Consider the following 288,358-nt stretch of genomic DNA (forward strand, 5'->3'; position numbering starts at 1 on the left):
GTGGCGAGGTTGGTTTCGCCACATTTCTCCCCTTTTCCAAACAGACTAACAGGGTACCTGACCTCTTGCCGGTCAGTGCCCTTGTTAGTCCAGCAGCCCACCCACAAAACAGAAACAGCAGTACAGCCCACCCACAATAAATGGTTACTACACCTGAGTAATGGAAAAACTTGTCCAGGTCCAGGTGCCTCACCCCGGCTGTGTGGGGGACTGGTAGGCTGTTTTGGTGGGTTGCTGAGTGGGCAGAGACCAGCGGTACTCTGCCCTGGTGCCAGCACTACTACAGGAGTAGTCTGGTTGGAGCCTGGTTGCTGGAGACCGACTGTCTCCCCTTTAGCTGCGCAGCTCTGCTGCTGGAGATCGACTGTCTCCCCTTGAGTTACACCGCTCTGCTGCTGGAGACCGACTGTCTCCCCTTGAGTTACACAGCTCTGCTGCTGGAGACCGACTGTCTCCCCTTTAGTTACACAGCTCTGCTGCTGGAGACAGACTGTCTCCCCTTTGGCTAAACAGCCCTGTTGTGGGGGGGCAGGACCGACCGTCCCTACCCCCTGTGCTGGAAGTGCAGAGACCACGGTCCCATCTGCACAGGTGTGGGGCTTACAGTCTCCCCCTGGTACATTAAGCTGCCGCTGGGGAGAGGTGGTAACCAGCTCCTCTCCCATTAGAACACTCTGCCCATTGATGATCCGCAGCTGGGGAGAGGTGGTAACAATCTCCTCTCCCATTAGAACACTCTGCCCATTGATGATCTGCCGCTGGGGAGAGGAGATAACAATCTCCTCTCCCATGCCTACTTTCAGTCTTTGTGGAGGGAGACCGACTGTCTCTCCTCCCAATTCAGTGTCCTGCTGCTGGGGAATAGAGACTGGGCTCTCTATTCCCAAAAAATCACGCTGCTGCTGGGGGGTAGGACCAACTACCTCTGCCCCCTGTAACTCCGCCTTCCGCTGGGGAGGGAGGACGCTGCTCTCCTCTCCCTGCACTTCACACTGCCTTCCCGGCATATCACTCTGCTGCTGGGGGGTAGGACCAACTACCTCTGCCCCCTGTAACTCAGCCTGCCGCTGGGGAATGGAGACTGGGCTCCCAATTCCCTGCAATTCACACTGCCGCTGGGGAATGGAGACTGGGCTCCCAATTCCCAACAAATCACACTGCCGCTGGGGAGGGAGGACGGCCCCTTCAGCTCCCTGTAACTTGGGCGCAGAGACCACGGTCCCATCTGCGCTGGTGTGGGGCTTACTGTCTCCCCTTGGTGCGCTAAGCTGCCGCTGGGGAGAGGGGGTAACAAACTCCTCTCCCTTACACACTTTCAGCCGCTGGGGAGCAGGGCTGACCCTCTGTACTCCCTGTAGGCAGGGCGCAGAGACCACGGTCCCATCTGCGCTGGTGAGGGGCTTACTGTCTCCCCTTGGTGAGCTGCGCTGCCGCTGGGGAGAGGGAATACCAAACTCCTCTCCCTTACACACCTTCAGCCGCTGGGGAGAGGGGATAACAGGCTCCTCTCCCTGCACCGTAGACTGCCGCTGGGGAGCAAGAACTGCACCTTCAGCTCCCTGTAACGCACACTGCCGCTGGGGATCTGGGCCGACTGCCCAGCATCCCTGTAGGGCCGGTAGAGAGACCGCAGTCCCATCTCCACCTGCCATCTGTGGGTCTTCCCAGGACCAATCCGTGAGGCCCCTCAACATTTGTGAGTAAGGGCCACCTGCTTCCCCACCTGACAACTCTGGCTGCTGCTGGGGATCTGGGCCAGCTGCCCAGCATCCCGGTGGGCCCGGTGGAGAGACCTTGGTCCCATCTCTACCTGCCTGTTGTGGTTCCTCACAGGACCAGTCTATGAGGACCCCCACTTCGGGTTCCTCCCGCCGCCTCAGGGAAAGACGGCTAACCTCCTTGGATGCAGCCTCTACTCGGCTGCTGTAATGCTCCTGCTGCTGAGCATACTTCCTCTCTTTCGCCAGCCGGAATTCTCGGTCCAGCCTTGTGTTTCGCTCGGCCATGACCTGGTTCCAGATCACCCGGCGTGTCTCCATGGGTATATCATCCCCATACTCGGCCACTCGCTGCCTCACCTCGGCCAGCCAATCATCTCCAGAGCCAGAACCTTCCATACTTGTCTGCTCCCAGGGGCGCTGCACGACTGCTAGCGTTGCCCTCAATTTGTAAATCCAAACGCACTGTGTCTCTGAGCTGCTTTACCTCGCACTAGGACGCCATCCCACCGCTGCCACCAATGTAACGGATCACCTGGCACCCCGACTTGGTACCTCCGTTAATGGATGCTCCTAGTGCTTCCTGAGGCCTCCAAGCACTCTGGCAGACACCACAATCACCGAATCCGAGAAACCTTTTAAATTCTCCCAAGCATATGAATGCTGTAGACCATTGAATAGGAACCATACGAATAGGCTTGTACTCCTAGCAGTCAACTGGAACAGCATGCAATAAATCCTTCCCCCCCAATAATGAGACGACACATCACTTTGAGGGTAAAACAGGAACTCTGGACTGGCTCATCCAGCCTGGCTTTTATTACAATAATCCACATACAGGCCACACCCAGGGGGAGGCATAAAATAACCAATCACATACATGGTTCAGCCCACACATCCCCTCCCCTCAGATAACATTAAACCCAATTATCCGGTACACTTTTCCAGCCAAGTTCTGGATGTACCCCAAAAACAGGGGGTACACCTTTAAATCCAGTATTGCTGGATAGCCCTTATTCAGGGGGGAAACATATCCAAAATTCAAGTCATTCGGATGAACAGTTCGGGAGATATGGGGTTCCAAAGATTTGACCGACCGCATGGGTAAAGTATCCGAAAACAGTTCCATGCATTTTGGCCCTGCGGTCGGTCACAAACAAGGGAATGAAAACAGACGAATTGCCTGTGTTATAGAGCCTGGAGAGGGTTTGAATGAATTCCCTTGTTTGTGGGGTTCTTTCTACCGAACGGCGGGTCATTCGGTAGTTTCTATACGAATTTCTGGAAGTATGGAGGTCTCAGCGGTGTTTGCCTAGTCAAGTGTCCGATTTTAGTTCCAGACACTCGACAGCAAAACACCGCTGTTCGGTAGTTAAAGATGGCCGCCGCCACGTGTTTGTTTCCCGAATGGCGGCCACCCAGAGGACAAAGAATACATTACATGGATTGCCAATTACCTGTTTGCAACATTGTTGCAAACTGTAATTGGAGGCACACTTATTCCTGGGTGGTCTGGTTGTTCGGTAGTTTCACTCAATATAATGAATGGAGTGATTCTACCGAACAATCAGATGAATGCTGCATACATATCCCAGGTTAAACTCAACACATAAATACATATGTAATATTAAAGGCAGTATACTGGAATATGCTCCACAGTCTTAAAGGGACAGTAGTCCCAAAAGTCCCAATATGTCCATCGCTGATTTTAAAGGGCCAGTAGCAGCAATATAAAGTACAATATGCCCCAAATAACCCAGGGGCCATAGTCAGCAGGTAGGAGGCTAGCAAACAGGCTTCTCCAGGGCCCAGTGGCGAGGTTGGTTTCGCCACACTTCTTTTTTTATTTAGCCCTGTGTCAATGAAGAGGTTAATCTCAATGTCATTGCCATAAGTGAAGGGTTTCTGTCCATTTAAATGGTCAGCTCTGCTTACAGTGGTTTTCAATATACATAATACATGTGAAATGAATACAAATATAAAGTAACTGTTCTTAAAGACTTTACAAACACAAACACAAGAAACAATAAAACCAGATCACGACTGCATATTCCTAGCTCTAGAACATAGATAAAACACTTTAATCAAACCAATGGCAAGATAATGAGGTTATCATTTCTGAAACATTAGACAGGATTGCCAGAATTTAGATTAAACTGTGTTCCCCAGGAGGGGGCCAGCTAAGAAGGAGAGACCTCAGACTATATTAACAACTCTCTCCTTTTATTAACACAGAGATGTATCACTTTATTGCACTCACTGGAGATTGGACATAGCCAGCAATAACAACTAAAACAACAGGCAGAGTCGTGCATGATACCATACACAGACAATGGGCAAACTTACAGGGTTACTTAGAAATATATGCGTAAACACGAAAATAAAACAAAAAAAAATGACAGACCTCCCAATCGTTTCAATATTGGATTTGTTTCCGGGTGTCCCCTCTGCAAGAAAGCAACTTACCGGTAATTTCTACACTGCAACTTTAGTGCCCAATTTCACAACCATCTGCAAAAAATCACCTTCCCTGGTTTCTTCTAACTACACTGAACAAAATTATAAACGCAACACTTTTGTTTTTGCCCCCATATTTCATGAGCTGAACAAAAGGCCTATTTCTCTCAAATATTGTTCCCAAATCTGTCTAAATCTGTGTCAGTGAGCACATCTCCTTTGCCGAGATAATCCATCCACCTCACAGGTGTGTCATATCAAGATGCTGATTAGACAGCATGATTATTGCACAGGTGTGCCTTAGGCTGGCCACACGGGGGGAGGGGGGTCCGAAAACCAGTCTGTATCTGGTGTGACCACCATTTGCCTCATGCAGTGCAACACATCTCTTTTACATAGAGTTGATCAGGTTGTTGATTGTGGCCTGTGGAATGTAAGTCCACTCCTCTTCAATGGCTGTGCGAAGTTGCTGAATATTGGCAGGACCTGGAACACGCTGTCATGCTCAATGGGTGACATGTCCGGTGAGTATGCTGGCCATGCAAGAACTGGGATGTTTTCAGCTTCCAGGAATTGTGTACAGATCCTTGCAACATGGGGCTGTGCATTATCATGCTGCAACATGAGGTGATGGTCGTGGATGAATGGCACAACAATGGGTCTCAGGTATCTCTGTGCATTCAAAATGCCATCAATAAAATGCACCTGTGTTCGTTGTTCATAACATACGCCTGCCTATACCATAACTCCACCGCCACCATGGGCCACTCAATCCACAACGTTGACATCGGCAACCCGCTTACCCACATGACGCCATACATGCTGTCTGCCCTGTACAGTGAAAACCGTGATTCATCCGTGAAGAGACCACCTCTCTAAAGTGCCAGACGCCATTGAATGTAAGCATTTGCCCACTCAAGTTGGTAACGATGCCGAACTGCAGTCAGGTCGAGACCCCGATGAGAAGGTGGCCAATGGCCGCATGTTAAAGGGCCAATTAGGTGGCCCATGCTGTTAGGGCCACCCAATGGCTATGGATTTCCAGGGGGCCCGGTCAGCGCTACAGCGCTTTAACAGCGCAACTGGGTCCCCTTTGATGACATCACAGCTAGGAGGAAGTGACTGCCCCGTCACTCGTCCCAGCTTACAACTGGAGCCGCGCGAGAGGAAGAGAGCAGGGAGTCAGAGTGGGACCTCTGACTCCCATCAGGCTGGGCCACTGTCAGGGTACCTGAAGTCTCTACCTCTAGGAGAGGTAGAGACTTAGACGTCTATCCATCCAGACGGTCTGTTTCCCCTGTTCCTCGCGGTCCACCCGGTCACATAAACGCCGGCCGCGAGGGAGTCACTTCCTTTTGTAGCATGACGTCCGGAAGTCGACGTCATGACGCCAACCCGGAACGACCTGTCACTCAATTGTTTGGAGACTAATCAGGACTCGTCGGAGGCGTGTCTACCCTTCTGAGCCAGGGTATTTAACAGTGCCTCTCTCATTTGCTCATTGCCCTGTCGTGGTTCTAGCCTGCCTAGTCACACAGTGCTCTGGTATTTTCAGTTATCCCTTTGGTTCCGACCCGGCTTGTTTGACTTACTCTGTTTACCTCTGTTATCCTTGACCCGGCTTGTTCCTCGCTTACCTGTCCTCTCGTTCCCTCGACCTCGGCTTGTCTCTGACCATTCTCTATATTCTCCGTACGTTAGTCCGGCCATTCTAAGGTCCGGTATACGTATCCTGTACCTGTTTGTACTCTGCGTGTTGGATCCCTGTCCCGATCCTGACAGCCACCACTGGACCCCAGGAAAGTCATCCTCCTGCATCTAAAAGGTAGGAAACAGGAGGGTGACTAAAATATTTTGTATGTGTGTGTGTGTGTGTGTGTGTGTCTGTCTGTGTGTGTGTGTGTGTGTGTGTATGTATATATGTGTCCGTGTGTGTTTGTATGTATGTTTCTGTATGTATGTGTGTTTGTATGTATGTTTGTGTTTGTTTTTATGTATGTGTGTGTCTACCAGGGGGGAGGGCCCACGGATCAGTTTTTGCACTGGGGCCCCATGGATTGTGTGTACGCCACTGTCAATAATCAGCTAATCAGCATCTGAACTAATCAGCATCTTGATATTCCACACCTGTAATGTGGATGGATTATCTCGGCAAAGAAGTTCTATATGTTTAAAAAGTTCAGATACCAAGTTTGTTGTAACTTAGCTAACTTTTGACATGCAAACTTGCATTGCATATTATTTATGTGATAGTGTTTATATTGAGAGAAAGGGTTACTTCTTTAGATTGTAAGCTCATGGGCAAGGACTTCTACCCTTTGTATTGGTCTGTTTATATTGTATTGTCTTTGTCCCAATTGTACATCCCTGCGGAATGTGTTGGTACTTTATACATACCAGTGATTAGTAGGGATTAATGTTTAGTGTAGTGTAGTGAAGGAGTTAATGTTTAATGATAGTGCTTGTGTAGTGTAGTGGTTCATTTTTCACGCAGAGAATGAGTTCAAGTTTAGGATCGCATAAGGGTTAAAGAGAGGATTTTAGATGTCTCAGTGCTGCCTGAAGTTAGGTGTGAGCTGTGGGTAGTTCAGCTACTGTTATTTAAATAGTGGTAGCCATTATTCTAGATTTTAACTCCCACTAATCTTAGGCAATCCAGGGCATTCTGGTTCTGATAGAGTTATAGCAGCAAGTTACAATATTATACCTCCCAGTGCCAGGGTCTTAAGAAATGAGACGTTGGTGAGAGGAAGGTAAAGGGGGAGGGCCAGTGGCACAATCATGTCACTAGCACAACCCCAGAGTGGCAGACCCTCTCAGAAAGAGAGGGAAATCTGGCATGAATGTACGTCAGGCTGGATGTCCATTTAAGCCGGCACACTGTTTTAGTGCTCCCTGCAGGGTCGTAGTACCCTGAACTTAGCGCAAGCTTGTTATGATGTGCTTGTACAATGATTGTTGGGGACAGTTCCCTGGTGTTTCCAAAAGCAGGGCAGCAGGGAACTAAGGTGCGGCTAGAACAAAAAATCTGGACTGCTCTGCCGAAATCGGTACAGTTGGGTGGTATGCCATATTATTCTCCAATCTATATTATATTATGTAGCCATAATATAAATCAAATGCACACTCTACTCAAACTATAAGCTGTAGAGCTGACAAGGAATTGAAAAACAAATTAAGTACTTTTTTTTTTTTATCAAAAATGCCTTTCCACTTTTATTCTTTTTAATTATTGCTACTTTCTCAAACTAGTATAAAAACAGGGGGTGGGGGTGGGTGAAATGGATACTTAGTAGTAAAACTAGTAGATGAACCTAGCATATAGGTGTTTACCTGGTATAACACCTTTAACACCTTTGTTAAAACTTTATCCCCATGGTCTATTCATGCTCAAACCACCTTTAATTGAATTGGATTTATTTACTTAGTTCTAAATGATTTTTTAAAAAGATTTGGAGCAAATGGAACACATATTCAGAAGATATTTACAAATATTAGCATCCAAACCCATGTCTGAAGTGATCACTATGCCTCCAAAAATACATGGAGAAGGGCTTATCAGGCTTAACATAGATGTCTTATGAAGCCCTATTAACTGTAGAGGGCTTACAGTATAGTCCTCCTAAATGTAGTGGTGTGAAGGTTAAAGGGCTAATGCCTTTGTAATAAATGTCCCCCTACAATAGTGTATTTTTGTTGATATATTCTTCTGCATAGATAAGTTATCCATGCACATAAAAAACACTTTTCCAAACCTGGTGGTCTAGCAACAAAATCAAGCAAAAATGTGATTTACAAAAACATATTATAGTTTTCATCTTATTATGTTGCAATGTGCATCTAAATGATAACCAAAAAATCTCCAGATGGTCCATTTCTTAATTTTCATTTATGTCATAAAAGAGAAAAAAAAACGTGACTGTGGAATTATTCTACAAAAAAGAGCTTCTGATCTGAGAACAAATTGTAATTAAGTCACTATGATTGAACTATCTTGCACGATTGCAATTCTAAGAGTGTTGACTTTACAAGTGGTCCAATCACAGTTACAAAACTGGTTATTAGCTTTGTGCATGTACAGACTTACCCATCAACTTTTATATCAGAATAAGATGATTTTTCAGGTTTGCTACATGTAATTGCCTTTTTTTCATATCATGACTTCAAAGATAATACATAAATACGTACCATAATGAACATTAAAGATGATAATTATCTGTAGGAGCTTAGAAGAAATGAGAATCTAAGGCTGAACATTATGAATCAGCTCCACTGCCTTTTCATATCTGTACTCTTAACGAAAAGATCAAGATATTAAAATGGGGTCGACAAAAGATCAAAAAGTGGTGTTCGGTTCACAAAATCTAGTCTAGCGGTCTTCCATAATAATATTTTTATGTTCTGAAATCTGCACTTTATTCACATTTTAGTTGTTAGATTAAAGCCAGTAAAAAAGAACAAGTCTTTGACTTCTGGCTATGTTATTTAGAGACGTTGTAACATAATAAATAGTCTTATGATTCCTAAACACATAAATCAGATTTGCATTTATAGGTTTTAGAACTAATTATATGGAAGTTTATTGTTGATGTTTTATTGTTGACCATTCAGGAGCTTTATCAAGCCTACATTGACTACAATAATACAAGATTTAAAATGTACTAAATACAGAAAATTGACAGTGAATGCTGTTACTTTGAAACAAATGGAGGTATTCACTAAACTAGAAATTTGGGTTAACAGACACGCGAAGCTCAGGGATCAGACTCACTGGCTAGCCCATTTCATGGCCAGAGATCTCCCAGGCCGGCTCCTCCAGAACTGGTGCTTAAGTACAGAGAGGGCACTGTTGTTGGTGGAGACATCAAAGATCTCCCTCAGTGGCCAATCCTCTCTGATACTTCTACTGTATCAGAGCATTGCCGCGGGTTACCACAGCAACGTTCTGAAACATTCCACCAGTGCCAAGCAATTGTCAGTACCCACTGGGGGTATAGATAAGCAGAATCTCCCACTGGACCACCAGGGATCAGGAATACCAAAGTAAGCCTCAGGGATGGGAGAATACACTTTATTTTTTTATATGTGATAATTATTTGTTATATAGCCCCCTTGGCCAATATTCCTCAACTATAGTCCCTGTCCCACCACTATAGCTACAATATAACATATGTCGCCCCGCCACAGGCACTATCTGCCCCCTTATGTAACCCCTGTATTCCCACCACAGCCCCTATCCCCCATACTACAGCCCCTATCTCCCCACCAGAGTACATATAATCCCACTGCAATTTATATACCCCCACTAGAGTACATATAACTCCACGCTACAGCCCCTTTCTCCCCCTCAACACACACAGAACAGCCACTGTTTCCCCCCAACATAGATAACAGTACATATTGCCCAAACTCACTACAGCCAGTATTCCCCGCATACATACACTATAGCCCTTATCCCGCCACAAGCTTACACTACAGTCTTAGGTTCCCCCCACTCAAGCATTCTGCAACCCCAAATTCCATCATAATACTATACACACTATAGTCCTTATCCCCTCAAACACATCCTACAGCCCCTATCCCCCACTACAGTCCCTAGCAACTTAAAGGACCACTATAGTGCCAGGAAAACAAACTTGTTTTCCTGTCACTATAGTGTTAATAGGCCCCCTCCCCCACCCTCAGGGTCCCACTCCCGCTAGGCTCAAGAGGGGTTAAGGGGTTAAACGCTTAACTTTCTCCAGCGCCGGGCTCCCTCGGCGCTGGGGACTCTCCTCCCTCTTCCGACGTCATCCGCCGAATGCGCATGCGCAACAAGAGCCGTGCACGCATTCAATCAGTCCATAGTAAAAAGGATTTCTCAATGCTTTCTTATGGTCGGCAGCGTCTTCTCACTGTGAAAATCACAGTGAGAAGCGCGGAAGCGCGGAAGCGCCTCTAGCGGCTGTCAGTGAGAAAGCTTCAGACTTGAGAAAGGAAGGTTCTCCCGAAAGCTTGTTATTTAAACATTCTGTTAGTCCAATAAAAAAGGTAATACAAGATACAAATTTTATCTGTTTTTTACATAGTTTATCTATGTAAGAAGTGTCACTCTTTAAGGAAACTATTAAATTGTCCTTCGTTTAGACAGAGAAAAGCTAATCCTTTTATTCTCAAGCCCCATTATATTTTTTTCAGGTTGCGCTTTGAATCCGGATCTGAATTAACATCACTACCCCTTGCGGTGGCTCATTAAGATAACAACTCCCAGAATTGACCCAGGAAGCCACATTACACATTGATTTCTACATAAACCGTTTCTGCTCATTAGCAGTGTCAGCTCAGCGCCCCAGGGCCTCCCCTTATCTACGGTAATCAGGAAATATTACTGACACGGACCTCGCCACATAGATGGATATATTTAATCAGAGACGAGGAGAGCAAAATTAAACAGCAGTCACATCATTTGTTACTGTGATAGCATATTTTTTTGTCCTGCTGGGTAATACTGCAAATCACAAAATCATTCTCATCCAAGCAATTAACCTCTAGATATCCAGGGAGCTCGGGGGAATAACACAACTTGTTTTATACGAGATGACAGTAAAAAGTCAAGTTACGGGAAATAAAATTGACAGAAGAACAGCCCAATGCTTTAAACTAGTAACCCATGCATACTTTGAAATAGTATTGCCAACCACGCCATTTTTATAGCTGCACATGTGGTAAACCCATACTGTTGGCTGTTGTGTCAACTCTAGGAACAATACATGGGGGGGGGGGGGGAAGAGCACAAAGCTATCACAGCCAAAACTGAGGGGGAGGGGGCACTAATTATTTCCACCACTAAATCATATTAGTAGTGCCGCAGAGTTGTAGTGGGTATAGATGAGGGATAGTTGCTGCAGTGCGTGCAGGGGGTAACAGAAGCTGTAGTGGGTTCAGGGGTTATTAGGGGCTTTAGTGGGTGCAAGGATGAGATAGAGGCTGTAACGCAGTGGTAGGGCTGTAAAGAGTATCAGAGTCTCTAGTAGATGCAAAGAGTAATAGGGGCTGTAGTAGGTGCAGAGGGATGGGGGCTATAGGGAATAATATAGGCTGTAATAAGTGCAGGGACATAGGGGATGAAGTGAATATAGGGTGTAATAGGGGTGCAGGGGATATTAGGAACTGTAGTGGATGCAGGGGGTATTAGGGGCTGTAGTGGGTGCAGGGGATATTAGGGGCTGTAGTGAGTGAAGGGGCTGTAGTGAGTGCAGGGGAGATAGGGAGTAATATAGGCTGTAGGGGGTGCAAAGGGTAATAGGGGCTGTAATAAATATAGGGAGTAATATAGGCTGTAGGGGGTGCAAAGGGTAATAGGGGCTGAAATAAATATAGGAAGTAATAGAGGCTCTAGTGGGTGCAAGGGATAAGAGGGGCTGCAGGGGGTAATAGGGGATGTAGTAGGTGCAGGTGGAGTAGGGGCTGTAGTGGGTGCAGGGATAAATCGCCGAACACAAATATGTATATTTTATTGCAGTAAAAGCTAATATGTCATTCACAGTTAAAATGTCATGGAGAACTTGGAAATAATAAAATGTCTTAAATGGCTTTTTCCGTCCGCCCAGCTTCTTACCCGGGTCTTCGTCGTAGATCGCGTCCCAGGGACTCCTAAACCGTAAGTCAGGGCCGGACTGGGAATTAAAAGCAGCCCTGGAAAAAAATTCCATACCAGCCCCGTAATGCATCGCGCCAGCATAGTGCGCAGATATGGAAGCGGGAAAAAAACTGAAAACTAGCACTCAAACATGAAAGAAATCGTTTGTGCATGGAGGGGTGCGTGAAGGGGTGCTGTGTGCGTAAAGAGGTGCTGTGTGCGTAAAGAGGTGCTGTGTGCGTGAAGGGGTGCTGTGTGCGTGAAGGGGTGCTGTGTGCGTGAAGGGGTGCTTTTTATGTGTGGAGAGGGGTTCTGCGTGCATGAAGGAGTTCTGTGTGCGTGAAGGTGTGAAGGTGTTCTGTGTGGGGGGTGCTATTGGTGGGGGGAGGAGTGTAGTGTGTGTATGGGGGGGTTATAGCATTGATATATTTATATAAAAAAAAAAACAACTTTTTTTAATCCCCTCCCCCTTTACCTTTGGTCAGGGCCCAGGGGAGAGGGGCAACTTTTCAATCCCTGGTGGTGCGTGCTGTTCAGCCTGCAGCTCCTCTGGCTGCAGGCTGACTTCGCTCTTCTCCCGCGAGAACGGCAGGCAGGTCGGAGCGTTGCCATGGTAACGCACGGCAACGCTCCAACCTGCCTGCTCGCAAGTTCCTGCAGGTTCCTGTTAGACCGGGTAGGGGAACACAAGCTCCCCTACCCAGTGGCATACACATGACCTATGGGGCCCCGGTGCGAAAATTGATCCCTGGGCCCCCCCCCCCCCGCACGCTTACTCTGCGCAGGCCGGGGCCGCAACACATGGCGGCGGGCACCTGGTCGCAGGGGTTGCGACCCCTGCGACCGCGGTATGTACACCAGTGCATGCAGATGCACACACACTTAACCCCTTAAGGACCAAACTTCTGTAATAAAAGGGAATCATGACATGTCCTTAAGGGGTTAAAGGACCACTACAGACACCCAGATCACATCAGCTCAATGAAGTGGTATGGGTGTCAGGTCCCTCTAGTTTTAACCCTGCAGCTAAAAGCATAGCAGTTTCAGAGAAACTGCTATGTTTCACTGAGGGTTAATCCAGCCTCTAGCGGCTGTCTCACTGACAGCCGCTAGAGGAGCTTCCGCGATTCTAAGACACTGAACGTCCATAGGAAAGCATTGAGTAATGCTTTCCTATGGGCGGTTTGAATGCGCGCACGGCTCTTGCCCTGCATGCGCATTCGGAGCTGAGCGGCGGAGGGATCCCCAAGGGAGTCCGGCGCTGGAGAAAGGTAAGTGCTGAAGACACACACACTCTCACGAACAGACGCATACACACTAGCTAACAGACACACACATTTACTGACAGAGACACACTCAGCGACAGACATACATACACACTCACTAACAGACATCAAACAGACTCACTAACACACACTAACACACACTAACACACACTAACACACTCAGTAACAGACTCACTGACACTCACTAGCAGACACACACTCACGGACACTAACACTCATAGTAACACTCACTGACACTAACACTCATAGTAACACTCACAGTAACACTAACACACACAGTAACACACACACGAACACTCACAGTAACACTAACACACTAACACTCACAGTAACACTAACACACTAACACACACAGTAACACTCACACGAACACTCACAGTAACACTAACACACTAACACTCACAGTAACACTAACACACTAACACTCACAGTAACACACACACACACACTAACATTCAGAGTAACACTAACACACACACACACACACACACACACACACACTAACACTCACAGTAACACTCACAGTAACACTAACACACACTAACACTCACAGTAACACTAACACTCACAGTAACACTCACAGTAACACTAACACACACTAACACTCACAGTAACACTAACACACACACACACTAACAAATTTTTTTTTTATTTAATCCCCCCAGCCTCCTTACCTTTTGGAGTGCTGAGGGGATTCCCTGGGGTCCAGTGGTGCTGCTGGGCTCCAGGGGGGCCGGTCACCCGGTGGGCAGGCAGGCTGGCCGGTGCGCGAGGGAGCACTCTCCCCTGAGTGCTTCCTCTTCAGCTCTCTCGCGCGCCGCGTACTGATACCGGCGCCGGAAGATGACGTCATCTTCCGGCTCCAGTATCATTGCGGTGCGCGAGGGAGCTGAAGAGGAAGCACTCAGGGGAGAGTGCTCCCTCGCGCACCGGCCAGCCTGCCTGCCCACCGGGTGTAAGCAGGGCCAGCCTCGGGGGGCCCCCAGGAGAAGAGGCTGGCCCAGTGCCACTGCCCCTACCCGGTCTGCCAGCCCGGCCACGCTACATTCTGTGACCGGCAGGAGGGGAGCGCATCCCCTCCTGCCGGTCACCCTGTAATTGCGGCCCGGGCTGGTGCACACTAGGCGGCCGCGCACCGGCCACCTAGTGTGCCGGCCCACCGGGAAATTTCCCGGTGTCCCGGTGGGCCAGTCCGGCCCTGCCGTAAGTCAGACCTACCTGTCACGCCAGGATCGGTTCCCACGGTGCACGGTACAGCACGGGTCCTCGCTTTACGGTTTTCTCTGCACAGTTGCATTTCAAAGCCTTTTTCGCGGCTTCATTTCTTACAAATTGTTCGGCTAAATTATGCGTATTAGAGAAGCGATCAATTCGTACAAACTGTTTTTCCCTTGCTTCATTTAAACGATTGTCATTTCAGTTTGTGTTTTCTGGTCGGCACTTATTCATAGTATATTCTATGCACGATTGCTGTTCGCATTAAAATGCATACGGTTAAGCTATTCATGCTAACTTCTGTTTCCCTTCATACTAAGATTCGGTTATTCTGCTATGTATTCACATAGATCTTTTTCGTGAGTTACATTTCATCATTTCATGTATTTACATTTGGTTAAAAAGTTGCTTGGTAAATAGACAGACCATTTTCATGCTATTTTTAAGGTATCACTTATTACATCAAGGGTATGAAACCAGCTAACATTTCTGTAAAGACCATTGGACTCCCACGCTTACTGGAGTTTTTTTTTTTAAAATTAGCCATTCATTACAATTAAGTCAGCCTACGTTACAGGCCTAATTTCTTTGTTGTTAACCATGACACATAAGGATTTAATTCCTTTTCATGCATACTCGGGTTGAATCACACGTACTGATCCAACCAATCATACGTTTCCTGCACAGTAATATACATATATATATAACTTACATTTTATGTTCCCCTTACACACCATTATTATATAACACATATGTTGTTGGTACATAGGCCACGGCCTCCCTCAGATATCTTATTAAAGCCATGCCAACATTTCTGATTAACACATATCTATTGCATAGTATCAACATTTTATTTGCAATCATCCGCAAGCAAACCTTAAAACATTGCTGCTACAGGCTATAAGTCTGTTTTCTTTCCAACAATCCACACTCATCATACTACTTTCTTTTACCCATTTCAGGCTGTCAAGCTTATATATATTTGCTCCACATGGGTTTTTCCTGTGAATTTGTCATACTACCAGGTACGTACACCTGCTCATATGGCATTTCTACCATACATTTCATTTCATCCCCCTAGGTTAGAGTGCTGGCAATAGGGCCACAGGCATCCCAATAGGTATTTACCCCTTCTTGGCAATCGCCATCAGTTAGTGGTCCTGCGATGCCAACACCACGCCTCAATCGTTTCAGAGGCAAACACCCATCGGGTCACGCGTTAGCTAGCCGTCTCGCATGTTGCATAGAGAGGGCCTCACCTGTCACTCCCTTCCCCTGTTTTCTGTCTTACAGTCACTGAGAGGCCTAATACTCCTGCCACTACGACGAGTGGCCTCAATAACCCCTCGCGCCAACGCATAGATAGAGCCTCTCAAGCCACTTGGCAATTAGCAGGGTCTCATCTGTCACCAAACAAGTATAATGTTTTCGCCATCCGGCCTAGCTAGCCTGCCAGTACAATTTGGTGGTTTCCTATACTAATTAATTGTTTTGTTTATAGTATGTCTCAGGAAGGGGTAGAGGATTTCTCCCTCCCTAGCACCCCGGCTAGAGCTGTCACTCTCACACAAGGAGGAGAGCTAGCCAGTCCAGCATCGTTCAGATCCTGGACGATCCCACGTATAACCACGGAATTGAGGAGACGACAAATCCCCTACCCCGCTACAGCAAGGAAAGCAGAACTTTTCAAACTGCTACGCACATCTACAAATAACATGGATGCCGGGGAAGGACCTAGCCAGTCCAACCCAGGAGATATACATGCCATGTTATCCTCACTCATGGCGTCCATGAGCAAGGTCAACTCCAGGCTGGAGAAACTTGAGCCGGTCACCACGGCCCTTACTCTAGCAGGGCCACCCGCTGCTGCTTCACAAGCACCAGCTGACTTGCCATTAGTTGCTCCAGCCATCACCCTGGATGACCAGGAAGTTAGCCCAGCTCATATGATACCTGAGCATATAAAAATGGATATCCTGGAAGGTAAAGACGTCAACCTGGCTTCCCTGTTGAATGCCTCCCAGGATATTGTTGAGAATAAAACGTATGCTTATGATGATGTATCTGTTGTTGTCAGGTCTAGGGATGCCCGCCTAAACAGGAAACTGACTATCCCTGAATTTGTACTAGCTTTTGGTTTTTACAGGGATGTCATCTGTGCGGTCTATCCCAACAGAAGAGAGGAGTTTGATCTCTATATGCACAAGCTGGTAGACCTGGGCAACAAATATGGTGGTTCAGCCTTCTATGACTACCATAGGTCTTTTTCTGCAAAAGTGTCTGCAGCCTTCTCCCAGTACGGAACACGATCCAACTGGGGAAGGATTGATACCGTCATTTTTTGCAGACACTTTGCAGGTCTAAGAACACTGGCTTGTGCATACTGCTCCTCCACAGCCCATACTACAAACTTTTGTCCCAACACGACGGACGAACCTGGATTTACCTTGCCTGGATTTGTGGGAGGGGCTGGTTTTCTACCTCTAGCCTACTTAAGGCACTCCCCTTACCTTGCTCCTTACCATTCGAGGTCAGAGTTGAATGACCTAACACAAATAATAGGTGTGAGTGCAGTTAATATGATAGAGGTAAATTATGGTTGGACAGACTTATAGTTGAAATTCCAGGTTTTGTTTTGATTGCTACATCGCAGGCATGACGTGGACCAATCACAACAAACCAAATAGTATTTTAGGTCCTCTGGCCCTATTTCCTGTGCTCTATCATGATTTCTGCTCTCAGTACCCTGCAGTGCATTCCTTGATACATAGTGTTATTTCTGGTATTGACCGTGGCTTTGTTTTTTGTTTGTTTTTTTAAATTCTTTATTTTCAGTTTTGGTGCAACATTTTGATGTTTACAGACAATGAAAAAATTGAGGTTCTGTGTCGTTCGACCATTTTGGGTCGAGCCATAACAATTTCTTGGACCATGGCTTTGTTTTTGACCTTGAGTTTCTCTGCAACCCTTTCCTGTCCTGTTTACCTGTTTGATGGATTTACCATGTACCTGACCTTGGCTAGTTACTCTTTTCGCTGTCACTATGTTTCCTCTCTATATTACGTTAATTCCAGCCACTCTAAGGCCCGGTAATACGTTTATTCCAGTCCGAAGCGTATTACTGCTACATAGACTCTGCGTGTTGGGTTTAGACGTCGTGACAATTATCTCTCAAAGGCCACATTTATTTTTAAATATAAGCAGTTCATCAATTCAGATTATGAACAAGCATATTACTATTTGCTGTGAAAGGGGAATATTTGGTGTACAATTATCAGGGGGTACCCAGTCATCTGCGTCAGGGTCAACTCTAGGGGAATCGTGTCTTTCTGCTGTGGGCTCTGCAGAATCAGGCAAAAATTAATTGTTGCGTTAACCTGCATCAAACTTTGAGTGCACTGTCAGAATTATGCAAGCCGCCTTGGCACTGAACTGCCTAAGCTTTTTGAACTTTTTACACAAGAATTTTAACTAAATAATGTTAAAACCACTAGGTTTTTTGGGGGGGGGGGGGGGGGGGGAGGGGCGAGTTGGTGGAATTCAAAAGCAGAAGTAATCTGCCTCAATTCTTCTGCTGCTATGCCCCATTGAAAGTTCCTTGATGTGGCATGTGATGAGAAATCAGCTGAAACTGAAATGTCAATGTACACTTCCGTTCAGCATTTGGCTTTTTGAATAGGACAAAGGCATTGTTGGTTGCCATTTGCATTAAAGAAATTCTCACTTTTTAATACAATACCCTGATCATTCACAGTTGATGTCAACTCCCCCCATGTCAACTCCCCCCATGTCAACTCCCCCCAAGATATGCTTAAAGGGACACCAGAACAACTAGAGCTTAATGTAGTTGTTCTGGTGAGTATAGTCAGTCCCTGCAGTCCTTTTGCAGTAAACACTGCCTTTTTGGAAAAAAGGCAGCAGGGCCGGCCTTAGGCATTTGGGCGCCCTGTGCAAAAAATCTTCACAGTGCCCCCCCTCCCCCTCCCCCACTCCTTACCCCTTCCCACACACCCTGTCACACACACACACACACACAGGCAGACAGCCACACACACACACACACACACACACACAGGCAGACAGCCACACACACAGCCACACACAAACACACAGGCAGACAGCCAAACACACAGAGGCAAACAGCCACACACACAGACAAACAGTCAAACACACACAGACAAACAGTCAAACACACACTGTCAGACAGCCACACACACACAGTCACACACACACAGACAGACACACACACACACACACACTGGCAGACAGTCACACACACACACACGCAGACAGTCACACACACACGTAGACAGTCACACACACACACGCGCAGACAGTCTCACACACACACGCGCAGACAGTCACACACACACACACACACAAACATAGGCAAACAGTCACACACACACAGGCAGACAGCCACACACAGTCAGACACACACACTCACTAACAGACAAACACACTCACAGACACACACTCACAGACACACACTAACAGACACACACTAACAGACACACACTAACAGACACAGACACACACTAACATACACAGACACACACTAACATACACAGACACACACTAACATACACACACACACACACTAACAGACACAGACACACACTAACATACACAGACACACACTAACATACACACACACACACACACACACTAACAGACACAGACACACACTAACAGACACAGACACACACTAACATACACAGACACACACACACACACACACACTAACAGACACAGACACACACTAACATACACACACGCACACACTCACCCACATTAACACATTTTTATAAATTTATTTAGACACCCCCCCCAGCCTCCTTACCTTTGGGAATGCTGGGGGGGGGGTCTCTTCCTCCCTGGTGGTCCAGTGGCTGCTGGGCTGGGCTGGGCGGGCGGGCGGCTGGCGAGGGAGCACTTCCTCTGAGCTGTTTGCTCAGCTCCCTCGCGCGCCGCAGAGTGAGGCTGGGAGCCGGAATATGACGTCATATTCCGGCTCCCAGCCTCACTCTGCGGCGCGCGAGGGAGCTGAGCATACAGCTCAGAGGAAGTGCTCCCTCGCCAGCCGCCCGCCAGCGCCGCCCGACCGCCCAGCAGCCCGGCATGTCTGTTAGCCGCAAGGCTAACAAGACATTTGCCTTGGGCATTTGGGGGCGGCTTTTTTTGCCGCCCCCTGGAAAATGCCGCCCAAGGCAAATGCCTTGTTAGCATTGCGGCTAACAGACATGCCGTGTGAGCTATGCGGCCGCAGGGCGCCCCCTGCACCATGGCGCCCTGTGCGGCCGCACAGCTCGCACACCCCTAAGGCCGGCCCTGAAAGGCAGTGTTTACATTACAGCCTACGGACAACTGAAGTGGCCACTCTTAATATGGCTGCTAGATGTGCTTCCTGGGGACATTCAGTGTCTTCACCCTCTGCATTGAGATACTGAACATTCTTCATAGAGATGCATTGATTTAATGCATTTCTATGAGGAGATGCCGATTGGCCAGGGCGGCGTTTGGCTCTGCCCCCAGCCAGCCTTCTTATCTGAGGTCATCAGAATTGACAATCTCAGCCAATCTAGTGCTTTCCTATTGTAATTGGCTGAGATCATCACTTCACCTGTTAAATAACAAATTTAAAGGGACACTGTAGGCACCCAGACCACTCCAGCTCATTGAAGTGTTCTGGGTGCAATGTCCCATGTCACTTAACCCTACAATGGTAACTATTGCAGTTTCTGAAAAACTGCAATAATTACCTTGCAGGGTTAAGTCCTCCTCTACCAGGACTTCCAGGTGCTTAGACAACTTTTGGATAATGCTTTCCTATGGGGAAATCCTAATGCGAGTGCGGCCATTGCCGCGCGTGCGCATTAGGTCTCCCCCGCCGACATCAGAAGCGAGAGGGGAGCCTGACCCAGCGCCCAGGGACATCGTGCTGGATGCAGGTAAGTGGCTGAGGATTTTTTAACCCTTCAGAGATGTGGGTGGGGGGCAGGAGGGGGACACTGTGGGATTCTACAGTGCCAGTAAAACGGTTTTGTGTTCTTGGCACTAGAGAATCCCTTTAATTTCACCCCAGAGGTTAAAAGAAAAAATAGATCACAGTAAAATACTGTTGGAAAATAATTCAGTGGTGAAGACTCTCATGTGTATTATGAACCAGAATGCCATGGACTTCAATTTAGGGATTGCTGTTTTAACCTTAACCATTCTTGCAATGTTGGGGAGCCCCAAGGAACGACAAATACACAAGTGGTAGGTTCAAAGTGATACCGGAGAAACTGACGGAAGCCAAGCACAGAGAGATGGACACAGGTTTCTTCAGGAAGGAAGAGATTCTTTATTGGATCACCGATCGGGACTCAGAGGGACTAGCGTCACCAAAATACAGCAAAGTCTGAGTACTGAATACATAGAGTACATTCCTTATATAGCACTGTAGCTCCTCCCACAATTAACTACACCCACACATACCCTTAACCTATTTAATAAATAGAGTCTAAACTCATCCATCCGGTCTAACCACGTGGCTCATCTGATACAAAGGAGAGGGACGCGTAATTCCAGTTCTTACATTCCTGCACCTGGTCAGTACAGTGATAACAGTATCTTAGCTACGTGTAATTAACTAACTGATACTACAAACACATATACATACATATGCCTTGTGGCAATCTTAGCCTGCTAAACTTGTATTTTACTGGAATTACATCACATTCCCCCCTTTGATGCCTCTGATATTTCACAATTACTTGAGGCATCACTTAACCTTGGTTTGCATATACCTCAGGTTACCATGAACCAGACCAGACTTATCTTATGATGTGAATCTTTTAACACTCATCTTCCTGCATTGGTTCTCCTTGATCTAGAGCCTTATACTTATATATCGCCATTATCTGTGCAGCAGCCTTCCTCTCTGCTATACTTCCTATCAGGCTTTGCACAGACCTAACTACTAAGGGTATAAGACACGGTAGGAGTAGACACAACAGTAAAATCAGTAGGACTCCACCTACCACTGCCTTAAGCCCTCCAAACCACTCATACCAGCTACCAAACCAACTACTTGGATTGTACCCTTTCCATACCTGAGTAGGCACATGCGCTAGTTTAACCATATGGCTAGTAAGCTCAGCTATTGCTTGCCCTTCGTCATCTATTTGAAGACAGCAATTGCTCAGGTTAAACTTCCCACATACACCTCCCTCTACTGCCAAAAGGTAATCCAAGGCTAATCTATTTTGGTACACTGCTGTCCTCATCCTGGTATTATGCTTCGCTAGAAGATTGAGTGCTTGTGAGGTCTCATTAGTAATAATCTCAACCACCGCCTGTAATCTTATAATACGGTTGAGCATATAAATTGGGGTTCTATAACCAAAGGTACCATCTTCTGCCCACGTGGCTGGCCCATAATAATCTATGATACGCTGGGGAGGCCATTCATTATCTTCCCAGGTGCCTATCTCTATGGGTCCCCTTTTCTTCCTATGATTCACATCATACACTTTAACACCTAAAGTCTCACCTGTTTCAATCGGTAACAAGAAGAAGGATGGTTTGAGCATACCCAACACACATGCCCCTTCCCAGTCCTGTGGCAACTCCGAATAGGCTTTCTTACCACAGATCCAGTACAAATTTGCTGGGGCTCTCCAGGTAGATGTGATGGATAGATCAAACCACACATCCTTTAAATTGGCGTATCTAGCAAACGGGTTAGATGGTTCTGAGACATTTGAAGCCGACCACCAAGTTGTATTCTTTGTATCATCATCATAAGCTTTTTGCCCTAGACAAGTTAATTCTCCTACAGAAGTATTATACATCATTCCTTTCCTTGCTATGCAAACATAACCTATGATGGAGGTCTTTAATCTCCACTCAGATTTACCTCTAACACTCATCTGATAATCGGCTTGTGAAGATATTAATTGTTGAACTGCCTCAGAACCGGACATTACTTCCTTTGCTTCCCAAGGCCATTGGTCTCCCATGTTAGTACCTCCACACACATAGCAGTTGGTAACATTAAGACTACCGGCAATACTTTCAGCTAGGTCAATGAACAGGTTTTTAGCGTTATGGGGGATCTTATTATCTATACTCATCTCTTCATAAAAGGAATGGTATACTTGATGAGTCTGGGAGGATACCGTATCAGTCTCTATTCCTATAAACAATAATGTCCCAGGATCTAAACCCGTCCCGTATATCTGAAACCCAAATAAATTTCCATACTTATCTAGGAACTTGTCGGGGTTATTAATAAGTATATGGACTGGGTTGCATTCCATAGACTTACAGTATGGATTGGTAGGCAACTTAGTAACAATCATGTCTTTGTCTACTGTCTGTCCCCAAGTCGCCCACCCCACACAAGACCAATATGGACAAAAGTTATAGTCTTTATTTGGGCATCTAGGACTCACATATTTATTTTTACTACTGGGACAAATATATTTATCATTAGACCCATACGTCCTCTCCCATCTAAGATCCCCACATACATTCCACGGTTTTCTACCACTTGATATCGCCTTACATGCATCAAATAGCAGAACACCCGAAGAATGTACGGATTCTAACACCGTCTTATTAATTAGGGTCCCCTGAGGATCTCCATTCCTGAGAGTCAACCAAATTGTACGAGGTTGATACTCTGGACTGAAGCACTTAGGTTCTCCTACTCCTAAATGGCACACACTATAGTCTATATTTAGGTATCTACATCTTGATACCTCTCCTTTACATTCGTATTGTGAATGCCAAATTAGGGTTTGGGAAATATGGTTACCTGTTCTCGTAGTCTTAATGCATACCTCACAGCTAGGAGTGTCGGTACCTCTACCTTCCTGAATATAAAAACACATATAAATAAACACAATCAAAAGCACATCTTTCGCCGTCATCCTCAGTCTTCGTCCGTGCGATGGAACCTCAGCTTCCAGGATGTGAGGGCTGCAGGGAATGGAGTTCTGCTCGTCTTCACAGGTGTCCCTTCGAGACTTTCCTGGCTTATACACTATGTGTTGGTAAGCGGACAGGCTTTATTATGGCCTTCTCACTCACACCTGTAACAATAAAATTTGTAATCCACAATAATTCCTCGTTACTCCGACTGAGTAGTGCGTTTCAACCGGATCTTGCAGGGATTCTCTGGATCTGCTGTAATTTGCCAAGAATCGACTGCTGCTGGTTTAACCCTGGAGTGATGTATCCACGGAGTTACTTCGGCTACTTTTATCGCTGTAGGGGTAGACAAAAGAACAACATAAGGACCTCTCCACTTGGGCCCTAACGGTACATTATTCCACTCTTTAATCCACACTTGGTCTCCTGGATGATAACTATGAACAGGGGGATAAATATTCACAGGTAATCTATCTTGTACCCATTTCTGTACCTCCTCCATAGTCTTACCCAACTCTACAACCTGCTGCCGGGTAATTCCTTCTCCCAACTGACTCAAGTCCCCCCTTAAGTTACCAAGTACGGGAGGTGGTCGCCCATACATGATTTCAAAAGGAGAGAGGCCCATCCTTCTGGTAGGGGTACTGCGGATTCGCAATAAAGCTATGGGTAAGAGAACGTTCCACTTAAGTTGGGTTTCCTGACACATTTTAGCCAACTGGTTCTTTATAGTTCTATTCATTCTCTCTACCTTACCAGAACTCTGGGGTCTATATGCAGTATGAAGCCTCCACTTTATACCAAGCATATGAGTCAGTTGTTGTAGGCACTGATGAACAAAAGCTGGACCATTGTCCGATCCTATAGAACAGGGTAGTCCATATCGGGGTATTATTTCTCGTAGCAGGAATCTTACAACTTCTCCTGCTTTCTCTGTACGAGTAGGACATGCTTCTACCCAGCCTGAATAGGTGCACACAATTACCAACAGGTAACGATGTCCACCCGATTTAGGCATTACTGTAAAGTCTATTTGTAGATCGGACATGGGGAGTCCCCCCATAAACTGGACTCCTGGTGGCTTTACTGGTCCTTGTCTTGCATTATTCTTAGCACACGTTACACATCTGCGTACAATGGCCTGAGTCAAGTTGGACAATCTTGGTATGTAGAAATGTTTCCTGAGAGATTCTTCAGTACTGTCTCTCCCAGAATGTGTCCCGTTGTGATAATTTTGGACAATTTCTACCGCTAGTGATGCTGGTATGACTATTCTTCCATCTTCTAGCTGATACCACTTGTTCTCCAAATACTTTCCCGGTTCAGTCTTTAACCACTCCTCTTCTTGAGCTGTATAAACTGGAGTCCATTGGGACAGTGGAGTTGGTATAAGAGCAGCTATATGCCCCACATACTCCTGTCTTCCTGATTCAGCAGCACGCTTAGCTGCACTATCTGCCATCCGATTTCCCTTGGTTACATCACCATCTCCTCTCAGATGCGCTCGACAATGTATGATACCGACTTCTTTCGGCTCCCACACTGCTTCCAATAGTTGTAGGATTTCAGCTGCGTACTTGATTTCTTTGCCTTCTGAATTCAGTAGTCCTCTTTCTTTATACAAAGCTCCGTGGGCATGAGTGGTTAAAAACGCATACTTAGAGTCCGTATAGATATTTACTCTTAAACCTTCAGCCAATTGTAACGCTCGTGTTAGTGCTATTAATTCTGCCTTTTGTGCTGATGTTCCTTTCGCCAGTGGCCGAGCTTCTATCACCTTGTCTATTGTTGTCACTGCATATCCTGCATAGCGGATCCCTTCTTTCACATAACTACTGCCGTCGGTGTAATATTGAACATCGGGGTTCTGGATGGGAAAATCACGAAGATCTGGTCTACTTGAAAATACTTCATCCATTACTTCCAAACAATCATGTTGACTTTCAGTAGGTTGCGGCAAAAGGGTAGCTGGATTTAAGGTGTTTACAGTCTCTAAATGCACTCTTGGGTTTTCACACAACATTGCTTGATACTTGGTCATACGGCTGTTACTAAACCAATGATTTCCTTTGTAATCCAACAACGTCTGTACTGCATGTGGGACTCGTACATAAAGTTCTTGACCCAGAGTGAGTTTATCGGCTTCAGCTACTAGCAGGGCGGCTGCAGCTACGGCTCTTAGACAAGGTGGAAGTCCGCTGGCCACTGCATCCAGTTGCTTAGACATGTAGGCAACAGGTCTTTGCCATGATCCCAAGTACTGTGTCAATACTCCCACAGCCATTCTTCTTTGCTCGTGTACATATAAGTAGAATGGTCGTGTGTGATCAGGTAGACCTAATGCTGGGGCACTCATCAAAGCCTTCTTCACATCTTCAAATGCCGTTTGCTGTTCTTGGGTCCATAAGAAGGGGTCGTGCTCTGTACCTTTGATGGCTGCGTACAGAGGTTTTGCCAGTATCGCATAGCTGGGAATCCATATCCTACAGAAGCCTGCTGCCCCCAAGAATTCTCGCACTTGTCTTCTATTCTTGGGTATTGGTATTTGGCAGACAGCTTCTTTTCTCTCTGGCCCCATAATCCTTTGACCTTCAGAGATATGGAATCCCAGATACTTGACAGTTGGCAAACACAACTGAGCCTTCTTCCTGGACACCTTGTATCCTGCCTTCCAGAGAATATGTAGTAGATCGTGCGTTGCTTGCTGACATTTTTCTTTTGTAACTGCTGCTATCAACAAGTCATCTACATATTGTAACAATACACATTCTCCTGGGATAGACTCGAAATCCAGTAGATCTTGACTTAGAGCTGAACCAAATAGGGTAGGTGAATTTTTAAACCCTTGGGGCAGTCTTGTCCAAGTCATTTGGCGTTTTGAGCCCGTTACAGCGTTCTCCCATTGGAAAGCGAAAATACATTGGCTTTCTGCGGCAATTCGGAGGCAAAAGAAGGCATCTTTGAGATCTAAGACTGTGAAGTAAGTAGCCCCGCCCGGAATTAAAGCAAGCAGGTTATATGGATTGGGTACAACTGGATGTATGCTAACAACCGCATCATTGACTGCTCTTAAGTCCTGCACAGGTCGATACTCATCTGTGCCGGGCTTTTGAACAGGCAGCAATGGGGTGTTCCAGGGGGAAGTACAGAATTTTAGGATACCATACCGTATGAACTTATCCAGATAGGATTGGATGTTCTTCTTAGCCTTCTGCGGAATGTGATATTGTCTTAGGCTCACTGGATAAACCCCATGTTTCAGTTCAATTTTTATTGGTGGAATATTGCGGGCCAGTCCTGGTGGGTTGTTCTCTGCCCAAACTCCTGGTATGTTAAACAATGTCTCATCACTCCTAGGGTTTTGGCTAGTCAACACTGTATAAAGTCGCCACTCTTCTTCCTTTGGTACGGATAAAGTCATAATACCTGAAGGTCCATTAAACTTTAAGGATGTTGTTCCATTTGGTAGGAACGTAATCTGCGCTTGTAATTTTGATAGCATATCACGTCCCAGCAATTGGACTGGACATTCAGGCATATAAAGGAATTGGTGTTTTACTACGTGGCCTCCCAATGTACAGAGTCGACTTTTAAGAACCGGTTTTTCAGCACTTCTTCCAGTTGCTCCTATCACAGTAATAGTCCTTCCAGATGGAGGAGCAACTAGATTAGTCACCACTGAATGTTCAGCACCAGTGTCGATCATGAACGCACTCCTTTTCCCCCCTATTGATACATCGACCATAGGCTCCGCTCGACCAAGGGGGATGGAGCCCGGTCGGTATCAATAGTCCTCCATGACAGTGTCAGCCAATCCTACAAAGTCCCTACCTTCTCTATCGCGGGACCTTTGCGCTGCTGGAATATACCTGTCTTCCCTAACACTTCCTCTGTTCCCATTACTCCCTCTATAACCATTACTCCCTCCGGGGCCTCCTCTACCTCTCGCTCTACCTCTAAAGTTTCCGTAGCCTGCCCTGGGTTGGTCTCTCTCGTACTGCTCTCTTTGCGGACATTCGTTCCTCCAATGCCCTTCTTCCTTGCAATACGCGCATTGATCCCTACTCAAAGGCTCCCTACTCCATCTATTATTGCCTCTATCTGGGCCCCGTTTATCTACGCCTGCGATCGCTACCGCTAGCATATCAGCCTTTTTACGCATCTTGCGCTCTTCCTCTTTCTTACTTTCTGTATCCCTGTTCATATAGACCTTATTTGCTACCTCCATTAGTTGGGTGATGGACATACCTGCAAACCCTTCTAACTTTTGTAGCTTGCGCTTAATATCTCCGTATGCTTGGCTGACAAAGGCGGAGTTAACCATTCGGGAATTGTCTGCGTCTTCCAGATTAAAGGGGGTATACAAGCGGTATGCCTCCAATAATCGGTCATAAAAGACACTGGGCGCTTCATCGCTTTTCTGGATCACCTCAACTGTCTTCGACATGTTAATGGCTTTCTTTCCTCCGGCTTTCATGCCAGCAATTATAGCGTCTCTATAGGCTCTGAGTTGAACCATATCAGCACCATTTACGTTCCAATCGGGATCGGTGTTGGGATAGTGTGTCGCGGCCCATGCTGCTGGATTAGCTTGGTTCAAAGCACGGGCTCTATCCTCTAATGCTTTAATGGCTGCTTGATTTATTCTTGTCCTTTCCTCATTGTTAAATAAAGTCATTAATAACTGCTGGCAATCAGCCCATGTCGGATTATGTGTCTGTACTATTGAGGTGAACAGATCAGTCATGGCTTGTGGTTTCTCAGTATACGAGGAATTATGGGTCTTCCAGTTTAAAAGGTCGGTAGTGGTGAAAGGGACATATACGAAGACAGGGTCAGCGTGTGCCATTTGACCTGCGGCATCGATATAAGCTGACCCGGGATTTAAGCGAAGAGGCATCTGATAGTGCTTTAATTGTTGGGCACCAGTCAACTGTCGGGTTTGGATGGGGCTACGTGGAGGGGCGTCAGTCATGGGTTCCGGTCGGGGAGAGATAGGGTATGGGGATGTGGGAGGTTGGTTTTGGGAAAAGGTAGTGAATAGAACACTTCGGGCCGAGCTAGATGAAGCTTGACCGGAAGTCTGAAGTGGCGCCAAATCAGGATATTCGTTTCTAATGGGGGTGGGTTCTGGTTCCGGAAGGGGAGATTTAGTACGAGGGGGGGTGGATCCTGTACTGGAGGAGGAAGCGGAAGTGGATGAGGGTAATGAGGGAAGGGTTACAGGACTTCCTGTATTTGCGTCACTTCCTCTTACCGGAAAGTAAGGGGGCGGCAAAGGGATCTCGGACTCAGGGGGCGTGTCCAAAATGGGCCTAACACCAGCCCTAGTGGACGAACAAGTCCTAGCTACCATGAGGCGACACTGTTCCTCGTGGCATGTCCGGAGCCATTTTGGCGAGTCATTTACGGCCTGTCTCCAACAGTCAATATAAGGAAACTGGCCGTAAAGTTCAGGCCTACCTGATACAGCCACGTGTAAGCGCTGTACCAGAGTTGGATCCAAACTGCCACGTGGCGGCCATGCCGCAACCAAAGTAGGCCACTCCCTAGTGCACAAAGTGACCAAACGTACAGGAGACATCTTTACCCCAAAATCACAAATTTTAAATCCCTTTTTAAAATTCTTAACCATACATCCTAAGGGATCCGGAATCGTTGACTGCGACGCACCCATATTTAACAGTGGAACGTCGTCGACAACGATTACTATACACGCGTACTATTCAACAGTCACACCCGTTTCCTCTGGCAACAGCACCACGTGGTACGGTTACCAAGTGAAACGTACACAATAACAATAAACACTCAGGGAATTCCCGTACACACACAGCTGTTACACCAGTCACTATATAATCAATATTATGCCCTTTGGCGTAACTATACAGTCACCCACGCTATAATTCTCTATATACGAATTACCCGTCTATAACACACCCCAGTAACATCGTCTTTTACAAATAGCGGTTACAGTACGGTTAGCATAGGTCAAAGCACAAGTTAAGGTCACAATACAATTATTAGTGGTTATGGTGTTAAACATGCAATGGACGACAATGATTAGTACTTATTATATAATGTCAGTAAATATACAGGGTTATGGTACCGTGCACTATAATACAGCAACACACTATTAACACTCTCGCTAGACGGCTGAGCTCGCGCTATCTAACAAGATATACACTTTACTAAAACAATCGTTAACACATTTACAATTCCCAACTAAACTATTGGCCAGTACCTTGAATGGACTACCTAAAACTATATACACCCGTTTTGGTTAGCCACACTGCCCAATCACCACATATACATAGCGAGCTAGAGAACCGAATTTACACAGGCGCCTCTTAGTCGCACTATACAACGAGCTAGAGATCCGAATTTACACAGGCGCCTCTTAGTCGTACTATCAAAAGTCTAGTGGGTTCCAAATTTACACGCCTTCCCACTTAGCCCAGATAGGATGAGAACTAGCGAACCGAATTTACACAGGCGCCGCTTAGTCTCCCGGTCCCTCCGACCTAGCGAACGTAATATACACCCTAGAACGCTAGTCTAGACAAGACACCGGTGTCCGGCTAGGGCTATCTTACACCAGGACCCCGCCTGACTAACCAAATCAAACGGTCTGACTAAAGAGCGTTCGATCGAGCGGTGCGCCTTCGCTCCTTCCCTCCGACAGAGGGGGCAGATACAGATTCAAAAACCCCTTTGGGCCTACCGCACAATCGGTATACCCCTAGCGGGTCCTGCCGTCTAAAACAGCAGTTATCTTACCTCCTCGTTCCTGAACCTGAGTTCACACTCATCGACGGGGACACCCCAGCACTTCTTACGTAGAGGCCGATGATCTCCTGGACAACAGACCAGTGGCGCCGAGACGAAGGGAGGTCCACGCAGAAGTTCAGGGGTGCAGCCGTAGAGAACGTGGGCAAAGATAGACCGTCTCACGCCTCTGCCTCTCAGCTACCGTTGAACGATGAGCTTCCCGGCCAATGCACCAAATGATACCGGAGAAACTGACGGAAGCCAAGCACAGAGAGATGGACACAGGTTTCTTCAGGAAGGAAGAGATTCTTTATTGGATCACCGATCGGGACTCAGAGGGACTAGCGTCACCAAAATACAGCAAAGTCTGAGTACTGAATACATAGAGTACATTCCTTATATAGCACTGTAGCTCCTCCCACAATTAACTACACCCACACATACCCTTAACCTATTTAATAAATAGAGTCTAAACTCATCCATCCGGTCTAACCACGTGGCTCATCTGATACAAAGGAGAGGGACGCGTAATTCCAGTTCTTACATTCCTGCACCTGGTCAGTACAGTGATAACAGTATCTTAGCTATGTGTAATTAACTAACTGATACTACAAACACATATACATACATATGCCTTGTGGCAATCTTAGCCTGCTAAACTTGTATTTTACTGGAATTACATCACAAAAGAGTCTGCCAATTTTTTTAATGCGTAGCAACATTATAAAGTGTATTCAGGTCTAGAGGCATGAAGGTAGTATTTGGGGTGGAGGCGGGCAGGTAAGTGCCTAGGAAGGGGGGGTGCACTATAAGTGTCGGGGGGGGGGGGGGGGACCCAAACAATATTGCTCACCTTCCCAGCACTTATCCCACAAAACACACACTGCATCTGCATACACCACATACACTACACACACACAATGCATACACTATACACACACTACATACACTATACACACACTACATATACTATATACACACACACTGCATTCCGTACACAAACATACACTGCATACAATACACAAACACACACTGCGTCCACTACCCACACACACTGTATCCACTACACACACACACACACTGCATCCACTATACAAGCACACACGCTGCATCCACTACACAAGCACACTGCATTCACTATACAAACACACACTACATACAGTATACAAACACACACGGACAAACATACATGTGTGTCTGTGTATCTTTATGTCTGTGTATCTGTATGCGTGTTGGTATATGTGTTTGTATATGTGTATCTGTTTGTGTCTGTGTATCTGTTTGTGTGTTTGTGTTTGTATTGGTGTGTGTCTGTATCTGTATGTGTGTCTGTGCCTGTGTGTCTCTCTGTGTGTCTGTATGTGTGTGTTTGTATCTATATGTGTGTTTGTATATGTGTGTCGATCTGTCTGTGTGTCAGTGTTTGTCGGTATCTGTGTATGACTGTGTTTCAGTGTAACTGCATGTGTGTACCTATGTGTCTGTGTATCTGCATGTGTGCCAGTGTGTGTATGTGTGAGAATATGTGCATACATCTCAGCATTTCACCTACATTACACACAAATACAACCCTGCATCCAAATGTCATAAAAACACACCACCATATTCAAAAACCACACTACAGAAAAATGCATGCCTGCATTCATTTGCCAATACGTGCAAACACACCCCGTATATTCACTCACACATACTCCATACAAAAACATGCTTACATTCAAACACACAAACACTGCTCAGTGCTAAATACTGAAAAATATTTGCGTGTTTTTTACAATTTAAAGTAGAGGGGAGGACAGGGGGTGCCAAATATAGGAACCGCCCCAGGTGCCAAATGCTCCAGATACGCCCCTGGTGGGTATATCAAATGCAAAAAAACTCAATTTCATCAAATACTGTAATCTATATTCTGAACACGGCAAGCAGTGCTCAAATGGCAGGGAATGGTTCATTAAGAACAGAGCTGAAGGAGGTCTGGATAAGTTAAAAGTAATTTCTTCACCACACCTATCTGTCTCTCTCCACTTCACAACTCACAACAAGGCAGAGGGAGGCGGACCGGATGTCCCAGCAGCACTGTGATCGCTGTGACTGGCTATCACTATACTTTCCCTTTAAGGGTAGAACTCACATGATGAAAAGGAGTTAAATGTGCACCCTAAATATCTTGTACAGAATTTATTTATTTTTTTAGCAGTGTGAGTGGGGGCATAGCAAAGGGAGGAGCTGTTTTAAGTATTTTTAGGTGACTTATTAATGACAATTTATGCAATGTATCCTATTTACAGAGACTGATTTCTAAGCACATTTAAACCACATTGTGGTTTAAAGACATATTACTGCAAGAACTATTGCTGTTGAGCTGCTATACACTCAGACACATCAACAATATGGATGGAGCTCCTGGAAAATTCTGGAGGGAATTGGGCTTTGAATAGGGACGGCCCTTCCTAAATAGGGACACTTGATAGCTATGGTAAACCACTCTGGGTGAGAACTGTTTAATGAATAAATTAAAAAATCTATACATTCACTAGCAATTCTACTAATACAATGTTTAGATGACATTTTATGGCTCTCCGTCAAAGTATACGTTTAAGTTCCATGTTATTAATTTGTGTTAAATATTATCTTCTCTCCAAAACCATAAACATCCTCTGCTGAGATCCAGCCTGCTTAAAGAACACCAAGGACAGAGCTTCTATATTACCGACAGTCCAACTGTCGCAATTGTGTCCTATGATTTATCAGCAGTGAATCTGTGAGATAGCTGGGTCATTATGACCTGGGTAATGATCTTATCTATGTAGTATTTCCTGAGTGGAATGGTTGTAAATTAGGGTCATGATTGCAGAAGTGCTTTCTCTTTGTTCGTCTGCACAAAGTTATGTTATGTAATTATATTAACTGAGTGTTTATTTTAATCTTCTACACAATCTGCGCAATACCAAATGATCTCCTCCAACTATAACTGCCCATTTTCTTGGGTTTTCAACGAGAAACCTAGTAAGGCTCCAGTGTTGAGGATCATACTGTCCTTGAGCCTGCCTTTGGCACTCCACTGCCAAAATACAAAAAAAAAAAATATTCCTGTGTTGTAGATATACTCCTAATGAAAACATGCATGCATTCAACGATGCATTTTTTTAATTGAAGGTATATCTAAAAACAGATTGCAAAAGCTGCAGTTCTTTTGTCAGCTGCCTTTGCAAGCCCACACCTTCTAACGCCACCCAGACTTTTTGTTGCTGTCCAATCATAGACTTCCCAATGCTGCTCAGTGAGAAGTTTTTGCAAGGCAAGTGCTGTGAGCAATTGCTGCTTCTTGAGCTAACCAAACCAGGAAGTAATGGGACCAATTGTCTGACAGCTGGGGGGTGTAACAAGCTTAATTTATAATAAATAAAAAACACATCACATTGGCCCATCACCAAACCTACCCGGCATTGTACATCCCGTGCCTGGTCACCAAAATGGCGGTAAGGTAGCCTACACTGAGCAACACAACTTCGCCTGCCTGCAGGCAGCTATGCCCGCACGACATTTCCTGAGTATAACTCCTACCTATGACTCACAAGTCTGCAAACGAGCGATGGCCCTTCTTGGAAGTCCCTGCCTACTTACCCACAGATTGGGCATGGTCCCCACGACTGCCTTTCTGGGCCTTAAGCCTTCAGTGAAACAACCTCCAACCACAGCCCAATGCCTTTACAGACCAACTTTTCCAGGATTCACAATGAAGGCCACAAGGAACCAGCACCGAGGGCGCAGGTAGCGGGCTCATGAAGTGCCAGGGGCCTATGGCGTGGTACTTCCTAGACCACACAACTCGAAGCTGCTGCTAATCACCAGTGGGAGGCAGGAGCAGACCACACAGCGGATCTGTCTGCAGGTGTTCCCCCAGAGGTCTCAGGCTGCCAGACCAAGTGGAACGGACGATCCACTTTGCAAGGCACCAGTGGACTTTACCAGAAACCTTGGCCCACCCAGCTGACTGTATGCCTTACATTATGTTGCTATTAATTTTAGTTTTTTCCTTTTTGTGTTATGATAGGCATATGCATCTTGAGACACTTATACTCTTGTTGCCACTTAACAAAATCTCTACAGTTCTTGTGTGATTAACTAATGTTGTGCTAATATCTAAGCTCGGTAGATTATGTCTACAGCCGTGCCTAGCCTGAATAAATGTACTATTATACACATTATACACATTATACACTCACATGAATAGTCAGTCGGGGTAGCCTACCCATTTTTTCTACTTATATTCCCTCCTCTAAACACGTGTGTATTAGTTAAAATGTCTGACAGAGCGCACTACATTCAACACCAGATTAGACATGTTGTTCTCGCATACTATAATATAAAATTGTGCTGTCTATCTGAATGCCATGGCTATGTTTCTTTAACATGTTATTACTTTGCTTGAGAGTGCTGTCATGGCCTACCACGCTTTTGTTATCACTTGCACAATATAAATAAAGATAAAAAAAAACTATTTCTATAGAAATCCATACTTTTTGTAAAACGAAAAAAGAGGACACATATCTAAGCCCTATATCTAACTGGAATCCATTTGCCTCCAAGATCCTTGAGAGAGTTGTGAACACCAGACTGACTGACTTTCTCGAATCCAACTCTCTGCTTGACCCCCTTCAGTCTGGATTCCGCGCTGGTCATTCTGTCGAAACGGCTGTGGCCAAAGTATCCAATGATTTAATTGCTCCTAAATCTCGCGGCCATTACTCTTTCCTAATTCTCCATATTCTTTATGCTGCCTTTGACACTGTTGATCATCAACAGCTTCTTCGCATTCTCCGTAATTTTGGTCTACGGGATACTGTTCTCTCCTGGTGCTCCTCCTACCTCTCCCAGCGCTCTTTCAATGTTTCATTCTCTGACTCTGCCTCTTCCCCCCAACCACTCTCTGTCTGCGTCCCCCAAGGTTCTGTCCTTGGTCCACTACTGTTCTCTATCTATACTGCCTCCCTTGGTAAACTCATCAGCTGCTTTGTCTTCCGTTATCATTTCTATGCAGATGACACGCAAATCTACCTGTCCTCTCCTGATCTCTCTCCGCCCATCTTTACTCGTGTCTCTGACTGCCTCTCTTCGATTTCCAACTGGAGGGCTGCTCACTTCCTTAAACTCAACCTGTCCAAAACAGAACTTCTGGTCTTTCCTCCCTCAAGTGTTACTACTCCCATGTCTGTCTACCTCCAAGTCAACGGCGCTACCATCACCTCTACCTTGAAGGCTCGCTGCCTGGGTGTTCTTTTTGACTCCAACCTCTCCTTCAACCCTCATGTCCAATCAATGGCCAAATCCTGTTGCTTCCATCTCAAAAACATAGCGCACATTCGCCCCTATTTAACCCCGGTGCTGGTCCATGCTCTTGTTCTCTCTCGCCTTGACTACTGCAATACCCTTCTCAGTGGTCTTACGTGTTCCCAGATTGCACCACTGCAATCTATAATGAATACGGCGGCAAGGCTCATTTTCCTGTCCGCTCACACCTCCCACACCTCCCCGCTCTGTCAGTCCCTGCATTTGCTTCCAGTTAGATATAGGGCTCAATTTAGAATTAGAATTTAGTGCTTGCTTACAAGTCCCTACATAATGCTGCTCCAACCTACCTATCCTTCCTAATATACAAGTATGTCCCATCGAGGCACCTACGCTCTGCCAAAGACCTACGTATATCCTCTGTCCGTACGCCCAGCTCTAATGCTTGCCTCCAAGATTTCTCCAGGGCTGCACCTCTTCTGTGGAACTCCCTTCCCTTCTCCGTAAGACTTTCACCCAGTCTCCACTCATTCAAAAAATCATTGAAAACTCACTTTTTCAAGAAAGGATATCAATTAAACTGTTAGCAGGTTTTTATCCCCCATCCCCCATGACTCCTCTCCTGCAACTGTCAAAAATTACTTACTTAGCCCTCAATAAATACTGTTCTAACAACCTACTTCATACCCATACTTTTACCCTTTGTGTCACTATATCCCACTCCCTCTCGAATGTAAGCTCATTGAGCAGGGCCCTCCTCCTTTCTGTTCCTGTACATCCAATTGTCTGGTTACAATTAAATGTCTGTTAGTCTACCCATTGTACAGTGCTACGGAATGTGATGGTGCTATATAAATAATAAAACAATAATAATAATAATACACATAAAGCATTTCAGCAAGTTGGAGTGATACTTTAATTTGGAAGTCAAACCATAATGATACCGTATTTACAAAATTTTGTATAAATGACTGAATTCCAATTGTAGTGGCAATTCTCATATTTACTTATGCTAGATGTGGTGGGAATTCGGTCGGCCCGAGCAAATTTCCAGCAATCGCCTGGATGCACTCTGTGTCCAGATTTATATCAATGTGTTCGCATCCAAACCTGATACAAAGTATAGAATATAGAATATAAAAAAACGGTTTAAACAAAATTTGCTAATTATCATTCACTTGTTTTTTGTTTTTTTTTATATATAATTTACTTTTATAAGTACTTTTAATGTGGTGCCTGGTTAGCAAATTATGATTAACCGCCACAAAATTAACTCTGCACCACCACGATTTTTAACCATTTGCCCGCTGGAGCGTGCCTGTGTTTACGAGTGCCTCTTATGAAGATGGAAAAATGTTTTACTGGAGCCTAATTTAGCTACGGTCCTTAATCACTCTGCCCTGTCTGAAACTCATTGCAATAAGTATTTTCTTAATTAAAAGTTTGCTCATAGCACCATGACCACTTCAGTGATTTGAAGTGGTCATGATGCCTGAAGACTTTCTTTGCAGCATTTTGCTATGAAACGCTGCACAAGCAGAGACAGTCGCCTAGTGACCTTCCGTGATAAATGAATAAAACCACCATTACACCAAAAGTGCTAGGGATTTCCTGCTTCACACTTAAATACGCTTTGGGGGTTATGGCGCTCACAGTGCCCATTTAAAGGCTTGCTACAACCACCATGACCACTTCAGTGATTTGAAGTGGTCATGGTGATAGGAGTCTGGATGTGCAAAGATTCGGCTTGAATCCAACCTGAATAATTATATCTGTGTGCCTCCATGGTTGTGTGTGTTGCTATATATCTTTGTCTATATGGCATTAGAGAAAAAAATATCACACAAAGGACCCTGGTGGGGCGGCACACAGGGGCTGAAGGGAGTGAGCCACACAAAGAGGTTGGGGGTTGTAAGAAATTCAAGAGAGTGTAAGACACTCTAAAGGAGGGATAAAATACACTAAACGGGTTTTTTTAGGGGTTGGGAAAGGGGCAACAAAAAATGCATCTTCACCTGTGTAGCCAACAGCTGCTATTGCAGCTCCTGCCCTTCACCTGTACCTGGCCAGCCTGGTCTCCACTGGAACCTAGGGAAGCCACCCACACTGCTAGATATACACAGAGATGCAGAATAACCCTCCCCTCATACAAATAATATGAACAGCCCACAAACAAACATACACATAATCCGCACAAACGTAACCCGCTAACAATCCACATACATGCACATAACCCCACATGCAGCTTCTCACATGCAATACCCCACACATACACACACTACCAAACACACAATGTGACACATCCATACACACACACAATTCCACAAGCAGCCCCAATACACAGCCCACATTCATATGTATCATACACGATACCACAAACTACTCCTGAACATATACAATATAATAGCTCATATACGCACAAATACAAATATACACAGCAATTACAGTATAATACTGCAGCATACAGACCTCAATTTTAAAAAATAGGACCGGCACGCTACGGGACATCACAATCCTATATCGGGACAGTGCTGCTAAAAGGTTGCCTACCCCTGTTATAGGGTTAGAGGACATATACCTGAGATGACTATGGCAATCAGCCACTGAGGTACGTCCATTCTGCATCTGTGTCAATGGTTCATTTTTTTTTTTTTAAGTAATGTTTCTGGTGTATTTATATGCAGAACCTTGTGAATAACTTAAATAAAGGGGCTTGCTTGTTGCCAGACGGAATATGTCACACAATAAAACAATAAATGCATCCATATTACTTCAGACGTTAAGCATTTAATCATCAATAAATCTTACTAATGCTTTAAAAGAATGACAATTTTAAAACGAATATAACCGCATTTTGTAATAATATGTTTTGCTGCCTGAAGTCATATAAGAATAGGCAGAAAGAATACTATAGTTTGCAAAACATTTTGCTGCCACCAAGTGGACAACTGAAGGCATTGAGTATTCATTGATGCTGTGCTGGGGATTTGCTAGCTTTGTGGAATGCTACATTCTAAAAGTTTTACATTTATATAAAAGAATATATGTAAATATTCCAGGAATGTAGATTCTTTCTTAGAATAACTTCTGTTTGAAGATGAAATTTGTATTTAGGGCCCCTACCCACCGCTCAGGGGTGGGGACAGGGGGAGGACATTAGGTCCCCCCCCAATTTGTATTTAGGGCCCCCACCCACCGGTCAGGGGTGGGGGTCAGGGGGGAGGACATTAGGTTTCCCCCCCAATTTATATTTAGGGCCCCCACCCACCACTCAGAGGTGGGGGCTGGTGGGGAGGACAATAGGTCCTCCACCCTTTTTTCACTTTAGGACCTCCAGCTGCCTCTCAAGGGTGGGAGCCGAGGGGGGGGGGGCAATAGGTCCCCTCCCCCTTTTTTTACTTTAGGGCCCCCACCCGCCGCTCAGCCCGCTTTTTTATTTTTTTAACTGCGAGCAGCCTGGCTCACTGTTTAATAGACATGCCCCTACTCGCGGTATAGCTAGTAGGGGCATAATTTACTAATACTAAGTAATCTTTACTTACTATTAGTAAATTTGGCTGAAAGACCAATTCAGGTATTTCAGCCTTTTAGTAGAGAACTCCCTAATACCGTTGTAATTGGGGAGTTATCTACTTATTCATTCCTGTCATTACATGACTAGCCAAGTAACTTACATTTTATATGAATGTGTGTTACTTGATTGTTGTAAGTGTTGCAAACGCTTACAGCTGAATCCTGGCTATGTTTGTATACTTTTTATTTAAAATTGTATACAATGTAACATTCTTCTTCTTTCACTGGGTAAGTATATTAGTACTAAGGCGATACTGTACTTCAGAACTTCAGCACTTTGACACCTCAGAACTTCGGCAACTTCGGAACTTCGGCACTTTGGCAATTCGGCACTTCAGCACTTAGGCAATTCAGCAATTTGGAAGCACCCGAATGTCCGAATTACCCGAAATTCGGACGAATTTTAATTCGGACCGAAACGAATTGCACATGTCTACACTCTAGCCAGCTCAAACTTGAAGGGCAATTTCTAAACTGCGACTGTGCCTTCATTTTGTCACGATTCGGGAACCTAACACGCTAACAGGTCACAGAAAGTGCAATACCAGTCCTTAAAATGGCTGGGTTAAGCACACTAAGAATAGTCAGGAGACAAGCCAAGTAAAGGGAGACAGAAAACAGGAGAACGAGAAACAAGCTGAGGTCAAAGGAATGGAGAATACAGGAGAATCGGAATAACAAGCCAAATAATCAGTAACCAGAGAGACGCACGAGCAGACTGCAATACAGGTATCACAAGACCACAACAGGGCACTGAGAGACAGGAAAGGTAAGTATATAAATCCTATGGTTAATTCTGATTGGATAACTTCCAATCAGAATTAACAATCACACGTGGGAGATATTTACACCTCCCACTGTGATTATGGTACTGTGACTTTAACGCCGGGTCACGTGACCGACACTGGCGTTCGTAAAAACGTGTGGGCTCCCAGCGTGCAGCGTTATACATGCTGCCGCTGGGAGGCGAGGAGGAGGACGTGAGCGGTGCCTGGAGCTGAGTGGATGCCACTAGCCGACAGGTAGGGGAAGGGGAGACCGTGGGCGGCGAAGGACTGCAGCCTCCCCTTACAGCCGCCCGCGGTGCCCTGACACATTTATAATATTTCAGAGACATACTATGCATCAAAATGTAGGTCTGGGTCTTGTGATTCTCTCTTCGCTGTAGGATTTTAAAATATGACCGTTTGAAGATGGCAACCACCAAAATACTCTGACCTGTGCCAGGCTGGAGCAGCAAGTGATGTCATAGACAGGGCCTTTTGTACACCTGCTGATGTTTTTATAAATGTATGGTTTAATGTAACTGTGAAGCACTTAAATGTGCTATATAAAGAAATAATAACAGTTACTCCGCCCACTCCAGTTGTAGACTACTGGTGGAGGCAAGAACACTTCACACAATTTCCCCAGAAATTCTAGCATTTCTAGTTTTAGTATGCTTTTCAATCCTCTAAAGAGAGATGCACAGTGAATTTCAAATTTAAAGTCAAAGTAGCTGAACTTGTAATGTAGTTGACTGTGAGATATTTTCCAAGTTGGCTTGTTTGGACATGTAATTCCCAAAAATTCTCACTTTAGTAAATAACCCTGATAGTTATGAATTTTATGATGTGGAGCCTACACGAAACGTGTATCTTAAATGGGACTGAGTTAATGAAAATGCTAAATGCAGGGCTCGAGTCCATAGGAACGGCGTTCCTGCACTTGTTTTTACAGCGGGAACGCCGTTCCCGTTGCTCCTGCAGGAACCCCGTGTTCCCCCTGTTATGGGGTCCAGTGGGGCTAAAGCCCGGCGGGCGGCTGTGGTGGCTGATACACGCGGCGAGGCAGCTGCTGGTCTGTCTCCTCTGCTCCCTCGCGCGCTGTCTACGGAAGCCAGAATATTACATCATATTCCGGCTCCCGGCATTAATAGACAGCCCGCTAGGGAGCAGAGGAGACAGACCAGCAGCTGCCTCGCCGCGTGTATCAGCCACCACAGCCGCCCGCCGGGCTTTAGCCCCACTGGACCCCAGGGACAAGTCCACGCCAGCTCTCCAGGTAGGGAGGCTGGGTGGACATTTAAGCATTTCTTAAAAATGTTTGTGTGTGTGTGTCTGGAAGTGTGTGTGTGTTTGTCTGTGAGTGTGTGTGTGTTTGTCTGTGAGTGTATGTATCTTTGTTTGTGAGTGTGTGTCTGTTAGTGTGTTTGTCTGTGAGTGTGTGTGTGTCTAGAAGTGTGTGTGTGTGTTTGTCTGTGAGTGTCTGGAAGTGTGAGTGTGTGTATGTGCCTTTGTCTGTGAGTGTATGCATCTTTCTCTGGGAGTGTGTGTGTCTGTGAGTGTGAGCTTATGTGTGTCTTTGTCTGTGTGTATGTGTCTTTGTCTGTGAGTGTATGTATCTTTGTCTGTGAGTGTGTGTGTCTAGAAGTGTGTGTGTGTGTGTGTTTGTCTGTGAGTGTCTGGAAGTGTGAGTGTGTGTATGTGTCTTTGTCTGTGAGTGTATGTATCTTTCTCTGGGAGTGTGTGTGTCTGTGAGTGTGAGCTTATGTGTGTGTGTGGCTGTTAGTGTGTTTGTCTGTGTGTATGTGTCTTTGTCTGTGAGTGTATGTATCTTTGTCTGTGAGTGTGTGTTTGTCTGTGAGTGTGTTTGTCTGTGTGTGTATTTGTCTGTGAGTGTATTTGTGTGTGAGCCTGTCAGAGTGTGTGCGCATGAATGTCATCAGTATGTGTGTGTGTGTGTGCGTGCGTGCGTCTATCCATACAAGTGTATCTTTGGGGGGTTGGGGGGGATCTCGGGTGAGTTCCCACACTTTTCCCTCCAGGACTTGACCCCTGGCTAAATGTGAGAAACTTAGGAACAATTATGAACAACAAACCTGCATCATCGCAATAACATTCAGCTGGTGCAGAGGTTAAAAAGTGTAATTATGCAAAAAAGGGAATACAATCATGTGATAAAAAGATATTTTTTAATTGGAATTATAAGTACTGTAAAATTAGTTAGGGGAATTTAGTATTTTAGTTGTACTTAAATGGACACTAAAACAACTTTAGCTTAATGAAGTGGTCTTGGTGTATTGGTCATGCCCTTGCAGTCTCACTGCTCAATTATCTGCCATTTAGTTAAATCACTTTGTTTATACAGCCTTAATCACACCTTCCTGCATGTGACTTACCTTTCTAAACGCTAAGAATCATCTAATGTTTACACTTCCTTTATTGCACATTCTGTTTAATTAAGAATGCATTGTCTCTTGCTCTGTTAATTCTAGACCATGCAGTAGCCGTCTAGACCCTGCAGGAGATAACAACTTTAAAGTAAGTTTAAGATGAAACCAATTTTTTTTTTCATGTTGGCTGTGTGAGTCACAGCCAGGAGTGTGTGACTAGGGCTGCATAAACAGAAACAAACGTGAGTTAATTCCTAAATGGCAGAAAATTGACCAGTAAGACTGCGTGTATGTTCTAAATCTATATACCCAAAAGGATTTGATAAGCTAAAGTTGTTTTGATGCCTATAGAGTCCCTTTAAGAATTATAGATAGACTGCATTTTCCTGCAAAACTACTTTACAGACATGGCATCTCAGGTTTATAATAAATAACACAAATATGTGCGGCATACCCTCCACCCAAAATGTCCCAATTCGGCAGGACCAGCCCAAATTCAGGGTTCTGAGATGTCATCCTGATTTGTTCCCTGGTGTCCTTCATTTGGTACCAGAAGTGCATCATTGAAGTGTTTTGAGTAACCTTAGGGCACTAATATCAAGCTTCAATGGCACTCTGCACATGGTCTGCCTCAAATTGGTCTAGCCAGAGAGCTTGAAAGTAGTCCCATTATTGATTGTCTCACTCCATTTACAGGTTTTGCTTCCCCTTTCACAAACACACTCAAAAATTGTTGATTCATCCCTCTGTTCCACCCACCTGCCAATTCCATTTGTAAATTTACAATCCTGGGGAGTTATATATTCAGGGCCAGTGCAAATAACTCTATGGTAATAAAGGACAAGGTGATTCATTCAGACTTGAAGGAAGGTGATTTCACCTACAGGAAAAAAAATGATCTATAGTAACAACAATAAAGATGTGAAATTCTATCCTCTCCGGTTACCAGTAGCATTCTTCTATCCAATTTACCAAACACATGGCATGACTCGGGTTCTTTAGCGAAACCCATTTGAATACTGTATGGTTTGGAAAGATTGAAGTTATGATTCTAATGTTGATTAGCATTGTGCTCCTTACATACTTTTTAACTGGCCACCAAAAGGTCAGGGTATTTGCCTTGTGTTGTACACGTTTCTTTAATTCTACTGTATAACCTATATTTTCACTCTATTACTTGTAAAACCTGTACTAAAAGCTTTCAATAAAAAAAAAAAAAAAAAAATAGAGTGTCAAAAAAAAAAAGATGTGGAATTATCTGCTTAAAAACATAATTTTATCACATTTTGTAGAATTCTTTTTTTATTTTTTTAAAGCTTAATTTAAAAAAGTATATGTATATACAAGATTACATTTGTTGTAGCAATTTGTTAATCAATGAAGAAATCTGATTACCATTAGCAGGGCCGGACTAGGGAAGAAATTCTGCTCGGGCATTTTTTAGTCACAGCGGCCCCCTGTTTTGTCATCCCCAATGACAAGCACGCCCCATCTCAAAGTGAGCATGTATTTGAGCCCTGTATTTATTCTGCACAGCGCAAGCAGATTTAATAACATGCTTGCGTTGTGTTTGCTTGAAACTTGTCTCAGGGGTTTCCATAATTGGAATACTCACCGTATCCCATTTATGGAGACACTATGTGTTTGCCTAAATGGAATCTAGTGTGTGCATAGGGGAGCCAGAGTGTGTATGTCAGAAATGTAGTGTGTGTGTAGGTGGTGCAGTGTCTGTGTGTAGGGGATCTAGTGTGTGTTTGAAGGACTCAGGAGTGTGTATAGCAGATCTAGTGAGTGTGTGTGTGTGTGTGTAGAGGATTCAGAGTGTATATAGAGATCTAGTGTGTGTGTATATCTGTAGATGATCCAGAGTTGGGTAAGGAATCTAGTGTTTGTCTGGAATGTAATGTGTTTAGGGGTGCAGTATGTGTGTGAGGGGTTCTGTAGTATATATACATATATGTTTGGAAGTATTGTGTGTGTGTGTGCGTGTGTGTGTGAGTGGTGCAGCATGTTCGGGGGCTGATGTGTGTGTGAAGGGCGTAGTGTGTATGTGTGAGGGTGTAGTGTGTATGTGTGAGGGGTCTAGTGTGCATTTGTGAGGAGTATGGTGTGTGTGGGGGGGTGCCATATTTGTGTGTGAGGATGCAGTATGTGTGTATGAGGGTGCTGTGTGTTAGGGTGCTGTGTTAGGGCGCTGTGTTTGTTAGGGTGCTATGTGAGTGAGGTTGCTGTGTGTGTTAGGGTGATGTGTGAATGAGGGTGCTGTGTGTGTTAGGGTTATGTGTGTGTGAGGGTGATGTGTGTGTGTGAGGGTGATGTGTGTGTGAGGGTGATGTGTGTGTTAGGGTGCTGTGTGTATGAGGGTGCTGTGTGTGTGAGGGTTCTGTGTGTGTGAGGGTGTTGTGTGAGTGAAGGTGCTGTGTGTGTGTGTTTAGGGTGCTGTGTGTATTAGGGTGCTGTGGGAGTGAGGGTGCTGTGTGTGTTAGGGTGATGTGTGAATGAGGGTGCTGTGTGTGTTAGGGTTCTGTGTGTGTGAGGGTGATGTGTGTGTGTGAGGGTGATGTGTGTGTGTGAGGGTGATGTGTGTGTTAGGGTGCTGTGTGTATGAGGGTGCTGTGTGTGTGTGAGGGTGCTGTGTGTGTGAGGGTGCTGTGTGTGTGTGAGGGTGTTGTGTGAGTGAAGGTGCTGTGTGTGTGTGTTAGGGTGAGGTGTGTGTTAGGGTGATGTGTGAGTGAGGGTGCTGTGTGAGGGGGATGTGTGTGTGTTAGGGTGCTGTGTGAAGGTGATGTGTGTGAGTTAGGGTGCTGTGTAAGGGTGATGTGTGTGTGTGTTAGGGTGCTGAGTTAGGGTGTTGTGTGTTTGGGTGCTGGGTGAGGGCGATGTGTGTGTTTGTAAGGATTGTGTGTTGGAGGGAGGCAGGTAAATGCCAATATTGATGAATTTATTTTTATAATATATATATATATATATATATATTTAAACAGACATTATATCCCCCCCCCCCCCTCCCTTCTTACCTGTAGCCTGGAAGGGGGGTCATGCTGCTGTCATCCATCTCGCGAGACAAACCCTGCGGAGCTGCAAGTTAGAGCTCCTCCGGGTTCCTCTCCTGGCTGGCTTACTCCCTCCATCTCTCCCCTGCCGGCAGCCACGTTTGACAGCATGTGGGCCGGTGAGGTAGATCTTTGATCTCCCCACCGGCCGTTCATGGAACACAGCGGGGCCGGCGCTCGAATAGCGCCGGCTCTGTATGGACCAGCTGGATCTCCTAGGCTCGTGGCCATCGCGGCCCACCGGGCATTTGCCAGGTTTTCCCGATGGCCAGTCCGGGCCTGACCATTAGGTATGTTTTTATTTTGTTTGTTTTTTGTGACACAATTGCAAATTGCTTTAAATTGGTTTTTGCCTTTTCTTGAATTGACAGCATAAACCTTACTTATTATGCTTTCTTTTTCAAAAATGTTGATATGAATGTATCGGTGTTTGAAGGCACCACATTGGAGCCCACAGATGTGCTTTACTGTTGTATTTAGAATTCATCTTTTAAAAAAAGAAAAAATGCAAATCACTGAATTGATATTTACTACAGTGAACCTTTAAAACAACGTTTTTCATGGATTTGTTCAGGGATGTAAAAAAAAATCAACCCTTAAAGGACGCGTCATTACATCCCACAAAGCTTGAGTTCTAAGGATGTTAGGGCTTAATGACATGTCCTAATGTATTGGTGTAAGCGGGCTAACATCCCTGTTCACACCAGGAAGTCCGAGCTATCAATCAATACCTGGTGCTCTCTACTGTCAGTTGGGGCCATATATAGTAGATCCAGACTGATTTGTGATCTGCATGCAATGCTTAACCCCTTAAGGACACATGACATGTGTGACATGTCATGATTCCCTTTTATTCCAGAAGTTTGGTCCTTAAGGGGTTAAAGTCTGGTGTGAGCATGGTTACATTCCTGTTAACACCAGAGAGACCCAAATATTAGTCGATACCTGGGGCACCTCTCTGTCAGCTGGGGCCACAGATTTATAGATGTACTGTATGCAGCACTCAAATGCTACATACATCCTTCCTTTAAATCCAATGAAAGGATTGCATTCAGTCATGGTGATTCTCCAGCTGCCAGCTGCTCATGGATCTGAACAGGGTCTTACTGCATGCCCCCTGCCGAATGTGACCAGAGCTGGGCTTTGCAACTGGAGAGTGTGCTGGGTGTTCTGCTTTAGAGGGAGATCTCTCATTCATGCTGAAAACAACCACTAGATGGCAGTCACAGACCATTCTCTACTGTTTTAGCGAGGAAATCCTTCTACTAATCTCAGGTATTTGGTTAGAGTTAAACTAAAAAATGTGTCAAAGAAGATGTAAAATAAAGGGACACTCCAGCCCCTAAAATACTTTAGCTTGCTGAAAAGCTTAATGTGTGAAGAATGTGTCCTATTTTTTCATTTTGAAAATAGTGCAGATTTCAATAGAAATTGACACTTATATAAATTAACCTTGTTACATCCCCATGGCTTTTCAAGCAGACAACAAGTCCTGTTACCTCTTGGTTAGCTTATTTACATGTAAGGCATATGCCTTGCACTGAACAGGCACATAAAGTCTGGACAGGGTTAGAAAAGATAGCAGACAATAGATCTGCAGGATTTGCAATCTGTTTTTAGATGCAATGCCAATAAAAACGATGCATAAGTAAATGCATGCAAGTTTTCATTTGGGGTATATATCCTAAACAGTGTTTTTTATTTGTTTGGTATTTGGGCAGTAGTGTGTCCCTTTAACCCGTTAACGCCATTAGGGCGTTCTATGCCGTCCCCATTATAATGGGCTTTAAAGCCATTATGGCGGCATAGAACGCCCTAACGGCTTTGAGCCCCAGTGCCCGAGGTGTACTCCCCTCCGCCGCGATCCGCTTCTAGGGGGAATGGCTGACAGCCATTAAAATTAAATAATAAATTCATGAAATAAATTAATCAAATAATAATTAAAAATGTAAAAAAAATTATATATATATGCAATTTAATTCTAAAAGTATTTTGATATTAATATATATATTGTTATCAAATACACTTAGAATTAAATTATATATATATATATATATATATATAAAATTAAATAAATATATACATATAAATAGATATAATTGCATTAAATAATTAGAATTGCATAAATAATTACATAAATATACACATAGGATTTATATACATATATATGTATATATATATATATGTATATAATATTTAAATTCTACGTGTAAATGTACCTTTTTTTTCTCATCTTCCAGCGTTTCACTCCAAAAAAACAGAGAAATAAGGTCCACACTGGTGCAGTACTTCAAAGATCAAAAACTTATGTTTATAAAGGTTAGCTTGCTTACCTTCTCCAGAACCTAAACTAGCCTAGGATGCCAATTGAGGAAGCCCTTAGTGGTAAAATGCGTCTCAGAATAGGATTTCCCTGACTTTTATTGGTTGCAGCATATTTTAATTTACGCATATAAGTTTTACATCACAAATAACATATTAAAATAATGTATACTAAAATATTATATTGCTGTTGAAAGTTGAGTGGATCTTATTGTGCCGTTTTCCTGAGTTGGAAGGGAGGGCTTCACCCTGTTTGATGTCTAGGCTCCTGACAAGGTGCGTTTCAAAATTTAAGACCAGCTTAGCCATGCTGAAATAATAGCAGATTTAAAGACTTTTCCCACTTTGAATACACCTTGAATTGTTACATTAGTAAATAATACTGTGTAGGTTTGTGTGTGGAGCGGTACATTTTTTTTAAATATATATATAATAAAATGTACCTCTAAATTCGGCAGACATTGATGGTGACGTAGCCAAGTAAACAACTCAAAATACTCCATATTACATAGCCATGTTATCTTCGTTTGCACACTGTGAGGGTTAAATGCAGATGAGGACTGCTATCTAGTTCCAAAACAGACATAGGCCCAATTAAATCAGCGTCAATGATACATTTGCAATCTGAAATTGTGTGTAATTTGACCCTGTAAATTATCAAAAACCTGGTAAATGCCTTCAAGGGAGGTATTGCTGTAAATGGAGACAGTAGGAGAATACAAATCAGGAATTTTTATAGTAGTGAGACCCGCACACACACACAGTCTGTGAAATTCCCCATGACAATGAAACGTGTGTGAAAAACACAAATCTAAATACATAATATAACCTGCACATTTGACAGAGGTTGATAAAGTACTGGGTGGGACAGAATTCAGAGTAGGATTTGACATGTAGATAACTTGTTTGTTAGTAGTTCATTTTTTTTTGTTTGCAGGTACATATTATAACTGAGTTTTGGGAGATTCATCATGGGTAATTTCACAAAGGAAAAACAACAAGTAAAAAGAGTGGAATTTTATTTCAAAATGGCAGGACCATTGTTTTGACACAAAGATCTTACTGCCACCACGTCAATGTGCGCCGCCAAGTTTATTGACTCCTCAAACCCTACTCTGAATTTTGGCCCAAAGTGTAGTAAAAGGAAAAGTCACTAAAGGTTTTTAGTTAAAGGGACATTATAGTCATGAAAACCAGTACAGCTTAATGTAGTTAATGTAATACCCTTCCTATTTTGTTTTTATACCCCACCTCCTCTAGACTGTACGCTTATTTGAGCAGGGTCCTCAACTACCTATTGTTCCTGTTACATTTAGTTATTGTCTCATTTGGTAAATCCCCTTTCTCTAATTGTAAAGCGCTGCAGAATATGCTGGCGCTATATAAATACCAATGATAATAATAATAATAATAGTTGTTCTTGTGTCTATAGCCTGTCCCTGCAGGCTTTTTAATGTGAACATTTTCAAAGAACCTAGTAGCCTAGGGACGACAGTTGAGGATGCATTGAGGGGATGGGCATACCTCCCAAGTGTTCCTATTTAGGAAGGACATTCCCTATTTTGGTCCAAAGTCCCTATGTCCCTCTTTTCTGTCCTAATGTCCCTCATTCCTAGGAGCTCCGTGTTAGTGATTCAGAGTGTATGATAGAGTTCCACAACAATAATACTGACATTAATGTGTCTTTAAACTACAATAAATTTGTCTGGATGTAGAAATCAGTCTGTGTAAATAAGATACATTGCTCGTGTTCTAAATTACATTTCAGTTTTAATTAAAGTGTTCCTTTTTGTTCGTTTGACCTGATGGGATGTAACTATTGATAACATATTCTGTTCATGTGCAGAGCATTGTGTTCTATTATATGCTTGCACATACCCATTGTAAGGTATTTTCTCCATTACCTTACTGATGAATGTTGTAAATACATGTTAACCATTACTGTGAAAACACCACCGCCCCAATCCAGTTTATTGCAGTTATGAATTACTGCTACAGAAGGCCCCTTTAAAATCCCAAACACAAATTGATGCCAAGCAGTCTATGCTACTACATATACTGGCAATTCCTGTTAGATTAAAAATAGCTTTCCATTTACCTAAAATAATTTCAATATGTAAAGGAACACTAAAGTGGCAAGAAAACAAAGTTGTTTTCCTGGCACTATAGCTCCATATTGAGCCCCCTTGTGGTACAGAATGGTTTAAAAACCCCTTCGGTGACTTATCTGAGTCCAGCGCTGATGTCCCTCGGCACTGGCTCCAGGTCCGCCTTCGCTCCTCCGTCGCCGACGTCCGCAATGGCCACGCTCGCATTATAACAGCCCCATAGGAAAGCAATATATAATGCTTACCTATGTGGTTTTGGGTGACGCTGGATGTCCTTATGCATAGCGTAGAGGTGGAGTTTACCCGTAAAGGTGATTATTGCAGTTACTTAAAAACTTCAAGAATTACCTTTCCAGGGTTAAGGGACTTGGGAATATGTACTTCAATGAGCTGAAGGAGTCTGGGTGCCTATAGCATCCCTTTAATCAACCTCATGTTAATGAAATGAAAATGACTACTTTCTATCATGGGAGACCCTCCTGTGCAGGGTCCAGATGAACCTTACCAAATCACAGCATTTAAAACTGCCTGCAAAGTAATGAATATTAAAGTTTCACAACGGGCTTAGTAACCCTGCTGGTTTAAAATAAATATTGTAGAGCTTGGCCGAAATGCACATAACTATACATGGTATAACAAAAATATCTTTCAGAATGTATTTGCTCTTTCTATTTTGTTCCATATAAGTTCCCTAAGACTTTGCCCTTCTCTGCTAGTTGAAAAGGAAGGAAGGGAGCTGTTGACTGACGTAGGAGAGTGTGAGGACTGGAGACAGCATGGATAAACAAACTGCAGCCAGCAAAGTGCTCTGACTGGCTTTATGCTTCTAGCTGTGTGTGCAAGAAACGAGAGCTGATGCTTAATATGAATTTTATGAGGGGTTGCAGCTGAAGAGCTGACAGTCTAACTGGTCTCTGGAGAGCAACAAAGAGCTGGAAAAAAGAGATTTTGATGTTTTACAGCAAGTTCAAAGACAACTGACGATGTACTTATGGATCTCCGGGCAGTTGCGATGAAGATCTTTAACCACTTCAAAGTTCAGCATTTCTGAACATTCAGGTTACTGCAACTGTATAAAAGAAGAGGTGGCAGTACTGGGACTGGCATTCAGCACTAATCCCTTTTTGATATCAACAACAGGGTGGATTTTTATTTTTGATTTTCTTCATTTCAGAGATCAGCAAACTTGTAGAGGTATTGCTACACCATATTCTAAAATAATTGGTCGCTGCCCCCAATACAGAGACCAATAAGTCATTTTTGCATCCTATTAAGTGTCTGTATTATTGGGACCTAAATCCCCCTCTTTTGAGGGCCAAAAATATGCCTTCGCGTTTAGTTTTCCTTACTTTATGAAATCATATGAACTGCAGGAGGAAAAGAATTATCATTTGATTAACTTTTTTAAAAAGAAAAGAAAAACGAGCATCTTCAGGCTGCACCGAAGTCTAGGATCATTCTCCCAAACTCAGAAAACTATTGTAAAGAATCAGCACCAATAGGGTGGAATTATACTACACCAAATTACTACTCCATTTTGATCATTAATATCAGCAAATCTGCTATATCTTTTTTCTGCTGGTCAAGATGCAGATGCCTCCTAAGAGCGTGTCACCTCCCCAGAGGAATGCTGCCGGTCTCTCACCCGTAGGATCCCCTCGGAGCTCCCCTCTGAGCTCCCCTCGTAACTCACCCCGTAACTCACCGCTACTTCTCCGCAAACTACTGATGAGCAGGAATAGTCGCATGCAGAGACGTTTCACTGTGGCACACACTCCAAGGTACATTTATTAATAATAATAATAATAATAATAATACGGCTTGCTTTGTTTAACTTTTCCATGCAGGAAAGGTTTTTGACAATAACTGAGTTCACGTTTCATTCAGCATACACACAATGCAGTAAAGGAGGTAGGTAAGAAGAGGTCTGTTTGTACTTATAATGCCATGTGACATTCATATACAAGTATTCACCTTAACGCTCTTGCATCAAACAAGTCATACTTGTTCTGCCAGTTAGTGATCACCTATGTTAATGTGGGTGTACTGTTACTTCTTCTAACAGATGTTTTCCTTGCCGATGCAATTTGCTGCAACATATTATTTTGTCTTCCGTGAATAGATAAAATTAATACTGAAGCGTCCGTTTGTGATATCACTTCTTTAAAAATTAAACACAAGTATTGCAAAGAAGAAAATAGCAAAAATGCATACTTGATTTAGAACTCTATGCTGCATGCTGTGTGACGAAATACTAGAAAAGGTATATACATAAACCGTAATATGTACGCTGATCAGACACAATATTAAAACCACTGGCAGGTGAAGTGAATAACATTGATTGTATCATTACAGTGGCAATTGCCAAGAGGTAGGATATATGAGGCAGCTTGTCCGATCATACAGAACAGCTACTGTAGCTCCAGTTGCTGAAAAACTTAATGCCGACCATGATAGACTGGCGTTAGAACACACGGTGCATAGGAGTTTGCGGTGTATGGGGCTGAGTAGCCGCCGACCAGTCAGAGTGCCCATGATGACCCCTGTCCACCACCGAAAGTGCCATCAATGGGGCTGTGAGTGTCGGAACTGAACTATGGAAGAAGATTGCCAGGTCTGACAAATTACATTTTCTTTTAGATCGGGTGGTTGGCCGGATGGGTGTGCGTTTTTTTTAACCTGGGGATGAGATGGCAGCGGGATGCACTAAGGGAAGAAGGCAGTCCAAGGGAGGCAGTGGTATGCTCTGGGCAATTTTCTGCTAGGAAACCTTAGGCTCTGACATTCATGTGGATGTTACTTTGAAATGTACCTAGAGATTGTTGCAGACCACATACGCTCGTTCATGGCAGTGGTGTTTCCTGACGGCATTGGCCTCTTTCAGCAGTATAATGCACCCTGCCACACTGCAAAAAAATTTAGGATTGGTTTGAGATACATGACAAAGGGTTCAAGGTGTTTCCTTGGCCTCCAAGTTCCCCAGATCATATTGAGTATGTGTGGGGTGTGCTAGAAGTGCTGGAATGACAGATCCCATCAATGGTGGCCCCACCTTGCAACTTGCAGGACCTCAAGCTGCTGCTAATGTCTTCGTGCCAGATACCACAGGATACATTCCTGGGGAACTCATGCTTCGACTCGTCAGAGCTGTTTTAGTAGCACAAGAGGGACCTATACAATATTAGACAATGTTGTGGCTGATCAATGTATAAACCTATTACTTATCGTCCATTGAAACAACAAGGTTCATCTAGGATTACATAAAGATAAATCCTACATTAGTATATAGGCTTGCAGTGCAGGTATGGGGCCTTCTTCTTCAATCATTTTTACTTGTATTTTATTTGCATGTTTGTCAGAGAAAACCTGCTAAAATTATTTAACACTCACAAGCAATGCGCTCATATGACATTTTTTTGATGACGCACAGGAGCACACACCCATAGCATTTTCGAAACGCTGTGAAAGTCAGTGCCGAGAGAACTTGCCAGAATTTCGGATCTGGACTGATCTTGTGAGTGGGATCATTCTGATATGCAAATGGTATTGGTTCTCTTTGTAATGTCACAAGTGAGTGAAAACATTTTTGAGAAGCTACTGAATTTCTCTAAGCTTCTGCCCATTTTCATATCCTGATACTTGTTTAAAACTCTCTACACAATGCTACTCCAACCAACCTAACCTCGCTAATACACAAGTATGTCACTCTGCTGAAGACCTACCTCTATCCTCTGTCTGTACTCCCACCTCTAATGCTCGCCTTCAGGACATCTCTAGGGCTGCACTGTTTCTATGCAACTCCCTTACCTGCTCCCTTACCCCGTCTCCATTACTTCGCAAAATCATTGAAAACTTACTGCTTTAGGAAAGCATATCAACTAAACTGTGAACAGCTTTCCTTCCCTGCACCCTGATCCCTCTCCTGCAACTGTCATCCAAAAAAATAATAATCACCCACTAATCCATCAGTGATGGCAACAGCACATCGTGAATGTCCCAGTCAACGAGAGAATGGTAGGAGTTGCCATTTGCAGCTGCTGGTATTTCTTTAGCCTCTCTTCCAAAAGTTATATCCCATCAAGAAAAATAGGGATATAGAATTACACTATGTTATTATCGGGAAAGTTCTGAATTAAAGGGGCAGCAATTATTCTTTGTGTAACTCCCACTTCTCGCAGACATAAACATGTCCCAGCACTTCCCCAAGATTAGGGGCCATTGCGCTGCACAGTGTTTTTCAAACCGCGGCTTACAAAGAATATTGCGTGGATGTCATTACCCAATGTGATCTGCCCGAATGATTCATATGTGGTCTTTCCATACTACTAAACGGTGGATGACATCATCCATGCATTATTACCTGTAATGTGCCATTTAACTGCCAACGTGTAGTGCAGGGCTCTTAGTTTCCAGTCAACACCAGGACTTTTCATCTAAGTCTGCTTGAGATAAGTTATGTTCCTGGACAGAAGCTTCTGTTTAATTCAGCCCTTTTCCGGTAGTGACATATTTGAAGAGGATGCCAAAATGTCACTATAATAGCATATCACTACAAGAAGAGGCCCGAATTAATGGCAAGAGCTTGCACGCATCAGTGTAACTCCCACTTATCTCAGGCAGACCCGTACATGTAGAAACCCACAGCCTTTATTACTGGCGTGTTCATTTGTTTAGTGGTAAAACAAATATGACTAGTTGATACAAATATATCATACTGAAAGGCTCATTCCGCTCACAGTGACGTTAGTTATATGGTTGGGATAGATGTTTGCATGAGGCCACTTCCAAAGCACCAGGCTTAGACTCTATGAAATTAATTTGGAAAAGTTTTATAAATCAAACATGTGGGTCACCAAGGAACCCACCCGTCCTTATAAATCATGGAGGAGTAAATTGGTGCCAAGGAGCACTCCCCTCCTAAATACTGCCAGAATGAGAGAGAGGATTTGTTCAGCAGCATCCCAGGGAAGGTTCCCAATGTGCTTATGATTTGTTGAAACGTGTACAGTTTTAGAATATCCAGTCACAATTAATTACAAGTTTCTTATATGTTATTTAGAAGAAATTATATCTCTACAAAAAGACAAAAAACAACGGAGGGACCAAAGTACCAGAAAAAAAGTGTAATGTTTTCGAATATATACAGTGGGTCATTTAAAGAAATATTTGTTGGATTGTCACTTCTTATCATATATTTCTCTTCTTGTTTGTTGGCTCGCCGTGATGTTAATAAACATATTTATTATAATCCTTACGTGTGTCAGTTAGAAACATCAATCCGCTTCAGACTGTAGGTTTTCTGCAGGTTTATTCGGCTTACAATTACTAATATCTAATGTGTGAATAGAATATGCAATATTCTACAATATAATTGTAGGAAATTGTAATATAATTTTAAGAAAGCTGAAACGTTTTTTGCAATATTTATATACATTAACAATGTTGGCACCTAATTTCATACAATGGCATAGAAGGAGGATTCTGTAGGGGACAGGTTGTCTACCTACTCTGGTATTAACCCATACATGGAGTATGGCAAGAGGTATGGCACATGAGATTAGCCACTATATCCTTAAATGGTTACTCCAACCACCATGACCACTTTATTGATTTGCACTATTTGCTATTTGCACTTGCCTGCTGGAGTCTTAGTTGTGCCCCAGCACACGTGACTTTGGCAGCCTGGAACAGCATTCCAAATGTCAGTTCTGTGAATAAAATAGTCCATATTTTTTATACGATTTATAGAGCTTCTCGATTTCAGACAGAGCTAACAAGGGGAATTGGACCACAAATTGGACCTGTGATTGGACCACAAACATGAAATAAGTAGTCCGTGCAACTTTAGCCCTTTTTATGATGCTCATTACTTTTAAATTAATGCCTAATTCCTGCAGCCTGAATAAGGATGTGATACACATAGATTGAATTTTATATACATATATTGACCTCTCCCTCATTTTTATCTCATCTTTACATATATTAAAGGAACTATATAGGCACCCTAACCACTTCATCTTACTGGCTGCAGAGGATGAGTCCCTGCGCTGCAAATGAGGTATGAAATCATTATTTAACTTAATTTTATTGAGCAAATGGGGGCTGGAGAGCAGAGAACCTATAATATTAAAATAATGATTTTTTTTTGGGGGGGGGGGGGGGGGAGGGGGGCTGTAGGTTCCCTTTAACCCCTTAAGGACACATGACATGTGTGGCATGTCATGATTCCCTTTTATTCCAGAAGTTTGGTCCTTAAGGGGTTAAAGGGATTCTATAGTGTTAGGAATACAAAGCTGGCCTCCTCCGACGTCATCTGACTGGGGGCCTAATAATCGTGCAAGCGCATTAGGCCTTCCCCATAGAAAAGCATTGAATCAGTGCTTTCCTATGGGGTTTTCACTGAAGCAGGATATCCTCATGCACAGCTTGAGGATGTCCAGCATCGTATAACGGAGTCAAACTCGGTTAGAATCCAGAAAGCACCTCTAGTGGCTGTTTTGATAAACAGCAACTAAAGGCAGTCCTAGTCCTGCAACAGAAGCATTGCCGTTTCTAAAAAAACCTGCAATGATTTACATTGCAGGACTAAGGGAGACAAAGACACAGCACGCAAACCACTTTAATGAGATGAAGTGGTCTGGGAGCCTATAGTATCCCTAGAACTGTTGGCCCTTCCCTTTGTCTTTTAAATGAGCTTTGTTACTGTTGACTTAAAGAAGCACAAAATATATTAGGTGCTCACTATATACTTGTAATAAAGGCAGCAGTCCAAAACCTTGTGGAAATATAATTATAACAAAGAACAAACAATAGATGACCGCACCTAACAAACAGTGTAGCCCATAGGTGAAGTCACATATACAATAAATATACGTACATATGTCTGTAGGATCTTTACCCTTTACACAATGTTTGATATCACAAAGAGAAAAAGAGGAAAAATAATAATGCAGTATGTCCTTAAGAACAGATAGAATACCATATAGTACAAAAAACTCACTCACACTTTATAGAGCTACAAAGAGCTGTGTTGTATGGGGCATAGCCGGTATGTATATTCAGCAGTAGTGGTGGTGGACCTTGTCAATGTATCAAACATGTGAAGACAAGAATGGGGATATCCAATAGTGCAACTTGTATAGTAAAGTGACTGTGCATGTACAAAATTAAATATCCTAGTCACATGAACTAGAGCATGGACCTGCTCTAGTGTGGAAGCGCTCTTGTGGTATAATCACCACCTGGAATGTATGTGGATCAGGAAGCCAAAAAATAAATAGGTGACAATCCGAAATCAATTCCCGTTTAAAAATGAATTATTTTTATTACAATAAAACAAATCGGTATTAAAAATACTATTTAAAAATAAAATAAAAATCCAAATGGTAAAAAACACACTACGTGTTTCACCTTGATGGTTGCATCAGAACTGTGATTTGTTAGTGTATACTATCAGGTTTATATAGGAAGGTTGTCAATGTAATTATCAATAACAAGTGTGCACAACAGAAAATTACTATATTGGTTATTGGTGGAGTTAGAAAACTTGTGTTACTGTTGACTGCAGCTTCCTTCTGTGACCTGGAATCTTGAATAGTGATATTTTCTCGACATAATACCATCATTTATCTGGTGCTTAAAATGTTTTAGTAAACTGCTAAACTGATAAACAGCCACACCTGCTTTATTATGAATCAACAAAAAGCATACACAGGACTCTTAACTCTCTCCCTCGCTGCTTTCTGAAGCCGTGTTTTATGTTACACAATGCCATACAGTGTTTCACAAGGGATTATGGGAAGACCACATTTTGAACATGCTATAGAATCCCAGGCAAGCCTTAATTCTTGAATGCAAGCTGAACTTAGCCAATATTTGCTTTGGTATTAAAGTCAGGCATCATTTGTGGCTCAGTAAATATAAAGAAAATGAAACCTAGAAAAACAAATATATTATTTGACGTATGCTTCCAACATTTAAAGAAAGTTCGTTTGTAATAGAACTTTTGATAAACTATATGTACCACATGTAGAAAGACAGTCACAATTGATTAAGGGTGTAACTCAAAGGTCATAGATTGGGAAGACGTCAAAATGAGTATAATGTACGGTATACCTCATAACATTGAAAGATATGAATGTGGAATCGGGGGCAAATTTGACAACAAAAAAGTGGTAGGTCTTCCTGAAAATGGGGGTGTTGGTTTGGCTGTGCCAACCTGCCTCATTCCATGCTGCACATCATGCCCTCCACCATTGGCATATCAATGTGCACGATGCCGGTTTGTGGGGAAAATAGGGATGAGCCAGTGATGTGATAAATTTACTGGCTCTGCCCAAAGGGGTGAACCTGCCCAGAAAAGGGGTGGTTCTACCCAAATTACTAGTCAGTCAGCCTGGTGTAAATGTACGCCAGGATTCTTGCCAATCAAGCAGACCAGCTGACTGAGGACAGGACTTGCACGCAGCATTGTTTCAGTACTCTCTGCAAGGTCCTGGTGCCTTGAGTGCAGTGCCAGCTCGTCTGATGCATGCACCTTACACTCTTTGGTAACACTAGGGAACAAAGTCTGGATAGTGGGACAGGACCTGAAAATCGGGGCTGTGCCGCTAAAACTGTGCTTAAGAGGGACTTTTTTTCTATTTTTTTTCAGAAACACCAAGATGGTGGAACTAGACTCCCTTCTTGGGTCTTTCCCACAGATACAGGGCTGTTGGGTATGGGCTGTATGATAAGCCATTCTTCAGATTCGTTGTTAGGAATAAATGTTACAGACCAGTTCTTCTGGTCATTCACAAATGGGCAAACACTAGGTGAAGAGGTGGTCATACTACATGTGTATAGACATTCACAAAATCTGGAATTCTGGAGAAAAGTAAAATTCATATTTAAGGCCTGAAGAGCTGAATCGGGTTAACATTTTAAAATGTTTAACCGATTCAGCTCTTCAGGCCTTAAATATGAATTTTACTTTGAATTCCCGGCAAATCTCACTTTACTGAATAACCCTGTTAGTGTCTTGCAGAATTGTCAGAGATATAAATGAGGGATATATCTTATTCTTGACAGAAGAAATCAGATCAAAACATGTACGCAACTGAGACAATTTAGCTTTTTTGTTTTAGTCCAAGGAATTGAAAAGTGCCTTGGAAGTCCTACAGGAGACATTGAACCTGTTATGTCGATGTGATGTATACTGATTTTTTTTCTCTATTTAATTCTAAATCAGATTACCATAAACAATTAACTTGACTTGGGACATTAGACTTAAGAAACCAGTTCACCAGATTTTAGGTATCCCAACACCATATTTCCATCTGTAGGGGGTGCTAAAATCTGCAAAATATATTAATGAATTGTAAAAAAACAAAAAAGAAAATCTGTTAAATGAAAATGTTTACATTTACTTTTTTTGCAGCCATATTAAATTCAGCTTTTCTGACTCGCTAGACTGATTTCTCTTTAAAAGCCCAGATCTTTTAAAAAGGGTGGATATAGCAATGCATAATTAGCATTTGCACTTCATCTTCTATATAGAGATTCATGTATTTTAAGAAAAGATTACCCGGACATCAAAGTTCAGTGATTAACAATATAATTAGGTCTTACAGCAACCATATCCTTAAAGGTGAAGTTATGAGCTAAATCTCCAAATTACGAATACTGTTACCTTCCACCTTGTCGGTCCCGACCCACTGGTACTGATGAAAGCTGCAACAGTAGGCAGGCAAACACAGCTTCCTTGACAGGACGGAGGTTGGGTACAGAGCTTTACTAGGTCTGCATTGGTAGTAGTGTATAAAATAATAATAAGGTTGGACCTGTCTGTGCTAAATGGCTTAGAAAGCTTGTAGTCTAAACTGTCTGAGGGTTTAGAGATTAGGCAGTCTTGAGCAATCATAATGCTGTTACAGCCATAATGTTGGCAATCTGGGGAACTGAAATTTACCTACCCCAGAATAGACAACACATACATGAGAGGTCCAGGTCCAAGAAGCCAAGTAGTCTAATAACATAGAAAGAGGGCAGGAGACAAGTACAGGAACATAGGAAGTGATGGAGAGCAGGAGCAAAAAGAACACTGAGCTTCTGTATCCTAGATGTCAGACTAGCAAAGAAACAATATGAGTCAACCTAGGACTTTATTGACTCAGTCAGGTCACAAGTGTGGTCACATCCTGTGAATTAGGCAGCTTCAAATCAAGAAAAGGATGCTGGAAGCACCGCCATCTTCACGTACATTTAAAGTAGAAATTACACTTAGATTGTGCTGGATTGATACATGGTGTCTAAAAACTGACATGAAGTGCAGCAGATGCCTACACACCAGGAAACCAAGTCAACATCAGAGATAAGGCAATAGAAGCACAAGGCAGCCATGACATTGTCTTGGCTAAATCTGCTTGCCCGTTATTTACCCTCTCTGGTAAAATAGTATGACTTTTAGTTTCACAGTGACACTTTTCATTATTGCATTTTGTATGGACTGTTACTATGTAAATTAAAGGAATAATCCAAATGTGTGTGTGTGTGTGTATATATATATATATATATATATTAAAAGGGAGGGGACTCTAATTAAAATATATATAATTTTAATTAGAGTCCCCTCCCTCTTAACACTGAAAGAGTTAAAATTAATTAAATTTACCTTAATTACAGCTCTGGGAGAGTCTCCTCACTGTAGCTTCGATTCTCCTCCTTTGAAGTCATCATTACTGATATACCGTATATACTCGAGTATAAGCCGAGTTTTTTAGCACATTTTTTGTGCTAAAAAACCCCAACTCGGCTTATACTCGAGTCAATAGTCTGTATTATGGCAATTTGCATTGCCATAATACAGACTGGGGCTGTGGGGGCTGTAAGAGAGTTTACTTACCTCTCCTGCAGCTCCTGTCAGCTCTCTCCTCCTCCGCGCCGTCCGTTCAGCACCTCGGTCAGCTCCCAGTGAAAGTCTCGCGAGAGCCGCGGCTCTCGCGAGACTTACACTGGGAGCTGACAGAGGGAGCTGCACGGACGGCGCAGAGGAGGAGAGAGCTGACAGGAGCTGCAGGAGAGGTAAGTAACATCTCTCACAGCCCCCACAGCCCCCCACTGAACTGCCAATGCTGGACCACCAGGGAAGGAGAGCCCCCCTCCCTGCCATGTATCAAGCAGGGAGGGGGGACGAAAAAAAAATAATTAGTAGTAATAAAAAAAAAGAAAAATTAAATAATAATACAAAAATAATAAAAAATTAAATTAAATAAATAAAAATATTAAATAATAATAATAAAAAAAATTGCCCATCCCCCACCAAGGCTCTGCAACACACACACACACACACACACACACTGCACTCATACGCTCACACACTGCACTCATACACTCACACACTGCACTCATACACTCACACTGCACTCATACACTCACACTGCACTCATACACTCACACTGCACTCATACACTCACACTGCACTCATACACTCACACTGCACTCATATACACACGCTGCATTCATATACACACGCTGCATTCATATACACACGCTGCACTCATACACACGCTGCACTCATACACACGCTGCACTCATACACACGCTGCACTCATACACACGCTGCATTCATACACTCACACTGCATTCATACACACACACTGCATTCATTATACACACACTGTAAATAAATATTCAATTAATATATTTTTTTTAGGATCTAATTTTATTTAGAAATTTACCAGTAGCTGCTGCATTTCTCACCCTAGTCTTATACTCGAGTCAATAAGTTTTCCCAGTTTTTTGGGGTAAAATTAGGGGCCTCGGCTTATATTCGGGTCGGCTTATACTCGAGTATATACGGTACTTGTGTTTAACCCCTTAAGGACCAAACTTCTGGAATAAAAGGGAATCATGACATGTCACACATGTCATGTGTCCTTAAGGGGTTAATCATGTGTACACTGCTTCTCATACAGAAATGGTGAAACCAGCGCTTCTCTATGAGTGAACTATAGTTCAAAGCATGTGAGGCAGGAACGTCTCTCTGCTGTAAGTTGGACAGCGGGGATGTGTTGCTAAAGTGATTTCTCTTGAAATCTGCACTTTTAAAAAAAAAATAAGCTTGCAGAGACATATGGTTTAGGTGACTGGAGTCAAAACTTTCTGCTGTTCCTTTAAGATTGTTCACGCACACCAACTAAAGGGGTTGTTATCTTCTTCAAGTGCTTTTTACAGCATTAACATTCATTAACAAGAAGGTGCAAAAATATATTCAAGAGGAAACCAAACTGTAAACCATAGATACATCTTTTGTAACCACAGTAGAGGTTATAGTGCTTGGAGTGTTCGGTGTTCCCTTAACGAAGAGTCACAAAATGCATGTAAGCTTATACCTGTCACTTTCACTTGCTCTAATCATGCGGTCTAATAATGTAAAATAATTAAATAATATAACAAGCTACAATTTACAGCATTGCAAATACTGATAACACTAATCATAAAAGGCACACGATTAAAAACACACAACACAATGTGCCAAATACATGACAGATTGTGCTTATTTTATGCACCTGTCTGGGCTTTGGCAGCGGACATATTGCTCCAATCCTTTAAATGGCCTGTGAATTCCTGTTTTTGTTGAGAATGGGGAGGAGGTGCCTATATCCTGCCAGTTTAATAACATTGCTTTGTATGGGGTGTCAGGAAGAAGCAGACAGGAGCTACATTAAAACTAAATCAATGCAGAATATATTCCCGGCCATCTCTATGTATACTGTTTAGAGAAAGTGTTTAGCTTTTTCACTCAGATAATCCTACTCCATGGCTGATTTATACAGCCTTACAGTTACAGGAGGGATTCTAGGGATTCGCAAATTAAAATAGAAATTCTTCTTCTTTTTATTTTATTTATTTATTTTCTTCTTCTTCATGCAATGAGCCTGTATTTTCAAGTACTTATAAAGCAAAAGCAATATAAATAAAAAAATATATATGTGAATATAAGCAGGGATTGTGGAGAATGACAAGACAGACACAAGTTTAAGATCAATATAGCCATAATGGCTAAACCAGGAGTGTCCAATAGGTAGATCCCCAGATGTTTTAAAACTACAGCTTCCATGATGATTTGTCATTCTAACGTTATGCAATGCATCATGGGAGTTGTAGTTCTGCAACATCTGGGGATCGACCTTTTGGGCACCCTTGGGCTAAACTTTACAATAGACCTTTTTTTTAGCTCAATTATCTTGACCGAAACTGTCTAACTTTAGCAAAATATCCTAATATCCGTACGTGTGTTCTTCGACCTTTACTCTTATTTCTTTTTTGGAAAACCCTGCCTAAAAAGATCAATAGAAAGTGAGTTCATAACTGTTACAGACGTAATAGGGCAGTCCTCAGTTGGTTGGCTGTTGTCCTACATGTGCTAGCTTGACGTACGCATGTGCAGTAGCCCCAACAAGTAACTGACATTCCTCCTTCCACCTGTCTTCCCAGTTTAGGAAATATTTACTTTAATATAAAAATAAATACAGCTCCATAGTTTAATGGTTTAATGGCTTCATAAAAAGTACTATGCTTTCATGTTCCAAATGAACACAAATTAGGGAGTCAGAGTCCTTTAGATGGCACCAAAAGTATTAACCACAGTTTGCCAATGCAGAAAGTGGTGTGGAGTTTCAGCTTGGCTTACAGACTTTCTTTGCAGAGAGTGAGCACACAAATGGTGCCATAGAATATGTACATATATATATATATATATATATATATATATATATATATATATATATATATTTATTTATATATATATATATATATATATATATATATATATATATATATATATATATATATATATATATATATATAATGTTTGCTTTGTCCCTGCACTCTGGCTCAACTGAATCAAATATCCTGAGACCCGGGCCAGATTAACATTGGGGCTGATGGAGCTGCAGCTCCAATACATCCACCTTGCTCTGTGCCAGACTATATACCAGGAGCTTCTGCCTGCGATTTAGGAAGATAAGGAGAGGAGTGAACAAGTGAGTGCTAGAGGACAGTCCTTAGAAAGCATGGAGCGAGCGCATCATTAGACACATTTATGCCAAGCTCAGAGCACTGTCTGTATAACACGCTCTTAGTTGGCCATGATTGGAAGGCAGCCTGAAATGCATTCACCCCAGGCTGGCCTTCTAATTCATCGGGCAGACATGCCACCTTTTTTTGGGCATGTTCGCCTCTTTGGGTGGTGCTGGTTATGTGATTCGCATCAGTGGCCCACCCTTTTACCCAATCCAACAACGTCATGTTTCACCGGGCACTGCTGTTAAGGGGTATGGATTTACTTGAAAGATGAAAGCAAGAGATTAGCATACAGTATGTATTTTCTTATAGCCAAATCCTGTGAATTTCCCTCTAACACCTCCAGATACATGACACGTGGGAGGTGTGACTATTTTAGTGTTTTCTGTCTATAAGATTCTGTAATTAGGCCCATCATAATTGTCAGCACCAGGCCCAATGGGTTGGCTGAGGTATAAACTTGCATACAGAAAAATGGAAAATAGTGCTGCACTCACGGTCTTCGTGTAGTATAACTCTTTATTAAATCAAAGGTCCAGGGTGATCGACAATTCAGTCCCCTGTCGGGGCTTACATCAGGTTTATCAGGATGATTATACAGGGAGTGCAGAATTATTAGGCAAATGAGTATTTTGACCACATCATCCTCTTTATGCATGTTGTCTTACTCCAAGCTGTAGAGGCTCGAAAGCCTACTACCAATTAAGCATATTAGGTGATGTGCATCTCTGTAATGAGAAGGGGTGTGGTCTAATGACATCAACACCCTATATCAGGTGTGCATAATTATTAGGCAACTTCCATTCCTTTGGAAAAATGGGTCAAAAGAAGGACTTGACATGCTCAGAAAAGTCAAAAATAGTGAGATATCTTGCAGAGGGATGCAGCACTCTTAAAATTGCAAAGCTTCTGAAGCGTGATCATCGAACAATCAAGCGTTTCATTCAAAATAGTCAACAGGGTCGCAAGAAGCGTGTGGAGAAACCAAGGCGCAAAATAACTGCCCATGAACTGAGAAAAGTAAAGCGTGCAGCTGCCAAGATGCCACTTGCCACCAGTTTGGCCATATTTCAGAGCTGCAAAAAAAAGACCTTTGTTGGTCGAAACGTTGCTTGGCGTTGCATTTTTTCCTAATAAATCTGCATACGGTTTCAATTTGGAGTGCCTGTGGTCCTTTCTTCTTTCGTGTATAATTCTGGGATTGCTGGTCCTGATCCGGAGCACCCTTGGCCGCTGGGATTGAGTGCGGTTCCCACCATCTACTTTGCGTAATATTTCAGAGCTGCAACATCACTGGAGTGCCCAAAAGCACAAGGTGTGCAATACTCAGAGACATGGCCAAGGTAAGAAAGGCTGAAAGACGACCACCACTGAACAAGACACACAAGCTGAAACGTCAAGACTGGGCCAAGAAATATCTCAAGACTTATTTTTCTAAGGTTTTATGGACTGATGAAATGAGAGTGAGTCTTGATGGGCCAGATGGATGGGCCCGTGGCTGGATTGGTAAAGGGCAGAGAGCTCCAGTCCGACTCAGACGCCAGAAAGGTGGAGGTGGAGTACTGGTTTGGGCTGGTATCATCAAAGATGAGCTTGTGGGGCCTTTTCGGGTTGAGGATGGAGTCAAGCTCAACTCCCAGTCCTACTGCCAGTTTCTGGAAGACACCTTCTTCAAGCAGTGGTACAGGAAGAAGTCTGCATCCTTCAAGAAAAACATGATTTTCATGCAGGACAATGCTCCATCACACGCGTCCAAGTACTCCACAGCGTGGCTGGCAAGAAAGGGTATAAAAGAAAATCTAATGACATGGCCTCCTTGTTCACCTGATCTGAACCCCATTGAGAACCTGTGGTCCATCATCAAATGTGAGATTTACAAGGAGGGAAAACAGTACACCTCTCTGAACAGTGTCTGGGAGGCTGTGGTTGCTGCTGCACGCAATGTTGATGGTGAACAGATCAAAACACTGACAGAATCCATGGATGGCAGGCTTTTGAGTGTCCTTGCAAAGAAAGGTTGCTATATTGGTCACTGATTTGTTTTTGTTATGTTTTTGAATGTCAGAAATGTATATTTGTGAATGTTGAGATGTTATATTGGTTTCACTGGTAAAAATAAATAATTGAAATGGGTATATATTTGTTTTTTGTTAAGTTGCCTAATAATTATGCACAGTAATAGTCACCTGCACACACAGATATCCCCCTAAAATAGCTATAACTAAAAACAAACTAAAAACTACTTCCAAAAATATTCAGCTTTGATATTAATGAGTTTTTTGGGTTCATTGAGAACATGGTTGTTGTTCAATAATAAAATTAATCCTCAAAAATACAACTTGCCTAATAATTCTGCACTCCCTGTATATAGATATATGTTCCCCGAAACATTAAAGGACCACTCTAGGCACCCAGACACTTCAGCTTAATGAAGTGGTCTGGGTGCCAGGTCCAGCTAGGGTTAACTAATTGTTTTATAAACATAGCAGTTTCAGAGAAACTGCTATGTTTATCAATTAGTTAAGCCTTCCCCTATTTCCTCTAGTTGCTGTCTCACTGACAGCCGCTAGAGGCGCTTGCGTGATTCTCACTGTGAAAATCACAGTGAGAGCACGCAAGCGTCCATAGGAAAGCATTATGAATGCTTTCCTATGTGACCGGCTGAATGCGCGCGCAGCTCTTGCCGCGCGTGCGCATTCAGCCGACACGGAGGCGGAGAGGAGGAGGAGAGCTCCCCGCCCAGCGCTGGAAAAAGGTAAGTTTTACCCCTTTTCCCCTTTCCAGAGCCGGGCGGGAGGGGGTCCCTGAGGGTGGGGGCACCCTCAGGGCACTCTAGTGCCAGGAAAACGAGTATGCTTTCCTGGCACTAGAGTGGTCCTTTAAGTAACTGTTCCTGTAGCTTCCATAACTATTCCCTGTTAATCAGGAAAGTCAAATAGTAGAACCTAAAGCTGTAGTAGGACTGTAACTCCCATCCTATCCCATTTTACCTTTTATACTGCCGGAATAGGGCTTGAGTTAAAGGAACACTATAGCATAAAGAATGCAAATTGCAATGTGATTGAGGAGGCATTGCTTCCTCCATCATTGGTCCAATTCAGTGGAGACCTAATGTGCATGCACAGCAAGTGGCACTCGGAATCTAATGCTTCTCATAGTTTACGCGGTCATTGCAATGGAAGCAACTCTGGTAGCTGACATACTGAAAGCCACTAGAGGCATGTTTAAACTTTCCATATTACTTTTGGGTTGAGCACCCTGTCCCTCCCTTTGGAGGTGACCACAGGAAATCATAAATTTGACGAGTGTCTCTGGAAGCAGCTTATAGAGATACTGTAGTGCCAATTATACAAAGCTGTACTTCTGGCACTATCACCCCGCCTCCACCCTCCCTCGTACCCCTCCATTCTTTGCAGAATATATATAATAATATGTTGGCTTTGTCCATACACTCAGGCTCAACTGAATCAAATATTAGAAAAATCTGACGCTGGAGACCCTCGTGCAGAGCGTGAAGTAATCCAGCATCAGATACTGAACGTCAGGTCTATTTCAATTTAGGAAGCCCTCTAGTGGCTGTCTGGTTGACAGCCACAGAGGGCAGACTTAGAACTGCCATGTAAACATTGCAGTGTCTATGGACCTGCAATGTTTTACATTGCAGCACTAAGTGCAAAAGGATATTGCACCCAGAAAACTTCAATTAGCTGAAGTGGTCTGGCTGCCTACATTGTTCCTTTAAGCAGCAGGTATTGCAGTTAGCATGTGTGTCTCCCATGTTAAGAGGAGTGTAGAACTCACCTACATTGGGGTACTTTGACATACCCTTAATATTGAACATTGCACTTTCTGCTTTATGGAGGCCCCAGCTCGCAACTTGTAGGACTTAAAGGAGCTGCTGCTAATGTCAGATGCCAGATACCACAGGACACGTTGTCGAGTCCATGTTTCAATGCATCAGAGCTGTTTTGGCAGCATAAGGGTAACCTTCACGATATTAGACAGGTGTTTTTAACCCCTTTCCGACCTCGGACATACCAGATACGTCCCCAAAAAATGGTCGTTAACGACCTAGGACATACCTGGTACGTCGGATAGTAAATCGCCACTTACCTGATCGCTGGTGATCTATATAATTATATATATAATTGCCTACTTTTCCAAATGGCAAGTCATGGTGGGGTTAATTTTCATCTCTGGGTTGCCATACCGTCTCAATGGCAACATAGCCAATCTGGCAAACAGCAATTTACAAAGACAGAAATTGGCAAATCTTATGTTTGACCCTGTAGCTTTCCAAATCACAATAAAACCTGTATTTGAGGGGTACTGTTGTACTCGTGAGGCATTGCTCTAAACAAATATGAGTGTTTTAGAACAGTAAAATGTATTGTACTGATAATATCATAGGTGAAATGGCAGTTTAAGTGTGAAAAATGCAAACAAACTAATAAAAATGCTAATTTTGGCCAGGGTTTGTGACTAAGTGGCTACTAAAAAAGACTGGACATACCACATTTTGTATACCATGGGTTGTCAACTTTTACAAATGGTATGCCATGATGGGGTTAATTTTCATTCCTGGGCTGCCTTACGGTCTCAAAGGCAACATAGGCCCAGCAAACCAATCTGGAAAATTTCAATGTGCAAACATGGAAAAGGGGAAAGCCCTACATTTGACTATAAGTTTGCAAAAACCCATGAAACCTGTAGATTAGGGACACTGCTGTACGCAGCACATGTTGCTGTACGCATATTAGGGTGTTCTTTGTCAGTAACACATAACAGGAACTGAGAATCCATGTCTAAAGTACAATGTGAGAGAAAAAATACAAAAAAAATGACTAACCAAAAGTTTGACAAAGACTGGTGGAAGAATTAGCGCATGAAAAGTGTTTAAAAAAAAAACCACCATATGAAATACCCTAGGGCAGGGGTAGGCAACCTTTTAGCAGCACTGTGCCGATATAGGATTGTGATGTCCCGTAGCGTGCCGATCCTATTTTTTTAAATCGAGGTGTGTATGCTGCCGTATTCTGCTTGTTATTTTTACTGTTATTGCTTTGTATCGTTGTATTTGTGCGTATATGAGCTATTATATTGTATATGTTCATTAGTAGTCTATGGTATCGTGTATGATACATATGAATGTGGGCTGTGTATGAGGGCTGCTTGTGGAATTGTGTGTGGATGGATATGTCACATTGTGTGTTTAGTAGTGTTTGGGGGCTGTTTGGGGTATTGCACATGAGAGGCTGCATGTGGGGTTGTGTGATTGCTAGTGGTGTTGCGTTTGTGGGGATTGTGTGGTGTGTGTGTGTGTGGGGGGGGCTGTTCATATTATTTGTATGAGGGGAGGCTTATTCTACAGGTCTGTGTATATCTAGCAGTGTGGGTGGGTTCCAGTGGGGCCAGGCTGGCCAGCTACAGGTCAATGACAGGAGCTGCGATAGCTGTCGAGGGCTGCTCTACTACAGTGTGGATTCCCATTCACAAGTGCTGGGAGGAAGTGATCTGAGATCACTTCCTCTATGTGCTGCAATGCATACATTGAGGATTGTCCTTCACCCCCTCTTCATATTAGCAGATATCTGAAGTTTTACTGGGACTCCTGATAGGCCAGAGTGCGTTTGGCTCTAGCAGCCTTGAGTGCCGTGCAAAGACACCTCGAGTGCCGTGCATGGCACTAGTGCCGTAGGTTGCCTACCCCTGCCCTAGGGTGTCTACTTTCAACAATATATGTTTTGATGGGGGTAATTTACATTGTCCGGCTTCAAAAATTTCCAAAATTGGACATAGTTACATAGTTACATAGCTGAAAAGAGACTTGCGTCCATCAAGTTCAGCCTTCCTCACATTTGTTTTTTTGCTGTTGATCCAAAAGAAGGCAAAAAAACCCAGTTTGAAGCACAATTTTGCAACAAGCTAGGAAAAAAATTCCTTCTTGACCCCAGAATGGCAGTCAGATTTATCCTTGGATCAAGCAGTTATTACCCTACATTGAAAGATTATATCCTTGAATATTCTGTTTTTGCAAGTATGCATCTAGTAGCTGTTTGAACATCTGTATGGACTCTGATAAAACCACTTCTTCAGGCAGAGAATTCCACATCCTGATTGTTCTTACAGTAAAAAAAAACTTTCCTTTGCCTTAGACGAAATCTTCTTTCTTCCAGTCTAAACGCATGGCCTTGTGTCCTATTCCAGTAAATTCCAGTTTGTGAATAGATTTCCACACAATGGTTTGTATTGGCCCCGAATATATTTGTATAATGTTATCATATCCCCTCTCAGGCGACGTTTTTTCTAAACTAAATAGGTTTAAATTTGTTAACCTTTCTTCATAGCTGATATGTTCCATGCCTTTTATTAATTTTGTAGCCCGTCTCTGCACTTTTTCTAGTGCCATAATATCCTTCTTTAGAACAGGTGCCCAAAATTGCACAGCATATTCAATGTGTGGTCTTACCAGTGATTTATAAATAGGCAAATTGATATTCTCATCCCGAGAATGAATGCCCTTTTTCATGCATGACAATACCTTACTGGCCTTGGCCACTGCTGATTGACATTGCACATTGTTGCATAGTTTGTTGTCTATAACAATTCCCAAGTCCTTTTCGTGTGTTGTTATCCCTAATTCGCTTCCATTAAGGGTATACGTTGCTTGTGTATTCTTTACGCTGAAGTGCATAACTTTGCATTTTTCAATATTCAATTTCATCTGCCATTTGAGTGCCCAGTCCTCCAGTCTATCTAAATTCCTCTGCAGCAAAGTAATATCTTGCTCACATTGTATTATTTTACAAAGTTTTGTGTCATCTGCAAACACTGAAACATAACTGTCAATGCTGTCTTCAAGATCATTTATAAACATGTTAAATAGAAGGGGTCCCAGAACAGACCCCTGAGGGACACCACTTGCCACCTCTGTCCAGCTTGAAAATTTACCATTAATGACAACTCTTTGTACTCTGTTTTTAAGCCAATGTTTTACCCAAGAACAAGCATTTTCATCTAGACCGATTTCCTTGAGTTTGAACACTAATCTCCTGTGTGGAACTGTATCAAATGCCTTGGCAAAATCCAAATAGATCACATCCACTGAAACACCCTGATCTATACTTTTACTTACTTCTTTGTAGAATGCAATCAAGTTTGTTTGACACGACCTGTGCTTCATAAAACCGTGCTGATTTTTGCTGATAACCATGTTCTTCTCAAGGAATTCTTGAATATTATCCCTTAATAACCTTTCAAATGTTTTACCAGCCACAGAAGTTAAGCTCACAGGTCTATAATTTCCAGGCAAGGATGTTGAACCCTTTTTGAATATAGGAACCACATCTGCCTTCCTCCAATCCTCCGGAACACTTCCTGAAAGAAAAGAATCTTGAAAGCATGGGTGCATGATGACCATCTGTGAAATTTCCAAGTTGGAAAACTGGAATGCGCACCCTCCAAATAAAGTTTTTTAGCCCCACAGAACTCGACACACCTATACATGAGGGTATCACTGTATTCAGGAGATGTTGAACACATATCTGTGTATTCTTTGGCAGTAACCCTTAAAGTTCTCAGTACATGTATTGTTAAATTGCTATGTGTGTCAAAAAAATCACCAATTATTACTTATTTTAAATTAGGCATATATTGGTGATAAAGTGGTTGCATGGAAAGAGTCAAAATATCCCACGTTTAATACCTTAGGTTGTCTTCTTTTAAAAACTACATACATGTGTAGGGTTATTCAGGGATTCCTGACAGATATCAGTGTTACAATGTAACTTGCGTTAATTTTGGGGGGGAAATGGTTTGGAAATAGCAAAGTGCTACTTGTACTTATTGCCCTATAACTTGCAAAAAAAAAAGCTAAGACATGTTAACATTGGGTATTTCTAAACTTTTTAACAAAATTTAGAAACTATTTATCATGGGTGTTTTTTGGCGCTTGTAGATGCGTAACAGATTTTGGCAGTCAAAGTTGGAAAAAGTGTATTTTTTAAAATGTTTTCATCGTATTTTATAATTTTTTATAGTAAGCTATATGCTATGATGAAAATAATGGTATCTTTAGAAAGACCATTTAATTGTAAGAAAAACAGTATATAATATGTGTGGATACAGTAAATGAGTAAGAGGAATATTACAGCTAAACACAAACACAGCAGAAATGTAAAAACAGCCCTGGTCCCAAACGGTAAGAAAATTAAAAAGTGGTCTGGTCACTAAGGGGTTAATGTTGTTGCTGATCAGTGTATAGCTAGCACCATACATTTAACCAGTGAAGTAGCACTAGTCCTTTCATTTATAGACTCTTACTTTAGATAAAGTAACTGAGCAGTTGGAAACATTTTCTCATGTGAGCTAGGTAGTTGTGTTTTCTGTTAAGCAACATGTTCCAAGTGTACAACAGCTCTTAGCTGCAAAAAGGATTAATGTCATTGGGCTATTTATACCAGCAGTACAAACATACAAAGGCTCTTCACACAATCATAGCATGTGGAAATCTCTCGACTCATGGTTCCCATAGCCCTTAAAATAAGAAACCAGTGGTACACTGATGGTAAAAGGCCACCGTGGATTTAAATCATTTACCTCCCAAGAATGTAGGCTGTTACATTTATAGGATTCAATTATGGTTTTATGAAGCATCATTTAATCTCATTCTGCTTAAAATGTTTGGTAGAAAATAATAAAATGTTTAACAAATGCTGCTTACATATACTTCCTGTCTTGTGATCTCCGAATGATCAAAGATACCTCGCTGGAGATTAGTTGGAATATTTAAAGGGATAATCTAAGCGTCAAAATAATTTTAGTTTATTGAAGCAGTTTGGTGTAGATTATATCCCATGCATCATCACTGTTAAATTCACATACTCTGTGAAACACAATGTTTCATTTTTACAGCACAATGTGCTTACTTTAGAAGTTCTTATCCCCTGCTCAGTTAAGAGAACTTTAATCACACACAGAGGAGCCAATTATCAGCAGGAATTCCAATTTAAATATGCTTTGCAATAAGGGAAGCTAAAAGCTTTGTTTTTTCCCCCTGGAAGTATATAGGCAGGCAGTGTGAGTTACACACAAGGGAGGTGTGAGCTAGAGAAACTATAATATTTACTCTGCACTTATAATAAAAGATTTTTTTTTTTTGACAAATATACCTAGGTTTGTGCCAATTTCCTTTTTAATTTTTTCAAAGTTCTTTTCTTTTTTTATTTTCACATGGCTTTTTATCACCACTCCAAAGAAATCCGAGGTATGGGATCATACCACCAAAGCGGATACCATAGAGCAGTCAACCTGCTCTACGTTTTGTGAGTCTATTCTATATATTTTTTACATACTGTTTTTACTCTATTGAGAGCACTATTGTCGTCTTACTATTTTTATTGTCCTTTAAGATCCAGTTAAACCTGAGATGGAGGATACCTACATTATATCCCAAAGTGGGGACAAACTCCATATGTGCAGAGCTTATATATATATATGTAAGTAGTCAAACCAATAGCAAACAGTTGACTTCTTACCATGGTGCTGATTACTTGCTCTATGGAGAGCCACACGGTGCTGCAAGGAGCTTTTGTTATTTATCTGCTGTGCAGGGCCAACTCATTGGCTGAAAGGTCAGCTGATCACTCACAGCCAATGCACTAGGTCTGCACTGCAGGTCTTAGCTCAGGAGAGCTGATGGAAGGTCAGGAATAAGTTCAGGGATTAGCTCAGTGAAGAGAGCTTCCGGCTGTCAGAGAGGCAGTGACTAGTGCCCTGTGGACCTCAGGTAAATGGTTTGACTACTCTCATTGGGTGGTTGGTGGGGCAATAGGGTATTTCTGGCACTATAACTACTACAGTGAGCTATAGTGGTTATGGTGCGCAAAGTATTCTTTTAAACTGTAGTCAATTCCCTGGGGCACTAAAATGTACATTTCTAATTATAACTCAAGACAATGTAAATTCTTTTATTGGTGCAGTTTCTTCTTTGGTCTAAGAACGGTGGGTATTGCGCATACCTCCAATCCATCCGCTCTCCTTCCACGGTCATCACTGAGTTTCCATGCATGGGGATGCTTCCCAATTGGGCAAACGTCCTCCATGATTTTAACATGCTGACTTTGTTGCCATCATGCCAGCATGTGAACACGGAGACTTTAGTTTCTCACAGTGCTATGGAGTTACCATTCTTAATTGATTGACAGGGACGAGAAGAAACTATTTTCAAATAGATTTTTCTCCCAGTTTATAAATTTGGTAGCCCAATGTTGAGATGAAATCTCATGCTCTTTCCAAATAGCATGGGTGGTTTAGGTGGTGACATGTCCCCATTAAAGCCAAATAGCCGAAGTAGAAGCATAACAAATGTTAAACTACTTAAAGTTCACTTTGATTTTTTGATAATTCTCACGTTAGTGAATAGCCCTGTTAAAAATCTTCCTCCAGCCAGTCGAATTGCTCAAGTAACATGTCAATCCTCTTGCAAATATTACCTTACAATTTCTGACGCCCGGCTGGTGTGCAGCCAATAACATAATAAAAATGTGTTGTTCTTTATTTCTATCAACATCCGTAAATAAATAGATTTGTGTAAATGTCACACGCATACAATTCAGTAAGATTGCATGCAAAAAAAAGGTTTCCTGGACATGATCTGGAAGTTTACATAGAGAGAATTTGTTTTATTTTCGTCACTAGTCTACAGTGTGTTTCATGCAATCTAGAACCAGATCAAGATATTTTGCAACTTTCAAACTGCTTTCATTTTAAGCCAGGCTTTTCAGTTCTAGTTAATTGCATGAGATATTTAAAGAGCATATGTAATGTTACTGGCATTCTTTAGTTTTGTCACACACCTATTCTCTATACATGAGAAACCTCTTGGTTACATTGTCCAGATTTGAGTCTCTGGAGTGGCTGGCCCTGTCTGATAAACAGAGCAGAGTATAGGGTGCTGGAAATGGCTGCACTGATGGAACACAGAATTCAGGATAAACATCTCTCTCCCTCCATAAATCTCCATTTACAGTCCTGTAGCTCCGTTAAATGTTTTCGCAGTAAGACTGCAGGTTAAATTTAGCTCTTGGATATAGCTCTTGGAGTTGCACAATCCCAGCAAGAAGGAGCAGACAGTATGTTGCTATATAGTTTCTCTCCGACTGTTAGGATAAATATAATATTCTATCATACACAATATTCAAGAACATTTATCACAGACTAATACATGTATGTTAATTAACAAGGAAATGATCATTAACTTTTATTGATGATTTAAGCTAAATGGCAAAACTTCATAATTTATTTCTGTTTAATTTATTTAGCATAGTTGTAAGATTTATGTTGATACTCCACTGCCCAAATATATATATTTATTTATATATATATATATATATATATATATATATATATCACTGTTTATTAAATATACCCCAATGAAAATGCTTGCATCTAATTATACATTTTTTCATTAGGGGTAGCTCACCTTCTAAGTCCGCACAGACTTTATGAGACTCTCCATTCAAAGACTTCCTAATGCGGACTTCCTAATGCAGCTCTATGGGAAGTCTTGGCAAGGCAGGTGCTCTGGGCAATAACTGTCTCTTGAGTTTAGTTCCACTGAGCTAACCAAACCAGGAACTAACTGAACTGGTTGTCTGCTTGAAAATCGATGGGGTATATATATTGAAATCTAACCTTTTTACACATAAAGCACTACAGAAAGCTGAAGCGCTTTAAGTGCTGAAAGCTGAAGCGATTTAAGACTTTACTGATAAATAAGGAAAAGGGGGTCAGAGGAATGTGAGTTTGATGCTCAAACCATACATGAGAAAATGAACATTAGGTATATCCACTACAGCAAGTGGTTATAGTTGTAGCAGGCCACTGGCACCACCTCTCCATTCAAAATTGGTTTGACACAAACCAAAGGCCTCTCAGGGTCCTGCTTCTTATTTGAACTATTGCTAGTGTAGAAGCTACACTAGTAATGCTAAATGTGGACATTGATTGGCTAAGTGGGCGCCTGGGGGACCCATGGTTGTGTCAAGCCTCTTGAAAATTATTTGACACAGAACCAGGGGACAGGGCAATTAGCCTGCTATCATTTTGACTGACATATAAGCATTATTAAAATACCTGATTCTGTGTGATAAATAGGTACAGCTATTGACCGTAATAATAATACCTTAATGACTGGCTAGCAGTTGCTCCCCAGTTGATTACATACAAGGGAACTAGCACATATCACTCTGTGCCCAGTGAGCCTCAGGTGTGGCTTCAAATTAAAGAACTCACAGTGAAATGTCTACCTCCCATGCAACCACCGGTGGACAGCGTCACGGGGCTATTACATTAAAAAAAGCAGGTGAGATATTCTCGTGTCAATCACTTAATAAATAAATGGGCAAGGGACTTAGTGTCCTCTCCCTGCCACCACCCATAGTTAGCAGGTGGGGGTCTAATTAAAATAAAAGGGGGGATCTATTGCACCTCCCACCCCAGCCATTGTCAGTGGTGTGGGCATCATTAATAATAATAAACTGTTGATTACTCTTAATTTCTCACTTGATCTGTGAACCAAATGGTAGGAAAGTGTACCTATTGATGTACAGCAAAATATATAAATAATATATTATTATTATTATATTATATATAAATATATACATATTTATTTATGTATGTATTTGCGGTACACTGATTGGCCTATTTTATTCCCCTATTGTTAGTCCAAATCATTTTCCAGAATCCTTTTTATAGACTAAATTCATTCAAGCCAAGAAGCCATATGATCCAACTTTGGACCACACGTATGATTTTTACTTTTTATGGCAGAACCAAATTTTTTTCCTATTTAGATGTTTTGCTGTAAAGAAAACAATCCCTACCAATCCAGATTTTCCACACTGCAGCGCCCCGTAATGCCACAATGTTCATCACCTGGCTGGAAAGTAGAAATGTGATGTGTGCAAAGGTTTAGTCATCTTCTCAATTGATCCACTTGTGGTTCCTTTATAAGATTTCGGACCCTTAATTGTACCGTAGAAACACACACATACACTAATGCTAGTACCAAAATACTCAGTCCCAATTTAAGTCACCCAGTACAACACAAAAATCCACTCACAGTAACAAAGAAAAATACAGAGGTGCCCCAGCACATAAATCTACTAAAAGATAAAAACCAAGAAGCAGCCATCAAGTAAGACATTCAGACGTACATTTATACGGTTATTCACTAAAGTGAGAGTTTAAAGTGAATTTCACATTTAAGGTAAAAAAAGCCAACTGGAAAAAATCTGTTATGCTAGATCAGATATGCTTCTACTTTGGCTACTCTGGCCTTAAATTTAAAAATTAATTTGGAATTCTCACTTTAGTAAATAGCCTTGACAGTCACACTATATGCTTCACAACATTGGGAGGTATGAATTTATGGCAGAGTAGGGTGGGCCATAAGGGTATGAATCAGTGATGCACCAAGGAGCAATTCTACATGAACATCAGACCGACAGACAGTCTCCGTATCAAGCCGCACTCAGCGCTGTCCATGTGGAAAGTACTTCTGTAACACTTTGCCCATGGTGATTTCCTTGTGACAGTGCTTCCCAACCCAGTCCTCAAGACCCATCAACAGTATCTCCATTGGAATAAAATGGGAAAATACATAATTCCTAGACTTGTTGGTGGGCCATGAGGACTGGTTTTGGAACCACTACCTTATGGTGAATTCTGCCAATGAAATCAGTATTGTCACGGAGTGTGACCCTAGCACGCAGAGTTTAGGATAGCAAGGAACAGACAAAAGGGAATATAAACGTTTTACCGGGCCTTAGAGTGGCCTGACTTAACGTTAGACAGAGAAAAGCGTAGTCGAAATACGAGCCGAGGTCAGGGTAACGGAGAGACAGCGAAAACGAGAACTAGCCAGAGTCAGATACACGGTAATAATCAGAAGAGCAAACAAGAAAGGCAAGGGTTAATGAGAAGCTCAGAGTCAGGAAACAAAGCCAAGGTCAATACCAGAATACAATACAAATCACTAGGAACGCACTAAAGGGTACTGGGAACAGAAACCACAATATGGCACAGAATCTACGGCCTGGTAAGTTTAAATACCTTTATTTTAAATTAGATTGGTCCACGTCATGCCTGGCCCCAAAACGTGCTGTAATGGGGGCGCCAAAATCACGTGGGCCAATGGGAGCCGACTGCAAGATTAGGTTCCCATTTCCCCTTTAAGAACGTGTTCGCAATGCACGCTGCCCGCCAGGAGCAAGGAGGACCCCTGCCGGCTCGCGGACTGGGTAAGTACCATTACAACTATGAAGACTTTATAAATATTATAGTTCTTCAGCTAAAAAAAAATGGCAGTTAGGCAAACTCCAGCAATGAGAATTCTAACTGTAAATCTACCATTGTCCCAGTTGGCCTGTCCAAAACTTGCAATAGGTGATAGTGACCAAGGGTAGCAAACAAAACCCCAGAAATTACACTATTCCAAAGCACTTTATAATGATGCTTGCCCTGCTATACTTCGAATTTGGCCTAAATTGGTCAAATTTCAGTTTTAAACCACAGTTTCTACTGCAATAAATATATATATTTTCCATCAACATCTTTTAAATACTTTTTTTCCGGCACAGATTCTATTTTATCCTAACAATCTCACGATGTCTCCAGGAAGATCGCAATGAATGATAAACACTGAATAGAATAACAGATTCATGTTTAACATTAGACAGAAGAGCAGACCTTTTATTTATATAGTTTATTAAACATAAGACATATAAAAAAAAAAGTTCTCACAGAGTAAAATTTAATTATATAAATGTCCAAAAAGATATTTATTCAAATGAAACATTCCAAGCCATGAAATGTATAATTGTTCTAATGAAGGACAAATGTGAGTAAATTTGGCCAAAACTAAAAATATGGAGAAGTCCTGTGAAAAGTAAAATATTTCCTTTATTTATTAAAAAACACCATTACAAACATCTAAAGCAGGGGTAGTCAACCTTTTTCTACCTACCGCCCACTAATGCATCTTTCTTGATGGAAAAAATGTCCTTACCGCCCACCAGTTTTCGTGCAAGTGCAGAATATTTTTTCGAAGGGAGGGTGTTTTTAAAAATAAAATAAATGTACGTACATTTATCTTTTTATTTCTACTTTATCCATGTTTATAATGTTTTTAACTTTATAAAGTTTAATGAGAAAACAATAAAGTAAATTTAAATTACATTTACTAGTGATTAATTAGGTCCTTGAGGTTGATGCTGCGAGAATAAATATTATCTGGTTCGATTTTCGTAAGGTGGATGGGGGGACTGTGAGGTGGGTAGGTGTTCTGAAAGCTGGGTAGGGGGCTGTATGGTGGGTAGGGGTTCTGTGTGGTGGGTAGGGGGACTGTGAGTTGGTATGGGGGCCGTATAGTGGGTAGAGGGGCTGTAAGGTGGGTATGGGGACTGTGAGGTGGGTAGGGGGGCTCTATAGTGGGTAGGGGGGCTCTATATATAGATATTACTGTAGGTGAAAGTTTAGGATCCAGTGATCATCAGTCAGTGTGGTTTAATATAAGAACAGTGACTGAGTCACACCACACAAAAACAAAAGTTTTAGACTTTAGAAAAACAGACTTTTCCAAAATTAGAATATGTGTAAAGGAGTCATTATCAGACTGGAGCAATTTAAATGGAGTCCAAAAGAAATGGGATTATTTAAAAGTTGCACTACTGAAGGCAACAGAAAATTGCATTAGGCTTGTCAGTAAAAGCAAAAAATTCAAGAAACCACTGTGGTACTCCACAGATGTAGCCAAAATAGTAAAAAACAAAAAGTTAGCATTTAGTAATTATAAAAAAAAACAGAGTGAGGAAGACAGAATGACCTATAAGATTAGGCAGAAAGAGGCTAAGCAAGTTATAAGAGCTTCCAAATCACACACAGAAGAGAAAATAGCACAGTCAGTAAAAAAGGGGGACAAAACCTTTTTTAGATACATAAATGAGAAAAGAAAAGTAAAACAAGGATTAGTTAGATTAAAAACAAAAGAAGGAAGGTATGTAGATGAGGATAAAGGTCTAGCTGACTGCCTCAATGAATATTTTTGTTCGGTATTTACAGATGAAAATGAAGGAAAGGGACCTCAGTTAAGAAAAAGGATAAATGAGTCATTTATTACATGTGAGTTTACAGAGGAAGAGGTTCTATTTCAACTGTCAAAAGTAAAGACAAATAAGTCAATGGGACCTGATGGAATACACCCAAAGCTATTAAAAGAGCTTAGTGGTGTACTAGCAAAACCATTAACAGATTTATTTAACCAATCATTGATAACAGGAGTAGTCCCAGAAGATTGGAAGTTAGCGAATGTTGTGCCCATTCACAAGAAAGGTAATAGGGAGGAGTCGGGCAACTATAGGCCAGTAAGCCTAACTTCAGTAGTGGGGAAAGTGATGGAAACCATGTTAAAGGATAGGATTGTTGAACATCTAAAAACACACGGATTTCAAGATCAGAGACAACATGGGTTTACTTCAGGGAGATCATGCCAAACTAATCTTATTGATTTTTTTGATTGGGTAACTAAAATTATAGATCAGGGTGGTGCAGTAGACATTGCTTACCTCGATTTCAGTAAGGCTTTTGACACTGTTGCACATAGAAGGCTTATCAACAAACTACAATCTTTGAGTTTGGATTCCAATATTGTTGAATGGGTAAGGCAGTGGCTGAGTGACAGGCAACAGAGGGTTGTAGTCAATGGAGTATATTCGAAGCTTGGGCTTGTCACCAGTGGGGTACCTCAGGGATCTGTACTTGGACCCATTCTCTTTAATATTTTTATTAGTGATATTGCAGAAGGTCTTGATGGTAAGGTGTGTCTTTTTGCGGATGATACTAAGATATGTAACAGGGTTGATGTTCCAGGAGGGATAAGCCAAATGGAAAATGATTTAGGTAGACTAGAAAAATGGTCAGAGTTGTGGCAACTGACATTTAATGTGGATAAGTGCAAGATAATGCATCTTGGACGTAAAAACCCAAGGGCAGAGTACAGAATATTTGATAGAGTCCTAACCTCAACATCTGAGGAAAGGGATTTAGGGGTGATTATTTCTGATGACTTAAAGGTAGGCAGACAATGTAATAGAGCAGCAGGAAATGCTAGCAGAATGCTTGGTTGTATAGGGAGAGGTATTAGCAGTAGAAAGAGGGAAGTGCTCATGCCATTGTACAGAACACTGGTGAGACCTCACTTGGAGTACTGTACACAGTACTGGAGACCCTATCTTCAGAAGGATATTGATACCTTAGAGAGAGTTCAAAGAAGGGCTACTAAACTGGTTCATGGATTGCAGGATAAAACTTACCAGGAAAGGTTAAAGGATCTTAACATGTATAGCATGGAGGAAAGACGAGACAGGGGGGATATGATAGAAACATTTAAATACATAAAGGGAATCAACACAGTAAAGGAGGAGACTATATTTAAAAGAAGAAAAACTACCACAACAAGAGGACATAGTCTTAAATTAGAGGGACAAAGGTTTAAAAATAATATCAGGAAGTATTACTTTACTGAGAGGGTAGTGGATGCATGGAATAGCCTTCCAGCTGAAGTGGTAGAGGTTAACACAGTAAAGGAGTTTAAGCATGCGTGGGATAGGCATAAGGCTATCCTAACTATAAGATAAGGCCAGGGACTAATGAAAGTATTTAGAAAACTGGGCAGACTAGATGGGCCGAATGGTTCTTATCTGCCGTCACATTCTATGTTTCTATGTTTCTATGTTTCTATAGTGGGTAGGGGGACTGTGAGGTGAATAGGGGGGCTGTATAGTGGGTAGGGGGACTGTGAGGTGGGTAGGGGGCTGTATAGTGGGTAGGGGGGCAGTATAGTGGGTAGGGGGGCTGTGAGGTGGGTACGGGGGCAGTATAGTGTGTAGGGGGGCTCTATAGTTGGTTGGGGGGCTGTATAGTGGTTAGGGGGGCTATGAGGTGGGCAGGGGGCAGTATAGTGGGTAGGGGGTTCTATAGTGGGTTGGGGGCAGTTAGGGGGGCTGTGAGGTGGTTAGGGGGCAGTATAGTGGGTAGGGTGGCTCTATAGTGGGTTGGGGGTCTGTATAGTGGGTAGGGGGGCTGTGAGGTGGGTTGGGGGTCTGTATAGTGGGTAGGGGGCCTGTCTGTGAGGTGGGGGGGCGTTTGAATGGTGGGAAGGGGGCTGTAAAAAGGTAAATACCTTTTAGTTTCCTCTTGGTCCGGTGGCAGTTTTCCAGAAACGTTAGCGGGAGGCGGAGCTTCTGTTAGGAGGCGGGGCATGCGGCCAAAATGATTTCAGACTGTGCAGGGAGACTGACAGGTCTCCCTGCGGCCACTGGCAGCCACACCAGCCCCCAGCTCCTACCTCCTTCCTCCCCTCGGACAGACAGGCTGGCACAGTCCGAGGGGAGGATTTATCAGAATGATCATTAGGGCTGTCAGCCCAGCCCCAGCCATACCAGCCCAGCCACCCACTCTCTCAAACGGAGGATTTAGCCACCAAAATCCCTACCGCCCACCTGGAATCCTGAAACGCCCACTAGTGGGCGGTAGGGACCCAGTTGACGATCCATGATCTAAAGCATGTTAGCTTGTTAAAATCTCCAATTTGGGGGAATACCTGGAATTATTAACCTCTATGCTATGGTTTGAGCTTTCTGGTTTAGAAGGCCAGAGTTTGCGATTAGGGTTCAGTGACCCCTGGGAGCCAGGACTAGTCGGAATTTCCCCCGTCACCTGTTGCGCCCCCCCCCCACCTCTCTACAACTACACAGCAATTGCAAACAGCGCAGATAAGCATATCATCTTGTGGGGCTGAACGCCGTTCCAAGATGGCCTCTGCAGTGTCTTGGGCCCTCCCTGAGGAGCACATTGGGCAAGCCTTTGACCGTTTGTGGAAGCGGAGAGAGATATCTCGGGAAAGAGTGCTGCCAGGACGGAGAGGGACCACTCCAGGTATCCACACAGTGCAAGCACGGCTACATTCCAAAGTCAGCCTGCCTAGGCCGAGAGCCCAAAGAGGCACTGCCTCCAGACATTCACCACACAAGCGAAGGACCGCCCGCCGCAAAAGGCTTGAGGGGATAGACTTGATCCCAGTGGGCTCCCAGGTCCATGGACTAGTGATGCTGGCTATCACACAGCACATGGGCCAGAGGAATGTCCTGATCTACCATGTGCCAGCAGAGTTGCACTTGGATCTCCTCACCATTATGCTGCTCCTGTCCTGTTCTCCGGATGGTTACATCTGCCCCCCAACAATGGGCATCTGTTGAGGGTGACATTTACCTGCTATGGGTCTAACACTCCAGTTATCCATAGGTTCCACAGACTGTTCCTATTCAGCTGCCATTAATATTGTTTATCTTTCTTGCCATGATGCAGCATTATAGATAAGGGTTTAGTCCCAGTGGTTTAATTTTCTGCAATAATGTTTAGCATGTTTAAACAGTTGATATTCCTACTAGCACTCTCATGTCTGAAGTACTTACCTGCAAAAAAGCCAAGATTGCATTATACATCTAGACACATGTGCCTAGCTTGCTTTAGATAAGTGTTTTGTTTTTTCAACATGATGCTGACTGCACTGAGAATGTATTCTAATATGCTCTTCAACATGTTTTAATGTTGCATAAAGCCTAGCATACTGATGACACATGTTGATTCAGCCTACCTGCTACACACTGTTGATTCACCTGTTTCAAATTATCTTTACTTACCTTTCTAAAAACGTGCAATGTATATATCTGCCATGTCTTTATATTACTATGTATGACGCTAAATAACTTGTCGTGGCATTGCTGTCGTGGCATTGCAAGTACGTATGTTACTACTTAGATGCAAAACAAAATAAAGATGGACAAAAAAAAAAAAAAGACTGGCATTGAAAATGTTCCCTTCATTTTAAATGTCACACTTTGTAGAACATTGCTTAACAGCAAGACTGCAAGGTGAATGGTGCTTCAAGCAGGAGCAGAAATGTCAAAACTATATTGTGAGAGCAAAGGCAGAAAATCCAGTAAAGAGTTCAGTGTTCAAGGTAGGAGAGAGTCGCAATATTGTAGTTCAGCAACAATGTAACAAGACAATGATAAATTGGTGCCAAATTAGATAATAGATTAGAATATCATCCAAGTAGATGACAACACCGACAGCAAGGTCACGGAAAATATTGTTGATAAACTATTAGAAGGATAAACTATTTGGGGGTATGACAAAGTCCGAATGGCATGATGAGATATTTGCGAAAGCCATATTTGCTACCTAAGATGGCTTTTCTACACCTTATTTTATTCTGATTAAAAAATACGTACCTCCTAGGTCCATTTTAGTATAGATAGTGACATTTTGTAGTCTCTCCAGTAGTTCTGGTATTTGAGGTAAGAAGTTTCTATTTTTATTATTCTTTTATTTAGTCCACAATAATTAGTGTGACGGACCCTCTTTTCACCTAAGCTGGGTATATTGCTCCCCTGCCCTCCACCTCCACTAAAAAGACTATCGCTATGAACTAACCCGCCAGCCAGTATCTCCCAGTGCCCCTTCCTGGCTGTTGAATCAATGCATCTGTATGAGGAAAGTTCAGTGTATCCATGCAGCACTGTCCCATGAAGCACATCTACTAGCTATATGATAGTGGCCAGTGAAGGTGTCCCTAGGCTGTAATGTAAACACTTATTTTCTCTGAAAAGACAGTTTTTACTGCAAAAGGTCTTAAAGGACCACTATAGTGCCAGGAAAACAAACTTGTTTTCCTGGCACTATAGGGTCTTTAGGTCCCCCCCAACCTCAGGGTCCTACCCCCACTGGGCTGAAGGGGGCTAAAGGGGTTAAACACTTACTTTTCTACAGCGTCGGGATCCCTCGGCGTCTGCCGAGGTCAGCGCCAAATGGGCATATGCACGCGTATTCAAACAGTCCATAGGGAAGCATTTCTCAATGCTTTCCTATGGACGTCCAGCGAAAAGCGCGGAAGCGCCTCTAGCGGCTGTCAGTGAGACAACCACTAGACTAGAGGCTGGATTAACCCTAGTGTAAACATAGCATCTGCATTGTTATCACTAGATGGACCTGGCACCGAGACCACTTCATTGAGCTGAAGTGGTCTGGTTGCCTATAGTGGTCCTTTAAGGGAATGATTACACTCACCAGAACAAATACAATAAGCTGTAGGTGTTACAGTGATACTTTGGAGAGAGTTTAGAGCAGGGCTACTAAACTGGTTCATAGATTGCAGGATAAAACCTGCCAGAAAAGTTTAACCCCTTAAGGACAGAGCTTCAGAAGCTTGTTTTTCACTTAATGACAACAGCATTTTTTGCTGTTTGGGTTCAACTGCAATTTGCATTTTACTAATTTATTGCACCAACGCATATTATATACCGTTTTTTAAAGGACAGAAAGGGCTTTAATTTGATGTAACATATATATACATAAATGCTTATTTATTATAAAACAAATACAGAAAAATGCAAAAAAATTGAAACATTTTGAGTTTTTTTTTTACAGTTTTTGCAATAATAATGTGTGCACAATTAGTGCAGGTTAAGGAAAGTAATTAAAAATAAATTCATTTAGTTGTTCTGATTTACAGAATATATAATGTGTCTGGGATTTTAAGTTTTTTTTCGTAGTTACAGGTCACAAAGCACAAGGAGTAAAAAAAACTTTTAATGTGGAGCAATTTTAGAATTTGGTATGTTTGTCTTGTAAGCTTAATAGCCATAAAAGAAAACAAAATTGCAACACAAAAGTATATATTTATATAAAGTAGACATCACAGGCTATTTACCTAAGGTTGTTTTGACACATTTTACGTAGCCATTTTACCGCCAACCTCTGCTAAATATTGGAGTAAAATTGTGTTTTTTGGGGGTTTTGGCACACAAACTTATAACAAAGAACTTCTCATGTGTATTTTGTAAAGTTGGTGTGTGCTATTCCTGTACAAAGTTTTATTATGTGTTCAGTTACTTCTGCTGAGTACAACGGTACCCCCATTGTATGTCTTTGGCACTATTTTGTGAAGCTACAGTGCCATATAGGAGACCTGTCCTTTTCAGTATTCACAGTAGAATTTTGAGAGACGGATTTAATGAGCCTATGCTTCCATTTGGGGTATTATAGTAGTTTGACTGTACAAAAAAAACCCACAAAGGCCTACCATTTGTAAAAGTAGACACTCCAGGGTATCTCATAAGGTGCATATTGTGCCTTAACATGCCCCCATTTTTCCACCAATATATGCCAAAGTATGTGGTAAAAAATTATTTTGGGCTTTTTATTTACATACGGATTGCATTTTTGCTGGGCATTTTGTATATTTCATATGTGCCACTAAGTTCATACCCCCCACATTATGCTCAGCTAAGTCTTCTGAGTAAAAAGACACCCCCAATGAATGTCTTTGGCACTATTTTGTGAAGCTACAGTGCCATATAGGAGACCAAGCCATATCAGATTTTACCGAACTTTGAATTTTGACGCTGGGCCTATGTGCAATTTCCAAGCATCTTCGCAGGTTTTAAATTCAAACTACCCCACAAAGGCCTACCATTTCTTAAAGTAGACACCCCAGGGTATTTCAAAAGGTATATTTTGAACCTTAGCGTGGGATCATTTTTCCGCTAGCTTGTACCAGGTGCAGTGGTAATAAGCGTTTTTTCTGCCTTTTTGACACACAAAGTGAGTTTGCACAGTATATTTTGCAAACCTTATGTGTGCTACGACTGTATAATACTTCATATGTTACTCAGCTATGTGGTCTGACTACAGCAATACCCCCCTTATGATTGAAACATGTAAATACATAAAATGAATCAACACAGTAAAGGAGGATACTAGCAGAAAGACTACCACAAGAGGACATAGTCTTAAATTAGAGGCAGGTTTAAAAATAATTTCAGGAAGTATTACTTTACAAAGAGGGTAGTGGACGCATGGAATAGCTTCCAGCTGAAGTGGCACAGGTTAAACAGTGAGGGAGTTTAAGCATGCCTGGGAAAGGCATAAGGCTAACCTAGACTTACGATAAGGCCAGGGACTAATGAAAGTATTTAGAAAATTGGGCAGACTAGATGGGCCGAATGGTTCTTACCTGCTGTCACATTTGTTTCTATTTAGTCACTATAGGGTCCCTTTAAGCAAGGTGTGATACATGAGTTTTACAATGATTCAATCTGTTACTAAAGTATCATCGGCTTAATTAACAGGTACACTCACAAATATCTTTTGATCTTATCAAAGAGCGATCACATGGTCAGTATAGCTGACCTGGGATCTGCCAGCAGGGGGACTGTCTGGGCTGTCAGGCAGTCCCCCTAACACCCCTAAACAAGAACAAAAAAACATTATTAAAGCAAATAAAGTATATGTATACTATCGGTTGTAAGGGGCGGAGCTAACTCATGTTGTCTGATAGCAGTTAGTTGTCTGCCAGCTCATAGATTGAATAGCAGTTAGTTGTCTGCCAGCTTCTGTGTCAGGCTCACAGTGGATACTGTGCCCACTTGCACAGTGCCACAACTCATATCTGGTGTCACAATAGCTTAAGCTTGACATTTAAAAACAAAAAACTTTTTTCACTGTTATAGATTGAATAGCAGTTAGTTGTCTTCAAGCGGGTGTCAGGCCTTCAGCGTGTACGCTGCCAACCTCAGCAAGTGCACTTTGCCACTCATATCTGGTGTGACTATAGCGTGCCTTTAAAAACAAAAAACTTCAGTGTCCTTAAGGCTAACCTAGACTTAAGATAAGGCCAGGGACTAATGAAAGTATTTAGAAAATTGGGCAGACTAGATGGGCCGAATGGTTCTTACCTGCTGTCACATTTGTTTCTATTTAGTCACTATAGTGTCCCTTTAAGCAAGGTGTGATACATGAGTTTTACAATGATTCAATCCGTTACTAACGTATCATCGGCTTAATTAACAGGTACACTCACAATATCTTTTGATCTTATCAAAGAGCGATCACATGGTCAGTATAGCTGACCTGGGATCTGCCAGCAGGGGGACTGTCTGGGCTGTCAGGCAGTCCCCCTAACACCCCTAAACAAGAACAAAAAAACATTATTAAAGCAAATAAAGTATATGTATACTATCGGTTGTAAGGGGCGGAGCTAACTCATGTTGTATATGCTGCCATGATTAGCCAAAAAAAAAAAAAAAATATATATATATATATATATATTTTTTTTTTATTCTACGTGTATATTTATGTAATTTTTTTACATAATTAAGGGATTTTATTAATTACAATTTAGGGACCTACCTGATGACCCAGGAAGCAAGTCAACAGAATTGTATTTTCAAGCTCTATATTTAACCCTGTAACATTCCAAAACACCATAAAACCTGTATATGGAGGGTACTGTCCCACTCTGGAGACTTCGCTGAACACAAATATGAGTGTTTCAAAACAGTAAAATGTATCACAATGATGATATCACCAGTAAAAGGGCAGTTTTTGTGTAAACAATTTCAAAAACAAATATGAATGCTAACTTTGGCCAGTGTTTGTGACTAAGTGGCTACTAAAAAAATACTGGACATATTCCATTTTGAATACCCTGGGTTGTCTACGTTTGCAAATGGTATGCTATGATGTGGGTAATTTTCATTCATGGCCTGCCATGAATCTCAAAGGCAATGTAGGCCCAACAAACCAATCTGTCAAGTTTCAATGTATAAAAACTGAAAAGGTAGCAAGCCCTATATTTGACCCTGTAACTTTTCCATACCCCATAAAACCTGTAGATGGTGGGTACTGTTATATTCGTGAGACATCGCTGAACACAAATATGTGTATTTTATTGCAGTAAAAGCTAACAATATTCATGGTTAACTATCTATGCAGAACTAAGACAATATCAAAACTTCTTAATTTTTCACATTTGTAAAAAGTTTATTCAGATTAAATTATATTTTATGTATAAATATTTGAAGTGAAATGAAAACCCTATATCTCCTGAACAAAGTGATCAGTAATAAGTGTGGGATGTACTTAATATAAAATGGGTAAATTGTGATTGAACAGACATATAGCTCAAATTCTAGGTTTTGTTTTGATTAGAACTTGTCAAATTGGCTTCATCCTTAAAGGGATCCTATCGTGCCAGGAAAACAAAGCCGTTTTCCTGACACTATAGGTCCCTACATTCCCCCCATCTCTCGCGACCCCTCCCGCGGGGCTTAATGGTTTAAAACCCCTTCAGCCACTTACCTGAATCCAGCGCTCATGTCCCTCGGCACTGGGTCAGGCTCCGCCCATGTTCTTCCCCTAAGGCGCATGAGCGGTAATGGCTGTGCGCGCATTAGACCTCCTCATAGAAAGCTTTATTCAATGCTATCCTATGGGGAAAATCTGACGCTGAATGTCCGTGACGACGTCCAGCGTCACATAACGGACCATAAGTCTGTTTGGATTCCGGAAGCCATCTAGTGGCTGAGTGTTAGACAGCCACAGAGGGCAGACTTAGAGCTGCAATGTAAACACTAAGTGCAAAAGGGTCACAGCACCCAGACCTCTTCAATGAGCTGAAGTGGTCTGGGTGCCTACAGTGTCCCTTTAACGGGTTAAGGTAGCAGTTAAACCTATATATGTTTACAATCTTTGTAAGGATGAATGTTCTGCAATGCATTTATATCAATATTACTTGGATGAGTTTTCAGGCTGATTATATTGATAACATGCACTTCTCTTACATTACTATCTGCTATGATTTCTCTGACTGTACTCTGTTCAAAAATACCTTTACATTTTATTTTTCTGCCACCCATACAGCAATGCTGTTCAATACATAGATTGTGAATATTCCACATATGCACAAATAACTAGTCTGGCTTAACTCGTCATCCTGATAGACCAAATCCTGCATGACCTATATAGCTATTATGTCATGTTAGCGATCTCCTAATCGCTCATATAAATCGCTAGCAGTAAACCCTTCATTATTCATCATAATAAGTCATCACTATAATCTCTCCTGCTATCTACGCATGCTGGGATGGGAAGGATGTTATGAAGTAATGGGATTTTAAAAGTAAGTGGAGGCACAATTTCACAAAGCATTCGGGCAGGGTTTTTTAAGAATACTGGAACTGATATGATGAAAGGGATGTGACCTCACCCCAGGTTAGAATGCATCCAATTTTAAATGATGATCATGTGACACTTACCTGGATCCACTTCCTGCCTGACTACTGATGTGGAAGTCCTTTTTCCACTTGAGTTATATCAATCTTTTTCTGTACTTCAAATTATTGCTTGTAGGAGTTTTGGAGTCTTGTGTTTTTGATATTTATTTTATATTATTCAGCTCTTAGAAGTTGATATGGGAGCATAGGGGTTAAGGCGCCACCTTACCATCAGAAGTTGGCATAACTTTTCAATATACTGGTGGGTGAAATCGGGATGGGGTGGAGTGGACTCTTGAGAGGATGTCGCCCATGAAGTAGGCCCCATCACTAGCTTCACCCATCATGGGCGTGTCTGGCCAGAAAAAGAGCGTACCCTCCAGGACCATGCAGGGAGCCTTGCTGAAATACTTCTTCCATGATCCTTAGCGCCCGTTGCCTAAAAGACTGATTTGGGACTATCTAAAAAGCTTGATCAGTGTCATCAGCATGGTATTTTAAAGAAAGGTGGGATGTATACATCTCAATATTCTCCCACAATTTATTAGGCTTTGTGGGATATTCAGATTTTCTTTGTATGGATTCACATTTTGCCCACAGAAAATTCAACATCAAAATTCAGGCAAATATAATATTTACTTGCTAATTTAATATTTACTAGCATAATCTATAGATTGGAGGCTATATCTTAATAATATATATAATTATGTGATGTCTGCTATTTCCTCATCCTTTGTCTAAATTCATGTACAGAGGGTTGGTCTACTTTATGTATAAAAACAATAATAATTACTAAATAAAACTACCATCCTTGATTATTTAAATGAATACTACACTGACCATTAAATCTCAAAGAAGTGGTCTGGGTACTGTGTCCTCCTTTTAAAGTGACACACTAGGCACCAAGACCACTTCATCTAATTGAAAATGGTATGGGTGCAGTGTCCCTGCCCCCTTAACTCTGCTAGTTAAAACATTGCAATTTCAAAGCAACTGTAATGTTTATATTGCAGGATTACAACTGCCTTTAGTGGTTATTTCACAGGCAGCCACGAGAGGCACTTCCTGCTGTTTCATGGAGTTTAACTCTGTGAAACAACTCTGGATGTCCTCACAGATCAGGATGTGCAGCGTGTTTAAAAGCCCCATAGGAAAGCATTGTTTCAATGCTTTCCTGTGGTAATGGCCCAATGCGCGTGCAGCTCTTACTACACATGAGCATTAGGTTACTACTTGGCGCTGACGTTGGACGAGGTGGAGACGGAGCCATCGCTAAATTGACTTCATTGCTATAAACAGGTAAGTGTTTTAAAGGATTTTTAACCTTCTAACTGTTGCAGGCAGGGGCCACAAGGGAAGAGGGGGCAGAGGGATACTATAGCATTAGGAATAGAGTTTTGTATTCCTAACCCTGTAGTGTTTCTTTAACCCTGCAATGTAAAACTGACCGTGTAGGGAGAATAGAGGCACATGTCTTCCATTTTTTTTGTTTTAAAACAGGCACTGCAGGGGCGGGGCCTGACCAGCTTGGAAGACAAACGTATTACTGCAGAGCTCCCCAGACAACAAGGCAAATAAACCTATTCCTGGCCCTAAATAACTTGAAATTGGCAACCCAAACAGACCTACCTGACCCACAAAAGGGCACAAAAACGACACTGGGGTCTGCGACTCGTCTGGGGCCAGCTGGCCAACCGACTTGTGACATGAGGCCCGGGGCCCGTCGAGCGGGAGAGGTGGCCGATCTCCCGGTCCGGCGCCACGGGATGCTGACAATGGATGCCCCGTTACTCACCCCCTGGAGGCCAGAACACAACCACTTATCCCCACACAGTCAAGCAGCCTCCCTGCCAAGAAACTGCCTCCAACCAGAAAGAAAGCTCAGCAGGACATAATTGCAGGACAGTCCTCACTAACGCGGCAGGCAAAGCTACAACGACCCCAGCGCAAGAGGATGAAAACAGATAGGAGACACCACAACAGACGCAGGGCACAGCAGAGAGTCAAGACCCACCAGGCCCGTTCACCCTGCCAGACAACACCGAGGTACAGAGCACTGCGAGCCCCTAGGCGGACACGAGCCCGAAAAGCAAACAGGTCACCCAGGGCCGGACTGGGGATACAAAGCAGCCCTGGAAAAAAAAATCTATGCCAGCCCCATAAGTCATTGCACCATATATTGCCGTATGTAATATGTAAGGCAATGTCTTGCCACCCCAGATGGTTGAGATATATATATATATATATATATATATATATCTTTTTCTAATATATAATATTGGTCCTTTTAATTTAATTATACATTAAGCATACTCACATGCAGTGTTTACAATGCTTCCTAGTGACCCCTCTAGTGACAGTCACTCAGACAGTCACTAGAGGTGCTTCCTGTGTCAGTGCTACTATCAGGGCCTTTGCAGCCAATCCTATGGCAGAGCATTGGATTGGCTCAGATCATCATGCTTGATGATCTCAGCCATAGAGGGGAGACCAGCACGGCGTTGGGAGAGAAAGAAAAGGTGAGTAAAAACACTTTTTAAATACACACAGACACACAGATACACCATGACATATACACACAGACACACAATGACACAGACACACAATGACACAGACACACAATGACACAGACACACAATGACACAGATACACAATGACAGACACAAACACACATACAGACACACACCATGACACAGACACACAATGACAGACACACAATGACACAGACACACACCCCATGACACACACCCCATGACACACACCCCATGACACACACCCCATGACACACACACCATGACACACACACCATGACACACACACACACCATGACACATACACACACCATGACACACACACACACACCGCATGACACAGACACACAATGACACATACACACAATGACAGACACACAATGACACAGACACACACACCATGACACATACACACACACCATGACACATACACACACACCATGACACAGACACAGACACACACACACACCATGACACAAACACACATACACGAAAGAAGAAAGGACCACAGGCACTCCAAATTGAAACCGTATGCAGATTTATTAGGAAAAAATGCAACGCCAAACACACATACAGACACACAATGACACAGACACACACCATGACACAGACACACACCATGACACAGACACACACCATGACACAGACACACACCATGACACAGACACACACCATGACACAGACACACACACACCATGACACAGACACACACACACCATGACACAGACCGACACACCATGACACAGACACACACACACCATGACACAGACCGACACACCATGACACAGACACACACACACACCATGACACAGACACACACACCATGACACAGACACACACACCATGACACATACACACAATGACACAGACACACATACACTGACACTGACAGAATTACACATTTTACCTGTGGGTGACCGGCTGGGTGGGCTAGTGGCCGCAGGGGGAGGTCTGCTGGCCGGGGGCCGCTGGCTGGGGGAGGTCTGCTGGCCGCTGGCTGTGGGAGCAGGCTGTTCTGTCTCTGCTCTCCCCGCCCTTGCGCGCTAGAAAGAGACCGGCGCCGGAATATGACGTCATATTCCGGCCCCGGTCTCATTAAGCTGCGCGCGAGGGCGGGGGAGCAGAGACAGAACAGCCTGCTCCCCCTGCGCCGCCAGCAGACCTCCCCCAGCCAGCGCCCGCCAGCCAGCAGACCTCCCCCAGCCAGCGCCCGCCGGCCAGCAGACCTCCCCCAGCCAGCGCCCGCCGGCCAGCAGACCTCCCCCAGCCAGCGGCCAGCAGACCCAGCTGTCTGCCCGGCCCCAAGTGCCGACGGCCCACCGGGAAATTTCCCGGTATCCCGGTGGGCCAGTCCAGCCCTGAGGTCACCTCATCTGACACTGGCACAGAAGCCCACACCGCCCGCCGAGACGCAGAAAAGCAGAATACTCAGGAGAGCTCTCAAGGACTGCGAATGGCACCCAGAGGGGATCGGATAAGCACGGGCAGCGGAATAGGGTCTGTCGAGCATACCTCGTTACAGCCAGACCTCCCCACCGTGTCTCTTTACACGAGAACTGCACCCTGCATACCTACTAAACTTAAAGTACCAATCTTTGAGCTACCACCATGTCACCCCTTGCTGAGCCTTTAAAGGACCACTATGGTGCCAGGAAAACATACTTATTTTCCTGGCACTATAGTGCCCTGAGGGTGCCCCCACCCTCAGGGTCCCACTACCGCCAGGCTGGATGGAGAGGAAGGGGTTAAACTTACCTCTTTCTCCAGCGTCGGGCAGGGAGCTCTCCTCCCTCTTCTCCTCCTCTTCGCGCATTCAGCCAGTCCATAGGAAAGCATTATCAATGCTTTCCTATGGACGCTGGCGTCTTCTCACTGTGATTTTCACAGTGAGAAGCCCTCTTGCAGCTGTCAATGAGACAGCCACTAGAGGATGGATTAACCCATAGGTAAACTGTTTATAGAAAAAATGGTTAATCCTAGCTGGACCAGGCACCCAGACCACCTCATTAAGCTGAAGTGGTCTGGGTGCCTATACGTTATTGACTAAACCGCAATGTGTTGCTAGCTAACCCTATCTAAATCTAAGCCCAACTAGCACTGTTTTATGCATATACAGCCTAGCATGATGTATTAGGAGCAGTGATACTAACGGCTACCTGCGAACTGACTTACCCACTCGCCCATCCCAGTCAGTAATTCGCATGTCTAAAGTATATTGCCTGTAAACCTACAGCATTGCTTTGCCTGCTGTCATGTATGACACACAACGTTAGTAACCCAATGCTAAGAGGACCACAAATGCAATGCTTTCCCTCTGTGTCTCTCCTCTGACTTTTCCTACCTGTCAGGCTCATGTTGATTCTTAACTAAAGCAAGAATTCACGCAGTTATAATTCTGGCATAAGTATACATGTCTGACCTTCTCAGAAATGCAATGCCATATATTTAACATAATTTTTAAACGTAACAAAACTAATCATAAGTCTGTCTAGCTTATCAAGTTTGTAACAATCTACTGATGTTATACAGCTAGATACTTTCATGTTTTTCTTCTAAAAATGTGCTGTTTAATCTACCACACGCTACTGTTACTCGTCTTTAACCTTAAAAAAATGTGCACAGTCTCTCATGCCATGCAACTGTAATTCTATGTGTCTGAAAACTATGGTAATCGCTGTTGTGGCATTACTAGACGAAATGTTATCTATATCTATGCACGAAAAAAAAAAGAATTTAAATATGACTATGTAAAACTCAGTCACATGTCATGGAAGCCCCATAGGAAAGCTTTGTTTATGATGAGCATTAGAATGAACAAAACAGAATACGTGGAGAGGAGAGCAGTGAGGGAGTCTCGGTGCTGAAAAAGGTAAGTACAGGTGGTCCTCGTTTTGCGACCTACCTGTTTTACAACGGCTCGCACTTACGACCAGCTCTCTCGTGGGTTGTAAGTGCGAGTCGTCGTGGAAATTAGAGGGAGCCCCTGATCTGCTGCCTTCGTCTATTTTCGGGGACATTTCCCTGAACATAGATGAACGCAACAGAGCAGGGAATCCCTCAAATCTATTTTCGGGGGAAATTTCCCAGAGCAAAGATTAGAGGGATTCCTTGCTCTTGTGCGTTCGTCTATGTTCGGGGAAATGTCCCTGAACACAGACATGCAGGGAATCCCTTAACTTTTCACTTACCGACCAATTCGTTCTATGACCAGGTCGTAGGAACGGAACCCGGTCGGTAAGTGAGGAGTACCTGTAAATCTTTTTTTCAAGTTTTTGAAAATGGGGGGTAACCTGAATACAGCTAGGGAGATAGACAATTCTTTAATTTGCCTCATGTTTTGGACAGTGCATTTAGAAGAATCCTTCACGCACAGACCTCCATGAGTTTTTGACTGTCTTTAATTATAATAACTATGTTTATAAATAAGTCTGTGTAAATATTATGCTTTTTTTCTTGTTCTAAATTTAGCTGCATAAATTAAGTCACCTAAAATCTCTCAGAAAACCTGGCCACACCTTCTCTCATCCCCCCTCACCCCCAAATTAAAATGTCCCTCTTTGTCCATAGAAAATGTTGGGAGATATGGTGTAGGAATATGTTGTCCGAGGCAGAGGAAAGCAAACAAATATTTGTAAAAGTCTCGCTTATATAGAAAGTATATACAAAGTGATCTTTACATAATCCAAGGGTATGTGGCATTCATTTCTACTGGTAGTTGAGACACGGACTCCTTTCTCATTCTATCTATGGTTATCTGCATTTTAATCATAGCACGAACGTGACCATTTTGTATCAGCTGTGCCTCTCTGATGATGTAGGACTATAATAATTTTCTGTGTGGTTTGTGTCTTTCCTGCCGAGGGGACTTGTATGGCATTTAGTTTATGGACAGTCCCTGTGTATGGTAGTGGTATTGGTTAGTTCTGTATTGTCAAAAAATATTAAATGTTAAACCTTTGGGTGAGTAACTACAGATAAGGGAAGATGTTACGCTTAATTTGTCTTTGTGATTGTCTCTAAATTTGCTTTTTGTAATATATGAGACACAAAAAAAGTCTACTGATGGATGAAACATTGCGCTGAGTATAGTGCTGCCTTGTGTAGTTCATAAACTAGATATTTTGCTTTGCATGCCTGCACCTAGTTAGCAACACAGTCCCATCGCCCCCTTCATTATCACAGCTTAGTACAACCAGAAACAAGTGACCCAGTTAGCTGATTCGGATAGGAAATAGTTAATCAAAATGTTTCACATTGTCATAGACACTTGTGAACGGAGTGTACTTGATAGCCAAGCAAATGGATTGTGATAGCGATATAAGATAGGGCTTAAAGCTGAGGTAAGTGATGAATAAATATCTTTTAACACACTGGATGACGTGATGCCCTCTTTGTAGCTTGCGTATTAAGCCCTGCACTAATCCCTTATCGGAGCTGACTAGTTCCTGCAAGTTAGTCACTCTTGTCTGAGATAACAAATGTAATGTGGACCTCTCCACAACTCTGAACATCCACAGGTTGCTAAAGTAACACTGCCCTCTAGTGGTTTAAATAATATGTGCTGTTTTTACTCTAGTTGGCACATACATGGAATAATGTCAGGTGAAAAATTTTGCTTTTTTGTAATTTTTAAAAATAAATAAATACATATCTCTTTAACATGAAAAGATTGGTTCCTAAATTATTATTATTATTCTTAAAGGAACACGCCAAACACTTGTAACACTTTAACTTGCTGAGGTAAGAGACCTGCAGCTTTTGCAAACTGTTTTTGATGTACCTACAGTAAAAAAACAAACCAAAAAAAAAGCATATTTAAATGCATGCATGATTACATTGAGAGTATAGCTATTAAATAGATAATTTCCATGTATTTTGGAAGTGAAGTGTCCCTTTAATTATTATTACTGACTCATATAAACAAGGTCATGGCACATGACCCCACATGTACATATAATTATATATTTTTTTTATTTTAAGCAAAATAAATGTATTAATGAACAGGACATTTTCAATCTCACAGCCATTCATTCAATTTAGTAATAAGAAACGTTATAGCTGGTCAAATTATCACTGAGCCAAATTCAGCGGTTCCCTGTCAAATTTTTTTATTTATTTTTTGCTTTTGGTGGCAGTAGGACTAGACAGTTATAATTGTAATCTGACAGCCAAGACAGCAGGCCACAAGATAAAGAACTAGCAGGTCCCAACCACTAGCTTAAGAACATGCTTTGTTTATCAAAATGGAATGACACGGGTCCTCTGGTGTTACATAGAGATTACATGAGATGCAGAAATGTACTCTGTCTAAAGACAATCGATTTGCCTTCCATACATTCTACACAAATAAATGTTGCATAGATGGTAGATGCTTATATTTGAAACTACACTGTGTGCAGAATTATTAGGCAAATGAGTATTTTGACCACATCATCCTCTTTATGCATGTTGTCTTACTCCAAGCTGTATAGGCTCGAAAGCCTACTACCAATTAAGCATATTAGGTGATGTGCATCTCTGTAATGAGAAGGGGTGTGGTCTAATGACATCAACACCCTATATCAGGTGTGCATAATTATTAGGCAACTTCCTTTCCTTTGGCAAAATGGGTAAAAAGAAGGACTTGACAGGCTCAGAAAGTAAAAAATAGTGAGATATCTTGCAGAGGGATGCAGCACTCTTAAAATTGCAAAGCTTCTGAAGCGTGATCATCGAACAATCAAGCGTTTCATTAAAAATAGTCAACAGGGTTGCAAGAAGCGTGTGGAGAAACCAAGGCGCAAAATAACTGCCCATGAACTGAGAAAAGTCAAGCGTGCAGCTGCCAAGATGCCACTTGCCACCAGTTTGGCCATATTTCAGAGCTGCAACATCACTGGAGTGCCCGAAAGCACAAGGTGTGCAATACTCAGAGACATGGCCAAGGTAAGAAAGGCTGAAAGACGACCACCACTGAACAAGACACACAAGCTGAAACGTCAAGACTGGGCCAAGAAATATCTCAAGACTGATTTTTCTAAGGTTTTATGGACTGATGAAATGAGAGTGAGTCTTGATGGGCCAGATGGATGGATTGGTAAAGGGCAGAGAGCTCCAGTCCGACTCAGACGCCAGCAAGGTGGAGGTGGAGTACTGGTTTGGGCTGGTATCATCAAAGATGAGCTTGTGGGGCCTTTTTGGGTTGAGGATGGAGTCAAGCTCAACTCCCAGTTTCTGGAAGACACCTTCTTCAAGCAGTGGTACAGGAAGAAGTCTGCATCCTTCAAGAAAAACATGATTTTCATGCAGGACAATGCTCCATCACACGCGTCCAAGTACTCCACAGCGTGGCTGGCAAGAAAGGGTATAAAAGAAGAAAATCTAATGACATGGCCTCCTTGTTCACCTGATCTGAACCCCATTGAGAACCTGTGGTCCATCATCAAATGTGAGATTTACAAGGAGGGAAAACAGTACACCTCTCTGAACAGTGTCTGGGAGGCTGTGGTTGCTGCTGCACGCAATGTTGATGGTGAACAGATCAAAACACTGACAGAATCCATGGATGGCAGGCTTTTGAGTGTCCTTGCAAAGAAAGGTGGCTATATTGGTCACTGATTTGTTTTTGTTATGTTTTTGAATGTAAGAAATGTATATTTGTGAATGTTGAGATGTTATATTGGTTTCACTGGTAAAAATAAATAATTGAAATGGGTATATATTTGTTTTTTGTTAAGTTGCCTAATAATTATGCACAGTAATAGTCACCTGCACACACAGATATCCCCCTAAAAGTTTTTTGGGTTCATTAAGAACATGGTTGTTGTTCAATAATAAAATTAATCCTCAAAAATACAACTTGCCTAATAATTCTGCACTCCCTGTATTTACTTTCTAAGCAAGCACAGCCCATGTCAATATTTGGAAATTATTCAAATGTCGACAATTTGTCATATATCTATCTATGTATTACAGAAAGTTGTAGTGAGAGCAGCAACAATGCGTATAACAGCAATGTGTTCCACCTATTTGACAATGGAAACAGTGTAATTAACGGACAACTGTCAAAACAGAACATTTTTTAAAAAAAAACACAAATCCTGTCATCAACTATTAAAAGAAAACAGATATTTAAAATAAAATGGAAAAAAACGATTAAAAAAACAACAACTCATCCCTGCCTTTGACATATGACAATATTTTCAGCCATATATACATGCACCTTGGGTCAGACAGTGTTTGAAAACCAACAGTTAGTCTCTACGGTCTTTCCCACTTCACCCCACACAAAAACAGGGAAGACCGTAGAGACTAACTGATGGTTTGCAAACGATGTATAACCCATGGTGCATGTAGATGGCTGAAGGATCCTGCCATGTAGATGGCTGAAGGCTTGAGTTTTTTTTGTTTTTTTCTTTTACATTTTCTTACATATGCTTAATTAAAAATAAATAAATAAATATATATATATATAAGTATTTTTTTCCTTTCAAAACATGATGAAAGAATTATTATATTTAAAAGAAAAAAATCAATGAGATGAATTGGTCATAGTGCCTATAGCGTTTCTTTAATAATATTCAAATTATGGCCTCAATTTAATATTTCTGGATAGGCTTTTCAAAGTATTCTTATTTTTGGATAAACGTTTGAAATTAATTATTATTTTGGGGGGGGAAAATGTAATATTTGCATATTTTTTAATATTTTTTTAAAGATTTTAAAAATAATAATTGTAAAAGTTTATCTAAAAATATTAAATCATTTAAAAAGTGTATCCCAAATTATTAAATCAAGGTCATAATCATTGAATGCCACAATTTCTTCTAGATTAATTAAGTAAGAAACAATTCATTGAAAATAGTCTAAACATTATAACAATATCACAGCAGGAAGCTGTGAAGTAGATCTCAAAATGGTTGGTTTTTGACAGTCTCACATTCTGAAAAATGTGGTGCCCTTGAAAGTAATTTGCACCTTTGTCCTGGCATCAAGCAAAAGGCATTTCACACGGCTAAGACGTGATTATTTTGTTCACTACTGAGAAATATCAAATGTTAAAAACCTATCATTTTTATTGTTACCTAATTTTAACTATGTATTCTTGTTTTTCAGGTAAGTACTGGTGTCTAACCCCCGTTTCCAATAATAGTGGTAAGTCTTGTGATTTTGCTATTGTAAAGTCGATGTTAGATATAATCTCATTATCTTAGGGAGTTGTTCCTTGTGATTTATGCTGACTAATCCATTGTAGCCTTCCAAATATGCCCCTAGCCCCCCAATCGTCTCCATCAATAAGAGTATTTTTACTGTAAAGAACTGAAAACAGAAGCTTACACAATAGGAACCCAGGATTATTAAATTAGGGGAATGTAAGCAGGTATATTCAAATTGAATGAGGCATTTGCAACTACTTCCATAATTTAGCAGAAAAAGTAGGTGCCCAAATATGGTTGGATGAAAAGTCCTTGTCAAATAAGGCCTACTGCAAGTCCACCTATCTCTTTTACTCAGAGTGTGCATGCCATGGCTGCAGATGTGCCACATGGACAGCATAATATTATCAAAGAAGGTTACTCAAACTAATATTTTTTTGCTATTATATTTTCATAAAACTTTTGCTATTACATTTTTATTGAGGAGAAAACACACAAACATAAAAAGTATAGACTAGAGCAGGGGTCCTCAAACTCTGGCCCCCCAGATGTTGCTGAACTACAACACCCATGATTCTCTGGCTATCTATGTAATTCAAAGAATCATGGGAGTTGTAGTTCAGCAACATCTGGAGGGCCACAGTTTGAGGACCCCTGGACCAGGTTCCCACAGAAAGGGCTATTCTAGTAAATATACTTCCACAACTCCACAATGGAACCAATGGAACATTGGAGAATACTCATCTGGCCCTATACAGTGAGGGAAAAAAGTATTTGATCCCCTGCTGATTTTGAACGTTTGCCCACTGACAAAGAAATGATCAGTCTATAATTTTAATGGTAGGATTTTAACATTGAGAGACATAATAAATAAAATTAAAAATTCAGAAAACGCATGTCAAAAAAGTTATAAATTGATTTGCATGTCAATGGGTGAAAAAAGTATTTGATCCCCTATCAATCAGCAAGATTGCTGGTTTCCAGGTGTCCTTGATACAGGTGACGAGTTGAGATTAGGAGCACTCTCTTAGTGCTCCTAATCTCAGCTTGTTACCTGTATTAAAGACACCTGTCCACAGAAGCAATGAATCAATCAGATTCCAAACTCTCCACCATGGTCAAAGATATGTCCTAGGATGTCAGGGACAATATTGTATAAATGTAGAGAAAGAATCCAGGCACTCCAATGTATTCCAACAGATAGGCAATTTTATTGGACCCAAGCACCAAACAACGTCCATAACTTGCCAATATATAATAGAATAAATTTCCAAACTGGATAAAATGAAGTAATACCTATATAGGGACAATATTGTAGACCTACACAAGGCTGGAATGGGCTACAAAACCATCGGCAAGCAGCTTGGTGAGAAGGTGACAACAGTTGGTGCGATTATTCGCAAATGGAAGAAACAGAAAATAACTCAGTCTCCCTTGGTCTGGTGCTCCATGCAAGATCAGCCCAGAACTACACAAGATCTTGTTAATGATCTCAAGGCAGCTGGGACCATAGTTACCAAGTCACCAATTGGTAACACTACGCCGTGAAGGACTGAAATCATGCAGCGCCGGCACATGTACAGGCCCGTCTGAAGTTTGCCACTGAACATCTGAATGATTCAGAGGCGATCTGGGTGAAAGAGTTGTGTTCAGATAAGACCAAAATCGAGCTCTTTTGGCATCAACTCAACTCTCCGTGTTTGGAGGAGGAGGAATGCTGCCTATGACTCCAAGAACACCATCCCCACTGTCAAACATGGAGGTGGAAACATTATGCTTTTGGGGTGTTTTTCTGCTAATGAGACAGGACAACTCCACCCCATCAAAGGGACGATGGACGGGGCCATGTGCCGTCAAATCTTGGGTGAGAACCTCCCTCCCTCAGCCTGGTTGTCGATGGGTGTTCCAGCATGACAGTGGCCCAAAACACACAGCCACGGCAACAAAGGAGTGGCTCAAGAAAAGCACATTAAGGTCCTGGAGTGGCCTGGCCAGTATCCAGCCCTTAATCCCATAGAAAATCTGTAGCTGAAGCTTTGAGTTGCCAAACGTCAGCCTCAAAACCTTAATGACTTGGAGAGGGTTTGCAAAAAGGAATGGGACAAAATCCCTCCTGAGATGTGTGCAAACCTGGTGGCCAACTACAAGAAACGTGTGACCAACAAGGGTTTTGCCACCAAGTACTAAGTAGTTTTACTCATGCAAATCAATTTATAACTTTTTTGACATGCGTTTTTCTGAATTTTTTTTCCATTCTTTCTGTCTCTCACTGTTAAAATACACCTACCATTAAAATTATAGACTGATCATCTCTTTGTCAGTGGGCAAACGTTCAAAATCAGCAGGGGATCAAATACTTTTTACCCTCACTTATATATTCATTAGATTTAGGTGGAAATAGGAGAAAAATTCTTCTTACCAGACTCTCTATGGATCCTGTTGAGAGCAAGGTATAAATTTAAGATGGATAAGCAGCTTCAAAGTGTAAAGAGAGAGATAGCTATACAACATAACCTCTCTGATGAGGATTTATTAGCCTGAACTGACTGTGGGGGCGCAAGCATATCACCAAAGACCTTAGAAGAAGGAATTGCAGAAACTGAGAGATTGATACATGGAACATGGCAGTGCCGTGCCAGTTACATATACACCAATTGCTGCCAATATGGGTATTTACACCACTTTTTTGACCTTGTCATTTTGTTACTCTGTAAATAGTAATTTAATTGCAAAGAAAAAGCAGAAAGACAATCTACAGTCACGGCAGCAATGAAGGAACAGTTAAGAGTCAAGTTTTTATTATTGTATAAGCTATAGTATGCTAAAATAATTGATCTATCTATACACTGTATTTTAAAGGGACTCTCCAGTGCCAGGAAAACATATATGTCCAGTGCCAGGACTCTGCAGTGCCCGTCTCCCTCCCACCCCCCATCCCATGCTGCTGAAGGAGTTAAAACTCCTTTAGTGACTTACCTGAATCCAGCGCCGATGTCTCTCGGCGCTGGGTCAGGCTCCATCCACACGCTCCTCCGCCGACGTCAGCCGGCGGAGGAGACCTAATGCGCATGTGCGGCAATGACCGCACGCGCATTAGACCTCCCCATGGGGATTCCGGCGACACTTGAGGTCCTCATGCATCGCGTGAGGACGTCCAGCGTTGTTTAAATCACTTTTCATGTTCTAAAAACACGGAAGTCCCTCTAGTTGCTGTCTGCAATAATTACACTTGCAGGGTTAAGGGTGGTGGGAGTTGGCACCCAGACCACTTCAATGGGCAGAAGTGGTCTGGGTGCCTGGAGTGTCCCTTTAAGGTCATTTGTTGTTTATGAAGTTCTAAAGGAAATATGAATTAATTATCAGTTTGGAGAAGTGTTAGACTGTATGCTGGCCTGATAAACTACTGTATTGATCTGCAAATTCCAAGGAACAGATGGCGAAGTGGAATTTTTTCTTATTTTTATAGAGGTCTAGAAGCCAGACCATGTGGTACCCTGTGTCATTTAATGTAATCAGAGGAACCGGCAGCGCTGCCTTTGGAGGAGATATTAAAATATTAATATAATCTGTCATTGATTTTTACTGAAGGCAGGGTTTGGCAGTTGTAGCTATTAATCATAGACGCATGCCAAAAGTAAAGTTTGGTCATTTTCCAAGAGCCAGATAGTTTAGAGTTGCTACTAACATTATTATAAATAAATAATATATATATTATTTCTCAGCCATACCATCATTCACTCTGCCTTTAAAAATCTTCCCATATGACCCTTGGAATATTTACATTCAACTTTTGTTCTCTCTTTCTAACAGTGTTAAAGGGACACTATAGTCACCTGAACAACTTTAGCTTAATGAAGCAGTTTTGGTGTATAGAACATGCCCCTGCAGCCTCACTGCTCAATCCTCTGCCATTTAGGAGATAAATCCTTTTGTTTATAAACCCTAGTCACACCTCCCTGCGACTTGCACAGCCTTCCATAAACACGTCCTGTAAAGAGAGCCCTATTTAGGCTTTCTTTATTGCAAGTTATGTTTAATTAAGATTTTCGTATCCCCTGCCATGGTAATAGCTTGCTAGACCCTGCAAGAGCCTCCTGTATGTGATTAAAGTTTAATTTAGAGATTGAGATACAATTATTTAAGGTAAATTACATCTGTTTGAAAGTGAAACCAGTTTTTTTTTCATGCAGGCTCTGTCAATCATAGCCAGGGGAGGTGTGGCTAGGGCTGCATAAACAGAAACAAAGTGATTTAACTCCTAAAGGACAGTGAATTGAGCAGTGAAATTGCAGGGGAATGATCTATACACTAAAACGGCTTTATTTAGCTAAAGTAATTTAGGTGACTATAGTGTTCCTTTAATTTTGTTGACTAACCATTTTAGTATACTAAAATATTTGAGATTTAGTCCTAAAACTAAAACAATTCAGATAGCTAAAATACGACTGAAACTAAAATGTTTTTTTAGTCAAAATACTATGACTAAAACTACATTGAAATTTGCCACCAAAATTAGCACTGCACAGAGGGGCAATACAGATAGACCAAGGCTTGGGAGAGAAACACCTAGGAGGACACAAAGAGACACAGAGGGGCTGGGGAAGGGGCAAAAGAGACAGATAAAGGCTTTAACTAAACCCTCTAGATTTTAGTCGTGTCAACTAAAATCTTCTGGAGATTTAGTCGACTAAAACTAGACTAAAACTAAAATGGCTTTTTAGTCAAAAGACTATGACTAAAACTAAATTGAAATTTGCCGCCAAAATGAACACTGCTTTCTAAGTATTCAAGCCTAGCTGCAGTCAGTGGTGTATCCTCGTTTTGTGCTGTCCTAGCCATGACAAAACTCAGGCATCCCCCTGCTAGGAGTCGAGGATTCTCTATAGTCAGTGACGTGCACCCAGCTTCTGTAGAGCCAGCATCACAGCTTTCTTAGGTTATCACGTTAAGCTAAACTGTTATTACGTCGAACCAATTTAAACACTCTTTAGAACTTTGAGCTCTGTTTGACCTCAGTATATAATTATGATGTAAAAAGGAAAAGTATGATCATTACTACAAGGAGATGCAAAATACGTGTGTTTGTTTTGGTTGTTAAGATCAAATTCTGTGACACATCCAAATATACGTTAGTTGTAACGTTGAATCCTGACTGTGATAAATTAATGAATTGTCATTGTGTGAATTCCACAGTGCATTCAGAATTTTTTTCAGATGTCTTTTTTTAATGTTGTAGCTTTAAGCTAAATTGTGTAAATTGTGGGGGATTTCTACACCTGCTCGCAATGTGTTATGCCAGAGCCTGTTATAAGTAGTTTGTAGATATTACGTAGATATTACATAGGTGTTACAGCACTACACACACGACAGCCCCCTCAAAGAGAACCTACCACCCCTTGACCCACAACACCTGGAAACAGGGCACTACATGGCAAGTGACCGTTTCCACACGGGCCAGCCCTCTCCCCCCCCCGCTACCCCCTTGGTAAGGGGTACTACCTATGGCGGGCCAGTTCACCCACATTCATTAAATACACGACATGCCATGAAACGATAGCTCCAAACCGAACAGCCCGACCCGACACATCCACACCACCAATCCAGACAAATCACCGCACAATCTCAGACTACACACTCGCAACCACTCCTATAACCCATCCCAGTTACACCACAACATACATAATCAACCAATTAAAAAGTGCAAAACAATTATCGTAATGACTGATTTTAACCATTCAAATGCTATATGTTGTTCAAATGCTATATGCTGTTCAAACCCCGCTGCAGCTGTTGGGGCACAGCGGAGAAACATGTTGGATGTTACCTTTAATGTGCACGTCAAAAATAAAGAATTTTTGTACATCAATTTACACTCAATAACCGATATTGACAAAGCAAGAAAGTGGGTTTTTAAAAATGTATCAAATTTATAAAAAAAATCAAAAAAAAAAAAATCACAATACATACAGTTTGGACCCTTTGCTATAACACTTGAAATTTAGCTCTTTGCAAGCAGTTTTAAATATACTCCCAAATAAAACATGCAGGAAAAATGTGTACTGGGATATGTCAACTAGACAAAAAAAAAATTGAGTTCATTTAAATCGCTCCTGTTTTGATGAAATACAGTTCTAAGTTAAATATTTCCTTTAGTTGTTCAATTATATATATTTTTTCTAACCTGAAATGATTTAATTGCATCTCGTTTCTTTGTGTGTGTCCTTCGTGCATTTTGATACCAGGCACATTCGGCTTTGCTTATTTCCTGTGATAACGTTGTCTGCTAGATTTCTCCCTTATCTGAGCAATTGTACAGAAAGAGCAAACTTTTTTTTCTCTTATCTCTGTTTCCTGTGTCTCTGTAACTGCAGGAAATATCCTTTGCCTACATGAAAAATAAATGGAAATTCTGAGCGGCATATAAATACCTTTTTCTAAATTATAAAAATTCTTCTGTTTTTACTTAGGTCTTATTGCTATTATAATCATTATGTACTCAGCCTACATAATCCACTTAATGCAATATATTATATATATAAAGTGTGTGTCTGTGTGTGTGTGTGTGTGTGTGTGTGCGTGCGTGCGAGCGTGCGTGCGTGTATAAAAATAAGAGTACCTCTCAAATAAGCCTGCATCACAATTAAGTAAACTATTAATTATTATTTATATTATTATTTTTAAATATATTTTCTTCTATGCTTAAGCCTTTCAAACTGTTGTTAAATATATTTTGCCTTTATGTCGTGTCACACGACTACAGAGTGGAATTTTAACCCCTTAGTGACCAGACCGTTTTTCAATTTTCTTACCATTAAGGACCAGGGCTCTTTTTACATTACTGCTGTGTTTGTGTTTAGCTGTAATTTTCCTCTTACTCATTTACTGTACCCACACATATTATATACAGTTTTTCTCGCCATTAAATGTTTTTTTCTAAAGATACCATTATTTTCATCATATCATATAATTTACTTTTAAAAATAATTATAAAATAGGATGATTTTTTTTTTTAAACACCCTTTTTCTAACTTTGATTTTCAAATTCTGTTACGCATCTAGAACCACCAAAAAACACCCGTGCTAAATAGTTTCAAAATTTTGTCTTGAGTTTAGAAATACCCAATGTTAACATGTTCTTAGTTTTTTTTTTTGCTAGTTATAGGGCTATAAGTAAAATTAGGACATTGCTGTTTCAAAATATATATTTTTAAAATGTATCACTAGTGGCATTGTAACACTATTATCTTTTATAAATCTCTGAATCACACCTCACACTTAATTGTTTTGGATAAAAGATAGATTGGGGTCTAACATCATACCCAAGTATTTGAAAGAGTGGACTGCGGTCAGCTTGATGTATACTCCCAGCATTTTATGAGATGAATTATCCTAGTTTAAAGCGGCACTGTCATGCCGAACTTACCTTTCCTCAATCTCTTCCTCTTCTCCCCCTCTCTCTGGATCTGTTATTCATTTCTTCCATTCTTCTTTAGTTTTCTTTAAAACCATAAGATAAAGTAGGGACTCTTTGTCTTATGGGATTCCTCCGCTTGACCAGCTCTGACCAGCGGAGGAGCAAAGTGTGCTTCATTTCCGCTGGTCAGAGCAATTTTCCCATGATCCCTAGCTTTCCTCCCAGTTCCCACAATACTTCCTGTCAGTATTGCCGAAAGTCCTGTCACTTAGACAGAACGCCGGCAAAACTGCTGAATTGCATCCTAACAGAATGAGAAGAGTTTCTCCATTGGTGTTAGGATGCAATTCGGTACTTTGATCGTATCGGAATTTCATTCTAATGAATGAAACTCCGATCCTATTCATTGCTGTGGCTGCATCTTGCAGCCGCTTAGTAGATAACTCCCTAATTCCCACGGTATCAGGGAGCTATCTACTAAAAGGCTGAAAGACCTAAACTGGTCTTTCAGCCAAATTTACTAACACCAAGTAAAAATGACTTGGTATTAGTAAATAATATGCCCCTACTCGCTATACCGCGAGTAGGGGCATGTCTAGTAAGCAGTGAGCAGCCTGTGGCTGCTCACTGTAGAAAAAAAAAATATATATATTTCCCCCCACCCCTAAATGACGGGTGGGGGCCGTTAAGTAAAATAAGGGAGGGAGACCTATTGTCCCCCCCCCCCGGCCCCCACCCCTGAGCGGTGGGTGGGGGCCATAAAGATAATGAGGGGGGGGGACCTACTGTCCTCCCCCCCCGGCCCCCACCCCTGGGCGGCGGCCATAATGTTAATAAAAGGGGGGGGGGACCTACTGTCCTCCCCCCCGGCCCCCACCCCTGGGCGGCGGGTGGGGGCCATAATAGTAGTAGGGGGGGGGGGACCTACTGTCCTCCCCCCCGGCCCCCACCCCTGGCCGGCGGGTGGGGGCCATAATGGTAATAAGAGGGGGGGGGACCTACTGTCCTCCCCCCCCCGGCCCCCACCCCTGGGCGGCGGGTGGGGGCCATAATAGTAGTAGGGGGGGGGACCTACTGTCCTCCCACCCGGCCCCCACCCCTGGCTGGCGGGTGGGGGCCATAATAGTAATAGGGGGGGGGGGGGACCTACTGTCCTCCCCCCCGGCCCCCACCCCTGGCCGGCGGGTGGGGGCCATAATAGTAATAGGGGGGGGGGACCTACTGTCCTCCCCCCCGGCCCCCACCCCTGGCCGGCGGGTGGGGGCCATAATAGTAATAGGGGGGGGGACCTACTGTCCTCCCCCCCCCGGCCCCCACCCCTGGGCGGCGGGTGGGGGCCATCATAGTAATAAGGGGGGGGGGGGGACCTACTGCCCCCCCCCGGCCCCCACCCCTGGGCGGCGGGTGGGGGCACAAAGTAAATCCCCCCCCCCCCATCAAGGTGACTAGGGGTGCCCAAGCCCCTAGTCACCCACCCCCCACCCAAATAAAAAATGCCCCTACCTACCCCCCTCACCCTAAAAAATAGTGAGGGGGGAATAAAATTGCTAACCTGTAAAGTAAAATTAAACTTACCATTCGACGTCTTCTTTTTTCTAAAATCTTCATTTTTCAGCCCCAAAAAAGGCCAAATAAAAAACCATCATAGCCGTCGAACTAAAAATAAAATAAAAAACCCGAGCGCAAAAAAAAAAAAACGACGAAAAAGAAAAAACCAGAGCGCACAAAAAAATAATCCATCTTCACCCATGGAGGGCTCCGCGCAGACTGAGCTCCGCAGGGCGGGGCAAGGCTTATAAAGCCTTGCCCCGCCCTGCAATTAGCCTAAGAACACTCTGATTGGTGGGTTTAAGCCAATCAGAGTGCTCTTTGTCATTTTACAAGCGTGGGAAAGTTCTTTGGAATTTTCCCACGCTTGTAAAATGACACAGAGCACTGTGATTGGATGGCTTGAAATCCATCCAATCACAGTGCTCTGTGTCATTTTACAAGCGTGGGAAAATTCTTTGGAACTTTCCCACGCTTGTAAAATGACACAGAGCACTGTGATTGGATGGCTTGAAATCCATCCAATCACAGTGCTCTGTGTCATTTTACAAGCGTGGGAAAGTTCCAAAGAATTTTCCCACGCTTGTAAAATGACACAGAGCACTGTGATTGGATGGCTTGAAATCCATCCAATCACAGTGCTCTGTGTCATTTTACAAGCGTGGGAAAGTTCCAAAGAATTTTCCCACGCTTGTAAAATGACACAGAGCACTGTGATTGGATGGCTTGAAATCCATCCAATCACAGTGCTCTGTGTCATTTTACAAGCGTGGGAAAGTTCCAAAGAATTTTCCCACGCTTGTAAAATGACACAGAGCACTGTGATTGGATGGATTTCAAGCCATCCAATCACAGTGCTCTGTGTCATTTTACAAGCGTGGGAAAATTCCAAAGAACTTTCCCACGCTTGTAAAATGACAAAGAGCACTCTGATTGGCTTAAACCCACCAATCAGAGTGTTCTTAGGCTAATTGCAGGGCGGGGCAAGGCTTTATAAGCCTTGCCCAGCCCTGCGGAGCTCAGTCTGCGCGGAGCCCTCCATGGGTGAAGATGGATTATTTTTTTTGTGCGCTCGGGTTTTTTCTTTTTCGTCAGGTTTTTTTTTTGCGCTCGGGTTTTTTATTTTATTTTTAGTTCGACGGCTATGATGGTTTTTTATTTGGCCTTTTTTGGGGCTGAAAAATGAAGATTTTAGAAAAAAGAAGACGTCGAATGGTAAGTTTAATTTTACTTTACAGGTTAGCAATTTTATTCCCCCCTCACTATTTTTTAGGGTGAGGGGGGTAGGTAGGGGCATTTTTTATTTGGGTGGGGGGTGGGTGACTAGGGGCTTGGGCACCCCTAGTCACCTTGATGGGGGGGGGGGAATTTACTTAGTGCCCCCACCCGCCGCCCAGGGGTGGGGGCGGGGGGAGGACAGTAGGTCCCCCCCATTATCGTTATGGCCCCCACCCGCCGCCCAGGGGTGGGGGCCGGGGGGGGGGGAGGAAGTAGATCCCCCCCCTTATTACTATTATGGCCCCCACCCGCCGCCCAGGGGTGGGGGCCGGGGGGGAGGACAGTAGGTCCCCCCCCCTTGTTACTGTTATGGCCCCCACCCGCCGCCCAGGGGTGGGGGCCGGGGGGGGGGAGGACAGTAGGTCCCGTCCCCCCCCCCTTATTACTATTATGGCCCCCACCCGCCGCCCAGGGGTGGGGGCCGGGGGGGGGGGACAGTAGGTCCCCCCCCCTATTACTATTATGGCCCCCACCCGCCGCCCAGGGGTGGGGGCCGGGGGGTGGAGGACAGTAGGTCCCCCCCCCCTTATTACTATTATGGCCCCCACCCGCCGCCCAGGGGTGGGGGCCGGGGGGTGGAGGACAGTAGGTCCCCCCCCCCTTATTACTATTATGGCCCCCACCCGCCGCCCAGGGGTGGGGGCCGGGGGGTGGAGGACAGTAGGTCCCCCCCCCCTTATTACTATTATGGCCCCCACCCGCCGCCCAGGGGTGGGGGCCTGAGGGGAGGACAGTAGGTCCCCCCTCATTCCCATTATGGCCCCCACCCGCCGTCCAGGGGTGGGGGCCGGCGGGGGAGGACAGTAGGTCCCCCGTCCCCCCCTTATTACCCTTTTTTTTTTTTTTTTTTTTACAGTGAGCAGCCACAGGCTGCTCACTGTTTAGTGGACATGCCCCTACTCGCGATATAGCGAGTAGGGGCATTGGGGAGATTTGACCCCCATAGAGTGAGGGGAGGACCTGGGGGGCTAATGAAGTGGTGGGGAGCACTGCTCCCTGCCGCTTCTGTCTTTACATATTACAAGGAGGGAGCTGCACGCCGGTAGCTCCCTCCTTGTAATAAACCGAACAAACAAACAAACACTGATACACAGTGTTAGTTTGTTCGTCTGATTTTTTCTATTCATTCATTCGTCTGTCTGATGAATGAATGAATAGGTGAAATTCCCGTTCGCATGTCCAGATGTTTCACTGGGCATGTGCGGGAATCTCACAGTCTGTGTAGTGTGGGTAGATGACGTATCCCACAGGGACTTCACCTACCCACACAAAGATGGCGGCGCCCTGAATATAGATCGGGGCAGAAAATAAAGAATAAAAAATAGGTAATGTGGGGGGCATAGGGGCATTTGGGGATGACTAGGGGGTCGATTGGATGTAGTTGAGGCGGGAGGGGGGTTAAAAAAAAAACGGAATTCGGCATGACAGTGCCGCTTTAATCTAAAAACAGCTGTGACATATGTATAGTCACTATCTTCGCATATGCAATACCTTACCCAAACCCACCAAAAAGACTCAGACACCTTTTATTTGGGAAAATCTATCAAAGCTTTAATAAATGTAAAAAAAAAAAAAAAAAAAAAAACAACGTAAAAATGAAGGTCATTCTCAACATACTTAAACATGACATATCAACCCCAATGCCTTTAACAATTCCATCCCAGACAATGACCCACATAAACAATAAATCAATACCACATTATAAACAATATAAATAACATATAACACATAAACCATTGCAACTGAGGGCATGTTTTTCCAGGTTTCACAATGTAGCGGTATACTGAGATACCCCTACACACACCAGATTTGGAGCCAGCAAAGGTTTAATCCATAGGTGGGGATTATACCACCCATGCTGTTTTAACTGGAGCAAGTTCTGCTCTGAGAAATGTAAGTACATTACCTGATTTCCTTTTTATTCACAAGTACTCACCATTGGAGTTTTCTCCTCTTTGCATTTGTCTCCATATATACCACGCACGCTGCATTGCATGTGGAGCACCACCTGTATTACCAACATCACCACATATCCTTAGACAGGGATTATACCGTCCATGCGCAACACAGCAGAGCTCTAAGATAGCTCAATAAAATGTGAGTGGATCCTACACAGAGCCATTATCTTGATTATTATTTATTATACTGTATTGCACAATTCTTTTTTGTTGTTCTGAGGTCTACAGTATTATACCATCCGAAGATTTATGTACCGTATTTATCGGCGTATAACACGCATTTTTTCTCCCTTAAAATAGGGGGAAAATTGTGGGTGCGTGTTATACGCCGATATCCCATAATTACTTACCTGTCTTGAAGCGTGGGCCGGTGTTCAGCGCGCACCGCGGTACTGGAACTTCAATTTCAGGTTCCGGTTTCCGGCGGGACTGAAAGGAAGTGTGCACACTTCCTTTCAGTCCCGCCGGAAACCGGAACCTGAAATTGAAGTTCCTGTACCGCGGTGCGCGCTGTGAAGCCGGCCCACGCTTCAAGACAGGCAAGTAATTATGGGACAAGGGAAAGTGCACTAGGGGACACTATGGGAGGGGGGGGGACACTATGGGAGGGGGGGAATACTATGGGAGGGGGGGAGAATACTATGGGAGGGGGGGGAGAATACTATGGGAGGGGGGGGAGAATACTATGGGATGAGGGGGGGAACACTATGGGATGAGGGGGGGAACACTATGGGAGGGGGTGGAGAATACTATGGGAGGGGGGGAGAATACTATGGAAAGGTGGGGGGACACTATGGGATGAGGGGGGGAATACTATGGGATGGGGGGGAAATTTCCTGGAATTTCCTTCTTAAAATGAGGTGCGTGTTATACGCCGGTGCGTGTTATACGCCGATAAATACGGTACGTATATATCTTGTACATTTCATTCATGGCACGGTATCCGCTATTTCTTTGTCTGTGTGTCAGAGAGACCAGAGTTTTCTCATGTGATCGCTAATTTAAACACTCACAAACAGTCCTAGCCCTCTAATGATTTTCCCAACAGTAAAGCTGTCAGTTTTGGCAAACATCTGTATCACTCAAAGTTGTATGATTGGCCCAGCTGTTTAAAAAAACCAAAACACTAAGACCTTTTTTGCAAATTAAAACCATAGATTTAGATAAAAAATACTTATTTTTTAATTGAACACTGGCTTGAAGATAGTCTAGGGCAGGGCTAGGCTACATGCATCACCCCAGATGTTGTGGACTACATCTCCCATAATACTTTTACAGCCATAATGCTGGCAAAGCATCAGGGGAGATGTAGTTGACAACATCTGGAGTGCCGACGGTTGCCTACTCCAGGTCTAGGAAGTACTTTGTTAAGGAAAACCTATAGTTCTGAAAATAACAGTTGTTATTTTGCAACTCTAGGTTTCCTTCTGTCCACCCCCTTTGCTGCTAAAAAGCTAAATGTTTAAAAAAGATTACTTACCCTGTTTCAAGTGCCAGGACTCCTCTGCTGCAGACGCCCGCTCTGCCTTTAAGACATCACCATGCCTGCAGACATCTTCATGATCTCCAATCCAATGGATTAGTGGTATGAATGCGCACCAAACGCTGTGCTCCTTTAATCAAATGATGCCATCAACAGCATATGATTCCCGGACCAAATTTTACTCTGTCTGGAGGAGGAAGCGGCACTAGTGTCTGTCAGAATGAAAATTATTTCCTGAAATTATTCCATAATTGCTGTGCTCTGTAGGAAAAGGAGGATCGAACCACTTTATTTTTGTATTGCGGTATGCTAAATAACGTGCTAGTACTGGATCGGAGGTTATAGGAGGTAGGAACAGCCGGGGAGAGCATTCTATACAGGTAGGGTGGGAGCTTCCCAGAAATGCTCTTATGCACAAGGCTGGAAAGGTGAAGAGTGCGTTGGGATTCCAGCGATAGCCAATTTAGCTCATTCTAGTACAAAGCACTAGAACAAATTATATAACGGATTACATTTATTAAGGTGGGTTACAGTGCAGGTGCGGGTACACTACATCCCCATAATCAATGACCGGCATTAGCATTCGTTGCGTTATCCGTTTCCTTACTGTAGGGCTTAGGCAGGATTTGTTTCTGTATAGGGCACCTAGTCTGGGTTAAAGTTTTGAAGAGATTTTTTCAATGTAAAGGCCAAAAGATACATTGGGGTCTAGCAACATACCTAGATATTTAAAAGAGCAGACTGCTTGTCAGTGTGCTCTTTGAATTTGTTCTGATACACAGTTGTAGATTTTGTAGTTTACGTAATTTAGATACAGTTCCAAAGATCATTGTAACAGTTTTGTCAGTGTTTAGGAAGAGTTTGTTATCCACTACCCACTTTTCTACCACTGTGAATTGGTTTTGGAGCACAGCCTCAAGCTGCAGTAGCGGCGGAAGTTAGCACAGATGATGGGTTTCTTGCCAGGTAACGATGTGCGCTCGCAGCATCTCATTCGGCAACCTGCCTGTTTGAAAGCCCCGGTTAAACAGAGACACCAGAGACACCTCCTAAAAGGTTTTGTAATAGATGGAAGAGAGACCGTCCGGTCCCGGTGATTTATCATTAGGTAGCAGCCTAATGAGGTGGCGAAGTTCCTCCTCTGATATCGACTTCAGCAACCCCTGGATTTCCTGAGTCAGGCAGAGTTGGTAATTAGACGTTTGCCAGAAATTCATCTACTTGTCTTATCGTTGGTTTTGCGACGTTAGGGCATCATCTTTGAGATTATATAGTGTCTGGTAGAATTGAGCAAAAAAACAAGTCTCAAGAAAGTGCTGATAATGGACAACAGCTCAATTAGCCTACATTTCGGTGGGTCCCACTTAGTTCTCAAGCTGGTTTTAGCTCATCTTTTGCCATTACAGAGAGAACCAGGTCGTGCATATCAGACTGATTCCACCCAAAAGGGCAGAACAGATCCAAAATACAGGCCAGCTCTCTCTGCACGAGAGATACAGCAACCCCAGACGATTGTTTCAACCTTGTTAGGCATCATCAGTGAGGTATAGCTAATACCCCTCTAGACATTGTGAGCAAGGGGTCCACGCAGGGCCGGATTAACATAGGGGCTGATAGAGCTGCAGCTCCAGGCTTAGGCCCATGGAATAGGCCCATTTTTTTTTACACACTACTCTTAGGTTTGCCACCTGACTGGTATTTTACTGGCACAGCTGGTATTTGAGACTGCCTGGCCGTGCCAGTATTGAAGTAATAACGGCAATACAAATGCAGGTATTTTTCTCAGTATAAACGGAGATTACTCTGCAATACCATCACCGGCCAGTAGGGGTCACTGTGTGTGGAGAGAGGCAGGAATAGGAAGTTACAGCATATCCCTGCCTCTCTCTACTACTCACTGATCCGTGGGGGAGCAGCTACACAGCACAGAGAGTCCAGACAGTAGCTCTACAGCTCAGGTAAGTGAGGGATGGGGGAAAGGCAGCAGGGAGACATGGGAACACAGACACTAGGGGACACATGGGGACATAGACACTAGGGGACGCTGAGACACATGGGGATGCTGTGTAACATAGGGACATTGTGAGACACTGAGACATTGGGACACGCAGACACTGTTCTATGTCTCCCAGTGTCCCCATGTCCCCCAGCCAGTGTCCCTAGTGGCTCAGTGTGCACATGGCTCCCAGTTTCCCCTAGTCTCCCAGTGTCTGTGTCCCCATGTCTCTCAGTGTCGCTAGTGACTCAGAGTCCCCATGTCTCCCAGTGTCCCCATGTCTCCCAGCCAGTGTCCCCATGTCTCCCAGTTTCCCCAAGTCTTCCAGTGTCTGTGTCCCCATGTCTCCCAGCCAGTGTCCTCAGTGTCCCCATGTCTCCCATTGTCCCGAAATGTCTGTGTCCCCATGTCTCACTTTATTCCCTAGTATCCTAGTGACATGGGGACACACTAAGACATGGGGACACTGGGAGAAATTAGGACACTGGGAGGCATGGGGACTGGGCGACATGGGGACACTGACACTGTGATACATGGGGACACACCGAGACATGGGGACACTGGGAGAAATGGGGAGACTTGAGAGTCTGAGACACTGGGAGCAATTCATCTCTACAGCAGAATCAAACTGTGAGTAGTTTGTAGGTGATTTTACAGATTTTCTCTTTTGTCACTCCTTGTGATTTACATCATGTGATGTCACTCATAACTAATTAATTATACAAAGGCTGGTATTTTTTTCCAAGAAAGTTGACAACCCTTACTACTCTTCACATACTCTTGCTTAAAGGAACACTATAGGGTCAGGAACACAATCATGTATTTCTGACCCTATTATGTAAAAAACACCTTCTACCCCCCCTAAATATAGTAAAATCTTACTTGTATTCAAGACTGCAGCTGCTGGCTCTGCCTCTGAACTGACTGTCTGCTGACATAATCTGAAGTGGTGGTCTTACAATGCTTTCCCATAGGATTGGCTGAGACTGTCAACGAGGCAGATCAGCGGCAGAGCCAGCACAAGTCAAACATAGCCCTGGCCAATCAGCATCTCCTTATAAAGATACATTGAATTAATGCATCTCTATGAGGAAAGTTCAGTGTCTGCATGCAGAGGGTGGAGACACTGAATGGCAGTGCTGCACACTAGGCAGTACTGCCTCAGGAAGCACCTCTAGCAGCCATCTAATGAGTGGCCAGTGGAGTTATTTTCTCTGAAAAGACGGTGTTTACTGAAAAAAGTCTGAAGGGAATGATTCTACTTACCAGAACAAATACAATAAGCATAAGCTGTAGTTGTTCTGGGGACTATAGTGTCCCTTTAAGTTTGGAAGCTTAAGAGGGATGTATGGCAACAAAACCTGTGCAGACTGGCTGACAATAAAATTAGTTTAGGTAATGCAAACTTTGGTTTCTCTAACACTGTGGCATGTCCCCTTTCTTCTACACTCACTACATACACCTTTACTCTGTCCGAGACTGTATACCAGGAACTTCTGCCTGCTAGTAAGACAATAATGAGAAAAGTGGACATTTGAGTGCTAGGGGACAGTCCTTAGAAAGCGTGGAGTAGGAGAGCATCATTTGATGCATATATGCCAAGTTCAGGGTGCTGCCTGCATAGTATGCCCTTAGTGGACAGCCTGTATGATTGGCAGGCAGCCTGACATGCATTCATGCCAGGCTGGCCTTCCAATTCTTTGGACAAACATGCCCCCTTTTTGGGCATGTTCACCCCTTTTGGCAGGTCTGGTCACATGATTTGCGTCAGTGGCACACCTTTTTACCCCGCCCATTGACTTCCTGCTTCACTGGACACTGCTGTTAGGGGGTATGGATTTACTTGAAAGATGAAAGCATAAATTAGAGAGAGATTAGAATAGCGCATGTGTTTTTGTATAGCTGCATCCTTTCCCTCCAACAGATACATGACGCTTGGGAGGTATGGTTGTTTCAGTGTTTTTGGTCAATAAGATTCGGTAATTAGGCCCATCATAATTGTCAGCTCCAGGCCCATTGGGCTCTTAATCTGGCCCTGGGTCCACGCCTGGATTACCCTTTAAACTTAAGGAGAGCAAAAAACAAGTTGTAAGAGAGTGCTGAGAATGGAAAACGGCTCAATTAGCCTGCCATTCGGTGGGTCCCCGCTCAGTAGAATTGTGCAAATTCCTCCACTATCTGGTCCGGGTTCACTACGTTTTGGCCTGAGGAGTTGGTAATATTGCTATTTTGGTGGCCATAGTTCCCTTTTTGAGTTGAGAGGCCAGTAGCTTCCCCGTCCTGTTCCCCAGTTTGAAGGATTTAGACTTAAGGCGCCTTAAGTAAAAGTTTGTCTTAGCCACCTCCATTTCTTGTAGCTGTGTTCTTAGTTCTTTAATCTCCTGAGAATACAGTTCTAGAGGTGTCTGTTTATTTAGTGTATCTAATTCTGTAAGGCGTTTAGTGATAGTTAGATATTTGGTAAGGCGACCAGCATGTTTAATCAGCACTCCTCTTATATATGCCTTGTGGACTAGCCATATGGCTGCCATTGATGTGTCTGGGCGTGAGTTAAGCGCAAAATAGGAGGCAAGTTCTTTCCTAGTGTCTTCTAATATCTGAGGGTCAGTGAGAAAGTGCTCATTAAGACGCCAGGTTCCTTTCCCTTTAGCTAGGAATTGTTCATTAAGATGGAGTATGATCGGAGCATGGTCCGACCAGGTTATTAGCCCTATTGTTACTGTGACAATATTACTGATTAGATAAGTGTGTATGAGGAATCGGTCTATTCGGGAGCATCGGCGTCTGCAGGAATTTTTCCAGGGGGGGGGGGCATAATTGTAATGACATCTATGCTTGGCCCCTTTTTGACAGTGTCATGAAGGGGAGGAGCATAGTCATTATCACATAAAGCCAGGGTGAATAGCGTTTTCACAACTATGGTGTCAGGAATACATGTTTGTATTCCTGACACTATAGTGTTCCTTTAAGCAAATTAAAGGAACATTCTGGTCACCATAACAACTTCATCTAAATGAAAATACTATGATGCCAGGAAGCCCCTGGGTGCTCTTTCCTTTAAGGGGTTAAACCGCTCTCAAATGGTTTAACCCCAAAGGCTTCCTCCAGCTCCAGGTCCCTCAGTGGTATTTGGCATCTGAAACGGAGTGTCAGGAAGTGCAGATTGACGTCAGGCATGGGTGCCGCTGATTGGCTAGAGTTGACAGTTGACGCTCTAAGCCAATCGCTAGTTCCCAGTTAATAATTTTTTTTTTTACTTTTTTATGAATGGGGAGCTACTGATTGGCTTAGAGTGCTAGCTGACCGCTCTAGCCAATCAGCAACACCCCTACCCAGCGGCACTCTTTGCTTCCTGACACTCCATAAATAAAAGTGAACACATTAACACTGATTTTTTTTTTTTACCTGGGGAGATGAGAAGGTCCAGAGTTTCCCTGCCAGCCCCAGGTACCAAAGCCTTATGATGTGGTGTCCAGAATAAAGTGGATGGTTCACTTAATTTGGCCTTCCTGCTCCAATCTCCTTTTCTATTCCTTCATTTGACACAGTATTCTTTTTCTTCTGACACTGTCTTCTATATTTGGCTCCTTCTGCTCCTTTACCTTTCTGCTCCTTTCTGCTTATTTTGCGCCCTTCTACTCCTTTCTCATTCTGATTCCTTTCTGCTTCTTGCAGACCCTTTCTGCTCCTTCTCCTACTTTAGCTTTGTGCTCCTTCTGATTCTTTCTGCTCCTTTACCTTTGTGCTCCTTCTGTTTCTTCCTGCCCCTTGCTGCCCCTGCTCCTTGCATACCCTTCCTGCTCCTTGCTGCTCCTGCTCCTTGCTGCCCCTTCCTGCTCCTTGCTGCCCCTTGCAGACCCTTCATGCTCCATGCTGCCCCTGCTCCTTGCAGACCATTCCTGCTCCTTGCTGACTCTTAATTTAGGCCCACCCCACCCTCCATGCCTCACTTGCCTAATCTATAGGCTGCCCCCCCATGCCTCACTTGCCTAATCTATAGGCTGCCCCCCATGCCTCACTTGCCTAATCTATAGGCTGCCCCCCGTGCCTCACTTACCTAATCTATAGGCTGCCCCCATGCCTCACTTGCCTAATCTATAGGCTGCCCCCCAAGCCTCACTTGCCTAATCTATAGGCTGCCCCCCATGCCTCACTTGCCTAATCTATAGGCTGCCCCCCATGCCTCACTTGCCTAATCTATAGGCTGCCCCCCCATGCCTCACTTGCCTAATCTATAGGCTGCCCCCCATGCCTCACTTGCCTAATCTATAGGCTGCCCCCCGTGCCTCACTTACCTAATCTATAGGCTGCCCCCATGCCTCACTTGCCTAATCTATAGGCTGCCCCCCAAGCCTCACTTGCCTAATCTATAGGCTGCCCCCCATGCCTCACTTGCCTAATCTATAGGCTGCCCCCCATGCCTCACTTGCCTAATCTATAGCCTGCCCCCCATGCCTCACTTGCCTAATCTATAGGCTGCCCCCCCATGCCTCACTTGCCTAATCTATAGGCTGCCCTTCCATGCCTCACGTGCCTAATCTATAGGCTGCCCTTCCATGCCTCACTTGCCTAATCTATAGGCTGCCCCCCGTGCCTCACTTGCCTAATCTATAGGCTGCCCCCCGTGCCTCACTTACCTAATCTATAGGCTGCCCCCCATGCCTCACTTGCCTAATCTATAGGCTGCCCCCCATGCCTCACTTGCCTAATCTATAGGCTGCCCCCCATGCCTCACTTGCCTAATCTATAGGCTGCCCCTCCATGCCTCACTTGCCTAATCTATAGGCTGCCCTTCCATGCCTCACTTGCCTAATCTATAGGCTGCCCTTCCATGCCTCACTTGCCTAATCTATAGGCTGCCCCCCATGCCTTACTCCCCTAATATATAGGCTGCCCCCCATGCCTTACTCCCCTAATATATAGGCTGCCCCCCATGCCTTACTCCCCTAATATATAGGCTGCCCCCCCCCCATGCCTTACTCCCCAAATATATAGACTGCCCCCCATGCCTCACTTGCCTAATCTATAGGCTGCCCCCCATGCATCACTTGCCTAATCTATAGGCTGCCCCCCATGCATCACTTGCCTAATCTATAGGCTGCCCCCCATGCATCACTTGCCTAATCTATAGGCTGCCCCCCATGCCTCACTTGCCTAATCTATAGGCTGCCCCCCCATGCCTCACTTGCCTAATATATAGGCTGCCCCCCCATGCCTCACTTGCCTAATATATAGGCTGCCCCCCCATGCCTCACTTGCCTAATATATAGGCTGCCCCCCCATGCCTCACTTGGCTAATATATAGGCTGCCCCCCATGCCTTACTCCCCTAATATATAGGCTGCCCCCCCATGCCTTACTCCCCTAATATATAGGCTGCCCCCCCATCCCTCACTCCCCTAATATATAGGGTGTCCCCCATGCCTTACTCCCCTAATATATAGGCTGCCCCCCCCATCCCTCACTCCCCTAATATATATAGGCTGCCCCCCCATCCCTCACTCCCCTAATATATAGGCTGCCCCCCATCCCTCACTTCCCTAATCTATAGGCTATTTTAAACCCCCCCATCCCATCCCTCACTTACCTGATCTGTAGGCTGTCTCTGGCTGCATGTGTTGCTCCCCTGCGGTTTCAGTCAGTCAGAGAGAAGCAAGGATAATTGCAGCTTCCTGTCCCTGTCTCTCTCCGTACACCGGCCGGCGCCGGTATTGCAGTTCATTTTAAATTTCACAGGAAAATTTGCAGAACAAGCTGAAAAATCCAGGGGGGGGGCAAGTGCCCCCCCTTGCCCCCCCCCTGTGGACGCCCATGTTCGGGAGTAAGAGTTATGTGCCATGGAGTGGAATGCATCGTTTAGATATTTTTATATTTAGACATATAGGATAACCAATAGAAATACATAACAGATAAAAATACATATTTACAATTGCCCAAAAAGCATGAGACTAGCTCATGACGGGCAAGTAAAAGGAGTGGTGTTTACCACATACTCCACTCTGGCCTTAAATATGGCCTGGGGGGTGTTGTGATGCGACTCCCCATTTAGATTAGTATCCTGCCTCATAGGACTGTTGGACACTATGCATAGCTTTACCGTACATTCAGTTTTTTTTTCCTGGACCTAAATGTTTCTCCCGTGGAATGTCCTGGTACGCCTTTTGGCAGTATATGTATTGTCATGTTATAGTCATAATTGAGACCTTTTGCCTTGACATGAACTTGTAGTGTTACTTACCTTGTCCAGGGGCCGGCCGCGGTCCTCTCTTCGAGCCGCGCGCGGTCCTCTCTTCGACCCGCGCGCGGCTCATCCGACGGCTTCTATAGGAAGGCGGGCAGTGACCGCGAGAAGCGGTCACGTGTCCCGCCTGAATCTAAGAGCGCGCCGCGAGTCTCGGGCGCGCTCTTAACCCCTTAAGGACCAAACTTTTGGAATAAAAGGGAATCATGACATGTTACACATGTCATGTGTCCTTAAGGGGTTAAAGAGACAGTGGGAGCCTAAATTGCCAAAAGGCTCCCATTGGCCCCTGTCATGCCACACTCCCCATACACTTACCTTTTGGGGGTGTGGATATGACAGGAGCCAATCACATTAGTTTAGAAGCTATTTAAACTTACCTCTCCCTTTACTCCCTGCCCTATCGTGGTTTCTGTTTCAGTTCCCTTTAGCGCTTGTTGTGTTCCTTCGTATTGACCTTGGCTTTGTTTCTGACTACGTTATCTCTTTATCCTTATCTGTTCTGTTTGCCGGCTTGCTGTTTACTGTGTACCAGACCCCGGCTAGTCCTAGTTTACGCTGTCTCTTTGTGCCCTAGATCTCGGATCGCTCCTGACTCTGTACTCCTCTCATATACGTCGAGTCCGGCCATTCTAAGGTCCAGTAGACGTATCTCCCCTCTGTGTTGTCTTTTGTTGAGTTGAATCCTGCGTGTTGGGGTATATTTTCGTTACAGAACCCAAACATTGTTTCATACATTTGAAATCCCCTTTAACTACAAAACCCCTATTTTTTTTTTCTTTATGTATGTATTATTTATTTATTTATTATTTTTTGGGTTTATTTTGTTTATTTTTTGGGGGGGGAGTGGGTTTTGTTTGCCATGCAACATATAACTATACTCAAAGTGTTATTGCTATGTCTGTTTAGCGTGAGCCCACATCAAATGCCCCTGGGATACTCTATCTTAATCACCTCAGAGAAAGGGTGTAAAATCACTTAGCTTCGGCAATGCGGTGGCAATCTCCCATCTCCCTAGATGCCTGGGTAGGGCCCGCTCGGGCTGGATAGTCCCTCTGTGGTAGAGGAATTTCCCACTGCATCAGGACGCTCTTCTCTTCTTCTAGGTTGAGGAACACTTTTTCCACTCCATTCCTCTGTATAATTAAATGGGTGGGAAATCCCCATTTGTAAAGTATTGCTGCCTCCCGTAGTGCCTTGGTGAGAGGTCCAAACGCTTTTCTTTTCGCCACCTTTTAGTCGGTCCGTGTATAGCTGGATCCCTCTGTATTTTTCCTCCAGGTTCTGTGTGTCCCGTGCCGCCATCATGAGTCGCTCCTTGATGGTGTAAAAGTGTACCCATACAATGGCATCTATGGGCACTGCTGTCGACAGACTCCGGGGCTTCAACAGCCTGTGGACTCTGATCAATTGTAGCTGGGTAACATAGTCCCGTAATTCAGGGTGCTTGACGTCTTCTGAGATGCCACGCAAGCGAATATTGTTTCTGCGGGCTCTATCCTCGAGTTTGGTTTCCAGCTGCTGTATCTGGATTTGAAATGTGGTGTAGGCGTCCGCCAGTGTGTAATGCGCCTCTATGACCTCCTCCATTTTATCCTCCAGGTGGGCCGTGCGGTCCCCTATAGCCTGGATGTCTCTCTTTATATCTGCAGCCAATTTCGGAAAGTCTGCCCTCATTGTCTGTTTGAAGTCATCTAATAAAAGCTTAATGTCCCCCTCTGTTTGTGGCTTCAGTGGCTGGTGGGATACCAAGGTAAAATCACTTTCCGATTCGGATGCTGGTAAGCATGCCATGTCGGCGCCATCTTGGCTTTGGCGGCTCGGCGGTGATAAGGCAGATATTTGCACATTTGCTGGTTTTTGCTTGTTTGTTCGAGCAGACTTGCTTGCAATCTTGCACCCCGATGTGGCACACTGTGTGTGTTTTAGTATTTAATGGTCTGAAACTTTGGAATCAGGCTTTGTTGTGTGCAGTCTGACGGAGCTAGTCTCTCACGCATCTAGCTCCATTCAAGTCGCAGCCACGCCCCCTTATTATTTATATTTTGTAATTATATATAGTTACATAGTTACATAGTTACATAGCTGAAAAGAGACTTGCGTCCATCAAGTTCAGCCTTCCTCACATATTCTTTTGCTGTTGATCCAAAAGAAAGCAAAAAAACCCAGTCTGAAGCGCTTCCAATTTTGCAACAAACTAGGAAAAAATTCCTTCTTGACCCCAAAATAGCAGTCAGATGTCTCCTTGGATCAAGCAGCTATTAGCCCACTAATTAGAAATTGTATCCCTGTATGTTATGTTTTTGCAAGTATTTATCCAATTGCTATTTAAACATCTGTATAGACTCTGACAAAACCACCTCTTCCGGCAATGAATTCCATATCCTTATTGCTCTTACTGTAAAAAAAACTTTTCTTTGCCTCAGATTAAATCTCCTTTCTTCAAGCCTAAATGTGTGACCTTGTGTCCTATGTATAGCCCTGTTTATGAATAGATTTCCAGATAATGGTTGGTACTGGCCCCGAATATATTTGTATAATGTTATCATTTCCCCTCTAAGGCGCCGTTTTTCCAAACTGAAGAGATTTACATTTTTTAACCTTTCTTCATAACTAAAATGCTCCATTCCTTTTATCAATTTTGTAGCTCGTCTCGGCACTTTTTCTAGTGCCATGATATCCTTCTTTAGAACAGGTGCCCCAAATTGCACAGCATATTCAAGGTGTGGTCTTACCAGCGATTTATAAAGCGAGTTATTATATATATATATATACACACACACGTGTGTAATTTAATTATAAGCGTATTTGTATATTAATATATGTATATATTAATCTAAAAATACACTTAGTATGACATTATATATAGAAGATACATATACATATTATATATAGATATAATATATGTATATATATCTGATATATATTAACATATTTTTATTTTATTTTAACAGAAGCAGGGAGGCTGCCTGTCAGTTTAGGCAGTTCCCCTGCAGGCAGCACTATGGACGCCTATTGATTTAATATGTTTGGATTAACTTTTAAAATGAAAATATTTTTGCAAATCATTTACTATTTACCAATATATATATATATATATATTAGTAAATGATTTGTAAAAATATTTTCATTTTAAAAGTTAATCCAAAAAATATTAAATAATTTGCTTATTAAAACGTATCCAAGAATTTTAAATCGAATAATAACATTGAATAATAGTATTAACATTAAATATATCTCCTTACTTCTTTCAACCAGACAAGTTTTGTGTTTATCTTGTTCTATGCAAAGTTAGATTTTCATTTAAAATCGTATGCAAACTTTAATGACGTAGAGTAAGTTGAATAGGTAGGTGAGTGTTTGTTGAGTGAGGCATGATCTAAGTTTTGGCACTAGACACACCTTTTTGTGGGCCTGCCCCTGCCGCTCCCTGTAAATGACTAAAACTCACTTGTGATAGCTACTGAGGTCAGCTTTTAATTCCTTTCAGCTTTGTGATGTTAAAGGGACGTTGTATTGCTCTAGCCTGCAGCAAATTTACCCTTCATTGGAATTGTACTTGTGAACAATAAAATGAAACCCTTTCATATATACATCGACTCACTGTGTAATTATAAAGCTTTCTGCTGCTGTGGAGACTCTTTTATTGACAAAACAAACATAAATTGCTATACAATGGGTACAATATATATAAAGCTTGTAGTTTGCATAAATTGCTTTTGCCTAATGAAATAGCAGTAAAGAATAATTTGCTCTTTGGCTTACTGATTCCTTTGTTCCTACCTGTGCAGGTTTTAAAGAATTAATATACCATGGGCCAATCAAAACTAATGAGCCATTGTCTGTGGAGAGAGTACTAAAATTTCTCTGCATACCTCATATCTCTGATAGACCTCATTCAAAATGGAGACAGATAGTGCATCTTAGAAATATTTTCCCAGGCACAGAAGTTAGAAAATCAAACCTCCAAAGTGTCCGTATTTAGAGAGGACCGTGCCTGTTTTTGGCCCAAACCCCTCTGCCCATCTTTTTAGAAGCTTCATTTTGTTGGTGTGTCTGAGTGTATAATAGAGCTCCACAGCAATAATACTCTCATAAATATGTATTTTAAACTAGAATAAATGTCTTAAGAAATCAGTATGTGCAAAAAAAATACATTGCTCATGTTCTAAATTACATTTTAGTTACATAAATTATTAGTAAGTGACCTAATTTTTTTTTAGAACAGACCCTTTCCTCTGATACCCCCAAAATTAAAGTGTCCCTCTTTGTCCATTTGAAATGTTGGGAGATATAGAGTATAATCATTCACCCGTATTCATTAACTGTGCAGCCTACAGGAACGTGATACTTTGCTGCTTAGTGTAGCTAGTGGCTACTAGTACTTTAAACGATTTTGTTTGATGGGCTATTGCTGAGCTGCTCTAACATGCAGTGATTGATACAGCTGAAGGAATCCACACACAACAGAATTTGCCTGAAGCTTTTTTTTTTTTTTTTACCCTTTCAAAGTTTTCCTACCCTCTTGGTGGAGGAACAGGGGAGCCCAATGCTTTTAAGGAAGCATGGATATATACAGTCTCTCACAAAAGTTAGTACTCCCCTCACATTTATGTAAATATTTTATTATATCTTTGCATGTGACAACACTGAAGAAATGACACTCTGCTACAATGTAAAGTAGTAAGTGTACAGCCTGTATAACAGTGTAAACTTGCTGTCCCCTTAAAATAACTCAACACTCAGCCATTAATGTCTAAATGGTTGGCAACAAAAGTAAGCACACCCCTAAGTGGAAATGTCCAAATTGCAAAGAGCAAACAATGCCAAAAATCCCAGTCAATATGACTCAGTTATTCTTATCAACACATATATTTTCCTCCACATGTCAGAATGCAGATGAACAGTGTGGTCATCAGGCAATCAAACAGATGTCTGGTCATTGTGATAAAGTACCTTATATATATATATATATATATATATATATATCCAAGATAAATAAGCAAGGCACTCTCCTCCAATCTTCTCAAAATAAGACTGTGTTGCCTAGGTGCAATCCCGCGTAGAAATATAAACAAACAAATGAAGGGAGCACACTAGGACTCTTCTCAGTGGAAATAAAAGGTATTTACTGTATCAAAAAGTTAATACATCTTCTGTGCAGAGTAAATAATCGACGTTTCGACCCTCCTTGGGTCTTTATCAAGATCACAGTGAAGCAGTGCTAACAGTGACAATTTATACATATGTAAGTAAAAAAGCTTACCAATTAGGTGATCGAGCAGCCGGCGGGCCGAGAAACCCGGAAGTGAAGGACCACGTGAGCGCATGCATGTGACCAGCGTGAGCGTGCATGTAATCTGGTTGCTAGGCAACCGAGTAAACAAGGACTTACGATCTCAAATTTTGGGTGTGAGATTTTTTAAGTGCTAATAAGAGGAGGATTGCCGCCAGCACCCCATTGAAGATAAAACTGGATGTGAAACCAATCGTGATCTGCTTAGAAAAATCCACAAGTGACAGATGTGAAAAAAATACAAATTTATCCAAATTAAATCTATAACTATCTAGGGTATACTAGATGAGCAAAGAAAAGGCTACAGAATTATAAAATGACCAGAAACAGTTTCTGGTCCGGACCTATCAAATATCAAAGAAACGATATATACAGATTTTTTCATATAAGGGTATTAAACTCTAATTATTTAAAGGAGCATTCTCTTTTATACATAATGCGATTATTATTCCTAATCGATGTGCATATAACTATTCCAAGGTCTGAACTCTATGTACACTAGGGAGAAACCATGTCTATATAATTAAAGGCTATAGCTACTAGCTTGCAGCTCATAATGCCTGTTCATAGTGCAGAATTTTACATTAGAACCAGTGGTGCACCGATAGGAGCGCATATTAAAAAGTGTAACGGAAAGCTGGCAGAAGATTAGCTTGAACCATAATGAAAGCGATTAACTAGCGCCATTCAATATCAGTGTAGAGGGTCTAATCACCTTACTATATTAATTAATTTTCAAATGAATTGTACTTAATCAATTCTATATGCAAGTGAAAGAACATTTAGACTACAGATATTGCCAATAGATCTATATTTTTACAAGAACATCGAGAGAACCAGATGTTCATTTAGTCCTTTCGGAGTCACTGTGTTTAAATGGTGTATCCAATAAGCTTCCCGCTGAAGTAATAGCTTGGATCTGTCCCCCCCTCTTGATGGAGCTGGGACGTGGTCGATTGCTATAAAACGAAGCGTAGGCAAGTGATGTTGTGCAGTTAAATAATGCTTAGCCACAGGCTTGTCTGTTCTTTGATCCCTGAAGGCTGTTGTGATCCCAGATCGATGTCCCCTGATTCGGTCTCTTAAGGTCATATCAGTTTTCCCGACGTATGATAAACCGCACGGGCATGTGATCATATATACTACATGTGTAGTCTTACATGTAATATAATGCTTGATGGGGATTCTTTTCCCGTTATGGGGATGGGCAAAAGTGGTTCCAGTAAGCATATGGCTGCATGTAACGCAGCCACTGCATTTGTAACAGCCCTTCTTTTGGATTTTAGGCATCTTGGCATAGCATTGTCGAGGGTCATTTTTAACAAGTAAATCCCTCAGGTTGCGGTTGCGTCTATAACTAATTATAGGATTGTTTTTGAATCTATCCGGTAGATTCTGGTCAACTTGAAACATATTCCAATGTTTATATATACACTTTTTGATTGCCGGAGTGGCAGTATTGAATGTAAGTGGGAGGAAGATGTTGTTCTTTTTTGTATTGCTTGTGATATTGATCTGGTTGAACTTATTCCAGGCTTTCTCTTTGGCTGTTTCAAGAGTCCTGGGGTGGAATCCTCTTGCTAGAAACCGATCAAAGACTTCCTGTAGCTGCTGTTCACGGTTGGTCAAGTTGCTATTGTACCTCATGACTCGAAGAAATTGGGAGATAGGTAAAGAGTCCTTGACATGTTGTGGATGGAAGCTGGTTGCAGATAGTAAGGTGTTTCTATCTGTAGTTTTTCTGAATAGAGTAAAACCTAATTGGTTGTCGTGTTTGTATATCTTCACGTCAAGAAATTCAATGCTGTATTCATTCCAATTACAGGTTAACCTCACTGGGGTTGGTAGTGTATTGATCTGCTGGATCATACTCTCAAATGATGTTGTAGATCCTTCCCAGACTATGAGGATATCGTCCACATATCTGACATATTTGATTATGTTTGTTTGATATTTTTGTAGAATGTATTTCTCCTCAAACCAATACATAAAGCCATTGGCATAGGCTGGTGCCATGGCTGCCCCCATGGCGGTCCCGGAGGTTTGTAGATAGAATCTATCCTCAAATTTGAAATAATTACATGTTAGAGCAATGTCTAACCATTCCATTAAATATGGAATATAGGGACCCGTGTATGTGTCATCCTTCAACAAGATATCGGCTATTGCTTCAATGCCTTCTTTTTTCGGTATTATTGTGTAAAGATTTTGTACATCCATTGTAGCCAGGATAATTTCTTTACCTGTTAAGTCAATATTCTGTAGTTGAGTGATCAGATGTTGGGTATCTTTTAAGCATGTCGGTAGCTTACTTACACTTTTATTGATATGGTGGTCAATAAATTGAGCAATAGGCTCGATCAATCCCTCCTTTGCGGACACAATCGGGCGACCTGGTGGTTGTTTTGAATCCTTATGGATTTTTGGTAATGTGTATATCACCGGATGTTTTGGGTATTTTACGGCCAAAAATTTTGCTGTATTTTCATCCAAGTATCGATGTGATAACCCTTCTTCTATCAGTTTTTCAATTTTCTTTTGGAATTTTTCCACTGGATCGAAGGTGAGTAATGAATATGTTGAGATGTGCTGAAGTTGTCTCATAATTTCCGTCCTATAATCTTCGTATGTTTGTATCACAATGGCCCCGCCTTTATCGGCTGGCCGAATTATGATATTACGGTCTTGGATCAGGTCTTTTAACGCTATATGTTCTTCTTTCGATAGATTATCTCTGTGGTAAGGTGGTGTCGTTACGATAGGGTTAGTCTCGTTGCGTAGAACCTGCATGAAGGTCTTAATTGAAGGGTTCGGGGTGTAGATGTCTTTTTTGTTTCGATTAGGGAACCTATGAATCTTAGTAGGATTCTCGTCCTTTTTCACTTCATTACTATACAAGGTTCTTTGTAATTTGTATAGATCTATCGCCATTTCAAATTTTTTAGGTTTGGCAACGGGTATAAACATAAGCCCCTTCTGTAGAAGTGAGACGTGATTATGATCCAAGACTTTATCAGAAAGGTTAAATATAGGTGTTATCTCCGTGGTCTGGGAGGTTTTCCTGTAGCTCTTATATTTCTTGTGACCCTTTTGTCCACGTCTAGGGTATCTCTTGTGTCTCTTCGAAATTGTTCGCTGGAGTTGGTTGATCGAGGTGGGTCGTTTGAATGTCCTCCATCTTCTAAAAAAGGACTCTGCTTTTCTGTAGAAGAATCGGCCCTCCTTTCACCATCTGAGGCTGACTCTCCTGAGCTGACATCCACTGTGTGTAAGGCCGGTTTTCTTATCCGTGTCCTAAATTTAGGAACAGGGTTTCTGGTGTTGGAGTCCGACCCGCTTAACCAGCGATAGACTTGATGGAATTTATAGTCATGGTTAACCTTTTCCACCTTTACTTTCTTAAACCGGATTAATTCATTTTGATATTTCTGTATATCATCTTGTAATTTCAACATAAATTCCGTAGATGGTATTGCTTGTAAGGCAGTAACGTGGGTCAATTCAAATTCCTGTATAGATTTCTTAACTTGGAGTAATTCCATTCCGACTTCCTCGATTACTATTACCAGCCAATCTAAGGAGCACTTGTTCGAAATGTTCATCCATTTTTTGCAAAAAATGGGATTTTGTCTTCCTATGGTTGGAGCGTTTTTTATCCGAAAGCCCCTCGGGATCTGTTTAGATCTGTAATAGTCGGAGAGAAAAACCCCATGCAGATCCAAATCTACTTCCCTTTTATTCAATCTCGATAGATCATTATATAGATCCTTGGCTGTGTGTATATGGGGTAGATCTTGTGACCTGCGTGGCCATAACACTGATAATGCTTGTTCTTCTGTAATTGATAATGTTTCTGCCGTTTCCGCTAATGCTCCAGCCTGACTTAGGAAATCCTCCATAGCAAAAGTGGATCCTGATTATGCTGCAGATCACTGTTTAGGTGATAAGCGGTATTTCTTTGGTGTGGGGGTGCACATGCAAGTGCCACGCTAGCACTTACTAAATATATCCAAGATAAATAAGCAAGGCACTCTCCTCCAATCTTCTCAAAATAAGACTGTGTTGCCTAGGTGCAATCCCGCGTAGAAATATAAACAAACAAATGAAGGGAGCACACTAGGACTCTTCTCAGTGGAAATAAAAGGTATTTACTGTATCAAAAAGTTAAAACATCTTCTGTGCAGAGTAAATAATCGATCCAGCAGATCAATACACTACCAACCCCAGTGAGGTTAACCTGTAATTGGAATGAATACAGCATTGAATTTCTTGACGTGAAGATATACAAACACGACAACCAATTAGGTTTTACTCTATTCAGAAAAACTACAGATAGAAACACCTTACTATCTGCAACCAGCTTCCATCCACAACATGTCAAGGACTCTTTACCTATCTCCCAATTTCTTCGAGTCATGAGGTACAATAGCAACTTGACCAACCGTGAACAGCAGCTACAGGAAGTCTTTGATCGGTTTCTAGCAAGAGGATTCCACCCCAGGACTCTTGAAACAGCCAAAGAGAAAGCCTGGAATAAGTTCAACCAGATCAATATCACAAGCAATACAAAAAAGAACAACATCTTCCTCCCACTTACATTCAATACTGCCACTCCGGCAATCAAAAAGTGTATATATAAACATTGGAATATGTTTCAAGTTGACCAGAATCTACCGGATAGATTCAAAAACAATCCTATAATTAGTTATAGACGCAACCGCAACCTGAGGGATTTACTTGTTAAAAATGACCCTCGACAATGCTATGCCAAGATGCCTAAAATCCAAAAGAAGGGCTGTTACAAATGCAGTGGCTGCGTTACATGCAGCCATATGCTTACTGGAACCACTTTTGCCCATCCCCATAACGGGAAAAGAATCCCCATCAAGCATTATATTACATGTAAGACTACACATGTAGTATATATGATCACATGCCCGTGCGGTTTATCATACGTCGGGAAAACTGATATGACCTTAAGAGACCGAATCAGGGGACATCGATCTGGGATCACAACAGCCTTCAGGGATCAAAGAACAGACAAGCCTGTGGCTAAGCATTATTTAACTGCACAACATCACTTGCCTACGCTTCGTTTTATAGCAATCGACCACGTCCCAGCTCCATCAAGAGGGGGGGACAGATCCAAGCTATTACTTCAGCGGGAAGCTTATTGGATCCACCATTTAAACACAGTGACTCCGAAAGGACTAAATGAACATCTGGTTCTCTCGATGTTCTTGTAAAAATATAGATCTATTGGCAATATCTGTAGTCTAAATGTTCTTTCACTTGCATATAGAATTGATTAAGTACAATTCATTTGAAAATTAATTAATATAGTAAGGTGATTAGACCCTCTACACTGATATTGAATGGCGCTAGTTAATCGCTTTCATTATGGTTCAAGCTAATCTTCTGCCAGCTTTCCGTTACACTTTTTAATATGCGCTCCTATCGGTGCACCACTGGTTCTAATGTAAAATTCTGCACTATGAACAGGCATTATGAGCTGCAAGCTAGTAGCTATAGCCTTTAATTATATAGACATGGTTTCTCCCTAGTGTACATAGAGTTCAGACCTTGGAATAGTTATATGCACATCGATTAGGAATAATAATCGCATTATGTATAAAAGAGAATGCTCCTTTAAATAATTAGAGTTTAATACCCTTATATGAAAAAATCTGTATATATCGTTTCTTTGATATTTGATAGGTCCGGACCAGAAACTGTTTCTGGTCATTTTATAATTCTGTAGCCTTTTCTTTGCTCATCTAGTATACCCTAGATAGTTATAGATTTAATTTGGATAAATTTGTATTTTTTTCACATCTGTCACTTGTGGATTTTTCTAAGCATATCACGATTGGTTTCACATCCAGTTTTATCTTCAATGGGGTGCTGGCGGCAATCCTCCTCTTATTAGCACTTAAAAAATCTCACACCCAAAATTTGAGATCGTAAGTCCTTGTTTACTCGGTTGCCTAGCAACCAGATTACATGCACGCTCACGCTGGTCACATGCATGCGCTCACGTGGTCCTTCACTTCCGGGTTTCTCGGCCCGCCGGCTGCTCGATCACCTAATTGGTAAGCTTTTTTACTTACATATGTATAAATTGTCACTGTTAGCACTGCTTCACTGTGATCTTGATAAAGACCCAAGGAGGGTCGAAACGTCGATTATTTACTCTGCACAGAAGATGTATTAACTTTTTGATACAGTAAATACCTTTTATTTCCACTGAGAAGAGTCCTAGTGTGCTCCCTTCATTTGTTTGTTTATATATATATATATATATATATATATATATATATATATATATATATGCAACTTGGTAATCTCCCGAAACCTGGGCAAACTGGAAAATACAGTCCTCATCATCTTGAGTTATCTGGTCATAGGAATGTAGCAGGGTTGCAACGCTACACCTTACGCTCTAATAACTATAGGTATAAGCTTTAATAGTTCTGCATGCTAACTTTTACAACTTTGCTTTAGTCAAGGTTCAGTTCTTTCCCACTAACAATTGGTGAGTAAAAAAATAATCCCTGGCAAGTACAAGAGAGGCAGTACAGCTATAGCAGGTACTCTAACAATTAGGGTGTACTTCAAATAATGAACAGTCTGGATATCATGCCCCTCTCCCCCCTGTAGATTGACAGATTTATAGGGGAGAGAGATCATGGCTAAGTTCCTCTCCTCTGCAGAGAAACTTAAAAATAAATAACTGTTTATTGCAGTGAAGGAAATAAACAATGTATTCCGGGTCTGTAAAACACATCCGATTGCTGAAAAGCTTTCGGTATGAAAAATGTCCTCTTTTTTTTTTTTTTTCATTTTACAAAAAGTGAAAATTTCAATAGATATTTGTATTAATTAACCTGGTTACTCCTCCATACCTTCCAAGCAGACAGCAGGTTCTGTTACTTCCTGGTTTGTTTAGCTTAGTGGCAGCAATTGCTCAGAGGACCTGCCTTGCAGAGACTCATTAAGCTCCACTCGAAAGTCTGGTTGGATGGCCACAGAAAGTCTGGGCGGGGTTAGGAGGGGAGGGATTCCAAAAGCAGCAGACAAGAGAACTGCAGCATTGGCCAGCTGTTTTTATATATGCCCCAATAAAAAATGCATTATTAAGTGAATATACGCTTTCATTTGGGGTATATCTTCTAAACAGTGATTTTTATTTATTTTGTTATTGGGCAGAGGGGTGTCCCTTTAATTGTCAGTTGCTGCTCTTGTCTTTTAAGATCAGGGGTCAGGCTGCTGCCTGTTTCATTCCCAGACATTGCTTAGCAAAAGGAGGCTTACAGTGGGGTTGCTGTCAAGTGACTTTTAAAGCTTGCTACGGACATCTAACGGTTTAAGAATAATGCTCAGCATTTTATACTCACCAGTTAATAGCTTTTACCTTTCCTACTTCTGGCAGAGTTCAATATAATGTCTTGTTTACAAAGCGGGTTTTAACAAGATGTCAATTACTATTTTTGGAGGTTAATGAGACAGGAAAGTGGAGGGCATTCATGCACCTTATTGTTCTGCAGCGTACTTGAATTGGTGGGTAGTCCCTAGTAGCTTATAATTTAGTGGTAAGAGAATCTATGGACAATGCATTCCATTGTTGCTGTTTATATGCCTGCCTTTTAGTTCAGGACTCTTATGAAAGATACTAAAATTTTCAAATCCGTTCTACCTCCCACCTCTGTCCTTCAATGTAGTGTCCCAGAGAGGGCAATATTAATTAGAATGAATAGTAACTGCAGGCAAACCGAGGGTCAGTCTGTTCTTGTTGAGGTTTACATTGTACCATTTAGCTCATCCACTCATAAAAGGTTCTACAACTTGCAATCAATTCTATTTAGCAACTTTCTTCCATTATTCCATTCATTAGAAAACCATTTATTTTTTTCAATATGACTTAATTTTCAAGGGAAAGTATTTCATCTTATAAAAATAAAATATAGACAGTGAAGTTTTTTTCAAGATGAATATAATGAGAACATTGTATTTACTAGGACACATTTGTGGACATTGCTTATCACAATGGTCTATTTTTGTGCTTCTTCTCTAAGTTATTGTAAACCTCAGAAAATATTGGCTAGTAATATACCATCCGTTGACATTTTATGCAAACAGCCTCTCCCAGCACTGTGAACACAGATGTTTTATCAGTAACTTAAATTGCTACAATATATATTTTATGATTTCTGATGCCTTCTCTATTTCTAAAAGTATTACTGTATATGTCTTACATGTTACAAAACATTGAGTTGTCTATTCCGGTGTATCCTTTCCATTTAATAACTTTTGTCTTTCACCCTGTTAAAGGGACACTATAGTCACCTGAACGACTTTAGCTTAATGAAGCAGTTTTGGTGTATAGAACATGCCCTTGCAGCCTCACTGCTCAATCCTCTGCCATTTAGGAGTTAAATCCCTTTGTTTATGAACCCTAGTCACACCTCCCTGCATGTGACTTGCACAGCCTTCCATAAACACTTCCTGTAAAGAGAGCCCTATTTCGGCTTTCTTTATTGCAAGTTCTGTTTAATTAAGATTTTCTTATCCCCTGCTATGTTAATAGCTTGCTAGACCCTGCAAGAGCCTCCTGTATGTGATTCAATTTAGAGAGTGAGATACAATTATTTAAGGTAAATTCCATCTGTTTGAAAGTGAAACCAGTTTTTTTTTCATGCAGACTCTGTCAATCATAGCCAGGGGAGGTGTGGCTAGGGCTGCATAAACAGAAACAAAGTGATTTAACTCCTAAATGACAGTGAATTGAGCAGTGAAATTTCAGGGGAATGATCTATACACTAAAACTGCTTTATTTAGCTAAAGTAATGTAGTAGTGTTCCTTTAATGCTTTTGAATTATATGTTTTCTTGTAAGGTATGGTGCTCCATAATATTGGAATTAAGCTATATACATATTTGTTACAAAGTTAATATTATTATTTTTTAAATACAGATCACATATATGTGTAGGGGGGGGGGCAGAGATATATACTTATTAGTATGAATGTAGAGCCTCTAGATCTTTCTGGAAAAGCAATATAAAAACAATCATATCATAATACTGTATAGCAGCAAATATAGATCAATTAAAGAGGTAATGGCTCACTCACACTTTCCAGAGCCACGACAAGCAGGCCCTGGCTATGTTGGCAGTTGAATAATGAGCTTATTCAGGTTGTAAATTTCACTCCTTGGGATTCTCCTTCCTGGTACCGCATAAATACAAGGATATCCAATAGTGTAAGAGTGAAAAAGCTTGACTTGAATAAAAACAAATAGATAACAGCAACTGAAGAGGCTAATAACAAAGATGAGGTAAAAGTCCAGCCCCTGTCCACCTTCCTCAGCCCCTGTCAACCTTCCTCAGCCCCTGTCAACCTTCCTCAGCCCCTGCCACCTTCCTCAGCCCCTGTCCCCCTTCCTCAGCCCCTGTCCCCTTCCTCAGCCCCTGTCCACCTTCCTCAGCCCCTGTCCCCCTTCCTCAGCCCCTGTCCCCTTCCTAAGCCCCTGTCCCCTTCCTCAGCCCCTGTCACCTTCCTCAGCCCCTGTCCCCTTCCTCAGCCCCTGTCCACCTTCCTCAGCCCCTGTCCCCCTTCCTCAGCCCCTGTCCCCTTCCTAAGCCCCTGTCCCCTTACTCAGCCCCTGTCACCTTACTCAGCCCCTGTCCACTTTACTCAGCCCTGCCCCCTACCTCAGCACCTGTCCCTCTACTCAGCCCCTGTCCCTCTACTGTATCTTGGGTGAGTTCCCACACTTTTTTTACCCAGGACTTGACCCCTGTTTTCCAGGACTTGTAGTTCAATAGTTTGTTTTTGTTTTTTTCTACTTTTGGCAGTATGTTTGTACAGGAACCAACAAGAAGGAAGTATTTTAGAATGAAAGGAAGGATTAAGACTTTTTTTCTCAAACTGCATAAAATTGGTCATGCAAAAATTCAGCTAATTGTTTAAGCCAAAATCTTTAAAATGCATACACATGATGTGGGTGGCAAAATATTGTATTTCTAGTTACATCTGTTTCACTTTCACTCGGAGTACTTGGCATATTTTGATTGAACAGGGTGCACAAATGTGTCTTGCTTTTGTCATATTCTATTGTTGGAACAGAATAACTACTTTGTTTTAGCTAAAGCTACTCCATTAGTAAATTGATCAGTAGAAGAATGTGTGAAATGCAAGAACAAAGTTGTGGATTACGCAACTAACCTGTGTCTACACGTTAAGTGCCCTGCTTGTGAGTATCAATTCGATTCTAAAAAAAGACATATAGTTTTCTGTGTAATTAAGATAACGAACTGTAGGTTGCATATTGCTTCTGTTTTGTAGCATAGTATAAACAGTGGGTGAACAAAAATCAAGCACATTTAGGCAAACAAAAACTTAAAGGACCACTATAGGCACCCAGACCACTTCACCTCAATGAAATGGTCTGGGTGCCAGGTCCCCCTGGTTTTAACCCTGCAGCTTAAATCATAGCTGTTTCAGAGAAGGGATTGAGGGTTAATCCACTGACAAGCACTAGACACCGCTTACGCGATTCTAAGTGTGAAAATCATAGTGAGATGACGCTGACGTCCATAGTAAGGCATTGAATAATGCTTTCCTATGGGCTGTTTGAATGTGTGCGCGGCATTTGGCGCTGACGTTGGCAGGGGGAGGAGAGGTCACCAGCGCCGAGGGAGCCCAGAACTCATCCACGAGGGTGGCGGGGGAACCTAATAACCCTATAGTGCCAGGAAAATAAGTTTGTTTTCCTGGCACCATAGTGGTCCTTTAAAATGTGCTCTTTTTTTCAGAAGTTCATTAATAACTTTACCCTCTATGGATGATCAGGATATCAGACTGTTGATCGTCTCCATGTATCGTGATGTCTGTGTCACACCTCCCCCCACTGGGACACCGTTGATGACTCTCCTAAGACAGCTTATGAATGTTTTGCATATGCTCAAAATGTAGATAGTACCTTGTCTACTGCAGTTATGCATCTCTTGTTTGCTGAAATGTGGCGGTCCAACCACTCAAACATGTAAACAAACATAGTGAATAGCAAAACTGAGATGCAATATAAAATTCAAATCCTCTTTCATTCTCCCACAAGATAAAATGGGTTTAAAAGTCGTGCAGCAACATACAGAAAAGATGCAAAGTAGCAATTTATTAAATTAGCAGCAGTCTAAGCATGTCGTACCTTTGTACTTGAGGATGGAGTCTAGTTCGAGTATGAAACGTGTCGACTGCTGCTAATTTGCTGGATCGCTAATCGCATCATGTATGTTGCTGCATTAATTTTAAATCGATATGTAGGAGAATAAAAGATTAGAGTTTTATATTGCATTTCAGTTTTTCTATTCAATGTTTATGTCTACCAAAAGGGGACAGACCTGCCAGGAATGCACGCCATGCAGGCTGCCTGTGCAGCCTGTCAATCAAGCAGGCCAACCTACTGAGCGCATGACTTGCAGGGAGCACTGTTTCTGTACTCTGTGTAGTGTCCTAGAACCATGACCGTAAAGGGCTACATTTTTTGGGAACAGGTTCCGTTTTTGGATACACCAGGGAAGAAATTCTGGACAGTAAGACAGGACCCAAGAATCAGGACTGTCCTGCGAAATTTGGGATGGTTGGTAGGCATGATGTCTGATGTCACTTTCAGACCAACTGTCACAGTTCTTCTTTCAGTCCCTTCCAATCAAAAATATCTACCCTGTATAAGTGGCTTCCTAAAGGGACACTATGGTCACCAAAACAACTTTAGCTTAATGAAGCAGTTTGGATGTATAGATCATGCCTCTGTAGTTTTACTGCTCAATTCACTGCCATTTAGGAGTTAAGTCACTTTTTTTCTGTTCATGCAGCCCTAGCAACACCTCCCCTAACTTTAAAAGTTGTTATCTAGTGCTTTCTAAATTGAACTATAATAACATACAATAGGCTCTTGCTGGGTCTAGCAAGCTATTAACAGAGCAGGAGATGAGACATTCTAAGTTAAACAGAATTTTAAATAAAAGAAGTGTAAACATTAGATGACTCTTTAGAGGAAGTGTTTAGGGAGGCTGTACATGTCACATACAAGGAGGCATGACTAGGGTTGTATAAACAAAGTGATTTAAGTCATAAATGACAGGGAATTGAGTAGTGAGACTGTAGGGTCATGATCTATACACCAAAACTGCTTCTTTAAGATAAAGTTGTTCTTCTGACTATAGTGTCCCTTTAAGTGTTGTTAGTTGTTCGGAATTGATGCTACATCAGATTCCAAGTAAGATGCAAATTTCTTGAGAAATTTACCAATTTTTCTTTTCTTTTAACTTCTGTAGTATGTGTGATTGGAGATATTATGTATCTCATGAGATTCTAATAGTGCATGGTGAGAACAGAGCTAAAAATATCAAATCCTAGACAAACCCAAAAGTAACCCGCAATTGCAAGCCTGGCACATTAACCTTGCTTTTTTAATTGACAATGGCTAGTGGGTGAGTGGAATGTTAATCCCTGGTGAGAAGACAAAAGCAGTGCGAAATGTGTGTATAGATTGCATGAAGGGTGATGGGCATTAGTAAAATGTATAGCTGTTGTGCAATCCGAGGGCTTAAAATATGTTTGTAGCACAGCTATACATATTACTAGTGCACATCATCCTTCTTGGCTATTTAACATCCCTAGGAGTCAAATGTGGAACACATATTTCCTTAAGATAGTTAGTAAGCTGCTCTGCTTATTAAATATGTAATGATTGCGGTTACCATTCCACTGTGGAATGCGTAGATTTTATGTGAATTTATACCACTTCCAAAGTTTCTAATGAATTGGACATTGTGGCACAGTCACATGGATGGATGTTATAGATGGTGAAGCCTCGAGATGACGCTAGGAACCACACTTCCCAAACTGGGACGCATGATCATTATGATGTGATGGACGAGTAATCAGATTAGAGCAGGCTTCTCCAAACGCTGGCCCTCCAAAAGTTGCTAAACTACAACTCTATTAATGTTCTGTCTATTTCATTAAAAGAGTCATGAGAATTGTTGTACAGCAATGTCTGGAGGGCCAGATTTTGGAGAACTCTGGATTGGAGAAAAAGCTTGCAAAGTTGTTCCAATGACTTAACAAGAGACTGCTATACATTTATGAGCCTAATCATTGGACATCTTATACCCTTGTGAAAGTGACAAAAAACTAAATTCGTTGGATGACAGGCTGATTTTATATCCGTTTATTATATATCATGACATTTCTGTACTGCTTTATGGTGCTGTTTAAAAAGTAAGTGAGTTTTTGAATGTTCTAATGATTCATATTAAAGTGCAATACTGTTTTATACCATGTGTCCTGTTGGTGGTTTGCTGTTTGTCACCCAGACCCATTCATCTCAGTGAAGTGGTTTGGTGTGTAATGGCCCTGTTCTTTTGTAGAGGGTTAAGTTCACCTCTAGTGGCGGCTTCCACTGCACTGACCAAGTAAAACGGGGTAACATGACATGGAAGCGCATAAGAAAGCATTGAATGAAATGCTTTCCTATGGTGAAGTTTGAATGGGCGTGCGGCACTCGCCCCATATGCACATCAGGTCCTCAGTGCGCCTCTGCGAGGAGCATTGGATTGGATCATCAACAAAAGGATACCATCCCTCCTCGATGACATGACAGGAGATATACAGGTGAGCAGCGCTGAGGGAACCTTGGCACTAGAAAAAGGTAATCTAGTTTATTCATTTTGTAAACACACTGGGGGCCCTATACAGAAATAAGGACAGTGGCATTAGATTGTTAGGAATGCAGATTTATCTTCCAAGCGCTATAGTATTCCATTAAGAGCCATTGAAGCTGGACCATTTTCAGGTTCTGACCTGACTGTTATCAGTGGACTGTCCTGCATGATGGACAGACAGTGTGCCATTAACTCGGGCGGACTCGCCCCCTTTCTGGGTGGGTCGACACTTTTATTTATTTATTACTGCTATTTATAAAGCGCCAACAGATTCCGCAGCGCTGTACAATTAGTGGAGAAACGTACAATACACACAGACAAATACAAGAGGTAGAAAGAGCCCTGCCCATAAGCTGATATCTAGAAAATGGAGCTCTTTTATACAAAATGCTTGGCTAGATGGCCCGTGAGCTTACAATCTAAAGGATACCATGGGGATTTGACACAAGAGGTAGCAGGGGACGTTTGGAGGTGATGGCTGAAAGAGTTAACAGAGAAGCAGCTTTTGAGGGCAGAGCTATTAACATGATCAAATTATTGGCCCGCCCCCTTTACCTCCCTTCCACCCCGATTTGCAGGACACCGGAGTTTGGAGGTATGCTAGTGGCCTTGGAAGAATTTACCCCTGTGCCAGCCCTCCTATGGGGACATGTAGGCTCCAGTGCTGTCCTATCATTAATAAACATGTTCCCTTAACCTCTACACTACCATAAAATACTAACTCTGACACTAGCCCCGATATTAAGCACACCTTAAAGATATCATGTGATATAAAAGCTACATAATAGTGACGTTTATAGTAGGGTAAAATAACGATATCTCAGAGTTCTAGAGACATTTATAAGCTGTTTGAAGTTTCTTGGTTTATTATGAGGTCTCTAGAATTCCTCACTGGCATTATGTTTCCACAGTGTTAATCATTATGTATGCCCTCTGTTTCTCTCTCTTTTATGATTTTGATACCATCCCGGACAACTGTCAGGACATTCTGTACCGTATCCTGGTATTTGCTGCACTCTGAACTTTCACTGGCCCCACATGAAGAATTCCTTAGCAATTGCAATACTCCATCACTTAGCACTTTTATAGTATATAATCTGATCAGCATGTTACAATGTATGTTATTTTTTCCATTTGTATATTTTTTTGTAGAAATTGCTATTTACGTATGTTAAATCGCTCTATTCATGCCTGATGAGGATAAGTGATTTCAGATATGTATACTAACCCTGAAAACAGAATTATAATAATTGTTTTGAATTGTATAATACTAATTTGGTCAGTGTTGAGTGTTGATTAGGACCATTGAGCTTTAATGTGAGTTTGGTGTTGACATAACTGGCTTTCAATGCTTCCTTTCAGGGCTAAAAGATTACAATTTTACCAACGTTTAAAGGGACACTATAGGCATCTCATTGAAGTGTTCTGGGTGCCGTGTCCCTATCCCCTTTACCCTGCAATGTAAAGCAATGCAGTGTTAGATTAAGGCTGCCTCGAGTGGTTGCTTCTCAGACAGCCACTAGGTGCGCCTCCTGCAGTTTCCCGCATTCAACTACATGAAACGACAATGAGCGTCCTCGCGCTTTGCACGCTTTCATAGAAAAGCATTGATTCAAGGCCTTATATGCACGCGTGACGCATGCGCATATGGTTTTAGGATCGCCATGATGTCTGCATAGAAGCCTGATATAGAAGCACTTGGACTTTGGCGCTGTAATCAGATAAGTGAAAAAAAAGTGTTTTTTAACCCTTTATTTGCCAGCAGGTGATGGGGAGGGAATGGTGGCAGAGGGACACTGTAGTGTTAGTAATACAGTTTTGTATTTCTAACACTATAGTGTTCCTTTAATATACACTATGTTTGTACTAACATTTTAAGCTCATTTTATCCTGCACAGGGTTTGACTATGGTAAACACACCTAGTAGTTTAATTAACTCCTCTGATGTCACTAGGCACTTAAATGTTGTAGGGGGGATGGGAGGAGGGGGGAAGCAGGATGTCGGGTGGTGATAAGAAACTTTAGAGTAGAGCAAAGAGGAGGGCATTAAGAGACACAAAGGCAAAAATTAAATAAAATAAGAAAGAGGACTGTAAAATACATTTTGTGATAAGGGCTTGCAGAGGCTTAAAACGACATGCTATTAAAGGAGTCAATTTAAAATTACAGCTTAAATGGAGAAAGTTTCCAAATTAACGATTGTGGCCTATGTTTTGCAGATAATTTTTCTGTATTCTGAATTAACATTTAAATGTGTGTGTCGAGAAGTAGGGGTTTATTCACATAAGGCCCCACCTATACCTTGAAGGGTCACTCTGCTATATAATAATAAGTATGGTAAATAAAAACCCATGGCAGCTCATTGAAGTGCTTCTTCTTCTATGAGTCTTCCACAAAATATGTAACTATTTTGGAGTAGTTCTAAGCATCCGTGGCACATATAATGCTGGGGTTGGGTAACCACACTTCTCCCAGCTTATCATTGCCATCCGGGATAGGTTAGTCTTGCACGTAGTAATGAGAAAGTAACATTTTCACCTATGGGTGCGGGACGGAGACTTGAATTTGGTCATTCTGTTCCAAAGTTAGGTGTTGGTGCCAATAGAGTTATACGACAACAGTGATCTGCAGTGACTATGGTGCTTAGACTGCCCCTTTAGATTTGTTAATACATTTGTGTTTTAAACAATGGGTTGGGGCTTTTTGACTACTAATCTGCAAAAGTTGGGAAGAAAATCTAAACTATTTTGCCGTAAATTTTGTAAGTTTAATGACAAGTAGGAAATTGTTTCGTCTGAACAAGTTTGTTAAAAAATAAATTTTAATTTCATGCTCGGCTTACTATAATTTTGTCACCTGTAAAAGATTCATGAAAATAAATCAAACAAACCGAAAGAGTGTGAAAATGAGCCGTGTAATCCGAAATATTTACACAATGCAAATATTCTCTAGATTTTGCAGTACATTTCCCTTCCAATTTTTTTCAACGATCAAGTGAGGAAAAGTAATCAATGGAGGGGGAAAAGGAGCATTAAGAAAAAAGATCTGTATTTATATATTTGCGTATATTATTAAATATAAATATAGATTTTATTTTTACTGCTCCTCCTTTTCACATCTCACTTGATCCCATTGTACAGCGCTATGGAATTCGCTGGCGCTATATAAATAATAAAATATTAATAAGAATCTGGGAAGAAAACAGACATTTAGTGGCTGTCCCATAGGCATCAAGTATCTTTATTTTTGGTGCCACTGGCTGATTTCAAATCACAAATCCAAATGAACACGCTCGTCCACTGTGCAAGTCGTTTGTTTTGTAGTTAGTCTATATGACTGTTCGGCCACAAGGAATTAAGATGATCACCTGATTGGCCCAAATTCTGACTAATAGCAGTTCGCAGCAAAAGAAATCTCAGAGTCTATTGACAGGTTACTGCTACATTCTTCCTTTGCCCATCTTTCCTGGACATCCGAATCCTATGCCTTTATCATTTCTCACTCCTTCGTGTGGATTATTTCTTTATTTCCAACTTGCCATCCGCCTACACCTCATCTTCCCTGCCTTCTTCCTCCTACTTGCATTCTCCATGACCTGTTTTGGTTCTGTTCAATGCCTCCCAATATAGCAAATGAAAGCTTGTTTGAATACCATAATCACCCCTTGCTTGGATCACTTTAATTTCCGATCAGTTATTTGATGACTTACACCCCTAATGAAAAGTTGGCAAACACTGCAGAATATGTTTGCGCTTTTATACATTTAATATATATATATATATATATATATATATATGTGTGTGTGTTTCTGGCAATTTTGTTTTCCGCTCATCTTTTTTCTTGTAGATATAGTTCAATATCCCTTTGTCCCTCTAAACCGTCTGTCTGATTTCTATCTGGATATGTTAGTCATGCCACGAGTCATCTTCTGTCAGTTGTTATCTCACGTGATGTATGCGTCATCATCATTCCATCCTGGCAGAATGTATGAAATCAGTCCACCCTTCACGTCTAATTCAATATTCCATTTAGTGTCTTAGCATTAATGTTCAATGTCTTTGTATTCTTCACCTTCTGTCTCTGTTAATATTTTGTATGTAAATGTCCTGTTATCTGTGACAATCATCCCCATTTTATAATTGTAAAGAGGTGCGGAACATGTTGGCGCTATATTAATAAAAATATAGATGCCAATAATATAGATATTATATAGAGAGACATGTTGGAAACCTATTTGTATAGAATGCATGCATTTTTATAATTATATATATATATAAAAATATACTTTACTTTTATGTGTAATGTATATGAGTAGGATGTTCAAACATCCTGTTATGTGAAAGCATCTCCGATTTCTTGTTGAAACTTGTCTTTGTGCACAACAACTAAATTGGAAGAATGTAAGAGTTTTGTCTAGGCAATCAGACAGAGGTACTTCCAGCCCACTCTCTGTAACATGTCTTTTTAAATTGGGTATGCTAATAACTATGGTTACTCTTCCTTAATTCACTGTGAAAGGAGTTGGTCCACCAAAAAAAAGATTTGAGTGGCAAAATTGAATTTGGGATTAAATAGTGAGGCTGTGAATATAGCTGAATCGGTGAGGTTTTCTAATTCAATTAGATCTGTAAATTGTGTATACTGTAATACAGGGGTACACAACATAGCCTTTAGCACTCCAGATATTATTGACTACATCACCCTGGATGCTTTGCCACCTTTAAGGCTGTAAGAGTATTATGGGAGATGTAGTCCACAACATCTGGAGTGCTGAAGGTTGATTGCCCTTATACATAACTGCAATCTGACAGTCGAGGCCAGTACGGAAGTATAGCAGGTCCACAATGCTTCTGGGGATAATGGAGTGCTACTGCTAGGTAAGAAATATGCCCCCTGGCTTTCCACCAATGTACCCTCCGGCAGAGAATGCTTCTTCGTTTGGTTCTAGTGTCTGTATAGGTGGATGACAAGTGTGAAGGTTGATTTCTTCACTGCTATGGATACAATTCTGCATGCTTTCTGAAAGTCAGGTTATTATTATTTTTTTTTATTACCGGTGCTTTTTTCCGATAATACACACATTTAAATAAAATAGAGATACAAAATACCAACTTTCTACTCTGTGTTAACAGGTACATACAGTAATACACTCAACTTCCATACTCTTTATCTTCCATTGGCTAATGGTCAACTAAAAATCATTGAAACATGTTGATAGATCTAAATGCAGGGCAGGAATAAATATAGGCCCTCCTTTAGGTCGTGTTTGGACACACCTGGTAAACCTTTTGTGCTGGTCTATAGTTCGCAGTCTGCAGGGAAATATCTTTGTAGGTTGTTGATAAATGGCCCCCTGTACATTTTTACAGAAGCCATTATAGGTCAGACATGTTGGCTGGAATTGGGAGAGACCCAGCACACTGGGTACATTACAGATTTGTGGTGTAACTGTACTTAGTGTATGTGTGCATTATGCCCACATACATACATTATTTCAACATGAAATAGTATTTTCACAGTATTGCATAGTGGTAGCAGTTTAAAGAATTTTGGTTCCGAAAAATGCCATTATTCTTATAAATACCTTAGTATTTGACCATTTAAATGTATCTGTTTTGCCACACTTATTGTATGTGACATAATTTGTATTTCTGCTGCTACGCTAGCTTTTCATTCACTAAAATATTAAAAATATGTAAAAAATAAATAAAAAATTAACTAATAAACAAAATATTTTAAAGATAAATTTTAAAGTCATCACTGAATAGCAGTATGTAAAATTGCACGCTATGTTTTTTTTTTTTTAAAGAGAGTCTGAAAATGGACACTATTGGTAAATAGACTGCTTCATCTCATTGTCCCTGCCCCCCTAACCCTGCAATGTAAACATTTCAGTTTCAGGGAAGCTGCAATATTTACATTGCAGTGTTAAGACTACGTGTAGCGGCTGACTTCTAGTCACTCACTATAGATGCATCCTGTCCAAACGACGGTGGACATCCTAACGTTTTGCATAAGGACATCCAGCATCTTCAAAATCCCGATAGTAAAGCATTGATTCAGTGCTTTCCTATGGGGAAGTTCTAATCCTGGTGCTCCTCCTACCTCTCCCAGTGCTTTTTCGGTGTTTCTTTCTCTGGCTCTGCCTCTTGTCGCCAACCCCTCTCTGTTGGCGTTCCCCAAGGATCTGTCCTTGGTCCTCTATCTATACTGCCTCCCTTGGTAAACTCATTAGCTCCTATGGCTTCCATTATCATTTATATGCAGGTGACCCACACATGTCCTCTCCTGATCTCTCTCTGCCCATCTTGACTAGTGTCTCTGACTGCCTCTCTGCGATTTCCAGCTGGATGGCTGCTCACTTCCTTAAACTCAGCCTGTCCAAAAAAGAACTTCTGGTCTTTCCTTCCTCAATTGTTGCTACTCCCATGCAGGGCCGGCGCTACCATAAGGCGGCCGCCTTAGGGCGCACCAGCCCTGGGGGCGCAAAATCAGGCTGACCGAAAGGAGGGAAGCGCACTGCGCTCCCCTCCAGCTGATTAATACTTGTAGCATGGCCGAGCGCAGCCCTTACCGTTCTGCCCGCGGATCCCAGCCTCCGCCCGCGGATCCCAGCCTCCGCCCGCCCACCTCCTACCCTGCCGTCTGCCGCAGGCTGTGTGGAGGGGGCGGGGATATGAATGACATCATATCCCTGCTCCCTGTGTACCGCACAGCGCGGCTGGCACCCAGTGATGGGGCTGGGCTGCAGGACATGACTGTATGTCTTGTACGTATGTTTCTGTATGTCTCTGTATGCATGTATGTAACTGGATGTATGTTTGTCTCTGAATGTCTGTATATATGTCTCTGTATGCATGTATGTAACTGTATGCCTTTATGTCTCTGTATGTACGTATGTGTGTGTCTGTGTGTCTCTGTATGCCTGTATGTCTTTGTATACATGTTTCTGTATGTATGTATGTATGTGTCTGTATGACGGTATGCCTCTGTATGTATGTATGTGTCTGTATGCCTATATGTCTCTGTATGCCTGTATATATGTATATATGTATGTGTCTGTATGACGTTATGTCTCTGTATGCATGCATGTATCTGTATGTGTGTGTCTTTGTATGCCTGTATGTATGTATGTATGTGTCTGCATGCCTGTATGTCTCTGTATGTATGTTTCTTTATGCCTGTATGTCTGTATGTATGTGCCTGAATGTCTTTGTATGTATGTTTCTGTATGCCTGTCTGTATGTATGTCTCTGCTTGTATGTCTCTGACTGTATGTGTCTGTATGTCTCTGTATGATTATTTCTGTCTTTGTATGACAGTGTACCTGTATGACTTTGACTGTGTGACTGAAAAATGATGCCTGTGTGCCTGTGGCTTGGGAGGAAAGACACACAGGTGAAGATGCATTTTTGTTTTTAATGAGGGTTGGGGGCGCCAAAATGCATCTTTGCCTGTATAACTAAAAATCCTAGCAACGGCCCTGCTCCCATGTCTGTCTCCATCCAAATCAAGGACAAAATACATTCTGCAGTTACATTGGCTCTCAGGTCCAGGACACTCCTGCATAAAATAGTGTAGTCCTTCCCCTGTGCCTGGGAGATAATTGAGTCAAGCACTATACTAAACTCAATTATCTCCAAACCGAAAAACACACATTTCCACAAAACCCAGAAAGTACCCCCAACTTCATGAAAACCCCTACAAAAGTTTACCTTACATTAAAGGGCCACTGTAGTCACCAGAACCATCTACATCTTGATGTAGCGGTTCTGGTGTCTATGGCCTATCCCTGCAGGCTTTTTAAGTATATGTATGTACCCAAGATTACATAATGGGAGCATGAGAATAAAACAAGTAATTTTAGTTTGTGTTGGTATTCACCAACTTAAGGTCAGGGAACACATTTTTGTGCCAACTGTTTTTAGCTGTTCATGGAAGTAGAGCTAAATCTGCTCTTCTCACAGGACAAGTTCATTTGAGTTAGCCTTTCAAAATACAACTTTCTGTCACTTTAAAATGCTTATACTGTGAGTGTTGAGAATACACTGTCAAGTGACCATTTCCTATATTTGTGAAATTCATTTGAGTTAGCCTTTCAAAATACAACTTCCTGTCACTTTAAAATGATTATACTGTGAGTGTTGAGAATACACTGTTAAGTGACCATTTTCTATATATGTGAAATATTTATATAAAAGTGTTAATTTAACTTCAACTTCAATTGCATGTTATAAATTATTTTAAAAATAAATATTTTTTACAAACAATATAGTTTTGTAACCATTCTGGCATCATGAGATATTGTTACAATGGCATATCTAAAGCTGGAAATCTGAATTTAGTTAACTTTTAAATGTTCTCCATGTTTGTTTGTGTGCGTTTGTGTATATATAGATATATAAGCATACACATACACACACATGTTTTGTAATTGCCCCAATACTTTTGTCCCTGGCCCCCCATGTGCCCCCCCCCCCCCTTAATATGAATGCTGGAGACGCCACTGGTTCCCCCCTCCCCACCCCATGATGACTCCTCTCCTGCAACTGTCAAAAATAACCTACTAAGTTCTCGGTGATTACTTTTCTGCCAACCCATTTCATTACCCCTACTTATATCCTTTAAACTCTTAATAGCGTATCAATTAAACTCTTAATAGCTCCCAACTGATTCCTCTTCTGCAACTGTCACTAGTCTAATACTATCCTTACCTTTTGTGTCGTTTTACCCCACTCCCTCTAGCATGTAAGCTCATTGAGCAAGGCCCTCAACCCCTCTGTTCCTGTGTGTCCAACTTGTCTGATTACAACTACATGTCTGTTCGTCCACCCATTGTAAAGCGCTGCGGAATTTGACGGCGCTCTATAAATAATATAATAATAATCCTTTGTGTCACTATACCCCACTCCCTCTAGCATGTAAGCTCATTGAGCAGGGCTCTCAACCCCCTCTGTTCCTGTACGTCCAGTTGTATGGTTACAATTACGTGTCTGTTAGCCCACCCATTGTACAGCGCTATGGAATTTGCTGGCACTATATAAATAATAAAATAACAATAATATTAATAATGTGCGCACAGCGCTTGACACACATGCACATAAGGTTCCCCCATCGCGCCGGAGAGAGACAGAGCTAGTGCCAAGGTCAGGTCAGCAAAAGGGTTTCTAACCCTTTCAACACAGGGGGCGTGGACATTTAGTTAGGGACACCTATAGTTTTGTATTACTAATGCTTTAGTGTTCCTTTAAGAGACTGAGATTAGGAATACATTATAAACATGTTATAATCCTCGATAGTTTTGTAGCAAAGAAACAATCAAACAGGTTTGTTTAACAAGCTATGGCAGAGCAGTCTTCCAAACTTTAAATGTCCGAACGTAGGACTCGATTTAATATTTTTGGATAAACTTTTCAAATGATTTCATATTTTTAGCTCAAACTTTTAAATTGATTTGTGAAATAATATATATATATATATATATATATCATTTTTGAAAACATATCAATATATCAAAACTCTCAACATATTAAAATATTACAATATTTATCCGAATATTAAAGCATTTGAAAACCTTATCCAATAATATTGGATACACTCCTACGCTCCTCCCCCGCCGACATTGAATAATACTTTCCTATGGAGGAATCCTAATGCGAGCACTGCCATTGCCGCTCATGCGCATTAGGTCTCCACCCCTGCCGGCTGACGTCGTGGGGGAGGAGTGTGGGCGGAGCGGAGTCAGCGCCGAGGGACATGAGCTGAAGTGGTCTGGATGCCTAGAGTGCCACTTTAAGTAGGAATTAGCAAAAGTGTAAAATGACTATAACAACTGTTTGTAGTTCTGTAGTTGTAGGAATGAAGTCTGTAATTCTTATTAGCTGCGTGGGTTAACTGTAGACACTATAAGTGAGAAAAAAAATGTTTTAAAAAAGTGTTAACTTATACAAAGTAGCAACTATCTTCCCATCAATAAAATATATTAAGACTGGGTTGCATTTGTTTCATCATTTTTGTTTTGTATCTTTAAAGTGTCTTTCTTTTGTATGTTGTAGTATTACTTGTGAGTTTTAGTGAAATTGACTAATTGCCCAGACAGGAGACTCATGGCATTTATATACATAGATGGGGATCAGTTAAAACTTGTTTTAGTAACAATTGAAGTTCCCCAGGAAGGGAAGAATGGCTTTTTCTCTCTGGTGTCAGGTATAAACAGAGCATGTGTAGGACTTTATTCACAGGAAGGGAGAATGAGAGTAAAGGGGAGGGTTATCTGGAATGTGAGTGGAAATTAGACTTAACCCAGTGGGTGTGTGGAGGGAGAGGGAGGGGGGAAGATATGGACTGCTGTCCCAGATTGCCTTTTACACACAGAAAGAGCATTGTGTCTGCTGCCTGTTTTAAGAATCAACAAACAACATTAATTAGCATGCAAAAGAGCAACTGTTAAGAGAGAAACCAGTTACACATGCTAGACACTGCAAGAGAGTTTCTATTGTGTTTGAGCATGATGCTGCTTTTAGATATGAGCATGACTGGTAGATGGTCATCTAACACATGCTTTTCTCAAAGATATGACTAACTTGGAAGATTTGAATTTCTCCCCTGTCCATTGATAATTAAGTGCAGTTTTGCTGTGCTTTGCACCTCAGTAGTGTTGATTTTTACATTTTATTTTATTTTTTTAAATCAGAAAGGGTAGTGCTTTATACTTTCACATGGATACAAAATAGTACTTTTATAGGGGATACTTCATCTGTCATCAAGCTGGATTGTCAAGCATGGGGAGCCCTGTGGATTAACCGAGAGCAAGAATCCTTGGTACTTTTACCTGTTCTGTTTGACTGACTTGTAGAACTTCAGAATGTTCTCATACAGCAGGTATCCCATTCGGAGACATTCCTGTATATGCCGGTAGGTGAACTCTGATGTGCTTGTGCGTTGTTTTCTTATAATATTGTTGTTTATTATTTATAAAGCGCCAACAAATTCTGTAGCGTTGTACAGTAATTTAAACAATAATGTGTCTCATGGTGCTAAAGTTGTAGTTTTTTTTTCTCAAGGAAAAACTTTTTTTCAAAGTCGGATTAAGGAATTGCCCTGCATAAAGCAACACTGCTGTGAATTAAAGATAACATTCACAAGCACCCATTAATATTACTCAGTTGAAATAGATATATAATAATCAATAATACATTGTCGCCTTTTACATATCACCCTTATGGATTCAGCATAAACTTTTTTTTTTTTGGGAGGGGGGGAGGGGGTTTGTAACATTTAAACATGTCAGAGATGTAAAATGCTGGTAGGAATCTGTGTTTATAAGAAAACAGTCATAATGTGAAAACAGTAGTCATTTGGGTCCTAAAACATAAATGGTACATAACGATGACATACCTTTATCTTACACTGAATCATACATTGCTTTTCTGGTAATCTTAGATGTCAAACCACTACTTATGGCCGTCAGTGTTGAACGCTACTACCTAATTAAAAGTGTGGGACATCCATGCATATTGTAGGAGACAGAGCATAGAACACGCTGCAGTCAAGTCCTATGCAGTGGTTCTTCATTCCTGACCATTACTGTAAAATCTCATTATTACTATATTTATATAGCGCCATCACATTTTGTAGCGCTGTAAAATATAAATACAATATTTCTGAAAATGTTGTCCTATTTTTTTGCTATGGCACTTTTTCACATGTGAAGTTGCATCCTTGGGAAAGAGAAATGAAAAAGGCACAATTGCAGCCAGGATTTGTCCGACAACTTGTGGCTTACCTTGTTGATGTTGTGCAGCATTGCAAAAAAAAAATATAAAATAAATAATAATAAAATAATGATATACAGTGCCCATATCATGCCCAATAGTTTGGTTACATTATCATCTAAAATGTGTTGCATTCTCACTTTAATCATTTTATACTGTTTTTTTTTTTTTCTTCGAATCATAATATCATTGTTTTTTAATTATTTTTTTGGGGGGAGGTGCAGGGTAGGTATTTATTTAGCTATTATGTGGCAACATACCAGCAACACTTTAGGGGGGAAAAAATAGAAATGTATGAGCGTAACTAAACATTGATTACTATGTAATTATTTAATTATCCACTAAAGGCACAATTGCACCAACTTTACAACAGATTTCCATATTGTGGAGATGATAATGCTGTCTTGCAGAAAGGTTTTGAAAGTGGCGTATCATGTACAGATAGTGAAGTATCTGTACACATATCATTTACAACTGACGTAGTTCATGGCTTAGTTGAAGTCATGTAGGAAGCGTGCCATTACAAGTATGGCAGGTCTCATCCAGCAAACTCAAACTAGTTTGTGACCTGGCCTGTTGCTCATTATGGAGATGTTAAGTTGCACGGTCTTTCTATACTGACCTATGTAGCCTATAGACTAGAAGGCAAATTGCAGCAATGAGGTGTGTGTGTGTTAACAGATAAAGAAGGAAATAATCCGTGTTCTTCATCCTAAACCGGTGAGGGCTAATATTATGTGGCAAGGTGGTCCAAAGGCTGCACAGTCTTTTCCTCAAAGCATTGCTTGTGGCATAAGGTGTGCTAAAAAGTGTTTGGATCCCCTGAGCCGATTAACCAGGGGGGCCTAGGGATGTTCATATTCCATTAACATATGTGCACAAATTGTGTAATATAGCGGGTAGGCTATAAAGAACTCCTTTTCTGTTTTAATGGGTACTCTAACCAGTTTGTCCACGTGTGCCATTTTTAAGCATTTTGACAGTCTGGGCACATTAAACCTGGATGATTGGACAGTCTGCTGTAGATCGGCTAATGTGGATGTGAACGTCCGGATTAGCTGTAAAATTTTGATTGTCAGTGGTGAGCTAAGACAGACAAAAAGAAAATCTCCAGGCACTCAAAGTGTTTAAGCCGCAGGCATGCTTAATGGAACAGAAAAGAGCAGCAACGTTCCGACCTGCTAAGAGGTCTTTGTCAAGCTTGACCTCTTAGCAGGTAGAAACGTTTCTGCTCTTTTCTGTTCTATTAAAACTGCCTGCAGCTTGAACACTTTGAGTGCCCGGAGATTTTCTTTTTGTTTGCCTTATCGTTGTGGGATTGCTGGTCCTGCTCTGGAGCACCGGGTAGCTTCTGGGGTTGAGTGCAGCTGCTATCTCCAGAGGTGAGCTGAGAGCACGGGGGCTGGGGGAAGTTTGATATGGGTAAATTATTATTTGTAAATATCCAGGATAGCCAGCTGCTACTATTGTATTTTCCTATTTGTTTGTCTGTAGTTTAAGATATAAATTAAAATAATTAAAAAAAAAATATATATATATATATATATATATGTGTGTTTTCCCTTCATATTGTAAGCTCGTTTGGACAAGGCCCTCTTTACTTACTGTTCCAGAATGTCAATCATGTTTATTAGACTTAATGATTGTCTTGTTTTGATATTGTACAGTGCTGCTGAATATGCCAGGGCTATATAAAGAATTGTAATATCTGGTGAGGCTATAAAAGGGGGGGGGGGTAATTTACCTTAAACAATCGTATCTCTTGCTCTTTAAATTGAACTTTAATCACATACAAGAGGCTCTTGTAGGGTCTAGCAAGCTATTAACATAGCAGGGGATAAGAAAATCTAAATTAAACATTCGATTACTTTTTTACAGGAAGTGTATATGAAGGCTGTGCAAGTCACATGCAGGGAGGTGTGACTAGGGTTCATAAACAAAGTTATTTAAAGGACCACTATAGTGCCAGGAAAACAAACTCTGTTTCCTGGCACTGTATAGTACTTGGGTCCCCCCCACCATCATGGCCCCCCTCCCGCTGGGCTGAAGGGGTTAAAACCCCTACAGGCACTTGCCTTTCTCCTCCTCCTGCCGACGTCAGCGCCGAATGCACGCAAGCATTCAAACCACCCATAGGAAAGCATTACTCAATGCTTTCCTATGGACGTCAGCGTCTTCTCACTGTGATTTTCACAGTGAGAATCGCGGAAGCGGTCTGTAGTGGCTGTCAGTGAGACAGCCACTAGAGGCTGGATTAACCCTCAGTGTAAATATAGAAGCTTCTCTGAAACTGCTATGTTTTCAGCTGCAGGGTTAAAACTAGAGGGACCTTGGCACCCAGACCACTTCATTGAGCTGAAGTGGTCTGGGTGCCTATAGTGGTCCTTTAACTCCTAAATGGCAGAGAATTGAGCAGTGAGACTGCAGGGGCATAATCTATGCAGCAAAACTGCATCATTAAGCTAAAGTTGTTTTGGTTACTATAGTGTCCCTTTAACCCCTTAAGGACACATGACATGTGTGACATGTCATGATTCCCTTTTATTCCAGAAGTTTGGTCCTTAAGGGGTTAAAAGCATTTGGGGAGTTTTCCCTGCTTTTATTGTAGCAAACCATATTCAATAGGTATGACCAAAGCCAAGGTTCCCTCTGCACCTAAAGTCCTGTCTCTATATCTCTGCTAAAGCTCATACAAAGCAGACGTTTCACATTATCCTCCTATATACATGTGACAGATTGGCAATAATAGCCTGAGAACACAAGATGCTATGCTATTTTAATTAACTTATTTATTTTAAACTAGACATTTATTTATTGCCTTTTTGAATTTTTACACTAAACCTAAATAAACAACTAATTAAACCTTTTATAACCAATTTGCAGTGGTATTGCATTTTTTGCTGTGTGCAGGACTAATATTTGCATACAAATTCATAAGATGTAAATAACAGGACTGAATTTCAATTCGCAAGTACCTGAAGGTGCAAAATTATCAGGTTTCCCTTCCAGTCTCCAATACATCAGTAGTCTGTTGCTTGCCATATGATCTGAAGGATACATAGAAACATAGAATGTGACGGCAGATAAGAACCATTCAGCCCATCTAGTCTGCCCAGTTATCTAAATACTTTCATTAAGCCTTGGCCTTATCTTAAGTCTAGGATAGCACACACATGCTTAAATCCCCTCACTGTGTTAACCTCTACCACTTCAACTGGAAGGCTATTCCAGGCATCCACTACCCTCTTAGTGATATTATGTTTAAACCTTTGCTATGTCCTCTTGTTGTGGTAGTTTTTTTTATTTTAAATATAGTCTCCTCCTTTACTGTGTTGAATCCTTTTATGTATTTAAATGTTTCTATCATATCCCCCCTGTCTCGTCTTTCCTCCAAACTATACATGTTAAAATCCTTTAACATTTACTGGTAAGTTTACAAAAGAGAAGTATGAATGCAATCATTCACTTAAAACAATTAATGCAATTTACATGTGGCATAATGAATATAAAAATAATATCCGAAAATGAGAAAATTACAATTTCAAGGTATTGCCCCTTGTCTAACGGTAAATCCGTCACTGATAATTGAATTATAAAATCCAGGGTATAGATAGAATGACCCTGGAATCCTATATTCTGGCACGATAAACCTGGCAAAGGATGAAAAGTATAATATAAGAAGAACAAGTATTATTAGGACCTGCAAAAACAGTTTTTATTTTAATTTTATGTTTTGTGACATTGATCTGCTATTTGTTTGGTATTGAAGTGACAGTCACCTTTGCATAGAGAATTAAAAATAACCAGAAATCGTGGACTTCTTCAGTTTGGCTAGCTAAACCTAAAATATGCAAATCGTCTTGCCAGCTTTCCACAACTGAAAATGAAAGTGAAAAAACGAATTTGTGCATTTTGTATTTTTAACAGATTTAAAATATATTATATATATATATATAATTTATGCAGACTAATGCCATATAAATTTTACAGATCGAAATATGCGAAGAATTAATGCTGCTATTGCAGTAAATGTTTTGGTCTGTGGGGCTCGGTCCTGTCTCCTAAACCCCTGGTCAGCATGTGCATGGCGTACAGATATATTTGTATAGCTTCCTCCTCTAGCAACCAATGGATGTCCTTGTATCTTACAACTGACTTTCCTTGTATCTTACTTTTCATGAATTTATGCTCTAGATCACATTCCACTCTAACCTCATCTTTTTCCCTTAAAACAAATCACCCATAAGGTGTGGCAGTGTAAAAATATACAAAAATGTGAGACACAATTAGATTTGCATCTATCTCAAATCACCTATTACCTACATCTGCCAGGAGAGAATCACTGATCCTATTGACTAGGAGAGATACTTTGGCCTCTCATCCCTTCTCAGACCTAATTATATAATGCCTTCCTGCTGTATCTCTCACATTGAGACACATAATGCAATCAGCAATTTGAGAATTTGTATTGCTGGGGATTTGGCGGCCCTATTGTAAGGAGTTATACCATTTTAGAACAGTTTGACTTCTTACCTGCGGCCTACCAGACACCCCTTCCCGCCTCCACTGCGGTCAACATAGAGCTCTCTGTCTTCGCTCATTGCCTGAGTCTTATTAGCTGACACTGCAGGAAAGATAAAAGAATATTCTAAACAGGAGCTACAAGCTCTCTGCCAACAGTAGTGGAGGTGGGGGAATGATGTTTAAGTAAGAAGTCAAACCATTCTGGAATGTTTTTTAATTTTTTATAATCACTACAGCATGATGTACAGTGTAGTAGTTATGGTGTTTGGAGTGTACCTTTAAGACCCTTTGATCTAATCAGCGAATACATTTCAGCACAGTCATAGGACTACTAGAGCAGACACAAACAAACGTAATCACATAATTGATGTGTAATCACTAAATCAGAGATTTACCAACCCACACACTTTGCTCTCCTCCTCTAATATCGGACAGTCAGTGACCTTCTGCAAATTCATTATGAAATTAAACGGCATTAGGATATTCTGAGTCAAAATTGAATTAAATGGGTACTTGGCTCTTATCTTGATCTTGGAAAGCCCTCCCTGCAGTTAGGTTGGCGATGAGCTCATCCAGAAACCAATTACACAGGCTCTGGTAACTTGGGACTTCGTGTATCTTCATGTACCTTGCCAAGACTGTCTGTTTTAGTGAAATGCTGAGATGTTAATTCTTGGTGAGTCATCCGAAAAGTACTTGTCTGCCAACATCACCATCAATGGACAGACTTCCTAGTTAGGCCTTCTTAATTCTCTGTGATCAAACTGCAGTCTAAAGACGCATACACAACAGTGCAGGCTTTATTCTTTGCCACGTGTTGTGTAACATTATGGAAAAAAATATCAGACTGGAACAACTGAGGGGTAAAGCATGGATATTGTGGGGCAAGAGGATTGCAAGTTTTAGACTAAAAAGCTAAGATGAGAGGGAGTTCTCCAGATTTTTATTTATCTATTTTGGTAGGTATTTTTCAGTTGTCTTTAATTTGTCAACAATTCTTATTTTTAAATACAGAAGCTCACGATGTTTTAAATCAACTGGACATTCATTTTGAAAGACCTGTTTAAGCAGAAATTCATAATGCAACATGACTGCCAACAGCAATGAACGATACGGTTTTTTTTTACTAGTATTTACTGTTTCAGGTTGTTTCACCTTTCACCTCTTCATGGCTACAGTTACTTTAAACATTCAAGGCAAAAGTAGTTTTGACATTTTTAATGTGACCCTCTTCACCTTTAATTTACGTGTGTTTTTTTTTTTGTTTGTTTCTCTTCAAAATCCATGAACCACAGTTGTGTGTTTCCAAAGTACAAAAATGTTTTGTTTTGGGAACTTAGAGGGTTAGATTTCGCAGTGTGAATTACAATTCATAAAGTTTACTGAGCATACATCTCATTTGGGGCATTATAACAACTCGTCAATTCAAAGCATAACTGTGAAAGGAGGTATTTGAAAGTGAACAACAGTTTCTGTCCAGTACTTACGAATGAGCTTTTGCTGCTCTGCATTTAAGTCACTGTAATATTATTTTCTATAATTCTGGGCCTCATGACCACATTAGCTAATGCAATGATTATATATGCAGCAATGCGAGGGACTGGCTACCGGACGGCTTGATTCTAAGCTTACGGACTGCAACTGAAGTGTTAATCCATTATAATGCCATTCTTCCAAATTACCAAGGGATCAACCATATTACATTTTAAAATGTAATCATTATTTTTCATTTACATGTTTATGGAGTCAAGGAATTTTTTGTTCAGCCTCGTTGATGCTCATAGCTACTTCCGCACTGCATCACTAATATAATTGTGTGTGTGGCTCTCAAGATTCTTAATAGTGAGGCACACCATGTGAACCATTAACAGTGCTGACCACCAATGAGCTTCTTATGACATTTCAAATATGTGTTGCCAAAGTATTGGGTTCTTTGAACAAACATAATAGATTAAAACAGGTCTATGAGCATGCATTTCCAATAATTACTGGGGGTCAGTACCAAACATCTGTGGCACTCAACTAATGCCCATATTTCCGAAGGGACACTATCTAGGTGGGACAGTCTCTGTTTTGGGCCCAAATACCCTCTGTTCTTCTATTCTATCCTAATTTCCCTCTTTTATAGAAGCTCTCCATGTTGTTGGTGTGTCTGAGTGTATAACAGAGCTCCACAGCAATAATACTCACTATAATGTGTCAATAAATTACAATGACTGTCTTTGGGTGGTCGTTACTAGAAGGGATCTGGCCAGTCTAGGTTGCAATAGATAGCTTGATATGCCAGAATAGACATCACCGAGCAGCTCAGAACTTATTTGGTCCAAAATCAACAAAAGGTCTCGGATTGCCTCATATGTTTATATGTTTTTAGCTATCAGCTCAGTTAGCTCAGGTAATTACATGACACTCTCCCCTTAATAGGAGACGACAGGTAGGCTTAGAATCCTTTGTTATTGGGGACTGTATCTACCACAGTTTTACATATGTGTCTTACATATTTGTGGACCCAGGACATACTTGAAAACAAGATAAATCTCAATGTATTCTTCCTGGTAAAATATTTTATAAATAAATAAATATGGGTTCTATGATGATATACCACCATTTGTGTTCTACTTCTAATGAATGGGGAAGTTTAGGTATGTAGAACAATGGGAGAGTGACCTGGGAGAGGTATTGGAGGGCGGGAACTGGGAGGAGATTTGGGAGTCAGGCTCTGAAACATCCATATGTGTAACGAGTGTAACCTAAAGTTGCTTGGGAAGAGATCTACATTCTTTTGTCTAGCATTTTCCATAGACAGTTGAGTTTATTTTATTTTTTTATTCTCTAGATGAGTGGTATGCAACCTTTGGGACTCCAGCAGTTGTGGTTACAACAACTCCCTTGATGTTTTGCCAACATTATGGCTGTAAGAACAGTAGGGGAGTGTCAGGATCGGGACAGGGATCCAACACGCAGAGTACAAAGAGTGGAAAGGTACGTATACCGGGCCTTAGAATGGCCGGACTAACGTACCGAGAGTAAAGAATAGTCAGAGACAAGCCGAGGTCGAGGGAACGAGAAGACAGATAAGCGAGAGACAAGCCGGGTCAAGGGATAACAGAGAAGCAGGGTAGTACAACGAGCCGAGTCAAAACCAATAGAGCAAACTAGAATACCAGAGCACTGAGTGACTAGACAAGCTAGAACCACGACAGGGCAATGAGCTGAAGTAAGGAGTAAGCTTAAATACCCTGGCTCTGGATGGAAATCACGCCTCTGACAAGTACCGATTGGATATCGGACACTTGAGTGACAGATTGCTCGTGCTAGCGTCATGACGTCACGTATTGAGCGTCCTGCTAGAAAAGGACGTGGATTCCTCGCGGCCGGTGTTTAAGTGACTGGATGAACCGCGAGGAACGGAGGAAACAGCTCGCCTGGACGGATACACCACCAAGTCTCTACCTCCCTTAGAGGTAGAGGCCTCAGGTACCCTGACAGGGAGATGTAGTCTATAATATCTGAAGTGCCAATGGATTATATGAACTTCCGAGAACAAAAACTATTGAACAAGATTACAGAAGCGGCTAGGAGGGCTCTCGATCAATCCTGGTTGCCTGTTCCTTCTACAGTGGTATGCGCCAATTTAAGCATAACTATTTTGATAGATAAATTAACAACGCAAATGGGAAACACTTAACCCTCTTTTTAAAAGGTTTGGTTTATTTGGGAGACTTTCTAGGGCCAATATGGTCGTTTGGTTCTATAGGGATGTTTTCTGATCCCATTAATGCAGTTGTGTACCTTTTTTCTAATGTGAAACCTGCATAACCGTGGTGCATGTTATAGTACTGCTCTTGTTTCATGGCTGGCTTTTGTTGAAATAGTTGTACTGCTGCCTGTGCTTATTTTAAAATATTAGAGAATTAAAAAAAAATGCAATAACTGTGTTTAAAAATCAATTAAGTAACCCGATAAAAAGGAAGGATCGAATCGACAGTAGAATTATTAGACAGGTAGCCAACCACAAAAATAGACACATAATCACAAATAGCCCATGGAGACCATAATTACGAAAGAAGCGTGGAAACATGCACAACACCAAAAGGCCGCACACCACAAAGTTCAGGGACGCCGATTCCCCCTACCCCCCCTACAATCCTATTGAAGACTCCAACAGACGGAGCCTCTCTACCACACCTCACCCACAAGGTTATTTATTTAATTTTTTATTATTATTTTTTTTCATTTTATTTTCTTTTAAACCTTCAATTTCTGCTTCTTTTGCTGTTCCAATGCTACTTACAGTTGCATTCAAACTTGTTTAGCTCTGTATAATTGTATACAAATTTGACAGAACAGAACTGCATAGAAAGAAACTAAAGTCGCACCAGCAGACAACAACCCTTTTTCTACAAACTTTTCTGTATAACGATGTACTATTGAAATGTTTGAAGTTTGGCTTTTGCATAAGCCCATGCATTACCTTTGCACGATATTCATGTGATTGTTAATTCTGCCACTTGAAAAATAAAGAATTACAACAACAAAAATCAATTAAGTAAGATAGACATTTGTTCTTATTCAATATTGCATTTTAGTTGAATAGATTGTTTTAGTATGTCACGCCTCTGACCACACCCCCACTCACACCAATAAGATTGAAATGCAGGGCCAGACTGGCCCACCAGGATACCGGGAAATCTCCCGGTGGGCCGTGGCACTTGGGGCCGCACGGTCCTGCCCCCAGTACACACACTCATGTCAGGGCTGCATGAGCGATGAAGGTCCTCTCTCACCTCTAGAAGGTACTTTATCCACTCTGTCTGTCTCTAGCTAGACATAAGGAGCAGGAAACCAGCAGCCCTTAAGCCCCAATGTACAAATTATCACTGTGCTTTGGATTCCCCCTTCTGCTGGATTAAAGCTTTCAGCCAGGAGCTGAGTACAGACCATCTGAAAGAGCAAAGTCATTTTACTGATCCTTAGGGTAAATATTCTGTGTATATTTGAGGGTGTAATTGTATGCTTACTGGTGTTTTGGTCAGTGAATCTGTGAGGGAGCAACTATGAGTGTTCGTATTCTGTATTTGTGAAGGTATTACGCGTGTCAGTATGGATCCAGTGTGCGCACGCGTCAGTACTTTATATAGTTTTGCTTTATCTGAGAGTTGTTGGAGTATTATGCATCTATACATATGCACAAATGTATATATATTTTTTTTAACTTAGAAGGGAAATTCTAAATACCTGTTTATTTAAATGTCCCCGCTGGCACAATTATTGATAGGGCTGGTATTTTTACTCCCAGTCCAGCCCTGTTGAAATGCCCCTTATATCTGGTGTTTATTATATTTTAAAATCACGTTTTTAATAAATGCTCCTAATTCTTCAGCGGCTTTATGTTTGCTACCATAAACATTCTGCTTTTTTTTTAGTTATGCAAACCGTACTAACAGGCCCGTATTATGTAGTCCTTGTCGCCTCCTGCTGTAATATCTGACTGTTCTTGCTCCTTCCTTTTGTTTGCAAATATTACCACTAGTTTTGAATGACATTAGAACATAGCCCCCAGCATTTCATAATTCGGCATATTTCCCTTCCAACCTATGAAGCACGCTCTACTTAATTAAAGTGTTTCAATGCTATCAAAACAATTCTTTGTTATGCAGCCAGCTCTGGCTTGTGTTAGTATGAACAAAGGTTACCGGAGGGTAATTTTGAGGCCAGATTGATTTCTTAACAGTAAAATCAGGTTGTAATCAATGGCAGAACAGTTGTGATGACCTCAGCTGTAGCATGTGTAGGACTCGGCCCACATCCCCATACCCTCCTTTCCACCGATTGACGTCCACACTACGAAGGAACCCACAGAAGAGATATTGTTTCTTGTTTTGTTTTTTTCGCTCTCATGTGGGTGAACTGACTTATTGGAAAATGCCACATTTGTATGATTGTTCTTGGTTTGATGTTTTATTACCTTATTAGTAAAAAAAAAGCAGCAATTTATCTGAAGACCATTATTGGATTGTAGAATAGCATCACGATTAAAGATGTATTTTTAAAAAAAAATGCACAAAGTTCCTGGTTTATAATCTGAATATAAGGGAGAGATTTGTGAAGAGTTGCTATTCTGGGGCAAAGTACTAAAAAAGTAGCAATCACCATGTAAATAAGTAGAATGGCTCTCTGCATTTTGCCCCCGAATAGCACTAACCGTGGAACAGTCGGCATAAGCATTTCATTGGTTTACATGGATTGCCTCATTCCTTAAACCAGAGCCAGTAAAATCCCACAGCCCCCTACCCACCTTACAGAACCCCCTACCCACCTTACAGAACCCCCTACCCACCTTACAGAACCCCCTACCCACCTTACAGAACCCCCTACCCACCTTACAGAACCCCCTACCCACCTTACAGAACCCCTACCCACCACACAGAACCCCTACCCACCTCACAGTCCCCCTACCCACCTCACAGTCCCCCTACCCACCTCACAGTCCCCCTACCCACCTCACAGTCCCCCTACCCACCTCACAGTCCCCCTACCCACCTCACAGTCCTCCTACCCACCTCACAGTCCTCCTACCCACCTCACAGTCCTCCTACCCACCTCACAGTCCTCCTACCCACCTCACAGTCCTCCTACCCACCTCACAGTCCTCCTACCCACCTCAGTCCCCCTACCCACCTTACAACCCTATTCCCACCTAACGCCCCCCCTACCTACCTTACAGAACCCCTACTTACTCAACGCCCCCCCACCCACCTTACAGAATCCCTACCCACCTTACAGAATCCCTACCCACCTTAAAGAATCCCTACCCACCTTAAAGAATCCCTACCCACCTTACAGAACCCCTACCTACTCACAGCCCCCCTACCTACCTTACAAGCCCCCTACCTACTCATAGTCCTCCTACCCACCATACAGAACCCCCTACCCACCATACAGTCCCCCTACCCACCTTACAGAACCCACCTTACAGTCCCCCTACCCACTCACAGTCCCCCTACCCACTCACAGTCCCCCTACTCACCATACAGACCCCCCTACCCACCTTACAGCACCCCTACATATATATATATGTATGTGTGTGTGTGTTTATATATTACTCAGTCATCTAATGCAGCATTTCCCAATTACCCTAGGGTTCCGTGAGAACAAAATTGGGGTTCCGCTGAGATTTGCCCGTCGGGTGCCCCAAGCATTTAGGGCCATCCGATGGGGGTCCAGTCATTCGCCGCGGTCATCTAAAACCCCGACCGGACCTCTGTAGTATTGGATGCTGGGAGGAAGGGACAGCAGTTCCTCCCAGACAGAGCGCACCACCTGGAAGGAGAGAGGGAGCAGCGAGGACTGAGCAGCACACCAACCTCAGCCAGCAGCACTGAAGATCCTCCTGCAGAAATGTTGATACACTATATCAAAGTGTTCCACGGCAAAAATTAATTCGGAACCCCTGATCTAATGATTGAGTAATATATAAACACATAATATAAAAATATATATATTCTACGTATTACATGTGACAATACGTGGCGCAGTGACTTATGGGGCTGGCATAGATTTTTTAAATTTTTTTTTACAGGGCTGCTTTGTGTCCCCAGTCCGGCTCTGTCCCTTAGTGCTCTCATTTGGCCTCCTGGCCTTCTGCAGTCCCCCCTTGGTGGTCTTCTCACTCCTCCCTCTCCACCCGCCCCCTTAGTAGTCCTCCCTCCCCCCTTGGTGATCTTCTCACTCCCCTCTCGCCCCCCCAAGCCCCTTAGTGGTCCTCCCTCTCCCCCCTCTCCCAAACCCCTTAGTGGTCCTCCCTCTCCCCCCCCCCCCCCCCCACCCTGGTGGTCCTCCCTCCCTTTTGTGCATCCTACCTATGTAGCATGGCTGGGTGGCGCGGACCACAGTACAGGAACTTCTGTTTCCTGTACCTGGCCGCCGGCAGACTAAAGGGAAGCAGTCACTGAGTGAGCACTTCCTGCCAGTCCGCTGGCATCCGGGTACAGAAAACAGAAGCTCCTGTACTGCGGTCCGTGTCGCATGGCCACTCTACATTGAGTGAACAGCAGAAGGGAGCACTGTGCGCTTCCCTCCTGCTGGTCACTCACTAGGATGCGCCAGCCCTGATGTGAATCACATAAGCAGAACTGCCCAAAGGGACAATCATGCCCAAATATGCCTGCCAATCATGCAGGATGACCAACCAAGGACATACTGTGCAGACAGCACCCTAAGCTTGGCATAAATGGCCTAATGATGCGCTAGCTCATAGGCATGGGCCTGGAGCTGCAGCTCCTCAGCCCCTCTGTTAATCCGGTCCTGCCTTAAACCCTCTTTGGAACAGTTTTTTTTTAGGGCATATTCACATGTGGGATATACAAAGGCTGACCAGAGGTTTTCCCTTCTCATGTGTAATAAAATCAAAGTGCTGTGTTGCTTTACCATGATGAAGATCCAGCCTGGTTCTCTTTCTGCGTTAAGACTTGACGATCAGAATAGCCGGCTCCCAAATGGAACGAAGACTAGAATCCATATGTAGTGGGATGAAGTAACAAAATGTATTCATAAATCTGATTGCATCTGTACATGGGAGGCACGCTGTTTTCATCCCCGACAAGCTCTGAGGAACTGACCGTAATGCACGAAATGCGCTATTTTACCTGAAAACCTGTTATTTTATGTGCTGATTTACCGTAAGTAGATGTATTAATACATTTTGTGGATGCATGTTTTTATTTTTTTCTCTGTACATTTTTTGTGAGTGGCTTGGCTCCTAAAATATTAAAGTAAATTTACTGTTCACTAACGAAGCTGCTTTGAGCTGAATTCTGATTTTAATGAGGTTGTCAAAATCCACTGAGGGGGGAAATAGTCAATAACAGCTCATCGCTGCTTGGAGTTAGTGAACCCAGAGGACCTCTAGGTTTTATTTTTAAATATTTTTTAAAGTGCATACAAGTATTTTGATTGTAGTACTATTTAATGAATACATGGATTCTTATTGTTTAACACGTGCGGAGTATGTACTTTTCAGGCTTGACAAAATAATTCTGTATGATCTGTCATGGTGTTCAATAAAAGTTACATTTTAATTTATTTGTACAGAGCATGTTTGATGAGTTAAACGGGCACTACAGGCACCATAACAACTTTGATCTACATGAAGTTGTTATGGTGGTCAGAGGTTCCCAGATGCACTGTTACCTTCAGGGGTTAAACCGTTGTTGAACGGTTTAACCACAAAGTTGCCTCCAGTGCCGATGTCAACTACCCCCAGGCGGCATCTGGCTTCTGAAATCTTGCAGATTGGCTGGGAGTGGTCAGCTGATGCTCTCAACCTATCAGTTCCTCCCCATACACAAAACTGGCTTGAAAAGAAACACCTTTTTTTAATCCAGTTTTGTGAATGGGGAGTTACTGATTGACTGACTGCTCTCTGACAATCTGCGGCGCCCTGCCCGGTGGCAATCTATACTTTCTGAAATTGAGATTTCAGAAGCCAGATGCCGCCTAGGGGCACTGGAAGCAACTTTAGGGTTAAACATGTTCAGAACAATTTAACCCCTAAAGGTAAGAGTGCACCCGGGGGCTCCTAGCCCTATAACAACTTTATTTAGATCAAGTTGTTATGGTGCTGAAATGGTCTAAACATTCCCTTTAATCAAAGTTTTGCAGCTAAAAAGCAATAGAACACAATATGTAGGAAAAGGTACTCATTGCTGGGATGTAAGTCATAGAAGGGCGAGAATGTTACTTAAAGGACCACTATAGTGCTAGGAAAACAAACTCGTTTTCCTGGCACTATGTAGTCCTTAGGTCCCCCCTCACCCTCAGGGCCCCCTTCAGCCACTTACCTTTCTCCAGCGCCGGGCTCCCTCGGTGCTTAGGAACTCTCCTCCCTCTGCCGACGGCAGCGTATTCAAACCGCCCATAGGAAAGCATTACTCAATGCTTTAATATGGACGTCAGCATCTGTGAGAATCGCGGAAGCGGCCTCCAGTGGCGGTCAGTGTGACAGCCACTAGAGGCTGGATTACCCTCGGTGTAAACATAGCAGTTTTACTGAAACTGCTATGTTTTCAACTGCAGGGTTAAAACTAGATGGACTTGGCACCCAGACCACTTATTTGAGCTGAAGTGGTCTGGGTGCCTGTAGTGTTCCTTTAATGAATGTATTTGTAGACAGGAAGCAGACATGGGCTTGTTACCATTTGGTATGTAAAACGGGTATTTCCACTAGAATATTTGACTCTCACGCAAAAATGTATACATTGTAGATTTTGTATTCGGTATTTGTTATTGTTTATTTTAAAAATGTCGAAAAAGAAAAGTAGATAACAGTGGCGTACATACCAGGGTCGCAGGGGTCGCGGCTGCGACCGGGCCCGGCCCACCAGGGGGCCCGGCCGCCCCTGCGACCCTGTATGTAGCCACTGGGCCAGCCTCTTCTCCTGGGGGGCCCAGGAGCCGGCCACCTCCGGGCCCCCCTCGGCTGGCCCTGCTTACACCCGGCGGGCAGTCAGGCTGGCCGGTGCGCGAGGGAGCACTCTCCCCTGAGTGCTTCCTCTTCAGCTCCCTCGCGCACCGCACTGATACTGATAGTGTGAGTGTTAGTGTGTGTGTGTGTGTGTGAGTGTTAGTGTGTGTGTGAGTGTTAGTGTGTGTGTGAGTGTTAGTGTGTGTGTGAGTGTTAGTGTGTGTGTGAGTGTTAGTGTGTGTGTGAGTGTGAGTGTGTGTGTGAGTGTTAGTGTGTGTGTGAGTGTTAGTGTGTGTGTGAGTGTTAGTGTGTGTGTGTGTGTTAGTGTGTGTGAGTGTTAGTGTGTGTGTGTGTGTGTGTGTGTGTTAGTGTGTGTGTGTGTGTTAGTGTGTGTGTGTGTGTGTGAGTGTGTTAGTGTGAGTGTTGGTGTTTGTGTTAGTGTGTGTCTGCTAGTGAGTGTCAGTGAGTGTGTTACTGTGTGTCTGTTACTGAGTGTGTTTGTGTGTGTGTTAGTGAGTCTGTTTGATGTCTGTTAGTGAGTGTGTGTTTGTCAGTGAGAGTGTATGTTTTGTGAGTGTGTATGTATGTCTGCCGCTGAGTGTGTCTCTGTCAGTAAATGTGTGTGTCTGTTAGCTAGTGTGTATGCATTTGTTCGTGAGAGTGTGTGTCTTCAGCACTTACCTTTCTCCAGCGCCGGACTCCCATGGCGCTGGGGATCTCTCCGCCTTTCAGCTCCGAATGCGCATGCACGTCAAGAGCCGCGCACGCATTCAAACCGCCCATAGGAAAGCATTACTCAATGCTTACCAATGGACGTTCAGTGTCTTAAAATGGCGGAAGCGCCTCTAGCGGCTGTCAGTGAGACAGCCACTAGAGGCTGGATTAACCCTCAGTGAAACATAACAGTTTCTCTGAAACTGCTATGCTTTCAGCTGCAGGGTTAAAACTAGAGGGACCTGACACCCAGACCACTTCATTGAGCTGATGTGATCTGGGTGTCTGTAGTGGTCCTTTAAGTGTGTGTGCATCTGCATGCACTGGCGTAAATACCGCGGTCGCAGCCCTGCAACCCCTGCGACCAGGTGCCCGCCGCCATGTGTTGCTGCCCTGGCCCGCGCAGAGTAAGCGCGAAGGGGGGGGGGCCCACGGATCAATTTTCGCACCGGGGCCCCATGGGTCATGTGTACGCCACTGGTAGATAATTTACATTACATACAGATATTTAAAAAGCTCACTGACTAGCAAGTTCTGGTCCAGATAGTGGACAACTTTGTAGAACATTAAACCATCACTCAACTAGCATTGTTTATTATTCTCACTCGCCCCTTTGTTAAGATCAGACAGATCTTGTCGTATTGGATATCACTTGGTAAGGCATTGGTTCTTGGTTCAAACCTTTTCTCTCTGTCAGGGCTTCCTCATTGACTTGCATGTGATAATGATATAGAGTGCCTCTCTACATTTAAAGGGATACTCTAAAACCATAACAACTTTAGGTCAATGAAGCAGTTTTAGTATATAGATCATGCCCCCTGCAGTCTCACTGCTCTCTGCCATTTAGGAGTTAAATCACTTTTGTTTCTATTTATGCAGTCAAAATGGTTTCATTTTCAGTGAGTTCTTGTAGTACAGTGTAGTTTACTTTAGAAGTTTTTATTTCCTGCTCTGTTAATTCAACTTTTATCATACACAGGCTACTTCAGGCTCTAGAAGTCATTTAATAGAGCAGGAAATAAGATATTCTTAACAGACTGTGCAATGGATGTTGTACGCCCTAAATTTTGGAGAGAGAAAAAATGTCCAGAACCGAGAGAAGAAATCAATAGATGGAGTAATCTTGAATTAACATGGTTGGGCAAAATAGGTGCAATAAAATGAAAATCTAAAAAAAAAAAAAAAAAAAAAAGCCCATCCCACTGAGAATTCCTAATTCCTTTAAAAAAAAAAAAAAATCAACTCTCACATATAACTACCTTTATTTGTAAAAAAAAAATAAACAGAATTTAATTAGCTACATAAAGGAAAAAAATGTGGAGGATCTGGGGTTCCCAATTTAAGGATGATTATTATTATAAAACATTATATATAACAGGCCCAAATAGTTGTTGATGTAGACTGAAGTGTTATTGTCACAAGCTATTAAAGACGTTCTGTGGCTGACCAAAGTTGGAGAATCTGAACATTTTAAATGGCATACTACAACTAAATTGACCTTACAATCGTGGGGAAAATTATATGACATCATAAAACCAAATATGCAATTGTCCAGAGCTATGATATAATTTGTCCTCAAAAAACTTGTTTTAAATTTATATATTGACATACACTTGTGCCATTCATACTCTACTGCCCACTTAAACAATTTATTTTCCACTAATTCCCTTTTATCTTTTGATAAATTAAAAATTAGATCTAACTTAGAAGATCCTATGGTTTCACAATGCAATTGCATATTCTCTAAATTAAAATAGAGTTTTGTGATTCCAAATATAGACCAAAAATGGACTCATTGCAACTGTCGGATCTTGAAAATATCTATTAACATAATCCTAACCAAAACCAGTACACACTATATCCCTCGATTTTATTTTTATTTCTCATCAGTTCCAAATCAAAAATAGTTTGTCTTGGGAAAGGGAAATGCAATTGGAATTTGATTTCTAAGAGTGGCACAGAATTATTAATACTCTTCAGCATTATTGCTCAATTAATTTAGAAAATTGTATATTTGGTGGCAATGCATAAAATTACAACCATTTTGGAATTGTAGTCTCTTGCTTATTCAAATAGTTGCCTCGAATGCCTAAATGCTCCAGACCAGCAAATTACTAAAACCTTATTTTTTATAGAGGTGGTCACACTTTCTGATGCTCAATTAATCAAGGGCATTTGATTAGCAGCATCTGCCTGCTACATCATCTCTTATTTCTTATGGAAGCAGTAAGGGTGTACTTGGTTTGTATGACTAAACCTGGGCACCCCCTTATCTAAATTTGCCCCACTTCTTCCTGTCAAGGCTGCGCCTGTTCCTGATTAAGAACCCACCTCTTCCTCTTTAGACTCCACCTTTTCCTACTTCTTTTAAAGGGATATTATAGTGCCAGGAAAACCAAGCTGTTTTCCTGGCACTATAGTTCCCTATAGTGCCCCCCTGCCACCAGCTAGGAACTGAACCCCTTCAGTCACTTACCTGAATCCAACACTGGTGTCCCTCGGCGCTGGGTCAGGCTCCTCCTCCGAGTTTGCATTAGGCTTCCCCATAAGAAAACATTGGATCAATTCTTTCCTATGGGAATTTAGCAGACGCAGGATGTCCTCATGCACAGCGTGAATATGTTTGGCGACCTAACCACTCGGAAGTCCCTCTGATACACTAGAGGTGGAGTTAACCCCATACGGTAATTATTGCAGTTTTTGAGAAACTGCAATAAGACACTTGCAGGATTAAAGGTACTTTGACACTGCACCCAGACCACTTCAATGAGCTGAAGTGGTCTGGGTGCCTATAGTGTCCCTTTAAGCACACACCCTGACAGACACACACAAACACTGACAGACACTCATTGACAGACACACTGATGGTCACACATACACATACACACACACACATACATACATACACTCATAAATTATTATACATTAACATTTTCCAACCAGGCTCCCTACCCTGGGGACCAGTGGGGCTGCTGGGAAGCGTGTGGCTGTGTTCAAATCAGAGGCGGTAAGGGAGCTGTGATCTCCCTCCTCTACTCTCTCGCGCCTCGCAGGCAGTCAACTGAATCCGGAATGACGTCCTATTCTGGCTTCCGCGACATCAGCAGGGAGCAGGGAGCAGAGCAGGGAGATCAGTTCCCTCGCCGCCTCTGAGCAGCCCCACTAGACCCCAGGGACAGGGGGAACACCACGGAAGCCTGAGTGGGCATTTGGGGGCGGCATTGTTAGTACCCAATTCAAATGCCTAGTTTGCCTTGGACTGAATACACCAGTGCTTGGTTTTTCACACATGGCTTCTCCATTTTGACTTTATTTTTGTTAAATAAATCATGACTGTAACGGATCGACGGGCACCTCGACTGGGTACCTCCGTTGAAGGATGCTTCTAGAGCTTCCTGAGGACTCCAAGCACTGCAGCTGACACCATGACCACCGTAGACTCCTCCAGAGAGCAAAACAGGAACTAAGCTCTTACAAGAGCTTAGCAGTGATTTAGCAAGGGAGTATGACAAGCATAGCAATCCCTTGTAGCAGATTCCCCCAATAAGAGCCGGCACTCCAAATTGAGGGTGAAGTAGAACCTGACTGTACTGGCACACAGTCTCTTTTATTCCCAATCCACACATAGTACAGCCCACAGGGTTTTACAGAACAACCAATCAATCCGTACAATACACACAGACACTCCCACACAAAATCTTCCCCTCTGCCTGTGATATGATTACTGAACACAATATCACAGGCAGAGGAATACAGTTTTATAAAACATATCACAGGGACCCCAAAACATGCAATAACCCCATATAAAGTATATCCTCAGAACCGGGGGATCTGGGTGAACCACATATCCAAAATTCACCCAGATCCGTTCAGTAGCTTGGAAGATACAGTTTAAGGCAGATTCTGCAGAACATATACAGGCTATATGAAAAATAATTACTGTATAACGTGTCCCCTGTTGTATAGTTTAAAACTACTGCACGATGTCTTTGTGCACCAAATACCGGCGAGATGGCACTGTGTAGAAAAGTCACAACAGTGTCTGTGAGTTAAAATGTCCGCCATCTATTGTTCTCACCATGTGCTTCATCCATTGTTCTCACCATGTGCCTCTGATACATGAAATGGTGGCCACCCAGTAACTCAACAGTATGTCCCCAGATGGTTCTTAAAGGGCCAGTAGCAGCATAATACAACACAGCATGCCCAAATCAGTTCCTAGAAGGGCAATACATCCCAGGGCCATAGTCGCAGGGCAGGAGGCTAGCAACCAGGCTTCTCCAGTGCACAGTGGCGAGGTTGGTTCCGCCACAATGACACAGTGTAATATGTCATGTGTTGTTCATTTGAGGTTTTAGTTACCTAATTTTAAGACCAGCCAAGGAACATATGATTGGAATGTCGTGATATGTAAAACTGTAGAATTCACAAAGGGTGTACTTTCTTTTTTCTGTGACTGAATGCTTATTTCCCCTTATAACACGGTCTCCTCTCCCTCCCCCTCCCCCTCCCCTTTTTGTTGCCTTTGTGTTCATTAAAAACTAAATATGTTTGAAATTTCAAACCTATTCAGTAAAAGAATTTGAAACAAAATCATGGAATTGTTACTTCCAGTGGGAGACGGTTTAGAAAAAGTTTCTTCAGAGGGCTGTTCGATACAGGGCCAGATTAACATAGGGGCTAGTGAAGATAGGTGGGGGAGGGGGGTAATTGCGAGAGAAAATAGCAAATAAAAATTGTACAATGTTATGTAAAACGTCTTATTGTCTATATTTAAATGTTCTAAAAATAAATAAATTTCAAAATCTGGTAAATATATTTAATAAGTCTATATATGTTTGTCATGTCTTAATGTCTTTTGTATGTGAAAAATGATCGCCCCTTTTCTGGTTTCGTGATTCGTGTCAGTGGCCCAACCTTCTGCCCCACCCACTGAAATCCTGCTTCACTGGACAATGCTGTTGGGGGGTATGTGTTTTCTTAAAGCTATATCCTGTGAGTTTTTCTCCATCACCACCTCCACCTGATACATGACGATTGGGAGGTATGACTGTTTTAGTGTTTTCTGTCGATAGATTCTGTAATTAGGTCAATGATAACTGTCAGCACCAAGCCCAATGGGCTCTTATTATGGCCCAGGTTAGATATACATACTCATATATTACCAAATTAACCAAACTAGATGGATTATCCAGCAATCCTGTAGCTTAATATCATAATTGTGTATGTCTGATATCCAGGAGTCGGAGACACGTCTCATGGGATGTCAAACATTGGCTTGAATTGTTTGCAAAGTTTGATGGTTACTCTCACTTGATAATGCTGATATTTGTTAACTTGTTTTTGTTGCTTGTATTGACCTTTTGTGCTTATCTTGAAAAAAGAAAACCAAAAAAAACAATGTACATTTTTAACCGAAAATAGAAAAATAGCCCGGATATAGGATATTTCACATGATGGGATAAATGCTTGGATAGCTGTGACATTTTAAAGGGATGTCTGCTGTTTATATTAAGATCTTCCTATATATTCTGTACTTTCCTGCATCTGTGCTTACTAAGTATTGGAAATCCACATTTAATAGAAAGCCTTGTAACATTTTCATTACTCACTTTTGAAAGCAGAACAGTCTGAAAAACAATATGTGACACATGGTGGAGAAATTTCAGTGACATCAAAAGTATGAATCTATATAGGGGTTAGAACAGCTTGGTGGCGCCAACTAAATTGCCCTTTTTCACTTATAAATATATATATATAGACACACACAGAGTACAAAAAGTCCCACTCTGCAACCTTACAATTTGATGAATTCAGCCCGGTGCTCAGCAATACTGTAAACTGCAAATCCAAGAAAACCCAGCGCTCTAGGACTTTAGGATAATAGTCTTCTTTATTCCAACATAAATAGAACAGTCAACGTTTCAGTTTAAATTTAGAACCTTCACCAGGACATAGCTCAACATTTCGGTTAAACTTTAGAACTTGTGTCCTGATGAAAGTAGTACATTCCCCATACCTTAGTGTAGGAGTTTTCTAGATGGAGGCAATAAACATTTCATTAAAGGAACAATATAGTGTTAGGAATACAAAACTGTGTTCCTAACACTATAATTTCCCTCTGGCAAATAAAGGACTAAATATGTTTTTTTACACTTGACTTTGGTGCAGGGAATCAATTGTTGTACACACACACACACAGCATATGAGTTTGTGTGTGTGTGTGTGTGTGTGTGTATCTCTGTGTTTGCAGATTGTGTGACTGTGTGTATGTATTTGTCTATGCGTGCAGCAGTTTGTGTTTGTAACAGTGTGGGTGTGGAGAGTAGTGTATGGGTAGCCACATATGTAGTAGTATGTATATGTGTAATGGTGTAGAAAGCATTAAGGGTGCAGGTGTATGTGTATATGGTGTGGGTATTAGTTTTTTTGGAACAGTGTGGGTAGCAATGTGTGCGCAACTGTGTGGATGGTAGTGTGTAAGTATATGTATCTGCCATTCTTTAAATGAAGTGGCCATTATGTCCCCAATTCTTTCACTTCTCTCCTGTTGGCTAGAGATTGCTGTGTTCAATTTAAGGGGGCAGGCATCAGGCTCCCTCAGACTGAACACAGCGATCACAGAGTCCTGCAGCCTCCGAGACGACAAATAGACAGAAGCAGAGTTACAGGCAAAGTAGATGCTTGTGGCACACCTAACCGTTGGCAGGTGCCTACTCCGCTTAGTGGGATATATGGTCCTGATTCAGGCAGAGAGACAGGAACTGGTGCCCGTGAGACCCCAGGTAAGAGGTTAAACTGTTACCAAAAAGTTTGACTACTTACATTGTGGCTGTCACTACTGCACTTCCAGCACCATAACCGTGTTCTGTAGAGGTTATGGGGTTTACAGTGTTCATTTAGGTTGCTTATATAACAGCTCTTTCAATGGCAATTATAATGGCCTCATTATTCTTCTCCTATTTCAGTTAAAAATTATCTTAATTACAATTAGACTCATGAAAAACTAGGTATTTATAAACCTTCAAGTAGCAGTAAAGTATTGTATGGGATATTTAACTTGTTGAGATACTGATCTGAAAGACCACTCTGGAAGTACAAACATACAGTTCCTTTTTTCTTTTTTTTTTTTTTTTTAAATGTGATTAAAAAACAAACGCTGGTAAGAGGTACATGATGAACCTTCTCCTATCTGTATTCAGCTGAATCTGTTACTAATGTAACTGAACCCCATTTCAATAATACTAATATACTCCCCACCATGAGTGGTTTTAAACCTATGATGCAGAGTGTATTAAAGGAACAGTAAAGCCCCCCAGAACACAAATGGTCTGAATGCAGTAGTCCTATTATTTTAAAGGGACACTATAGTCATCAGAACAACTTTAGCTTATTGTAGTTGTTCTGGTGAGTATAATCATTGCCTTCAGGCATTTTAATGCAAACACTTACATTTACATTGCCCCTAGGGACACCTCCAAGAGGTCATTCCTCAGATGACCACGGGAGGTGCTTCCTGGGGCAGTGCTGCAAAATAGGCAGCACTGCCATTCAGCATCTCCACGCACTGCACGGGGATGCTAATTTTTCATCATAGAGATGCATTGATTCAATGCATTTCTATAAAGAGGTGCTGATTGGCCAAAACTGCATTTTGCCCCGCCCCCTTGCCGATTTTAGCCAGCCCAATGCTTTCTCTATGGAAAAGCATTGGAGCGGCTACAAATCTGCAATTCTGATGTCACCAAGGGGGCGGGGCCAGTGTTGGCTGACCCGCATGGCGCTGGAAATAAGGTGTTTTAATTGCTTTTAACGGGGCTGAGGGGGGGGGGGGGGGGCAAGCCACCTAAATGGTGGGTTTAGCACTATTGGGTCAGGAATACATGGTTGTGTTCCTGAACCTATAGTGTTCCTTTAAGTTTTGTAGAAACTGCAATGTTTTTATTGCAGAGTTAAATCCACCTCAAGAGGCTATCTTCCTGACAGCCATTTACAGTGCTTACGCTGCTCTGACCTAGTAGAACTAGACCTAGTCTGGAATTCAAATGCTGCTATAGCGGAGAAACAATGGATGCTTTGGGTTTTTTTTCTCTGAGAAGCAAGGGAGGCTTCGATTTTTTTTTTATTATTTTTTCTCTCTATGAGAAGCGATGGATTGCAGAAGACCACAGGTGATGTCAGCTCGGATGCTGATCTCTCTGAAGGAGGACCTGAAGGCTGCAGTGGAGGAGTCCCAGTGCTAGAAAAGAGGTGAGTAACCTTTACAAAACTTACATTTCTTTATCAGCAAAGGGGGTGGATAGAAAGAAACCCAGAGTCCCTAAATAAGGTTTCAACATATTTTATTGTGTTTTTCAAATATATATTCATACAATATGATAATAAGAGACATATTGATAATACATAAGATTAATAACAATGACCATAAAATTATAAATAATATAGTAAAAATAATATAAAAATAAACAAATAATAAAATTGGGGAGGAAATTTAAAAAGAAAAATAATTAAACAATAAAATAATTTTATATATACAATCATCCATAAAAAGTTACATATTTGAGTCATTTACTATATCCTATTTACAAAATGAGAAAATAAATGTATTTACATAATTTGATCAGATGGGTCTCATATTGTTAAATTAGATTAACTTCTGACACTTTTATCCCATTCATTCAATTCTTTGCTTAATATAATATTATTTTCTGAATATGTGTACAGTAAATCAATTCATGTTGTTTACTATGGAATATAAAATGTCCTTATTGTCTGGCAAGTCACTAGTTTTCCAATAGCTAGTTATGGTGGTAATTGCAGCAATTGGAGTATGACCTAGCATTATTTTTTTTGTCCCTAAATAATGATTGCTATTTCCAGGACTATAGGTTCCCATATATGCTACGCTATCTCTTCGGGTCTGGAAGTCAGTTGATATCTTGAAAATTCCTTTTTTGGTGGCAACATAGAGGACTTTTGTTTCACAGAACTGGATAGAGAGTCTGAAGAGAAAATTAGAATCTCTGAATTTGTGTTCCATTTTTTTTTCATAGTCTTTAATATTAATTGTCCTCCCATTAGACAACGTGTGCCCCTATCAGTGTATGAGATAACCCATGTATAAATGATATGCAAATAGTTGTGATAAAAATATATAGTTTTTCATGCTAGTCTTGAAACATAATCGTTTTCCCTTTTAGAAATACACTTAAACTATTTCATGTACTTAGTTACCTTAATCCTTTAATGCATTTTAATCTAACTTGCAAATGTTACTTACTTGTAATGCCAAACAGAGCCATAAACGCATGTTAACAAGATTAGGACAGACGTTTATTGAAACTGCAAATGGTGGAGAATTGAGCAGAAATGTAAAAAAAACAAAACAAAAAAACTTTTTGGGCTATTGTGACCTTAAATTTGCAATTGCCTTGCTAATTTCCCCATAATTCCTGGTTAGGCAAAGAAACTCGAAATGCAGTATATTTATTAAATATGATATTTTATAAAAGTATTTAAACTTCAGTTTTCACTAAAGGTTAGTTTAAACTAGTGTGTTTCAGAAAGCACTGCTTCGGCCAACTCCTTGAAATTCAAGACAGCTAAAGAAACAATTAGTATAAGCCTTTTTAGTCTTTTTATTGGCTACTGAACTAACAATTTTGACTCTTCTTTAAAATACTTCCAAGACGTCTCTGAGCATGTCAAAACACATCGAAATCTAAAGAACCAGAGCCCTTTAATTAACTAGCACATTAACTTCAATAATATCCAGAGCTGGACATTATATATGCTTAGTTCACAAAGCAAATCCTTTTTCATTTAGATGAAAGACTCGTATTCGCCTAGAGAAAGGGTGTCAAACTCTACACGCAATGTAGCTCTGAATCTTGAGAGATCAACTTACTAATAGAGAGCTGTAGGATAAATAACCTAGAGCTCATACGAATATGTCAAATAATTAACAACGAGGGACACCTTAATTTTACAGGTGTGAGTGGGGGGTGGCCAGGGGCAGAGCTCTTTTGATAAATTTTAGGCGACTTCCTAATAACAATTTATCTGAAATGTCATTTATAACCAGAACAATATATCTGACTTACACAGACTGATTTCCAAACACATTTATTCTAGTGTAAAGGGTTATTCCAACCACCATGACCACTTCCATAATTTGAAGTGGTCATGGCTGTAGGAGTATGTATCTGCATTGTTTCGGGTGAAACACTGTGCATACTGGGATATTTGTAACTGTTGCTGAGAGCTAGTTGCACCCCCAGAACTTTGTACCCGGCTGTCAATGTCCATTCTGTGCATGCTGCCGACACATGTGAAAATCTTACCCTTTCAGGCACAATGCCTGCAAGGGGAAGATGGCTTCCGCTCCCTCCCTCCTCCCTCCGTGCAACATTGGCTTATTTAGAAAAAGAAAACCCCTCCCTCTCTCTTCTTCCCCTCTCCCTTCCTCCCCTTGCCAGCCCAGAGCTCTAAGCCGGCGAAATGGTCCAAACACAGGCTACTCTGTGTACTGCACCCCCTATTGCAAGTGGAGATACTGCACATGACTGGTGCATTCTCTTTACTCTGCCCTCCCAATAATGTTTTGTTTTAGTGAGTCTGGTTAATAACTATCTGATTCACTACTTGGCAACAGCAGCATTGTAATCTAGGACTGTGTGTATAGGAGTCTATAACACAGATAAGATACCTGGAGTGATATTCAATTAATATAAATGCATTGAAAAATGTAGCACCCAAGCTGTGAGTCTTTATCTGTTATGGGAGTGATGTGTGTTGTGTTCAGTGGCTACATACCGCAGTCGCAGCTGTGACCGGGCCCGTCACTCCAGGGGCCCGGCCGCCCTGCGGATCAGTTTTGCACCGGGGCCACATGGATTGTGTGTATGCCACTGGTTGTGTTGTACCTGAAGTAGCATGAACACATTGCTTGATGTAAGATTGTAGTAAGTTGTTCGGTGTAGCAAGCAAACCGATGGATAATATTTAGAGTAGCAGATATACATTTAGTGCACAATTAAAATGAGAAAATAGTGTTCCTAAATATTTAAAATACAGAAATGATTCTATTCCAGTGAGTTAGTTGAGTTGAGGATCTTTCATTCAGTAACTAACCTTTCCCAAAGTGGTTGTAATGGAGAGTAAGATTGCATAGCTGTGTGTAATCAATAGAACAGCACAAAATGTTTGTCAACTTCCAAGTTGCTGAAATTCTGCCTTTTCACTTAAAAAAAAAATAAAAAATAAAAATTAAAACTTGCATTAGTGACTGAAATTGGACCTAAGAGAATCTTTGCCTCTCAAAATACAAACCGGTTTAGCCTAATTAGGAATGATGTCCAGATACAAATATTTGCACAGTGGTATTTGAAATAGCAGGCCTTACAATATAATGGTAATAAAAATAACAGGCCTTACAGCATAGTTGGGCTTGTTTACTTGATTGTCATGGATGCTGACACTATGTATGATTGCCCATTACTTTACTATATGTCCCTGGGCTTTAACTCTGCTTCCTGTGAGGAAATATTTACTTTGCTTTGGTATGCTAGGTCTGTCTCCAGCAACTGATATTATTTTACAAAGCTGAACATTTGTGAAAGGAAAAAAAAACAGGACTTGCAGTCGATCAGTTTGTGTTGCAGTAGAAAAAGCATTTCAATGAAATGAATAAAAGGCACCAAATCAAGTCAAGGGCACTATGTTCAAGGACAATGCTACCCCCTTTATTATATAGGTGATTTATTGATTTAAGGTGAACAGAAAAGGAAAGTTCATGACCGTGATCATTGTAAATAGCAAGTTAGAAAAATAAAATATGTTATTGGCTATGCTTAATGTAATGGGAGTGACAGTTATTCCGACTGCATTCAAAGAAAACTATTGTCAACAAAACATTAACTTAATAAAGTGGTTTTGGTGTATTCATCATGTCCCTGATGTCTCACTGCTCATTTCTCTGACATTTAGGAGTTAAATCGCTGTTTTCTGTTTATGCAACCCTAGCCACACCTCCACTGGCAGTGACTCCACAGCCTGCATGAAAATAATGGTTTCATTTTCAATCCAATGTTCGCTTACATTTGACGTTTTTATCTCATGCTCTGTAAAATGAACTTTAATCGCACACAGGAGGCTCCTGTAATATCTAGCAAGCTATTAACTGAGCGGGAGATAATTTCTAAATGAAACAGAATGTGCAATAAAGAAAGTTTACAGATTAAAGATCACTTTACAGAAAGTGTTTAGGAAGAATGTGCAAGTCACATGCAGGGAGGTGTGACTAGGGCTGCATAAAAAAAGTGATCTAACTCCTAATTGGCAGATAATTGAGCAGTGAGACGGCAGGAACATAATCTATATACCAAAACTGCTTCATTAAGCTAAAGTTGTTTTACGGACTACAGTGTCCCTTTAAGTATAGCAATTAGATTGATCTACACAGCCTAATCAACATAGATGCCATGCTAATTTGGACAGAGTCTATTCCAAGTGAGAATATAGCACCTCCAAATTGTAAAACCCCACTGTCACGCCAAGGGTCCATAATTCATTGTTGCACTATAGAATAGTGCCAGTTAATGTAATTTATGTAGTGCATATATATGAATTGGCAACTTGGTTGCAAGGTCAGATGACAGAAGAGATAATGTAAATTGCATAGGAATGTGAAAGGAGGCAGATGGTTTACAGCAGTGTTCCCCAACCCCCGGGCCGCGGACCGGTACCGGTCCGTGGATCAAACGGTACCGCGCCGCCCAGGGGTGTGCGAGCCTGCCGGCTAATGCAGGGCTGGCATTGCCCAAGTGCCAGCCCTGCAATGTGCCTGCGGACCGGAGGGGAGATCAGAGATCTCCCTCCCCGGTCCGCAGGCACTGTGCTGACAGCCGGCAGGGGAGGGAGTGAGAGAGGACTCCTCCGGGTCCTCCTCTCGCGAGATTTGGAGCGTTGCCACGGTAACCACGGCAACGCTCCAAATCTCGCGAGAGTGAACTCTAGCCCTGTAACTGGGCTAGAGTTCACCTCACCACCACCGGACCACCAGGGATTCCCCACCGGACCACCAGGGACTAAGAAATGTCCCCCCTCCTCACAGTAAAGGTAAGAAGGGAGGGGGGACATGAATATATTAATTTTAATTAAATAAATAAATAAAAAAAAGCCTCCCTACCCTCCTTACCCCCCATACAAACACTGCCCCCATGCACACACTACACACACTGCCCCACAAACACTGCCCCATACACACACTACACACACTGCCCCACAAACACTGCCCCATACACACACTACACACACTGCCCCACAAACACTGCCCCATACACACACTACACACACTGCCCCACAAACACTGCCCCATACACACACTACACACACTGCTCCACAAACACTGCCCCATACACACACACTACACACACTGCCCCACAAACACTGCCCCATACACACACACTACACACACTGCCCCACAAACACTGCCCCATACACACACTACACACACTGCCCCATACACACACTACACACACTGCCCCATACACACACTACACACATTGCCCCATACACACACTACACACATTGCCCCATACACACACTACACACACTGCCCCATACACACACTACACACACTGCCCCATACACACACTACACACACTGCCCCATACACACACTACACACACTGCCCCATACACACTGCCCCCATAGACACACTGCACACACTGCCCCACAAACACTGCCCCATACACACACTACACACACTGCCCCACAAACACTGCCCCATACACACACTACACACACTGCCCCACACACACTACACACACTGCCCCCATACACACACTACACACACTGCCCTGCAATCACTACCCCCATAGACACACTGCCCCACAAACACTGCCCCTATACACACACTGCCCCGCAAACACTGCCCCCATAGACACACTGCACACACTGCCCCACAAACACTGCCCCCATACACACACTACACACACTGCCCCACAAACACTGCCCCCCATACACACACCGACCCAAACACACACACACACTGCAACTCTCACACACACTGCCACCCTCACATACACACTGCACCGCTCACACACACATGCACACAATTTTGAGTCTGTCTTTATGTGACTGTGTTTTTGATTTTCTGACTATGTATGTGTCTGCGTGTTTTTTTTAATATATGTGACTGTTTTTTTTTTTTTGTCTTATTAAATCAAAACAAGCGGGCCACGGAAAAATTATCAAACGTTTACCGGTCCGCGGCGATAAAAAGGTTGGGGAGCACTGGTTTACAGCATGGATTGATCCTTTGATTAATCAACGGCTCTGTAAGGTGTGAGAAGTCACACATAAGTGGCCTGGAAGTCTAGTTCCAATGTAAACGAACTGCCTTCCGCCATATGGCCTCTGCCTCTTAATTGATGAGGCCATATGGCTGAATGCAGTTCTTTGATATGTTAATGGTCATTAGCCTTGTGTACAAGTATCATATTCAAAAGAAACATTAATATGTGCCTACAGAATAATAATTAAGCCTCATTTTTATTATATTTAGAATGGGACAAGTGCCATCTTCTAAACAAGCCCAAACATGATTGGCATAAATTAACCATAGGGGAAGGGATTGTGATGTCCGCTACATTGGGTCACAAGTAAGAAGTGTGACATTATTATTATTATTATTATTATTATTATTATTATTATTATTATTATTATTGCCATTTATATAGCGCCAACAGATTCCGTAGCGCTTTACAATATTTTGAGAGGGGGGATGTAGCAATAAATAAGACAATTACAAGAAAACTTACAGGAACAATAGGTTGAAGAGGACCCTGCTCAAATGAGCTTACAGTCTATAGGAGGTGGGGTATTAGAAACATTAGGATAGGAAATATCAAGTAGGAGTGAAGCAGAGCTGGAGGAGAGAGCAAAGCACTATCCCATAGGAGAGAGCAAGAGACAGGTATGTAAGGGAGAGATTACTCTGGGAGGCCATACGCTTTCCTGAAGAGATGGGTTTTAAGGCCCTTCTTAAATGATTGAAGACTAGGGGAGAGTCTGATGGCAGTAGGCAAGTTATTCCAAAGGAGAGGAGCCGCCCGTGAGAGGTCCTGCAAGCGCGAGTTGGCCGTACGGGTGCGAGCAGCGGTCAGGAGGTGGTCGCGGGCAGAGCGGAGGGTACGAGGAGGGGCATACCTCTGGATCAGTGAGGAGATATAAGAGGGGCTGGAATTGTTCAGTGCTTTAAATGTATGGGTTAGCACTTTGAATTGACTCCTATAGGATACAGGGAGCCAATGTAAGGACTGGCAGAGGGGCGAGGTGTGAGAGGACCGACTGGATAGGAAAATCAGTCTAGCTGCAGCATTCATTACAGACTGTAGCGGTGCAGTACGGCTTTTGGGGAGACCAATCAGACATATCTATGAAATTGTAACAAACTCATAGAGGCAATTATTATTTCTGGGGCAAGGTCATGGTCACAATAGGTGTCCTAGTGTCTGCCTGCAGGGGGACTGTCTGTGCTGACAGGCAGTCTCCCTGCTAGTGTAAAATAAATAAAAAAATACATGTTAATGTTAATAAAAAAATAATTTATATACCGTATTTATCGGCGTATAACACGCACCGGCGTATAACACGCACCTCATTTTTAGAAAGAAATTCCAGGAAATTTCCCCCCCTCCCATAGTATTCCCCCCCCCCTCATCCCATAGTATTCCCCCCTCATCCCATAGTATTCTCCCCCCCTCCCCTCCCATAGTATTCTCCCCCCCTCCCCTCCCATAGTATTCTCCCCCACTCCCCTCCCATAGTATTCTCCCCCCTCCCATAGTATTCTCCCCCCTCCCCTCCCATAGTATTTTCCCCCCTCCCCTCCCCTAGTGTACTTCCCCCCTCCCCTCCCATAGTGTACTTCCCCCCCTCCCCTCCCATAGTGTACTTCCCCCCCTCCCCTCCCATAGTGTACTTCCCCCCCTCCCCTCTCATAGTGTACTTCCCCCCCTCCCCTCCCATAGTGTACTTCCCCCCCTCCCCTCCCATAGTGTACTTCCCCCCCTCCCCTCCCATAGTGTACTTCCCCCCCTCCCCTCCCATAGTGTACTTCCCCCCCTCCCCTCCCATAGTGTACTTCCCCCCCTCCCCTCCCATAGTGTACTTCCCCCCCCTCCCATAGTGTACTTCCCCCTCCCCTCCCATAGTGTACTTCCCCCCCTCCCCTCCCATAGTGTACTTCCCCCCCTCCCCTCCCATAGTGTACTTCCCCCCCTCCCCTCCCATAGTGTACTTCCCCCCCTCCCCTCCCATAGTGTACTTCCCCCTCCCCTCCCATAGTGTACTTCCCCCTCCCCTCCCATAGTGTACTTCCCCCTCCCCTCCCATAGTGTACTTCCCCCTCCCCTCCCATAGTGTACTTCCCCCTCCCCTCCCATAGTGTACTTCCCCCTCCCCTCCCATAGTGTACTTCCCCCTCCCCTCCCATAGTGTACTTCCCCCTCCCCTCCCATAGTGTACTTCCCCCTCCCATAATTACTTACCTGTCCTGAAGCGTGGGCCGGCTTCACAGCTTGCACCGCGGTACAGGAACTTTAATTTCATGTTCCGGTTTCCGGCGGGACTGAAAGGAAGTGTGCACACTATTGTGCACACTTCCTTTCAGTCCCGCCGGAAACCGGAACATGAAATTAAAGTTCCTGTACCGCGGTGCAAGCTGTGAAGCCGGCCCACGCTTCAGGACAGGTAAGTAATTATGGGATATCGGCGTATAACACGCACCCACGATTTTCCCCCTATTTTCAGGGGAAAAAAGTGCGTGTTATACGCCGATAAATACGGTATGTGTGTGTATATATATATATATATATATATATATAGACATATATTATCTCTCTCTCTATATATATATATATATATATATATATATATATATATATATATATAGATATATATATAGATATATATATAGATATAGATATAGATATAGATATAGATATAGATATAGATATATAGAGAGAGAGAGATATATAATATAGACATATATTATATAATGTCATACTAAGTGTATTTTTATATTAATATGTACTTATATTAATATAAAAATACACTTATAATTAAAAAAAAATAAAAATTATATCTATATGAAATTTTATTCGAACTGTATTTTTAAATTAAAATATATATATTTAAAACAAAATACACTTAGAATGAAATTGTATATATATCTATGTGTATATATATATATATATATATAAATAATTCAAAGGAATGGTTGCACTCACGTAGTTAAAAGTCCAAAGTTTAATGGGAATAATTAAAAATCCAAGATCAACGTTTCAGTCACTACTGACTTTCATCAGGATCATGAAGTTAATGAGACATATTGACATAATATATACCCTATACAATTATACCAATTAAGCAGGTGATTACAATAAACATGAATATAAATAAATGCATTTAATCGACAAATTAGCTTACCCCCAGTGAAACCGCTGTGTTGCCGGCGTTCCCCAGTGCACAGTGCGCCTGTGCTAACAGGTTACTCCCCTTACGTGACGTAATTACGTGGTGACGTCCGCCGTTCGTCTCCATAGCGACCGCTATGCTAATCCGTCGCCATGGGGATAAAAGCTAAACGGACGGCAAGGGGATTAGTGACAGCGTGAAGGGACTAAGTGCCAATATACTAATAAGTATAAATATATTAATGGTGGTGTGATAAAGGAGCCTAATAGAATTATAGGCTCAGGAAATTTACATCTTCTATATTGTAAATAACGGAGTCGATGATCTTAAAGTGCTAGTACATGTTGTACACTTCTTAACAAGTTGCAACATGCATACTGTATAGAATGTGTAGAATGGTGTCACATTAGTAGTACATATAAAGACTAATGTACAAGTGCAGAATAAGTACTGTTGGTGCCAATAGTGCTCTAAAAAACAAAATGTGCAAAATTATAGTGAACTATTTTGGTGCTATACGATAGTGAAAGAAATTCTGCTTAATCCACCCACATTCATAACAATAAATATTTACATCAAATTAAAAATTACCTAAGTTAACAATAATATCACACTAGGCATACATATTCAGTAAAGTTCAATGCTGTTAAGCTATGTGTACAGACTTTGTCAACTACCTTAAAAATGGTAGGGAGTACACCTTAGGGTCATTAATACCACTATTACTTATAGCTAATTAGCCTTGGTTACTGACATCGCTTGTGTGCTTGTAGTCAGTATCACCAGGCATACTTATTGAACTTTAATGGACAAAAGAAAGAAAGAAAAAATGCATAATTAAAAACATAATGCAACTGGGGACTGACACCACTATGGATTGTGGGTGTCAAGCATCATTGGTAATAAAAACATAATATGCCGAAAGACCTATCACAACTATACCCACTGAACTTCCTCCCCATCCTGGCATCCATACAACAAGACCTGGTGCGCTGGACGGGTCACTACATATCGTGGTTCGGCCGCATTAATGCGGTTAAGATGAATATCCTGCCTCGGCTGCTCTATTTATTCGCAACCCTGCCAACAAGGATCCCTGGAGCCTTTTTCCGGTCGGCGGAGACGGCCATCCGAAGATTCGTATGGAATCAGAGACCGACCCGACTCCGCAAGACCACACTAGAACGCCCCAAAGCTGCCGGGGGGGTGGGGTTGCCCTCCCTCCTCGCCTACCATCAAGCAACCCACCTACATAGAATAGTAGACTGGCACGCCCATCCTAGCCCCAGACGATGGGTACAGATGGAGACGACACAGTACCCAGGTACCATCCCGTCCAGACTCTGGCTGGGGAGACTAACCTACACCGAATTACAGACGGGCAACCCCATCATTGATGCCACACTCAAAACTTGGTGCTCACTTAGATACACCCGTCAATTGACGACCACCCCAAACCCCCTCACCCCAATCACCTATAACCCCGACCTGGCAGGGGGCCTCCCCCCCGCAACCTTTAAAAACATCCAAAGGTCGATCGCCTGGCACTCAAGTTAGCCCACTATATTACGGGGCCCTATATTCGCCCATACCGGACTGCAATTTCTTAGGTTTATGATGTATGTATATACTGTGTAATGTTTCGAACCACCAGAAGTTTGCTCCGAACTAACCAACAATGTATGTATGCTTTGTGTAGTCTTGCATGCCTCCTACACTGCTCAAGTTAATAGTACGTCTCTTATAACAATTGTTTAATAACTGTTAACTTTTTTTTTTTTTTTTTTTTTTTTTTTTTATCACCCTCATACCGAAGGTTTCTATCCAAAACACCTCCTTATTATGGAGCCCAACCAGCCACCCAATTGGAAAACTACTTCCAAACCCCACGGTACGACCAGAGTACCAGCACTACAGATTCCTGTACACCCCACTACACACCCCCGCCCAACCCCTCCCCACCGCACATACCCCACGTTGCTTAACAACACTGTTAAGCAATAGTCACCCCCTGGCTACGTGTCGACACGACCTCAGCAGAACACGCCAATTACACCAACATGCTGATATACTCACACAACACCAAAGGCCTCAACACCCCTCACAAGAGGCGAATCCTACTAGAAGACCTGAAGAAAGCCAAGGCAGACATAGTCTGTATCCAAGAAACCCATTTTGTCACCAACCGAACCCCAAACTTTGCACTTAGGGAATACCCAATACAATATCATGCCACGCACACGTCAAAATCCAGAGGCGCTTCCATCTTACTACATAATTCTTTGACGGTTGAAACACTCCGAATCAAAAAAGATAGCCAGGGTAGATATGTGATCCTCCAATGCATCATAAACAATACCCCGATGACAATAGTGAGCCTCTATAGCCCGAATGACCAACAGCGTAACTTTTTACATAAAGTCCTAAATAAAATACCAAATGACATGACAAACCCTCTGATCATATGCGGAGACCTTAACCACACCATGGACTCACGCATTGACTCTACGATATCCACCGCCTCAGACAGGCACCTTAGACTAAACAACACGAATAAAGCACTCACAAAACTCCTACAAGAATATGGTCTGTATGACGCATGGAGAACAAGGCACCCACTAGCAAGAGAATATACATTCTACTCACATGTGCACAAAACTCACTCTAGAATAGATCACATACTCATATCAGGCACCTTACTCCCACAAATGGAAGAATGCAACATTGGAAGCATTGTATGGTCAGACCATGCCCCAGTGACCCTCTCTGTGCACAACCATTACCAACACAGAGGGAAACCACCATGGCGTCTCAATGACACCCTACTGTGTGATGATACATATGCGGCAAGCCTAACCGAACATCTAGAAAGTTATTTCCAGTTAAATGACAACCCAGAAGTAACTCCCGTATCTGTATGGCAAGCTCACAAAGCTGTTATGAGAGGTCACCTGATAAGCCGAGCCTCCTATCTCCACCGTCAACGTAACAAAGCACATATAGACCTCCTCAGGCGACTGCGTGATGCCACAGCAAACCACCTCCTGAACCCATCAGACACCTCGGCAACAAATATTAAAGATATTACCAAACAGATCAATGTCAAATCGCTAGAAAAAACAGCCCACATCCTTACCAAACTGAAATTGACCATGTACACCCAAGGCAACAAGGCAGGGAAACACCTATCCCATATGCTCAGACAAAAACAAGCGAACTCCAAAATCCCTTTCCTCCTCACTAACACAGGTGATAAGCTTCACAACCCTCAAGACATCAATGATAACATGGCTGACTACTATCATTCCCTATACAACCTCAACACAGATCCGACACTGCACCAACCGGGAAAACCAGAAATAGAAAACTTCCTAACCTCAGTAACTCTGCCCACGCTCACAAATGAACAGAAAAACATCCTCAACCAACCTACGACAACGAAGGAAATACTAGACACCATTCATTCCCTCCCACTTGGGAAATCACCAGGCCCGGATGGCCTATCTAACGCCTATTATAAACGCTTTGCCCCCACTCTAGCTCCGTACCTACAAAATGTTTTTCACCATGCGCTACAAACAGGAACATTACCCAAAGAGATGCTCATGGCGCATGTAGCCACCCTCCCCAAACCGGGAAAGCCACCCAACAAATGCCAAAACCTGAGGCCTATATCTTTGCTGAACACTGATGTTAAGATTCTGGCCAAAATCTTTTCGAATAGGCTCACACGTATAATCCCAACGATCATAGGGGATGACCAAGTGGGGTTCGTAGGGGGCAGACAAGGCTCAGATGGCACAAGGAAAACCCTAAACATACTATATGAGATACAACACCAATCAACCCCCTGCGTTCTGCTATCATTAGACGCGGAAAAGGCCTTTGACAGGCTACACTGGCCCTTTTTACTCTCAGTCCTACGAAAATTTGACTTCCCGACCCAGTTTATATCGTTAGTCACTGCCCTATACTCTTCCCCAACGGCCAGAGTGGTGAATGGGGGATTTATATCTAAACCGTTTGATATCTCCAATGGCTCAAGGCAAGGCTGCCCACTCTCCCCGCTGCTTTACATTCTTGCATTGGAACCCCTAGCCCAATTAATCAGGGAGCACCCTGACATCCATGGGATTAAGATACGTGACACAGAATACAAATTGTCCCTTTTCGCGGATGATATCCTCCTAACCCTCGAACAGCCGCATATATCATTGCCCAACTTCCACAAACTCCTCTCCCAATACAGTCTATGCTCTTACTACAAACTAAATATTGCAAAGACCCTAGCACTAGGAATAAACATCCCAACCCCAGCCTTACGACACCTACAATCAAACTTCAATTATGACTGGAGGCAAGACTATATAAAATTCCTAGGGGTCAACCTCACACCCACCGCAAATACATTACATAAAGCAAACTATGTAAAGCTACACACCGAGATCAAAAACCTCTTGCAAAGCTGGAAAAGCAAATATATATCTTGGACAGGCCGGATAGCGGCGATAAAAATGATAGTAATGCCAAAAATTCAGTATTTATTCCGCACCCTCCCAATAAAACTGTCAAAGCAATATATCACGGACCTACAGACTACTCTGACCAACTACATATGGGACCATAAAAAACCGAGAGTGGCCAGAACGACCTTATATAGACCCACCTCGCAGGGAGGTATGGGCCTCCCAGATATTGAAGGCTACTATAAGGCCGCCCATGTTGCACCCCTTATCACACTCGCACACCGACAAGACCTACCGGCATGGGCTGAAATAGAGAAATCACACGCTCAAGGGATATCCATACCCCTTCTGGCATGGCTGCCAAAACAGAACAGGCCAAAAACTTCCGAACTACTGCCCACAACAGCGACAACCCTAGCCATATGGGACACATATCGAAAGAAGATGGGGGCAACAGCGACACTCTCCCCGGCACTTCCTTTGGAAGCGCTACGGCTCCTAATCCCAGACTTCAACCACAAACTCTGGCACAGACACGGAGTGGTAACTATGTCGCAAATAATGCAGAGAAATGACCTTACACCGCTACCATCCCTCCAAGCGGAATTCAAACTACCAAATACTGCGACCTTCTCCTATAGACAATTGAAATCCTGGACCCAAGCTCAGCCCGACCTCCCATACTCCGACAGGGTGAACGCACACTGGCTAACACTACTACAAATATGCACGAAAACTAAACCAGCAACTAAACTTATCTCCACGATATACGCCTCAGAACACATACAACCTCAGACAAAACCGCCATCCTTCAAAATAGCATGGGAACAAGACTTTGGTTACCAACTCAACGATGAACAATGGCAATATATCTACCGAGCTCACAAGAAAATGACCCTCTCTACAATTCACACAGAACTCGCACGTAAAATATTGTACAGATGGTACCTAGTGCCCACCAGACTCAAACACAGCTACCCGGAAGCGTCAGACATATGCTGGAGGTGCACCGCCCACAGGGGCACCATGATACACATATGGTGGCAATGTCCGTCACTTGGCAGTTTCTGGACCCAAGTCGCAAACCTAATACAACACTGCACCGGAATACGCCTCGACGCCTCCCCAGAGATCTTTCTACTCCTCCTACTGCCACAAATGCCACACCTGCACCTTAAATACCTAACGTACCACATCATAATTGCTGCTCTTCTACTCATCAGTCGCCAATGGAAGAAAACAAGCATTCCGACGATAAACCAATGCATCACGGTGATAAACAATACCAAAACTTATGAAATTCTGGCACGGAAAAGAAAACAGGGAAACATCTACTGGCAAAAAGCATGGGAACTATGGGACAACACCCAACTTGATCCTCTTAACGTATAAGACCTACTCACTCCTGAACCAAGCACATAAGTTCCTTGACTGGAACCACGTTACCACATCCCAGGGCACCAAGAAACACATATCCGACACATAGTCAAACACAGGCACGACACGTCACGCAGCTAGCTAAGCACACTCACACTCACACTCTGCTGTTAACCCCCACCCCCACCCACACCCTCCTTGCTTTTACCTCCCTTCCTCTCCCCCCTCCCGTCCACACATAAGCGAACTTACAATGGCATACAATAATAAGTTAGGCATGGGATGACATCCCGCCCTCCACTAACCGAGACCCGCTAACGTACACCAACTCTAACCAAACCTGATAGGCCCACTCACCTTGTGAAACTAGGCTGCCAGCTAATGATGATTTCACCTTACTTTGTACAGCTGTATATATAATGCCTATTACACTTAACATATGTCAATGGTCAATAATGTCTCAAGTATGCCTAACCCCCCCTTTTTCCCTTTTCCTTTCTGTATCCCCCCCCCCCCCCGTTAACAACAAAATAAAAATTGTCAAATTCAAAAAAAAAAAACATCCAAAGGTCAAACTGGATCTACACGAGGCAATGGTGCACGGGAAATGCACTCCGGCCACTGATGGACCTGATGGAAGGACGACCCCCCACACTACTGGACGCGTTTCACTACCACCAGGTGAAGAGATACTATACATTAATGCCCGGTAAAACCCAACTCCACAGGCAACTCACTGAATTCGAACGAATGTGCACAGACAGGACACACATCGAACACGGGATCTCCCGGATGTACAGTATACTTCAGGAGTCGGAGGACAAGGGCAGGCCAGCCTATGTTAACAAGTGGGAAGAAGAGACCGAAACCCAACTTACGGAGCAGGAGTGGGTGAAAATATACCAACTCACACACAAATGCTCCATAAGTTCGAAGTTCCAGGAAACAAACTACAAGGTATTGACCCGATGGTACCAAACACCGGAAGACCTCAGACGCATGCGAGTCACAGACACAGGGGAATGCTGGAGATGTGGGACCGAACGGGGTACCCACATACACATATGGTGGACGTGCCGGCACATCAAACCGTACTGGCAGATGATCCACTCAAAGATCAGGGAGATTACAGGCTCAGACATCCCCCTACAACCCCTACAGATGCTCCTACACCACACACCCATACCAATACGCACATACAAAAACTCCCTCACCATTCACTTACTTACAGCAGCGAAAGCCCTTATACCACTACACTGGAAAAGCACAACGGTCCCCACATTCCAACAATGGGTGGATAGAGTCGAAACCATCTATGACATGGAGATCATGACCGCCTCCCTGCAGGGGCGCTCCGACAAGTGTGCTCTTAGGTGGTTCCCATGGAAATCATATCTGTCAAATAGGACGGCATAAGCCGCCATTCGAGGTCACACAAGGGTGAGACACCCGAGACGTGGCCACCAACGGCCTACGAGTAGACTGCTGTTGAAGGGCGCTGTTGGCATGGGCGCGCGGGCCGAGGGGTCAAAGGCCGGACACCCCCACCCCCCTGTTCCCCCTGTCTAACCATCCTGATCCCAGGAACCCCCCCCCCCAAAAGCAAACTACTTGGACTGATAAACCGTAGAGACATCCCTACTTACCCTGACCCGCTCCCCATCCTAAGACTATACCCGTTAGCACCTAGGACTGATGGGACTATGACCCACCCACTGTAAGCCATGACAAATGGACCTCCCCTACTAAGCACCTCAGCTCCACGAACACGGAAGGGGACAGGTTACGCAAACCCCAGACCTTGATATCGTTCTTCTACAACACCCAAAGTTTTAATCTACCCTGTTGGATTAACCTACAAAGTTATATAGTTATATAAAAACTGAATAGAATGGTAACACGACCTGTGCCTGGAACTAGACATTGTTAAAACTCAGCTATTGTGTATACTCTACTGTTATAACACTTGAGACACGGCTCTTGTATGAGCCTGCAAAATGTCTATATTACAAACTCTTGTATTCATTGACTGTACCATTCGTAAAAATAAAGAATTACAAAAAAAAAAAAAAAAAAAAAACATAATAAACATCAGAGACAAACTTGAAGTTATATGGGCTTAAATACCCTATCCCTATTGTATAGTTATCGAAAAGATAATATAGTGACGGGCTTAAATCTCAAAAATTACAAAGAAGACCAAAGCTTCGAACTGTATAGTGGATTTTGATGTTAAAAGTTACAGGAAAGCAGGGGACAACAAATTAAATTGAACATTATCGTCCGACCATCGGTACTGAACTATAAAAAAGAATGAAAAGAAATTTGTTCATTCAAGCCTCTTGGAGATACTGTGTCCAAATGGTAGATCCAGTACGTCTCTCTATTTAGTAATGCTTTTCCTCGATCCCCGCCTCTGTTGGACAGCGGGATATGATCGATTGCCACAAACTTCAGGGAAGATAATGGGTGTCTAAGTTCCAAGAAATGTTTGGCCACAGGCTTATCCGTCGTCCCATCCCTGTACGCCAATCTGATGCTGGACCGATGTCCCCGAATTCTTTCACACAATGCGGTCTCCGTTTTGCCAATATACGCCAAGCCGCATGGGCATGTTAACTTGTATATGACATGCGTTGTTTTGCATGTAATTGTCCTCCTAATAGAGTATTGCTTGTTCGTATGTGGGTGTGTGAAAGTTTTAGAGGGCGTCATGTGACCACACGTTACGCATCCTAGGCACCGAACACATCCTCTGACCTGAGCAGTATTTTTAGTCGTGTAACTTGCAACAGGGTCAGTATGAACTAGGAGATCTCTCAAATTTTTGTTCCGTTTATAGCAAATAAGAGGTTTTTCTCTAAAAACTTTAGGGAGCGTGTCGTCCGCTGCCAAAATTCTCCAATTCTTCCTGATGGTTGAGGAGATAGATCTGGTAGATTGGTGGTACGTAGTTGGGAACACCAATTTCTGAGGTATTGCATCGCATGACTTTGTTTCTCGTGGTTCCCTTGCTTCCTTTAAAGCTTGATCCAACATAGAGCGTTCATACCCGCGTTGTATGAATTTCTCGGTCATCTCCGACAACTGTCTCTCTTTAATGAGATCATTAGAGTTATTGCGCATTACCCTTAGGTACTGGGCTTTTGGAAGGGATCTCACTAGTGCTTGCGGATGAGCGCTGCTTGCATGTAGTAACGTATTTCGGTCCGTTATTTTGGTGTAAAGGCAATACTCCAGCCTATTATTGCCAATTGATATTTCCACGTCCAGGTACTGGACTCTCTCAGGACTAATATGGGCCGTGAACTTTATCGGTGTTTGTAGTTCATTGAGATCTTGTACCATCTTGTGTGCCTCTAATTCTGTGCCGTTCCACACAATAAAGAGGTCGTCTATGTATCGATAATATCCCTGTATAAGATGACCATAGGGACCTAGGATGTATTGCTTCTCATGTACGAACATGTACGCGTTAGCGTACATGGGGGCCATAGCTGCCCCCATGGAAGTGCCAGATATCTGTAGGTACCACTGGTTCTCGAACCGAAAATTGTTCTTTTCCAAGGTGAGAGCCAGAATTTCTAAGACGAACTCTATTGGTAGTCCTTGATATACTTTAGAAGCTAAAAGCACTTGGCGCATGGCCTCTATTCCTCCTTCATGCGGGATTACCGTATAGAGGCTCTGCACGTCCATGGTAATGAGTAGCGGTCGGTGGTCCTGAAATTCAATCTTGTTGATCATCTTTAGCAAAGTTGGGGTGTCCTTGATGCAGGTACTTAGTTCTTGAACTGTATCTTTAAATAGAAAATCCAGCCATTTAGCTAATGGTTCAAGGATTCCTTGGATGGCGGACACTATTGGACGTCCGGGTGGTTTCTGGTCATTCTTATGTATTTTTGGAATACTATAGATGATAGGGCTTCGTGGATGGATCTGATAAAGGAACTGAAATAAGTCAGTATCTATGTATCCTGCCCTTAGTCCCATAGATAGCGTATCATAGATAGTTCGTTGGAATATAGCTGTAGGATCCCCATCTAATGGGTGATACGTGCTCACATCCTGTAATTGGCTTTTCAGTTCTGCTGCATAGTCTGTGTAGTCCATAATGACTATGCCACCTCCTTTATCAGCTGCTCGTATGATTATTGACGGGTCTTCTGAGAGGTTCTTGATGAGTTGTGACTGTCGTCTTGTGATATTTAGTTGTTTGTAACCAGGTTTCTGTATGGTGGTATGCGCTTCCATATTAGTTAGTGACAAAAAGGTCTTGATTGATGCTTTCTTTGTGGTTGGATCAAACGTTGATTTTAATCGAAACTGATCTTTAATTGCCTTGTGGGCTGCAGAGGTAGTAGGTTCATTTTTATTGAAAAAGTCCTTCAGTCGTAAATTCCTTCCGAATTTGAACCATTCAACTTCCCATTTAAAATGATCAGCTTTGGCCGTTGGGACAAATGACAGTCCTCGACTGAGTAGTTCGGTTTCCTCTTGGATTAACGGCCTATGGGATAAATTGAAAATGGGGACTATTTCCTGAGTGGTGGTTTGCCTTTTGGCATCCCTTTTTGTTTTACCACCTCTCCTTGTTCTACGTTTCCTCGTAGCTGGCTTCTGGTAGAGGTGCCCATTGTCGCGCTCTCTAAAAAAAGTGGGGAAGGAGTCTGAGATGTCGTCTCACTGTGGTCATTATCTGAAGCTGATTCTCCTGATGTGGTGTCTATCGTCACTATCCGAGGTTTGATGATCCTCTTTCGCGGTCTTCTTGGTCTCTGCGGATTATTGCCAGAAAGCCATCTATACACGCGATGGTCTTGATAGTCCTGATGGACTCTCTCGAATTTCAGCTTTTTAAACTTGATTAATTCATTTTTGTATCTTAGTAGATCTTCCTGTAATTTGTGCAACAACTTCTGCCCTTCTGTGGAGGCTAGGAGGATCGCGTGTTCGGCTTCTACTGCAAGAATCTTCCTGTCTACATCAATTAGATCCTCTTTGACGTCCTTGATAATGATGAGCATCATATCCAACGATGCTTTGTTTAAGACCATGGTCCAGTCTTTGCAGACCTTCGCCTTGCCTCTGCCAATCGTGGGAATGTTCATTATTCTGAATCCCCTGGGGATTCTCTTTGCCTTGTAATAATCAGACAAGAATAGTCCATGCATATCAAGGTCTATACGTTTCCTGCGTAGTTTGGAAAGCTGGAAATAAACATCTTTGGCTGTAAGGTTGTTAGGTAGCTCCAATCCAGTTTGGTCCCATAATATATTCATTGCTTCTTCTTGAGAAAACTCCAACGTATCTGCTTGTTCAGAATATGCTCCAGCTTGCAATAGGAATTCATCCATGTTGGCAGTTTAGTAGATATGCCAAAAAAATCGTAGTTAGTTGGTATAGGTATACATGTATATATGATCAAATGAGCTAAGGTATGCCACCTAACCGACTGGTGGCTGCTCAGATTGTAGAAGGTGCTGGTGCCAGGAAGCGGTTATAGCTAATAACCAAGTAATAAACAAAAAACAATATTGCTCCTGCACTCACGCTTAAAGGTCCTTTATGAGCCGGGTGCCAACCAAAAAAGACAGCTTCGATATCCAAATAATTCAAAGGAATGGTTGCACTCACGTAGTTAAAAGTCCAAAGTTTAATGGGAATAATTAAAAATCCAAGATCAACGTTTCAGTCACTACTGACTTTCATCAGGATCATGAAGTTAATGAGACATATTGACATAATATATACCCTATACAATTATACCAATTAAGCAGGTGATTACAATAAACATGAATATAAATAAATGCATTTAATCGACAAATTAGCTTACCCCCAGTGAAACCGCTGTGTTGCCGGCGTTCCCCAGTGCACAGTGCGCCTGTGCTAACAGGTTACTCCCCTTACGTGACGTAATTACGTGGTGACGTCCGCCGTTCGTCTCCAACAGTACTTATTCTGCACTTGTACATTAGTCTTTATATGTACTACTAATGTGACACCATTCTACACATTCTATACAGTATGCATGTTGCAACTTGTTAAGAAGTGTACAACATGTACTAGCACTTTAAGATCATCGACTCCGTTATTTACAATATAGAAGATGTAAATTTCCTGAGCCTATAATTCTATTAGGCTCCTTTATCACACCACCATTAATATATTTATACTTATTAGTATATTGGCACTTAGTCCCTTCACGCTGTCACTAATCCCCTTGCCGTCCGTTTAGCTTTTATCCCCATGGCGACGGATTAGCATAGCGGTCGCTATGGAGACGAACGGCGGACGTCACCACGTAATTACGTCACGTAAGGGGAGTAACCTGTTAGCACAGGCGCACTGTGCACTGGGGAACGCCGGCAACACAGCGGTTTCACTGGGGGTAAGCTAATTTGTCGATTAAATGCATTTATTTATATTCATGTTTATTGTAATCACCTGCTTAATTGGTATAATTGTATAGGGTATATATTATGTCAATATGTCTCATTAACTTCATGATCCTGATGAAAGTCAGTAGTGACTGAAACGTTGATCTTGGATTTTTAATTATTCCCATTAAACTTTGGACTTTTAACTACGTGAGTGCAACCATTCCTTTGAATTATTTGGATATCGAAGCTGTCTTTTTTGGTTGGCACCCGGCTCATAAAGGACCTTTAAGCGTGAGTGCAGGAGCAATATTTTTTATATATATATATATATATATATATATATATATATATATATATATATATATATATATATATATATATATATATATATATATATATATATATATATATATATATATATATATATATATATATAAATAAATAAAAATAATACGAAATATACATATGTCCATATACAAAATTACATAAATAATTATATAAATATACACGTAGACTTCAAATATATAAATATGCATATATATTTAAATTCTACATGCGTATTTATGTAATATTTTTACATAAGTAATTTTATTAATTGCAATTTGAGGGACCTGCCTGCCAACCCAGGCCGACAGTCCAGAGAATTTAATTTGCTAGCACTGTATTTTACCCTGTAACTTTCTATGACACCCTAAAACCTGTACCGTTTTACTCTGGAGACTTAGCTGAACACAAATATTAGTGATTTAAAACAGTAAAACATCACAGCGTCAACACACACACAAACCACACTTTTACTGATGATATAATTGTTGTGATACATTTTCCTGTTTTGAAACACTAATATTTGTGTTCAGCAAAGTCTCCCGAGTATAACAGTACCCCCCATGTACAGGTTTTATAGCGTTTTTGAAAGTTACAGGGTCAAATATATGGGTCAAATATTTTTACATTGAAAATGGCCAGGTTGGTTACGTTGCCTTTGAGAGTGTATGGTAGCCCAGGAATGAGAATTACCCCCATGGTGGCATACCATTTGCAAAAGAAGACAACCCAAGGTATTGCAAATGGGGTATGTCCAGTCTTTAGTAGCCACTTAGGCACAAACACTGGCCAAAATTAGCGTTCAATTTAGTTTTTTACTTTTTTCACGCACAAACAAATATGAACGCTAACTTTGGCCAGTGTTTGCGACTAGGTGGCTACTAAAAAAGACTGGACATACCCCATATTGAATACCCTGGGTTATCTACTTTAAAAAATATATGTACATGTGGGGTGTTGTTCAGAGATTTATGACCGTTAATAGTGTTACAATGTCACTATTGATAAATTTGAAAAAATGTATGTTTTGAAACCGCAATATCCTACTTGTACCTATACCCCTATAACTTGCAAAAAAAAGCAAAACATGTAAACACTGGGTATTTTAAAACTCAGGACAAAATTTTTTATCTACTTAGCAGTTTTTTTCATTCGCTTTTGTAGATGAGTAAAATATTTTTCAAGTGAAAGTCAAAAAACGTATTTTTTTAAAATTTTTCATCATATTTTTTTTTTATTAAATTAAATTACATGAGATTATATAAATAATGATATGTAAAGAAAGCCCCTTTTGTCCTGAAAAAAAACTATATAATTTGTATAGGAACAGTAAATGAGAGAGCGGAAAATTACAGCTAAACACGAACACCACAAAAGTGTAAAAAGATGCCTGGTCGCAAATGTACAACATCGCCAAAACAGTCCAGTCCTTAAGGGGTTAAACAACTCTTATACTCTTGAACTTAAACAAGCTTACAATCTATGAAAATTATTTAATGACTACACCACTTAATCCATCTAGAGACCATATTACTATTACAAATCTTTAAGCAACAACCTCAACATATTTACAAGCTCTAAAAGCATGTATAGAGGAACTTGCAGTAGTACTTCCTTTTCGTCATCAACATTTCCAAGAATATAAAAGTGGAGCATACAATGATTAATAAATTTTTTAAAAAGGTGGATACATCACTGTGCATAGCACTTGAATGTGTGTGTGTATAAATATATATATACACAAAGAAGCAAAAAAATTCACATGATCTGTAGGACACGGATCCTGAGAATTGTTTGCTAGCAGATCTCAGTCCAACTTCTCAAACGATTTGATAGAAAATGGAGGCAAACCTAAGCTGCGCACTATAAGCACTCATAGAAATACTTTGAGGTTTAATGGCATTTAAAGTGTTGTTTTAATCTCTGTTGCTAGTTACCAATATATCAATGCTTTTCTTATCATTTCTTTTATTCTTTGGAATATTTTTTACCTTATGTGCCATCATTTCTTTTGTTTCTATGATTGCCATGTGTATACCACTACAACAAAAATGTTTTATATAGGCTTGTTTACTGCAGGTGTTATTACAAAAACGATATAAGCCATTGTGTTATATCAGCATATACTTTATATATCAAAATGTAAAAGTTCACCCCCATGTTGTTTGTGTGAGGGACTGCAAGTAATTGATCCATTCTCATTACTCTGATTTCAATAGGATTTGTTTTGCTTTATTGCTTAGTCTGGTTACTACTATTTACATTACAGCAACAGGATAACAATTGTATTCTAGGGCTGTGTGTATATGGCAGGTTTCCAAAATAGTTAATAGAATACCTGGAATGGTATTCAATAAATTAACCAATCAGTGCAATCATTGTAATGCTAGCGTGTACAGTGTTTTGATGTACCATGTATATATGGCCAAGTAGGTTGAAGTGTGCCAAAACCGACGTATGCGGTAGGTCGGTAATCAAGTGGGCCCACTCTATTAGAGAAAAGAGTTAAGGGAGTGGCGTGTGGGGCATGCTGAGCGTCGGATTACAACGGTGATGCAGGTAAGAGGGGAGTCCCTTAAGTAGGTTCCACATGACACTCCCACAACTCCAGGCAAAGCCTTCACATTTGTGTTCGGTGCAATCCTTGTAATGTTAGCGTGTACAGTGTTTTGATGTACCATGTATATATGACCAAGTCGGTTCAAGTGTGCTGAAACCGACGTATGCGGTAGGCCGGTAATAAAGTGGGCAAAAATAGAAGCGTCTTGCCAAAGAATATTTATTCAATGCATGATAACATGATACAAAGAATATACCTCAAGATGACAGTTTAACAAAAGCTGATCTCATTTCTAGCACAGGTTGAGGTATGTACAGAGAAAAGGCAGATGACTTCCAACGTCCTGATGACTTGATAACATGAACTGGTATATCATGACTGCAAGCCGTAGAGGCAGCCCCTATCGTAAAAGAGTGTCCTGAAAATGTACTGGTGTTCAAACCTAATCTAGTCAGCAATACTCGCACGTACTGCATAAACTTAGCGGTGGTTGGAACGGCCTTGTGGAGGACCAGCAGAGGGAAATCTGACTGGGGTGATAGTGTTTGGAGATATGCATGCAGAAAGTAAAATATTGCTTATCATATTAACATATTCGCTGTATTCTAGCTCCAGCGGCTGAGCATCTTAAAGGGATACCATAGTGTCAGGAAAAACACCCTGTGATGTAGTTATTGCAGTTTCTCAGAAATCATAGCAGGGTTAAGGGGACTGGTTGAAGTGGTCTTGGTGCCTATAGTGTCCCTTTAATGACATGCAACAGTTTATATACGGCTTGTTAATTTAGTGGTTGTGTGAGTCCACCAGCAGCTGCCTGTGGTAGAGACACTGCAGGACACATTTGTGCAAACACACCATCTAGTGGCCAAACTTAATTCTACACAAAACAACGCATACATTTGGATTTTTTGTAATAAAACTTTGTAAAAGTAAAAAAAAAAAAATAAATAACCTCCTGAAATGCCTATGGTTTGTAACTGACAAATAGTGCTCCGATATCTTGTGACATTCTCTGATTTCTCATACATTCCTAGTGCTTGCATGTGTGCAGGGCCGGATTAACATAGGGGCTGATGGAGCTGCAGCTCCAGGCCCAGGCCCATGGAATAGGCCCATTGGTTTAAAAAAAAAATTAAAAAAAATTTTTTACTTTTTTTTTTTTTTTTTTACACACTACTCTTAGGGTTGCCAGGTATTTATCATGTATTTCTTAGGGTTGCCAGGTATGTCTCAGAAGTATTTCTCAGGTATTTGAGGCTGCCTAGCCGGTGCCGGTATTGTAGTAATACCGGCAATACAAATGTCTGTCTCAGTATAAACATAGATTATTCTGCAATACCAGCGCCGGCCAGTAGGGGTAGCTGTTTGTGTGGAGAGAGGCAGTGATAAGAAGTTACGGCATCTCCCTCCCTGCCTCTCTCTACTCACTGATCCGCGGGGGAGCAGCTCTGCACAGAGAGTCCAGACAGCAGCTCCGAGACATGGGGACGCTGAGACATTGGGACACTGGGGAACATGGGGACCCTGAGCATGGACGTCCGCAGGAATTTTTCCAGGGGTGGGGGGGGGGGGGGGGGGGGGGGGGAATAATTGTAATGACATCCATGCTTGGCCCCTTTTTGACAGTGTCATGAAAGGGAAGGAGCATAGTCATTTTCACATAAAGCAAGGATGAATAGCGTTTTCACAACTATGGTGTCAGGAATATATGTTTGTATTCCTGACACTATAGTGTTCCTTTCATCAAATTACAGGAACATTCTGGTACCATAACAACTTTATCTAAATGAAAATGCTGTGATGCAAGGAGGCCCCTGGGTGCTCTTTCTTTGAAGGGGTGAAACCGCTCTCAAATGGTTTACCCCCAAAGGCTTCCTTCAGTTCCAGATCTCCAGGTCGCTCAGAGGTATTCGACTTCTGAAACAGAGTGTCAGGAAGTACAGATTGACGTTGGGCATGGGTGCCGCTGATTGGCTAGAGTGGTCAGCTGACACTCTAAGCCAATCGCTAGTTCCCGATTCATAAAACTGTTTTACGTTTTTATGAGTGCTAACTGACCCATCTAGCCAATCAGCGGCACCCCTACCCAGTGGCCCTCTGTGTTTCCTGACACTCAGTAAATAAAAGTGAACACATTAAAGGACCACTCTAGGCACCCAGACCACTTCAGCTTAATGAGGTGGTCTGGGTGCCAGGTCCCTCTAGGATTAACCCTTTTTTTTTATAAACATAGCAGTTTCAGAGAAACTGCTATGTTTATACTGAGGGTTAATCCAGCCTCCTAAACCTCTAGTGGCTGTCTCATTGACAGCCGCTAGAGGCGCTTGCGTGCTTCTCACTGTGAAAATCACAGTGAGAGCACGCAAGCGTCCATAGGAAAGCATTGTAAATGCTTTCCTATGCGACCGGCTGAATGCGAGCGCGGCTCCTGCCGCGCATGCGCATTCAGCCGATGACGTCGCAAGGAAGAAGGAGAGGAGGAGGAAAGCTCCCCGCCCGGCGCTGGAGAAAGAGGTAGGTTTAACCCCTTCCTCCCCCCCAGAGCCCGGCGGGAGTGGGTCCCTGAGGGTGGGGGCACCCTCAGGGCACTCTAGTGCCAGGAAAACCCTTACTACTCCTTGCTGACCACTCCTGCCCCTTGCAGACCCTTTCTACTCCTTGCTGACTCCGCCTGCTCCTTGCTGCCCCTTCCTACTCCATGCTGCCCCTTCCTGCCCCTTCCTACTCCATGCTGCCCCTTCCTGCCCCTTCCTACTCCATGCTGCCCCTTCCTGCTCCATGCTGCCCCTTCCTGCTCCTTGCTGCCTCTTCCTGCTCCTTGCTGACCCTTCTTGCTCCTTGCAGACCCTTCCTACTCCTTGGTGACCCCTCCTGCTCCTTGCAGACCATCCCTACCCCTTCCTGCTGCCCCTTCCTATTCCTTGCTGACCCCTCCTGCTCCTTGCTGACCCCTCCTGATCCTTGCTGCTCCTTCTACTTTACCCTCCTGCCCCTTGCAGAACCTTTCTGCTCCTTCTACTTTACCTTCCTCTATGCGGTCTCCCCCACCCCCCATCCCTCACTTACCTGCTCTGTAGGCTGCCTCTGTGCTGCTCCCCTGCAGTTTCAGTCATGAGAGAGAGGCAGGGATAAGCTGTAGCTTCCTGCCTTTCTCCATTCACAGCGCTGGTATTGCACAGTATTCTCACACTAAAACGAAAAATAGCAGCACAAGCTGAAAAATCGGGGGGGGGGGGGCAAGTACCCCCCTTTACCCCCCCATTCGGACGCCCATGACCCTGAGACACTAGGGACACAGTGGCCCCATGTCTCCCAGTGGCCCCTAGTCTGTGTCCCCATGTCTCCCAGCCACTGTCCCTAGTGGCTCAGTGTCCCCATGTCTCCCAGTGTCCCCATGTCTCTAAGTGTCCCCTAGTGTCCTAGTGACATCAGGACACTGGGAGACATGAGGACACAGACTCTAAGGGACACTGGGAGACATGGGGATACAAACACTAGGGGACACTGGGCGACATGGGGACACTGAGAGGCATGGAGACACAGGGAGACATGGGGACACTGGGCGACTTTGAGACATAGGAGACATGGCAGTGTCCCCATGTATCCCAGCCAGCCTATCCCAGCCAGCCTAGTATCTCAGTATCCCCATGTGTCCCTGGTGTCTCTCAGTGTCTGTAGTGTGCCATTGTCCCTAGTGTCTCAGTGTTCCCTAGACTCCCAATGTCTCTGTGTCCCCATGTCTCCTAGTGTCTCAGTGTCCCCTAGTATAAAAGAAAAAATCTCAGGCACTCACTGTGATAGATTTAGGCAGGTTTATTGGACACCGCAACGTTTCGACCTGTACCCAGGTCTTTATCAAGTCTCCAATGTCCCCTATGTATCAGTGTCCCCTATGTATCGGTGTCTCAGTGCCCCATGTCTCTCAGTGCCCCATGTCTCTCTGTGCCTGTAGTGTCTCTGTGCCTGTAGTGTCTCTGTGCCTGTAGTGTCTCTGTGCCCGTAGTGTCTCTGTGCCCGTAGTGTCTCTGTGCCCCCTAGTATAAAAGAAAAAAATCTCAGGCACTCACTGTGATAGCTTTAAGCAGGTTTATTGGACACCGCAACATTTTGACCTGTACCCAGGTTTTTATCAAGTCTCCAGTGTCCCCTATATATCTCAGTGCCCCATGTCTCCCCTCGTGTCTGTCACCCAGTGTCCCCAAGAGTCTCAGATTTCCCAGTTCTCCCAGTGTTCCCTAGTATCTGTGTCCCCATGTCTCCCAGTGTCCCAATGTCTCTCAATGTCCCCTAGTGACATGGGGACACTGGGAGACATGAGGACACAAACACTAAGGGACTGGGAGACATAGGGACACAGACAATCCCCCTTTTTGTGTATGTTCGCCCTTTCGGACGTTCTGGTTATGTGATTTGTGTCAGTAGCCCACCCTTTTACCGCATCCATAGACTTCCTGCTTTACTGGACACTGCTGTTAGGAGGTATGGGTTTACTTGAAAGATGAAAGCATGAGATTAGCAAAGGGTATGTGTTTTCTCATAGTTGCGTCCTATGAGTTTCCCTACAGCATCATCTCCATCAGATACATGACGCTTAGGAGGTAGGACTGTTTTAGTGTTTTTGGTCAATAAGATTTTGTAATTAGGCCCATCATAATTATCAGCACCAGGCCCACTGGGCTCTTAATCCGGCCCTGCATGTGTGAGAATTACTGGGAATAAGCACACTAAAATAAACACTCGCAGATGCTCAGTAACCGGTCAGTGAAGTTATTGAGAAACAAACACATATGCCCTACCCTGTTCAATCACTAACATGAAAAAATAACAATTGCAATTTTTTTTCACTCGTGAAAGTAATGGGCCACCTTGCATTCAACACAATACAAATTTTTAATAATTAAAGTGCAACTGAAAGCAAACTTTCAGGTGGCTAATATTTTTGGATAAACTTTTCATATGATTTTATATTTTTGGATTTTATATTTTTGGATACACAAATATACAAACAAACCATAATATATATAAAAATACATCAATATAACGAAAAAATATTATGTTTTTAAAAATATTTAATAATTTTAAAAGTTTAGGCAAAAATATAAAATAATTCTAAAAGCTTATCCAAAAATATTAAATCTAGACCAGAACGTGCCATTATTTCCACCATGACTAACTAGCCAACTACTACTGCATAACTACCTGACAATGACTTGGTGAATCATGAGAGGTCTACTTTAAATTATTTCAATCACCATGACCACTTTAGTAATTTGAAGTGGTCGTGGTAAGAGTATGTCTGTGCCATGTTTCTGATTAAAACACTGCATATTCTGAATTATTGTTAATTGTGTGCTGGGGGCTAGTTGCACACCAGGCACTCGTGACATTGGCGGCCCAGAATTCTGTTGCCAATGTCAATTCTGTGCATACTTTGCATCTGCCGTCAGAGTGCCAGAAGTGATAGTCTTCTGCAAGAGACGATCTTCTGAGAGCCTGCAAGAGGAAATAGCGAAACCTCCCTCCCTCATTTCCATTGCGTCCTTTGTTGCACACAGTTTTTTGTTTGGTTTAAAAAAAAAAAAAAAAAAAAAGCAAAAAAAAAACTCTGTCATGCAAACAGGCAAACTAAGAGGCATTGGGAACCTTATCCATAGTGCCCAATAAGGCATAATACACCGTTAAGCTGCCTCCTTCAAAGGGTTGGAAGACATTTTAAATGTATTTCTTATATTTAAAAGTTGGTTGTATGACACGAACTAGGCTAGTCGAAAATCAAATGTGAGAAAAGTCTGAACAGCTGACAGTTCATTATTTTTTAAAAAATTTTTTTATTATATGTAATGAAAGGTAACCTGTAACCACCCACACTTCCCCAAGCAGGGCAAAGCTACCCAGTGATGCCAACAAGTTGGCCTAATTGCCAGCATGCTGGCGTGTTCCTTAACACTCTAGCCATCGCTAGCCGTGTCGACTGTAGTGTTTCCGTAGCAACCACAGTACATGCACTATGGTTGCTATGGGTGGAGAGCCGAAGGGCCACCTATGGGAGGTCTCTTCTGCTCTCCCTTATCAATCAATCAATTGACAGGTGGGAGAAAAACTATTTTTAAATATGTTTTTTCTCACCCATTCTATATATTTGCTAGGAAAACTGTTAGCATTAAATTCAATATACACATTGTGCTATCTTTAAAAAGTTGTTTTGGGCACTACAGGTGGCCTTTAATTATTTAAACACTAGAAGATAAAAAATATAATAGAGAACAGTCTTCCTGTATGTAAGAGTAGTGACACCTTAAAATCATCGGACCCATAGTGCATGAATCAATACCCATTAGCACGGATCACGTTCAAAACTCATGTGTCAAATGTTGCCATTAGACAATGAGTGATAATGCCTTGTGCTTATCTATTGATTAATCATTGTTGGATTACTCTCCATACATTCAGTGTGGTGCAATGTTACTGCACTAATAAGTAAAATGGAGATCTGCAGGTCTGTTATGTATTTCTGTAAAACTGCAAAGGTTACAATTTAGGTTCTTGAGCTACACCCATGTATCGGTATCAGGGGTGCCCACAGGTAGATCCCCAGATCTTGTAGAAATACAACTCCCATGATGCTTTACATGCCTTTAGAATGACATAGCATCATGTAAGCTGTAGCTTTAAAACTTCTGGGCACCCCTTCTGAACATCATCTAAAAAAATATTCTGATTGCAAAGAAGCGTACCTTAAATTCTTCCCAGAGGAACATGAAGTTCCTGAACATGAAGTATAGAGACCCTGGCAGAAAGCATGCAAAGCATCACTGAAAACATGCACAGTGTTTACCCCCAAGAAATCAGTGGCATTTCAGCAAGCTAAAGTGCTTTATGGGTCTGGAGTGTCCCCGTAAAAACAGTACCTGCTTAATCAGTTCCTACTGAATGTTCTCAAACCAGCAGTAAAGGCTGAATCAAAATTTGTAGATTGCTTGCTGTGAATGGGTGGATTATGGGTCATTGTGAAGCCTATTCATTGCCTGCCGTGTAGCATGCATGCTCTGTCTGTGTAATGTGTAATAGACACTTATCTTTAGTAATGCATCAATCTGTAACTGCGCGATCCTAATGTATCAGCAGAGTATTGATTTGCTGGCATCATCTCCTGATGTTACATTCTAGAATACATTGCCGTTTGCTATTGGCTCCAACCCCTACTGTAATTGCGTGTATTTTTAGTGAGCCAATGAGCAAAAGTATTTGTATTTTTAACTGGGAAAGTCCCACTAACATCAGAGCACTGAGGTTAGTGTAATGTACTAAAGGTTGTATTTTAAGTTGTTATCAAGTTCACTGCCCCCAAAACTATGCCACAAATGTAAAAAAATTATCCTATGTGTAATGGAACCACAAGGTCTGAAGCTTAAACTTGCCTTGTAGTAATATGGGCTTCAACTTGAAACTCTCATGCTTTCTATTTTACACTTTTTTTTAATGTGACAGTTGGCTAGCAAGTGCTGGCCAGCCGCCTCATGGTTAACCCTTGCACTGCCAAGTTTGGATTTTAACAACCCCTGTTAAAATACGCACTTTATTCATGACATTGTTAAATAGTGTGAAGAAAGTCCATATTGTGTATTACAAATGTACCCTGTACAGCAACGGATGGTTTTGCCCTATTCAGACTTTACTGAATTGCCCTGTCAAGACACATCTATTCTCCATACAATGCAAAAAGCCAATATGGGGCAGTAACTAAAGGATTCTGACCCAGCCTCCATGTAAACACAGGAACAGCGGTGTAAGAGACACAGCCTCTAACATCCAGTGGCCCTTGCAGAATTGAATTGGTGATGTCACTCTTCATCTCTAAAAGCTGTACCGAGCTATCAGAGGTCTACTTTTAGATTCACCATTTTGCTCAAGCGACCCAAGAACATGACATTCCCAGTAACACAACAACTTCCCCAGCCCATTCTCTACCTTAATTGATTAGTAGGTCACTTCTGTAAGGGATTATTAACCAACCCAAGTGTCCATAGTAAGAGACACCAATGCAAACTGATTGTTTTTTTATTTTTATTTAATTGCAATAATTTCTATGTAGTTTAGAAAGAGTTTAATGTTCTGTCTAAATTAATAAAATTAGAAAAAAAAAATTATCTCAGTCGGTGAATTTGACATCTGGTAAGCAGCAGTGCCAGTTGAAGAATGTGAACACCAGTGTGCTGATTGTCCTTACTCACCCTGCCAACTTTAATGTGGGATTGTTCTGGAATATTTTGCAGCTGCTAAGAAGTTGCCAAGTAGTTTTACTATTTTTTTTTATTTTGGCAGATGTGGTCGTCCCATAAACTGCTGCTCTATAGCTCATTGGTAGGCTGTTGCTAATGAGGGGCATTCAGAGGTATCTGTTGTTTTATTATTTGTTAGCATTTATTGATTTAATGTTTTCTTGGTAATGTAATTTTAAAAAGAAAATGAAACTCTGCCTGCAGTGTTCTCCTAAGATGCAACAAATCTGTTTTCTTTTTCCTTTTTGCTTATTCACACATATTTATAAGGCATACCACCAAAGTGTCCCTCTTTAGGAAGGATAGTCCCTATCTTGCAGTCCCATCTTTCCACCATAATGTTTATTTTTCCAAATGCTCTATATTGTTAGTCTTTTGGGGGTATGTGTGTATTCAGTTGCCACTATTTTCCTCAAAAAGCAATTTTGTCACAATTTAGCGTGAGTCTCTTTTACATTTGTAACGTAGCAAAATATAGTGGGTCAGGGCCGTCTTTAATATTGATTGGACCCTGGGCAGGAATTTACTTGGGTCCCCTGGATCCTGCCTTCCCACACCCTAGCATGCAATCACGCCCTCCACCACAACACACACAAAAATGTGCAGTGTGCGAGTATATATCAGCCAACCCACTGCTTTCCCATAGCAAAGCATTGGGAGGCTATTGCGCATGCGTGGCAAATCACTGTGCTGCACCAATCGGTATCTCCTCATAGAGATTCGTTGAATCAATGCATTTCTATGAGGAGTGTTCGGCGTGAATGCCAGTGCTGCACGTTGTGCAACACTGGACTAGGAAGCACCTCTAGTCTCCGTCTGATTAGTGGCTACTAGAAGTATTCCTAGGCAGTGATGTAAATACTGCCTTTATTCTGAGAAGGCAGTGTTTACATTAAAAAGCTTGCTGAGACATGCTATAGACACCAGAATTACTACGTTTAGCTGTTGTGGTTCTGGTGATTATAGTGGTCCTTGAATATAGAGAAAAAAATAATCAGCACAAATGTATGAAATACAATGTTGGCATCATTATACTAAAAACTATAAATAAAAATAAATAAAAAAACTATGCACATTCCTAGCTTGATTTTTAGCACAACTTCTGACACAAACATTTTGTACTTTGCAGATTACTTTGTATATGTATAAAAAAAATAAGTATTCTGTAAAATACAAAATATTTGTGTCAGAAGTTGTGCTCTTTTAATTTTTAGAATAATGATACAGCCATTTTATTTCATACATTTGTGCTAATTTCGGTGCTGGTTGGAGGGGGGTGAAGAGCAGTAATACACAATCTGTAGATATATATATATATATATATATATATATATATATATATATATATATATTTACAGATTGTGTATTACTGCTCTTCACGCCCCTCCAACCAGCACCGAAATTAGCACAATTGTATGAAATAAAATGGCTGTATCATTCTAAAAATTAAAAAAAATCTAAAAAAAGCACAACTTCTGACACAAATACTTTGTATTTTACAGATTACTTTTATTTTTTTAAACAATGTGTAGATATAGTACAATACTAACTCCTCACCCCCTTCTCCAATCACCCCTCCCTAATCCTCCCCCCTCCAACCACGCAGCCTCCTTACGCCCATGAAACAACCAAGTAGTATATCTTCAGTGAATTACTGTAATTTAAATATTTACAGTTCTGAAGAGAGCAGGCTCCGGGATCAGTGCTCTGGGGCCTGGGCGCAGGGTTCACGGTGTGCGACGCCGCTCTGCAGCTGGGTGGAGACCGGGCTCACCCTAGTGTTACTGTGACTCCACCTCCGCGTGACGACACGGCAACGTGCATAAGCAAAAGGCAGGGCAGGTCAGGAGTGACGGGAGGAGGTCAGGAGGAGGAGCAAGCAAGTCCTTCGACTCCTTCACTATGCGGCGATGTCGCTCGCATAATGAAGGACTCGGGAGGCAATAAAAATATGTAGCATATTATTGTGGGCAGCGAGCTCAAGAGGCAGCTGCCTTGGGCCCCCAGGAGCAACTGGGCCCAGGGCAGCTGTCCCTTTTGCCCCGTGTTAAAGACGACCCTGTAGTACGTACATCACCAGTGTGTGTTTTCTGACTTTATATAATAAAACATTGTTATCCAGGAAATTTACACACAATACAGGTCTTTTATACCAAACACTCATCTATCACACGGTACCAACAAGGATATAGAGTCACAGATTTTCCAGTTGAAATAGGAAGGAACCAGACCCTTCTGAACTGGCTCGGTGCATAAAGTTGCTGCTCCAGGCATTTTCGTCATTCTAATTTTTTTGGCAATTAACTTAATAACTTTCTTTAACCATAGAACTATTATGTGTTGTCCTAGCAGCTTCATTAAATTTTGTAAAGAACAAGCAGACACTTAAACCTTATTCAATAAGTGAACATCCTCTTTTATTAAATCACTTGTCTATTTTTCTAAATTTTTATTTTTCGAATACAATTTTTATTTCCAAAAGTACAAAATTAAATTCTATTCAGAACTAAAATGGTGTTTATTGGATTGTAATTGGTTGAAAGCTAAAAAAAAAAAGTGCTAGACACACGTTTCAATCCAAAAGGGAAAATAAGGATAAAAGAGAGAGAAAATCAGGTGTATATAAAGAAACCTAAAATGTGACGGCAGATAAGAACCGGTTGGCCTATCTAGTCTGCCCAGTTAGACTGGTCATCGCTGAGAGTATCTATACATTGTGAATCTAACATAACATTTATCAGGAATTAAAAGTCAATTCGAAGAGAATTTCACATTTAAGGCCTAACTAGCCGAATCCTCTAAGTCCGCTATACTACTAGTTCAGCTACTTTGGCCTTAAATGTAAACTTCCCTTTGATTTCATGACAATTCAAATTAATGATATCCAACAATACATGGAAAATTTTGAATTGCAACATGGGTAGCAATAGTGTCTCCATAGCCCCTTTGATACTATTACAAAAGTGGACATATCCTTCCATCCAAATTTCTGGTGATACAGCGAACTCAAAAGGCTGTAAAGAAAATGACTACGATATACATTTACAATTAACATCCCTGTTAAACCAAACTGAAGAAAAATTACTGATGCTGGTATATATTTTTCTGGGCAAAACATAGTTGGAAAATAGCTGATCCTGGCTTGACCATTGGAAATGAGCCCTAGGTATTTTGTCAAAAGGACAGAATTCTACAATACGGGGGGGTAAAAACACACACACACAGACATCACATGTTTACAGCCAGTAAAAACAAAATCATGCATTGAGGCATATGACTCAGACATTATTGGATTCCTCGTCTTCCATGACCCTCAGGAAGCAAAACAGGAACATGTAGATAGGGGCGTAACTAGGAATCACAGGACCCTGGTGCAAGTATCAAAGAAGGGCCCTCTTTTGCCCCTCCTCGCTACCACTAAGCAATACACCTAAGTTGGATGTGGGTGGTGGCTGAGTGTGATTTTTGACTGAGTGTGATTCTGTGTGGGGCTTGGCTGAGTGAGATTGTATTGGTTGTCTGAGTGTGATATGTATGTATGGAGTTGGCAGAGTGTGATTGTCTGTATGTGTGTGGCTGGCTGAGTGTGATTGTATATGGGGTTTAGTGTGAATGTGGAGGGATTGACCCTGCTTGGGGTCACCTCCCTAACCATGACAATCCCCCATGCTAACACTAACATGCTGACGTCACTTCCAGCAAACTGCCGTCAGTGCATCCTATACTCTCCCAGGAAGTGGCTGCTGGAGGAGTAACACCGTGGCAGGGAGCAAGAGGATCACCTGTCACTCAATCTGTCGTATTAGACCCTGTGTGCCACTGGCACACAGGTCTAATGTTCAGGAATTCCTTCACAGGCAGAGGAGGAACCACATTTTAAAGCGCTTTACATTAAAAGTTATACATTTGCTAGCATTTCTGCCAGCACAATGTTCAGATGGGATATGAAGGGTTAATCCAACCACGATGTAAATTTCTGCATTTAGTAGTCAGTATGTGAAGTGTTTCAGCTTGAAGCACCGCACATAGCCTCCAGCACATATTGGCAATTGAGTGCTGGAGGCTAGTTGCATCCCCAGCACACGTGGCACTGGTATCCTAGAACTCCCTTCTTGGCTGCCAATGTCAATTCTGCGCATGAAATGTATCGGTCGTCAGTGCGCACTGCACGCTGGCAACAGATGTATCAAGCTTCCCCTTGCAGGGAAACCTGGCAGTAACCTCCATCTTTCCTTCGTGCATCCCTCCCCTTCTACCCAATCAGGTTTGTTTTTTTCAATTAACAACCCCCTCTCTCACCCCCCCCCCCTTCCCTCTGAGCTTATTTCATTTAAAAAAAAATTGAAATAAGAAAATAGTCTTTAGTGTACCTCTAAAGCAGGGCTTGACAAATCCCAGGCGCCAGGTCGCCATGGCGACCCGGAAATTTGTCCTGGCACCTGGGCTTTGTGAGCTTGTTCAGCCCCCAAGGTAACCGGCTGCCTGAGAGCAGAGGCAGGCAGTCGTATCATGGAGGGCGGAGGCAGGCTGCTGACTGATGGAGGCGGCCGGCGACTGTGGGAGGCGGCCGGCTCATTGACAAGTAAGGGAGGGAGACCGGCTCATGGAGAACTGTGGCTGACAGAGGGAGTGGGGCGGCCAGCTCATTTATTGCTCAGGGACGGAGAGGGGCGGGCAGCCGGGTAATGGAAAGCAGAGGAAGAAGCAGAGGGGGGTTAGGATGACTTAATGCTGCGGCGAGGGAGCTGTAATCTCCCTACTCACCTCCCTCGCGCGGCTTGTACTGATGCCGCGAGCCGGGTTATGATGTCACTCCGGCTCCCGGCTCACTATACAGTGCGTGAGAGGGAGGTGAGTAGGGAGATTACAGCAGCCCCACTGGACCCCAGGGTAAGCATATCCACTCCAGCTCTCCAGAAGTAAGGACCCTGGGTGGATTTAAATAAGTAACTACTTGTGAGTAAGTGTGTCTGTGTGTCTGTATGTCAGTAAATGTTTGTGTGTTTGTATGTCTGTGAGTGTTTTTGTGTGTTTGTATGTCTGTGAGTGTTTTTGTGAGTGTTTGTGTGTATCTGTATGTCTGAGTGTGTGTCTGTCTGTGTATGTCTGTGAGTGTGTGTGAGTCTGTATGTCTGTGAGTGTTTTTACTCACCTTTTTTCCCCACGCCGTGCTGATGACCCTGCGGCTGGCCCCACTTCCATGGCTGAGATTATCAATCTTGACGATCTCATCCAATCCAATGCTTCCCCTTAGGAAAGCATTGGGAGACTATTGCGCATGCACGGCAAAATGCCACTGCGCCAATATAACTTCTCATAGAGGTGAATTGAATCAATGCATCTCTATAAGGAACATTAACGTAGGTGCTGCACATTGTGCTGCACATTGTGAAGCACTGACCCAGGAAGCACCTCTAGAGACCATCTGAGTGACTGTCGCTTGAGGTGTTACCAGGCAGCAATGTAAACACTGCCTTTTGTCTGAAAAGTCAATGTTTACATTGAAAAGAGTTCAGGGACAGGATATAGACCTCAGAACAACTGCATTAAGCTGTAGTGGTTCTGGTGACTATAGTGTCCCTTTAAGAATTGTATTTTTGGCGTTAATTTCTCTGGCTCCTAGATTCCAAGCAAATTTGTCAAGCCCTGCTCTAAAGATTAGGAAATGCAAAGAAATAGGTGTAGAAAAGCAGTGGGTTTAACATCTCATAATGTCTAGTTTTGCAAATGTTAAATTGCAATACTTCTTTTTGTATACACGTGTACAGCTCAATAAGCCTTCATAAGTCTAATTGGCTATCTGGCAGCTATTCATCTTTTTGGCCACTAGGTGGAAGACCTCTCATTAGGCATTCTTTCTTGTTTCTAACACACATAACACACGTTACTCATTATCCGCTCCAGTCAGAACAGACAGGAGTGAAACTCTCTTCAAATAGTCAACTATCCTTTCATTTTCCAAAATTTCTACAAAGCCGTATAAATCATTGGTAAATGAAACCGGTCTTAAAAGACTGGAACCTCAGCTGGACTTCTAACTGTTGCAGAAGAATTGGAATCCAACTCCCATGTTGGCCTGCCAATCTATTTATTGTTTGACTCCGGAACACAGACATGCAGTTCAGCCATCCCTAGAAGTCATTATTGCTTGCCTAACAAAGAAGCGAAACTTCGAAAAGTGCCAAACAGAGAATTGTGATTCGTTACTCCACAGAATACGTTTCCACTGCTCCAGAGTCCAGTGGTGACACCACTCGATCTGATGATTACATTTTGTGTGTCCCAGAAAACATGGTGGAGGTAGGTAAAATTCATAAAAATTCACAAAAAGTACAAATGACTCATGATAATATTAAATGTATGCTTACTAATGCAAGGAGCCTAAATAGCAGCATGGGGAACTAGAGGAAATGGCATACACTAAGCAATATTGTCATAATCTTGAGCAGGTCAGAGAGAAGACTTATGCCAGGATTGACTTCAGGTACTTTATTTGTGCTCTTAGACATAGTATGAACAGGATATCCTAGAATATAAATTATAGGAAAGAGAGAGAGAGAAAACAGAAATAAGGGGGCTTAGGCAATATGCCCTAAATAGATTATAAATAGAAATAATAAAACCTATAGATAAACATATAGGTTTAATATAGGACGAATAAAACAGAACAAATAGGTTGCAGGATTACAGGAAAAGGAGAAATTTAGTTAATCAGCCTTCAATTAGGATTATTGATCAGGCAGGAAAATAACACCATATAATATTACTTTGAGACAGCGTCCAGATCGGTATTATGTAGGAAGGTATGGAGCAGACAAGTTGTATGGATCAGGCTGGTAGAAGTTAGGTGGGTAAAATAAAGCATAGTTCAGGATGGAATTGAGCCGGGTTTGAAGTAAGCAGGATTGAGGAGTAGCTCAGGCTGGTATTGAGCAGGATTGAGGAGTAGTTCAGGCTGGTATTGAGCAGGATTGAGGAGTAGTTCAGGCTGGTATTGAGCAGGATTGAGGAGTAGTTCAGGCTGGTATTGAGCAGGATTGAGGAGTAGTTCAGTCTGGTATTGAGCAGGATTGAGGAGTAGTTCAGGCTGGTATTGAGCAGGATTGAGGAGTAGTTCAGGCTGGTATTGAGCAGGATTGAGGAGTAGTTCAGGCTGGTATTGAGGAGTAGTTCAGGCTGGTATTGAGGAGTAGCTCAGGCTGGTATTGAGGAGTAGCTCAGGCTGGTATTGAGGAGTAGCTCAGGCTGGTATTGAGGAGTAGCTCAGGCTGGTATTGAGGAGTAGCTCAGGCTGGTATTGAGGAGTAGCTCAGGCTGGTATTGAGGAGTAGCTCAGGCTGGTATTGAGGAGTAGCTCAGGCTGGTATTGAGGAGTAGCTCAGGCTGGTATTGAGGAGTAGCTCAGGCTGGTATTGAGGAGTAGCTCAGGCTGGTATTGAGGAGTAGCTCAGGCTGGTATTGAGGAGTAGCTCAGGCTGGTATTGAGGAGTAGCTCAGGCTGGTATTGAGGAGTAGCTCAGGCTGGTATTGAGGAGTAGCTCAGGCTGGTATTGAGGAGTAGCTCAGGCTGGTATTGAGGAGTAGCTCAGGCTGGTATTGAGGAGTAGCTCAGGCTGGTATTGAGGAGTAGCTCAGGCTGGTATTGAGGAGTAGCTCAGGCTGGTATTGAGCAGGATTGGAAGTAAGCAGGATTGAGAAGTAGTTCAGGCTGGTATTGAGCAGGTTTGGAAGGAAGCAGGATTGAAGCAAAGAAGGCAAGTCCACAGGGTGGTTCACAGAAGCCAGGATCTGAAACATGGTGGGATGAGACACATGACTTGGCAGTTAACGTAAATGGATATACATTATTTAGGAAGGATATAAGGATCATTTAGAAAGAAAGGAAAAACAAAAAGGGTGGTGGGGTATGTTTGTAGTCAACCATGCGTTAAAGCCAAATCTTTGGCATGTGGAGTGTGACGAGGGAAATGTGGAAGGTTTATGGGTAGATATCTGCTTAGGGCAATTGAAGGGAAACCCATTATTGGTTGGGATATGTTATAAACCACCCAATTTAAATAATAATGATGAACAGCTGTTAGAGCAAATTGGGAAAGCTGCAAATCTGGGTAACATGTTAATTATTGGAGATGTCAATTACCCAGACATAAATTGGGAGAGAGGGACTATTACTTCAGCAAGGGGAATCAGATTTTTGAATGTGTTAAATGACACCTTCATGTCACAACTGGTACAAGCACCAACTAGAAAGGATGCTGGTCTGGATCTCGTTATAACAAACAATGTTGATCTTTTGACAAACCTTCAAGTAGGGAAGCATTTGGGAAATAGTGATCACAATTTGGTATTTTTTAAATTAAACTAAAAAATACAAAAGCATGTGGGGTATACTAAAACATATATTTTTTAAAAAGCCAATTTTAATAAGATTAGGGCAGCTCTACAACATATCGACTGGCATAAACTCCTTAGTGAAAAAAAACCACTGAGAATAAATGGAAACTCTTCAAACAAATATTAGAATGGTACATTTCTCAGTATGTACCATTGGGTAATAAATATAAAATAAACTAGTTGAAACCAATGTGGCTTAGTAGGGAAGTAAAACAAGAGATTAAAAATAGGAAAAGGGGGGGCGGAGCCAAGCTATCAAGCCGAGCAGACACGCTTTATGAGAGCTCCTAACTACCAAGGAACTTTTCACCTTTTTTGGGACACAAAATCCCTCAATACCCGCTCCAGCAGAACCTCCTGACACTCTAATACAGAGATGGGTTGGAAAACTAAAAAACTAATGCCGGACAAGCCACGTCAGGGCCTGGACATCGGCGACCTCCTGCGCAAGGCCAGCAGCGTGGTAAGGCCCAAGATGGCCGCCTACCCCGAGAATTACTCGGAAATATCTGACGACTTCTACCAGGAGGATGAAGAAGATGTAATGCCCGTGGTGCAACCCACTAAACCGGTCCCCAACGGGCCCGACACCTCACCGGTCAGCACTGAGGTCCTCACGACACTTTTGACGACCCTCCAGAAAACTATACTGGCAGACACAGCAAAGATCCGCGAGGACATACGAGGCCTGTCGGGCAGGCTGGGCACCTTGGAGGGAACCACCAGGGAACATGCTACACAACTTACCTCACTACAACGTGAGATTGACCACTTACAACAACAACACAAAGTCTATGACCAACGCTTTGCCATGATGGAAGATACGAGGCGCAGACTGAACGTGAAAATAAGGGGCATCACGGAGGACATACCTGCCAAGGAAATGCCTCACCTCCTGCGGCGACTTTTAACAGGACTTCTGCCCCAAAGACAGGGAAGGGCGGTGGGCCTGGAAGAATCCTTTCGCATCCCCAAGTCACCCAAAGCCCCAAAGGAGACCCCCAGGGACCTGGTGGTTCGCCTAATGACCGGTAAAGACAGAGCCGCAATACTGACCGCAGCCAGAGATCGCACGCCATATGACTTTGAAGGCATGCACCTCACTTTTTACACAGATCTGTCGGGATATACTTTAGCATGGTGAAGATCTCTGGCACCCTTCACCGCCCTGCTTAGACACCACAAGATACAGTACCGCTGGGGGATGGCGCACAGGCTCTAAGTCCTAAAGGACAATGTCACACAGGACATTCACGATCTTCAAGAAGCAGCCGGGCTGCTAGCTGCACTTGGCCTGCCTCAGGGCTCACTGGCTGCTAACGGACAGGACGTGGCAGGGCGAGCCTCCCATAACTGGAACCCTGCTACCGCAAAACCATTCATACCCCGGGGACAGCTTCTGGCTCCCGGCGCGGTGGACACTACCTGAACTTTACCTGAGCAATCCGGGTAGATTGGTGACCACACCGGAGCGAAGGATCTAAATCCACACAGACACCCATATGAGGACTGTTAACCATTAACCACCGTTTACAGGCAAAGTTTAATTTTTGGTTTCTTTCATGCCATTAGCTGCCTTTACTTTACTTTTAACAGGTATAATGAGGTATTAAGCCATTGCACTTGCCGCCACCCTAACCAGAGAGGATACTAGGTTACCCTTTTTGAACTGGCGGCCGCCTATAGGGCAACTGCAATCTATTCAGCTGCAATACTTTAAGTTTTTATTGTTCGATTTGTTAATTATCGCTTTTATGTTTCACATGCTCTCAGACAGCTAACTTACACGAGCCCATACACCGCAACAGAGGACCACTGGGGCCCGAACTCAGTCCCTCAAACCACCCCCCCCGCCTCTATAACCTAGACGACCAACCAACAGCCCCTAGCAACGCACAGAGGCATAAAATAATCGACACTATCAACTAACTATCCCACATCCCAAGACATACGCTAAGCTTAGAGGATATTCTAGCACCCGCGACGCCCACACATCCGAACCACTCTACTTGTTTGGGTTTCCCTCTGACCGTTAAATGTACAACTTAAAGCTAATCTGACGGCACTCTTAATGGTCCCCACACACAGCCTCTAGCCATAGAACACCTAGAGCCACACGTCCACCGAGGAACCTTACAACTACCAACGCGACACACGAACACCCCACACTGAGGCTACTTAACAGACTGCACACGATGTACTGACCCCAACAGTCTAATAACCTTAAAACTACTCACCTCCGTTTTTACGATACCTCTGTCATAGAATCGGAAATGCTGTACATTTACCGTGTATTACTCCATATTGTTTGTATGACCATGGCAACTTAATGCTTATCTCCCAACATTGAGGTGAGCAAAAATAAAGAATAAAAAAAAAAAATAGGAAAAGGGCATTTAAATCAGACAAATCAGAGGCATCCTATATACCGTAAAGAAGCCAATAATGCTTAATAAAGGGCAATTAAAGTGGCTAAAAAGAAATTGATGGCCAACGAAAGCAAAACCAAACCCCAGATATTTTTTCAAGTACATCAATTCTAAAAAACAAACAAAAAATAAGTGTAGGTAAACTGGAAACAGAGATAGGTCTGTTAGTTAATGAAGACCATTGGAGGAAGGCAGACGTTGTTCCTATATTTAAAATGGGTTCAAAATGCCTGGAATTTATAGAGAGCTGTGAACTTAACTTCTGTGACTGGGAGAATATTTGAACGGCTATTAAGGGATAATCGTCATGACTCCATTGGGAAGAACTTTGTTATCAGCAATAATCGGCATGGTTTTATGAAACATGGGTCATGTCAAACTAACCTAATTGCATTCTACCAAGAAGTAAGTAGAAGTATAGTTCAGGGTGTTGCAGTGGATGTAATCTACTTGGATTTTGCCAAGGCATTTGATACGGTTCCTCACAATAGGTCAGTCTTCAAACTAAAAGAAATTGGTATAGAAATTCTTGTTATTGGGTAGAACATTAGCTTAAGGATAAGTACAATGAGTTGTCATTAATGGTAAATTTTCAAGCTGGACAATAGTGGTAAGTGGTGTCCCTCAGGTTTCTGTTTTGGGACCGCTTCTATTTAACATACTTATAAATGATCTTGAAATAGGCATTGAAAGCCACGTTTTAGTGTTTGCAGAGATGATACAAATCTTTGTAAAGTAATAAAATGTGAGCAGGATATTGCTTTGTTGCAGATGAATTTAGATTGAGGGACTGGGCACTAAAATGGCAGATGAAATTTAATGTAGAGAAATGCAAAGTTATGCAGTTTAGGGTAAAGCATGCACAAGCAATTTACACCCTAAATGGTGGTGAATTAGGAATAACAACACACAAGAAGGATTTGGGGATTGTTATAGACAACACATTAGGCAGCAATATGCAATGTCAATCTGCAGTTGCTAAGCCCAGTAAGGTTTTGTTATGTATAAATAGGGGCATTTAAAACAGGTACAAAATATATATATATATATATATATATATATATATATATATATATATATATATATATATATATATATATATATATATATATAAACAGAAAACAATACTTAACTCCCACAAGATGTAGCTTCCCAGGTGGTGTTCCCAATAGATCAGCCTTCTTATATAACATACAAACAACGATGTTTTGGGAATCCGCTAGACATCTGAGGAGAAAAACATAAATGAAACTTAGTGTGATACAGTTGGATACAATGTAACTGCGCTTCTTTCAAATGCACTCAGTGTGGTGGAAAAAGTTGCGCCTTGGGGTGCCTCCCCTGGTATAGGCTGGGGGGGGGGGGCTATCACCTTCTTTAGGTCCCTCCTGGTGCAATTCCTGCTACAGATAAACCATAATAACCGACGCAAGTAAAAAAAATAAAAATAAAAATTATCCATCTTCACCCATGTAGGGCTCCGCACAGACCCTTCAGTTAGACTCAGAGCACTCTGATTGGTGGGTTTAAGCCATCCAATCAGAGTGCTCTGACAGGTAAATGAAGAGACTGACAGGTAAGTCTCTACATTTACTTGTCACAGCACTCTGATTGGTTTGAAATCCACCAATCATAGTGCTCTGTGTCATTTTACACAGCGTGGGAAAGTATTTTGGAATTTTCCCACGCTGTGTAATTTGACTCATAACACTCTGGTTACTTAATCCACCAATCAGAGTGTTATGAGTCAAATTACTCAGCGTGGGAAAATTCCAAAGAAGGGGGGGACCCTATTTTTCTATTTTTTAAATTTATTTTTAGTTTATTTTTTTAACAGTGAGTAGCCACAGGCTGCTCGATGTTTACTAGACATGCCCCTACTCGCGGTATAGCTCAGTATTAGTAAATTTGTCTGAAAGACTAATTTAGGTCTTTAAGCCTTTTGGTAGATAACTCCCTAATACCGTGGGAATTAGGGAGTTATCTACTAAGCGGCTGCAAGAGAAGTCCCGAAATGCCGAAATTCCGAAGTGTTGAAGTGCCGAATTGTCGAGAACTTTGTTGTTGATCTCCTGCAAATCCCACCCTGGAAATTAATTAACTATTTACTGCCGTGAGTAAAAGAAAAACTATTATCACTATTATCATTTAAATCAGTAGATCTAAACAGCGCAAACATTTTTTTTGTGTGTCTATTGTTATGAAGAATTGGTTTAGGTCAGGGTAGAAAACCTCCAGATGTTTTGGACTACATCTCCCATGATACTTTGCCAGTATCTGGAGTGCCACAGGTTGCCTACTGCTGGTTTAGGTCATGTGTTTAATACTTTCTCAATGCAGCAGCCTCACACTTATCCTCTTTAAGGGACTCTAACATAAGTGAAAATAGTGTTGCATTAATGTAGTCAATAACATGGGTCTATGTCACTGCTTTACAACTAGATGCCAATATCAGCACTTTTCATGTTAAAATAATAAGTACAGATTTTTTGACACAAAGTTGATGTCAAACAGCTTGTAACACAATTTAAACATTGATTGCTTTGACACAAATCGCGTGTTCAGCCTTTAAATGCTTACGTAACATAAGCTCATATCTTTTGTGTCCTACATGGTGCATTTACATAACAGATCTTTTTCTTTTAATCATCTTGGTAATTTTTTTTTTTGTTTGCTGTAGTAACCTTTCCCATACTTAAAGGATCACTATAGGGTCAAGAACACAAACATGTATTCCTGACCCTATAGTGTTAAAACCACCATCTAGCCCCCCTGGGCCCCTCATGCCTCCTTAAATATAGCAAAATCTTACTGTATTCAAGCCTGAAGCTGTAGCTCTGCATGCTGTTTGCCTAAAAAAAAAAAGCAGTCTGCTGACCTCACCAGAAGTGGTAACCTGAACCAATCACAATGCTTCCCCATAGGATTGGCTGAGACTGACAAGGAGGCAGATCAGGGGCAGAGCCAGCATGATTCAAACAAGCCCTGGCCAATCAGCATCTCCTCATAGAGATGAATTGAATCAATGAATCTCCATGAGGAAAGTTCAGTGTCTGCATGCAGAGGGAGGAGACACTGAATGTTTGGATGCATTTTAGGCAGCCATGACCCAGGAAGGCTCTCTAACAGCCATCTGAGGAGTGGCCAGTGAAGTTATCACTAGGCTGTAATGTAAACACTGCATTTTCTCTGAAAAGACAATGTTTACAGCAAAAGGCCTGAAGGTAATGATTCTACTCACCAGAACAAATTCAATAAGCTGTTGTTCTGGTGACTATAGTGTCCCTTTAAGATATTTTATTAAGCAGTAGCCAGCAGAGGTCTCTGTAGAACCAATGTATCATTATAATGTATCCGTGTGAATTACTTTCCTCTGACAGTTAAACCATATTCAGAGTTTTTAGCAGTATAACTACTTACAATTTGATTTGGTTACAAACTTGGTTTCCTGGCACTGAGCCCAGAACAGCTGACGTCCAAGACATCCGATCCTTTGTAATGAAAATTGCAATATTTTAACTAGCACCCAGATCATTCAGCTTTATTTGTTCATTTATAATTCAATGGGTGTAATACACAACTGGACAATGCCCTTTTTCAAAGATCATCACCTTTACTCCTTAATTTTCTCATTCATAAGAATGTATGTCACAGTAGGGTGGCTTCATTTCTCCTGTCTAATAAGTTGGGACTGCTATGAACAGTTCTTAATGTCCTCTCCCTTCCCCATACACAAAATGACACAATAAAGGAACACTATAGGGTCAGGAAAACAAACGTATTCCTGACCCTATATTGTTAAAAACACGATATAGGCCCCCTTGCACCCGTTAATATTAGTGAAATCTTACCTTTATTCCAGTCTGCTGGTGCTGGATCTGCCCCTGATCTGCCTGCTTGTCTGACATCATCAGAAGTGATAATAAAAGCCAATCACAATGCTTTCTCATTAGATTGGCTGAGACTGCAAAGGAGGCAGATCAGGGACAGAGCCAACACAGGCCAAACACAACCCTGGCCAATCAGCACCTCCTCATATAATTGCATCCAATCACTGCATCTCTATGAGGAAAGTTCATAATTTACATTGAGAGGGCGAAGACACTGAATGTCAGTGCTGCATAGTGTGCAGCAATGCACCAGGAAGCACCGCCAGTAGCCATCTAAAGAGTGACCAGTGGAGGTATCCCTAGGCTGTAATGTAAACACTGCCTTTTCTCTGAAAATACTGTGTTTACTGCAAAAAGCCTGAAGGGAATGATTCTACTCACCAGAACAAATACAATAAACTGTAGCTGTTCTGGAAACTATAGTGTCCCTTTAGCGGGAGGGGAGAGAGCTGACCATTACTTTGTTGTCTAGTTTAAAATCTGTGCTTTTCACATCTGAATCCAACATAAACTACAACGTCAGGACATTTATAAAGCACGCATTTTAAACAAAAATGGGATCAAATTCGCAAATTAGCATTCACTTGCTTTTTGCAAGTGAGTGATAATAATCCAGACTATATGCCTACTGCCAGCACTAGCACCCAGAGGGCAAATAATTAAAATACCCTCTGTACTGTGAGGGTTAAGTAATATGGTAGCTAGCCAGCTTGCTGCAGGTGGAGATGTCTGCAAAATAGTGAGTGTCTGCTCACTGTAAATAAAATTAGCGATTGGGCAGCTATTTCTAAAAATGAACATCAGGTGGTGACCAGCCCTCTCCACTACTCCAGCCTTTGGGAAGTGATTGGGGACATCCCAGTAAAATGTAAAACAAGCAATGAACTAGAAAACAAATGTATTTTAGATTCCATTGAGTTCCAAATCAAAAACACAAGTGCAGACTTCAGTGTGCGATCCATGAGCTTTAAAGACTTTGAATGACTCAGAATGAAAGGATAGTTTGATTACAAAGATCCACTGTGGGTTAAATAGTTTTAAGTACTTAACACACCACTTAATTACAGACTTCCTAGATATTCTCATACAGAAGATCTAAACTGTTAAAGCAAAGTGGCAATATGTAAAAGGACAGTAATCCACTTCAACATGTTTACAGTTTTAGTGTTGTTGTGTTTTTTTTTTTGTTTTGTTTTTTTTTTGCAATTCCTGAGTTGGTGCTCACTTTGCCAAACAGGAAATACGGCATTGCAGCCAAATATAACAATAGGTTATCTGACTCCACCTCTTAAAGTTCAAAAAAGCTTATTTTTTTAAATGTGACACAGGTAACAAAAGCTGGCGGGAAACCAAATTTTCAGGCCAGTGTTTATTATATTTGTAAACTATCCTTTAATCGAGAGCATTAACCAAATCCTTAAAGTACAGCACAGAGAGAGCAGAGTCCCTCTTTCATAGATTGGGTTCCATGTTTTGTCTGGAAGCTGTTGGGTAGAAAGGGTTTCTTAAAGTGATACTGAAGTCACCAAGACCACTTCATCTCAATGAAGTGGTCTAGGAGCAGTAAAACATTGCAGTTTTGTATACGTTGCTGGGTTAAATTCACCTCTAGTAACTGTCATAGTATTGGCCACCAGAGGCACTTCATGTGACATGGAAGTCCATAGGAAAGCATTGAATACAATGCTTACTTATGGAAAAACTTGAATGACTATGCTGCACTTGCCGTCCTCAATGCTACTTTTTGAGGGGCATTGGATAGGACCATCACAGAGTAGGCCATGCTTCCTTGATGACATTGCGGGAGGTGAACAGCACCGAATGAGTCTCAATTTTTTTAAAATTGCCATTGTTTATTGTGGTCCTATATTATTCCACTGTATATGGGATGATCCTATATTTATATTCAGGCTTAATATCAAACTTATAACAGTAGAACTAAAAACTAAATCTCCTTTCTGTCAAGTGGTGCCATGTAGTTGGTACTTTTGAGACACATTCAAACAGATATTCGGGTCCCTTACTGGAAAAATGGATTATCCTTATCATAGCCCATAGCTAAGGGGGCCATGACTGAGGTCATGGCGGTATCAAGATGCTCTGTAGGAAACATAACTTTCTGGTTTCATGGGAAGTCATGGAAGGAGGAACCTGGAGCCAAATGTGAAGGATAGAATGGAGCCAATTGTGAAGAATAGAATGGAGAGGACGACAAACCAGATTTCTTCTCTGAACCATTGATTTAACAGGGGATGGTAAGTGTGATGTGCACTTTGCACTGAACACGAAAAACATCAGTTTAAAGGGACACTATAGTCACCTGAACAACTTCAGCTTAATGCTCCTTGCAGCCTTTCTCATGTAAACACTGTATTTTCTGAGAAAATACAGTGTTTACATTGAAAGATAGGAACACCTCCAGCTGCAGTCACTCACAGTGAACCAGAGGGACTTCGGAATTGATGGAGGCATATTATGCCTCCATCCACTCAGATCTGCTGTGCACAAGCATCCTGTGAGTCAGTATCTCCTCCCACTGCATGCAGACACTGAACTTTCCTCATAGAGATTCATTGATTCAATTCATCTCTATGAGGAGATGCTGATTGGCCAGGGCTGTGTTTGAATCATGCTGGCTCTGCCCCTGATCTGCCTCCTTGTCAGTCTCAGCCAATCCTATGCAGAAACATTGTGATTTGGATCAGGCTACAACTTCTGATGATGTCAGCAGACTGTTTTTTTTGTTTTTTTTTTAGGCAAACAGCATGTAGAGTTACAGCTTCTGGCTTGAATACAGTAAGATTTTTACTATATTTATGGAGGCATGAGGGGCCCAGGGGGGCTAGATGGTGGTGTTAACACTATAGTGTCAGGAATACATGTAGTTGCACTAGTGACTATAGTGTCCTTTTAAAGGAACATTATAGTCATAGTTCATATAGTCATTATACAAAACTATAATCCCAACACTATAGTGTCCCTCTACCTGTGCGGTGTCCCCATACTGTCATTTTCCTGATTCCAGCGCTGAGGTCCCTCGGCACTGGATAGAGATCCTCTTCTCACAACGTCAGTGATGGGGGGAGGACCTAATGTGCGCAAGCACAATAGGGCTTTCACATAGGAAAACTTTGCATCAATGCTTTCCTATGGTTTTTTTCAAGATGCTGGACATCCTCATGCACAGCACGAGGACGTCCAGTGTTTCATGGAGTTAAACTCCATGAAACACCAAGAAGTGTCTCTAATGGCTTTCTCAAAGACAGCCACAAAAGATGTTAACCCTCCGATATATTATTGCAGTTTCTCAGAAACTGCAATAATTAGCATTGCAGGATTAAAGGCACAGGGGCACTGCACCAGGACTACTTCAATGAGACATAGTGTCCCTTTTAAAGTATGAGACTACTACAAAAAATAGTTGAAGCTGTGGCATTTATGATACATGCTCTCTCATTTATCAAATAAAAACCTGTTTTTAAAAATATTAGACTGTTCCCTTAGGTCTGTTCCATATTCTGTTTTGTTTTGGATTTGGTCACATACTTAGAAACCTTAACATATTTGGGGTCGGTGTACTTTAAAAAAGAGACAGTGAAAGGCACTGTCATTTAATTTAGTTGTTTGTGAAATATTACTCAACAGCACTAGTCTGGATAATGTAGTGGAAAATGACATATAAGCCAAATCCGGATATATTAGGGTATCCACTGTCAGAAATGTATACTTTCATTAAGTTATATATTATTCTAAGGCTGTAAACATTGTATGCATATTTTCAGTTGAGCTTGATCTGCACCCTTGTCATTTCCCTGTATGTATTTAATAACATAATATAATACACAGTAAAGGATTTCAGCACTAAATCCAGTGGGATCCTATATTTTAAACTGGTTTGGTCTTTGCAGATTCAGTTTACAGCTTCCCATGAATAGATTAACATCATGGCTGGATGATAATTCTAAATTACTGGAATATTGTAAGTACCGGTATATTGTAAGGCCACTCACTGCTGCATTATTGTTATGGTGCCTGGAGCTCTCCTTACAGCGACTCCGTCACACCCTATCCAAAATTAGTATTTGATAGAATAAAAATCTTTTAATAGGTGTGTTTACATTTCTTGAAGCAGAATAATATTGTTGAGTGTTGAGAAAGGTGAAGTAGGGAGCAAGTGCAATGGTTACTTTATGAGAATGGCAAGATACTTTGCAAAGTTTTTAATGTGGGAAAATAAGGTAGCGTACTGTAATACTCAGTGTAATGTTGAGGTAATGAAATATGTCAAAAGCTGGAAAAAAGAAATAAAAATAGTCCCTCCTGACTTTGAGTCTTAGAAGGACAATGTAGTCACCAGAACCACTATATTGAACGGTCTGCATGCTGAGCACTGTAAATACTGCCTTTTCAGAGAAAAGGCAGTGTTTACATTGTTCCCTAGAAACCTCTCTAGTGGCAGTCACTCAGATGGCCGCTAGAGGTGCTTCCTAGTCCACAGTGTGCGGCACTGGCATTCAGGGGCGGGCTGGGACAGGGGGCAGAGAGGCAATTGCCCCCCAGGCTGCACTATATCCAGGGCTGCGTGGGCTGCCAGCTGCCTGCATTCACTGCTCACACCGGACAGGGCCGTCTTTAAGGTGCCCCTTGAGCCCACACAAATGTAATAAGGGGCCCGCGGCCCTTTAATATTGCAGTGTGTATACATATATCTGTGTGTGTGTTTTTTGTTTTTGTTTTGGGGTGGGGTGGGTAGGGGTTGGATTGATGCCATGGAGGGGGGCGCGGGATCCACAGGGCCCAAGCAGATGCTTGCCCAGGGTCCAATCACTACTAAAGACTACAATCACTACTATGCAGCAATGTAAACACTGCATTTTCTCTGAAAAGTCAGTGTTTACATTAAAAAGAGTGCAGGGACAGGATAAAGGCTCCAAAACAACTACACTAAATTGTAGTAGTTCTGGTGACTATAGTGTCCTTTAAAATGTTTATTTTTGACGTTGAAAACTTTACTCCTAACTTTTTCAGCTGGCTTCTAGATTCCAATTAAATTTGTAAAGCCCTGGTGATGGTGTATGGGGTGGTAATCCCGTCGATGTATACAAAACGTGCTTGATACATGGACTACACCTATATCCGTTATAAAACCAGGATAAAGTGGGCATGGATGGTGAGCTGATTCGGTGGTGCAATGGGCCACTTGACTGGATTTGCCCCCCAGGCCTAATGCTGCCAGCCCTCCCCTGCTGGCATTCAACATCTCCATAGTCTGCATGGAGGCACTAAACATTCACCACAGAGATACATTGATTTAATGCATCTCTATGAGCAGATGCTGATTGGCGTATCTGGTCAAATTGTAGGTCATGCGCAAATAGCCTCCCAATGATTTCCTGTGGGGAAGCATTGGATTGGCTGAGATCATTAAGATTGATTATCTCAGTCATGCAGGTGTCCCTAGTCGTGATGAGACAAGAGTGACGTGGGAGAAAAGGTGAGTGAAATCACCTTTTCAGCTCGATCTGATGGAAGCCAGTCACATAAATAATTATACACAAAAATAAGTCCTTTATACTTTTCTGTACAGAACAATATATATAGATATTATAGTCAATCTTCTTACACAGCTGGGAACCTGACTGGTTTGTTCAGTTTCTGGTTTAAGAGATCATAATTGGTTATTGTAGTAACTAAATCACAGTTACAAAGGCAAATTCCAATTTGAATTGCGTGACCTTTGAAAGCAGTAATTCACGCTAGGACTGCTATTGGTATACACCCAAACACGGCTACTTAAAACCTACTGTAAGGAGCACAAAACGTGGATCTAGAATATTATTTAAAAAAATAATGTGGACTGACAAATCATTTCTGTTTTTGTTTGAATAACTTTAGTTTATTAAGTTTTTAAACACAGACAACATACAGTAAAGAAAAAAATTAAAACCGGTATGTTAGGGTAAAATACAGTTTGATAGGGTTAATGTTGAGTAAACAATCAGGCAGACATAGTGCAGGACAGGGGACAGGACAGGAAGCAACAGGCTCTGTTTAACAATACTTAGACATCAAAAGCGCTCAAGGAGTCTATGAGGAAATGTGGTCAGTCAAATCCCAAGGTAGCAGGTATATAGTGTCTCTTCATAACTTGAAATTTGCTGGGGACCGGCATAGATGACTCTCACAATGAATGCTTCTTGTTAGAACGGATAGGTCCATGTTACAGGAAAGGGCAGATCTTGTTAACGTTCTAGTTGTGTGGGTGCTGAGTTCTATAGGGCACAGATTTAGCTGATGGCAAGTAGTGACCAGTGTCTGGAAAAATTTGTCGGCATCAATGCCTTCTGAAAGTTTGTGTTGGTTAATGTCTCTCATTACAACAAGGCTTAAGGGGTAACCTCATCTGTATTTGACCTAGCTGATCGAACGTCTGCTTTAATTACGTATGCCCCCTTTACAGTAGCATTTAACAGTCATGTCTCCTAGTGCTGCAAAAGAGGCCTGTGGGGAATCTGAAATGCAAAATAATCCCTTTATAATTAGTATATTTGCCGGCCTCTTTGGAATGAGTGTTGATATTAGCCATCTCATATAACTACACTAGCTCTTTCTGAGCCAGAGTAATGATTTCTGGTGTTGTGCTTATGCCAACATTAACCCATCTGCTGTCCTCCTTAAGTGCAGTCTAGAATCTGATTTATGAAGAGGCAAGTGAATCCAGAGAGTGAACTTTGAGTCATACGTATAGAGCTTTCTCTTCAGCAGTCTTAACACAGTCTTTCCGGTGTTTGTGAACTTCTACCAAAACCGAGAGATATTATTATTATTATTATTATTATTGGCATTTACATAGTGCCGACTTATTACTCAGTGCTCTTCAAAATTATAAAGAGGGGATTTAAAGGATCACTATAGGGTCAGGAACACAAACATGTATTCTTGACCCTATAGTGTTAAAACCACCATCTAGACCCCTGGGCCCCTCATGCCTCCATAAATATAGCAAAATCTTACTGTATTCAAGCTTCAAGCTTCAAGCTGTAACTCTGCATGCTGTTAGACTCAGAAAAACAAGCAGTCTGCTGACATCACCAGAAGTGGTAACCTGAACCAATCACAATGCTTCCCCATAGGATTGGCTGAGACTGACAAGGAGGCAGATCAGGGGCAGAGCCAGCATGATTCAAACAAGCCCTGGCCAATCAGCATCTCCTCATAGAGATGAATTGAATCAATGAATCTCCATGAGGAAAGTTCAGTGTCTGCATGCAGAGGGAGGAGACACTGAATGTTTGGATGCATTTTAGGCAGCCATGACCCAGGAAGGCTCTCTAACAGCCATCTGAGGAGTGGCCAGTGAAGTTATCACTAGGCTGTAATGTAAACACTGCATTTTCTCTGAAAAGACAATGTTTACAGCAAAAGGCCTGAAGGTAATGATTCTACTCACCAGAACAAATTCAATAAGCTGTAGTTGTTCTGGTGACTAGAGTGTCCCTTTAACCCCTTAAGGACACATGACATGTGTGACATGTCATGATTCCCTTTTATTCCAGAAGTTTGGTCCTTAAGGGGTTAACAATAAATTAGATGATTACAAAATGCTACAGGAATAGATTGTAAGCTCTTTCAAGCAGGGTCCTCATCCTGATGATGAGGACCCTGCTCGAAAGAGCTTACAATCTAGAGCAGCATTTCCCAAACCAGTACTCAAGACCCACCAAGAGTCCAGGTTTTGTTAGTATCTCCATTGGAATTAAATGGGGAAATACATAAATCCTGGACTGTTGGTGGGCCACGAGGACTGGTTTGGGAACCACTGATCTAGAGTATTTTATAATAAAACAGGGTGCTTACATTACATTTAGTAGTTAGGAAGGTATACTCTTTATAATAGCGTGATTATAGACCACCATTGCCAATATTTTCATCTACTGCATCCAATGGCTGCTTTAATGATGAGGCTAAATGGCCAGGAATATGGGGCCATGTTACAGCTACCATATATACCCTATGGTGCACATACTGGTTCCCCATGATAGTTCCATATTCTAGTATGCCAATTTACCCACTAAACACCACAATGAAAATAAATGCTTTTCATGACCATACCCAAACATTGGATATAAATCATCAAATGAGAGCAAAATTGATTTTCACCTCTAACTGAAATAATTTTTTCTTGAAGAATTTTGCTAAATCCCATTAAACACTGTTTGGAACCTGTGACCCATTATTCGAAGAAGGATTGATGCAGCCTCAAAGGCAGATAATTCGCACCTAAACTCTTGTTAAGTGTTGATTTGGCCACAAAGTGTACATAATGATAGATTAATTCCACCAATTTAATATATATATATATATATATATATATATATATATATAGTAATAATCTAAAAATAGAGTTGTCATCTTGGAATGCCATGTGATTTTCCTGCTGGTTGCTTTACTTAATGAATTTACTTAATGAATCCAGAATTGCTCCTTGAAACCCATTGTTTGTAATTGCCAAGAAAAATGGTTTGGAAAACCTAATGCATTCAGCACTCGAAAGGTTAAGCAGAAATATGTGCACACAGGCTAAGCTATGGTCCCTCCCACCTCATGCTAGAGTACAGTGACAATGACATCACACATGCTGGTGAAGAGAGAAAAGATAGCTCAGTCTCTTGCACTATTGGCATGTCTGTAGTGTGTCTTCTTTCCCAGCTGTCTGTGAATCTGCGAGATACTGCTGTGTGCTTGAGACATGCATGCCCTTATCACTCTCTCCAAAGAAGCAGAGAGCATGCTGCCTTGAACAGTCATAAAACTGCGCTTCTAACTGAAATAACCACGGACACTACAAAGAAGACAAGCAGAGTCTCTGTCTTATTTTCTACCTTTGTACTTTATTTGATCTCAAGACTAATCTGCAATAGAGCTGCATTTTTTAATATGGATTCCGATGCTCCCCACAGACAGAGTTGATCTATATTTGATGCAACACTGATTTTGTCCAGAGATCTGCTGGAAAACTGCAATTTGAGGACATCGCCCATCCTAATTAGGATTTATTTTTAGGTCTGCTTACTTGACAGGAATATTACTCCTACCTAAAGCCTTGCTCGCCTTTTATTGTCTGCTGAAGATGGGAATTTGAAAGATGGTTGTTTGATCCATATAATCCAGAGGATGTGAAATTTTGTAGAACATGAGAGATTCCTTCCAGGAGGAAGGTATTAAAACGTGTGAGAATGTCACCCAAAATCCTTTTATTTGTGCATTACAGAAAATAGATGGGTTTGTACAATTTGCAACTCTGTTTTGTAGTTCACTAACTTCTGAAGATGGGACTGTACTTTGAAAGACATTTTGAAAGGTGCTCTGTAAGTGTCCGGCTTAGTTGTGAAAACCTTGCATTACTTGATAAGGCGGAGAACGCAAGTGCAGGTTTGCGGCGTCAACACCACTGAAACGCGTGGGAGTGGATATGAGTTTACCTACAAATTGTGGGTTCCTGGCTCTATCGGACTGTGGAGGACATAGAATATTTAATGGAAATGTCTATGGTTCACCTCGTGCTGTAAATCGCCCCATCGATATCGTACAGCGACGGAGACGGTAACTGTTAAAACATTTTTTCGTTTAAAACTGTGATGGAATACGGGGAGGAAACAAAGTTGCATTGTTACTATATATTCAATTGGCTTACTGTTTCTTCAATCATGATATTGTCAGTGGTTTCTCGGTCTCCTTAGATGAGGGGTTGGCAACCTTCGATACTCCAGATGTAAGGGACTACATCTCTCATAATGCTCTTACGGCCATGACGCTAGCAAAGCATCAAGGGAGATGTAGTCCACAGCATCTAAAGTGCTGAAGGTTGCCTCCCCCTGCCCTATGATATTAGTAAGGCTATTATTAATCATCCTTATTATTTTATCATTGTAAATGGTAACATTACATATTGATTAAGCAATTACCACTGCAGTTGGTAGTTTTTACTTTGAAGGCAAATTTCTTACAATTTCCAGGAAAGGCTTTTTGTCGTAGGATATGAATTGTCAATTATTTTATACATTGTTTTAAAACTTGGCAGCCATTGCTGAATGTAAACGTAGTTGATGACATAGTGACCTTTATATTTTACTTTAAAATCCCTATGTCCCCTTCCGCCGCAATGAAAGAGTTAAAACATTTAACTACCTACCTGATTCCAGCACCGAGGTCCCTCAGCGCTGGCTACATCTCTGCCTCTTCCGATGTCAGCGCAACGGGAAACCTAATGCACATGTGTGGAGACTGCAGCGCATGCATTAGGCCTTCCACATAAGAGAGCATTGAATCATTTCTTTCCTATGTTGATTTGCAAATTCTGAGGATGTCCAGCAGCATTTAATGTAAACTCCATAAAACTGCAGGACATGCCACTAGAGGCAGTATTTACCCTGTAAAAATTTCAGTTTCTATAAAACTGCAGTGATTTACATTGCAGGAGTAAGGGGACAGGGACACTGCACCCAGACCACTTGAGATGAAGAGGACTGGGTGCCTGTAGTGTCCCTTTAAATATTTACCACTGGTGAGTGCATAAATATGTAAACATTATAAACATTTTGTCAGGCCGTTTGCTTTCATTCTTACATGTGAGCATATATATATATATATAGTTTTAGTTTTGCTGTCAAAAATGTATTTTATCAGTGTTCAAGCATGTCTATTACACAAAATGAACTGTAAAAAAATATATTTGAAGTTGCAAATATACGTGTGTGTGGGGGGGGGGTTAAATATGACATGAAAACAAAAAAGGAGTTGTACTATGAAAGGACGTGTAAAAAAAAAAATAGGAGTGTACAAAAAAAAAAAACTGGCTCTAACCCATTTCTCTGTCAGTCACTGACTACTGTTTGAATTTCCTTTGGACCAGTGATGTCTTTTTTTTTTTTTTTTTTTTAAATCTCATTTCCTGTTTAGTAGCGGTTTTGAAACTATCCAGGTCATGCCTTCCAAGTTGTTTTACATTGAAATGCACCTTGTATATTCACACATTTGACCAGACATACTCATTTTCTCATTTCAAAGAAATCAATTTGCAACAGAACATTTTAAAGTTAACCTGTCTTTTACGTATGACATATTGTTTGAATAGATACATTAGCTATCTTTCTCACAAGTGTATAAGTCAAGAGAAAACTAAAAAGAAAGGTTAACAAATTTAAACCTATTTAGTTTAGAAAAACGTCGCCTGAGAGGGGATATGATAACATTATACAAATATATTCGAGGCCAATACAAACCATTGTGTGGAAATCTATTCACAAACCGGACTTTACATAGGACACGAGGTCATGCGTTTAGACTGGAAGAAAAGATTTCGTCTAAGGCAAAGGAAAGGTTTTTTTACTGTAAGAACAATCAGGATGTGGAATTCTCTGCCTGAAGAAGTGGTTTTATCAGAGTCCATACAGATGTTCAAACAGCTACTAGATGCATACTTGCAAAAACAGGATATAATCTTTCAATGTAGGGTAATAACTGCTTGATCCAAGGATAAATCTGACTGCCATTCTGGGGTCAAGAAGGATTTTTTTTCCTAGCTTGTTGCAAAATTGGAAGTGCTTCAAACTGGGTTTTTTTGCCTTCTTTTGGATCAACAGCAAAAAAACATATGTGAGGAAGGCTGAACTTGATGGACGCAAGTCTCTTTTCAGCTATGTAACTACCGTATGTAACTATGTAAATGATAAAGGGATACTCATCGAGTGAACTGAAATTGATTTTTGGAGTGATTTGAAATAAATCAGAACTCTCTTTGACACCCCAAACCAGGCGTCTTTGCAACCCTTCAGGCTTCCCCAAACTCTGGCCCTCCAGATGTTGCTGAACTGCAACTCCCATGATTCTCAGCCTATCTATTTCATTCATAGAATCATAGGAGTTGTAGTTCAGCAACATCTGGAGGTCCGGAGTTTTGGGAAGCCTGCAAGGTTAGCAATTTGGCTACTCTAAAATACATATAATATTGCCTTGTAAATAATTTATAAGAGGTGCACTTATGACAACACAACCATGTTGCATGTGTTTCCCTAAACTCTTGTTCAGACTAGAGGGTTGATGCATGTGTGCAGATGAAAGCATTGTGAATGCATTTTACAGATTTCTGGTATGTAAGCAGAGCCTTGATGCAAAATATGCTCAAATGCACATTTAGGTTAACATAGATTAATTTAAATTTGACTTTTTGATCAGAGACTTAACAAAGCGAAATCCCTGTACTGTATGGGGCTACCCCTACCATTAATAAACTAATTATTAAATTGAGTTAATTATTTAAAGCTTAAAATCTTTTCTGAAGCTGTGTTGAGTCCAACACTCTAGGAAAAGCAAATCTTTTTGAACAAACAAATAAACAAAAAGGCACTGATTACAATCAACACAATGCATAGTGAGAGTTTTGAAAGTGTTGTATGATGACTGAGCCCCTTCTAGTCTTCTGCCATATGCTCACAAAGTGTTTTAAAACATTTTGTGTGCCAAGTATGCATTGCAACTATTTTTTTTCCACAAATGTCACTTCAGCTGAGGTGTTCTGCAAAAGAAATATGGGTGCTTCGTACTTGTATTTGTATAGTCTGTCATGCTTGTAAATAGAAATACAAAATGGCCAGAAATGATGCCTATTAGACCAGACAGATTTTTAAACCTGGCTGTTTCCTAACCACCAGTCTGTAAAGTGTAAATGTGATATTGCTGAGTCATCTCTGATGACACTTTATTAAGAGCTCAAAGTAACTGGCACTAAACTAGGTCAATTTTGTTGCAATATACCTCATACATTGGAAATGTGTTAAATGTGACATTCTCTAGAGCAGGCATAGGCAACATTTGGCACTCCAGATGTTTTGGATTACACCTCCCATGATGCTTTTATCAGCATTATGGGGGATGTAGTCCCCAACATCTGGAGTGCCGAAGGTTGCCTATCCCTGTTTTAGAGAATCTGTAGCAAATATAAAATGTTACCTGTACTTCATGCTAACAAGAAATTTATGAGTAGATAGTTGCATGGGTTATAGATTTTGTTTTGTTTTTTTAAATCCTATAAAATTTGATTTGCTAATTTGTTGTACTAATGGACAGGGCTGTTTTTCATTAAAATAAAAAATAAAGGGGGGCGGGGCCGGACCGCCATGCTAACTGGTCGCATGCAGGAGAGGCTCCCGAGAAATCGTGCCTCTTAAGCTACAAAAAGCAGAGCTACACAAAAAAAAAAAGTGAACTCTCGATATGCCCACGGCTGTGGGAGAGGTGGCGGACCCTGAGACCGGGAGTTTCGGGCCCCCTGGGAGGTACACGAGGCTTCGGGGACCGCGGCCTACTCGGGGGGAGAGCGAGGTGGACGGCCGCTGCTGGGTCTCCCCTCCCGGCTCCCCTCCCGGCTGCCACATGCCGATTGCCTGAGTTTGCTGGCCGGTCCCTTTCCCCCCCCCCCCCTTTGGACCGGGACATTTAGGATGTAGCCACCATGTTTTACAGGACACAGATCACTTTTTCATGTTGTTACTTGAAAAGTGACGTTCCTTAGCATATAGAATTCAGACGACAAGGATTCCTCATTAATTTATGCCTTGATTTCCTACTTGCAGCAAAAACACAGAGCACAATTCTACTTGTGCTTCTTGTCAATTTTTCTGACAACCCAAGGGATAAGTCTGCGTGGCTCTGACTCCCATAGTATATGCCAATCTGTCTGTCGTTGTGACCTAGCTGCCATTTTGTTGTCAGACTGTAGTGTATATTATTCATGGCCATAATGACATTCTAAATGTCAGCGTCCAAGGGAAACTAACAGATTATAAAAATGAAGGTCATATGTTTCAACCCTACCAAATGAATATTAGAAGATTTATAATGTCTGAAACAAAGATATTTAAAGCTTTACTTATCAGACAAACAAAAAAGAAATTTCAAATATCTTCACAACATACATCATTGTCTATAGTTACGGTAATTTTTACTTAGTTTGACATGTCTCTTTCCATCTCTTCCATGAAAAAAACTAAACAAAATATTTGTGCTTTAGTCACTTTTGTAGTTTTTGTGTTCTACAATAGGATGATATTAAGCTGCATATATCTTTGTCTAAAAGTGTAAACCCAATGATGTTATTAACCACTGAGTACAAGGCGGAAGCTATCACTTCTTGAGTGGAAGTTGTTCATTGCTGAATGTAAACAGGATGCTAACAGTAAATCAGTCATTTTAACACCGCACACAGTTTTTCTCATCAGGCAGCAAAGCCTGAACTTCTATTTGAAGTGACAATAGAGTTATATGTGCTGGGAAAAAAAGGACAATGGTTCTCCTTAAAGACTAATGTGACTGGAGAATTTCCGGGAAATTCAGTATGGTTCCAAACATAATTATAAACTTTGTTTAAATTAATAAAACGGTTACCCCAAAGAAAACATTTTTCCATTAAACAATGATTTTGATTTTAGAAACGGCTTTCTGTGCTGGTGCGCTCTTCTTTACAAACACCAATTTTTAAAAGAACAGGCTTAAACATACTTCTTTTCCCTCAAAGAGGCCAAGTCACCCTCCGCCTGATTTTCCTTTGCCGACATCCCTCGCCAAAGGGGTGCATGCCACACGTGGCTGTCTGGTGCCAGCATCTTGCACAAAATTGACATTAGCCAGCCCTGAACATTGTTCTGGTCTGGCTAATATTGCTGCTGGAGGTGGAGTAACCCATTCAGTAGTGAAGTGGTTAATCTCCAAGCACCATGACCACCTCAAATCACTGAAGTGGTCATGGTGGGAACCCATTAACTGTGTGTTATGCCTGTGGGCTATTTACCTGTAAAACAGGCATGCATTCGTTTTATAACTGGTCATACAAGGGTCAGTCACCGTGGAATATAGTACAAGCAGGAATGTTTTCAACACACTGGTTGAAGCTAGTTATCTACTATAAATAATGGAAATATTAAGTTTAGCACACATTCCGAAGCCCCTGTGTCACACTATACAGTTATTGTGATCTTCAGGGAAGGCATTATTACTACATTCACCTGTAGCATCAAGTGCTCTTAATTCCACTCAGCGTTCCATGGTTCCTTCTGACATGGGATGTGGTCTCCTGGTCCATAGGGGCTCGAGGGGCAGCATCCCAGTGTTTAATTGCAATTAAAAAAATCTATCGGTGTTGTAAGGACTAAGGGAACAGTTTTAGAAGACATACCGAGTGATTTGGGGAATTTGCTGTATGTATTTAAGGGAACATAGGATTGAAGTTGTTATGGTGCCAGGATTTCTCTGGCACTTGTTTACTTTCAAGGGAATCTAACTGCATTTAGTTCTGCCCATCTCCTATACTTTTGTCCGAGGCTTGAATCATGAAGACACGGACAGGGACGCTTTCAGCCTTTTAGTAGCTTCCCATTCACAAAATGTCAGTTTCTCAAGCCATTTTGTGAATAAGGAGCTACTGAGGCTGAGCGCGTCAGTGGACCGAAGTTTCCTGATTCAAGCCTCAGACACAAGCGGAAAGAGAGAGGCAGAGCCAAACAGTGCTGGACTTGACATCCCTTAACGGTTTAACCCCTCATGGATCTCAGGGCACCATAACAACTTCATAACTTCATAATTCTGTTATCATGTCTGAGTGTTCCTTTAGTGGGTTGATGCATATGACATACTCTAGATAGGAGTTTGAAAACACAACAAATTAAACCATTTATATACACAATCTAGCAGCTGCCATTATTTATTTCCTCATCTATGATAAGGTGGTAGTTTATTGTCCTCAAAGGATTACAGGATATGGGTGACTACAACAGGTGAAGAAGTGGAAATCTGAAATAACAGTAAGCACATGGCTCTGACTGTCAGGATGCCATTTGGAAAATTCTATTTTCTGTAGTTTGTTAAAGTGAGCATATGGAAGCATGAATTGGAATGCAACCCCTACTGCACCTGCTCAATGAGATTCCATTTGTGGTTGTTGCTTGTTTTGAGGACTGCCAATGACTGCAGGCACTTTCATATTTACTTTGAGTGTTGTATGCCTTGCTTAACCTTTTAATATATAAACTTATATGGTGGAGTGCAAGAGGGGAACAAAAAAAACCAAAACCAACTACCAGCTTCACACTCAGAGCATTGGACTAAAAAATTATACCGGGTTGGTAATAATGAATAAATATAAAAAAAAAAAAAAAAAACAATAAATAAATAAGTGCAGCTGTACCAAATAGGAAAATATTTCTAATGCTATGTCTAACTAGTAAAAAAGTAAAAAGAAACAGACTGTGATTCCTATGTGTGAAAATGTATTTTTTAAAGTAAACCTTGTAAAGTAAAATGCCTGTGGAATTCATATAGCTATGAATATAGTATTGGAATAATCTCCGCAGTTCTAATTCTCCAGACTTTGACTCTTGTACAAACGTAGAGATCTTATCTCAAAACATTTTTTTGAGATAAGTTCATTTATAACTAGATGTTATGCTATTTTATGACCGCAACATTGTTTAAAAGGAAATTTACATATCACTTATTTTAAAAGAATTATAATATAAAACCAAATTAAAAGCTCCTCTTTTACGTTTTTTTCTTTTTTTTTTTATAACAAACATGGGGTACATGATTACTATATATAATCAACCCAAGGAGGGTACCATTGGATCAACCCAAGTCAGAATTCGATTTTTAAACACTGCCATAAGGTTTTAAATCAGTCATGTCCTGATATTGAAGGTAAACAAATAGTTCACACAGTGGGACATAAAAAATAAGCTGCTAGTCACCATGGCAACCCATTTATAAAACAGATAATAAGATAATAGGAGGGTTTGCACAAGGTTCTCCCTAAACTGTAATTAGATGTTGAATATTATCTCAAGACTTTAAACCAGTTATATAATATGTACGAGGCTATGAAGGCAAGTAGAGAGTTTATACATGGGGACAACGGAATAATCCACGGGTAACTATGGCAACCAGCTCACATAAGAAATCTCTTATAAGACAATATTTAAAATTACCTTCACTTTTTGAAAAACTAAATTTAGTCCCACAAAATAATTCCGTAAATAATATGGAATGGCATCTATATTTTTAAACAAATCTAAACAGGGAAGCTAGGAAACGGGTTACCATAGAAACACGTTCCTACAAACTATAAAACAAAACAAGAGAAATGTTATCTGTGCATAATGAAATGTTTTAGGGAGTTCATAATTTACAAAGCCAATCAACTGTGACATCTGGACCCTCTACCCCCGACAGGAAGATACAGGCTTTAAATAAAGAGAGGACAAAAAGCAACTTTGTATCATTAATAGAGCCCTCAAAACGTGTTTGAACAATGTTTCTAGCAGCTAAAACTCTTGCAGACAATTGTATCCGATGACCACAGCACTAACGAGTTAAACACACTGCACTGATACAACTGAGGATCTGACTGGACACCATACAGAAGGGGTAGCAATATGCTGGTAAATTTCTGAAAAATTGTGAGAGTCCGTCCTGCCTTTTTCATTTTATTTTTTAATATATTAATACATTTATTGATCTTCTTCATATTAACCTATGAAAATTCTCGTTTGTTTTCCCCTTCCCACTTTCTCTCTCTACGTTTGTGCCTAAATGTGGAGAATTATAAACAAGTAGACTATTTCAGTACTATATCCATAGTTATATGAATTCCATAGGCATTTTACTCTGAAAAGTACATTTTCACACATAAGAAGTGCAGTGCTGTTCATTCTACTTTTTAATATCCTTATATAGGCTGTTGCTTACTTGGTGATATACATGGGCGTCCACAGGAATTCTTGTTTGACAGTGTCATTATCACATAAAGCCAGGGTAAATAGCATTTTCACAACAATATTAAAGGAACATTCTGGTCACCATAACAACTTCATCTAAATGAAAATGCTATGATGCCAGGAGGCTCCTGGGTGCTCTCTTTCCTTTATGGGGTTAAACCTGTCTCAAATGGTTTAACCCTCCAGCTCCAGATCTCCAGGTCGCTCAGTGGTATACAGCTTCTGAAACGGGAGTGTCAGGAAGTGCAGATTGATGACAGGCATGGGTGCCACTGATTGGCTAGAGTCAGCTGACGCTCTAAGCCAATCGCTAGTTCCCGGTTCATAAAAATGTTATGGTTTTTTTTTAACCTGGGGAGATGAGAAGGTCCAAAGTTTCCCTGCCAGACCCAGGTTCCAAAGCCTTATGATGTGGTGTCCAGAATAAAGTGGATGGATCACTTCACTTGTCCTTTTTGCTCCAATCTTCTTTTCTTATTCTTCATTTGACGCAGTCTTCTTATTCCTCCTTAGCTTCTTCTGCTCCTTTACCTTTCTGCTACTTTCTGCTTATTTTGCTCCCTTCTGCTCCTTTCTCTTTCTGATCCATGCAGACCCATTCTGATCTTTCTCCTACTTTACCTTTGTGCTCCTTGCTGCCCCTTCCAGCTCCTTTCTGCTCCTTGCTGCCCCTTCCAGCTCCTTGCTGCCCTTTCTGCTCCTTGCTGTCCCTTTCTACTCCTTGCTGTCCCTACCTGCTAATTTCTGTTCCTTCTCCTTCATGCTCCTTCTCCTACTTTACATTCCTGCTAATTTCTGTTCCTTTATGCTCCTTCTCCCACTTTACCTTTGTGCTTCTTCTGATTCTTTCTGCTCCTTTACTTTCCTGCTCTTTCTGTCCCTTTCTTCTCATTTCTATTCCTTTCTGCTCCTTTTCCTACCTTACCTTTGCGCTCCTTCTGCCCCTTCCAGCTCCTTTCTACTCCTTGCTGCCTTTTCCAGCTTCTTGATGGCCCTTTCTGCTTCTTCTTTTACTTTACCTTTGTTGCCTTGGCAGGAAGGGGCGTTTACACTTAAATTAGGGGGTGCCCGAGATCTGTCATGCCTAGGGCAGCACCATTTCAAAATAGACCACTACTACTATACAGTATGATAGTATGATGTCATTATTTAGGTATATTTTGCAAAAACTGCAGACACTGGGGTTGTGGTGGCCCAGGGGTGCAATGTAGATGAGTTATACTTATCAATTGGATTGTCCGCTGCTGGTGTCTCGTTCGCTGGAATCCCACGTCAGTGCTATACTCTTGCACATGCACTAATACTAATGTACAACACTGTTGTATGTGGAGGATCCTGTGAGACCCTCCAAAGATGTTGTCTTGGCAAACCTTGATGTTGGTAGCTCCACCTTTTAGTCAACTTATACATTTTCCATAAGACAAAATAGCCCTTATTTATTATATCCCTAACTCTATAGTGTTCCTTTAAAACACGGCTTATTGAATCAGCTCAGTATTGCTGTAGAACTGATAGAATCACAATTGGCAGCATAACGTCCTGGTTCGAGGAGAGCTCATAGTTGAAGGTGTAAGCTTGACTTACTTCAAATGCAGAAACTTCTTAATGTAATGTGATTTTATTTTTAATTTTTCTTATTATGTTTTAATTTCCTGTTTTTGCATATCGTGTTTATATTATCTACATATGGCAATAAAAAGCAGTGCAGCTCGAAGTGTCTCTGTAATATAATGCGTGAGTAACAAACGTGCAAGGCTTCATACAGAGATTCCTGGTTTGGCATCTGGTTGCCTGGGTTTCTGGCTTAATATTTTTTTCTCCTGGAGGGGTATTAGACCTGTCCACTTCCTGTCTGTTCCTGCACAGAATGAGCAACATAATTTTAAGTCATGGGTGGGACTTTTTTTCTAGAATATGAGATCTCTGAAACTGTACCAGGTATGGCAATTAAACAAAATGTATTTAACAAATAAAAGGCATGTATGTATTTGTTGAATACATTTTGTTGCATACATAGTTCGTGAAATATACTGACTTTAAATTATACTTTTTCCTCGAACGCGTTCACAATCACTAGAACACAATGATCCAAACATAAAATTATTATTTTTATCTGAACAAACTTATAGTAACTTTAGCTAAACCTCTTACAATTCCTCAGCTTTTCAGTGTGGTGGCAGCCATTGTGGAATTTGGGTTTACCTCCCCTTGTTCAACCCCACAGTGACTATACTGATAAAAATATAAGGTTGCAGAGAGTCATGTCCGCAGCCAATCAATGTCTTTCATTTTCAGAGTAATTCCATGCTTTCTGCTATGCAGGAAACAGGAAAAGTTTTTATGGCCACTCTGATTCCATGAAAGTGATGTTTTTTTTTTTTTGTTTTTTTTTTTAAATATATATAATTTTCTTAATATATAACAACTCCTGAATAGGTCTGATCAGAGGCAATTTAGAGCAAAGTATACATAGCCAAATTAATTATTATAAATGCTACTGTGTTTAGCTTGCTTGCGTGACCATTTTACAATTTGTGCACATTTATTAAAAGTAATATGTGTAAAATTATTCCCTTCTTTTATTACATTTATATAAATAATGCATTAAAAAAAATAATTCCCACCCCCTCAACTCCCTCAAAAAATCAAATAAAAATTGCCATCAAGGTCATGTAGCTTCACTACAGACAGACCCACCCTTAACCAGTAAAAACACTCCAATTAGGTGACTCTCCTGGTTTTTGAGATATATTCTTAAGTCTTGCAAGAACATGTTTACCCTATGTGGAAAGTAGCGTTTGGTAATTGGTGGTTTCCAGGAAAAAAGGTTGAACAAGACATTAGCCACAACGTTAAAACCACCTGCTAATATCGTGTAGTTCCCCCAAAACAGCTCTGATGACACAAGGTATGGACTCCACAAGACATCGGAATGTGTCATGTGGTATCTGGCACCAAGAAATTAACAGCAGATTCTTCAAGTCTTGCAAGTTGCGAGGTGGGGCCTCCATGGATCGGTTTTGTTGTTCCAGCACATCCCACGAATGGTTAGTCGAATTGTGATCTGGGGAATTTGGCGGCCAAGGCAACACCATGAACTCCTTGTGATGTTCCTCAAACTATTTCTGAACAATGTTTTACAGTGTGGCAGAGTGCATTGAAACAACAAACACACTACAATAGTATGTATAGAATAAAATGTTAAAACAAACTTAACTTAGTGACAGCTTCCCAATGGCAACTTATCCACATAGATGCCGGTTAACACATGTATACAAAGGGTAGAAGGGAAATCGCTGTCTATACCTATAAAAAAGAAATTAACAATACATAGTGAAGATTGTTATGAGCATGTATAAAGACACGCTAACAGGTACACTCACAAGATGTCAGGAGTTTTGCGCATTCAGAACATCACCCCTTGGTAGCAGAGGGGGAATATGCAACACTGGGACTGCTAGATGTTATCGGTCCACAGATCCGGAAACCACAGAAGAGCAGGAACAAGTAGTATGATTAGAAAATTTATTTGGTAAAATAAGGCACTGGTCCAACGCGTTTCGTTCGGTTAGAACTTCATCAGGGACCTCTTAGTAAAAAATATAAATAATCTTCATACAAAACAAATTCCCGCTATACCCTCCCTCTCCCCACAGTCTCACTTTATAGGAGAACCCTTCTTCCTATTGGTGGTGTAGTGGGTGTGTTCCGGATCAATCCTGCCGTGTATCAGCTGTTCGTTCTTGAATTTCCCGCTTTCAGGTGCTGTCAGCGTCGCCCGGAAGTGATGTAAGCGCTTCACCTGGCATTTCCGTGCGTTCCAGCATACCCGGAAGTGATGTCGACGTTTCACACAGCGCTTGCGTGCGTTCCAACAGGGTCCTTGCGTCTAGGGGGTATCGGTTTCCGTAAATACATATAGTCTGTTTGCGCATGCGTGGTATACGGATCTCAATACTTATGGAAATTCTCAAAAACGTAAAACCATTAGTATGCATCACTAAAAACAAAACATAGCGTCAGTAAAAAGACATAAATAGGTCAGTACAAGAGACCTTATACCGGATCCCAAAACATGGAATCATCAAAACCTCAGATGTGATTAATTCATCAGAACTCTTCACTTTTAAATCAATTCATAATTAATATCATACAGCAATTCATATATACAAAATATAAAAACTCCATATTCTCCAATATTCAACAGTATCTGTGTTATCAAAATATATATACACACAATATCAGAGAAAGCAAACTAAATCTATGTCTACATTTAAACCTAAAAAATGGGGGGGAACATACTCAATACCCCTACATATGAATTTTTTAAAATCAAACAGGGGACATGATTGGCAGTGTATTGGGACTGAGTGAGTAGTGAGACCCTTTTTTATATTATTAAGATGTTCCATAATTCTCACTTTTAATAATCTTTTGGTACGTCCCACGTATTGCTTACCGCACGGGCACTGTAGTAAATAAACCACAAAGTCCGTGCGGCAGCCGACATATGATTTAATAGAAAAAGATTCTCCCGTTACATTACTATGAAAAGTACTTGAGTCTAATAAAGAAGCTGTCCTACACGCCACACAGCTCCTGCAGCTCCTAAAGCCTTTAATCGTGACCCCAGGGGTTGTTTGTTCAATTGGTTTAATGTAGCTTGGTGCTAACATGTTCTTAAGGTTCTTATTTTTTCTAAAGATCATAGTTGGGTTCTTAGGTAGTACTTGTCCCATCACAGGATCACATTGTAAAATCGACCAATGTTTACGAAATATCTTTGTGATCTCGTTGTGGTGGGTATTAAATCTTGTTTTAAAAGAAAACTCAAACTTATTTACAGTGTTATTATTTGATTTCCTGGTATCCGAAAGTAAATCGGCTCTTTCGCCTATATCCACAAGTCTCATCTCCTTCTCTATACTGTTATTATTATAACCCCGTTGAATCAATTTATGTTTAATATGATCTGCTTGGGTCTTAAATTCCTGGGGTTTGGAGCAGTTACGTTTCACCCTTGTGAATTGGCTTTTGGCTATCCCTTTCAACCACGGCTTGTAATGGCAACTGGTTTGATGTACATAACTATTGCCATCTTTAGGCTTGAAAAAACATCTTGTGTGTATTTTATCCTCCTCATTAAATAAAACCACATCCAAGAAATTGATTGATTTTTTCTCCCATATCGGAGTGAATTTCAGATTCAGATTGTTAGTATTCAAATAAACGGCAAAATTGTCAAAGGAGATCTTGTCTCCATTCCAAATGACAATTATGTCATCAATATATCTCCGCCAGAGCACCAGGGATGCCACCCAGCCATGTCCCTCCCATACGAAATGGTCCTCCCACTTCCGCATGAAAGTGTTGGCATAGCTGGGGGCAAACCTGGTGCCCATGGCGGTGCCCCTGGTTTGCAAATAGAACGAGCCTTCAAAGAAAAAATAGTTTTGTTCGAGAATAAACTGGACTCCCCAAATGATAAACTCCTTCAAATTATTGGAGATAGTCATATCCTGATCCATATAGTACCGAATGGTTTCAATACCTTGGTTGTGGTTAATAACTGTATATAAGGACGTAACGTCCAATGTTGCCCAACTGTATTCCTCTCGCCATTCGATATTATCTAGTTCTTGCAAGAGGGATTTTGTGTCTTTCACATATGATAAAGCTGCCTGGGCATATTTCTGAAGGTAAGAATCAATGAAGGCTGAAAGGTTAGCTGTTATGGAGTTAATCCCACTGATTATTGGGCGACCCGGGGGAAAAAATAATTTTTTATGAATTTTGGGCAAAAAATAAAAAATTGGAATGGTTGGGGTCTTTTCTAAAAGAAACTCTAGATTTTTTTGGAGTAATCACCTCGTCAGCTACTGCTTTTGCTAGTCTGACTCTTAAGATCTCATTAAATGATTTAGTTGGATCACTTGTCAATTTCCTATATGTAACCTTGTCACTCAGGATGTTGGAGGATTCTTGTAGATAGTAACCCCTACTCATAATGACAATTGCCCCCCCTTTATCCGCCTCTTTAAATACAATGTCTTTTCTTTTCATCATTACTTTGAGGCAAGATCTTTCTATCTGTGTTAAATTATCCCTTTTCTTTTTCTTATTTATGGTTCTTAATTCTCTTTCTACCATTGTTTCAAAAGTTTCTAGGTAGGACCCTTTATTGAATACTGGGTAGAAATGGGACCTTCTTTTAAAACGGTCATGTTTCATTGGCCCATCATTAATGCTAGGATTACTGGGTTGTTTCAGGAAATGTCTTTTGACAGTTAATTCTCTAATAAATTTCTTCAAATCGATATACAACTCAAAATCATTAATCCCTCCGTTCGGGGAAAACTTAATCCCCTTTTCTAGAACTTGTATCTCCAAATCAGATAGTGGAATACCTGAGAGGTTCACTATACCTTTATCGATTTCTTTAGATGGTAAAGAACCTAATCGTGATGGACTTCTTCGTTCATTCTCATTCTTTTGATGGGAGACTCTACTGATAGGGGTGCAAAACGATTGGTATGTTCCCAATTGGCCTTTTTCAGAAAAAAATAATTCGTTATGGTCCTCTCTCGGGATGGTGTGCCTCCCTCTAAAAAATTATCATGATTTACATAGGATGATCTTACACGTGGCTCTTCACTCCTATTGGTATCTCTATTTACCACATCTGCGTATGATCTATGATGGGAGCTACTTCTATAATGTGATCTACCCTGGGTATCTTTAGGAATCGCTCCTTGGTATCTGCCTGGAAAAATTCTATTTCTAGGCTCCTCTCTAGGTCTGGGGGAAAAAGATGTTGGCATCTTCCTCTGATATTGTTGATCCTTCTTTTCTTTAGAAAAGGTGGTGATTACTGACCGTTTCCTCTGTAGGGGGGAGGAAGATGTACGCTTCCGTTGTAATTTATTAATTGTGGAAAACCTATTTTGTCTTACGTCTTCCTTATCCCTTTTATATTTCTGATTTTTCGTGTCTGCAATTTTATCATCTAGATTTTTTATTTTACTTTGTAGAATTTCTTCTCTCTCTTTATATTCGTCATCATTTTTATTTACCGGATTGTCTATTTCTATTTGTTTTAATTCTTTTTCAAATTCCAGTTTAACCTCTTTGGAATATTCAATTATTAAATTCATGAGTTGGAACGAGCAGTTAGTCAAAATCTCGTCCCATTTTTTTAGGAAAATTCCATTATCTAAACCAAAGGCTGGTAATTTGTCGATTCGTAAACCTCTCGGAATCAGGCCTTCTTTGACATAGGTTTCTAGGAATGCCACCTCCCACCATTTTTTTGTTTCACCTATTATTGATTTTTCTTTTGCTTTAAAATATAAGTCAAAGTTTTTAAAAGGTTCTGGTTTATCCCAGTCTTTGAATAGAGATTCAAATTTTCTCAACCTATTTTTTTGCAAATTGGAGAGGTAATTACTAGCCATTGAATCAGGCAACAATATATTCTAGACAATATCAGGATATATGGAGTATAGTGGAACAAATATAGAAACAACAAACACACTACAATAGTATGTATAGAATAAAATGTTAAAACAAACTTAACTTAGTGACAGCTTCCCAATGGCAACTTATCCACATAGATGCCGGTTAACACATGTATACAAAGGGTAGAAGGGAAATCGCTGTCTATACCTATAAAAAAGAAATTAACAATACATAGTGAAGATTGTTATGAGCATGTATAAAGACACGCTAACAGGTACACTCACAAGATGTCAGGAGTTTTGCGCATTCAGAACATCACCCCTTGGTAGCAGAGGGGGAATATGCAACACTGGGACTGCTAGATGTTATCGGTCCACAGATCCGGAAACCACAGAAGAGCAGGAACAAGTAGTATGATTAGAAAATTTATTTGGTAAAATAAGTCACTGGTCCAGAGTGCATTACCAAGCAATGTCATTGGGGCATCAATTGCCAGCTCGGAACCAGAGTGTCATGCCTCAACTACCGGTAAATTCCTTGTCTCTTCCGGGTTGACGGAGTTTAGCCACACCCCTTCTGTGACGCGGTCTCCCCACGCTACATAATGCGACCGCGCCAGATACAAGACGCTGGATTATTGAACAGCGTCCCAGCGATATCAACCCGGCTAAAAGTTTCTCTGCGACCTCTACTTGTGTACCGAACCGGACTGGAATTCTACTTACCCTCCTTCTCCTCTCCTCGACCACGGCTAGTATCTGGACTTTCCTCATCCTGCCTGAGAAACAACCCTCCCCGGAGGAGAACTCCGGGAACCTGATTTTTCACCCTTTGGAAGCTAAGTCAATTGTTATATCTGTGATAAGAGCTTACCTTCTTTCAAAACCGCTAAGCATTCCTGCCATAGTCTGCTCTCAAGTTTGCCAAGCATTTCTGCTACAGCCTGCTCTCAAGTCCGTTGGGCATTCGGGCTACAGCTGCTCCCAGGCCTGCTGTCTCTAACTCCAAAACGAATCACTCCTGTTACAACTTCATTTCTAACTTCCTCCATTCCTTAAAACTTGCAAACACCAATGTGCTAGATTGCATGTATATCGGAAGCTGCTTACTCCAATTAAACCAACAGCGAAGTAATTAAAGATACAGTACCTGTATTTTCCATTATTGAACACACAGTTCCTATTCTATTCTCTAAGTATCCTAATCAACAATCTAAGTCCTAAGAAATCTGCAGTTGTGCTCCATATCAACCTATGTAAACGTTACACAGAGTTCCAGGTTGGTTAATATAAATGAAGTGCATATTTATATGCACATATGCTCATTCAATGGCTGTGAGTGGTCAGCTGACTCTCAGCCAATGAATGAGCATCATAATCTGCATTTGGCATCTGCAGCTCTTCAAAACCTGCCTTCAAATGAGAATGTCAGGACCTAAGTAAGAGAGCAAACCAGCAAAATTGTTTGCACTATTACCGGGATGCAGAACCAGAGTACACCTCTTATCATGACCACTACAGGGGGCTGTATTGGCTATGATGGTTGGATTAAGCCTTTAAAACTATATTAAGAAATGCTAATGCAACAAGTAGACAGGTCCTACTTCAACTACAGATTAACGTCAAGTTATTTTTACAAGGTAACAAGTCTGCTGTAACACACAGAAATGCCTTGAGTTATAAACACATTTCTCTGTACAATTTCCCTAGTGTTTTCTTTGCGATTACATTTTATGAGCTGTTAGTTACTGAAGATGATTTACAGTAGGCATATAGCTATATGCTAAATTATTCCGTTCTTCAAACAGTCTGAGCAGTCAGAACATGTGCCCTTTTCAGATATAAGCATGAGATACTGTTATCGTTCATTAATTAGGTAGCAGTACTGTATTGCTAGACACCTGATATAATGTAGATAGAAGATTACTGCTGACAATTTTCAGAGTAGCAATGGAAGTGCAAAAATGGACAAAGCCAGACAATGGACACTCCAAGCACCAACATTACTACAGCATTTTGTAGTAGTTATGGTACTGGAAAGCTGTCCCTGAAAATTTGTCTTAACTACACATTATGATGCACTTCTTTGTCCCTTGACCTTGGCTAAAATGTCTCTCTAGCCTATTTAGAGTGTTTCGCATTCACAGACACTATTAGGTTAAGCCCAACTAAATGAACTGTAATACATGACTATCCAATATTCTGTCTCACGTTTGTGTTCTATACTGCGAGTTAGGGTCAGTGTCATCCTGACAAGATCTAGGGATTTGTAAAAGTCGAAATGGAACTGCACTCAATCCCCATCTGATAAAGACCAGTTTGGTCAAAACGTTGCCTTAGCTGTGAGTTCAATAAATTGCCTGTTTCACTGATATCTGGAGTGCCTGGACCTCTCTATTTTTTCCAAGATCTCGGGATTTGTCATGATCATGGGCAGCTGGTTCTCATATGTTAATGAGGCTTCAGCTTTCCCACAAATATAATTCTGTCTCTTTTCTAACAGGGTTATTTACAAAAGTGAGAATTCAAAGTGGATTTCAAATGTAAGACCAGACTAGCCAAACTGAGTGAATCTTCCTTGTTTGGCTATTTTCACCTTAAATTTGAAATTTTCTTTGAATTCTCTCTTTAGTGAAGAACCCTGTTGTTCTTTTTACAACATGCACTCTTTGGTGAATTGATCAATAACTTTCTGCTTAATCTGTGTTTTTGATTATTTTTTTGTGACATTTCCAAAAGGCATCTAGCTAGGTCACATCGTCATAAAAATAGATTATTCTCTCCTGTTGACCTCCCTCTTCTCTATCTACTTTTCCCACCCATCCAGCTCGTCTGTGCATTTGGCAGCAGATGTAGACTAATATCACAGATTGCTTATGTGTTGCTTTTCTGCATTTGTATGTGTTACAGGGATGATAGGTACAGAAGCCAGTGATTCATGCTTTCTAATGACTACTGGGAATGTTTCCAGGAACCTCTGACTTCATTTAAACTGATCTTACAGGGACTATTTGGTAACATTAACCTTTTACCCGCTGAAGGAATTTATCAAAACCCATATATTAACATCTTTTTATTTGTAGTTTGATAAAATGATAATAAGTTTAATACAAATAATGATTATAGCAATAAATATTTAAATCGGAGATATTGCTTAATAGAGGAACCAACAGTCCCCAATGGTCAGCCAGTCCAAGTATAATGGTAGCAAGATGTGTTGGTTGTAGGAATCCATATGCTAGATTTACCATAGATTCCATTGTCCATATGATAAAACATGTGCTAATAGTTGATACTGATAACTAAACGAACACTGCACTAAAAATAAAATAATAAATAATTTAGTAGATTTACCCCCAAAGAAAATATGCATTTAATTTTTTTGCATGTTTTCTTAGCAGGGTATATGCAAACTTAACTTGTATTAGCTGCAGATCCACTATTTGTAGCTACAGCAAACTCTCCCTCTTCTTCCCCAACATACACTTTTGTGACTGTCCAATCACAGACCTCTCAACGAACTGTAATACAGGTGGGTGCTCTGGGGACAGAGCTAAACTAGCAGGAAGTAATATGACCGTTTTTTGATTGACAGTCAGCAAGGTGTACAAGGTTTATTTGTATGTCATACCTCCCAGTTGTCCTTATTTTGTAGGGTCAGTCCCTATTTTGGACCCAAATCCCTCTGTCCCTCTTTTCTAGGAGCTCCATGGTGTGTCTGGGTGTATAACAGAGCTCCACAGCAATAAAATGACACAATAATGTGTCTTTAAACGACAATAAATGTGTTTAGAAATCAGCCCATGTAAATAAGGTGCATTGTTCTTGTTATAAATAACATTTTATTTAGTTGTATAAATTATTAGTAAGTCACTTAAAATTTCTCACGACAACCCCACCACTTGCAACACCCCCCCTTACACCAAATGAAAGTGTCCCTCATTGACCATTTGAAATGTTGGGAGGTATGATACATGATGTGATCTTTTTTTGGCGTTAGTTTTCTGTCAAAGCAGAGCTTAACACAATTTTTCAAATAAAATAAGAAAGTTATTGAGCATTACCTACAATAATTAACAATTGATGTTATTTTTAACTTGTTGAATAGAAGTTGTGACTTTTGAAATTCCAATGAGCAAGTTATGGTTCTGCATAACCTGTCTTACATCTTACATAATTTAAAGATTAGTTTACATTCCATTATTCATTCAACAGAATCGAAATAAATCCTACCTAACCTTTAAAAAATAAACCAGCATACATTCTTGTTAAATTAGACTCCAACATACATTTATATTTATTTCTATGTAACGTAAGTAGTGGGTATGTGTTCATTTGTTAGAAGAATGTGCGATAATTGGCAAGAAAAATGTTGTATCCTTAAGGAATTTTTATAAATTCTGAAAATCGATTTAATCCATCTCCTTGTTAGACCTCTCATTTTTGTTGACAGATATAACTTTTTAGCTTACAATCTGATCTTCAAATTGTCTAAAGTGTTAGAAACTGACTTATTTTATTTTTTTTCACACCCATATGTGTCACTGTGAGTGACATTTTAAAAGCTCTAATATATGCTTTTGAAGAGAGTTTCTACATTTTAATATTAACAGATTATTGCAATTGTGTGTGTGACTGAAAAAGCCCACTTTTTTGTGTTATTTTTATACTGAAAACTAGACACACTGGTGAATATTTTATTGCAATTAATGTAAATATAATTTACTTAAAATATATAGTTTTATGTTAAGTTACTGACACTTGTAAACAACAACCATTAAAGGGACACAAAAGGCACTATAATGCAGTGCCCCTAACGGTTTAACCCAGGTAGTCGCTAGAGGCTGAAACTCCATAGGAAAGCATTGATTTAATGCTTTCCTGTGGGATAGTCCTAATGTGCTCGCGGCGATCACAGTGGCTGACGTTGGAGGAGGATCGAAAGCGGAGCCTGACCCAGCACCGAGGGGCAACGGTGCTGTAAACCGTTAAGTGACAAAAGGGTTTTGAACCCTTTCTGCGCTTTGGGCGAGGGAGGGTGCAAGAGAGGGTGGCACTATAGTGCTTTATAGTGCTATGAATAAAAACATTGTATTCCTAGCACTATAGTTTCCCTTTAATAATCATTTTATTTTTCAAAGTCTAATTGTATTTTTCAAGATCTAAATTCTGAAGTAATTAACAATAATAAAGATATTTTGTATTCATTTTACATTATAAACTATTGAGATCAAAATTAATTATGACAGTGCACAAAATATTTGTATACATCCAGTGCTTTGTACTTATTTTTAAACACAAAAAGGCCACAGGATCGGACTTGCTCATGCAATCAGTAGAATGTTGCTATATGATCCATAGATCTTCCATCTGGCAAAGACATTTCTCATTCCTGTTATTGACAACCAGCTGTATTTTAGGAACCAGAGATTCCAAATTAAAAATACTTCCATTGGGAAATATAAAAATGTATGAACCGTTTTTTTTTTTTTGTTTTTTTTTTTATGGAATGGTAATGACAGCCGTTTGCTAGTTGAACTGCCTAGTTATGAATATAAAACCTTGATTGGCCTTTGTCTGAGCCGTTCTGTACAGGAGCCAGGAAGGATATGATTAGTCCAAGGGAGACAGAGAGAGATAAGATCAATGTTGTACATGACTTCAGATACAAGATAAGTATTAATGCCTTAGATACCAGAGGTCAAGGGTTCCTAATATGTGTAAAGATCCTGTAAACATGGGCTCAATATTTTAATATTCAAAATTTCTATGAGTCAGTAAAAAACGACATCACACATTTCTAAATTAAAGGGACACTATTCGCACCAAAATAACTTTAGTTTAATTGAATGGTTTTGTGTATAGATCATACCCCTGCAGTCTAACGTCCCAATTATCTGCCATTTAGGAGTTAACTCACTTTGTTTATGCAACCAGTATCACTCCTCTCCTGCATGTGACTTACACCGTCTCCCTACACATTTCCTGTAAAGATAGATCTAATGTTTATTCTTCCTTAACCCCTTAAGGACCAAACTTCTAGAATAAAAGGGAATCATGATATGTCACACATGTCATGTGTCCTTAAGGGGTTAATTGCACAGTTTGTTTAATTTCAAATATTTTATCTCCTGCTATGTTAATAGCCTGCTAGAGATTGCAGGAGCCACCTGTGTGTGTGCAGGGTTGGATTTCCAATAAGGCCATTGAGGCCATGACCCTTTAGAGCGCCACACTGGTGCTCAGGTGAGCAGGGAAATAGCACTGTCTCCTTCTTGCTCGGCACCTGCAGTGGCAGGTTGTTTTCTTAGAACCTTTAAATGAAAAATAAATACACATAGTGCAGTGCCTCTATAAAATCAGGGAAATATAGATGCAAACAAAAAAATTTAATTTTGGTGTTGCACTCACTAGATCTGAGTGAATTATGTGCCACTCTCATATTAATTGTCCTGGAGGGTTCAAGCTCCTAGTGATCAGTGGATTTGTATCGGATCAAAGACATGGATTGTAAATATGTCAGTAGATTTTTTTTTTTGTTCAAATAGACATTTTAAAAACAAAACAACAAGTAAAAGCAAAAGTATAAAACTTGAGTAATCTCAAATAAAGTGACTTGTGGGTTCTCCTCAATGTCTTTACTCTGTAACAGTCTTCTTTGTTAAATTACTCCATTGTTATAGTTTTTGTTTAACTCTATAAAAACACACCACTAAATTTACACACTAGCACTCTACACAAATACACCTGTCATTCACATGCAATCACTAACACTCCACTCAAATGTGATCCAACGTACACACTGATATTCAGCCACCTAAACACCTACATACTCCAAACTGATCATATTACACTATCCAACCAGTCAGATGGTCCTATCTTACCCTCCAGTTATACCCACCAACTCTGTGACATTCACACACTTGGCAATGTAAAGTCACCTACCCACACCCAGCTTGAACTTGTTACCATCCAGCCACACACCTAGTCTTAATTATCATACAGCTATAGACCAAAATAGTCACATTCAATCATCCAATTACAAACCCCAAACTAGGCGCATTCATCCTTCCATCAAATACACCAAACTAGACGCATTCATCCTTCCATCAAGTACACTAAGCTTCATATAGATGATGGGCTGGGGTGCATTGAAGAAACTGTCTTTGGGGAGCAGAGAGAGCAAATTCGGCCCTGTATGCAAGACTAAAGTTCAACTAACAGAGCAGGAGATTTAAAAAAAAAAAATTAAAGAAAAGTAAACACATCTGATTGAAAATAAAACTATGTTTTCATGTTGGCTGTGTGAGTCACAGGCAGGGAAGCTCTGGATAGGGCAGCATAAACAGAAACAAAAGTGGTTTAACTTCTAAAGAAAATTGAGCTGTGAGATTGCAGAGGCAAACTCTATACACCAAATCTGCTTCATTAACCTAAAGTTATTTTGGTGCTTATAGTATCCCTTTACCATACTTAAGTTTAAAGGATTGGAAGGCGCTTGCCAGCAGTTGTCATATTTCTAGGAACCGAGATAGGTAGGGCATGTCCGACCCTGCCAGAAATAGTTAATAACAAATGCAAATATTTGTTTTGAAAACAGTGTTACTAGATATGCAATAACATGGTACTTTTGAGAACATACACTGAACAAAATTATAAACGCAACACTTTTGTTTTTGCCCCCATTTTTCATGAGCTGAACTCAAAGATCTAAGACTTTTTCTATGTACACAAAAGGCCTAGTTCTCTCAAATATTGTTCACAAATCTGTCAACATCTGTGTTAGTGAGCACTTCTCCTTTGCCGAGATAATCCACCCGTCTCACAGGTGTGGCAAATCAAGATGCTGATTAGACAGCATGATTATTGCACAGGTGTGCCTTAGGCTGGCTACAATAAAAGGCCACTTGAAAAAAATGTGCAGTTTTATCACACAGCACAATGCCACGGATGTTTTGAGGGAGCCTGCAATTGGCATACTGACTGCAGGAATGTCCACCAGAGGAGCTTTTGCCCGTGAATTGAATGTTCATTTCTCTACCATAAGCTGTCTCCAAAGGCGTTTCAGAGAATTGGGCAGTACATCCAACCGGCCTCACAACCACAGACCAGGTGTAACCACACCAGCCCAGGACCTCCACATTCAGCATCTTCACCTCCAAGATCCAGCCACCCGGACAGATGCTGCCACAATCGGTTTGCATAACCAAATAATTTCTGCACAAACTGTCAAAAACCGTCTCAGGGAAGCTCATCTGCATGCTCGTCGTCCTCATGACTGCAGTTCGTTGTCATAACAGACTTGGGTGGGCGAATGGTAACATTCGATGGCATCTGGCACTTTGGAGAGGTGCTCTCTTCACAGATGAATCCCGGTTTTCACTGTACAGGGCAGTTGGCAGACAGTATGTATGGTGTTGTGTGGGTGAGCGGTTTGCTGATGTCAACGTTGTGGGTCGAGTGGCCCATGGTGGCGCTGGGGTTATGGGCTGGGCAGGCGTATGTTATGGACAACGAACACAGGTGCATTTTATTGATGGTATTTTAAATGCACAGAGATACCGTGACGAGATCCTGAGGCCCATTGTAGTGCCTTTCATCCACAACCATCACCTCATGTTGCAGCATGATAATTGATCATGCACGCCCTCATGTTGCAAGGATCTGTACACAATTCCTGGAAGCTGAGTATGCTGGCCAGTTCTTGCATGGCCAGAACTGCATGGCCAGCATACTCACCAGACATGTCACCCATTGAGCATGTTTGGGATGCTCTGGATCGACGTATAAGACAGCGTGTTCCGCTTGATATGCCACACCTGTGAGGTGGATGGATTATCTCGGCAAAGGAGAAGTGCTCACTACGCAGATTTAGACAGATTTGTGAACAATATTTGAGAGAATTAGGCCTTTTGTGAAAAAGTCTTAGATCTTTAAGTTCAGCTCATGAAAAATGGGGGCAAAACCAAAAGTGTTGCATTTATAATTTTGTTCAGTGTAGATAATACATGGTTGGCTTCCAGCAGTGTACTCTCATCAGCATTATATATATATATATGTGTGTGTGTGTGTGTGTGTGTGTGTGTATATATATATATATGTATATATATATATATATTACCATGCCTAAACAGTTTCATACACATAACATCCTTAATGGTGCAATGTGTATATGGAACATTTATAGAAATATACAACACACATGCAATAACCATGTACCACAATTATACATAGATCCCAAGATCAATATTTATGAGGGACAGTTGCTATTTTGGGAATTTGGTCAGATCGCCAGCTCAGTGAAGAGTCCTTGTTGGTCCAAGCTTCTCCCATTTAATAATGGTGGAGGTACTGTGCTCTGGGGAACCATATTTGCAGCCGAAATGTTTTTGTATGGTTCCCCAGATCTGTGCCTCGATACAATCCTGTCTCTTAGCTCTGCAGGCAGCTCCTTTGGCCTCATCGATTGGTTTTTGCTCAGATATGCCTTTACAGCATTGAGACCTTTGTAACCATATTTGTGCCTGTCCAATTCATGTCCAATTAATTGACTTTGCCATGGGTGGATCTCGAAACATCTCATAGAGGAAATGTGATGCATCTGAGCTAAGTTTCAAAAGTTATAGCAAATTATCTCAATACTTATATCTGTTAGATGTTCCGTTTTTTCTTTTTGATAAATTTGCAAAGTTTAAAAAAATAAATAAAAAATCTAATTTTGTTATTTAGTGTTAAGTGTAGATTGATGTGAAAAAAAGTATTTAAACAATTGTAGGATAAGACTGCAACATAAGAAAATGCACTTTATAATTACTAGGCCACTTCTGGTGAAACAGCTGTGCTGGGATAAAAAAAAAAAAAAATTAAATCCACAAAACATATGCTTAAAAAAAGTAAACTGTGGATATAGACTCCAGGATCAAATGAGGACACAGTTGATCAATGTTTAATTAATCCTATCAGTTGCTGCTTCTTGCCGTCCAGAGGGAGATGGATAAATAATAGTGTCCTTTTGTTTTATCAATTCTTGTTTATGTTTATTTTTGCCTCTGCAACCCATATGGTACGTATACAGATGTGTGGGTGCGTTAGGATTTTCTAATTCCATCATTTTGTAAACTATAAAGTCAGACTAGGAAGGAAATGTGTTGCTCAATAAAGTAATGAAGATGTTTTTTTATGTTAAATATCCTGCCATAATAATTAGATTAAATTGGTGCAGTTGTCACAGTGTTGATTTTTTTTTTCAACATGTAATGATTTTATACAATTCTATACAATTGATTTTATACAATTATGCAAGAGCCACGCGCGCATTCAGTCAGTCCATAGGAAAGCATTTCTCAATGCTTTCCTATGGACGCTGGCGTCTTCTCACTGTGAAAATCACAGTGAGAAGCACGGAAGCACCTCTAGCGGCTGTCAATGAGACAGCCACTAGAGGCTGGATTAACCCTAATGTTCACATAGCAGTTTCTCTGAAACTGCTATGTTTACAGCTGCAGGGTTAACCCTAGATGAACCTGGCACCCAGACCACTTCATTGAGCTGAAGTGGTCTGGGTGCCTAAAGTGGTCCTTTAATTGTGACAGTTGTCAGCTTAACTAGCTTGCTGTTTAGTAAATAGACTCCAAAGTATTTGAGCTTCAGCAGTTTTCAGACAGATTTTATTTTAGTCCCAATTATTTATTCCAAAAGAACATGCACAGATGGCAGGAGACAGGGAATATCATAATTGTTATATCTAATACTGTCTCTATTTTAATTACACATCAGGTACCATTATCCCATGCTGCTCTTCTCGGTTATTAAGTGTTGCATAACATTTTATATCGCATAGCTTCACAGTATATATTTAAGAGAATGACATTTTCTAATTAAATTTGATACTAACGTAACATTATTTTTTAATATACATGATACGCTCTGTGAGGATTCTCAAGCAGCCTGCTTAAACAATGCACCAGGGATTATGTGCAAAAAGCAATATAAGGCAAAGTCCTATAAGTGCAGTAGTCAGTAACAGTAGTTAATTGGTTTCCATGGGGATATCACTACATTTAGAATGTTGCCTTGCAGTTTCCATGGTGATCTACTTTTAGCAAGTTGCCTCGAAATTGCTCTTAAAGGACAACTATCACCTCAAACCTATTTTTAATATAGCAATCCTTTCATCAAATATGTTGATAAATTAAAGAAATACTATAATTTATTCCTAACACTATAGCTTCCTCTGCCTCCCCCCCCCCCCCTCCCCAGCTAATAAAAGTAAAAAAAAAACCTTTATTTACTTACTCGATCCCAGCGACTATGTCCCTTGGCGATGGGTCAGTGCTCCACCTCCTCTAAAATAATCCGACCTGAGGACCTAATGCACACGCTGCGAATTCAATAGGCCCTTCACATAGGAAAGCATTGAATCAGTGCTTTCCTGTGGGATTTAACTGACATCCAGTCCTCTAAACATGCAATGTTTTACATTGCAGGACTAAGGGTAATAGGATCACTGTACCCAGACCACTTTAAGGAGCTAAAGTGGTCTGTGTGCCTTTAGTGTCTCTTTAAGTATATATTTTAAAAAAATGAGGAAAAACCCATCCCTACCTTTAGTATATGACTGGATCCTTCAGCCATATACATGCACCTTGGGACGGCTTTCCTGCTTATGTGCAGGGAGTGAAGCAGCAAAGACCACAGAGGGTAATTGTCAATTTTCAAACATTGCCTATCCAAGTATATGGCTATGGGAGCCTGTCATATAATAAATGTAGGGGTGAGTTTTCCTTGTTTAACTAAAAATCTATTTCTTTTCAAAACTTAATGAAAGGATTATTGTATTAAAATAGTTTTTTTGTAACAGTTGTCCTTTAATTCATTACCCAAACTGTATGTAGATATGACATAACTGGATCACTGTATATGTTGGTCCACTGGCTGAGATTTTGAATGTTGCATTCCTTGTCAAGGACCTATAGATGACTGAATTGGCAGGAAAAGAACACAGAACGATTTAATTCTACTTTTGCAAATCTCTGCAATAATAAAACTGTGTGTGCAGGGACACAAAAACAGGAGATCCACTTGCACTGTAACTTTTCAGTGAGCATAGATTGCTATAATGCTTGTAGTGTAATGCCAATTTAAAGTACAACTGTCATAAAATTTTCACTTCTTCTTTTTTAAAATGTTAATAACTTTTAACAAAACATTATATATTTTTTTTAAATGGTGTACATTTATTTTTTGAGAAAATGTGAATTTTGTATTAGTTGGGCCAGACTATCCTGTTATCTGATCAACTGCTTCTCAACCTAACTTGACTGCTGCTGTAGTTTCACCACAGAACAATTGCAGCAGCAAGCATGTTAGATTGAGTTGGTCAGATGGCCAAACATGGCTGCTCAGCCAGATAAAAAAAAAATTAATAATTAATTTTCGGCAAAAAATTAAAAACCATCATTAAATAAAAATGTCACTGTTTCAATAAATGTAATGTCTAAAAAGAGCAAGAAGTGAAAATTTGATGACAAGGAGGGTATCAATACATTAAGTCACTGTGTTTTTTAAAATTTAGTTTTTATGCTTTTTACATCATTTTACATCAATGACATGCATGAATAAATTAACATTTTCAGCCACCTGAAAATCCTTTAATTTTTTTATAATTGTAACTAAGCAATAATATAATAGTCAGGGATCTATTGTAGTAATTCAATTGAGAGGTACACTATTTGGTATTCCCTGTCCTTTGTGTGTGTGTTTTTTGTCATGCTCTAAACTAGAACCAGCCCTTCAGCGTTTCCAGTAAATTTAACCATAACTTTCTGTTCTCAGTCAAGTTTCTTTTGCATAGTACTGAAAAAAGGAAAATGTATCTCAGGAAATGAATGCCTTGAATATTAAGATCACAAAAATTAAGCCCTACTCTTGGGCAGTAACAGCCACAGTATTTATCAGCCAAAATACTTTTTTTTGTGTGTGTGTTTAGATATTAAAGGAACACTATAGTGTTAGAGTATCAGTGTTCCGAACACTAGCACTATACCAGTTTAGCTGTCCATCCCACCTTAGTAAAGAGTTGAAATGTATTTTACTTACCTTTTTTCCATTACCGCGCTAGTCTCGCCGATGCTGGCCCCTCCTCCTTGGCTGAGTTTATCAAGCATGACAATCTCAGCCAATCCAATGCTTTCCCATAGGAAAGCACTGGGAGGCTACTGCTTAAATGGGGAAAAACACAATGCTGCACCAATAAGCAACTCCTCATAGAGATGCATTGAGTCAATGTATCTCAATGGGGGGTTGTCAGCATATCCAAGCAGAGTGTGGAGATACTGAACATCAGTGCTGCACACTGTGCAGCAATGACATAGGAAGCACGTCTGATGGTCGTCTGACTGCTACAAGAGGTATTACTAGGTAGCAATGTAAACACTGTCTTTTCAATGAAAAGGCAGCATTTCCATTGCTCAGCCTGCAGAGACAGGCTACAGACTCCAGAACCACTAAATTAAGTGTCTCTTTAAGAGTACGCAGTTCCATCCCTATTTGATGGTATAAAAATAGTGGCCATAAAAATGAAGCAGCCCAGACTGTTGTCTCCGTTGGGTGTCACAGGATACAAAGCTCAGGAATTTTAGCTGTAGGTAAAACTGCCATCAGAACAGGAAAACACTTTCTAACTTGTCCCGCCTGCTTCATCCCGGATTTCTCTTTCCCCTGACATTTCTTCTTACTGGAGATGATTGTTTTTAAAAGATAGTATTATTTATTTGTTTTAAAGGATCATGTATTTTACTTAATGCATGTTTTATGTCCTATATATGTTGGTGTGCCAATGTAAACACTAATTCCCCTGGATGTAAATACATTTGTTATATTTCTCCCAAAAGACAAAGTGGGAAAATAATACAATGGGCTCGATTTTGTTAGTCTGACGTTCCTTAAAAATGGATGTGTTATAAAATTATTATTTACGAGCTGTAAAAAAAAAGTGAAACTGCTCCAAAGGCTTTCCTTGAAATCATGACACCATTAGCCATATACTGACAGCAAATTGCAATCTGGTCTGAGTGTATATTTTTCCGTATTATAGGGACACTATAGGCACCAAAATAACTTTAGCTTAATGAAGCAGTTTTGGTGTATAGATTATGCTCATGCAGTTTTACTGCTCAGTTCTCTGCCTTATTGGACCTAAATCACTTTGTCTATAAAACCCCTGTCACACCTCCCTACATGTGACTTACACAGCCTTCCAAAACACTTCCTGTAAAGAGTCATCTGATGTTTACACTTTCTTGCATATTCTGTTTAATTGAGAATATCTTATCTCCTGCTCTGTAAATAGCCTTCTATACCTTCTATAGCCTTCTATACTATAGTGTCCCTTTAACTCCTAAATGGCAGAGAATTGAGCAGTGAGACTGCAGGAGCATGATCTAAACACCAAAACTGCATAATTAAAGGGTCACTATAGTCAACAGAACAACAATGTAGTTGTTGCGGTGAGCATAGTCAGTACCTGCAGGTATTTTCTTACCTTTTAAGGGGGCTAATGGAGGCAAGCCACCTAAATTGTGGTTTTAACACTATAGGGTCAGGAACACGTTTGTGTTCCTGACCCTATAGTGTTTCTTTAAGCTAAAGTTATTTTGTTGCCTATAGCCGCCCTTTAAATTAATACAGGGCACAGTAACTAGGTTCTCTGTACCAGTTTCATATAATAACAAAGGTGTCTCAATGTGGCAGCAGACGGAGATTCTTTTCTTTCCTGATTGGCTGAGACGCCGACTTCCACATGAAGAGCATGCCGATGCTTGATCAGTTGAAATATAGCCATGTTTGTGGTAGAGTAAAACAATGTATCTGCAAAGATAAACATTCATTTTACAGCACACAATGGTAGCAAACGTATTTGAACTTTTGCTTCTATTAAAGGAATAAAGTTAAAACACAGACGTGTCATTTAAGACTTCCAAGACATAAACACTTTTACATCTATTTTTTACATTTCTCTGACAGGGTTACATACCTCCCAAATTGCAAATGGATAAAGAGGAACACTTTTATTTTAGGGGTGCGAATGGGGCTGTTCTGAGAAATCTTAGCTTTTTTTTTACTGACGTTCTGAGACACATTACTGTGGGTTTTATTGGAGTAGAGCTCTGGTATGCACTCACACATCAACAATATGGAGCTCCTAGAAAACTTGCAGAGAAAAGGCAGTGTTTACATGGCTGCCTAGTAACACCTCTAGTGGCAGTCACTCAGACGGCCACTAGAGGTGCTTCCTGTGGCTAAACTTTCCCCATAAGATGCATTGAGTCAATGCATCTGTATGAGGAAAAGCAGACTGGCACAGGGCGGCGTTTTGTAGTGCATGCACTATAGCCCCCCGTGCTTTCCTGTGGAATTTCTGATTATCCCAGCTAGGGATGAGTGGGGAAGGGGGGGGGGGGTGGGAGGAGGGCTGCACTGGTGGACCTGCATGGTAATGGACTAAAGATATGTTTTCTACTTATTTAAGGGAAGTGGGGGTGGGGGAGGCTGGGGTGCCAAATAGTGTTTTTAACATTTTAGGGTAAGGAATACATGTTTGTGTTCCTGACCTTATAGTGTTCCTTTAAATTTCAAATTCAATTTGAAGTCTACTCTAGTAATTAGCCCTCTAAATGTGCAGCTTTGGTTTTGATTAAAAACAAAGTAAAAGAAATGTGTGAAGTAGCTTAAAGAAGAGGGGTGTGGGGCTACAGTATGTAAACCTCATGTTACTGTAATTCCCCATATGCTTTTAGCACCTTCTGTTTCCTCCCACACATAAATATACAGGCAGATATACTGACCACCATTCTGCGCTGAGAAAGATGTTCACTTGCATATAATGGGGACATGGATTTAACTTTTTACGTGCCAAATGAAGAGAGCTTGTTTATGGGTTGTTTTTTTTGCCTGAATAATGTTTATGAAGCAGATGTTCTCAGCATGTTGTAACTGTTTTTCACAGACTAATGACCGCAACTCAGATAGAAAAACTGTGTATTTTGGCATTTCCTATTTGTTCCTTTGCATTTACTTATTGTTTTATAGGTAAATATTTTACCAGCAAATTTCAGCAATGCAATATGCAAGTTATACAAATATTTGTTAAAGTGATCCTGTCACAACTCTTTGGGGAGGATTTATCAAAGACAAAAACAGGTGCTATTCTATGGTGATCTGCTAAGTAAGGAGCAATCGCCGTATAAACCAAGAGAATGCTACATCAGATCAATTCTAAAGAAGCTGGTTACAATTTTTCACATCTGAAGTAACAAAATAGCAAAATGTAAATATAGGCCATGATCTCAGTGTCCGATTTTGAAGGGTGGAAAAAAAAAAAAAGAATAGTGGGGGAGATTTATCAAAGTGTTCTGTTATAGAAGGTGGTGCAAAAATGTAAAGGGGTAGGAGATACAAATGGACAGGACCGGATTTAGATGAAAAGAGGCCCTAGGCTATTCCACTTATGAGGCCCTTTCACCTCCCATTTTTACGTTTGTAAATTACATGAGAGACAATAAAATACATCATTACTATGATATATATCAATATGTTAAATGAAACATGTTGTGATTGGTACTAACCTTTATAAAAAATGTGGCACGGATAATACATTTAAAAAAAGTCGAGATAAAGGAGAGGGGGGGTGATTGTGAGAGGGAGGGGGTGATGAGGAGAGGGGGGTGACTAAAAAAATTACCTTTAAATCCCTGGTGGTCACGTGGGGGCTGCCTGGTGGTCCGGTGGGGTCCCTGGTGGTCCGGTGGCCCTCATTTCCGCGAGACCCAATCAGAGCATTGCCGTGGTAACCCGCGGCAATGCTCTGATTGGGCAGTGCACGCAAGATCCATGGTCTGCAGCTCTGCACATTGCGGAGCTGCAGACCGCCGGTCTCGGCGATCGCGGCAGGAGGGGCATTGCAGTCTGCCCCGGGCACCCCCCCTAGTAAGTGGCACCCGGGGCGTACCGCCCCCCCCCTTAGTACGCCACTGGTCATGTCATATGCGTAGAATTTCTCCTTCAGTGTTTTAGTGTTCACTGTTTTTAGAATGTTGTAATTTTAATTTTGCTAACAATTTGAATGTAGGCCCCTCTTGATCTTGAGGCCCTAGGCTGAAGCCTAGTTAGCCTATACGAAAATCCGGCCCTGCAAATGGACTGTGTCTGCTGGTTACGTGATTGTTCCACGTTTAGTACTTTAGACCACTTTGTAGAACAGAACTCTTTGATAGATTTTTGCCATTATGGCTATGAAGGAATGAGGAAACATGATCTTTGGGGAGGGAGGAAGGGGAGTTGGGGGAGGGTGGAAGGGGGTGGCAGTGGACAAATGCATGATGACTGGTGAAGGACATTTAATCCATAAATTAGATACTTAGATCCATCTCTTTTACTCAAAGTCAAATTATGTCTGATTACTTTGTAAGATACAATGTTTAACCACTTAAGGATGGCAATTGTCCACGTTCTGAACCAAAACAAAACCTTCACCATTTGAGCTATATGTCTGTTCCAACCTGGTTTTAAAAGAACATTATAGGGTCAGAAGAACCACAAACATGTATTCCTGACCCTATAGTGTTAAAAACACCATCTAGCCCCAATTGCCCCCCTTGCCTCCCTAAATATAATAAAATATTACTTGTATAAAAAGCCTGCAGCTTCTGCCTCTGCCCCTGATTTGCCTGCTTGGCTGACATAATCAGAAGGGATTCTCTGAGTTAATCAAAATGCTTTCACATAGGATTGGCTGAGACTGGCAAGGAGGCAGATAGACAAACACAGCCCTGGCCTATCTGCATCTCCTCATAGAGATGCATTGAATCAATGCATCTCTATGAGGAAAGTTCAGTGTCTCCATGCAGAGGATGGAGACACTGAATGTCAGTGCTGCACACTGTGTAACACTGCCACAGGAAGCACCTCTAACAGCCATCTGAGGAGTGCTCAGTGGAGTTATCCCTAGTCTGTAATGTAAACACTGCATTTTCTCTGAAAAGACAAATGCAGTGTTTAACCCCTTAAGACCGCAGGACGTACTATGCCGTCCTTATTTTGGTGGCTCTAAAAGCCGCAGGACGGCATAGTACGTCCTGCGATCTTATGTACTTACCCGGTCGCCGGCGATCCCACGCCGGCGATCGCGGTATGGGGGACTTACCTGGGAGCCCAGGGAGTCCCCCTGCGTCCTCTTCAGCCGCCCAGGGCCATGCGATCGCGAGGTCCTTGCGAGGACCCCGCGATCACATGGACGGCATAGCCGTCCAAGGCATTGCCAGCAGGGGGAGTGCCTGTAATGACAGGTACTCCCCCTGCTGTCTGAAAAAAAAATAAAAATGTTAAAACAGTGTAAAAATAAATTATATATACTTAGATCATATATATATTTATTATATATATGATCTAAGTATATATATACACACATATACACACATACACATAAATATGCATACACTGTCTACGTGTATTTTAATATTAATATATACATAATTATATATATATATATTAATATCAAAATACACGTACAATGATATTGATTAAATATATATAATTTTCATTATATATATATTTATATATAATAAAAAATAAATAAATATATAAATACGTTAAAAAAATAAATAAAAAAATAATAAAAAAATAATGAAAAAAAATAGATAAAAAATATATAAACATGCGTAATTTCGTTCTAACTGTATTTTAAAATTAATATATATATATTGATATCAAAATACATGTAGAACGAAATAATATATATATCTATATACATAAGTATATACGTATATATCACTATGTATATACCTATATATAAATAAAAATAATAAAAAAAATTATATACATATATATACACACATAAATATATACACACATATATATATATAATAATTCTACCCATATATTTATGTAATAATTTTACATAATTAGGTCATTTTATTAATTACAATTTGCAGGACCTGCCTGCCAACCTAGGCCAAAAGTTCAGGGAATTACATTGTCTAGCACTATATTTAACTCTGTAACTTTCCAAGACACCATGAAACCTGTACATGGGGGGTACTGTTTTACTCGGAAGACTTCGCTGAACACAAATATTAGTGTTTCAAAACAGTAAAATATATTACAACGACGATATCGTCAGTGACAGTGACATTTTTTGCATTTTTCACACACAAATGGCACTTACACTGACGATATAATTGTTGTGATACGTTTTACTGTTTTGAAACACTAATATTTGTGTTCAGCGAAGTCTCCTGAGTATAACAGTACCCCTCATGTACAGGTTTTATGGTGTTTTCAAAAGTTACAGTGTCAAATATAAGGTTTGCGTTTCAGTTTTTTCACATTAAAATTCGCCAGGTTGCCTTTGAGACCGTATGGTAGCCCAGGAATGAAAATTATCCCCATGATGGCATACCATTTGCAATAGTAGACAACCCAGGGTATTGCAAATAGGGTATGTTCAGTTTTTTTAGTAGCCACTTAGTCACAAACACTGGCCAAAATTTGCGTTCAAATTAGTTTTTTGCATTTTCAAATATTAACACTAACTTTGGCCAGTGTTTGTGACCAAGTGGCTACTAAAAAAAGACTGGACATACTCAATTTGCAATACCTTAGGTTGTCTACTTTTGCAAATGGTATGCCTTCATGGGGGTAATTCTTATTTCTGGGCTACCATATGGTCTCAAAGGCAACGTAACCAATCTGGCGAATTTCAATGTAAAAAAACTGAAATATGTAACACGCTATATTTGACCCTGTAACTTCCCAAAACACCATAAAACCTGTACATAGGGGGTACTGTTTTACACGCGAGACATCGCTGAATACAAATATCTGTATTGTATTGCAGTAAAAGCAAACAGTATTATGACATTCACAGTTAGAATGTCACGTAGAACTAAAAAATTTTTTAAAATTCTTATTTTCTCCCATTTTTTAAATATTATTTTCATATTAAATTATGTCCATACCTAAATATTTGATGTTAAACGAAAGCCCCGTTTCCCCTGAATAAAATTATATATAATAATGGGGGGTGCATTTAATATGAAAGAGGTGAATTATGGTTGGACAGACATATAGCGCAAATGCCAGGTTTTGTTTACGTTTTTTTGGATCACAACTTGTACATTTGGCTGCGGTCTTAAGGGGTTAAAACAAAAAAAGCAGGCACTCCAGAGCATCTCTTATGGTGTGTATTATTCCTTAAAGGGACACTATAGGCACCCATATCACTTCATACCATTGAAATGGTATGTGTGCAATGTCCCTCGGCCCTCTTAGTCCTAAAGAGAAACTGCAATGTTTATAGAGTTAAGCCTGCCTCTGGTACTTCCTGCTGTTTCGTGGAGTTTGACTCTGTGAACTGATGCTGGATGTCCTCACGCTTTGCCTGAGGACTCCCAGGATCTTCTAAATCCCCATAGGAAAGCAATGATTATGTGCTTTCCTATGGGGAAGGTCTAATGCACATGTGAGGGTGAGGGGGGAGCCGAGGAACAATTTAATGATAGGATTATAGTTTTTGTATTCCCAACACTATGCTAACACTACAGTGTTCCTTTAACCCCTTAAGGACACATGACATGTGTGACATGTCATGATTCCCTTTTATTCCAGAAGTTTGGTCCTCAAGGGGTTAAGGTGTTGCCATTTTGTTTTGTTTTTTACCAGATTATGTCAAAATGTCTGGTATAAAGTTTGTTATGCAATTTTTTTTTTTTACATATACATTACATTTTAACTAGGCATTTGTCAATTTTTTTAAATGAGCAAGTTATGGTGAGCAAACTCTTCTGAATAAAACAATACCTCAAATGTCTGCCTTTGGCACTATCTTGAGAAGTTACAGTACCATATAAGAGACCTGACTAGTTTTTACAGTTAGAATTTTGATTCTGAATTATGATTCTTAATTTGATAGGCCTTTTTCAAATTTGGGGGAGTTGTAGCAGGTTGACAGCCCAATAAGGCACACTATTTGTGAAAGTAGACATCACTGGGTATATCATAAGGTATATTATGAGTCTTATTATACAGCCATATGGTATTTTATGTTTGTGTTTTTTTACATGCACATTGCTTTTTAGCAATATATTTTGCAAACTTGATTTGTGCTACTGTAATAAAACTCACAAAATTGTGCTCAACTCCTTTCCTGATTAAATACTTTGTTGTTAATATTATTTTTAGCATTATTTTGATGCTTGCACAAGAGAATCGAAATTAAAAACAAAGAATGTGCAGCAAAAAAAAAAAATTGTGCTCAACTATATCTCCTAAGTGCACAATGACCCCGTTTCATATACCATAGTCAAGTTTGTGTGAAAATAGAGTGGAATTTATAACCTGCCATTGCAGTTGTTGTTTTTTTTTTGTTTTTATATATCAAGTGGAAAGTGTGTCTAAATCTAATATTTATTCTAAACCTACTATTTATCCATAGTCTCATTCCCTAATTTAATCTTAATTCTAAAGGTTTCCCTCTGCTAATATCAGTAAACCACCTAAAAGGAGTAGGGTATTTTTGGTTTTTTTTTGCCATCTACTGGCAATTTTCAGTATGACCGTTTTATATATCCTAGTATGGCCAATGCTTTCAGTTTAGTTACTTTGGCCTAAAATTTGAAATTCAGAGAAATTCCAACAGTCATTATAAGTATAAGATTTAATTTTTATAAAATATTCTTTTTTTTTTTTTTTTGCGTGGGGGGAGTGACAGAGCCACTTTAATAAAGTGATTTCGTTTATTAAAGGGACTCTCCAGTGCCAGGAAAACAAACCTGTTTTCCTGGCACTAGAGAATCCTACAGTGCCCCCCTCCCTCCTGCCCCCCATCCCATGTTGCTGAAGGGGTTTGAACCCTTCAGACACTTACCTGAATCCAGCGCCAATGTGCCTCAGCGGGGGAGACCTAATGCGCATGCACGTCAATGGCCGCGCGCACATTAGACCTCCCCATAGGAAAGCATTATTCAATGCTTTCCTATGCGGATTCCGGCGATGCTGGAGGTCCTCATGCAGAGCGTAAGGACGTCCAGCGTCGTTTAAGCGACCAAAAACTTGTTTAAGAACTCGGAAGTCCCTCTAGTGGCTGTCTGATAGACAGCCACTAGAGGAGGACTTAACCCTGCAAGGTAATTATTGTAATTACTGCAATAATTACACTTGCAGGGTTATGGGTAATGGGAGTTGGCACCCAGACCAATCCAATGGGCAGAAGTGGTCTGGGTGCCTGGAGTGTCCCTTTAAGCATAGTATTTTAAGATGTGTTTATACAGTTAGACTTTCAATAAACGTTTGATGTTAAATTTTATAAAATCTGAATGCTTACAAATGGTTAATGATTAGAAAGGGATTAAAATGCTTGGATTATATAAAATTGTATTACACAGAGTTTCTTATTACTGTAGCAGTAGCTAGTGACCTCTAATGGTAGCTTCTCATGATTACACATGTATTGGACACAGTAATGAACCAAACTGTGTCACTGAGGGCAACTAAATGGAAAATGTTTTACAACTGATCTTCCTTCAAAAGAATATGTTCCATTTTTATAGCTGTACTTGTGTGAAAGGACTCTCTCTGAGAGAGAAAAATGTGTCAGCTCCTGGAGGTGGTGATTTCCCAAAAATGTAGGAACGCTCTTTTCTAACCCAATTAAATCTGACGCTGTTAATATTTTACTGCTGGTGTGTGGAGAAAATCTGCATTACTAAACTGGGAAGTGAAGTGTGACTAATTCCATTAGTTACTGTAGTATGTACCACTAGACTCTCAACTTTTATATATTTTTATACAACAGCAATGCTTTAGATGTAGAAAATATACTGATTGTTCTTGTTCTTTATCTAGAGCAGGGGTCAGCAGCCTTTCTTCCTCATGACGGCCGGATACCATGTCTGTATGAAAGGAGACCACATTCAGATATATAGTTTAAAAAAGAAATGAAGACAATAATAGTAGATTGCTCGTTAATTTGGCGTCCTTATGTGGGATTGCTATATATATATATATATATATATATATATATATATATAGATAGATAGATACGAAATTAGGGAGATATCTACTAAATAACTGAAGGATTAAAATAAAACCAGACCTTTTCATAATATTAAACTTTCAGCAGTTTAATAGATAACTCCTTAATTTGGTGTCCTTATGTAGCATTACCACATTAGGAAGCCAAATTAGGACGCTGTATTAGGGAACAATATTAGGGAGCTACCTATTAAAAAGTTGAAAGATCAAGATTAAAAGGGACTTTTCTTACCTGCATCCTCTATGCAACTCTCACAGATATAAAGAGAAGGGGAGACATTACAAAATGTCAGGCGAGCATTTGTTGAAGTGCCAGTGGGAGGGTTGTGCCTCCTTCCAGATCTAGTCCCTTCTTCTGCTAAATAAGCTAAAAACAGCTGGATGTCAATATTCCGGATGCCTATGATTTTTAAATTTGCAGGGGGCCTTATAAAGCCAATGGCCATTAGTTGCTTTAACCCTGATCTAGAGTGCTACTATATGTGTTATTTTTGGTTATTTATTTCAAATTTCCAATATATACACTTAATTATGTTTAAGTTGAGCCTCTCTGTTTTAGACCAGACACAAAGGTAAAAAAGCTGTAAGTAAAAGGAAACCATAGATATCAAAGCAATGATCACATAAAAAACATCCAGATTTTGTATAATGTTAGATGCGTACAATGCATTGTATTGTTCATTACTGCTGTAACTGGTTCTTGCTTTCTCTTCCAAGAAGTAATTTAAAACATCATCAGAATTCTTTACAGGTAAAACACAATTTTTTGTAGACTTTTAACATACTTAAAGGGGTCCTCTAGGCCCCCTAAAGCATGTAAGTGTGCTAAAAATCACATGCTTTGCAAATACTTCTCACTGAGCTGCATTGGAAGCCTGTGATTGGACAGCCACATAAAATCTGGGCTGGGTTAGAAAGGGAGGACTGCAGGTTATCAAAACAACTTTAGCTTATTGAAGCAGTCTGGGAGTATTTGGGCACTGAAGTGTCCCTTAAGGACACAATGCCATGTGTTGTATTGCCATACCCCTCAACATCAGTGCCAGTGGGTAGAGTAAAAGGGGGCATGCCAGTGATGTCAAAGGCAGTAAATCATACAGGTCAGACCCACTGAGGGCAGCTTAGTGCTCTCTTTAGCGTCCTAATGCCCTTAATGTAACTCCATAACATCTATTGATAAACTCAAGCTACACTTTTTCCAGACAGTTTCCTGGTGCAGACACAGGGAAGAAACACAGTACGCTGGGACAGGATCCTAAAATTGGGACTGTCCAGCAAAAATCGGGATGGTTGGGAGGAATGTCCCTAAGAGGTACTATCTCTTCTTTATATATATATATATATAATTTTTTTTCTCTTTATATTTGTTGTGCAAATGAATACATACACGCTTCTGATGCCACGACCCCTTTTGGAGGGACTATCACCAGCTGATGTGAGTCCCATTCATGAGTCAGACAATCCCACTTAGTGGCTCAACAGAGTGTTGGTTCTGCAAAACAAGTATCGGGCACAGGAGTCCAGATGTGCAATCCATCAGTGTGGAGAGATACTTCAGACCCCACAGTACAGACACGTGCAGGAGATGTAGTAGCCATGACGCCGCTGGTTTTCTTGCGGGTATCACAGCTCTGCATGGGACCCCGATATCCGCTAACGCGGATAGCAGGACACTGGTCGCATAATCATGCGCTTGCATGTGAAGCAGCTGTGCCTAGGCCGCCACTTTCTGGGCCTCCTCACTTTGTGAACAATAGGCCTGCGGTGGTGGGGTGGATGTGCTATCATAGATAGGGGTCACTTGATTCTGGTACATTAGCCTGTCACAATATGATCTCCAGTTTTCTCCAGAAGTCAGTAAATATGTGGTCCAGCTTGGACATGGCTGGTTGCTGATAGTTTCACTCAGAGGAGCACGTGGCGTCCGCCATAATGCATGCCTCCATGCCAGTAGTCTGCTTACTCGGCAACACCTCTTGGGCCCGTCATAGCTTGGTAGCCTACCAGGAGTGGACCGGGATCACCCCTGCCCATTCATGGTGTTCAAAATGGCGTTGCTGGGGCTCAGGACTCACCAGGCCAGATCATCGGCCGCCTCTCCTGTCCGGTATGCCTCCTAGGCCCCACTGCTGAAGGCTTTGAGACAATGTAGCTAAAAGCTCCTCCACAGTGGATCAGCTTGGTCAGGGTGAGTGAGATCTACGGAAAACTCACTTTGAGAGGGATTTGCAGTAATTAATCCCACTTTAATTGAGATCATACTAGGAGCTCTCATAAAACACCGTCTCACATGGAGGTCAAGCTCCATCCCCTTTATATATTTATTTTAAAGGAAATATACCAGATCACACTGACATTTTTCTTTTCCATGGGGAAATCACTTACAGGGGGGATTTCAGGGGTACAGGGGTGCCCAAAATGTAGATCTCCAGATGTTTTAAAATTACCGCTTCCATGATGCTTTGTCATTCTACCTAAAGGCATGCAAAGTATCATGGGAGCTGCAGTTCTAGAACATCTGGGGATCTAACTATTGGGCACTCCTGTACTAGTAGTTTCCCATACACCACAACAGTAAGTCTGTGCAGAAAGAAAGCACCACTCCAGTATTGATCAGGATATCTGCTGGGATGTCAGAGAATGCTTCGCCATAAGCAAAATAAAGTGTCTATGGTAGTCTATATTCTTCCACAAGTGCATTAGCACAAGGTTAATTGCTTATGGATATGAAGCAGTAGAAAACCAGATAAAGTAGATATGTTATAATTGCACAAATAGCACAAATTCTATGTAACAATAAACATAATATAATCTTATTTATTTCCATTTGTTATTATGTTGAGTTGATTGACATTCAATGTTTTTCTATCAATAGACCGTGACTCTGCTTTTTTTATTATATTTAGTCTTGGACTATTTTTGTGCTACCAGGTACGAACATAGTCTCTTGACCTTCTACTTGTTTGCTTTTCAAATCTAGAGGAGAGCCAAACACATTTTATTCTCCTTGAGATGTGCACATGTTATGATAACTGTGCAAGAATGAGTGATATATGTTTCACATGGCTTATGCTATTAGTTATTTGTATATGTTTCTTTCTATTTCCAAGAAAAACACGCTTGTGGCAATAATGTTGTTGTTTCCCCTTAAAGAAACACAAGAGGCACCAGAACTACTATAGTTTAAAGTAGCGGTTCTAGGCAGGGCCGGATTAACATAGGGGCTGATGGAGCTGCAGCTCCAGGTCCATGTCTATGGAATAGGCCCATTGACTTTAAAAAAAAATAATAATTTATATATATATATATATATATATATATTATATATATTTTTGTTTTTAAAACTACTCTTTACATGCTCTTGCTTAAGTATGGAAATATAAGTGGGGACCATACTAGTGTGGACTGGCTACAAAATTAAATTTACTATGTAAATGCTCTTGCTGCTTCAGTCTCTCTAACATTGTGGCATGTTCCCTTTCCTGTACACTCACTACATACACGTTTTCTCTGTTCCAGACTGTATAACAGGAGCCTCTGCCTGCTAGTAAGAAGGTTAGGAGAGGAGTGGACCAGCGAGTGCTAGGGGACAGTCCTTAGAAAGCGTAGAGCTAGCGCATCATTAGACACATTTATGTCAAACTCAGGGTGCTGTCTGCACAGTATGCCTTTGGTTGGTCATCCTGCATGATACAGCTATCAGGAAACGTGCATTCACGCCAGGCTGACCATCTAATTCTTCTTGCTGACATGCCCCTTTTTGGGCATGTTTGTCCCTTTGGGTGGTTCTGAAATCCTGCTTCACTTTACACTGCGTTTAGAGGATATGGATTTACTTGACTGCTGACTCCTTTGATCACCAAATCCCGTTACCCTTCCATTCCCGATAAGTAACGCAACACCATGTTAAGTGAGTAAGGGCAACGGCCACAGCTTTATTTAAACCAGCATAACCAAATACTGTCAGCTGCTGGTTTTACCCAGCAGACAGGTACACTTTTTAAACTTCTTCCAGAGCCTCTTCAGCCTGTCCTTCATCATCAACCAAATTCAGGCTGCGACTCCCCAAGCCCGTCCGGGTACTATTCATTTACCAAACGTGCTGGCGCAGGAAACCCGCAGCTGTGACAAAATTAAAAACAAAGAAAACACAAAGCAACAATTCCAGAACCTAACCATTTGGGATGGTGGTTGGGGAAAGACACTGCCAGGCTCCCTCAGCATTGTTCACCAGTAGTCTGGTAATTTCCCCAGAATCTCCTGCTGTTAAACCAACTGTATCCATTTGGTTGCTATGCCAACCCCTCAGGGCAGAAGTCATGCTCCCCCTTCCTTATTCGCTCTGGGGGTTTGCCTTGAAAGATGAAAGCGAGAGATTAGTAAAGGGTATGTGTTTTCTGATGGCTGTATCCCGTGAGTTTCCCTCCAGCACCACCTCCACCAGATACATGATGCTTGGCAGGTATAACTGGTTTAGTGTTTTCTGTCGATAAGATTCTGCTATTAGGCCCATCATAATTGTCAGCACCAGGCCCAATTGGCTCTTAAACCGGCTCTACCTGTCCTGTTACTTGCTGGTTTGTTTAGCTCAATAGAACTAAACTCAAGAGGCCGACAATTACCCAGAGCAGCTGCCTTGCAAAGACTTCTCATTAAGCTGTATTGGGAAGTCTGTGATTGGACAGATTCAGAAAGTCTGGACAGGGGAAGAAGCCAAGGGCTTGAAAAGGCTGCAGAAATGAGAACTGCAGCTTTTGCAAACTGGTTTAAATATAACCCCAATATATATATACAATGGAGTGTCCTTTTTACCAAGCAGTGCTAATTAAGTAGCCAAAATAAGGCCGATAAAGCAAGTCTAATGCATTCATTAATTGGGCATTGCAGGCCTAAAACGATAAAAAAGCAACATATGCGGGGGCGGAGCCTAACCTTCCATGGAGTAAGACGTGTGCTCTCCTAGCTCTCTTACCCCGGGCATACAATCCGCATCCATCAGCCTCCACAAAGGTGCATCTCACCCCCAAAACTTAACGCAGACCTACAGCAACCCCATCACCACACATTCAGATGGGGGGAACGAAAAAAAGAAAAGAATCCACACCGTCAGTGGCCACGATGTTCCGCGCCAAAGAAGACAAGCAGCCATCTTGGGCCCAGAGCCAGGCAGACACAGGCTCGGACTCTGAAGAGAGTGACAGGGAATCTACAGACACATCACCTCTTACTAAAGATGATCTCCGAAGAATGCTCAGAGAAACATCGGCCGACATCAAGGCCTACACAACGGCAGCACTCGAAAAACAAATATCAGGCCTCAAAGAAGACATAGAGGCGCTGACCTCTCGCACAGGCACCACTGAACGCCTCATAAAAGAAACCCAAATACAAACAACCACCCACGGCAGAGAACTGGAGAATCTGTTGGACAGGGTACGTTTTCTGGAGGATGGCCTAGAGGACTTAAATAATAGATCCCGCAGGCAAAACATACGCATACGGGGCCTACCGGAAACCGTCTTACCGGACGCCATACTGCCAACCATTACAGCAGTATTCCACTCCCTCCTGCCTGACACCCCAGAACACGACATATACATAGAAAGAGCACACCGAGCGCTGAGGCCGCCGACATTCAACCCCAATATCCCCAGGGATATCATCGTGAAACTCCTTCACTTCCCAATTAAAGAAAAGCTAATGAACGCAGCCAGAAACCGCCCGCCTCTATATCAAGGGCAACAGCTTCATTTCTATCAAGATCTGGCGCCTACGACACTGAGGAAACGCCGAGAACTAAAACCCCTCACCACCGCGCTAATTGAATCCGGGTGGCGCTATATGTGGGGGCACCCTTTCAAGCTGACAGCTAAAAAGGGAGACCAAACCTTCACCCTCCATCAAGTCACCGACATGCAGGATTTTGCAGCGCATCTGGGAATCCCCTTGCGGTATCCACCGGCCGACTCCAACCGTGCCGCTCCAGGAGACAACAGCCGTAAAGAAGGACCCCGCTCCAACACAAGCCGCATGCAGACCAAGAGGAAAACACCATCGGTCCCCCAGGAGCAAACCCAGACAGACACTTGAACGGTACCATGAACAGCTGCCAGAACCACATCGGCGGACCCACAAAGAGCGGAAAGTTCCACTCCGTGAACGTGGTCCAAGGACACTGTTCCTCCGGTAGTATGCACTACGAACTGTTACACCCTAGTTAAGATTAACGTTTCTGTTTGATATGCAAGTTTATTACAATGTTATATTTATTTGCCATGCCATGACACCCCAGAGCACTATAACTGCCCCTCATTAGGCCTAGACCTCGCAGGCCTCAGTCCCAAGCCTATAATAATGTCGCACGAGTGCGAGGGACAACATACATACCCCACACACCCCGGACCCCAACCGGGTTGGGGAGCCACATAATTGCCTCCCAACCACACAAAACGACCACACCGGTGCACGACAGGCCACAAGGCAAAGTAGAAGGCCTTCTTGGCCTCCCCAAGACCCATCACCCTAGCTCAATATCTGCCCAACCCACTTAAGTGTATCTAGAGACGCGACACACCAGCGCACAGTCTCTCTCCCCTCACCACATCACCAGCGAGATGCTGCCCTTTTTATGCCCCACTTGTGGATGTCCCCACTCCTCATCCTCCGACCCTACTCGGCAGGGGGGGGTGGGGGGAGAGATGGGGAGAGGGAAGGGTTGGGAAACGCCACTAAGACCCAGAGGTCTCACAGTACCTCGTTCTCAGACCAGGCCGGACCGAATGAGCTAAAGAGCACCCAGGGGGGAAGGCAAGGTTCGATACCCGGAACCCACACTGAAAGGCAGACACGCAGGGGGCATATTTAATATGTACAACTTCGAAACTGGGCCAAAAGTAAGGCAGAACAACAACTAAGGCCTTACCGGTGACACCCTTACAGAAGGAAAGGGCGTAGCGCCCACAGATTTAACCGGGGGGGAAAGCAAGAAAAAACTAGCGGTAACATTTTAGTAACAAACCCCAGGGGAGGAACACTATTTCACAAAAAGAGGTTTGATTAATGCAGAATGTGTCCCACCCCAAGGTACTACTTACATGCTTATTTCTATTTTTTACCAGAACCGCACACCTTACCCCTCTTCTTTGTATTATATCGTTAGGGGTGTTTTGAACCGTCATTTACTTTGAAGTGCAGTTGTGCGACAAACTATAGCGCCTCACTGATATCCAACTTATACTTAGTCACCAATGTTACATAGCGCCTCTCTGCATGTGTATATGTATTTATCAGAATGTATCCCATTGCCTGACAGAAGAGGCTCCCTAACCTCACTAGAAACACCCCCGCACGACGACATCACGACAACGACCCCCCCTATGCCCCACAACCATACGACTTACCTTAGAGCAATATAAGGCGAAGAGGGAAGGGCGACAACCACCACCCCCTAGGGCTATGTGAGCCAATCACAACCTGACACTCTAAAATTAACTCCCTCGAGAGACCCTGAGCACACGAGACCGCCCCATCAAGCTTACAAACCTCACAGAGAGCAGACACCCCCTGAGGTATACATGCAGCTCCTGCAGACCAAAAGGTACCATAACCTATTAAAAGGCCCACCAGACCCCAGACACAACTCCCCTGACACTACACCTTACCCAATCAAGTACACGACCAGAGACAAACAACTAACACCGACTGCAGTGCCTTCGCACGCGCCTTTGTCTTTCAGCAAAAACTATCCTCGATACCTGGAACATGACGGACAGACAGAACGCCTAACCTGGACAGACACAAGCGACTGCCCACCAACGAGAAACCAGACACCAACCTTGAACCCACCGATTTCAATACGCGAACAGGTTAGCAGAAAACACACTTACCACAGGCACAACAATGACACATGACCGACACCGACACCTGCATCACCCACCAAAGAAATCACGACAAGCACATACGACCTAGGAACCACTCACACACATAACCAAGACAAGAACCACGCAGACCATGGCGATTAACAACGCCCTCATGACCTCACATCACGAAACTGGCTCTCATACATCACCACCCTCCAACACAATAACCTGAAAACAGACCCTCTAACACACTCTCACTCGCACGACGCGAGTCAAACCAACCAGCACAATTGAAACTCTTACTCAAACCACCCTACCCGAGATGCACCCTCGGAACTAGAACAGAAAACCCGGGGACAGAGAGGGAGAGGCGAAGCACCGACCCACCTCCACCCTCAAAACCCCAACCAAACGTATAACTCCTAGCTCACCTGACCACAAAGCATAAACAAGAACACCAAAACCTCACATTGCTTACAAACTATAAACATCCAAATAAGCAACCCCAGCCGCCCAAAAGACGCCTGGCAACCAACCAGTAAGACCAGGACCCAACCCACTCCCCTATACCCAGATCCACCTGGGACATCCCACAAACCCCCCCCTGCACCGCCACCCGTCACCCGACCCATTACCCCGAATCCCCACCCCTCCCCGCTAACCAACAACCCCGCTCTCCCCCCCTAACACACACTACATAAACGAAACACCACACACAAGACACAACACAGCCACACCCAGCATGCCGGCCACTCTGACCTGCCTATCGATAAATTGTAAAGGACTAAACAATCCGACCAAACGACACCAACTAATGAGATGGGCAAACAGATCCAAGGCGGACGTACTCCTCCTTCAAGAGACACACTACACTGAAGCTAAGCAATTCCCTCTCCTGAGCCGACACTACCGAATCAACCATTTCGCCAGCTCCCCTCACGGCAAGCACAACGGAGTAGCCATCATTATCCGAAAATCGTGCCCACTCGTCATCCAGCGCACAATAGCAGACCCACAAGGCCGATACCTCACAGTCACGGGCAAAATAGGCACACATTCATACGCCTTCACTTCCTTGTATGCCCCAAACACACCCTCCAGCACTTTCTGGCACACGCTACAAGCACACCTAGCTCTGTTTCCCTCCCACCACTCCATACTTGGCGGAGATTTCAATGCATCCCCTTCACCCTCAGTCGACAGACTCCGCACTCGCACGCACACTCAACATGGACCGCCGACGGCCAAAACAGACAAACTGCTCTCCTCATTCATCTCGCGCACCCACCTCCTAGACGCATGGAGATCTCAACACCCAACATCTTTAGACTACACCTTCTTCTCGCACCCACACCACTCATACTCCCGCATCGACCTTTTTCTCATCTCCCCAGCACTGGCACCAATGGTTCACTCCACATCCATAGGCCCCATTACGTGGTCCGACCACGCAGAAATAACACTCACAATTAACCTACCTTGCACAGTCCGACCATGGTCTTGGAGACTGAACCCCCACTTGCTTCATAACCCACAAATCAGACAAGAAGTAGACAGGGCCCTCACAGAATACTTCCAACTGAACAAATCCGCGGACACCTCAGAAGGGACCCTATGGGCTGCCCACAAGGCAGTGATCAGGGGAGTCCTAATAAACCAAGCAACAATACATAAAAAACAAAAGGTAGCACACCTAGAAAAAACACTCACAACTCTCCGAACCCTTGAAGCAAAGCACAAAGCAGACCCAACACAAGAGCTAACCGAACAGATTAAAAAATGCCAAACTGACATAAAAACATATATGGCAAAAGACTCAACAAAAGCCTTACTATGGACAAAGCAACTCTTTTATGACAAAGCCAACAAAGCCGATACATTACTCGCACGAAAACTCAAACAAAGAACCGAAAACAAACAGATACACAAAATACGCACCCCTGATGGAGCAATCACAGAAGCCCCAGAAGAAATTGCTAGCGTCTTCCTAAAATACTATGAGGCTTTGTACGATCACACACCAGGAGCACGCCATAACCCAACACCTATTAAAACACTAACAGAAACATATCTCAACCAAGTAGCGTTACCCTCCCTCAATGGAGAAGCAGCACAAACACTGGCCAACCCCATAACAACAATAGAACTCGCAGGGGCGATAAAAGCCCTGAAACCCAACAAAAGCCCAGGCCCGGACGGGTTCACAGGGCTCTATTACAAAACATACGCCCCCACCCTGATCCCACACCTTTGCAACCTATACAACACCATCTTACAAGGCGACCCACTACCAAAAGACATGCTACAAGCCAACGTATGCCTCCTTCCAAAACCCAACAAATCACACTTAGAACCAGGACACTACCGACCGATCTCCCTCCTCAACGTAGACTTAAAACTGTTCACCAAAATCCTTGCCGACCGCCTAAACCCCCTCATACCCAAATTGATACACCCAGACCAAGTAGGCTTTATACCGACGCGACAGGCCAGCGACAACACAAGACGGACATACGACCTCATATGGACGGCACAAACCAGACACACACCGACCCTTTTCCTATCTCTAGACGCAGAAAAGGCCTTTGACAGACTATTATGGCCCTTCTTATTCGCCACTCTAACCAAATTTGGATTCCCCCCAACATTCATTACCGCCCTACAGGTACTATACGCCACCCCACAAGCCCACCTCCTATTACCCCTAACAAATCCCCCCTCCTTCACGATACACAATGGCACACGCCAGGGATGCCCGCTGTCCCCTCTCCTCTTTGCGCTCTCCTTGGAGCCGCTCCTGCAAACACTCAGAACAAACGAAAACATACAAGGCCTAAAAATCCGCGGAGAAGAATACAAAACTGCAGCATATGCAGATGATCTACTCATCACAATAACAGAACCAATAACTTCCCTCCCACCACTCCTTCAAGCCCTGGAAACCTACGCCAACATATCCGGATATAAACTGAACATCGACAAGACTGAAGTCCTAGCCATACACATAGACGCCCCCACAAAAACGGCTATACACCAAATCTACCCCTTTGACCTCGCACCCACACATATCAAGTACTTAGGTATAGCCATCCCAGCAGACCTCTCTCGCAGCTATGACCTAAACTACACACCCACGATCCAAAAAATCAAACAAGATGTAGAGAAATGGCAAAACATGCCAATATCATGGCTGGGAAGACTGACATCGGTTAAGATGAATGTCTTACCCAGGCTGTTATACTTATTCCAAACTCTACCAATCCCAATTAAAAACACTGACATCAAGCAACTACAATCTACAATCGACAAATTCATATGGGCCAACAGACGCACCAGGATCAAAAGACAAACCCTATACGTTCCCAACAAAGCAGGGGGTTTAGGCCTCCCACACCTCACCCACTACTACCAGGCAGCTCAGCTAACACAAGCACAAAACTGGCACGCCCCTTGCGGAACCAAAAGATGGGTAGACCTAGAGCACGATATCTTTGGCAGGGACTTCCCATCATTATACATATGGCTCCCCAGAACAGCAAGACCTCCCCTACCCCGAACATCCCCCGCAATCATCAACACTATCAACATCTGGGACAAAGTAACCCAAAAAAGTGGCTTGACAACACAACCCTCACCCCTGACACCAATCCTCCGCAACACACACTTCCCACCCGGCATGACACCAAAAGACTTCGCCCGATTCGAAGAAAACGACCTCACACGACTACACCACTTCTATAGAAACCAACAACCAATACCATTCGCGGACCTCCCACAAACTACACCATACCGCACCTTCGACATGTTCCGCCACCTACAGCTTAGGAGCTTCCTCGAAACTCCGACAATAAAACAGTCCGGCACAAAAACTCTTACGCCCTTCGAAAAACAATGCATACAAACCCCTACACACAAAGGACAGATCTCAAAGCTATACACCCATTTAATTCAAAACGTTAAACACGGAGCACTTACATATGTGTCGGCTTGGGAGAGGGACATAGGTCCAGCCGAGGATCCAACAGACTGGACCGACATATGGGAAGCCACGGCATCCATATCCATATGTGTGAACCACAAGGAACAAGCATACAAGACACTACTGAGATGGTACGTCACCCCACTAAAACTCAAACAGATGGGCAGGTCGGACAATGACCTATGCTGGAAAGGCTGTGGACACAGAGGCACTTACATACACATGTGGTGGGAATGCACACACGCAACACAACTATGGAACCAAATAGAAACCATGGTATCACAGATCCTCCACACTAACATACCACACGACCCATGGATATGGCTACTATCCAAACCCATGGCCAATACACCAAGATCCCAAAACAAACTGATTGCCAAAATTGCACTAGCAACCAGGAGAGCCATCGCTGAGAAATGGGGAAGCCCAGACACACCCACGCTAGACACAGTAAAAAGGAAAATTAAGGACACAATCAAAATGGATGAATTGTCCGCACTGGTTCACGACACGACCACACATTTCAATAAAATTTGGGACCCATGGTTCTATGAATACCCACCAACAGCCTAGACCACCAGTGAGCACCCACACGGGATCACATCCCAAGTACGCGTCAACCACACATATCCCACACCCATAACCCCCTCAGCCCCCCTCCCCCCGAGTCAGTAGACCGCTAGAACACCCCTACACAAACCACACTCTCCTACCAACCAAGCTACGATACACGCCGGCACCAATGGCGAACAAAAACAAAGGACACACATGACCAAACAATAGCAATACGCAGCAAACACACACTCACACTAACGATTAACAAAGCAATACAGCACCCACAACGCACACCACACCGCACCACAAATGACGCCGAAACGACCCACAAACCACACCCATACCGATGACATATAACGGACAATAACTCACTTAGAACGGAAGAGCACAAGAAACAGAGACAGACACTACAAGCTGACAATTCAGGATATCTCCCACCCCGACCCCTCTCATCCCAGAGGAGCCCGAAACCCAGCGGGACGACTTGACCACTGAAGTACGCAAACACAAAGGGTACAACAGAAAGATCACGAAAGCACAATGTGCAAAAAATGTACCCCACAACTGCACACCTATGATAGGACAGGGCATCCTACCCCCAACCCTTTAATCTTCTGTACCCTACCCAAACCACTAGACCAGGATGTATCACGCAAGAATAGAATAATGATATGTAACACAACGCTGAGATCCATAATCACAAGAATATTGCAACTGTCGAAATATTCGAAATACTGAAATAACTTTATGTGCAAGCAATATATGTTCCTTTTTCATGTTTACCAAATGTTTACCCCCCGCTTATTTTCTGTACCCCTTACCCCTAAACAAAACAAAAAAATCTTTCAAAATAAAGAATTTATAAAAAAAAAAAAGCAACATATGCATTTTTGACAACTGCATACGTACAAAGGAATGTGTTTGCATATTTGTGCTCTGTTTTTGTTTTCTTGTAGCTTTCATTTTTTTTTATTTTTCTATAACTGAAAAGTGTTAGTAATACAGATATGTATTCCTGTTAGCAATACATATATGTATAAATAATGCTACAGTGTTCCTTTAAGCTCAGAAAAGCGCATTGCCTAATTGCAAATCTGGTAGTCTTCAGTAGCCTTTAAACATTTTTTGAAAAAGTGGTTAGGATGAGTAACCGTTTCTGTGTCCAGTTGGAAAGTATTTCTATCAAATTAGTGCAAACGGTATCTTGTAATGATGACCTAAAATGTAAATGTTGACTTTGCAAAAAGGCCTATACAAACAGAAAATTAAGCCCAGTACTCAAACTCCCACTATTCTTGGGCGGCAGCAATGGCTATAGTACACATCTGTCCAAATATACGGACTAAAAACAAACAAACAAAAAAAAAGCAAGTGCACGATCCAAAATCTATATGTAATTTTAAATAAAGGTTTTTAGCATCACTCTAATGGCCATTAAGGTGTAAGCTCAACTGGCAAGTCAAAGCAAACCTGTTAGATGACTCCTACACTAACAATTCATCTTGCTGCTTTTAGCTGAAAGGCACAATATCTGAGACAGAAAGATGTATTCTTATGAAACCCTACAAACGCATTAACCCTTAATAGGGCACACATATGGTGGGCAGCAGCTGTGTAATACAGAATCAAATAGAAACACACAAAATTAAACCCTGCGCTCAAACGTGTCCGCACGTGTCCTCATTGGCTACAGTATTCATTAGCCCAAATACATAGATCAAAAACAAAAAAAGGCAGTGCACTATCCCAAATCCATGTACACATTTAATTAACTAGAGTTTTTTTTTTTTAACAATTCCAATGGTAGTAGAGTGTAAGCTCATCTGCAATGTCTCATAGGTGAGTCCCACACTAACTATTCACCTTGCTGCATCTATAAAGTCAAAATCCCTAATGAGACAGAAGTATTCTACAACAATTTTGAAAGTCCTGCAGAGTTTCTCTTAGCTAATGCTCTTACATGCCAGTGTTTTGACCTCTCGCTTTCTTACTTTTGTAGCTTTGATGTTGAAAATGGCTTGTCATCTGGCAGAAGCCCTTTGGAGTCCCAGGCCAGTCCTGGGTCAGGCCTCGTCCTCCATGGCAACTTCCCACACAGCCAAAGACGGGAATCCTTCCTATACCGCTCAGACAGTGATTATGATCTATCTCCTAAAGGCATGTCACGCAACTCCTCGATTGCCAGCGACCTGTAAGTATGATGGGAACAGCTAGTGATTTACTTTTATTTGTTGTAACTTTTAGAACGCATAACACAGAGGACACATAGTTAAAAACATATATGAAGCTATAAGGATATGCTTTATAAAAATAAACTTCCAGCAAATACATTTGTATTTCATCTCATTTTGTCTTGCACCTGATGTTCTCTCTAAACTATGGCCCATGTGTTTTGGTTCTCTATAGTCTTAGCCAATCACTAAGAGTGACCTTTAGCTATTTAAAAATGTTCTAGCTTTTTTTCTAATTGAGAAATGTTTCCATTGTGACCTAAAAACTCCCTAGTCAATTCCTTATAATTTCAAGTTTGAATGGAAAAAAAAATCATAATATATTATGATTAAAAATAATAATAAAGGGGCACTCAAAGCAAAATAACTACTTTAACTTGCTGTAGTGGACGTGCCCTGGTGTTATCATCTTGTTTGAAATCAGACATTTAAAAAGGACTGCATGATAATTTGGAACAAATATTTGCACAACATCAATGTATATCATGCAACCTGTACTGTGGTGACTGGCTAAGAGTGAGTTAGTGCCACATATACTCATCCAATGTGTTTAGCCGTACGGCTCTATTCATGACCCCTAGTTGTGAATCTACTGATTGAGCTTACATTTATTTACTTATTTACTCAGAAGATTTGATAAACCCAGCCCTTTTCCAGTCCTTTTCCTACGTTCAACCTATATTCTGCAATTGGTCCTAGGTTATCTTGACAAAGATGCATTCTTCTGTCTTAATATAATATGATGCAGACTGTAAGACATTATCCTACTTTACTTATGATGGTAAACATGCTGTAAAAGGTTGCTCATTGCAGGAGATTGATCATATTGTTCATTCCCATAGAGGTCAGTGGAATTTGCAAGAACACTCTATTTGTTTGAATGCTGATCATTCAACTTTTGGAACATTGGCCACTGTCCTGTTAGCCATACTTTTAAAAAAAATCCGCACTAGAGTGTATATGAAGGCTAGGGCTA

This window comes from Pelobates fuscus, chromosome 5 (assembly GCF_036172605.1).
Source record: "Pelobates fuscus isolate aPelFus1 chromosome 5, aPelFus1.pri, whole genome shotgun sequence".
In the NCBI taxonomy this organism is placed as follows: domain Eukaryota; kingdom Metazoa; phylum Chordata; class Amphibia; order Anura; family Pelobatidae; genus Pelobates; species Pelobates fuscus.